Source organism: Argiope bruennichi, chromosome 8 (genome assembly GCF_947563725.1).
Source record: "Argiope bruennichi chromosome 8, qqArgBrue1.1, whole genome shotgun sequence".
NCBI lineage: Eukaryota > Metazoa > Arthropoda > Arachnida > Araneae > Araneidae > Argiope > Argiope bruennichi.
The window spans coordinates 8970269-9234345 of NC_079158.1; the positions used below are offsets into that span (position 1 = coordinate 8970269).

The following is a 264077-nucleotide window of genomic DNA, read 5'->3' on the forward strand; positions in this document are numbered from 1 at the left end:
TTTTTCTGTCCTTGTAATAACATACTTGTGTATCCAAAAGTTACATTCTAGTTCTACAAAGCCCTGATGAATGGCACGACACAGTCATGATAAAATAGTGTTCAAAGTATGCTTGCCATATTGTTTGATTGTTCAGAATAAATTTATTTACTTATTGCTGGCTATAATAATTCTTCAGGATAGGTAAAGACTCTGAGCCTTATCACGACTATTAGGTATTTGCATAGCTCTGTGTTACTAATTATGTCCATTCTTCAGATTGGTTTTTGAAAATTGTTGATTCACCAATGCATTTAAAAGAAATCTGAGCATTTTAAACTTTGAAATAAAATAATTTTTTGAGCATTTGCTAGAATATATTAATAATTATAATACTTTTCTTATATTCATATATACCAATATAAAAAATATTTCATGTTGAATTCTTTCAAATTGATTTTAATCTATTTGCTTCAGAAGTTGAAGTGTTTACTTCAACATTTTAATGTTTGCTTTTGTTATATATATTATAAAAAAATTGATTAAATAAAGTCTTGTATTTTTACAGACTTCTGAAAATTAAAGAGCATAGTAGAATGATGAAATGTATATCATTTCATTTTTCCTTCATAATATATTTTTCAAAATGTCATGTTAAGGTATTTAACTATTTTAGACATTCAGCAGTTACTGAATTTTAAATCCAAATTTCATGATTTTTTTTTAAAAAAATTCCTGCAAATTTGATTATCAATTGTTTTTATTATTATGCCTTATCCTATTTGATCTAACTAAGAATTTGGATCAAATGGGATAAGGAAATCAAAGCTCCCTATTAGCACAAAATATGCAACTATATTGATACAATTATCTTCACACTATTGCCTATCATTCAGAATATCAAACCAGCATAGTTTACATCTTGTACACTATTTGATGTTAATATGGGTAGTATCACACATTTATTTGCTAAAATGCATATTAATTTGCTGGTTTTTGAATAATGCCATTTAAAAACATGACTTGGCTCGAAGCTGCTTCCTCGGCCAATCCATTACTTTAATCCATTAGACCACCATTTCCAGGGCATAATACCATTGCGCTCAACTTGAATGAACTGTTATATATCATTACTATATAAATAAATGTGGTTGCTTGTATAGAAAAATAACTGATAGCATTGAAAATTAATTTGATCAGTAGAATTAAAGCAGTCAAAATGGATTTAATACTATACTCTTTAGTTAAAGTATATGCTTTTTAATATAAGGGAATATCTATGTGGTAGTTTCTGGATTATTCATTTAGAAAATCTGTGAATTCCAAATTTGAAATATAATGCATGGAATATTAGAATTTGTACAAGTATGTAGACATTTAATGATATTTGTTTAATTTTAGAATATGGTTTCAGGTAAAATCTGACAGTTGTGTCCTTGGTTGCCCTGTAAGTACAAACTGTGTGCCACAAACCTGCTGTGGTTCCATAAAAGATGGCAAAAGTAACACTCCAGTAAAGCAGCTGGGCATCTCCTCTCTCAAAAATGGGGGGTTGGACAATGTCAGTATGAAAGGAGTTTATAGAACTTATGACAGTTCCAATGGCCAAGAAGAGAAGCTTTGAACTTCAGCAACCTGAGATTTTTGTTGTTTACCTGCATTTGCATACCCTCTTTTGCTACACAGTTTCTTCGTAGAAAATGAATACACATTGAATAAATATTACCTGAAAATTAAAAACTCAAATGATTTCATTACAAACATAAATTGCTAATGATGGTGAAAGAGGTTGAAATGTTATCCTTTATTGATCAAGCACAGCTGGATGGAATCGTGAAATTTATTTATTGTACCATTTGGTAACGAGACAAATATCCTTTCAAAAAATGCCTTCAATCTGTTCTTGTTAGCTGACCCTAAACCATAAACAGTATGTTTCTGTTGTTGCTCACTAAAATCATACTGAGATTCTTGATTATGAAGAAGACTTGCTTGTCTCTCTTCAACCTAATCAGAATTCCATCAAAACTGATTCAGTTTAATTTGGAATGCAATTTGCTTAATATATTACATATGACAGGAATTAATGTATTTACTGAGATTGACTTATTCTTGTTAACGTAATAATCTTTCATATTGTGTATGCATTTTTTGGGAGGACACCCTGTACTTGGACAATGCCAGAAACTGTACTCAAGACTTGTGCTCACATGGCAGTACTAATTCACTTTTGTCCTTTATATGATTTGTTCCACTTCTGCCACAGACAATGGATTGCTTCACCTGCTGTGATGAATCCTGTTTCTGCCACGTAGATGACAGATTACCTCACATTTTTTAATGTTTTAGAAGCTGTAAAAATACAAATTATCTGTTTTTTAATTTTTTTGCAACTTCATGAATATTTTTTATGAATGAACAGCTCTTCAAAGCTAGTTCAGTACTATTTGTATTCACTTACACAGTTATTTCAAAGTAATATAACATGTTTCTTATTGTATATGAAATTATAAAGTATTTATTTATATTGCTTTTTATAGCTGTACTGTATTATGAATTTGAACTTCTATAATCAAATTGTAATTTTACTCACCATAATGTGAATATTGAATTGTATGTTAATTTTTTTTATATATATTTCTTTTAAATTTTTTGCTGGAAGCATCTTTTGATGTGCAATTTGGGATTTAACGTTTAAATCGATTTTATTACTCAAACGATATAACTCTTTGATAAAATGCTGATATTCATTTTAGTGGAGTATATGTTAAAAATTAAGATACATTATGATTTTAAAGTAAGGATAATATTTATAGAAGAATTATAACTTTTTTATGGAAAGCTTACTCATGTGAATATTATAAAAGATTCCATTTTCCTAAGATTATCAAAAAAGATTCCATTTTCTGTAAAGAAACTTTTGCCTTAATGAAATAAGCAAGAAAATGAAGTATTGATTGATAATAACTATAAAAGAAGTTATTTTTCAAAATTAATGAAATCTTTAAAGCCAAGATGAATTTTTTGAATGCATGTGTTAAAATTGAAACAAGGTCCTGCAAAAGTTTCCACGAGTCCAGAAATTTTCGACACTGACGATATTCTTTTTAACAACAGTGTGATTATGTTAAATAAACGCTTGCTTTTACTATTGATTATAAATATTCTATACTTTTTAAACTTCATTGATCTTATTATTATAGATGATTTTACATAAAAATCTACTATATGTAAATGCATAACAGGTTTTTTTTTTTTTTTTTTTTTTTACAATAAGACTGTTTTAAAATCGCATTCCATTGATACATTATCTGCTATAAAAACAGAAACAATTGAAATGTTTTAAATATAATTTCTTGATTCATATTAAACTCATTTTGTCATAATAATTATTTTCCTTATTTATTTTCACCGAGTATTTTTAACAAATCGATGGTTTTATTTATGCTTTTTTTAAAAAAAGGGCATGATGAATAATAACTATATGCACCTTCATTGCAACTTGTATTGAAAATCTCAGTGAACTTTTGTATTGACCTGTTAGTTGCTGCTTCATCTATCTCCTTCATGGAATCGATTTATTTAATGGTACTGACTGTGATATTTATTCCTGTCTACCTGTGTATATAGTTTTGCATATGTATTTAAAATACACCTTTTTTTCCCTTTACTCTGTCTTTTGTCTTATTCAATATCTTAAAATTGCTGATACATTTGTGTAACACTAAAGAAATGCCAATATTATAAGGAAATATTGTATAGTATTACACCTGGAAATGCATACTACATTCTGTGTGAATGACAAAATACTTGGTGGAGAATATAAGAGGAGAACTATGTGACTTATATGCGATTCCGCACAACTAGTGCCACTTGTTGAGAAAAATATTTCACAGAGTTGAGACTTACAATCATTTTCACAACAAATACTTTTCTGACATTCCGTGGAGAGAGGGGAAGGGGGAATCCTATTCTAAAAGTTTTATACTTTCAAAGGGTTTTTCATATGGTGAATTATAAACTTGTATTAGGCTTGATATATATAATATAATATACAGAAGAAGCAATGATAATTACATATGAAGTTAACAATTTATTTCAGTTATTATACCTGAAAATGCTCCTTGTTGTCTTTGAAAGGTTTACAACTTCAAACACTTTAAATGCAATTTTTTTTTTTTTTTTTTTTGAATTAGGATTATCTATGAACTATCTGAAATCGGATGAAATTTTTAGATTGGGTTCTTTTATTCACTCCGCGATATGTCGATAAATTAACCGTAGTAAAGTCCAATAGTACCTTCATAATATTGTCAAAACAACCTAAACAAAGCAATGGTTTCTAATCCGTCTATAAGCAATCATGGACCTTTTAGTCAATCCCACTGGGTGACATGTGCAATCTTGTTAGTTATTTTTCGAATAAGTTTTTCATACGAATTGCAGATATTTTAAATTACATTGGGACGATATATACTCCTATCTGAACTTTGAAGATTATCATTCTGTGAAGTAAATTCCTAAAAACTTTCAAGGTTGTTACAGCAACCAAACATTATCCAGGCGACATTAAGTGTAATTATCGATCTTGTGATTGAATGAAACGCTTCTTTTGTCAACCAGAGAAAATAATATCGATTTTGACAGTGGATAGGAAGAAAATAGAAGAAAATTCAGTTACAAGAGCATAATACAGACATGAACAGAAAATCAGAAATAAAAAAAAATAAAAAAACTTTTAATTATTCTACCTCAATAAATTACTTGTAATACATTAAACTAATAAAGCGGATAAAATATCAAAATTTTAATGATAGAATAGACTGACAAAAGATATAGAAAGATCTTTGAAAAAATTCGAATTGAATTCGAAGACTGATCTATTGATTTCAACAATTTTCTTAAATAACTTTGGTCAGTTTTACTTAATAAAATTCTATATGAATTTGCTTTTTTTAAATGTTCCATGTCATACAATTTGATGTTCAAAGAGGCTTCCAACCAGTCGCAGAGTCTTCAAAAAGTACCGACAGAACGATGTTACAGACATAACAAGTGCGTGGCAGATGGCTTCATTCGATCAACATTGTTCCGAGGATCCACAATGCTAAAATTTGATTTAAAAAAAGTCTTAATTTAAAGTTACATTCTAGCGTTATTTAATGTTTCTTTTTTGGGTTGGATGGTTGAATTAGGTCATCCAATCAAGGTATATATTATAGATTGGAAATGGTTGAAACAATTTTATCTATTTCTTCTTGGAGCGCTGAATAATAAATTCTGAAATCGGCGATAAGCTGCAAAATTCTCATAAAAAATGTATAAAATTACTCACATTAAAAAATTATCAAAAAAAAATCAATAAATAATTTAAAGTACCAAAGTGCGTCTGATCATAAAAAGGTAAAAAAAAAAAAAAAAAAAAAAAAAATTTAAAAAAAAATCAGTTTTCACCTGAAATTCGAAACTTAAGAACTTTTGCGTGAATTCAAAATATAGCGCATAACTTTTAGACATAATTTCAGTCAACTAAAATACTATTGAATATTAAGGCGCTTAAGGTAATTAAAAGTTAAAAACCGTGGCTTATATAATTTTAGCGAAAAGGCAAATTTTAGTAGTATTTGCCTTTTCTCTCCCCAAACTTCAAGTCCTTTGAATGAGTTGGATTCAAGGTAGAATTTTTTTAATGCTTTCTCATTTATTAGTATATAAAGGGGAAACTTTTAAACTCTATTTGAATTCAAAAACTCAATATAATTTTTCGTTTTTCCTCTTGTTGCATTACGATTAATTTTACAATGAAAAGCTTGCCTGTAATGATGTTTTCTTTGAATAGAATAAATATGACAGGAAATTCATATTTATTTAGTGCATTTTGAACTTAATTTCAGATATAATTTTACTTCTTTAAAAGATGGAGCAATATGAACCCAATACCCTTGGAAAATGACAACCAGAATGTGAGATTACAGAGAAATCAAGGGAAGGAGGATTAAGAACTGAAACCTGTTGTAACAAGGGAAATCGGGAAGGTAACTAGCGACTGAAGAATGCACAGATGATATTTGCCTCCTGCAGTGGCGTATTTTAACAATATGAGGCCACAGGGGTTGAAATATTTTGTGGCCTTTCCTTGTAAAACTGTATTGATGACAAGAAAGTAACGGAACCTAAATTTATTTGAACTTTTGACTTCATACTTGTTTTCTAATATCGTTTTATAATTTGAAGGAACTTATTTAAAGCATCTAAAATTTTTATTTCTCCTCATTTGCACAGGAAATATACTTTTTATCGACACAATATATACATGTATATAAAAACGTGATTTTATGAACTACATTTGATTTGAAACAACAGTCTAGGAGATCCTTAGCAATTTTTATTCTTTATAATTTCAAGGCAATAGTCCAATTTTCATACACTATCATGATCCTTGGTCCAAGCGCATAATGATGCCAATTGTACTAATTGAAAATGTCATCTCGAATAAAAAGTGACTCATCCGTCCTCAGTATAATTCTAAGGAAATTCCTTTCTTCGAAATTTCTTTGCAACAGCCAAATGTTATCCTCTTTTGGTAGTCTCCAACTTCACTAGCATGTGTGAGGGAATTCACATTTGGATTTTCATCTAAAGTATCGAGTAATTTTCCTCAACGGTGAGAGACCTGCGATTCTTATTTTTTTTTTCAAACATCGTATTAAACGAACCCTTAGCCTCTGGTGAACTGCAGCAGAGACGATTTGGGTAACGCAAACGATACTCTTCCTCGGCTCCCCGAGAGTTACCATTGCAAAATCCATACGCAAAATGAATACCTAGTTTGTAAAACGAAACATACCCGTTAAAAAGTCACAACGTGAAAAAAAAAAAAATTAAAATGGTCGTGTTGAAACGACGATCTGAAATGTTGAAGGAATAACAGCAACAACATCTAAAAGGTTGACAAGTTAATGATGTAATCAGTGAGTGTATTGTATTGCCTTTTGCACACGTGCGTGAGATGCGCGCACAGATAGATTACAACACATTCGAAAATGTTCACAACAGCGGATTTGCATACTTTGCAATTATCCATAATTGTTTTGTTTCGCGAATTTTCTTTGAATGTCACTTTTAACGAACACTGATTTCAGTGATGCATTGCCAAAGAACAACTTAATTTCTCCTGAAATGAAACACTTATATGGTTTATGGTGGTCTCATTTGAAAGCCGATGGTATGGACAAGTTTTTTGGCAAATTTGATAAATTGTAGCTTGTATGGTCTTTTTGGAATTAAAAATTAAAAATTTTGGCAAAATTTCGATTTTGAATTTCGCCAACGTTTGAGCTTTTAATACTTGGCTGTAAATCCATGTACTTTCACGAAACTGGTGTCATCTTAAAGTATTTTAACTGTTCTTTCAGAATAAGTGCTTACTTTGAGACAGAATATGCCCAAAATCTTTTAAATATGAAATTTTTTCAAGATTTGTGCCAAAATTAATTTATTCGCCATAACTTGCAGACGGTTGGAGATGGGTTTGGGTTGCTATAGTGTTTATGATCCCCATCGGCTCTTCTATCATCCTCTTTCATTTGTCAGGATCAAACTTATCCTGTATATGTATGTGGTGAAATAGGTAATAATAATAATACTTTGTCGCCCTTTATTTTTATTTTTTTGTACTCTAAACTCTTTTATTAAATCATATAAAGGAATGAAGTGACGGTGATTTCTTTTGAGCTTTTAATTCGGATGGATACAACAGTGTTCCAGCATTCGAATTTTATATTAAATGAGAACAAATTTAAAAAAAAAAAACAAAAAACATAGTAAATATATCATTTCTTTTCCTTGAGTTAAGTTTTAGAAAAAAGAAAGTTTATTCAATTTAACTAGAGAAATTATCTCCCCACAACTTTCCAGTACACTCTCTAATAAAGGTATCACCTCCCTCCCCTTAAAATCGTGGACATTGGGAAATACCGTCAACGCCACAAGGGCTCATAATTTATTTTCAGACTCCCGCCTAGCAGTATACTGAAGAAAACGAAATATGCATCGCGAATGCCTTATTTTCAAGCGATTGAAATCGAAATTTAACGCGGAATGCAGTTTTAATATGAGGATCACATATCAAGTTTCATTGATTTGTGTTTTTAAATGATCACGTTTACATGTATGCAAATGCATGATATATGCATGACATTTACATGTATAACGTTTAGCACGGACAAACAAACATCAGCTCTTTGACGAATTTAATTCAAAATTCGATAACTTTAGATTCTAATTTGTTTAAACTTTAATTAATTATAATCTAATTTTAATTAATTCTAATTTAATTTAATTTTAATTAATTATTATTAATTTAACTTCAGATTCTAATTTTAAATTCTAAATTTATATACCATTCTATTCGTATAACGATTTACTGTTTATCGTATTCACTTGTACTCGAACAGACAAACTTCATGCCAATGGATTTCATTCAAAATTTAATAGAAATCTAAAAAATTTGTTGGAAAGACCCCGCAACAAAATTTCAATTTGTCTAGCTCAAGACGTTTTTGAGCTATTGTGTTTACAAACTTATAGACAGATATAATTCCCAAACTGGACTCACGGAAATCTGATATGTTGAGATTTATCAAAATCCCGAATTGAATTTTTTGACGATTAAATTGAATTTTTTGAAAATTTTAATGAATTTTTTGCATATTTCGCTATATTAGTAAGTAAAAATGGGCTTGAGTTCATAAATCACTGATTTTTTTTATGAAAAATAATAAATTTTATTATAAACAGAGGAGTATTATGGGAAATTTTTATATTCTTATTGAACTTCGAAGTGAAATAAATATTGTCTGCTTTCTATAATCCGAATGGCAAATTGTATAATCTAGCATATTTTCTGATTAAAAAAATATTAGTTCCAAATAACAAAAGTGAATAAAATTGTACAGAGAAGTACAAACGTGCATAATGAGTAGTATTGAATTTATACTTTTGATATAGTATTAAAGGAAACGGGGGGAAAAAAACTGAAAGTAAAATTTTGCAAAGATAGATAGATCCTTTGGACGGCACTCGTCGGTCTTTTAGTTTCGTGGGTTTTCCGGGTCGAGTCACATTCCGACAATCATCACTCACTTTCCACTTCTTAATCGCAAAAGCCACTGTCGATTTTGCGACGTTTAATTCACTAGATGTGCCTTTTATGGATTTGCCATTTCTATGCTATCTGACATTTACGTCTTTTTCGAACTCAGACAGCTCTGAATTTCATGGCATCTTGCATGCGACTCATGCTAATGTTGTTTCTTGCACGATATTTAAGTACAGAAGACGTGATTTAGATCCGTGGATATCCTCATTTGCATGGGTGCCCAAATACTTATTGGTAGATAGTGTATGTGCGATTGATGTGTACGTTATTAGCACAAGATGCTGTATGATGATTCCACGATGCTGTTCGATATTCTGAATGCTGGGCAATATCGTGATAATGTTGTTCCACATTTTGAGCTAATAAGATACGCTTTAATGAAATACATATTTCATATTAAATATGTGCGCTTTCGTAATTGAAATCCTGCTTTTAGTACGTGTTAAGCAAGTGTTAAAAGCACTATTACTAGGAAGAATCAATTTGTAATAATCGTACTAAATTGACAATATGTTTTTAAAAATCATCGCTGAAACATTTCTAAACTTATTAACATAAAATTACATCATATTTATCAAATTTCATTCCTTTAAAAAACTTATTACTTATTAATTAATTTATTTTTTTAGAATTTAATATTCTGCTACCCTCACATCCAAACCCGGTAGAAATTTTTCAATGCAAATATTCAAGAAATTTATTTATTTATTTAGATAAAAGTAATATGCTCGTTACAAAATATCTGTATATTTATCTTTAAACGATGATGTTTTAATTTATCAAAATTTTTTTACAAATACTATAATTTTTTTCAAATACGTAATCTTTTTTTATAATAATTTTTTTAACAAAATATAGCCAAGAAAAGACCAGTTTATATGTAATATTAACATTGATAATGAAAGAAAAAGTTATTGAAAACACAGAGGGCAGATAACTGGGGCATTTGGTATAATTTTTTCCCTTCTTTTTACATCCTGGAAAAAAGTTTGTGCTATTTTCAGAATTTGAAGCTACAGAATTAAAAGCAAAAAACAAAAAAAAAAAAGCTGCCTGATAAATCTCTATCGGATTTCTCAAAGCTTGCTCGCTTGAAATACTCTTTCAACCAATTAAGTGAGTTTGACGTGTAATCCAAATCTTCATTTTGGCGCGGTACATGTGTCATTTTTATCTAATAAAAATGCAATATTATTCGTTTTACAAAGATTTTTTGAAAAATTTATGACGCAACCATTTATATTGCTTTATATATGTATATGCAGTACAAATGGTTACACTTGATTTGAAAACGTGTATACGCTTAGTTTTAAAAAGGAGGACTTGAAGGACTTTAAAAAATAAATTCCGCAATTAACTGGTTAAGAAAAATTAGAAAAGAAAGCTAGGAAAGCTTCGGCACTGAAATCTATTCACTGTATTTCTTAACTATAAACTTATTCTAAATCGAATCTACCTAAAATCAAATAATTAAATTAAATATTTGGCTTGTCATCTATGAAACAATTGCTCTTCACTAAAAATGATGTGTGCACAATATATTCAGAATACGTATGGTATATAGTCGAAGGCACCTACTTACTTTAGGAGTAGTAGTTACTTTTAAACCTTCATCGCGTGTAAGATATGCTCCCTACGGTAGGGGATTAAAAGGAAAGTGCCTTTTCACCAAACTTTTATTCCCCTTATTCATAGGAAATAAAACGACTCCAATCAAGTATAGGTTGATTATACAGTGCATTTCATAATTTGAGAACCAACTTAATGGAAGTTTCTCAAAATAAAATAACAAATAGTTTTATGTGACAGAGGTCTGATGACCTAAGTTTCCAAATGTAAATGTGAAAGCTCGTTAAGGTCTTCAAATTTTTTTTTAAAGGCTTATTTAATATATGCAAAGAAAATCACCATTTGAATAATGAGTTCGCTGTATTTGTTCATGACAAGCAGTCATTTTACTCATAATTGCTTGCGAAATTCTACACAAATGTTAACATTGATTTGTATTATCTTGAATTATTTTATGAACGCTTAATTATGTATATAATATTTTTTTCACATTATCAAGAACCTAGCAACATTCCTTGAGAATAATATATATATATATATATATATATATATATATATATATATATATATATATATATATATATATATATAATTATTTTGAATTTCAAAAAATTATCTTTTTAATGAAATAATGTTTTAACATATAAATTAAATTTCCATTATTGATCAATTAAAAAAAAACTGAGGATATTTTCCAGCAATTTATTTCACACAAAATAAGAATAAAATTTAATTATTAGTGTCTAAATGTATAGTGTACATGTTACGCGTGCATGGCAAAAATTGACTTTCATTAACGTGTTACCATTACGTTGATAAAAGCTCAAATTAAAAGATTGAGTAAAAAAATAGTAAATTATTACAGTATTATTACTTAAAATAGTAAATTCTTAAAGCAAACTAAGCCTAGAAAAAAGTTATTTACAGTTCGAGTTTGTCAGAAGTGGAAAAAAGGCAAAATATGAAAGAATAGTGTAGCGTATTATATTAGAAAGGTAAGTTATCAAAATATCTATATTTACAATTCAATAATTCTGCTAATTTATATATATACAGGATTTCCACTCTAATTGGGTCCCAACATCTGATTCCTAAACAATTAGTATTTGGCATATACATCTAATAGAAAAATTGTCTTAAACGAAGTAAAGAATACTATTTTAAGCAGTTTCAGACAATAAATATGCCTATAAATTGAGACAATAAATTGATATTTGCTTTATAATTCAATCAGATTTTGTCGCAGAAGTTATAAAAATTTTTTCCCTTTTGTTTTTAAAGTTGGAGTGGCAAGAATATTTCACTAAATATGATTTCTGAAGGGAAGAAAACTGTTAAAATTTAGATTTTTCATAATTTTTTCAGCACTGCATTTATTGTCTGAAACGGAATAAAATATTTTCATTTAAGTCATTTAAATTCTTTTGAAAGTAAAACTGAATTTTATGATGCACCAGAGAAATTTTTATTCATTAATCCTTCCTATAAATAAATAATAATAATAATATTTATGTACTGTACCTAAGACTCCAATGCCAAACGATTCAATTTTTTGTACTCCATTTTTAAAAAACTTGTTTGATTTCAACAAAAAAGATTTTGCATTATTCAAAATTTACGGGAGCTGACATAAAATTCGAGAGAGGCAAAGTGCAATGAAGAGAACGGCGTCAGACTTCTATAATAGTGATATGAATTATATGATTATCAAAAGTTGAAGTGTAGAAATATTTTACTGATGAAGCTGTTATGAGCCAAGTTATATAAAATATTTAATTGAAAATTTTAGCGAGCATTAATCCTACTGAAAATAGCAAGATTCTAATAAGAAGTGATTGTTTTAAATACAATAAAAATAAATAAATTCAAAACTCTTACAATTGACATAGATTAATCGGGCTTATGGTCCCGAGCGAGTTGAAAGAGTGTTACGAATTTGAATGAAATATTTTGGATTATTTCATTTTTGTAAAAATCAGTAAAAAGTTCTAATTAGAAAAATAGGAAAATTAGAATTTAAATTTAAAAAATATTTAATCTGAATAATTTCTCTTATCGAATTTTTTTTCTATTCAAATAACAATGAGAATTTATAATGCTCCATGCTGCTGGATGAGTCTGAATGAAGAGTATACTATTTATACTACTTTATATCTTTTTAAGGATACATTTTTTATTTCCCCCTTTTTTGTTTATTCATTCATTTGATCATTCGCCACCTCTACCACCCTCCAACCCAAAACCCACCTCTCCGGCTAAAAATACTTTTCTAATAGTGCTTTAAAAATGTAAAAATCGTTGTTTTATTAAAGTTGTGGGCATCAAGGCAAAATCGTAAAAAGCAGGTCAATATTAAACCGTAAAATTTGATAAGAAAGAAATTATATAAATATTGATTAAATGCAAAAATAATATTATGATTAAACTCCTATCTGTCTAGAATGTTTAAAAACTTATTTTTTTATAACTGAAGTTTGTAAGGCTGACTATTTTTCCAGCAAAAAGCGGAATCACTATACAGTGACGTCACAGCAAGAAAAGACAGGTTCAACCGAGCGAGCACTTTTCACTAATTGCCCTCAACTAGTAGAAATCAAAGCGTGATAGAAAACGAACCTTGGCGAGCGCCAATGGGTTGTCCCAGTTTCTGTGGCGGGTCGTGGGGAAGTCAGTGTATGCCAAATACGAAACTAGTTCTACCGTTAGGTGGTCCCGCCGCGCGTTTTCGGATCGGTTTGTCGAGCTGCGGGGTCATCAGGCTGCTTGCGCAGGCACTCGCTAATCTTGCGATTCTGTGGAATTCGAAAGTGCGGAAATACAGGGAATTTTCGTACTTTCAGAATCATCAAATGATATTATGAATGATATTTTACAGCAAACAAAAAAATTGCTTTTAGAAGGAAAATAGCTGTTTTTATAGACAGAAAATGTTTGCTGTGCTTAATTTATAAGATGAATGTGATTTTATTTAAATTAGGTGAGTGCAATTGAAAGCTTTTTCAGTGCTTAACCGGATAATAACCATTTCTGCATTATAATCTGTGTTGATTCTTTCATCCTGAATCTATAGAAATCGAAAGAAGGATTGCTGATCAGAATGAACGAGTGACATTTTTTAATGATCAAAACAACTGCTTTCAGAAAAAAAAAAAAGAAGTTTTTATTACGTTTTATTTGTCAGTCGTGACTGAAGTAATTCGAAGTTAATGAGTGCAATAACTGTGTTCAATTGATGTTCCGACTTTGTATTCTTTGTTCATTTTGTTTTGGTGCTGAAATTTTCAGAAATTATCAGATCGAATTATCATTGTTGAATCACATATATTATTTTATATGAAAACTTATTTCATAGCATTCCAATTTTTTTTCTGCAAAAACGATCATATTGTTGTTTTTCACCCAGAATATCAGTTTGCTCAAAATTTGTTTACAGATTTGTTTATTATTATATAAAAACTTGTGTGAAGAAATTTCCAGTTGCGTTTTACCGAAAATCAGCATATGATCGGCCAAAAATTTGTTTAGATATTTTAAATTCATTAATGGGAAATTCGCAATTGCGCGTTTTATTTTATCGTCGAGCCTTAATCGTCGATTGCTATGAAATGTTTATCAATTGATAATAGAGATATATTTTAGTATATTTTAATATATTTGAGTTATTTATTATGGTATTTTCGACTTTTTCAAGCTTCATGAAATTGCCGGTAACCACGAAAAAAAGCGTTCTGAAAAACGGTTGTTGACCATGGAATGTTGCTGGTATTATGGAATATTTTTCTATTTGTTTTCTGAATTCAAAATCCTTGAAGTGAAGAGCTTTTCCTTAACATCTATAATAACAGCCGCTTTTAGAAAAGAAAGAAAAACATTTTTTATTTTTAAAAATTTTGAATTAGTTTTTTAAACTCATCAATTAAAATATCTACGTTAACTTATAAACACATAATAAGTGGATAATAATTGTCTCTACTGACACAGGAGACCTCTATTAAGCAGGATGGCCAAAATACTTGTGACCCAACCCTCCTGTGTCTTCGCCGTCATCATTTTCGTTCTGTTGATCTTCAGTGTGGGGTTGCTTGTCTTCGTTCTGAAAGGGCAATTGCATCATGAGACGTCTTTGGAAGAAGCCGTTGTCGGTCACAAGACATCTTCCAAGGGTCCTGCCAGCAACACAGCAAGTCTTCCCATGATATCCAGCCCTCTGCCGGAGAGTCAGGCTGATTCTGCCGGATACACTCTCCAGCCAGAAGAGAGCCCGTGGCTGGAATTTCGCCTTTCGAAATCTGTCATTCCCTTGCACTACGACCTGTTGCTTCACCCTGATCTGGACACAGATACCTTTTCTGGCACCGTGGAAATCACGACCAACGTCACCCAGGAGACGAGACACTTCATCGTACATGCATACAAGCTGAGTGTCCGGAATGTCCGAGTGGTGGATGTTCGATCAGACAAAGAGGTGGCGTTGGTGAAACAGTTTGTGTACAGTCCCCACGAGTATTTCGTAGTGGCAACAGAGGAGAAAGTGAAGGCGGGCACATACAGGCTCAAGTACGAATTTGCAGGTACTCTCAATGGAACGATTATTGGATTTTACAAGAGCAGGTACAAGAATGTACGGAATGAGACCAGGTAAGTGGATACTTTGTTGAATTGAACCTTTTTTTTTTTTTTTTTTTGCTGGAACGTTCATTTTAATTACTTTACAATAAATCCTTAGAAAAAAAAATTGATCTAAATTGTTCCCAACTAACAGGGCCGACCATCTCGGGGTTGTGGCGGATGCTATGCACCGGGGTCCGCGATTGGGGAGCCCACCGTGATCAAGAATTAAAATAGTGTTCTGAATAGTAATAGCGTTTACACATACTGAAAGTATACAAGTTTGTATCCATGTCGCTGACTGAGCGTCGACTAACGCGGTATTAGGCAACGATCGCAGTGATACCTATTCAAAAGGGAGGAAAATTCAAGCGCCGATTGCACCTAGAAATCGAGGATGAGGCTGGATTCAAAAGGACTTATAAATCGTCAACTATCTAATTTATTTCTAGATCTAATGTAATATATTTTATGAGTGCATATGTGTATGTTTATTTATATTAAGTTGTTCAAACAAAAAGTAAGACGAAGATAAATTAAACGATCGACTCCTAGAAATGCACACTGGATTACTTCTTCACCGGCCACGGCCGGAATGAAGAAGTTCAAATGCAGCAGCCGATAAATTTGGAAATATACGAAGTTTACAGTATATATTATAGACTAGTGGTAGTGAGCAAATATTATTATTAATAACTTACTATTTTAAAGAAAATGACAAATAGTGAAACCCAACTTCGCAGCTGATTAATTGATTCAAAAACGCAAGACTGCGTATTTTGTTTCTGTTGTATACCGTTTTCCGAAAGAAAAAGAAATGACCAAACTACACTATTTATAGATGGCTGTAATAAATGGAGAATGCTGTCAACTGTAATAAGACCATGAGTATTCTAGTTGTCATTTTAATTCGTTACTGCTTGGAAAGAATGACTGAACCGACTAAATTTACGTTCGACTATTGATAAAACGAATCAAGTAAATATAAGTAAGGAAACGGCACGACTTAAATTATTATTTCAAAGAATTGTACTAGATGTGTTTCTATTTTTAGCGTGTAGTAATCTTTCAGTTCGAGGAACCCACGAAATATCAAGAATGCCTAATAATGGAAATTTTTTAAGTTTAATGCAATTATTAAGTAACTACGACTCAGTGTTAATAGATCATATAAACAAAATAATAAATTCGAAAAATACAATTGTGCATCATTTAACACATAGATCACAAGAACAAATTACTCCTGCGTTTGGAAATGAAGTCCTTAACAAAGTTAAACATGATATAAAAGCAACCATGTACTATAGTATTCAAATGGATTGTACTCCTGATTTCTCCATAAGGAACAAGCTGAAGTCGTTATTATGTAAATTTTGAAGAGAAAAGGTTGATTATAAATTAGTTATTTATAGGGTTTATTGAAGTAACTGATGTGACTGGAGAAGGACTAGCAAAAACTCTATTGAAAAGTGTTTGATTTAGATATTATGAATTGTAGAAGGCAAGCATACGACAACGGTAGCAACATGAAAGAGAAATATAATGCTTTACAATCTAGAATATTTTCTCTAAATCGCAATTTATGTGCCTTCCCTTTCATACACCTTTAATTTATTAATTTGCTATGCCGCTTCCAGCACTATATATTGTAAAATGTATTGGGAATATTGCTACGTTTATATTGTTTATTTTCTGAATCTATAAAAAGATGGGAAATTCTACAAAAACATTTAAATATGATTCTTAAATCATTATGCGACACTCTTTGGGAAGGAAAAATAAATTCGATTAAGGCAATGTACACACAGTTTGAACAAACTTGTAATGCCCTTGAAGAATTTAGTGATGTAAGTAACGACAATATAGCTTTATCCGAAGCTAAAAGTTTATTGGATGCAATACAAGAATTGTCATTTATTTTATGTTTAACAGTATGGTTTGTTATATTTTCCAAGATTAACACTATCAATAAACTATTTCAAGTAAAAATAATTGTTCTTGACTCGGCTTTCAATTTAGTCACTAAAATTAAATCCGAAATCCAAAATTTAAGAACAGAAATTAACACTTCTTTAGACGAGGCAAAAGTGATAGCACGTAATTTGAATATTTCAGAACATTTTCCCGAAAAATGAATCCGAAAAAGATAAAAATTATATTTTGAAACAGCCAAAGATGAAATTATAAAAAATCCGGTTGAGGAATTTTGATGTCATTTTTTAACTCTGTAATTGATACTAGTCTTGTAGAGATAGAAGATCAATTTAAAAATATTTCAAATTAATCACTGATATTAAAATTTAAAAAAATTTGAATTAGAGAAATGTTCCAAAAACTTTGCAAAGTTTTATAACAAAGATGTAAATGAAAATCTAATCCAGGAAATTTGTTTGCTACTGGATTTGATTTTGAATGAAAGAGATGTAAATAATGGACAAGACATACTGCAATGCATACTAAATAATAATTATAATGAGCTATTTCTAAATGTATTAACTATGTTAAAACTTTTCTTTACGTTGTCAATTACTATAGGAAGTACTGAACGCTCTTTTAGCAAATCAAATTAATAAAGAATTATCTTCGGTCAAGCGTGTGTTAATAAAGCTTAAATGCACTTGCTATATTAAGCATCGAAAAAGAAATTGCAAAAAAATTGTAATTTTTCTGAGGTAATTTATGTATTACCAAAAACAAAATCATGCATTAAATAAACATGAATTAATAATATATGTTCAGGTTCAGTTTTTTGATTTGAAAAAAAATTAGGGCCTCAAACGGCTTCTTGCACCCAGGCCCCTTTATACAGAAGGCCGGCTCTGCCAACTAAGCTCAGTTCCTCATGAAGCCGAAGTTTTGTAAACAGTTCCGAATCCTTCGGAATTCTGTTTGCCCCACTCCTATTCAATGAACTCTACAGGGTGAAATCAGTTCACATGACGCTTGAAAAGTTAAAGAAAAGCGCAGAATGATCCGGAAACACGTGAAATAACCAAGATGATGGTTGAAAGGCAGTCAGTAACTTCTTAAAAATGGTGGGAAAGAGTGAAATTCTCATTTATTAAAAAAAATTCACTGTAAAGAAATTAATTGCTAGACGCCTTTGCGTGACATTAAAAAAATGATTTCGTTTTGAGGGTCATAATTAATTAATTAATGGATTTTTTTTTTTGTTTCAGGTATCTCCTATTTTTTTTTTATTACTTCGCTATTTCATTTGAGCTTTTTAAGAATTTTTTTACATACATTTATTTTGGTTTATTGGATCATCTGTTTTAAATGTATAGGCGCGACCCTATCTTTGTGTGTGATTGTGGGTAACTTGTAAAATTTCTGATTACATTACTGAATTTTTCTTTCCCGATTTATTTCAAATTGTAATTTTTCTTACAAAAAAAAAAAAAAAAAAAGGAGCAGCAAGAGGACACAGAATTGCATATTGTTTATAAGTACTGGCTAAGGCCTGAACAAAAGAATTTAATGTTTCATTCAACATTTTTAAGCTATGCGTTTAGATAGGAAATTTGAATTTTTCAAAACAGAATTTAATCTTGCTTTTAGGTTCTTAAGTGTTGCAATGTTTTACAATGGGTTATTATTGTATGAAATACCCCTAAATAACAAATATACTTTATTTTAAAAGGAATCTAGTTTTTGTGAAAATGAAAGTAAAATGGTTTAAGTGGATGATTATGCTGAGGATGGGGATTTTTCTTAGATATTCTTCTTCCAATTTCATAGACTATTCCTTTAATTTCACCAGTATGACTAAAGTTTTTAATTTCTAGAATTATATCTTTACTAAATTATTTAAAATGAAATTATTGTTATTTTCAACCATCCAAATGGCATTATTTGAATTGAATGTTCAGTGAATATCTTGGTGATGGATGTCAGTTGACACTTCTGGAGTGAAAAAAAAAAAAAATGTTTGTTTTAACAAACAAAAAAACCAAGATATAAAAATGATTAAATAATTTAATTTCCTGGATTAGGTTTTCATCTACATCTTTATTATAAAATTCACAATGTTGTTGGAACATTTTTCTAATTCGTGCTTTTATTAAATTTTTTATACCAGCGATTCATTTGAAATATATTAAATCTATCTTTTATTTGTACAATAACAGTAACAGAGTTAAAAAAAAAACATCTAAATTCCTTTATTGGGTTTTCTATAGCTTCAACTTGTGCTATTTCGGAATTTAATCAATTTCTTTCCGAATTAGTTGTATAGTAAAATGTTCTGAAATATTCAAATTACGTGCTATCACTTTTGCTTCGTCTAAAATTGCGTTAAATTTTATTCTTAAATTTTGTTTTTCAATTTTAGTTTTATGGATTGAATTAAAAGCTGAGTCAAGAACAATTGTTTTTGCTTCAAATAGTCTATTGATAGTATTCATTTTGGACAATACTGCAAATATAATGTAAATGACATTTCCTGTATTGAATCCAATTGACCTTTAGCTTCGGATATCTTTGCATGATCGTCATTTGTATTAATAAATTCTTCTATGGCATCACACATTTATTCAAGCTATGTATGCATTGCTTTAACCGGATCTATTTTGGCATCCCAAAGAGTATCATATAATTAGATAGGAGTGATATTTGAATGTTTTTGTAGAATTTCCCATCTTTTTGTAGATGCAGAAAATAAACAATATAAAACTTGCAATATGTAAAACAAAATTTTTTACGATATCTACTGCTGAAAGTGGCATCCATGACAAATGAATCAATGAAAAGAATGTGACACGAGGGTTCAGAGCAATTATTCTACATTCTACACATTTGTATTTTCCTTTCATGTTGATATTTGCTTTTTACTATTCATAATCAAATTCACTTAATCTTTTCATTAGAGTTTTTGCTCTAGTCGCATCAATTACTTCAATAAACGCTATAAATGATTCGTTTATAGTTAATTTGTACCCATCAAAATCTGCATATTTAATAATAATTGAAATTTGTTCCTTATAATAACAAAAGCACATTCCATTTGGATAACATAGTACAGTGGCTGCTTTTATATCGTCTTTAATTTTATTAAGGACTTCATTTCCTAACTGAGGAATAATTTTTTCTTGTGATCTATGTGCTAAATGAAGCACAATTCAATTTTTCAAACTTTTTATTCTTTTTATATGATCCATTAGCACAGAGTCGTATTTATTTAATAATTGGATTAAATTAAAAAAAATTCCATTATTAGACGTTTGTATTATTTCATGGGTTCCCCGAAGATTACTACATGCTAAAAATATAATCACATATACAATTCTTTTAAATAGTAATTTAGTTCTTTCTGTTTTCTTATTTATATTACCTGAATTTGTTTTATTAATATTGGAACATAATTTTAGTCGGTTCAGTACTTCTTTCCAAGCAATAAATGAATTAAAGTGACAAATAAAACACCCATGATCATTTGAATTACAGTTGATAACTTTCTTCAGTTATTATAGCCATCTATAAATAGTATAAACTGTACATTTCGTCTTCTTTTAAAAAATAGTTTACAAAAAAAAAAAAAAAGAGTCTTGCGTTTTTTAAATGAATTAGAATTCGCCATTTGGCATTTTTTTAAAAAAAAGTTGTCGTACTTGAAAATGATCTACCTTCAGCAATCTTAGGAAAAACACCTTTGTGTTGTACAGGTCCGATTTTAATATACAAAATTCTAAATGTGTCAGTTATAATACTTGGCCATAAATCTATATCACTTATATTCACTTAATCACATTTGTTACTGTCATTTTCGTCGTTATTCTCTGATTCAATAATATTTATATAAATATACGGTTACTCAACGAATTTCGCAGTTTCTACATTTTTATTGCAAGATTGTGTAGTATGTGCGTAGTTTTCTTCTCCAGTTGTAGCTTGTATTGTAATTTCTGAAGTCGAAGCGATTTCATTACAGAATTACTTCGTAGTCAAGAAAACAGATCTACTTGTGATTTCGCGAAATTTAGCTTTTCTTCTTTCTTTTCTAATTTTCTTTTTTGATACCCAGAGGAATATTTCCTTGGCATGGACATGATTAGATTTAACAATAGTAAGAATTTTTTAAGTTGCAAATATGATCAAAATCATATTTGCAACTTAACCTTATAAATCAGATGGATGACCGTAAATCTACTTACCTTATGTTTATAATATGTTGGACTCTTGCACTAAAGTGTAATATATCTATAAATTTCCTATATTTCCAATCCCGCCGATTATTCTAGTTAAATTTCTTTTATCTTCTTTCCATCCCGCTATTATCGTTGAGAATATTATTTTAGTTCAAAATCCTGTTGGGGCCCCAGTACATAGTATCTGCGCACCACCACCCCCAGATGGCCGACCTTGAATCCAACGGAAGGTCACTTAACCTGTAGCTGGATTTAATGTGCCCAAAATTCTTATAGACGGCGGTTATTTGGAGAAATCCAGCAGTCCCTTAGCTGAAACTGCGGGAATGAGATCGGATCATGTCCATCTTCTATGTTGCAGAAACATGAGGAAGTTATGTATCTGCAATCGAATTCGCTCTCTAACCCGAGGCCGAAACTGCACTTGGTGCATATCACCCTGAATCCTTAAATTGATTCGAGTTCCAAGAGAAAAGTTCGGTGGCAAAAACACTTCTTGAACCATGTAGCGTATGATCATGCAGTTATGAATTTGAATTATTTTCCCATAATTTCAGTATAATTAGTGCTCTTACTTTATAATAATAATGAAGCAATAAATTTTTGTGGATTCTACCTATCCCCTTCTAAATAACATATTGGTATTAAAATGAAATATTCAAGAAAGTACATACATGAAATGACAAAGATAGTTTATTGATATGCTCTATCTTTGTTCCCCCCTTATAATTTCGTAGTAAATTATCGCAAAGAAAAAATATTTTTTCATCACGTTAAAATTTTCAAAATCAGTCTCTTAGTCATATTATTTTTATTAGAGCAAATTTTTTCTGTAATTTTAATAAAATTTTAAATATATTTTACAATAATATGCTTCATTGCCTTCTTCTGCATTTGATATCTACTATTAAATAAAAGACGGTATAAAACGCTTGCACGTAATAACATTTTGATTCTCGATACGAATCTCTTAAATTTAATATACGGTAATTATCTATAATGCGAAGTGAACGGTTCATATATTTGCATTAGATTTTTCAGAAGTTATTCAATGACTTTTATCATTAATCGTTTATCGACCAGGCAATTTCGAACCTTAATTAAATGACTCTAACTCGCATCAGTGACTAAGGACTCTCGATTGAATCAGCATCAGATTTAAGTGAGCCACACAAGTTATAGTTTGAGAACGGAGAGAACTTAGTGAGCACTAAATGCATGAATGGACTTGTAAAGGACCCGTATCGAGTTTAAATTCGGAGCTGGATTGAAGGGGGGGGATCTCTGAAGTCAAGCATTTTTGTAAAAGTCGAACGACTGCATATGATTAAGATGTTTTGCTGATCGATAGTCATTAAAATTCATAAGCAAAGTTTATAATATTTGTTCACAGGGATCAATTTTATGTCTTTTTGTATCAAACTTTATTTTAGAAACGAACCCCGATTTTCTCTATATGCAGGCGTCTATCGAACGATTTTGCTCCTTGTCACACATGTTAAAATTTAAAAGAAAACCCATTTAAAAATTTTTCAAATGTATTATTTCATATAAATTACATAAAGATATCACCTGATAACTATCAGATTTTGATGTTCCTTTCTAGATCGGCCGGGAATATTTCCAAGCATTATTCTTCAATTTCCCCAAAACACTTTATAATATTTTATAAATCTATTACTAATGTACTAAAATGCTTTGGATTAATCATAGATAATTTCTTAATTTGGCCATTATACATTCTTAATTTGCATAAAACGTTCATAACATGGTTATATTTTTGGTACAGTAATTGAGGAGTTCGCCTTATACAATTCAAGTTTAGTATTTCACACTCTTTAGAGAACTCCCATTCTATGATTATAGTGCCTGGAGTTAGACCGTATTTAAAGTACAAATTATTAGGTTGCAATTTTGTATAGAATGCAGGTATATATCAGTTTATATATCTTCTAAATGTTGAAATAAATGTTTATGGTTGGGAAAAAAAACTTTATTTCTCCTACTTTGTTCGATTTTAAACGATACATGGGACCATCTGCCTGCGCATTCAATATTTTAACATGTGCATTCCACAATTTCCTTTCGAATATTAAAATCAGAAACTTTTGCTTATGCTTTTAATAAATTATCAGCTGCTCTCTTTAATTTCCGAGACAAACACGGTTTTATATTTAATCAAATAATTTGCATCTGTTAAAATCCAAAAATCAAGAACTTTAAATGGTTTTAAGATGACTTAAATTATTTATCATCATTAAAGTTTTATTTGCAATTAATTTTCCGTTAAAATTTAAACTCTCATTATAACTTGAGTGTCAGGCGAATGCATAATTATTTTTTGCATAAGAATGAGTAACATAAATTAAAACTTGCCAAATCGTTAATTTAATTAATTAACTTTGGAAATAAATCAAAAATGCAACGAGAACTGAAATCTTGACCTCGCCGAGGCGAAGCTCGCTGCACTAATCAATCAGTCTAGGTCGGCGACGGCGAACTAGTATATAAGTCATATCAAAAGTTTGAAGCTACTTTTTCTGAATTGGTTGGCTCTTGCGCCTTAATATTTTTATGAATGAGCATTCTAAAGGAATTCTATCAGCCAAGTCTCTTCCTGATTCTAAGCCGTGTCCTCTCTTTGTCGTCAGCTAGTCTGTCTTGTTGAGACGTGCACTACCCTTTAATATTAAAAAAGACAGAAAAGATAAGAGGATATTTTCCCCCCTTTCGTTTTCAGATGTGTCAGGTAATGAATACTATCACTTATAAAAATCTGTAAATTAAAATTAATTTGATCCTATTACTAATCTAAAAATCTTTATCTGTATTAATATTTATAATACATGCTTACTATACTAACAATCGAAAGGAAGATATACCAATTAAGTACAGTTTTTACGAGGGAGTCTTAAATAAGTTTTTGTTAGGTGCATAGCATACTGTTATATCTAGAATTTTTATAAAATTGAAAGGAAATTGCCTACTAATGCCTTTATATTTTTAAAGAATAGCTCTAACTGTAAAAGATTAAAACTAAAAAGTACAGAATTGAATGACATGCTAATCTTTCCAAAAAGGAAATTAAAACAAGAATCAACAGTAAAATATTTCTTCATAACATAACACACAAACTACAATCATAAGGCTACTAAAGTTCACTAAAAAATACAAATAATAGGATTAGAAGGGAAAGAATATGAAATTAAGAAACTGCCATAGTTCATCAAAATGTTTTTTTGAAACATTTATTAATTATATCGCATTTCAAAAATAAATTTGGCCCTTCTTTGTAGATAAAAGTTTTTTTTTTTCGGAATCTGATTTTTTAAAATTAATACAAGTAAGATTTGCCAGGACAGAAAAATGAAAATTCTGAACAAAAAAGCAAATATAAACAGAATAATCTGATTAAGCAGAGACCAGCACCTCAAACATAATTAAGAATTAAACCTATATTAAATATGAATGAATTTGAATTATGTATAAATAAACATTTATTGTTAATATTTGTAACATCTGGCAAATAACAATATATATATATATATATATATATATATATATATATATATATATATATATATATATATATATATATATATATATATATATATATATATATATATATATATATATATATATATATATATATATATATATACATACAAAATAGAGGGTTTAATTGCATCCCTTCTTGCTTACTATTGGAAAGCTTCAGGTTCGAGACCCGATTTCACCGAAGAGCCGACGTGTAAGTGGGTCTGGTGCACGTTAAATCTGGCCAAACGTTCCCCCCCTGGTGTGGTTTGGAAGTTTGTAGAGGGGTGATATTAACCCTGGTATTGCTTTAAAAACGGAACATTAAGATAACTAAACTAACCTTGCTTACTATTGCGATTGGTTACGAAATTTGGCAGAAATCTAGAATCAAAACCACATATTAAAGCTCAGTTATCTAACTCTTTGCGTTTTTAAGGAACCGTGTTCGTATATTCCTAGAAAGAGCGTAAACTATGACGAATTTGTTCTGAAACGTAACAAAGATTGGCTATAATGACTGCAAACCAAATTTAACCGTTTAGCTCTTTTTTTCTTCTTCTTGCATACGAAGTATAGAATGCGTAATTAACATCTAAAATGTGCATACCTATCAAATTTTGAGCCAAACCCAACTTGGATCTGACCTCTGTCAGTCTGCACTTTCTCAAATATGAAAACACGATAACTCAAAAACTGAAATACATCACATTTGGTATGTGATTTTGTGACTACAAGTTGAATTCCGGGTCATCTTTTTCAATTGATAGGTAAAAGCGCTTCTAAAACTCATTTTCAACCACACGATAATTTCAGTAAAAATGTTAAATTCTTGCCAATGGTTAATATTTCGTAACTTTAATGCGCCAATACCATGCAAGGCATTCTCTGGAATAGTACTTTTATCAGAGAATATGCGAGAAATCAGCAAATTGGAGGACTCTCTTGCTGGTTTTATTAACATGTTCAATAGCAGATGTATATATAATCATGTTTTGATCAATTACGTGTCATCCGTAAGAAGCTCCGTCAACATTCTGAAGCGGAATTATTAATTATAAAATAAAACGTACCAACTCTTTATTTCATTATTTGCATTCCTCCGCTTTTCAGTTCCGCTGCTTTGATGTCAGGTTTACGGAGCTGGCGTGGGTCGATAGTGTCATGTTTTGGGCGTCTTTCCTACATTTTGTTTTGTTTCCGAAGTTCGATTGAATGAGTGTGTTTACAGAATTATGTAGGTCCTTTTGATGCTGAATATAAATATCGGAAAAAAGGGATGTTGCTATTTGCTTATATTACTCATTGGGAAATATCTTTTCAAAGCGTGCTATAATACATATTTTCTTTGTATTTTTTAAAAACTTTTCTTGAAAATTATTATTTATTTTATTTTATTTTTGTTTTTATGTTTCATATTTTTTGATTAAAAGAGCTTATAAATGACTTGTTTCTAAATAGTTTCTCCATTGAAGCATTAAAATTGTTCTTAATTTGCTGAAACCGATCGCATCAAAAGATTTTAATGGTCTCCGAGAAAACATATCATTGGACGCAGTCTGACGAATCGCAACTCTGTGTGATTTTTTATGAGGAGATGGCGACTCTGTGCCTGGCAGTCATTATTGCTGTGACAGCTCTAATCAAAACGACAAAAAAAAAAAAAATTAATAAGATTAGACAAAAAAAAAAAGATTATTTGTCAAATTTTATTTAAAAAAATGTATGCTTGGTAAAAAAAGATTGAAACTTTTAGTCAGAAGTATCATAGTTTATAATGTTTCAGGCTTGATTCGTTTTTCTTCCTTCATCTAGCTTGATTGCGTCAACCGTAGCATTCTGCACTCAACGACTTTTTCGTCCCTCGATTTACAGAAAGAATGCCGGTTTCATCATAATCATGTTAAAAAAAATCCCTTCCTCCAATATGTGAAAGCATTAGTAATAAGTCATAAAATGCCATTATTTTCTTTAGTCCTTCCAGAATATCCTGATTGATTACTCACATTGTTGATGTTTTGTTGTACAAAGTAATACAAACAACGCAATGGCGGATTTAATGGAGATCCTATGCAGTGCCCATTCTGAAACTTTGTATTTCAACATTAATCTTTTTTATTAGTTCGTTTTTATTTTACTATTTTTATCTCTATTGAGTGCACAGCATTCACATTCGTGCGCAGTATTAATTTAGATGAAGTTCGAGGAGTGTAAATATTAGAATAATTAAGGGGATGTAATGAAACTTCTAAGAACCCGATCAACTATACTTGTAAAAATACCAATAATAACTTAATAGTTTATAATTCATAGAATATATACGTATATATCTATTTAAAAATTATTCTTTTGTTACTTAAACTAATAAAGTTTTTTTATTTGATTTGCCTGCGGTCAAATAGGCTACCTAATTTGCCTATTTGAAAATTATTTTCATGTCTTAAACTGTATTTTTCAAAAACTAAACAAATGAAGGGTGATGATTTCTAGCCATTTTGCCTCTGGCTCCCCGTGCTCTTATCTGTTTTTATTTATAAATACGAAACATATATTTTTGTTGTTCGCTTCAAAAACAACTTTTGAAAAATTTTATTCCGCAACGAGTGAGAAAATCGCTATTTTGGTGTTCTTTGTTAGGTTGCATTTTTCTTTCAGTTTCTTATTTCTGATGTTGATGTTGCTACTTGTCAAAAAAATTTCGCTGAGACGTTTTAATTCGAACATTATGTAGTGATCCCCTATATTGCTTGATAATAAACATCTCCTCCGCCGCCTTTCTTTTCACTGCATCTGGTGAAATCGAAGCAGCTGGAGCAATCGCAAAATCGCGCAGGAATTTCGATCTGAGAACAAACAATGGATTATCGCTGTTGTCGCAAACAATGATTTCGCTTTCTTACTTTCAACTCTGTTAGGACCTCGACTCTATTTAATAATTAATGTCTAATTAATTATTATTATAAAACCTTATCTTATTTATTATAAATAAGATTAGGATTCCTTCTTATTATTATTATAAGAAATTCCAATCTTATTTTTAATCATATTGATAAGATTGGAATTTTTATTCTCGAAAATGCAACATATAAAAACCGTGAAAAAAGGAGTGGAATTTCTATGTTATTGCTGGCACCGTTCAAAAATTGGTCCCGCTTCTTATCAAATTTCAAAACATAACAAAAAAAAAAATCCTTAGCACAATGTTTTAAATTTTTTAAATTTAAAATTTATAAAAATTTTAATTTTACGGGCGCATTGTCTTTGAGAATATCGATGGAGAAGGTAAAATAGCGCATTTTTCTATGATAGTAACTCGCTTAGTTTTAGTTGCAATATAGTGGATCTTAGTGTCTCAAGAATATTTTAATAAAATGGATTGGAGACATTCCTAGATCTGATAGGTTTATTTTCTTCGAGGAGGTCAATGGAATGGTCTAAAATCATATATTTTTTATAAAATAATCATAACTAGATTTTCATAACTCAAATAAGTTTCTGTTCCTTAAGAGTAGATTTTTCTTTTTATTTAAAATGTTGCATACTCATAGGAACGAGGGTCTGTATGAAAAATTCGCAATTTAGCAGACAGTTTTTTGACTGTAGCTACTTAAAATATAATTATTTACTACATTTAGACCATTTTTCTCATTTTTCTTCTCAGATACTTACGGTTTAGAAATTAGCTGTTGGAATCCGATTACCGTGGCTTTCGTGTATGTATTAAATCATGCTTTCCTTAAATAACAGGATTATTGAATTAAGGACATAAATATTTTAAGTTACAGAAAACTTTTTCTTATATTTTCAATTTATTTTATTTCGTACAGACAAGTGCTAAAAATTATACTTTTCTAGGTTCAGTTGGCAGTGACAATTATGTTAATATTTTAATTTGAGCTTTTGTCAGCATGATGACAACGCGTTGATAAAACGATTTTTTTTTTCATCCAAGCATAACGTGCTCTTTCAAGTTAAAATCGATTTTTATTTCTGTTAAATGCATTGTTGAAAAATGCATTTAACATTATTTTTAGAAATTAAAAAATTTATATGGCAAAATAATATATATATATCATTGAAAAGAAAATTTTTTGAAGTTTAAGTTGGTGCAATATTTTTGGAGTTATCATTCCCCCCCCCCCCCAAAAAAAAAGATGTCAAAGATTTCGCTTTATTTTTAATTAAGTCACTCAGAGGTGAAAATTCCCACCCTTCAAAGCATTTATGTGCCAAGTTTGGTAAATCTGTGTCAAACGGTCTAATCTGTAGAACGCCAACATACACACACACAGGCAATCATCTTTATTATAAGAAAAAATAAATATTCCTCTAAAAATAAACTTCTTGTCCTCAATGATCGCAAGTGTATTATTTAAAATTCTCCCATTTAAAAAAAAATGTATACGATGCTAAAACGTTCTTTTCGTTTTCAAATTTTATTGCACAATTATTGACTTATTGAAAATCAATGTAAATATTAATTAATTATTATATTATTTGTAATAAAAGGATGAGATATTAAAAATCAATCTATAGAGCCCATTCCAGTTTAAAAACTGTTTTTTTCCTCTTCGTAGTAGTTTTTGTATTTTATTCAAACTTTTCCTGTGCTTTTTCAGACGAGAAGTATGTAAATTATGCTTTAAATGGTCCAAACAAAAGAGACACAGAAACCAAGTCAAATTTTCTTGTTTGCCCGATTTTCAAATGTCCCTTTGAAAAGTAAGCCGTTTGAAAGTTGCCCCTTTGACAGAGTCAGTAAGTGGACTTCAGCATTCATTCTTAATTATTTTTTTGTGCAAGTTTTCGCTGCAGCGGATGGGCCTTTTCGAGTGGACGGTTTCGCAGGGAACATCCGCGTTCGCCGCTCTTCCTGTCCGATCTTCCTGCATCTATTAGCGCTGCTCTGAAGAGAGGCTATTTTCGAATTTACATAGCCAGAACTTAAGCCCAGTATTCATTAGAATCTCTAGGAGAGTGTGGAAGCAGCTAAACAAAATGGGATATTGAATGCGAAACTACCTGCGTGCCCTCTAAACGAGACATATGGATACTTTTTCCAATTACGCCTCTAGGATTGCGACATTAAAATTATTCCTAAGCAAGAATTGTCTAGAAATAAAATAGAAAATTCATAAATACTAGGTATGATACAAAAATCCTTTTTTTTAAGTGTGTGCACAAATATTCTGAAGTTTTAGCAGAGATATCTTGATAAAAATTAAGTTTTTATATACTAAAAATGAGACTATAATAGGAAAATCTTTGATAGGCGCTCTAGATGGCTCCATATAGTTAAATGGTTCCCTTATGGTTAAAACTTGATCAGTGCAAATTAAAGCATAATTTCTCCATTTTAACAACCTCAAATGACGGAATTTTGATGTACAGATTTGAGCACGTAAAACATTATTTTTCAGATCGAAATTAAGTTTGTTGATGACGTGAGGGATTTCATTTTCTCTCGATTTGTATGCTTGGATTTGTATGCATAATAATGGCAGGCATTTGCAGTGGAACAAAGCTGCCGTTTCAAACTAACTTTCAACACTAAAAAGTAAGAGTGCGTAATGCTTTTAACACGAAACCCATTTTGGCACAACTCGCGTCTTGCAGCCAACGCTGGCCGATTGACTCACTGGAATTGGATGACAATTCCCAGAAACTCCATGTATTTCGACATCAGAATCAACCGCTTGAGGTGGATCATTAACGAAGATTATTTTTTCCAGCCTTAATTGTTGCGCAATGGCAGTGCTCTGCCAACTTGCAACGGTGACGAAATGTTCCGCGATTAGCATTTTTATGTAGAATTATCCGAATTCGCCCATTTGTTTTTATTATCGAGCATCTGCCAGCTGAAAATCCCGATGTTATTAATCTCTTGCCTTAAAGCTTATTTTTTGCAGTCCTTCGACGTTTTATATGTTGTAGTAAAAACGAAGAGTTGAAAAGCATATGGCAAATAGTATCATAAGTTACTATTTTTTACTTTAAGTTATTCAATATTTTGACATTTTAATTTTGTTTCGTATAGTTTTCCGTGTAAGAGACATTATTTTGGAATATATATATATATATACACATGCATTTTTAGAAATGTAGGTGACATCGACTTATTGCAATATCTTGATGAATTATTGCACATTTATTTAGAAACAATGCTAATCCCTGGAGATATTTCGGAACACGCCCTTTCGATTGAATTGATTGAATTAAACCTGAGAAGAGTGAGGAATAACTACAAAATGGAGCAGAGTTTCTACTCTTAACGAAAAATTATTGTTTCTTCACAGTGTAAATTAAAGCATTAGGTTTATATTCGTTTTTCGTTTTCCTCTCAATTTTTCAAACATGATTGCTACAATTTTTTTTTAAATTATCCGTAAGGAAGGCCAAAAGGAAAACAAGGCTCGTAAGATTTCATGCTAAATCTTTTAAATTTGCTAGAGCTATGAGATATGGCAAAAAAGTTTAGTTCAGTTTCTCAGTAATACTGAAATGATTAATCTTGCAAAAATCATATTTTTCTTTTCATTTGTTTCAATTGTGAATGCTTGAAAAAAGAAAAGTAGATGTCCGTACGGAGAATTTAAAGTTAAAAATGTAGTACTTTAAAAAATTATTTCAGTTACGAATTTTTTTTTTTCATGTTTCATTAGGTTTTAGCATGAACGTTATTTAAAAATGCTTAAAATAGTATTTGAATATCATTTTTTTAAAACATTAATCTCCAAATGTGCCTTGAACTTTGAATACTGTGGTAATCATGATTTCTTCTGAGACACGGAAGTACTCACAATTTGACATTCGACTGACATAGTCGCTCGTCATCATAAACATCCAAGTTTCGTATATACTGGATTTGGAGATTTGTTTATGGAATCAAAATTACAACGAGCCAGACGTGATGATTACGAGGACTCCCTTTTGCGTGTAGGCAAAAAATAAAATGCACGATGAAATATTCTCTATTTAGGTACGATATCAAAATCTCTTTAATTCGACGGGCACTGCTTTATGATGACAATGTTTTTTTTCGGATCTTGATTCGAAATCTTTTCTTCAGCCGTATGTTCTAAATTAAGAGAATTACCACTTTTTATCGGTTATCTACAGAATTACTGAACAGATTTGAATGAAATTTGGAACATATATAGGCACATGTAATACAAAAAGAACATCGAATACAAAAAGAAATCCCAAACAAAAGTTATGAACCTGCTCATCTATATCGGCCATCAGCATAAAGAAGGTTTAAAATAGATATCACAGGATGAAATCAAAAGGAAATAATAAGAAGTATTACATATTGAAGCTACCATAGATAATGTATGCATTTTCATAGAATAATAATGTATTTATTGAAAAGTAAATAATATCAAGGTACAAATAATAATAAAGGTACAATAAATAATTATAAAAACAATATGCAAATCTGGGCTAGTTACAAAGTTTATATTGTTGGAAAAACTTAGTTTTTAGCAAGTTCCAAAAGTTTGTATCAGTTGTTTACATGATCTGAAAGCTTATCTATGCACTTTAAACCTATTTGAAGAAATTAACTATCGTTTGTAAATATTTTTCTTCCAATTCAGTGCAAACAGTAACGTTTTATGGCAGAAAGTATGAATATTGGAACTAAGATCTTATTGTCACCCAATTACATATTTCATTTACAGATATTAGTTATAGTAAAAAGAAATTTGTTTTCTATTTTTTTAATATTCTTTGCTACTATTGTATTTGTTATTAACTGCATGTCGTTGCAAAATTTAGGCTTAACCTCATGTCATTGGCGAACATAGCGAATAGACTAAAGTGGTATTTGGACGGATCTTTTTTGGCTACTAATTACTGTTAGTCGAATAATAAAAGTACCCGTACTTGGATTAAGCCCTAATAAATATCTTTTATTATTACAATATTTTTTTAATTCAGTATACGCTAAGTAACGCGTCAGACACAGAGCCGGCCTTCTCTATAAAGGGGCTGGGTGCAAGACGTCGTTTGGGGCCCTAATTTTTTGCAAAGAAAAAAAAATACGAACCCGTACATATATTATTAATTCATGTTTATTTAACGCATGATTTTGTTTTATCTAATACATTAATTACTCCAGAAAAATTACAATTTTTTGCAATTTCTTTTTCGATGCTTAATATAGCAAGTACATTTAAGCTTTCTGAACTTATGCTTGACCGAAGATAATTCTTTATTAATTTAATTTACCGAAAGAGCGCTCAGTACTTCCTATAGTAATTGGCAACGTAAAGAAAAGTTTTAACACAGTTCATACATTTATAAATAATTCATTATAATTATTATTTAGTATGTATTGCAATATGTCATGTGCGCTATTTACTTTTTCTTCATTCAAAATCAAATGCTGTAGCAAACAAATTTCCTGGATTAGGTTTTCATCTACATATTTGTTATAAAACTTTACGAAGTTTTTGGAACATTTCTCTAATTTATGTTTTTCTAAAGCTTTTATATCTTTCATTAATTTGAAATACTTTTAAATCGATCTTCTATCTGTACAATACAGAGTTAAAAGTATCAGTTACAGAGTTCAAAAATGACATCAAAATACCTCAACCGGAATTTCTATAATTTCATCTTCGGCTGTTTCAAAATATAATTTTTCTCTTTTTCGGATTCGTTTTTCGGGAAAATGTTCTGAAATATTGAAATTACGTACTATCATTTTTGCCTCGTTTAAAGAAGTGTTAATTTCTGTTCTTAAATTTTGAATTTCGGGTTTAATTTAATTGACTAAATTGAAAGCCGAGTCAAGAACAATTATTTTTACTTGAAATAGTTTATTGATAGTGTTAATCTTGGAAAATATTACAAACCATACTGTTAAACATAAAATAAATGGCAATTCTTGTATTGTATCCAATAAACTTTTAGCTTCGGATAAAGCTATATTGTCGTTACTTACATCACTAAATTCTTCAAGGGCATTACAATTTTGTTCAAACTGTGTGTACATTGCCTTAATCGAATTTATTTTTCCTTCCCAAAGAGTGTCGCATAATGATTTAAGAATCATATTTAAATGTTTTTGTAGAATTTCCCATCTTTTTATAGATTCAGAAAATAAACAATATAAACGATGCAATATCCCCAATACATTTTTACAATATATACTGCTAGAAGTGGCATCGCAAATTAATAAATTAAAGTAGTATGATAGGGAAGGTTCTCTATCTCTAAATTGCGATTTAGAGAAAGTATTCTAGATTGTAAAGCTTTCTATTTCTCTTTCATGTTGCTACCGTTGTCGTATGCTTGCCCTCTACAATTCATAATATCTAAATCAAGCTCACTTAATCTTTCCAATAGAGTTTTTGCTAGACTTTCTCGAGTCACATAAGTTACTTCAATAAACCCTTAACACTGGGAAAATAGTTACTTAATAATTGGATTAAACTTAAAAAATTTCCATTATTAGGCATTCTTGATATTTCGTGGGTTCCTCGAACTGAAAGATTACTACACGCTAAAAATAGAAACACATCTAGTACAATTCTTTGAAATAATAATTTAAGTCGTGCCGTTTCCTTACTTATATTTACTTGATTCGTTTTATCAATAGTCGAACGTAAATTTAGTCGGTTCAGTCATTCTTTCCAAGCAATAAACGAATTAAAATGACAACTAGAATACTCATGGTCTTATTACAGTTGACAGCATTCTCCATTTATTACAGCCATCTATAAATAGTGTAGTTTGGTCATTTCTTTTTCTTTCGGAAAACGGTATACAACAGAAACAAAATACGCAGTCTTGCGTTTTTGAATCAATTAATCAGCTGCGAAGTTGGGTTTCACTATTTGTCATTTTCTTTAAAATAGTAAGTTATTAATAATAATATTTGCTCACTACCACTAGTCTATAATATATACTGTAAACTTCGTATATTTCCAAATTTGTCGGCTGCTGCATTTGAACTTCTTCATTCTTGATACAATTCTTGAACAACTTGATATAAATAAACATACATAGATGCACACATAAAATATATTACATTAAATCTAGAAATAAATTAAATAGTTGATGATTTACAAGTCCTTTTGAACCCAGCCTTATGTGCCAGTAGCGCCTGCTCTGTCTTAACATGTCTGAAGAGGATTTCTTTATTCATAAATGGACCCCCCCCCCCTCTGAATAGGTATCACTGCGTTGCGTAATAACGGCGTTCGACGCTCAGGCAGCCACGTGGAAACAAACTTGTATACTTTCAGTATGTGTAAACGCTATAATTACCCAGAACACTATTTTAATATTTAATCACTGTGGGGCCTCCCAATCGCGGGGCCCCCGTGCATAGCATCCGCCACCCATCCCAGATGGCCGTCCCTGGTTAGACATCAAACCAAAGGTCCATCAAATTAACAAAATCTCCAGAATAATAAGGTATATATATAATATAATTTATTTATTTCATAACTTTTATCTTAATTTAACCCTATTATTTTCATTATAAAGTGTTCTCTTATTTCCTGATCCAATTCATACTTTTTTATTTCATTAATTCTACACGCTTTCTATAAAACTGCTGTCTTAGGGAAAAATGCCTAATGCTTACAACATTCTTTTAGAAATGCCTAAGATCCCTTTAACTGAGTCTACACGTGTCAAAGAAATCGCAATCAAAATCTCATATTAAAATCAGTGAAGGACAAAATTTCTGTTTCTTTTGTTCTTAGATCACGATGTAAACGGACTCGGTTTTATCATAACTTCTTGTACATAAAATGCCTCCCGTAGTGAAATAAATCGAAGTTAAAATTTCAAAAGTTTTTTTCTTCTCTGCCACGCATTTGTTAAAATATAAAGAACTAAAAAACACCCAGCTTCTGAACATTTTTAAGTTGATTGTTTTTATATAATGTTGCCATTAAATTTTTTTCTTCTTAACTTTTGTTCAATTAGTTTTATCCAAGCTTTTACACTTTACACCATGTGCATTTAAAAAACTTCCAAAGTTTTAAAATGAAATAAAAGTAGAAGATTTTTTCATTTTTTTTTCAAAGCTGGCAACAGAAATTATTGATGCTAGAAACAGTCAAAAGTTGAAATGAAAATTTTAACCCTCCACCCTTTTTACCCCTTTTGAGCTAGATGGCCCATTTACGAACTCATCCGAGGTTTTCGCATTTCTAACAACTTATTTCAAGACGGTGAAATCCAAATAAAACAAATTACTCTAGTTATCCTGCCATATATGCTAATTAATTTGTCCTAATTACTTTATTAATTTTTATCTTAATTTAAAATTAAGCTATTATGGCTTAACTTCATTCTAAAATGTTCCCTTATTTTCTAATCCAATTCACACTATTTTTACTTAATTAACTCTTCACGCGCAAGAATTGTAGTTTCAATTCTTGAAAAAGTTTGGAAAAGGAGCTCATTTTCAAAAATTTCACAAAATTCAATAAACTGCATCAGGAGCATGAAAAATGAAAGGAAAAAAAATTTAGAATGATTAATTTCTTCTTCCTTCGGCGGTATACCCCCCCCCCCAAAAAAAAATCATTGAAAGAAATACTAAGAACAAATACATGCGATTAATTGTCAAAACGACAACAAAATCTTATATAAAAATTCTGCTATGTTAAATTTTACTGTTCGGGTTTTGTGGCACATGAATGCCAGACACAATCACTTCTTTTTATGTTGGAGTTTTAAAATTGTTTACTTTTCTGCGTTCTGTAATATCCTGTTTTATTATTTATTTATTAAATTATTATCTTTATGGAAAATGTATCTCTGTTGTAAGGAAGTATAAATGAATAAAATAAAGGCTAAAAATATATATTAATTAAAAATTATATTATACTAATACATTAATTAAAAATTATATCATACTAATACATTAATTAAAAATTATATTATATTATACTAATAAAAGTGTATTTTCAGAAATTGTTTTAATTAAATTTATTTGGTTTAGTTTCCATTAAATATAATATAATTGTAAAATGTCTCACTTTTGTACACTTTAGTATCGTCTTTCATATTTTTAAAGAAAAAGAATATTTTCTGCTTTAAATTTACTAATAAAAATGCGTTAAAATTTTTTTAAATTACAGACAATTTTTTCCTTTAAAATATTATTAAAATTTAAAATTTTCTTAAAAAATTTAATATATTTCATATTTTATTATATAAATATTATGAAATCTTGTATTGATTTTTTTTCTAATTCAATGCCAGATACTGATTCTATTATTAAATAAGTAATCGATTAAAGCTAAGCAATTAACTGATAATAAAATTCTGGAACTATTAGAATAGTACATTATTGTAAGACATGCCAATTTTGGCAACCCTTCTCACCCCTGAGAGTAACCCCACTGGTCTAACGGAAGTGGGGGAGGAGAAAGAAGGAGAGAGAGAGAACTGGCTGAGAGGCAGCAGAGGAAGGTCGCTCTGCTAGATCGTGATGTTGTTTCTTGTAATATTTTCATAATTTTGTGTCGTAATCTGTGCTGTGTCCCTTATGAACCTGTGAATAAAAATTTTGGGACTAAAAAGGTGTGATCACTGTCTCTACTGCTCATACAAAAGAAACCCCTCGCCAAAGAAAGGGTTTTTACATTGGTGGCAGCTACATGGGATGTGAGCAGAGACAAATCACAGAATAGGTGACCGGTACAGTGACCCTCAATACCCATCGTAATCAATGGAATTCCTGGTCGTCGTAACCAGTGGAATTCTTGGTCTGCAATGGAGTTCTTTCTCATCTTGGTCATCGGCACCAGTGCGGAGTTGTTGAGTTTTCAAGTTTTGGTGCTCAGGAATTCAATGCTCAAGAGTTCAGAACCTGGCTCCAGAAAAAGATCAGGCCCACTGAATGGTTCTATTTGGGTTCATCCGTGTGGGAAGTAATTTTATTACCTCTAATGACAACAAACCGTGAGTACTGTAAACCTTTGTGCAATTATATCTCAAGTGCTGAAGAAGACCCTATTGCTTCGATTTTTTAATGCTAAAAAATAATTAAACGTTGTATTGAAATATAAATTTTCATAGTATACTGATGGTGTGGAAATATTTTGTGTATTTGTAATATGCATGTATTTTAATGAAAACTAAAGCAAAGCCAGACAAATTTGGATTCTTCCTGTCTTGAGCTGACGGCCAGTGCGACATTTTGTTGTGGGGGTCAATAGACCACCCCGCCCAAACAACATCTGGTTTCTGTCTGCCCTGAGCTGGCGCGGATGAATTTTTTTTTTTTTTTTGTTTATTTCGTGTAGGGGAGAAACGGGTGCACTCTGTTTCCCTTGATATGTTTATTGCTTTGCAGATGTTTGTACGAGGTGATTTTGAAAACATCAGAATAGTGCTATTTTGTTTCCGGTGGTACGTTTAATCTTTGTACTTGTTCTCTATGAGATTAAGAGTGTAATATTTTATTTTAAGGATCTATCATTTCCGGTTAGAAGTAATAAATTGCTCTTTTTAGGTATAAAAATACTTAAGTTGGTATTAAAGATAAATTGTGTGATGCAACCTTTTTATTTTGTTAAAAATAAAGTAAATGAAATTTTGTTAAGCCTGTCTATACATAGTTTAGGGGTATTTTTTTTTAGTTTTGATATATATATTTATGTATGTAAATTATGTATATTGTTATTTCTATTTGCAAACATATAATTTCTTCAAGTATTTAAAATCTAAACTCTTAATAACAGTATCTATAGAACATATCTTCCAGAAATTTCACTGTAAGATTTTTTTTTATTTTAGTTCATTTTTTTTGGTTAGTATCTAATTTCGATTTGAATTATTGTAAGGCAATTTGGCATTAGGTTTAGCTTGAAAAATGTCTTTCTTAAATAAAAGTAAAAAGGCAGACCTAATCTGTCTAGCAGAAGATTTAGGTGAGTCGCCAGACGAAACCATGTCTAAAGTAATTCTGAAAGAATTAATTTTAGCTAGTAAACATTATAACGAGGAAGAGGCAAAAGAATATTTAGAAGTTATCGTAGCTGGAAGGTTAGAACAGGAACAAAAACTTGAAAATGAAAATAAACTAAAACAAGAGAGGGAAAAGGAAAAGTTCGCGCTCGAAAAACTTCGTCTAGAAGTGGAATTATCCAGGATCAATCGAAATTTGGTTCAAAATAGTGATCAAGTCGTGCGTGCAAAATCATTAGATGAAATAGTTAGGATGGTTAGGCTCTTAACAGTTAAAGTTCCTAGTAAGTCAGACGGATGGGACTATTTCTTTTCAAGCTTAGAAAAGGCATTTGTAAATGAAAATGTTAGTGATGAATTTAAACCAAAAGTGTTGCTTTGTTTATTAGGAGACAAAGTGTCTAATTTGTTAGTTAATATAGAAGAAGGCGAATTAAAAAATTATGAATCTTTGAAGAAATTAGTATTACAGGAGTACGAACCTTCACCGAAATTGTGTTTAGAAAATTTTCGCAAAGCTAAACGTAACAACGATGAAACATTTTCTCAATTTGCATCGCGGTTAACATCCATGTGGGTGTATTATTGCAAATCAAGGGGTGCTAGTGATTTTGAGACTGTAAATCAACTCATTGTCGCAGATAAAATGTTCCAAACATTGGATTCCGAAACGGCAACCCATATAGGTGTGCTACAGGGGGAAAGTTGGTTTAAGCCAAAGGAAATGGGTAAACGTTGTGATGTATTCTATGCATCCAAGGGTAAATCCTATGACGGGTCAGTGAGAGCCAAAAGAAATGATTATGATGAAAGAGGTTTTCAGGGTAATTGGGGAAAACAACAGTTCAATGAGAAGAAGACCGATAATAGTAATTTTTGCCCTAAGAAAAATTTTGAAAAATCAAAAATCACAGAAGTTAGAAAGCTAACTTGTTACACTTGTGGCTCCGATAAACATTTTAGACGAGATTGTCCGAAAATTAAGGGAGCAGACTATAAAAGGATTAAGGTAAACAAGGTTTCCGCTGAGGGTGCAGAAGCAGAATCAAAAGGGGAAACAGTAGCTGCTAGGGTGGATTTACTCGGTAAAGTAATTCCTAGGCATGCTATTGAAGACAAACTTTGTAAATTGGCAAAGGTATCTGTCAGTGTAGCTGGGAAACTAGCCCAAGCATTAGTGGATTCTGGCACGGAAATTACAGTTGTCAAAAGGGACTTAGTTCCTGAAGTTTCAGTCGAAGGTGCTTCTACGATATATTTGAAGGGTATTTTTGGTCCGGCGGTTAAATGTCCTTTAGTGTACGTTCCGTTAAGTCTTGCTACTGGTGGCCAAGTTAATGTGGTGCATCAGCAAGTTTTATGTGCTTTAGCAGATGTTTTGGTGGAGGATGTGTTGCTTCCACCGGATATTCTAAACATGTTGGGAGGGGCCCAGAGTGAAGGAAATTCACTGGCTCAGAACTCTCAGGAATTGAGGGGTGATCTGCAGGAGAAAGCACAGGATAGCATTATCTTTGAGAAAACTCAAAGTGAAATTACTTCATGTGGGAATGAAGTGGGAACAGTTAATAATAAGGATGAGAAAGTAACCACTGAGACGGTTAAGGGAAGCATGGTCGCTGATACTTTTCGCTCTGAGCAGGAACAGTGTGTCGAATTAGCAACGGCTTGGAAGCATGCTAAAGAAGGCAAAAGTAACTACTATGAGGTAGACGGTTATCTGTTTCACAGAGACAAAATACTCGGGGAGAGTATTGGGCAACTGGTAATTCCAAAGTGTAGACGCGGTGAGGTACTCAGACTTGCTCATACCTCAGTGTTTAGTTGTCATATGGGTTCTAAAAAGACTCTAGAACGAATCAAGTACTCTTTCTTCTGGGAAGGTATGCGGACGGATGTCAAAAAATTTTGCGACTCATGTAAAGAGTGTCAACTCACTCAGACTGTTAAAACTAGTGACAGAACGCCAATTACGCCTGTCGTAAGGCCTGAATTACCATTTCAGGTAGTGAATGTAGACCTGATAGGTCCAATTGATCCTCCTAGTGCGAAAGGACATAAATACATATTATGTCTGGTTGATCAACATACTAGGTGGGGCGAAGCCATACCGTTGACTAGTCTGAATGCTAAGGCAACATGTGAAGCTTTGTTAAGTATATTTTCAAGGACAGGTATTCCTAATGTTATCGCGTCTGATAACGGGACCAATTTCACGGCAGAACTAACTAAAGAGTTTGAAAAACGAATAGGGAGCAGTCCAAGATTCTCTACCCCTGGATATCCACAATCAAATGGGTTGGTGGAGAGGTTTAATAGAACTTTAAAAAACATGTTGCATAATGTAGTCAGGGAAGAAGGTAGGGGATGGCATTTACAAATTCCTTATGTGCTGTGGGCGTACAGAGAAATACCTCATTCAACTACAGGTGTGTCGCCATTTCAGTTACTCTATGGTAGACCACCACAAGGTCCTTTGTCTATCCTAAAATCTACTTGGACAGGAAAATTTAATAATGTACAATTAAATAGTACTTCCGTTTCCAAATACCTGGAAAATTTAAAATCAAAACTAGAGAAGGCTGCAGAGCAGGCTAAGCTTGTTTCAGCAGTACAACAGGAAAATGCGGCGTATTATCACAATTTAAGATCGTCTAACCGAGTGTACAAAGTCGGAGATCAGGTGATAGTATTAATACCTGATTCGACTAATAAATTATTTGCCAGATGGCAAGGTCCTGCAACTATCGTTGAGAAACGTAATCCCCATTCTTTTTCAGTTAAAATGTCGGATGGTTCTACCAAGCACATTCATCAAAATAAGTTAAAACATTACATAGCTAGTTCTAACTCTATAAATGTCATTTTTGAGGAAGAAAAAGAATTCGGGCATGTTGAAACTTTACCAACCGCTACCAAAGAATCTAAATTTTTCGAAATTCTTGATAATCTTGAAATTAAACATGTAGACAATTCTCAGTTAGAAACTCTTAAAAATTTAATCGTTAAATTTAAACGCATCTTTACTAAACCCGTGCAACCAGCTGCGGTTGGCACTCATAAAATTGAACTATTGCCCAATACGGTACAGAAAAAGCCTCATTGTTATAGTGTTCCTATTGCATACAGAAAGGAAGTTGAACGTCAAGTTCAAGAACTTTTAGAATTAGACTTGATAGAACCTTCGGTATCCGAAATTGCTCATCCGATTGTTTGCGTTGCTAAAAAGGATTCTTCAATGAGAATGTGCATTGATTTTAGAGCATTAAATGCAGTCACCAAAGTTCCAGTCTTTCCCATGAAAGATTTGCAAGAACTGATATTCACTGCAGGGTCAGGCCATTGGTTAAGTAGCTTAGATCTTTTAAAGGGATATTGGCAAATAAAAATGGACGAGGAAAGTAAACGGTTGACGGCGTTTGCTACGCATAATGCTGTGTACCAGTGGAAGACCATGCCTTTCGGTCTGGCGGGAGCATCTGGTACTTTTCAACGTGAAATGAACCGTGCCTTGAAATCTCATTCAGAGTATGCGGAGGCGTACATGGATGATGTAGTAATTTATTCTAGATCTTTTAAAGAGCATCTGTTTCATTTAAAACTTATACTGACAGAATTAGATAAATTAGGATTTTCTGTACGGCTGGATAAATGTACTTTCGCCACCAAACAAATAAAATATTTAGGCCATATTATAGGTGGAGGTAGACATGGTCCAGATAAAGACAAAATTCTAGCAATACAGAAATTAACTAGACCTACCACTAAAAAAGAGGTCAGGTCCGTATTAGGATTAATGGGATTTTACCGCACATATATACCAAAATTTGCGGGAATATCCACTCCACTCACGGAATTAACCAAGAAGAATAAGCCAAACAAGGTAAGTTGGGGGGAAGAAGAACAAAACTCGTTTGAGAAACTGAAAGAATTACTCTGTGAGGTTACTAGTCTTGCTACCCCTGATGCCAACTTGCCATTCCAGATACACTGTGATGCATCTGATCATGGTGTAGGATGCTGTTTAACTCAGCAAGATGCTGACGGGTCTTACAAACCAATAGCTTTTGCCAGCCAAAAATTCAACGCTGCACAAAAGAACTGGGCAAGCATTGAGAAAGAGGCTTGGGCAGTGCTATATGGTCTGAATAAATTCGATAAGTGGATTTATGGTGCTAAGGTGGAGATCATATCTGATCACAATCCTCTTAAATATCTGAACCAAACCACTCCTAAAAGTCCAAAGCTAACCCGTTGGGCTCTAGCTCTACAAAGGTGGAATCATTCCATCACACATAGACCTGGTGTACAGCATCGAGGTGCGGACGCTCTATCACGACTGAAATAATTCATCACTTGTACAAAAAAAAAAGAAAAAAAAAAGAGTTATGTCTGTATTTTTGATATTTGCATATGTATGAAACCAGTATACATGTTATATTAGTTTTTATCATTTTGAATTTATTGGATTTTGATTTTGTAAGTAGGTTATAGTGTTTTTGTATATTTATATATTATTCATGAATGTAATAAAATCAGCCACTGTGGGCTAATTTTATGCTTAGGTGGGGCGTGTAAGACATGCCAATTTTGGCAACCCTTCTCACCCCTGAGAGTAACCCCACTGGTCTAACGGAAGTGGGGGAGGAGAAAGAAGGAGAGAGAGAGAACTGGCTGAGAGGCAGCAGAGGAAGGTCGCTCTGCTAGATCGTGATGTTGTTTCTTGTAATATTTTCATAATTTTGTGTCGTAATCTGTGCTGTGTCCCTTATGAACCTGTGAATAAAAATTTTGGGACTAAAAAGGTGTGATCACTGTCTCTACTGCTCATACAAAAGAAACCCCTCGCCAAAGAAAGGGTTTTTACAATTATTTTCAAGAACATGCAACTGCAGAAAATTTAAAACTAAAGCATATCAAAAAGAGTAGAAAAATTCCAATTTAAAAAATGAAGCAAATCGAATGCAATGGAATCATGAACAGAAAGAAGATAAACCAACCAATCGACCGTTTTATTTCCTTGTCCAAATGAGGTAAAAACCATGAGCTGCCGAGTATCGTTTTCTTTGAAAAACATTTCAGTTGAAGAACAAAAGCTCTCAGTGGCCTTGTTTCTACAATTTTCCACCTTTCCGGCAAAGGGTTAGTCGAGCGTGCAGCCCAGTGTCTCCGGCCGAGAAATGATCGCAATTATAGACATATTCAGGGCCGAGGAGTTCTTAAAATTATAATCGAACTGTCAAAATATTTTAGAGACCTGTTGTACATTAAATTAAAACATAGATCAAATTAATAAAATACAGCATTTTTTTATGATACGCTGAATACAGAATCTTTTAATACAATGGTGCATCGAGAGTAATTAGCGTGGCGCGTCTGAATTCATTTTTTTTCCTTCCTAGACGTCATCATTGCGTAGCAAGAGGAAAGTGGCATCAAGGGGTACAGTATAAACATTTCGACACCTCATCATGTCGAACTTTAAACATAGATTTGCATGCCTTGATGTTTCTCCTCACGACTCTTACTAAGAATGGCATCACTACTCAACTGCTCTGAGTCAATGCATAGGCTCTTAGTTGACAGAGGGAAAGAAATCTCAATAATGGAGCGCAAACTTATTTTGAAATGAGAACGACGCACAATCACGTTTTTTAAAATTCCAAATATTGACTCAATAAAAGTAAAGTTTGCCTTATGGGTCATTAAAGGGCAATTTATGAAGACATTTAAAGCAATTTCTTTTGAATTAAAATTAAAGTGTTTGCAAAATCATCGTGTTCATCAAAACGTTTGCTTTGAAGCTGTGACCAGGTCTTCCTTAAATAGTTGTTGCAATTTTGAATTCTTGCTTACTTGTGAGGACATAAAAGAAATAATAAAAAAAAATAAAAAAATCAGATGTTGATGAATCTCCGCTATTCTGAGCTATTCCTCTCCCCCCTCCCTCCCTCCAAAAGAAAGATAATTTTTGGAAATCATGACTGTGAAGATGGCAAGTTAAAAAAAAAGAATTTTGGTATGAAACATTTACACCAGATTTGTTGATTCCTTTCCGATTTTGAACTGGACCCGTCTTCGAAAAGTCTGTCTATTTACCATTTTGTATGCACAGTCACAGTAACTGCAAAAGGGAGCAATTTGTTTGGATGTAATTTGGTATAAAGCTTTATCATCAGAATCGTAAATCCACATCAAGTTTTGAATCAAACTAAAAATGATAATTATTGACATGAATCAGAGACGTAGCAACGGTAAACGGCGCCCGTATTATGGTAGGTGAAATACATATTTGTATAATAGCTAATTATACAAATATGAAACTCATTCCAGTAACAATACAAACCTCTTCAAAAAAGTCTTTTGAAGCATTTGACAACATTTTTTTTGTCGGGCATTTTATAGTAGAACAAATTTATCAGTTTCCTTGCCCTATTTTTGGCATTTGAATATCATTAAAAAAAAAATTCTATAAGGATATACAAGTCCTTCAGCTTTAATGAATAATTCAGGGGGGAAAAAAGAAATTAACCGTTTTAAAATTTAACAGAAATTTTTTATTTCTCCCATTCTTTCTATTTTTTTTCCGAACAGGAAATATTTTTCAATTTTAAAGTTTTCTTGCGATTTTTACATGTCCGCATTTACAAGGTTTTCAGCAACCACTCACTTATTATTATTATTATGTATTTCATATAGAATAGCTCTATTGGAAACAGCAAGCTCGTCAAAATAGCAAAATGCAACAAAATCGATGAAAAGCTAGATAAACAATAATTTTTTCTTACTTCTTTCTCTATGAAATCTTTTTATTAGATGCCAAATGAATAGTATTTTTTATTACGATGCTGTGCTGACTAAAAATAAGCTACTTTTTTTCCTTTGGTTTTTTTCTGCAAACCACGGGAACTACAAAAATTCACCCAGTTGGATTTGAAATCATTCTGTGCTATAGAATATCAAAACTTCTGAATTAACCGGCGAACCGGCGACTTCTCTCAAGATAACAAAGAATTCTAACACTGACGAAGTTGCTCCGAACTGAATTTTTTTCTCTGAAGTGTCTAAGGAAAATTGTCAATTATATTCGAGTAATAGCATAGTAGTGAGAAGAGGGAAGAAGGGAACCAATTTTTATACCCAAACCAACCTTTAATCGTCTTCTTTAGGATATTGGCCTAAAGGAGGGTTGACCATTGAGAAAGCTTCTTGATTTTGGTGGGCGGAGATTTTGGAGTTTCTTGGTGTTGATGCATTTCCCTTTCTATAAGCATTAGATAATGCCCCTGTGCCGAACAAACGAGATCTAAAGTTCACAGATGCAACTGCCCCTGTTAAGTTTTATGGTCTTTTTACTCTCTTTTACTTCAGGAGTCGAGCGAGTCCCGTTTTGATAAGGTGATTCCTCTTAGCTGTCAGTTTTAAGGCAGTGAAATCAGCTGTAAGAAAAAAGAATGGTTATTTAGAATATGTTCCTTTGAACTACGTTGTCAAAAGATAACAGTTATCAAAAGAGGCATCACCTTCTTTGTCAGTTTCCATAGAAGGTATTTGTTTCCTTATTTTGGTTATTTCTGAAGAAAACCTTTTCAATCTTTCTTAAACTGTTTTCTGAAGACGGTAGGACTCACCACTGAATTCATTTTTTTTGAGTGACTAAATTTGAGAATAAATTGGATTTTCTGCATAATTTTCTAAAATTTAGAATTATTTGGATACTTTCTTAGAATGCGAGTAAAAAAATAAAATATGCTCTCCCTCTCATTTTAAGAACAAAAAATATTTACTCTCACCGTGCCCGGGGCATCAATAAGTCCCTTACTATGCCTCTGAGATGAGTCTGTTTGTATATTTTTACGTTTCTTAACCCCTTGCGGAGAGCTACCCTTTAAATTTTAAACTTGCACACACAAAAAAAATTGTAGATAACCTATTTATGCCTATAGGAGTATGCAGGTTAAATTTCGTGAAGATTGTGCTTATAATTTTGATTTTGGGGGTGTTCCCTCAACACTGCACAGCTGGAGCTCTTGAAAGTGCGATTAAGTGAGCATTGAAGTGAAGTGTGAAAATGAGTAAAATCTCTTGAACTTGAATAAAAAAGCACTACGTTATATATGTGTAACAGGTTTAGTATGATCCAGGATGCACACAAATAGGCATGCGTTCTTTAGTCATTGAAGAGCATTTTTGATGTATTTTTGATGTTTCGGAAAAATTTAGTTGAACGCTATTTTTAATACAATTAATTTACAAACAAAATCTATTGCTATAATTAAAATAAAAAAAATGCTAAACTCCGCAAGCACGCACGCACGCACACACACACACACACACACGTAATGATATTTTAATTCTAATTTCCAATTAATTTTTATCTTAATTTAGCCCATAGTAATTTCATTCTAAAAATATTCTCTTATTTCGTGATCCAATTCCACTTTCGGTTTAATTAATTTCTCTGTAAAACTAATGCTCCATCAGTACTACGTATCAAATGAAAGTGATACTTCCGTTGCCCTTCTCAAGGTCAACACATGTATTGAATTGGCGCGTGGCCGGAAATCCCATGTTATATAAGACTAGTAATCATTTGTTTCGTCCCCTTTCTTATTTCTGCTTTTGTGCCGCACTGCGTCTGCTTATAAACAAAATGCTTTCCCGAGATGGGTATTAAAGAGAGAATAAAACAAAAATACAACATCTCGTCTATGTCTTCAAACTTGCATTCTGCTTCAACCAATATATATATATATATATATATATATATATATATATATATATATATATAATTAAAATATTTACACTATTATATAAAACGAACGTTAGCGAAACTCAAAACAAAGAGCGGAAAACTTCGTGCAGCTCTAAGTAAAGGTTGCAAACGCTATAGACAAAAGTATTGCTGACATCTACCAGCGCATCATCTGTTTCTATGTATTTGAACATGATAATTTAAAAATGCAAGAGGGTTAGATAAGGGAAATTTAAAATGTGACGTTTATGTCGATGTTATTTGAAGTTTTGTGTTCATTGATTTATCTATTTATGCTTATGCACTAAAACATGGTAACACAAAAATATTAGGGTATGAAATTTAATGATGTGATTTGTGATGTTTTGAGTCAAGTTGGATGGTGGGGAGAAGTGCACTTCTGCGTGCTACAATAAGTACAAAACACATCATATTGGATAAGCATACGTGAAAACTAAGGAGAAAACACTTCTGCTGGTTCGTTGTGTTTTTTCGCGTTTTTTCTATGTTCTTGACAAAAGTAGCACAATGAACTCTTTCAAATATTAAATATCTATATTTTTTGTGCTAGGTTGAAAGAAGTTAAACTTATACTTGGAAAGTTCCGCAAAATGACATTTTCCTGTTTCTCCGTAGGTATCTGGCCACTTCCAAGTTCCAGCCAACTTATGCCCGGCGCGCCTTCCCCTGCTTCGATGAGCCTTCCTTCAAGGCCACCTTCTCCGTCGCACTAGTGCATAACGAGGGGCACGTGGCCCTTTCCAATATGCCGGTGGAGGTAGGATTGCTTGTTCCTCAAAAGTGGTGCCATATTTACTTGAATTGTACTAGCAGTCTGCAATTATGCTATGGTGTTATCACTATATTGAAAAACACTAAGTATGCATATACCATTCCAGAAATGTTTTTGGATAATCAGGAAGAGTTATGCATTTGACCATATTTTTCCAAAGAAAGGTTAAGGGAATATTAATTAATTCATGTCTATTCATTTACTAATGGATTATTAAGACATTGAAATTTTTTTTTTCATTCGACTAGTTTGATAATTGTATTTGCTATTTTTTAATCTGATTTTGAGAATCTTTTTGTGGATAATTAAAATATAATTTCCTATGTAAAAATTCTACTGGAATCTTTGTTGAAATTCTCGCACACCACAACCGCAATGGAGCTACACGACATTTAATAAAGCTTATCGAATGATCTGAATGACAGTAGTCGTTACAGCATTGAAGTGGAAACGTAGGCTGAGTCTTAATGGCCATGGTTCTACCCCCCCACCCCCACCCCGTTTGAAATGCATCCCAGGTGAAGGTCACTCTACCCCATATCATTACTATATCTACCAAGAAATCGAGAAATATTCGCAATACCGGAAGCCTCTAACCTCCAGATTTGCGAATTCCCATTGACAAAAAATAATTGATTCAGAAATTATTAGTAGTATTAATATTGTTCATATCAGTAAGCTACAAAATAGAGTCAAAAAATTATCTACAATACACGATAATTTTTTATCCACAATACAACAAGATAATTTGCAACGTAGATAATTTATCTACAAACGTACATCAAAGGAAGTGCAGTCCCAAGCCTGCGCATACTTTTTCTTTTATCTCTTTAACTTTAAATAAAACTTCAAGTATATATCTTCAAAAGTGCCCTTATTATGACATTTCCGGTTACAAAAAAATGTTACTCTATTTCCTTATGATGTTCAGAAACCAAACATAACTCACCATAGAATCATTTATTAATTTTGACTAAGAGATACGGACGATCTGAATACGCAATATGAAATTAGTAATATAAGAAAAGTAAAATTATTCATGAGATAATTTTAAAAATCACAAATGGAAACAAACCAAAATAAGGCTAAGTGCTTTTACCTGAATTTGGTTAATACAATCACTCTGAACTACATTAAATCAAATTATTTAGTATTTCCCTTGTCATCTGTGATTATTATTATTATTTTGGAAAACCCTGCTGAATGGAATCATTATTCTAAAATGATGTTCAATTTTTTTTTTTTTGTCCATTTCTTTTTAAAGGAAACATATCATGATGAAATATTCTTTTCTTGTAGTTAACGGACAGGTACGCATCTGATCCACGTTTAATGGTTACCAAGTTCCAGAAATCTGTCCCTATGGTAACTTACCTCGTTTGTTTCATCGTCAGCGATTTTCAGTTTCAAGGAACTACAACATCCTCGGGAAAACCGGTGAGTGCCATTCCTGGATAAACCAGGGACTCAAAAATTTGCCACTTTATAGCGACCCCTTACAGAAAACAAACCCCTTTTCATGATCCCACAGTTTAAAGACATTATTGCATGATCTCTGATTGTATTTTCCAGTTCCGTGTGTACACGACCCCCGACCAGGTGAACCTGACCACATACGCTCTTCACTTCGGATCAAGGGTCCTTGAGTACTTCGAGAGGTATTTCAACATCGGCTACCCTCTACCCAAGCAAGGTGAGTGCTTTCTCTTGGATAATTTATGATCCATCACACAATTTTCTTATCTCAACCGTTTCCATGAACACAAAAGGAATAAAATAATGTATCCCGAAACAAGATCCTTTGTGCCTTCCCCTCCACCAATACCGACGGCTTGACAAATAAATCGAACTTTCTTCCTTCTCTCCAGTACTAGAAAAAAAGATATAGGAAAGTAGACAGTTGACTCAAAGATTGAAGCAGGTTGCTGAGAAGCAACGAAAGCAGAATGGAATTTATTTGATTTTAAATAACTAAAACACATATATCTAATTTTAGTAATGATTGAATGCATGGAAACCTTTGTCAAAATTTGTATTTTGAGAAAAATACAAATCGACGCCTAGTTTGCTATTAGTGAACTCAAATTCTATAAATCAGGATTTGGACTATTACGGAAATACTTTGTTTGGCGGCGATGGTGATTCTTTGATGCAGTTAGTAGTCCCGCCATCTCAGGAGATGCAAACTGCGGCAATTTCATCCTACATGTCGAATTTAAATTATTAGCTCTGAAATATGTTATAAAGTTGGCAGACAATTCCTCCAAGTTCATCTGGCTGGCGTTTCAGAGCGAACTTCTTTGTGTACCTTATCTTCTCTGACAGCTAGGACATTGAATTTTTAATATATATATATATATATATATATATATATATATATATATATTAAAAAAACGTTCATTTTAATACATGAAAAAAAAATTTCCTTCCATTTTCTGTTAATTGTCAAGCAGTCCCCATTTGTACTGGGTGACTGCGATCGCAATGGTGCATTTTCTGGAAAAACTGAATGTTTCATTCTGTCGATGTTTCATTCTCCCACAGACATGGTGGGCATCCCGGACTTCTCCTCCGGCGCCATGGAGCACTGGGGCGTCATCACCTTCAGAGAGACCAACCTGCTCTACGACCCGCACAACGCAAGCCCGCAGAACTTGCAGAGGATCTCCTCCGTTATCTCACACGAGATGACACACATGGTGAGTCTTCTTCCCCAGATTCTTCTTTTTTTTAGCCCTTTTATGCTTCGTAATATTACGAAAAAGTATTTGAACTCTGCTTTGGACCAAAATTCGACACCTTTGATGTGCGCTTCCATCTTTTCATCTAATCAAGCTTGGGGCTTTTCTGAGCATACAGACTAATAGACAGACAACTTCTTGTAAATGTGATTTTCGATTTTTAAAAAGTCTAAACGTAGAGAAATTCATAAAAAGAAAAATGCTCTTTGATGGTTACAATTTTTTTTTTATTAAACTCTTGTCCAAGTAAAGGAAAATCATAGAAAAATAGGGTGTACTGTTTTCTTTCCTAAAGAATAACTTCTCATGTTAATGTTTAGATGTTTTGTTCGATTGTCCTATTTTTTTGGGACAGTAATATTTTTTAATTGCTTTGTCACCTTCACTATAGCCACTCCGATTAAGCATAAATATTTTTCCTGGGTTTGCACAAGTATTCCTCTGGTATTTAACGTCCAACAAAGGAGAATATTACATAAAATTTCTTGATTTATGCTTATTTAGTGTCTTACTTAGTCAGTTATTTCCCCCTCAGGGGCTCACCTACTGTAGGTGAGTACGGGTGTCCCAATCCCGAGGTTCCCAGGGATCTTTACTCCCTTTCAGTTCGCTCTCCTCTCCGCCTTCTGCTGTCTGCTATGTATTTCCTTCCCTCGACGGCAAGCGAGGGAGCTCTCCATGAGAAGCTGTCGGCGCTCTGTTTGCTTCTTGCTTCTCATGGACAGCCAATGTCCCACGTGTTGGCCGTGCGTGGCGACCCATTTGAAAGACGGGTGGTGCACTGTGGTCCCCTGTGCATGAATCGGCTGGTAGTTAGTCACCTGAGTGGCTAGTCTGCTAGGGATCAAGCGAAGGGGTTACTGATTGGGCTTGGCGTTAAGGGTGGTCACTGTCCCCGGGGGTATAGGTTCCGGCTAGCACCAAGGTAAGCGCCGAGGCTGGGAATGGCCAGAGCCGGTTTCTGCCTTCCCTTGTTGGGCTCCGTGGTGGGCGGTGCCGTCGGACCCGAATCTTTTCTGATATCGTATGGGCTCCTCCAAACGTGGTCCCTTCAGTGGGCGTAAAGTTTACTATCCTCAAAACAATACACAATATTTTGACAAGTTTTTTATTATCAAACGTACATCAGATAAAGAAGAAACCTTTTCATCTGTTTCACCGTTCCTTGTACAAAAGGCAATAGCAGCTACCGTCGGTGATGTCTCATCGATTCGGAAAATGCGATCTGGTGATTTATTAGTGGAAATCAGTACCAAAAAGCAAGCACAACAAATTATGAAACTAAAAGCTCTCGCGCATATTCCCGTTTCTGTGAATCCGCACACATCTTTAAATTTCTCCAAAGGTGTTATTACCTGCGGAGAATTATTTAATGTCTCTATAGAAGAAATATCCTCTGAAATGAAGCCACAAGGCGTGACGCATGTTCGCCAGATAAAAATTTGGCGGAATGGTCAACTACTTCCAACGAAGCATTACATACTTACTTTCCACAGTCCTAATTTACCCGAATCTATATATGCAGGCTATATCAAATTACCAGTTCGCCCGTACATACCAAATCCATTGAGATGCTTCCAGTGCCAGCGCTTTGGCCATTCTAAAGTTAATTGCCGCGGGACACTCACATGTGCCCGTTGTGCCGAAAAAGGGCATGACAGCCAGCAGTGTAGCGCACAAGAAAAGTGCGTGAACTGTGGTGGCGATCATCCTTCTTATGCGCGATCTTGCCCGCGCTGGCACTTAGAAAAACAGGTCACAACTTTAAAAATAAAAGAAAATTTAACTTATCCAGAAGCTAGGCGTAAGATTCAGAATCAGACCCCTACTCCCGGTATCAGCTATGCTGCCATTGTACAAAAATCCTTTTGCACTAACTGTTCTTGTGTCAATTGTAAGAAAGAAACAAGTATGAAACTTCCCGGAAAAACATCGAATTCTGATTCTGATCACTCAATAAAAAGTGTTTAAGAATCGCCTCAAATAGATATTTCAACTAAAAAAGTCCGGAAGAAAAAAACGAAGAACTCAATGACATTAAAATTGGCTAAACGTGGTATTTCACAAAAGGATCTATCTGTGAAACTTCGAAAATCTGCTTCACGAAATTCAGTCGCCTTGGGGTTGGTGAATCAGGGTGTAGTCTATAAGGACTTAACGTCCATCTTTGGTGACACATCTAACAACCCCGATTTCAAGCTCCATCCATCTGAGGATGAAGACTCACTTGATATGAGTTGCGAAGATCCTGCAACCACAACAAATGCTCAATCTCTTTCCTCCTCTAAAGTTCTCTCTTAATGGGTACCTTCGTCTCATGGAATTGTCGTGGCATTCGTTCCAAACTTCATGAAATTAAATCAATTTTTAATAAATTTCATCCCATCTGTTTTGGTGTTCAAGAAACATTCTTGACACCAAATATTCCCATCAAATTACGTGGGTACAACTGTGTTCGGAGAGATGCAGACACAGGATCACACAGTTCTGGTGGTGTCTGTGTCTTTACTTCAAATCTCTATCCCAGTACACCTCTCAATTTGCATACTTCTCTGCAGGCTGTGGCTGTGCAAGTTCACATACAAACTTTAGTCACAGTCTGCAGCATCTATTTGCCGCCTCATGATACCATACATCAGCAAGACCTTGACAAGTTATTGGATCAGCTTCCAAAGCCCTATATTGTACTCGGCGACTTCAACGGACATAGTACTTTGTGGGGTTCGGATGATACGAACTCTCGTGGGAGGCAGATTGCACAGTTCATTTCTGATAACTGCATCTGTTTGCTCAATAACGACGAGCAAACATACTTTCACGAACCTACACGTACTTTCCACAGTCTAGACCTGGCCATGTGTTCTCCCGAACTCCTGCCGTTGTTGACTTTTACTGTCGATACCGATATACATAATAGCGACCATTTTCCTATTATCGTCTCCCGTACTGAAAGCGACGATACCACTCTTCGTCCTAAGCGTTTCTTATTCCAGAGGGCAGACTGGAATGCTTTTTCACAATTAGGAGACATTACTGAGACTATGGGCAATACTCCAGACATTTCGGAAGCAATACAGCTCGTTGTTGAAGTCATAATGAACGCAGCAAATAACAGTATCCCGATAACTTCCGTACGTCTAAGAAATTTTCGTAGACCGTGGTGGAACGATGCCTTTCGCGACAGTTTAAAAAACCAGAAAAGACTTTGGAACCTTTTTCGAAGATACCCAACGACAGAGAACTTCATCGCTTTCAAAAGAGCCAAGGCACTAGCGCGGCGCATTCGGCGACGAAGTCAGAGAGAATCATGGATTAATTTTATTTCCTCCATCACATCCTCTATTTCCAGTAAACTTTTATGGAAAAAGGTTAAGGCTGCTAACGGGATATACCATGAAACTTCTGTTCCTATTTTAAAAACAGGAAATGACATACATTCTGCCCCAATAGATGTGGCTAACATTCTCTGTCAAGAATTCGCACAAGTGTCCGCAATAGATTCTTATAGTCCGACATTTCAGGCAGTTAAGAATCGCGCGGAACGGTTGCCTTTGCGGTTTAAATCCCGAACCAACTTTTCATACAACTGTGAATTTAGGATATTTGAACTGGAAATGGCATTGTCTAAAACCAAAGATACCAGTCCCGGGCCAGATGGAATTACTTACAATATGCTCCGCCATTTGAATAGGATATCTCTGTCCAATCTGTTGCTACTATTTAATAGAATCTGGACGGAGCAGAAATACCCTTCACAATGGCGTGAAGCTATTGTGATTCCAATATTGAAACCAGGCAAAGAGCCATGTATCCCTCTGAATTATAGACCGATTGCCCTTACGAACTGCCTCTGTAAAATATTTGAACGCATGGTCAATGCTCGTTTCGTATATGAATTGGAGAAAAGGGGAAGCATTCCCCCTATGCAGAGTGGTTTCCGTAGAGGTCGATCCACTTTCGACAACCTTATCTTATTGGAAACACAAATAAGAAATGCCTTTGTGAAAAGGAATCATCTTGTCTCCATATTTCTAGATATAGAAAAAGCATATGACCGTGCATGGCGCCATGGCATACTTAATACACTTTTTAACCTAGGTTTTAGGGGTAATTTACCCATTTTTTTACAAAACTTTTTAAGACATCGCACCTTTCATGTTCGAGTTGGCAATTTTTATTCTAATCATTTTATTCAAACTGAGGGAGTTCCCCAAGGAAGTGTCCTCAGTGTAACACTTTTTATTGTTCATCTCAGCCAGATTTTGAATCATTTGCCTTCATCTGTTACTGGAACACTTTACGTTGACGATCTGCAGATATCATGCCAAGGTAGTAATATGAATATAATAGAGCGACAAATGCAAAATGCTGTGGACAAATTGGTGGCTTGGTGTAATAAGAATGGACACAATATCTCGCCAGAGAAGAATCGCTGTTTGCACTTTTGCCGTAAAAGAAACATTCATCAGGATCCTAACATTCAAATTAGAAATGTTTCCATTCCTGTTGTGAAAGAAATACAGTTTTTGGGAGTGATTTTCGATCAAAAGCTCACTTTCCTTCCGCATATTTTACACCTGCGGAAGAAGTGTGAGAAGTCCTTAAACATTTTAAAGGTACTATCCAGAACATCTTGGGGTGCCGATCGAACCTCCCTTCTTCGTATCTATCAAGCAGTTATTCTTTCCCGAATCGATTACGGGTGTATGATATATGGCTCTGCCCGCACATCTGTTTTGCGGCGACTGGATACAGTCCATCATTCTGCTTTGCGCATTTGCTCTGGTGCGTTCCGTACTTCACCAATAGAAAGCCTCTACGTTATTTGCCATCAGCTACCCCTTTATATAAGACGTAAGAAACTGTCCGCTCTGTTTTATTTCAGAATACAATCGGTTCTAAATCACCCATTAAGAGAAATATCACTACCAGTAGGCTTGCGTCGCCTCTATAACGCCCGTCCTTCACATATTCTACCATTCTGTGAAAGAGTCAAAATGCTCCTGCATGACTCGAACTTGAGCGATATTCATATTAAATCAGTTGACCCTTTTAGATTTCCGCCTTGTAATATTCCGCAATTTACCTTTCTTAATCCTTTCAGAGGATTTGATAAATCCTCCACTTCTCATATAATCTTGAAACAGCTCTTCTTACAACATCGCTATCGATATTCATCTTTTCTGCCTGTTTTCACGGATGGTTCGAAATCAGATGGTCATGTTGGTTGTGGAATAATATTTCCATCTGATATACTGAGCCACCGCCTTCACAACAGTTGCTCAGTTTTTACTGCTGAATTGGTAGCCATTTTCTGTGCTCTCAGGAAAATTTCGCTTTCCACACAGCGTAAATTCATTATTTACACTGATAGCAGGAGTGCGTTGGAGGCACTCACCCACTATCACAATTATCAAATACATCCAATTGCTATACGAATTCTGTTCACTTTGCACACCTTGCAAAATGAAAATTTTGATATCCTTTTTTGTTGGGTCCCGAGTCATGTAGGAATCTATGGCAACGAACTGGCGGATTCAGCTGCAAAATCAGCAGTGTCGCCCTTGAACCAAGGTCTTCCCTACAGTGATGTTAGGAAGGCCTTTAATAAACACATCTATTTTACTTGGCAAAACACATGGGATCTGCAGATCCAGAATAAACTTCATTCTGTGAAACCAATTATTGGACACTGGCCTAATCACCCTATACGCGAGGTTGATGTCAAGTTGACTCGCCTCCGCATTGGGCATACTCGCTACACGCATAAACATCTCATTTTTGGCGAGGCGGCACCAAAGTGCCCTGCATGTCATGTGGATTTTACCATTAATCATATTTTAATCGAGTGCCCATCTTTTAATTCCTCCCGTTTAAACTTTTTTAAATCATCGTCATTAACTTTACAAGATCTGGTGGGTGAAAAATTCCACCCAAACATCTTTAAATTTTTAAAATACATTAGCTTTTACACATGTATTTAATACTTTTAACTTTCATTAACGCCCGAATTTTACATTGCTTCAATGTAATGCGTTTTTATACCACTGTTTCATTTAAATTTATTAACGTTGTACGTACTAGAACTTTTTTTTTTGGAATTTGTATGTTGATAACTTTTGCTTTTATATTTTATCATGTGTTTTTTTTTATATAGTTTGGTCTATTATTTCACAATTTGCTTGGCGCAGTATAATCAAGTATGGTTCTTGCGCCATAAAACATTAACTACCAACCAACCAACCTAGTCAGTTATTTCATGTCAAAATTGATTTCTATATCTTTTAATGTATTTTAATTAGATAGTTTGGCAACATTTAAAAAATATACATTTAGTTATAAAAATCCGATTTTAGATTGCAAGAAAATTCAATGCAATTTGTTTAAAGTTTTAACATTTCTAATTGAAATGTCTCCATCAAACTTTATTAGTTCAAAGACCTACCTTTAAGATGAAGTTAGAAACTTGATTCATTTCTTCTAAAACCTTGTTGCATGTTTTAAATGAATGGAAGACGATAAATTCTGCGTTTATTTCTTTGCAGTGGTTTGGCAACCTGGTGACCATGTCGTGGTGGGACGATCTCTGGCTGAACGAAGGATTTGCTAGCTACGTCGAGTACAAGGGAGTGGACGAGCAGCATCCGCAGTGGGATACGGTGCGTCCATCTTTTTATTCACACTCATGGAAGCAAAATTCTTGCGAAACGGAGCTTTTTTTTAGCTTCCATTTCATGCATTTTGTAATTCATGAGTCAAAAGAACTCGGATTTTTTTCTGGCTTGGGCATGTTTCAGAGACGAAAACGCATGTTGTGTTTTGTGTAATGAACATGCTCTGGTACAAGTCTGGAATCCTATTTGAAATACAAACGACAATGTCTAATCCAGTATCGCGTGTGAATTGCTCCGATCAAATCGCGGCTATATAAGAGCACATATCAAGTATTCTTTTTGGAAAGTTTCTCATAATAATGTTCTTAACGATATCCGTCTTTCCACGCTTTCTTCTAATATTTTATGTCCTGTTCTTTCCGCTATTATCTTATAGCAGACAGCGGTGCCTTTCAATGCTAATTGCAATTATGTCATCTCTCTACTTAAATTTCTCACACAATATGGATAGATTCGTGCTTTGTAAAGAAAAATCGAGTTAAGGTACTTTATATACTTCTATAATTACTAGGTTTAAAATTCGATGCAATTCTATAATTTTGATATTCATTACATGCATTTTTGAATTATATCATTCTCCAGCGCTCAATAGGTAGTCAACTAACTCTTTGACAGAATTTGCTTGAAATTGGATATAAATTTACGTTTTCTAATTCTGACATTACTTGCAAAACATTTAATTTGGTGTGATTTAGTGTTACCATTTCCCTTTCCCAATAAAGGATAGGCAATCAAGAATTCCCGCTGATAAATCCCGTCCAAATTTTCTTGGAAATTTAAATTTTCGATGTAGATACCAAATTACATTCGCTTAACTTTTTACAGTTTGTATTACATATTCATAGTCAGATAGACTTAGACATAGTTAGATATCCAAAAATAAATATTTCAGATTGAGAGAAGTCTGTAATGTGGAGATCTCAGGATGGAATTTTTTGAGAAGTAAATAAAAATGACGCGACGGAAAACATCCGACCTTACTCTTAAATACTATCTGATGATATTTGACTCACTCAGTGTAACACACTTTTTTAGCGAAACGTGCGGTAAAATAAAACGGTTATTTTGATCAGCAGCTCTCTCAGTTCGTGACGGAGGAACTGCAACCTGTGATGAATCTGGACTCGACTCTCAGCTCTCACCCGATTGTGCAGCCCGTCCTGCATCCGGACGAGATCACGGAGATCTTCGATGACATCTCCTACGGAAAGGTACGTAGCAGTGAACAATCATGCAAATAAATTCATGTAGGCTACATGGTTCCTTCTGAGATCCATTGTCCCAAGTTCGTTCTGGGAGGTGCAGTGACATTCAAAGAACATTCTCTCTATTCTCACTTTTAAGACCTTTCATGGATGATAATGACAGCGTTTTACACGACCTTTTCAACTAACGCTCTGTGAAACATAGCTCATACTGCGAACGTTTGGGAGTGGTCAAAAAGATACATCCACTTTTTGCCTGTAAAATGTCTGGCATTCCCGCGTATTGTAGAATATTTAGAATTTTAAGAAATGTCGGCTGTCCATAAAATATTGGAGATCTGTGCTAGTGCCTGTAGTTTCGAAAACCTTCAAGGCTGAAGAATTAATGTCATCAAGCTTTTCCTTGCAGCGTGGAAAATAACCGGATGGAGCGAAAAAAATATTTTGAAATTGTGAAAATTTTTGCCTTAGCTGCTCTTTTCACATTCAGTAATATTTTTAAGAAAAAAGTGGAAAGGAATTTTTTTTAAAAAAAAAACTCTGCATTACTGAGAAAACGTTCTAAATTTAACTTTTTGTTTGATATTGTTCAATTTTCCGATCCCGACATCATTTTTCAGATGATGTTTTTTGTTCTTAAAAGAGGACTCGAGTTTGTACAAACACCATTTTTCGAATGAACATGATCCCATATATTGATAAAATTGTTTGGGTTCAAATTATTAAAAAAGAGTTATATAATATTAATAGTTACCATTTGTTTGAATTTGAATTTGCTGTAAATTTCTTGTATGATTCAATTGAATTTCACTTGCACATACAAAATATTTTTTTAATGTTAACTGCAATATATATATATTTCAAGAAACTATTTTTTGGTATCCTTTAGATCAACAAGAAAAATACTCTTATTTTAGGTTTTTTTCCTAAAATGATAATTTTTTATTGCCTGGTTATAAAACTGGATATAACTGCTTTTTTTTTTTTGTCAGGGAGCTTCAGTTCTACGAATGTTGGAATTTTTTGTTGGGGAGGACAATTTCAAGACCGGAATCTCGGTAAGTGAAAATCTTTTCCATCAAACAATATTTCAAGATTTGTCTAATAAAACGGGGATCCTTAATTGACACAATTCATTAGAAGGGAATAATTTATTTGCCTGTTACATTTTGTTGTCAATACAAGGGTTCATCATTATGAACCGTGCCCAGACGACGAGAGTAACAGGAGGGCGCAACAACAGAAGATCTGTGTCAAGTGTAACGTGTCCGCCGCCTACATAGGTAATATATTTATGTTGGAATATTTTATTTTTTTTTACTTGAAACTCTCTTGTTTCAAAACTCAAAAATTTACCAATACAGCCTGGATTTTAAAGAACTTTCAGAGCTTAAATCCATATATACCTCAAAAATTAATTTAAAAAATCATAATTACTTTTGCACTTATTTGTGTGCAATAAAAGTAGTAAAGTTCTGATGTTTGGTTTCTGAACAGTTGCTCTTTTGAGTCATTAAAATTGAACCAGATTTCTTACTTTCTCTTACGAGAAGAAAAAAGAGCAGAATCATCAAAAAATTCAACATTTGGATTAATGATGAATTTCTATAGTTTTTTTTTTTTTTTTTTTTTTTTTTTTTTTTTTTGTCGAAAAACTATTTCTGTCATCTATAAACCAGATAACTCAAAAACATGTCTGGATTAACGAAGAAAATTTTATTGCTAACTAGATGGATGAAATCTGGCGTCTGATGTCACTAGACAGGTTAACTCGTCATTGGAGAGAAAGCTGCAATCCACTTAATGACATATTCGTATTTCTACGCTTTATAATCGTAGTTTAAATAAAATTTCATTTTGCAATGAAATGATTTAGTTCTTTTCAACATTTTTATTCATAAGGTCTGTGATTAAAATGAATTATTACCTAAACCTTTTATGAATTATTATCTTTAATTCATAATAAACCTAATATTACCCATAATTTATAATTCATAGGTAATAATTAAAATGAATTATTGCCTAAACCTAATAATTAAGAAAGAAACTATTAGATTTTTGCGTGAACTGAATAGCTGTTTTACACTTTTCTAGTGAATATTTAAATCCATGAAAAAAGATTTGATTGCATTTTTAATTCCTTCCAACGATTTTATTTTTTCTAAACTTAATAATTTCACTCTGAAATGAATTTTTATGCTATCCACATTTGCTTTAAGAAGCTATTATTCAGTCATGAAACAATGGAACTTTTTCAATTGCATGTTTCAGGGCATCAAGAGATTCTTTCTAAACGTGACTTATATACAAACTAACACTTTTATTCATAATTTTCTAAGCATTCTGTATTTTTTGATGCAAATAGCATTAAATGTGATTCTTTGCTTCATTTAAAGCATTTATCTAACTGGAAGAATGTGATTACGATTTAGAAATTGGCAACATGGCTAGCGTTTGAACTGACAATTGCATACTTTGGAACGACGTTTTTTTTAATTCAATACATCGTGATTTTGCAGAATTTTCTGAAGAAGCATCAGTATCGAAACGCTAAAACAGGGGATCTGTGGGAAGAACTCGAAGTCACTTGTGGACTACAGGTGAGTATTTTTCCTTTGTTCAAAAGACAAAAATATTTTAATTGTGTGCCATTACTGCTTAGAAGTCGTTAATTAAGTTTTTTTAAGTAATGAACTTGCTTTTATTAATGAATCAAAGTGCAAAAGATTATTCCGTCTGAGATTTAAGAGATCAAAACAGAATCATAAAAAAGTGAAGAACTGCTAGAAATACCCTCAGAAAATTCAGTTACACTTAAAATATATTTTAAGCTTTAACTGGAAACTACTTATTTTTAGAAGAATCAAGAATTTTCTTTTTTATGTTATTCATTGTGGCTTAATTTCTTTACAATTTTTCTGATTTGCGATTATGTTCGGACAGCTATATTTTGAGAAATAAAACGTCTTTTCTTCTGATCATACGAATAAAAATGTGTTTGGGATTTCTGTTATTTTCTATTTTTAAGTCTTAAATATTTTTCATAATTTATTTTAATAATTTAGGAAATTTATTGAATACCTAAAAGATCAATTTAAATAAACATTTTTAAATCCATTTTTCCTTTAATTTTTTTACCAGATGGTTTCACTTTTATTGAATAAAAATTTAACTGAAACTTACTATTTAATGGTTAACTAAGATCTGGAAATATTTTGTATTGTCATCGGGTGCTGATTTTGAGTTCCACAAACGTGTGGTTGATTTTCGATTACACTTCATTGTTTAATAAGAAGAGATTTTCTATCCAGGGCAACCGGTCCATCTCGGACATCATGAGAACATGGACAGAGCAGATGGGCTTCCCTTACGTCACTGTGTCCAGGCGATCCGAAAATGAGTCAACGTTCTTTGTTGCGCGACAAAGCAGATTCTTGAAAAACCAAGACATGCAGACACCCCAGGCTTCGGTGCCGTAAGATATTCAAGTTATTTTTTTTTTTTTTATCTTCGTCGTTTATTAAAGATTCCAAATTATAAAAAAATCTTTAATTTTGGATTATAATGAGCTTGTTTACTAACTTTATAGTAGAAGTAATTTCATTTTTCTTCTTCTAGACAAATTAGAATCGAGCTCAAATCCTATGCAATCGGCTGACATCTGTTGGCAAAATTTTGCACATAAAATCGACAGTAACAAAATGCATTTGCTTTACATTTAAGCGATTAGCAGCTCTGCTTTATCCTTTTGCTGTCATAAAGGTATTTGTTGTGTCATCTGCAAGATCAGATCTCTTCCGGGTGTTTCCAAAGGTAGACATTTTATTTTGTCGAATGCGACAATAATCTAAAATCAGGATTGCTTTCATCTATCTATTTCGATATCGAAAGTAAAGGATAGTACACAAAAATACGTAAAGGTGTTTTAAAAATATCTTTCCACATTTCAAATATGTAAGTGAACATTTAATTCTGATATTTTTTAATATAATTTTTATCCATCTAGTGTATTAATTTCATTTTTCAGCAGCTTGCGTGTTCTTCTCCTCACTGGCGTTTATTTTTAGCTTCTTAACTTAGTGAAAGCAAACCGAATATGCAGCTTGTATCTTTCTCTCTCTCTCTTTTCTTTCTTTTTTACCTCCTTCTTCAACTAAAATCTCATACTAAGTTTTTTTTTGTAACTTAATATGTTCACTCACACACGAATACATTATCAATTTCTCAGAAGTTAGGGTTTAAAATTTGACTTACATCGACGATTCTGCGATAAATTTTCTCCATCTAGTTCGTTACGTTTCGTAATTCTTCTGTTCACACGGGGAGAGAAACAGACTGCCTTCCAGTCGAGTGATTTGCGTTATTGTTAGTTACGTTTTTTAGTTAATCCAAAATTTCACAGAAATTTACAGTAATTGTATAACAAATTTTATCCGTTTAGCGTGTTGTGTTTTGAGTCATTCTTACGAAAATAGCTTTTTAGGATCTGAGAAGTGTAAGACGTGGAGATTAATTCTCAAGGTCAAATATGTGTAGAGGTTAAAAAAAAAGTGGGAAATAAAACAAAATCGATTTGATGCTCCTTTAACACTAGGTTTACGGGACGCATCATTTTGACACATCTCGAATTTTTTTAGGAAAATTACAAAAACCGTTAGCATTTTTATTTTATCTCTTGTACTGATTTTTATTCGTTGAAAGAGGTAAATATATATTGAAGTCTATTTTCTTCAAAAGTTTTGAAATATTAAAATTATCTATGTGTTATATCTATTTCTACGGATGTGCGTCCATTTGACGCGATCGTAATGTGAATAAAATGTTTAGTAAATTAGTTTTACCCATCCAAAAATGACAAGAATAATAAATATTAATGCATATTTATTATTGCCGGCTGTACTTGAATCCCGTCATCTCAAATGAAACAAGCAACAGTAGAAAGAACGGAATGCAGAATGTAAATTGCGTCACAGTGTGAAAACATTTTGAAAGTTGCGGTTGCTATTAGTTCGATTATTGAAAAATAAAGTACTCTTTTTTGAATTAGTAATATTATTGTGAAACTCAATTTTATACTATTTTGACAAAATGCCCTTTATTATCTAAATATTTCTAGAAGAGGAAATAAAATTTTGAAAAACATAGTCAGTATTAGATATATGTATTCGTTCATTCGTCAAACTGACACGTGTTCGTAGAGATAGGCATACAAGAAATGTCCGTAAACCCAGTGTGAACATTCTTCGAGATAATTCTTTGCTATGCGTGCTTAAATGTCTTCTGTCCCCAGGTACGTGTGGAGTGTGCCCCTCAGCTACAGGACCGGTGAAGGAAGATCGGGAATTGTGTGGATCCATGATGATGAAGAAAGTGAGTAGACTTCTGCTTACTCTTATACCGTGACACGAACAGAAATATTAATTCAGTTATTCACGAAAGCTGAACTTCATTGGAGTATTTTACGCGAGATTGTTATACCAATTAACAGTTCTGCCTAAATAACGTTCATTTAAAAAGCGCGCTACTAATACTTGACCAAGACGTTATTATTTTTTTCGAAATCAAAACATAATACCGTTAAATGCTTTAAATACGTTTTGATTTAAATCACATGTTTTAAATTTTTTTCTGCTTGTTTAGAGCTTTTCATTTTTACGAGTGGCTTCATTTCCTAACATAGTTGCCTCACGCTTTTGTGATACTGTCCCTATCTCTAGATTTTTGATGCTTTATTTTTAATGTATCAATAAGATTTTATAAAATTGTTCGTTTTCGTTATGTTCCATTTTTTAATCCGTTATTTATATCATTATAAATACTTCGGAATTTTGTCACTTTTTTCCCTCACATTTACTATTAATGGAGCCACTTATACTGAAAAAGTAAAATTAACTCTTAACTGATATTTAAATTTCGAAAATATTAAAATATAGTAATGCTATAGAAAACCAACTGCTACAGAAACTGTAAGAGCTTTAGCACATCAGATATTGAGGGAAAAACCGATTACAAAAATCCATCTTCACTGGCATCAAGATAAATGAAAGGGTATAAAAGTTGTAAAATATAAAGTCCTTAGATTTATGTAGCTATTCGTGAGTTCTTTGTTATTCAGTTCATTATAATGTTTTTCTCTCATCTGTATTAAAAAAATTGTAATATGTCATTTTCCTTTCCTTGGCGGAATCAGTTGAATTCAGCGTGGACGCCAAACCTTCTACCTGGGTGAAGTTCAACGTGAACCAAACGGGTTTTTTCCTGATCAATTACCAGAAGGCAGAGTGGCTGCGGTTCTCCGACTTATTGCGCACCGACCATCAAGTAAGATCTTCGTGTCTCATCTTGAGCAATGGAACAAATTGTTCCGAATAATTAAAGGCAAGCAGAGTTTCTGGATGTTGGCGGCTGCCTTCTCTTCGAATTAGAGGGGTAAAAGATAATTTATGAAATATCGCTTCGAAAATTAGAACGAACAGATTCGAGCTCCCATGTTATTAATGTTGCCAAGGACATCTTATTACAGGCTGCAATCCACATGCGTCTCGTGTATAAAGAATAGCATAACTTCGAAATATCTTTTTAATTTACCAACCTGGCAGAATGACTAGTTTCGGTAACATCAAAATCGCCTCATTCTCATAGCCATGCACTGTAACATCCGCAATGAATGTTCTACAGGATGACATGAAAGCGTCACATGAATTTCTTCACTATACGATGAATTTGAACTCAAAAAGTGCTAACATATACAAAAAGGTCGAGAAATTGTATGTTTTTTTTTGTTTTTTTTTAAGAACCCGTAAACTTCTTGCTTTCGCAAGACATGGCATTTGTCAGTAAGTTAAATACCATGTTTCGAGGAGACAGCACAGTTTCAGTGACACATTGTATCAAAGCATCTTTAATTATCAATTATGACCCTAAATGGAGTCATGTTGTTAAATTTTTAAACATGGAAACTTTGTCATCAGCAAGTTTCTTCAATTAATATCAGAAGTCCTTGTGAAAATGATCGGTTTTAAATTTAATTTTAGCTTGGTTATATTAATACCTCGTTTTTTTAAAAAAAGTACATGCTATTTCAGACTATATCTCGGAATTCTAAGCAATAAACAAATGAAAAGATGGGCACCACTTCTTTTAACTATTACGCCATACCGCTGCCATTTGGTTGTTTGGCTTTCGATCAGTGGTGGATCGACGAATTTTGTAGCCCACGTAATGATAATGCTCTTTTAGTAATCGATCAATTATTATAATCAATCGATTTGGTAAAAACATTGGCAATTGTCGATACTCGTTTGCAATATAGGCTTCCTAAGAAGTTCAAAATTGTGCTGTTCCAAATTATGTGAATTCACTATAAATCAAACGAGTAAGTAAATTGTATAAATGTAAGTTACGTTTATTTAATTGTAAAATACCTGTGATCTAGTTTATTAAGCTACAGTTATTTCACTCATGAAATATCGCCGACTGCAATTTGTCAATGAAAAATAATTATGTGTGATAAACGTATGATGAATCTACACTAAATGAGTGTCGATAGCAGTTTAATCACGTTATTACTATCGAAGGATAGTTATTCAAGTGTGTACTAAATTTGTTAAATGAATTAATATCTAAATTTTTTAGAATCTTCAATTAGTATTTTAATTATACAATCAGAATTTATTTTTTCTTGTAATTTTTATTTTGGAATTGCATAGTTCCAAATGCTTTGAAATTTTTTAATGGAGTTTGGATAAAGTGCCTTAATAAAGCGAATCTTAAAAAAAACTGTGCCTGGAATATTCATGTATAATAAATACATTGTGAAAAGACACTGAACAGAAACGAGAAAAAAATATATCATTTTTTTAAAGCATATAAAGAAAAAAAATATTTATTGATTTTAAAAAAGCGTATCTAAAAATGAAGATACATTTCAAATTTAAGAGCTAAGTGTATTTTTTAATGTAATGTAATCGTTTATGAGCCTAAATGTTATATAAAAATAATTACATGAAGGTTCTAATTTGTAGATAGTCAATTTTTTACACGTGTATTTTTCATATTTTACAGAGCTATTCATAAAAGAATAATTTTAAAATATACAAGTTTACAAAATATTTTTTTCGGAAATCTGAGAAAACAATATCTTCGTGTCTTTTCCTCATTTTATACTATTCGCTCTCAAAAAATAACAAATTCTTCTCCGTGTACGCGAAAGTATTCTCATTAGAATTGGAAGACACCTGAATTCCGTTTCGTTGGTTAAAACTATTTTTAAAAATTCTTTTAAGTCGGTGACTGCTTTAAACATTCGCCATTTTGGAAAAAATAACGAATATTTTTTTTTAATTAAATATTAAGGATTCCTGAAAAGTTTTTTTTATAAAACCATTTGAACTTAGCTTCACATTCGCTTCATGTTGTCTTTATTACAACAGCATATATATCGTTTATTTCATCTGAAATGACTTACAAGTGCAGTTGATTTGAAGTGAAATGATATAGACAAGGCAAAAACGAGCATCCTGTGTGATTGCGCTAAAACAAACACGAGTATGAAGCATCGAGAATGGAAGCAACAAAACGAGATCGCTCCAGTCTTTGAAACAGCAGTGAAGAAAAAAAAAGAATCTATAAGAAATTATTTCAGGTAAAGTCCCTAGACTTGAAAACGATGAAAGTTCTAATATTCTTCAGGGTGCCATTATTAAAGGTAGATAAACTTCCTTCTTATCTTTTTGAATTGAGAGGGGCTTATAAGAATAAGTATACGACTTTTTTATTTTTTCGTGTTTACTCTTGTATCAACATCGGCGTTCATCCCCCCGCCCCATATATTTATCTTTTGCAGAAACACTGATTACGCAAATACTAGATAGTTAAAAAAAACTTTTTAGCTAATTAATACTTAATTCTTTTAATTCAGTGCCAAATTAATTGTTTCGTGTGTAAATTAAAGAAGCAGTACTTGCCTCCTTGTTGGAAAAAATTTTATTGGCAGGCTTTGGTGAAGATAACTGTTCACAGGTGTGCGAAACTGTATTGTGCGATATTTTATGGATGCGAACTTCATTTTTGCAGGCACTGACACCGACCGATCGGTCCAATCTTTTGTTTGACTCCTTCCTGCTTGCAGAGGCCGGCCACGTGCCCCTGCACCTCTTCTTGTCAATGAGCCAGTATCTGATGCGGGAGACTCATCTCATCCCCTGGGAGACAGCCTATGCATCCTTCGTGTATCTCTGCCAGATGCTGGAGGACACGCAGGTCAATGAAGTACTCAAGGTAAATGAGCTATTAAGGTTGGTAGATTGATTTTTCGGAACTGAGAAAATATTTGAAAACACGGAGTTTAGAGTCATTGGCAAGGTCCGGTTAATGAAATTCGATTCTATGAACCAACTGATTCATTCACACTGTAGAGCAATATGTGGGCAGAAGCCTACTTATTTCTCTTCACTCTCTCTGAAATATCACAGCATGTGAGATCGTTAACGTTTCTCATGAATATGCCGCATATAAATCTATAAGATCACAATAAAGATCACTTAAGAAATAATCAGACTATTAACCAATATATGAAGCAATGGGAGTGTCTACACTGTTTAATAGGTTCCCGAAACTTTCTCTCCAACAAAGGTTTTATCCCATTCTCCCATATAAAATGTGGACCTTGGATAAGACCGCGAGTGCTTTGCATAGCATTGACGAACAACACAGTCCTTTGGTCCTTTTTACTGAATCTATCCTTAAAATATATAATTGAAATGTTTTTTTTTCGACCGATCGAGACCAGAATTCTCCAAGGAACAGAAATTGTAATGACACAATCACATACCAAATTTCATTGAATTAAATCATTGCATTTGCGTGCATGCGAGAGACCTAGGGGCGGTCAACCTTTAAAAAGATTTGTTTTCAAATTTGATTAGAATCGACATTTTAGATGCAAAACCTGTGCACGAAATTCTATCTATCTAACTGTTTTTGTTTTGTGGCTCATTTGAATTCGCATAGCTTCCCCCCCCCAAAAAAAAGCCAGACTTCTTCTGAATGGATTTCCTTCAAATTTTGCTAAAAATCTTCATCTTTCTATTGAAAGCGTTTCTCAGTTATTGTGTTCTCTGACAAACAAGCGGACGGACAGACAGATATAATGTCAAACGAGTATTTTTCGAACTTATGATGGTCCAAAGCATAAAGAATTGTCAAAATTTCGAGTTTGAATGTTTTGAAGATTGCAATGCTTTCTTTGTACTTCGAATACGAGAAAGCAAAAAAGAGTGCCAATTCTTAAAAACTGAAATCATTTAACATAAATGAATTAATATAAGACAAATATCAAGCATGCGCTGCAACTTGTTTTCGAAAGACTACTTCGAGAAGAAGGTGAAGTCAGCTTCATGCCGCTTGATTTAATTTATTATCAGTACAAAAACAAAAAGGGGGGGGGGGACTGTGAATGAACTCCATGCTCAGCGTTTCCAGCTCAGTTGTGGTCATCTTTTCAAGAACGCTTTGAACACGTTCACATTCTGATAATGAACTGAAAGGGCCGAAGAGGCTTTAATCGCCTTTCGTCTAAAAGATGATTAATATTTTCTCTAAAACCTCTATCATTTCTTCTTCTTTTTTTTTTTATCAGTATTGATCTTCAAATAAAAGATTTCTCTGGATTCTAACAATCGGATCTTTTTGCATTTATCATGTCATCCAAATGAACGATGTATTAGTTTAGAAGCAAATTAGAAAAGTTCTGCGTGAATGTAAGTGAGACATGCTCAGTAATTACTCGTGGTATTTATGTTAAAAATTGAATACATATTTCATTTCACAGTGAATTCTATAATCAAAAATTCTGTCTTAATGTTGGTTTTTATTGTTCTCTAAAAATGTTTAAAAAGTGCTAACTAATTTTTTATGATAAAATTTTGCTATGCATCCTGCATATGAAAACAAATTTTTTATTAACATTTTTTGTGTGTGATCGTTGCGTTGATTATCATGATGCCGTATTTTTTTCAGGGCTATATTCGTGATCTTACCGGCGATCTGTACAAGAAGCTGGGCTGGAGGACATCGGAGAATCATCTAGACAAGTGAGAAGCAATCCTTTTGAAATTTGCTTTTAGCAATCGAAAATGAAAGCAGCAGCACAGGTTATAGTTTGTGTGCATTCAGGGATAAAGGGACAAAAATAATATAATTCCTTTACATTTTTCAGTGCTGTCTATTTAGAGATATTGAGCAGATTTCTGCTTTGATATCTTCACTGATGCATGTGCGATAATGAAATACAGGTTTAGCAAGAAATAAGTTACCCACTTCAGAGGGCTCTGAAACACGTTCTATTGGTGCAAATAAGATAACATTTGAACTGCAGATTATTCAGATGATGCGCTTTACATTAACTAATTTTAAAAGAATTGGTACAAAAATTCAGCAATAGATGGTGTTGTATAAAATGACTTTTATTTGCATATATTGAAACTGTGAAACATAATTTGCGTTACAGCGCATGTCTATTACCATTTTACTTTGGATAAAAAGAAGGCGGATTCTGCACGAAGATTAGTTTCTTCTCTGTTCGTCATGTCTACGTTGCAAGAAAAAGCGTTATAGATGAAATTGTTGGTGCAGCTCTAAAGGAATTTCGTTGGATGAAGCAGATACGAAGAGTCCAATGTCTCCAGGTGCCCTACGCAAGATGATGCAGAATTTGAAAATATTGGGCATCTTCGCATTCTTCCAGGTAGAGGACGAAAAAAATCCCGTCTTCCAGCGTCGAAAATGTTGCGACTGCGCTCGTTGAAATCAGCAGTCAGTCGCCGCATAATAGTGTGAGTTTGCCAGTTGTTTCCCATGTTCTGGGTATGCCGCATTCAACTGTACGAAAAATCGTACGGCAGATTTTGCATTTTTATCCATACAAAATCAAGTCTACGTACCTGTTGCAGGTCGGGGACTTAGAGGTCTGTAAAACTTTTGACTTCAGTTCCTTGCTCGAATGGTGGTTGACACAACTTGGCCATGGAACATTCTGCAGAGTGATTGAGGCCCACTTTTGCATCAATGGGCAAGTTAACACCTACAACTTTTGAATCTGGGCAGAAGAAAACGTTCACGTTATCCAGGAACAACCCTCGCATTCTGAAAAAGTGACAGTATGGTGTGGTTTTAGTGCTACCTTTATAATTGCACCGTATTTATTTGAAGAGATAACTTCAAATAGAATCTAAATCTGTTCCGTCACAAAACAATGGTACCATGATATGCTGAGGGATTTTGTAATGCAAACTTTTCTACAGCACAGATTCCTTCAAGACATCATTTTCATGCAGGATGTTGCACCACCTCATATTGATAGTCGTATAAAGCGATTTATAATACAGCATTTGACAGAAGCACGAGTCATCAGGCGTCATTTCCCAATAGCATGGCCTCCTCGCTCGCCGGACATTACCTCTTGCGACTTTTGGTCGTGAGGTTATTTGAAGGACAATATCTACAGTCCAAGGTCATCATATTTACCAGATCTGTAGGACATTATTCGACGCCATATTCTTAATATTTTGACAGATTTACTCCGGTCATCTATAGAAAATATAGTTCTCCGATTAGAGCATTGTTGAAAATGACGGAGGACATAGCAATTTTAATTTTACTTTATTTAATAATTATAAACCATTTTAAATAGTTTTATATGTATTACAGCGCCACCTGACGGTGAATTTTTGTACTATTTTTTATTTAATAAATGTAAAGCATGTCATTTCAATCTGTAGTTCAAATTTTATCTCATTTGGATCAATAGAACGCATTTTAGTGCCCTCTGAAGTATGTAACTTATTTCTTGCTAACCCACATTAAAGCAACCCACATTAGCACATTAAAGAAAATAGTATGTTTAGAAATCTTAAATTTGTTACCTGAAATAAAATCAGGATTGTCATATTTATTTCCTTTCAAATCAATTTTCTCAATTTTACCTTAAAAAAACCTATTACAAACATTTAGTCAAAAATAAATAAATGATTTTTATTTGCATCTGATTGAAAGAAAAATTTCATTCAAAAGAAATTTAAAAAAAATTTTATTATCGGAGTTTTCCTTAATTCTTGACTTTTATTATTTAATCATTTATTAAAAATTCAAAGTCAATATTAATTAATACTAAACAGTCTTAATGAGATCTTAAATGAGAACTGAAAAAACAGCATATATAATGGGGCTTATTTCATACCCTCTTAAGCCTGCGAATTGACTCTTTAACGTTTTGTTCTCAATAATTATAATAATTATTGATGCGTTCAATGCTTATAATAATTATACTCTTATATTGTTCTTGATCAAATTCAATTATATTTCAGGCTCGATGCCTTTATACACTGTGCTTTAAAATATAATCTGTGAAGTGTTGTGTCGTTGTGTAACACACACACACAAGCGGAGAATTACAAATGGTAAAGACTTTATTTCCAATTCGCAATGTCTGCTCAAAGTAGTTTTTACCATTTTGCACGCTTCTTAAAGGGCCATTTCAGTATTCGGGAACTTTTATGTCCGTATAAATTTTTAACTTTTGACGCTGAAATCCAAGTAAGCTTATTAGTTTTTCACGCAGTACTTATTTGAGGAATTTTAGATAACTTTTTTACTCTTTAATTTCTCAGTTATTGAGTTCGATTTTGAATTAAATTGCGCATTGATTGACTTCGCTCCCCTGCTGTGATGCTGCTGCTTCCGTTTATATTTGTGTGGATTTCCGCATTCCAAACACTTTTGTAATGAATTGTTCAACTATTGCAGCAATTTCGACACGGATTTGAAAAGAAAGTGCATCACGCTCAACAGATCCATTGAGATAATGCGTTCTCAGCGAGATTCGATTTAATTTTATTTTTATTCATTTCAAATATTGCTTCGTTGTTTGCTAACATAAATACTCGAAGTGAACTGAAATTTTAATATATTCATAATGTTTTTAAAATTTGAATTGATGTTAAATAATTTTCCTTCTTTTGATATTCATTCTAGCTTAACTTCTTCATATATAATTTTTAGTCTCCAGCTTTTATGATTTTTGCTTTGACTTCCGGGTTTTTAATTAAAAAAATATATATACTTTCTTCATTTTATTATTCTAAAGAAAGTGTATTTTTATTTTTGATTTTCATTAATTTTTGTTTTTTAGTCTTAATATATAACAGCCTAATGCAATAATATATAAGAGACAATCATAATAATTTATTATTAAAATTGCCTTGGATTTTTAATATTAGTTTTTCTTTAAATCGCAGTATGTTTTGTAAACAGAATCATTTTTGTTTCGAATTTTACGTATGAAAAATCGGGCGATGACGGCCTACTAGAAGTGGGGATAATGAATTTTATTTTTCCTTACTATTTTTTACCCCCACTTTCCCTTAGAGCTGCTACTAGAAGTCTTATTTTCTGTTTAGGGCCGATAAGGTGAAAGTTGATACTTTTTGTGAATAATGCAATTTGAATCAAAAAATTTGAAGTATGTTTCTTTGTGATAAGTCTTGTCATCCTTTACCCTCATTTTCAAGCTGATATGTTTTCCTGATTCAAAAATAATTTGATTGTTAATATTCTCCTGGACATGAGTATAAAAACACCCAATCTTAAATTTAAAAAATAAGCATAATATATTTTTTGCTTAACTTAATCATGAATGAGAGAATGATGGCAGCAGGTGCATTCAAACTTTACCTTTATTCTAGAAGTTCAAAGTGTAAATCGTCTAGAAATGTTTGTAAGAAAATATCAGCCAAGAAAATAATCACTACCTAATAGATAGAAGAGATGCTCATTGCCAGATTCTAATTTTAACAGCATGCCACACAGCCGCAGGATTCACATTCATGCATTCATGGGAATTGCCATGATATTCGAAATTCGTATAGAGTACATATACATAGAAATTCTTACTTCATAACTTAAAAAAGATTTCTGCTCAAAGTAACATTAAAGAAGAAAATTTTAAAATTTACGAAGTTAGAGGTTTCAACTTAAAAAAAGTAATATAGATTTTCCATCCAAAAAATTTCAGATGGAACATTAATTAAAATTTTCGGAACAATCATTCCCAAATCTATTACGAGCTGGCTTACTTAATAAAAGTATGTCTATTTATATATAATCCAAGGCAATGCCACAAATGCTTTTCCTTTTCACTTACGAGTAGAAATTCATCGCGTATTTAAAACACGGCGAAAAATGCTTCGAAGCGACACACATTTGTCATATTTTAATGGATAAATTATTTTGGAGAACATAAAACAACTGATATACACTGTTGTAAGCGTTTAGGGAAAAAATGATTTCTTAAATTTAAATGTTTAAATCATTTTACTTTCACAAAAATTTGTCAATTATATAAAACCTCTCATTCAGTGCCCAGCTGCGACGAAATAATTAAAAGGAAAAATAGTCTACTATAAAGTAATTTTCCTACTACATAAAATTCATATTAATCAATGCATTGCAGAAACACAGCAATTCATTGAAGCAGCGACACAATCCAAGGCATTTCATTATCACACCAAAAATCTTTCTCAAAGAAATTTCACGGTGGATTAGATTTCAAATCTCTTAAACAAGCTTACAGTATGATCAAAAGCAGAGGAAAATAGTGCGTGATTCATGGAAACATCGATACAAGGAAAAGTCGTAAGAGTTTATACCAGGACAAAGCCAGGAATGAAATTAGTTTTTCTTAGTAAAAGCGAGAAAGAGAGAGAAGAAAAAAAGGAAATCATGATTTTTTCTTGTTGTTTTTAATTTTCTGGCTTTTGTTTCAATTCTAGAATTTTATTCCCCGAGAGTCATCTTTTTAAATGTTTGTCTTTCTGTTTGTCTTTTTTTTTCTTTTAGTCTTTAATGGATTTTTTTTTCTATTCTTAAGTTAATAAAAGTTCAACGATCTCAAAAATACTCCAGGTTGAAGTTTTAGCTATTTTTTTAAACTAAAATAAAAGGGTTTATCACCACCAAATCAATATAACATCCCCCAAAAGATCTAATGTACAGAAAAAAATATTATGAATGCACATTTCTTCTTGATCATCTTATTCCACACGATACCTTTTAATCTTATTCTGACTGAGTTGATTTTTGATTTGAAATTGTTGAGAATAATTTCATATCGCAATCCTTTCAAATCAAAGGTTTTACACCTGATTGGGACAATAAATGTAACTTGTAATTAGGCGATTAAAAGGGCGATTATTAAGGTTACAATCAATATGTTGCAGGAATTCTGCTTCTGGCATTAAAAGTGATTATAAATCACTTGAATAATCTAGGTGTATTGGCAAGGTGCGAAGTCATATTAATTCAAAAAAGTTTCATTTATGCTCATTTTCAACTCTCACCTCGACATAACCTTTGTTGAGGTAATATGAGAATTGTAGTTAAAAGCTGGGATGAAGAGTTGTTTTCGTATCTGCCCTGGATGCTATTGTATGTAGGTACGTCTCTGTTCTTATTGATATAAAACCGGCTCTGATATACACACGTTCGGCAGTTCAGTATTTCATTTCAGTCCCTATGGGAACGTTTAAATCAATAATAGTTTTAATAAATTTCCAGCCGAGATGAAATTTCAGTTCTCAGAATTATCCGAGCTGGTAATTTCCTTCCATATAATGACTCTGAAATCCTTCTCCAAAATGCTGCTCATTTTTCAAGAATGTGTGTGAGCTGATTCAACAGATCTAAGGCTTCCGCGAAGCATTAGTCGCTTTTATTTTACATAATCGTCACGATTCACAAATGTCTCTGGCTGAGCGGGATGTTAGTTGTTTCTGTTTAAAAAGCCTTAAAACAATATCATGTGAGTTCGTGGATTTAAATTTTTTTAATTTAGAGAAGAATAATTTTGAATAAGACCTTCCTGCTGGTAGGAGAAGGGTGGTCAAATTTACCCTGCAACTTTATCTTGCTAATGAACTACATCTTTCTTATTCACATTTATCTTATTGGAGCTTTCTTCGTCGAAATGTTTCCATTTTAATTGAAGTAGTTCTTCATTGGAAACGTTTTCTTTTGCAGCCTGTTACGTACTACCATCATTGGCTTGGCTTGCCACAGTGGAAACCAGGAATGTCTGAGCTACGCCGCGGAACTCTTCCAAAACTGGACGCAGGGACAAGAGTGAGTTGCTTAGCTCTGCCCTCTATTGACAGTTGCCGCAAAATTGTAGTAGTTAAACATCGACCTTTTTTATAAAATATTAATTTTCTTATAAGATTGGGTAACTGTCAAAATTTCAGCGGATTTTATGAACGTAGAAATGAAATAAATAAAAGTGAAATAAAAAAATATAAAGACAATTTTATCTATTGAAATATAAACAAATATTGCAAAAATAAGGTTTAAGAATAAAATTTTGAATGTGTAACAGTGTTTAAAATGTGTAAAAGAATTGACAGTGTTTTTTTTTCAACCTTTTTTGAATATTTTCAGCCAACATTGTTATTGTAGTAATTAAAATAAAGCATCACAAGCAAGTTTTTTCACCAATAATCTAGTTATTTGGTTGTTTAATTATTTTCCTAATTAATCAGGATTTTTTGAATCTACGGCTGCGCGAATTTTTCGGTGGTCTGTTCAGTTTCTTAAAGGACTGTGTTAATCGTCTGTTTCCCTCACAGAGTCCCTTCCAGCTTGCGGAGCCTTGTCTACAATTTCGGCATGAGTGAGATGGGACGGGAGGAGCACTGGAACTATATGTGGAGCAGATACCTCCAGGAGGAGTCTGCGGCTCAGAAGAAAACCCTCATGAATGGCCTGGCGCATGTCAGGAAGCCCTATCTCATCCTCAGGTGAGTTGAACTGCGATTCTGCATTCTACTCGGGAGCCGTGGTGGCCTGGTAGTGAGGTCTCGGCTTCGGAACCGGAGGGCTTCAAGTTTGAAACCCGATTCCACAGAAGAACAGCCATGTAAGCGGGGCTGGTGCACGTTAATTCCGTCGGGGCCATACGTTCTCCCGCTGGTGTGGTGTGGAAGTTTGGAGAAGGAGTGCTATCTCAGGTGTCGTCCTCGTCATCTGGCCCCGGTTCAAAATTACGATGTCCGTCCCAAAATAATCCTAGTGTTGCTTTAAAAAACGGGACGTTAATCTAACTAAACTAAAGTGCATTCTACTCGGTCTTACCACCAAAACTGTAGAGAAATCGTTTGGATGTATAAAATCTGTTTGTGAAGGAGGTAATTGTCTTTTACAAAAAATTCACTGTGTGACGAAAAGGGACAAAACTTTTGGAAATGTTCTGCTCTCGAATACTTGCAGCTTGGCTCGTTTTTTTAAGGTTCATTATACCATCAGGAGGACTGAATAGGCATTTGGTTGGCTTTTAGGCTGCAAAAGCTATTATTAGCCTTGATGTGCCAAATTCAAGGTTTGAAACATTTACTCGGTTTGTTTCAAAAGATAAGTTCAGTAAAAATGAGAAATTAAAATAAGTTAAAGCTCATATATGCTTTCCAATATCGTATCAGAACCACGTAGAATTGGCGAACTTCTTACTGAAAGTCGTAGACTTTTGTTGTGTATTGAGCAGTCGTCAACCAAAATAATGGAGCACCTCTGTAATTTTGTTATTTATTATCGCATCATCAAAAATTGATATTGAGGGAAATGACTCAAGAATACAGGTACATTTAGATTAAAAAACAGATTAATTAACATTATAACCAAGTTAATTAACACAATTAATTAGTGTCTCGAAATTTTCCCATTAAGGAAATGGAGTTTTTCAATAATTCCATCCCGTATGACTGTTCATATATATGTATCAAATTTGCAGTAATTCTTGAGTTATAATTAATTTTGTTTGCTTAAAATACCACCTAAAAAGTGATAACCCACTAAGGAAAATATATTAAGTAAATCTCAGATTGCTGGAAGCATAAAGAGCATTTTTTTCATTTTATTTCACTGATATTCCAAAACATTAACCAAACGTTACTCTGATTAATCTTTAACATGGATATTCATTTTCAAATTCCAGCTGATATGAGTTTTTTATTGAAAATTTAGCATATCATTACTTTTCAAAATATATTCGAATTCGCCTGTATAGTTGATCCGAGCCTAAACATTTCAATGTCAACCAGGAATTTTTATTGTGAATAAAAGGAACTGGTTTTAAGTGAAACTTTATTTCATTGGTAAAAAACTAATTCGCATAATGGCATTTTAAGCAAATGAATTTATCAACCTTTATATAAGGGAGTAAATTTTATTTTCCGATTACTCAATAGCGGCTGAGATGGACACTACTTTTGGTATCTGTATGCCAAATTTCTGAAATGAGGCTATCTACAAATGTGATTGAATCCAAAGAACAGGATATTATTGTTGCGACAGAAAAAGTGAAGATAAATTGCATTTATTTCAATCTTTGGGATGACTGGTTCTGTCATTGTTTAACTTCAATTCAATGATTTAATTACTTTGAACTACACTATCTTAATTTACATATTTCAGGAAAAATATAAAATCCTGTTTAAAGCGCAGATAAGATAGAAATTCTACCCAATAGAATATCATTAAAAAGATAAGATAGTATTAGTTTTAATTCCTCAGTAAAAAATGTCTTTCAATATCGAAACAGAAATTTGTAACTATACTTGATAATTTTATATTAATAAGGCAGTTCTTTCGCTCTTATTTGAAATCCTTGTGCTTAACAAAAGTATTTAAACTAAGGACTGATGCTTGAATTTTAAACAAAATGTAAGCATAATCTGTAAGCATAATCAATGAGCTTGATTATGCTTACATGATTATGCATAATCATGTAAGCATAATCAATGAGTTCATCAACCGGTAAGCGAGGTACACAAATGAAAACGATCATTCAGCAAGAGAAAAGTGGACTTTGGCCGGCGGATTTCCTCTGTTTAGTAGTCCTCACGCTGGTGTGGTGTGAAAGTTTGGACAGAGTGATGCCAGCTCAGGTGTCGTCCTCGTCATTTGACCGTGGTTCAAAATGACGAGGTCCGTCCCAAAATAGCTTTAGTGTTGCTTTAAAACGGGACGTCAATATAACTAAACTAAACTATAAAAAAACTCCGTATTAGTATCAAACAATACTGTCTCTTGTACAGGTAATCACTTATCAAAATAATAGAAACACCTTTGAATAAAAGTGACATTTTTGAATGCGCTTCGTAAGCATTAAAATATAATAATAGCCACCGGATTTTTTTATAAATAGCAATGTATAAATTCTGGTAGTATGTGTTAGCTATATTGAAGTTCTGTAAATCTTGGATTTTTTTCAAAAGCTTAAAATGTCGGACTTCTCAGATTTTCAATGAGTCCGCATTGTAGGAGCCCGTCTAGCTGGAGCAAGTGTGACCGAAAAATCCCAACTTTTATTCGTTTCTTGAGGTATGGTGTGTAAAGTCATGACAGCATATACATAGCGCGGTAAGACGAGCTCGACAAATCAAAATAGTGGGTGGAAAGAGAAGCTCAGTGAAAGAGACCGACGGGTATTGAGGCATTGTGTAATGTCTAAAAAGCGAACAATTGCAGCAAAAATGGCCACAGAGCTACTCATTTGGATTCAACAGTGTCAGTGATTACAGTTAGAAGGCACCTTCATAAACAGAGCCGCAATTCCCAGGCTACTTGTCACAGATGTTAATGGTAAACATCGTCTATAGCACCAGAAAAAATTATGAGAAGAACTGTCAAATGGTTTACCCTTCTGAAAATAAAACGTGCAAAATCACTCCCATTAACGTATTATCGAGTAAGACAGCATTAATATAATTTAAATTACCGGAGTGCTTTTACTACAAAATAGTTAAAAACCTCAAAAATTGATTTAAATTATAAAACTTCAAGTCTAACAAAAACTCAATATTTTACACGTGACATTTAAATTTAATTCTTTTGTCATCAGAAAGTTAAAATGAGTACTTAAGATGCCGTTAGAAACCAGAAACTAAGCTTGAATTGTAACGTGTACAATTTAGCGTCAAGTTGACTAAATTTTCTTAATTTTCGTCTTTTTTTTAATCTTTCGGTCTTTTGCGCGAACTGAATATTCAAGGAGCATTTTTTTCAGCATCTTTCTAGTGATTAACATGCAACTCTCAATTTTAGATCCATTATAAAATCCGATACAATAAATAAATAGACGCTTTTTTCGCTTCACCATAATACATGAAATGCCTTTCTGTTTTGTTATGATTTGCATACAAGCCACTTGTCTACCGTAGGTACTTGGATTACGCGATGGATCCAGAGAAAGTTCGCAGCCAGGACTTCTTTACCATCCTCTCGTACATCGCCGGCAATCCGGTTGGGAGGCCGCTCGTCTGGAACTTCATCCGAGACAAATGGCCTGCACTGGTGGACAGGTAAGTTTTCTGCCTCTCAAGTGACTGCAGTTGCTGCTAATCTCAAAATACATGTCCCAAATTGTATATTCACTTCGAATTATTTTTTGAAAATATCAAAGAGAAGCAGACTGCCTTTATTATTTTGTGACCCTTGACGAATTGGTTTTTATAATTTAACGGAATTGGACTCCCAGTAAATCCAAAAAAGAATGAATAAATAAAACCTTTCTAACACAAGAAAAGAATGTATGTTACATCAGCGTTTCTCAACCTTTCAGTATTCGTGGTCCAGTTTTCAATCATAATTTTCAACTCGCCTCCCCCCCTCGCTTACAATAAAAAGTATACAACAATAATGTATATTGAGTATTTTGCATTCATTTTTTAAATTATTTTTAACTCACTGCCAGAAAAAGAGTAAAAGCGAGTCAACATTGGCGAGAAACCACATCTGGTATTTTGCAAAGCGGGCATTGAACAGATGAAGCGAATGAAAGCGGGGAAAATTTAAATATTATATTTGAAATGAAAACCAAACAGGTAGATAAAATTAAAAGAATAAGAAAGTAGAAAAATTCGTTAATGAAAGAATCTAGACGCGATAAGCTAAATTTAGAAGCTGGGAATACATTTTTTCGAATAATAAAAGAAATAAAACAGAAGCATGACTAAACAAAAGAGAAAAAAGTAAGTAATATTTGTTGAAGAGAATCCACATGACCGATGTCGTCTCGAGTATGCGCAGATGTTTTCTCATAGGAAGAAGGAAAATGTTTGATAACGCAAGTTTCAATTCCAGCCAGTCTATTCCACCTTCTATCGCTATCGAATACATCGTGAATGTGTATGTTATATATGTTTTCGTCTTAATTGCAATTCACTACATTAAATATTTACGGCAGCAGATTTATGCAGACTTATGGATAAATTTTTAAGCGGAAGTAAGCGAGCATTAGACGACAGTCAAGCATCAACAAGTACACAGACGAGCGTGGTTCCGAAAATAAAATCAAGAAAATATTCTCAAGAATGCTTAAATTTTGGGTTTACCAGTACTGAAGTAAATGAAGAAGAAAGGCCCCTGTGAATCATTTGCTCAAAAATTTTGGCCACAGACAGCATGAAACCTAATAAACTTAAACTACATTTGGAAACACTTCATAGTGAGTACGTGAACAAACCCAGAGAATTTTTCGAATTAAAATTAAAATCATATAAAAAGTAAAAATTATTTTTTAAAGAAATTTTGCCTGTGAATAAAAAAGCTTTAATTGCATCTTACAAAGTTTAATATAAAATAGCCAGATGTAAAAAACCTCACACCATTGGTTGTAACCGTAGTAAACTATATAAAAATGAGCCCCCCTGAAATCGAGAATCTTTTCCGCATTTTGTAAAGACATGGGTTCAGTACATTCAGTTTTACTATTTTATTGAGAGGCAAGTAAGTTATTACGTGGGAAATTTTTGCAACGTGTTTATGAATTCAGAGAAGAAATCGCTAGTTTCCTAGAAAAAGAAAACAGACCGGAAGCCGAGAATTTTCGTGATGCTTTATTTGTGATGAAATTGAGCTACTTGGTCGACATATTCGAGAAATTAAATAACTTGAATCTTCAGCTCCAAGGAGCAAATACACATATATTGGATACGAGTGATAATGTTAATGCTTTTTGTATAAAATTGGAAATGTGGAGCAGAAATTTAAAGCAAAGAAATCTAACAATGTCCGCAAATGTGGATGATTGTACTAACAAGACTGAAGAAGAACATGTAAAAGTTGTTTTTGTAACAACTGAAAATCATTTAGCCATGCTGGCAAAGAATTTTAAAAAGTATTTTCTTGCTGACGACAAACTGAGAGCAAGTTACGAGTGAGTTAGAGATCCATTTCATAAGACTCCTGGAGTATTCTCAATTGATTAGGAAGAAAAATTCATAGACTTCACGACAAGTGGCGAAACTAGAAGACAATTTAGTAATAAATCACTATTTGAATTTTGGGCAGGAGTAGAGGATGATTTTAATTGCACTAAAAACAAGAGCATTTCGCATTCTATTACCATTTTCAACATCTTACCTTTGTGAAACTGGATTTTCTGCTGTGGCTACTTAGAAGACAAACTATAGATCTCGGCAGAACTGAGAGTGGCTATTTCTAATATTAAGCCTTCCTTCGAAAAACTTTGCTCTGCAAGACAGGCCCCAAGAAGTCACTAATAATTATTAAATTTGTTTTAATTTAGTATGTTTTGATTAAGTAAGTTTTGATTTAGTAAGTTGTTTTACTTTAATAAGTTATTAAATATGTCGAAATGTTACCTTTTTTTTCTATGTGTATGTGTACTTTCCTTTCGGTCAGTTAATCAATTTTTTAAATAATATTTTCTCTTGGATATTCTCGCGCCCCACAAGTTGAGAATCGCTGTGTTACATTCATTCTTGTATAAATAGTAGTACTTAAGTTATAACACATTAATTTTAATTAATATGATTTGCATTTGTAATTTAATGCTATACTTTATATGAGCAGTGTAACGTAAATTTACATTTACTCCATCTTTCCTTGCTTTATATATGTAAATGCATCGATTTCTATTTAATAGTTTTTGCACGATGCATTTTTTAAAATAAAAGGCTAGTAAAGTAGTGTAATCTGCAGAATTCCATTGCAGATCTTAAATAATTTACAGCTTTAAGCTTTTGTGAAACAACACAGTCATCGAAACCGTTAAGAGTATCATTCGAAGTCGTGGAACAGCTTCGGGTGCACATATTTAGTAACTCTTTTAAATCAGTTATATTCTTAATATATATATTCAGAATGAATCGATTTAACGTTAATGTAATACTTCTTATTTTCACACAAATTACTATTCAATTATATGCGTATATATCACTCAGTAATTTTTCATTACAATAAACATGCCAAACATGTCACTTATTTTTTTTTCTATTTTTGCCAGATTCACTTTGAATAATAGATATCTTGGAAATGCCGTGAAGAAGATTTGCAGCTACTTCACGACGGAGAAGCAGCTGGAGGAGGTAATTGTTCCTGAGATATTTTGGAAGAAATTTTTCTTTGTTTTCTTTTTTGACCGCCCATGTTTATGTGACAAATAAAATTAGATGTGTTGCTAGCAATTTAGATTTAAATCCAATTTTCAATCCAGTCGTGGGAAAAAAATACTCAGACTTTATTCAGTGTCTGTCCCTAAACGCCCTAATCAACACCTCCTGTGCACGGAAGACCGCAGGGCAAATTTTCGACGTAACTAATAGTTGGGACTAACTAATAGTTAGGATTCTATGGGACTAATAGTTGGGATCGCGATTGGTTTGTTGTGCTCAGATATCGTCTGTCTCCAGGCAACACAGCAACCAATACCAGAAAGCCTGGGAGACGAACATTCAGTTTTTTGAATTTCATTCCAAAACATCTGTAAACTAAAATAGAAACTCCTTTCTTATAATGCCAGGAATCGAAATATTGCAAAAATCAGTACAATCGCAACTTATTGGGAAAACTGAAATTAAATAATATTCAATGAATTGTTATTTTCTCTTTTTTGTGGCGTAGGAGTTATTGCATTTGAAATGAAGGAATTATTTTGTACTGGGCACTATTTTCTTTCTAATCGACGTGTTCTAATTTCTTTGGTATAAAGAATTTTAGAGTGAATAATGTTTATGGGTAGAATACTATCTGCAAATTACGGCATGCATGACGTGAAATCATTCAAAACATTTCACTGATGAACCTAAAAATTTAAAATTTGGATCTTAGTTTCTACTGGGACAATGTGTGTGTGCTACTAAGAAAGAATGTTTCAAAATTTTTATTCAATTAAAATTTAATCGGGAAGTTAAAGTTTTGATTCAAGATTTCTAAACATACTGTCCCGCTAAAACTTTTCATACGATTGTAAGAAAAGTAACTTTTCTAATATCTATTTTATTTCCTAACAGTTGCTTTCTAGTTTTAATAAATATTTATAAATACTTTTCAGTATCTGTTTTGTATAATTACATTAGATAATGTTTAAAAATATTGTTTGGTTATTTTAAAATAATTATTAGCAGACTATTGTAAGTATGCATTGTCCGAGAATAGACGTTCATTTTCAATTGTTTCCTGTGGGAGAAAATGTTTTTGGTTTAGTGAAAAGCGAAATAAGCTAGTGTATTACGGTTTAATTATGCACTTTTGTTATCAAATCAATTACTGTGGAATACTGAAGTGAAAAATATTGGAAATACATGAACAATTCGGCCATTCAAAAAATAAATGCCCATTTCTTATTATAGATGCGCTCCTTCTTCGCGAAATATCCCGATGCAGGCGCGGGCAAAAGACGCCGCCAGCAGGCCCTGGAAGCAGTCCAGAACAATATTCGCTGGATTGAAGGCCATGTTCAAGGGTTGAAGGAGTGGCTGGAGGTAGAAGGCCCTGTCCCTTGGTACAGCCCACGCCTGCCAGCTCACATAATACCGGAGCACTACGACCTGCACCTGCACCCCAATCTCACAGCAGAATCTTTCACAGGTCGAGTGTCCATTTGGGTGACCCTTCAAAGACCTGCAGACCGTCTGCTCGTCCATGCTGGCAAACAGTTGAATGTCAGCGAAGCACAAGTGTGGTCTGACAGAGAAGGTGACAAATCCGAAAGAATCGAGATCGAAGAAGTATTTTACAACGAAGATAATGAATACTTGGTGTTGAAGACGCGCGAGAAATTATCATTCGGCCAGTACAGATTATACTTCGAATTTGCAGGAAATATGGCGCTATCTTTGAAGGGTTTGTACAAGAGTTGGTATCCGGATCTACAAACTCAACAAAGAAAGTAAGTTGATGTCTACCAGAATCTTTAATATTCAGCAAATTATATTTCCTGCTTGGAATATATATTCCCTCCCTTTATTTTTCATTTTTTTTTATTTATTGGAAGTTAATAATATCTTAGATCAAAATTTTTGAAGATACCTTTTTATACTATACCACCCATGTAAGGCTGGGTTGCATATTTCGACAGAGCATTTAATATCTCTGTGCTACATAGAAAATATGTTACTGTTTTCTATATGTCAGTTTTCATTCTCGTACTCGAGTGGGCTTAGAAGGCTTTACGCCTGTTAGAGGTTGACTCAAACTATTGTTACACCTTTATTGGAATAAAAAGTGGTCTTATTAGAATAAATTACTGTTTCTAGAATACAATCCTGTGAATCCTTACAGCCCGTACTATCACTTAATGGCCGCCTTGTTTTTGACGTTTTTTGGAAGATATACGTGATACACAGGGTGGTTTTGATTAAAAGGTATTTAGTCAGATATATACAGTCATTTCTAGGTGACGTACTTCATTGAAATTTGGTTTATTCATTGTATGGGCCATGAGGGAACAAATTTTAACTACGTAATGGCGTTTTTCATGAATCATAGAAAGGTCTTTATGCAAATTAGAAACGTTTAAAACGCCAATAGTCAGAACCGTAAAATCATTCCTCACTAAGTTTTTAAAGGAGAAAAATTGAGCTTCAAGGTCAGATCTTATCGGAATTGCAATAATGATTTAACTGCACTACCAGAATATTGACACTTGAAATGCTTGTGAAAAGGGCCTGTGTCGATGAATGCATTGAAAAAGGTGATTACTAACTTTGAAGAAACTCAGAAGTTAGGTGTGCTGCCAGGAAAAGGACGAAAATGAATTTCCACTGACACTATTTCAGTTATTGAAAGTTGTGTACGGTTCCCAATATTCTTCGACGAGTGTTCGTGGGACACAATGAGATTTGTCTCTACCTTAATCAATGATATGAAAGGTTCTGCAATCCATTTGCAACGATACCCATACAAGGTGCAAAAGCTACATTCTCAAGACTTTGAACAACTCCTTAATTTTGTTGTCTGGCAGAATAGCTGTTGACAGTACTTAGAATATTTCATGGTCATATGAAAGGCAGAGGAAGCAGTGAATACTCAGAACTTTTGCATATACTATACCGCACGTCTTAGCGTTGTACATGAACAAACTTCGTACTCTGATTCAGTTACTATATGATGTGATTTTACTGTTAATTTCATTCTTTCTACTCAAGTATCTACAAAATGTTTCTCACGAGTACCCGTAATTGCGAACTTCTACAAATGCAAGTCATTCACGCCTTATAAGAACACGAACACTTAGGGACTACTGAGAATATGCAAGATGGTTCCAACACTCCAAATAGATCGATAAATGAAGGAACTACTTCGTGTCCACTTTGGAGATGACCAGTTTATTTCGAGATATTTCCTGGTCTCCTCTTCCTTCTGACTGTAATTTCTGAGTGTGAGGTTTCCCGAAAGATCGTGTCTGAGTATGCGGTCTGAATTGAAAGCCATAATAATACAATTCCTTAAAAAAATTGCAATTGCTGCAGTTCCTTAAAACAATACTTGGCTCTGCTGTTGAATCTGTTATTACACACTTTGAAATACATGATTGGTTTCAAATGAAATACGTATTGAACAAATGATATAATTAAGGAAAGATTTTTTTTTTCTTTATGCGTCATTTTTTCACATGGTGATAGAAATGTTTTTTCTCTGTTTGCAAATAACATATATACTAAGTTTCAACAAAATACAACTACTCGAACGAACTCTACATAAGTCTGAATAGGGTCACTATAATTATAATCACCATGCACATTGATGAACTAGTTATACAGAGCTGTAGATTTCAAATTTGGTAAAGTGCTTTCGTCCTGATAATGATACTTTCTCAGATATGTGTATTAGCTTAACCTTTTGTTAGAAGCAATAAACTGCTTTTTTTAATTTCCAGAATTTACATAGCCTTAATCTTTAATTTTTAGACGATTACTAACGGTACTGATGCTTATACAATCCAACTCCGTTTACAGTCGGACAGTTTCTGGTTGCGGTAAGAAGCCACCGGATATCTACGCTATCTAAGATTAAGCCACCAATTGGTAATATGTTCGAAAAAAATGTGCGTAAGCAAAAAAAAAGCCTTTTTGATTGAGTTTAATATTTTATTTCGAAGTTACTGGAAGGCAATTTTGCAACTTACCTTGCAATTTCTAACCGTGATCAGATAATATGAGTTAAAATTTTGTGCACCATGCCAGCAGTAGACTTGTATGCGCAAAAGCTATTTCGTGAAAATGGGGTGATGTATAAAAGGAAAGAGGAATAAAGTGGCAAGTTGCTGCTGTATCCATATATTTAGTATTTAATTTTTTGAGTGCATATTCATATGTTGTTGATGTCAAATTGTTAATGAAATTTTATTATCTCATATGTTAACCACTGTTCCAATATAATGACAACTTTCATTTTATTCTTTCACATTCTCTTTATGGATTTAAAAAATTTGTTCTTTTTTTTTTTTTTTTCCGTTGCCAAATAATTTTTTTCTTGTGCATTTCTCTATTTCTGTTATGGCCCACAGTTCTCATTGAGGCACACTGGAATGAATCCCTTTTCTGCTTACAGGTTTCTGGCCGTCACTCAATTCGCCCCTAACCACGCCCGCCAAATTTTTCCCTGCTTCGACGAACCCTCTTACAGGGCCACCTTCAACGTCAGTGTGCTGCACGATGCTGCTATGTTCGCTCTGTTCAACGCGCCTGCAGAGGTCTGCCCCGTCTTTTCTCGTACATTCCAAATGCATTGTTCTTGAATAGTGAATGTTACACGCTCTGTTCTATTTTAATGTTTTTAAAATATTCTTGGCTTTAATTTATAGCATGACTGCATATTATTACATTCTGTTACTAGTTTTATTTTCCCCGTCATCGGTACCAGACCTGTTAGGATGCACTTATAAAGGAATTTTTTTTCCCGAAACTTTGTGTTTACATTTCTGAAAAGTGCAAGTATTATTATTTTTGTCACCGCTGCTTATTTCATGTAAAATGTCATGAACAGAAATAAGAGTTTTGAAATTTGTTCTTTATTTCGAATTAATCAAAAAGCAAAGGATTGATGACACAGAGCACTTTTTCAGAAAATGCTACAATCTCATTAAAGACTCGGCGGAAATGCAACTTACCATCAACATAAATTATCAATGAGAAATAACCTAAGAGGCTAAAATTTTCAAAAAGTAAAAAACAAAACAGATTTGAAAAAACGTCAAGTAACGCAAGTAAGTAAACTTCAAACTCTGAAACTCTCTTATTTTTCTTCACTCTTAACGGGAAAAAATTCTTCGTTACAGAATTATATGATTTGAATGCCATACGCCCGTTCTATTCTGAATTCAAATTGTTAGTATGTCTGTGTACACTAGAAACAGTTTCTGTGTTGAGGCATATAGAGCTAGATGATATATAGGCATATAGAGCGTTTGGGTGTGAATCTCCTACCAACTAAATGGGCCGCGGTAGCCTGGTGGTAAGGTCTCCATTTCGAATCGGAGGGTTTCAGGTTCAAGAGCCTATTTCATCAAAGAACGTCGTGTAAGAGGGTCTAGTTCATGCTTAAACCGCCGGGGACAAACGTCTTCCCTCTGGTGTAGTGTGGAAGTTTAGATAGGGAGATGCCAGCCCAGGTTTCGTCTTCGTCATCTGACCGCGGTTCAAAATTACGAGGTCCGTCTCAAAATAGCCCTAGTGTTGCTTTAAACGGGACATTAATATAACTAAATCAAACAACTAAAAACTGTTTCCTGCTTCACTGCTACTTGAGAATGTCTTTGTCACTATTCGGAAGCTAAAATCTCTCTTTTGTATTTGATCAGAGGAAGTCCTCCCCCGTCCGCGAATTGTCTGAGAACGACTCAAGATCTCCATTCCCTTGAACATAGCCTTGCTGCTAAGTTTTACAGAACATATTTCATCCAAATCTATCTTTTGACATCACACAGCAGAGATTCTCCATATTGTTTCATTCATTCCACAAACAATATTAAAAAAAAAAGTTTCCAACAATAAAAATACCAGCTCGTTTCAAATTTCTCAGCTGATCTTGAAGTGAAGCAGGACAACAAACCGCTAACAAACAATTCTGGTCGAATCAAATGTATTCTTGGGCATTTTTTTTAAATAAAATGAAATCTCTTTCGCTTTCTTTAGAAGACTGAAGAAGTTCTCAAGTTGAGCCGATTCGAGAAGAGCATGCCCATGTCTACTCACATGCTGACTCTGGTCGTCTGCAACTTCCCCTTCAGGGAGACTCTGTCAGAAAATGGTGTCAGGGTGAGTAATCATTTATGCGGAGGCTGGGAGGGGAGCTCGAAATCTTTCCAGAAAATATCCAAAGTAAAGACTCTTTTACGAAAGTATGAAGTATAAATAAGCGCAAATGATAGAGTGAAATTCAAAAATAATTTACAAAAAAGAGTTCTCAATTATAAGCATAATATTAGAGGAGTTATTCAAAGCGTTGAAAGTAGTGATGCAACAGATTCTGAGCATGTGATGGAATTTCATGGAGGAACATACATGCACCTTCTCTGAGAAAAAAAAGTGTCGGCCATTTCCATTAGTTGCTTGATGTGTTAAATGCCCGCTTATTTCCTCTACAGTTATGATGCTCAACTCGATCCTACTAAACAATTGATCGGAATAAAAATGGTTCATTTTTGCCAAACAACGCCCTCCGTATGCCTCTGTGTTAGCATAGTTAATTGATTTGTTTTAGTACATTTGGCTCTTACTCGTTTATTTTATCATGAGTACGTGGACGAAAAGCTGCCGTGGTGGTGGGCATGTTAATGCTGTATGGTTTAAATTACCTCTGTTCCACTGATGGGACATACCTCCTGAAAAGTGTTCGTCTGTGACTGATGATTAAGGCTAGGCTTTAGGACTCCAATATCCTCTTGCAGTTCTACCGACGGCCATATAATTAAATCCCTCATGTTTAGGATAGGCGACAGTAAATCTAAAGAATCTTTAAAATATCTTTCTAGTTGTCACGATTAGAAAGTAATCTTATATCTTACTCTTTCTTAAAAAGTATGATTAAAAATTTATAGTACATTTGTGGCGAAATGGCTGATTGGATTCAGAAACATGATTCATATCAGCGATTTCATTGGGTCTTATTTAACTATTATAAACAAATATGTCATTTGTTTGTAACAGGTTTATTCATTTCAAATTTGTAATTGCGACCTGAAAGTGTTGTGAGAGAAAAAATTTAAATAGACTCTAGACTCTGATGTCGCTAGGTTTTAGCAAAAATTTGATTTAAATTTGAATAGTACTTTAAGTAATTTTAGGAGCATCTGCTTTAAAGTTTTTAATCCGAAATTATAATTCTTGTTTATTTTCAAAACTTGATGAATGTGTAATAATTTATTGTATTTAAACATATATTAGATATTTCAAGAATATATTTTCATATTGGAACAAATGTTATGTAGTGTCTTAACGCGTTTTTCGATTGAAAGAACAAAGGAGCGCCACATTTACTTATTCTGGAACGCCACACTGATGATTCAGAAATGATAAAATTCCTTATTTGCCGAATTTTTGAACCTGAACAGAGCGTGTGCATAACAACTGCTCAAAGTTTACAGGTGAAGAAAGAGAAGGCATGGATTCATTCAGATATTTTTCATTCCTTGGACATTTTATGCAGGCTTTTTCAACCCTTTTTACTTTTCGTTGTCGTTTTCCACATCAATATTTTAATGGAGGAATTCTGAAATTCGTTTATAATGCTTGCAAATAGTGCCTTCTACATCGTTCAGTTGGCGTTTCCGATCATGAATTTCATTGTAATTTTTGCTGGCATCCTACCGTCTCTAAATGTTTGCACGTTGACTTTTGAATCTCTATGTGTTATAAAGGCTTAATTTCCAGGTACGGTTCTACACCGCTCCGCAACACCTAGAGAAGGCAGAGTATGCTCTGAACTCTGCTTCTAAAATGCTTACATGGTATGAAAAGTATTTCGGTGTACCTTTTCCTCTCAAAAAATTGGGTAAGTATTTTCGTTTGATATTATTTTGTAAATCAGTATTAAAATAAATTCATTATCATGTTTAATATTAACTTTGATATTAACGAAGAATGTGAGAAATTTCATTGTTCAGTTTTTGAGACTAATATGATTCTTCTATACTTATTCTTTAAATTATCCGTGTAAGAATTTTGGGCAATTAGGATAGTTTATTTTTTTATGATGAAATGTCAAAGAGTAAACTTTATTAAACTATAATAAAAACATTTGCTGGAGGTGAATCTGATTTGCCTATCAGATTTATTGCTTGAATAATTTCTTTTTTTATTAACAGATCGTCGTTTTCAATGAAATATTCTACTATCATGTCTGTTTTAGAAGTAATTGGCGCCACAGTATTAATTCTCCTCTGAAAATCTTCTTTACGGTGAGAGGTCGGCAGCTATGAACTAAAAATACCATGCACTATTCCTTGAATTGACAAAGATTGGCCATCGGAATCTTCAAAAACTCAAAAATCGAACTTATTAAGCAACTATGGATATAGAATCTTTTAAAGCAAACAGGAAAAGATTTTGCAGACAATGTCATTTTCTTCAATTTAAAATGATCGCATGAGATGGAAAACAGGCCTGCCGACGTGCAAAACAGGTTCTTGAAGGGTCATTAAACAATGTTTTTTTCCTTAAATAAATTTATTAATTAACCGAATTCAGCTTCGGGGAAGCTCGTAATTACAAAGGGCCTGCCCCTAATAATCACCAAGAATATGGTTAATTGATAACACGTATTTTGACTTCAGGTCACAATAATAAATTTACTTGAAGTCTGATGAGAGGCTGCTACTTATTTTCTCAGAATTTATTTACTTATTAGCACAAAATATTGTAAGATCAATGTGTGGCATTCTGAATACCGAATAACATTTTGAAGATATTGTAACAATGTCGTGTGGTGTTTTATGCTAATAAAACTTACTGCCTCTCTCAAAGTATTTTTTTTTTTACTGTTTTACAGTACATTTCTATTTTATTTTTAACGTTCAATTTCAATTTAGAGTCATTTACTATCGTTCTGTTTTAAATTTTGTAAGAAAAACTTAGAAAATAAACCTTTCTAAAAACTGAAATTTCTAGAGACAGGAGCAGATCAATATTATAAGACACGGGAAAGAAATATCTAAGACGCACTTTGAAACAAATGAGGATTGATTATTTAATTTAAAGTAGAGAGAAGAAGTATTTGTTCAATTTATTTTCCTCTGATTTTTACGCTATCTTCAACGTTAGATTCTGATTCTGTAGCTCTTGTCTGGCTTCTGTCAATCGCAAGTTATTATTAACCACCAAAAGAAATTTGGATTTATTCAAATCGGTGCTGTTCAACTCGCCGCCATCAACTCCAGCATCCTTTAGATATACGGATAATGGGTACTTTTTCCGGTATTATCCATTGAATTGAGCAAAATAAACATATTTGTTCAAAAACGAACTATAGATAATTCGAGACAAGTTATTTCCTTCATTTCCTCCAACCTCTATTTCTTACTGAAAAGAGAAAGAACTAAAAATAATTGATCGTTTTCGTTTTCCTCCATTATTATCACGATTTTTTTCTCCCCTTTTATCGACATCTTAAAAACTTCTCTTCTTGACGTTAAATTGTTCAAATCCTTATTAATACTAATTTTCATTTATGGAAAGTGATATGTGTGGAAATTACGTATCAGATTTTTTTAAATGCCCGTTATTAATTTGACATAAAATAATAAACATTATAAGTTGGATGAAAAGCTGCTGTAACCTTACATTTATTATTACTTCATATTATTCCGAGTGCGTGGAAATGCGGGTTTTTTTTTTATTGCATTGAAAGTCTGCTCCTTATTATGCCACGATAAAATTTAACAGAGGGAACTAAGAAAAAAGAAAATCTAAAAATGAAAATTCCTTCTCATTCAAACCGCTATATTCTAGAGTTATAAAATAACGCATATAACCGATGTATGAAATGAACAATGATACGTGGGGAAGTTTTGATTTCACTTCTCGAACACGTTGCAGCCAAAACAAGCAAACATCATGAATAACACTGAAAAAAAAATATTTTTCATTTTCCTATAAAGTGTCATTAAGAAGGTGCATGTTTCCCAGCTCACTAAAAATCCTTCACCTTTTTATTGTAATGCAACCGTTCCCAATGATCCTTTCTGACCCTGCCGAACGAAAATACGCCCACACTTAACTAATCGGGGATAATTTAGAAGAAATATGCTAGCTTTCTGCCAACTTCAGGGTGTTTCTAAATTCTAATGTAGAACATTTAAAAATGGATTCCGCCTTTTTATTATTTACACAATAAAATTCTGCAGACTTAAGTCCTTGATATTCTACAAAGCTAAACTAAATAACGGGGGAAAAATGAGTTGGATAAATGGTATGTGGCATTTATTCTTATCTACCAGCATTTGTATTAAACTTTGGATTTATATAGGTAACCTTAAATAAAAAATATATTCCGCTTAATTTTTTTATTGCGATATACTGCATTGCACCCATATGCAAGAAGAGTCGTTTGGTTTTTCATCATCTGTTTGTTTCTTTCCGTGTTTTAAGCAAAAATTATTTTATTAAAACTGGCTGTAGACCTACTAAATTTAATATTTAACACAGGTTTTACTCTCATTTCATTACTGAAATTGAAAATTCTTGAAAGTTTCAGAGTTTCCGCATTCATATTCTCATATTATTTGCATTATATTTAATGAGTGGTTTATATTAGTGTGAGACAACCTTTTATAGTGGAGGATTCTAAGTTCAGTTTAGGAAAAGCTCAGAGAAGGCGGACTGTGCAAGAACATCGCTTGAGACGTCATTCAGATGAGCTAGAAGAGGGAGTGAAGATAGAAAAGTAAATACTTTTTGCAAAATAAAGTTTGGGGCTTACACAAAAGTTTAAAAGTAAAACTTAAAGTTTGGGGCTTGCAAAGTGCAAAATCCGTTACACACAAAGGAAACGAATTTGTTCTCTAAAATATTACTGCAAGGCAGACAGAATTCTTTCCTATAAATGGCATTAGATAAAAATCATTCTGCCCGTTCCGGACGCAGTCAAGCCTAAAACAATATCAAGTTACGATGTGTTCGGACTTAATGTCCGATGCACTTGGACGGCGTGTGTACACTTCCAGTTTCACGAATGCTTCATTCATAATTCTATGTGCTTTAAAGTTCATGGATTGGAGAATTTTAGAAAATGGGTGAGTGTTCGTCCACTGCTGTGGGCTTTTAATACGCTATCGGAGTAATATGAAATGACAAGTGGTGAAATAAAAATCCTGAGTTGGTTTATCTAGTCATAATTATATTACGTGATTTTAGCTTATTTTTGTAATTGGCCTTGTATTCGTTTTTTTTTTTTTAACAATCACAGATTTCATTTCCAGCTCAAGCGATGATACTTTTATGTTGACATGATTCTTTTATGTTGCTCTGAATCTCTTTCACAGACCTGGTAGCCATTCCTGATTTGGCGTCCAGCGGTTCGGGTAACTGGGGCCTCCTCACCTTCCGAGAAGACGGCATCCTGTGCGACGGAGACTGCCCGCCTGCTACTAAGTACCATCTGGCCACCCTCGTCGCCCAGCAGCTGGCGCACATGGTGCGTGGTCATTATTTCTTGGATGAAGTGTAGTAGAACATTAGTGTGAAGCAGCTTTTTAACCTTTAAATGACACTTTTCTAGTGAAATATATTTTATGTTGATTGATTTGAGAAAAGAAATTTATTTGACTTATTGGTTAAAAATTATCTTGATTTCTTAATTTATTTGATTGATTAATTACTAATTAGCAAATGGAAACACAATGTTGTGGTGTGAGAAAAATGTGGCAAATCCAAAAATTTGGCGAGAAGGATTCTTTTCAAAATTCAGGTCCGAGCTATCGCCTTCCTCGATCTATAGGAAAAGGAGGAACGACGTGAAAAATACGGCGCACTCTTCTATAGTGTTGACTAATTATAGCCATAAATAATTCAGAATGTGCCATTTTACATTTGATACGCAATAAAGTAATATTTGAATGTTTTTACGTTAATTATTATTCATTGATGATGTGGTTTTCAGTTAAATACATTGATCTGCAGAGCTATTTACCTTAAAACTCGTGATATTTTAAAGATTTTTTCTTTCTTTTTATAATAAGTAAATTGTCCTCTGACTGCTCCACAATCAAATAAAAAAAAATAAAAAACAGTGGAACAAAACAAAACGTGTCTTGGTTTGTAGGCACTCGGAAAGCAAACCGCAATGGGAACGTCGTAGTGTTTCGGTGTCCCGTAGTGTGACACGAGCACCTCCACATCGTAATTTGTAATAGTTATTATAATTTATATGTTTAGGGAAAGATTCAAATTTATTGGAACTAGTTTAGAGGAGCGCATATCCTCTAACGTCATGAAATTTGGTAGAATTGTTAGATTAAAACTTTTATGATATAATTATTAATATAAAATAATATTTTGATCATTTATGGGGGAAATAGAACTTTAATGGAATTACGTTGCATGTGCATTTTTCTATGGAGACTGATTTAACTATTTTGATTAGTTATTTTGCAGAAATTTCACGCTTGTAGCTCATCGAAGCTATCTGATGCCGAAACAGGAATAATTTCGAGAGATTTTAATCCACCAGATTGGTAACAGAGTTAGTGAATTCTCAATCTTTTTACGGATGGAAAATTTATGTAAAAGTTTTCGATTGTTGCCTTAGGTCTTTTCCTAGAGCTGGGCACAGCCGGATCATATGCTTGCATTTGAAGTAACTCGTTACGAATCTAGGTTAATTTTTAGAAGAACTTATTTGATATTCTTTTTTATAAATTCCAAAACTGGTTCAGTTTGGAGATGATCGTGAAGTATTTTCCTTCTGACTTACTGGGGGCATTAACAATCCTCATCAGATGTTTGTTTTGAAAAACTTTAACTTCTTAATGTTTTGGGCAGAAGTGCCCCCCCCCTCAGATTTAGGAGCCATAGCCATACATTAACACTGGTCTTAAAATATATTTGTAGATCAAAAGCTTGAGCCTAATCGAGAGCTTACTCCATGGAGCAATTAAGCTGTTGAGTTTAACACTCATAATCGTAGCTTTGATGAGGACCGCTTTAATATGACTATTAAAGCGTTCCTCATCAAGCGGTAATAGGATTAATTTAGCGTCTAAAATTAATCCTATTTGCATTCATTTCTAAAGTATTTAACCCTAAATATTTGTACTCTGGTCGAAAATTTGGATAGGGGCTAGATCGGGCATTACCAATTTTTTAATAAATAAGAGACACACGCATTTATTTGGCTTTTATTTTCCAGCCGATGAGCGTACACTGTAAAAGGGTCATGTACTGTTGTAGTTGTATAGTGGCAATTTGTGGATCCTTATACTGTGCAAGAATGGCGGTATAGTCTGCAAAAATTGCTAAGTAACAATTCCTAATTTTCGGTAAATCGTTAACAAAAATGTTAAAAAAAGCTGGAGAGCGCAAACTTTCTTCTGCACTACCTCTCATGATTGATCTGGGTTATATTGTTTACTCGTACACTGAAATTACGAGAAGATAGGTACAAGCGTAAAATATTGACAAATGGCGCCGAAAATCCAAGTCGCACTTGAATAACAGCCTTTCGTGCCAAATTTTATCAAAGCTTTGGCTATGTCCAGGAAAGCAAACAAGCTGTCTTTAGAAACTTTATTCTTTCTCCAGTGGTTCGGTGGTTTGGTGACGGTGGACTGGTGGGACGAGTTGTGGCTGAGCGAAGGATTCTCCACTTACATTTCAAGGAAAGGGGCAGAGCACGTGGAGCCGGATCTTGACAAGGTAAGAAAGGCTCAAACCTTACAAAACGGTCGTTGGAGGGTGTTTAATGAGAAGACATTTGAATTGTGCTTTAAATTTCTATGGTTATTGTTTTGACTTCTAGATCTTTGATTAAAAGATTATCATTCTTTTAATTCTTTGATAAAAGCTTTCCTTTCCTATACTTTTTATAAAAACGCTTTTTTTTAAAGTTTTTTTTTTAATATTTATTACTTTTTAGTATTTATTTTTTTATATTCATTGTCGTTTAAAAAAAGATACTAAGCGCTTAAACTTCATAAGCCGAAAATCGAATACCGCATGTACACCAAGCATGCAAGCTTTCTTTAAATTTGCATTTATAATCTAAATAATCATATAAAACTTTATCGTGAAGACCTATTTATTAAAATTTCAGATTTTAAAAATAATGTTATAATTTATACATAATCTATATATTTATTATTCTGCTAGAATAGTAAATATTATAAATAGTTTTAATCATATTCTTACTCTAAGAATTCTTTTCTTTTACTTTTATCTTTTGTAATTTTCATAACTGCTTGCTTCAAATAATTTATTTTATCAAAAACTTAGATGTAAAATGAAAATTGCAGCAGTTGCATTACTCTGTCTTCTCTTTTGGATAATAGATGGCGGTGCCTGATTAGCTACGCATCCCATAGTGCATTGTGATTGTAATTATAATGAGAGATGATATGCTGTTCTGTTAAGGTGCGCGTCTTGTCGTTTGTGTTTTATGTTTATTTTGTGTGAAATGTGATCATTAAAGAAGTGTTCCCGGAAACATGGATCCTCTTGCTTCCACTTCACGTATCGTAATGATCTTCATTTCACCACAAAATCGTAAAAACGTGAGATTCTGATGGAAATGCTCTACGTAATCAGAATTTACATAGTATTTTATAATTTAACTTTCAACGAATATTTATAATTTATTTTCTTATAATTCTATTGAGTCCTATTTCTTTATAATATTGACTGACTTTCAATTTTAGAAAATTCATTCGCTATTTATTACAACGCTAGTGAAATGGCGTTGGAAACTTCTATTTATATAAAATGCAAACGCTCGTCGTACAGAAATCGCTCTTATGACTTATTCTCAATTAACAATAATCAAATATGTGCGAACCATCGTACTCGTTTCGGAACGCTTCATTCAACGTTTTACAGCTGCAGTAAACTGAACACTTCAATTAGTCAATTAATGGAAATGAAAAATGTTAGAAAAAATGTTCTAGAGCGGGTTCTGCGTGTCGTTAAAAAATTCAGTTAGTCAGAGGAAAGAAGATATATGAAATCAAGAAATAAGCTTCAAATAGAAAGTTAATCAAGTTCAGTAATAGACTTAACCTTCGCCAGATGGGCAATCGGTGACTTGCTTTTGAAAATCATAAACCAATCATTAACACCGTAGTAGGATTTTTTTTGTTGCACTTTTATTTTGTAATATAGCACACTTTTTAATTTGCAGAAAATTGATTCAATTGAATTCACAATTTTCACTCGTGTCAAATAACAAGATGAATTTTTTTAAATGCAGTTTATATTAAACCATTTATGCCTAGAGCTAATAATGCAATTTTTATTTTCCACTTTTTAGTCTTTCATTTTATTCATAGTTCTCGTTACAAAAATATTAAATCGGAAAAATGAAGTTACCTCAAATGAATTTCTAAATGACGCCACTTCCGCTACATGCATCTGCCAAAAATAAATGCATTATTTGATATTTCAGAGCTCTAAAATTATTAAAATATACTATTATCATCGAGAACCAAAAACTGTACAAAATTTCAAAATTCTGGTACAAGCGAAAGTTATTGAAAAATCCAATTTCGAAATTCCACCTTTAATCAAAGAGACATTCGAAGTTAAGTAAAATCATTTGAAAAAGAAATGAGAAAAAAATAGTACTTTAACAATTACATTTAGAAATTAATCTTTTAAGTTTAATATAAGTAAATTAGTAATGCAGTTCGTATGTTGTTCAAAACTAATATTTCATGAAAAATAATTCTTCAATAATAGGTCGCTTATAGTTGTAATAAATAATTTGATTTATAGTTGTAATAAATAATTTGATTTATAGTTGTAATAAATAATTTGATAAGTGATGGTGTTGTTTTGAGAAGAAAAATAATGATCAACCTGGGCTAGTTTATCATTATTGATGATAAGAAAATGGTTAATATGTCAGTTAAAGATGATTTTTCAAGTAGGACAGCAATAAAATTCTTTTTTTTTCTCTCTCCAGGAAGATGACATCGAATTACTTCGTTTGACGGATGCGCTGATTGCTGACCGAACCGTCCACTCTCACCCCATCGTTCAGAGAGTGGAGAAAGTCAGTGGCTTCCATGACGATATTAAATGCAAAAAGGTAAATGAAATTCTGTGCAAGGCGCACTCCCTCCTCCGCTCACGCTAATGCACTTGAGACTGGGAACATTCTTGCTTTCGAGGATGAGCCTGTTTAACTAATCACATCCATTGTGTATATTTCTACATGTTAATGCAACATTCGCTTCTTCCTTGCCTTCACCACTGCGGCCCTTTTTCTGCATTCCACCTGTTTCAAAGCAATCCCTCTCACTGTAGGATTATTATTATTATTATTTTGTCAATATTGTGGGCGAGCAGCTAGAATACAAAGACGGCTGGTTTAATAAAATGCCACAATAAATAGTTTCGATAGTTGAAAATAAGGCAGTAGGCATAAAAATGAATCACAAAATGAAATATACGTTTTATATCTCTTCTACTAGCAGTTTTGAAGAAATTCAGAGAATAGGAGGACGAATAAATGGATACAGATAGTAATTTTTGTTTTATGCTACGCATTCGTAAATCTTTGTCTTTACCTTTTCTTATAATAAGGATGAATGCGTGTTTGTATTTTTGTGAATATAAGTGTGTTTCGGCGCTCTACAGGCAAACCTTTGATCTAGAGTACCATGTTTGGAGGGTGAGAATGTGCACATCGAAAGGAGTTTTTAGATATTTTAATTAATAAAAAAGTATGCGAAATTTTGGCGTTTTCCAGCTATAACTTCCAAAAACAAAGTACAAAAATTATTTTTACAATATCTTAAAATTCAAAATACTATTATTTTAATAATACTAATTGTTTTGTAGTTGAATTTTTTGTTCTATTTTTAATAAAATTTGAAAAAATATTTTAAACATATTTTTCAACAATATATTTCATCTAAAAATAATATTACAATTTAACTTGCATGAGCTCGTCACACGAGCATAAAAAAAATTAGTTTTTATCAATGCATTGACAATACTATATATATATATATATATACTATAGGACATAACTATCAGATAGAAATAAATCAATGTTAAAATGTTTGTTATGACACTAACCATCCATTTTTAGTTAAGAAAGGATCGTAGTGCTCCCTAAAGACCTTTTACGACTCATCGACATTTTATATTGTGATTTCACTTTGATTGCCTCTGATGCCATTATTTGAGCCATGTTTGCGATTCGCGCTGTCTGTCCAATTAGTGGATCCCGCTTCATGTATATATGAGAAAGTAGAAGTGATTCATCTAATAAACTGGAAGATACGAATCATGTCAGTGATGGAATTAATATTCCTATCTGCGATTTATATAATTGATTATAAGCAAAAAAGGTATGTATTAGAAAATCCGAAATATTCAATGGTCCCCCTCTTTTTAATGGGCGCATAATATATATAGTAACCAAAAATATTAGCATTAGGTAATTAAAACAATCTAAAATTGGAAACGAATTTTTTCCTATTAACTTGTTTTTTAGTACTATATATATATAATATATTGAACTCAATTGAATTATTTTGCTTTTTAGGGCTCCTCAATTCTGCGCATGCTTGAGAATTACATCGGAGAGGATTTCAGAGACGGAATATCTGTAAGTTCCTTCTCAGTTTTAAATCATTGAAACCGAAAAAATATTTCCATTTCCATTTGTTTTTGTTGCAAATAAGCTTAATATGAATAGTTTCAATTTATTATGGAGTAGGGTCCCTGTAATTGCGCAACTGAGTAACCCTTTGTATTTTTGAATCGAGACAGCCGTTATCAACACTTTTCCGAATCTGTTATTTAGGGCCAAGTATCTCGAATGTTTTTTTCAAAGGGCTTGTTGTAAACAACAACAACAAAAGCATCATACTTTTCTATGGAAAAGGTTTTTAATTTATTGCATTTAGGCAATGATTTTACACACCGTCTTCTTTGGTAAAATTCTAGTAATTTTATTGATGTTAGATTTAGGACTTGAAGTATAGGCATTCCATGTAACCAGTATTAGAATTGATTTAAAAATAGAAGAAATATTTCATTATGCTGTTGCTTAGGTGCACTTGTAGTGCCAGTGTGGTGAAAACCCATTCAGTTCTAGCTAAAAATTTGTACTAGGATTGAATGGGATTTTACTCCTCCTTCAATCAAGGCACGAAATCTCCCTTTTTAGCGGAATCTAAAGTCTGGATTTATTTCCTACTAAGTGAGGATTCATTATGCTAGATCAGTAAGCTAATTCTCTATTAATAATTCAATAAACTAGAGTTAATCAGACATACTTTGATACTTTAAGGCCTTAAGGTTACTATTAACTATTAAAAAAGGAATACAGACCATGTATTTAATTATTTGGCTCCAGAAATTCATTGCTCCTTCAAGACAGAGATTCAAATTAAATAATTATGTCTATTTCGAATTTCCCGAAGAAAATTTTGTAAAATATCAACATTGATAAACACTATAGATATTACAAAAAAATTAATTACGCAAAAGAAAAAATTAAATTAATCACGCAAAAGAAGAAATTAAGGCCATAAAAATGGCAACATTCCTTAAAATGGTGATCACTCTTCTGAATGAAAATTTAAAAAAAATCAAGCTGAGCAAAATCGGAATACTAAAAGAGAAATTACAGGAACTTCTACAAGAATTATTTTTGATTCCACGCACTGCATGCATTTAGGTTCATAAAAAATGCACCTAATTATTTTGGAAGTCATAAAATAATGAGCTCCAGATTAAAATTTATTAAGAAGATATAATTTTTGAATGTATATCATTAGTTAACAATTACTACTGCAATCTGAATGAAAATTACATTGTCAGTCAATAGTGACTTATTTGGTCTGAAAAAAATGCGAAATCAGTCGCTGGTGGCTGTTGAGACAAGAAATGGAAGTATGCGATCAGTTATCGGTGAATGGCTACTACACTGGAACCCTAGAATCAGCTCTTACCAACCGAAATCGTGACTTATCTGACAAAGCCATAATTTTCCGTCGTTTAGGTTCCAACCGATATGGTCTCGAGCTTAGGAGAAACGCTGTAGACGATGTCGTGCTTTTAATAAAGGCATTGGAGTCAATTTTATACTTCCATAGCTTTCGAAATCTTAATTTTGCTACCCTGTCCGAACGGACACATCCGTCCCACAATGATTCCTGCGGTTATTTCAAGCAGGATTGCTTGTCTGTTAACATTGACAATTCTATGCACACTTTGCTGGTTTCGGTCATTAAACGCAGGTGGTCGACCATTGCCATTTCCATGGTGGGAGGTTATGCCTGAAATCTCAGAATGTTGAATTCTTTAATGATTTCTGAAATGGAATGTCCTATGCGTCTAGCTCCGATTACCATTCCTTGATCAAAGTCTGTTAATTCCCGTTTTGTGGCTATGATCTCACACATGATTCACATGAATCACTTGAATACAAATGAAAGCCCTGCCAATGCATAATCCATACATACATTTTGTTACTACTGCTTTCTGTATATTTTTACATTGCTCTCCCTCTTTTCTTTGCGACTTTTATCACCTCTGTGTAAAGCATTACACAGAAAATGCTGATTTTCCATTTCCAAATCATGCAGATGTGACTAATCTGTGCTTCGTTTTCAAGGCTTATTTGACCCGGCACTCATTTGGAAACGCCAGGATGCAGGATGTGTGGAATGCATTCACCTTCAACTCCCGGCAGGTAAAGAATCTCAAAATTGTTTTGTTTGTTATAGACCGAGGAATCAAAACATCTGTGATATATGAATATCAACGCTCCATTCTTTTTTGTTTGTTTGTTTGTTTTTGGCAGCGCTTGGATGTGAGCCGTATGATGGACACTTGGACAAAACAGATGAACTATCCCTACCTGTATGTGAATTGCTCTGACGTAGAAAACTGCATTATTCAGCAGCACAGGTTTCTAGAAGATCTAGAAACAGCCCAACTTTCGGCCAAGCCAACGCCTTTCGAGTAAGTAATCATCTCATCTTTTAAAACTCTCAATTGATCTCTGAATTTCAGTCTAAAGTTTCGAAATAGTGAACTTCATTTTTTGGCCCCTTTCCTATCTTAAATTCGTCTCCAATTTATAAATTCCCACAATAATTTTTGTTTTTCATTTTAGTTCTTACGCTTCGTATTTTTCGACTACATTTTTCATTTAATGTATACTATTCACATTACTTTTACAAACCCCTATACTGCCCGTACTAGAGATAGGTTAACAATGATATGGAAATCTCTTCTTAAGCGTCACATATTGTGCCAAAATTACATAATGAACAACCTAGTCATGCAAGACAGAACATCTGCAGATGGGCTTGTTTGACGACGAAAGTTAAGGGGGTGGTTATCCTTTATCTTCCCGAGAAGTGATCAAAGCCAGATGCCTTGGTTAAGGGTAACGTAGAGGTCTCAAAAAGAAAAAATAATAAAGAAAAACAGAGTTGATAGATAAGTTTGGGTCAAAGAAAAAGAGCCGATGGACTGGCCTCTCTGATTCGACAGTCCATCCTCAGCTTTTAATTTAATTGGATGCAGCGAAATTCGTTGATGTCAATGCAGGATTTCAATTAATCTCTAGATATCACGAATCCCTTTTTGAAAACTATAAGAGCGATGCTTATAAATAACGCAAGTAAATCTAATTATTCTATGTACTAACTGTGCATGCTCGTGTGGTTGCTCTCAGTGTGTTACAGTTACTAGGCAACTTATGCTAAGTACAAAATTGCTTCATTCCTAAGGGAGGTGAAAGTCTCAATGATAAATAATGTTTTTTTCTTTCTTCAATCTTATAATTTGATTTTTCCATCTTGACAAAATAATATTTCATACTATTTAAATTTGTCTTTGACTTCACGAATTTCTCTTTCGTTTTATCCTTTGTTTGATTTCATCATTAACATAAATTAACATATTGAAATTGCTGAAATCAAACCTTTTTGGCATTTCTGTTGATGATGATTGCGCACTTTCTTGAATGTTTTTAAATGAAGACAAGCAGTCGTTTGGTTACCAGAGTTTTAAATTATCTGCTAAAATTGTAATTTTTCTTAAAAAACAAAATGTTGATAAACAGTGAATAAAAAACTATGCTTTTTTTTCTCATTTTTTCGTAGAGAAATCTTTTAGTTAAAAATTCTGTAAAAAACATGAATCTGTATATGCAATCAATATATCTAAAAGCAGAGTATTTTTGATCATTTAAAATAAAGTGAGGATGTACATAAATTACATTCTTCCAGAATAAGTATTCAAAAAGCATATAAAGACAAGAAACCACCTTCTGTGAAAGGCTCCTTTATTTTAAGATAATATTTACCAATTCAAAAATCTTTAATAAAGTCATTTAACGGGTGCGGATGCACTTTTTAGAAAAACTTAAATAATATGTGTATAATTTCACTTACTATAATTACAATTACATTCTAGCATAATTTATCAATTTTACGGATATTAAGAATACTTTATTCATTGTTAGTCATAATTCGTTAATTGTTTAGTTAAAAAATAACAAAAGTAATTCAGATATAAAAACTTTCTATTCTTTTCATCATTATTCTTTTTCAAATGATAACTAATAACTAACATCTCATTGAGCTCGTTGTCTTCAAATTTTTACAGTGATCATAGAAACACCAAATCTACTTTTGTTGCTATAGCAAATTTGATATGTTAAACGAACGATGCATTACATATGCATGTATATAAACATAATCGTATTAATTAATTAATGTTAATTTTTTTATTATATATTCATCCATAGTATTATCGGATTTTAAAACCGTAAGGCTTCATATGCAGAACTTGAAAATTAATAGCAATTTAATTGGCATCATTCTTTCTTTTCCTTTTTCTTTTCTTTCTTTCTTTCTTTTTTTTTTTTTTTTTTCCAAAAAAATGTCAGCATGAATTTCGTCTGAAACGGCTTACTGGTTTTTAGATTTGTCAAGAAATCGGGGTAAAAATGACGGGTGCTCTTTCAATTGTTAAAATGCATATTTAATGTGTTAAATTTAGAGAGCTTATTTTTCATTTGAAGAAAATATTAGATAGTCAACGTAAAATTGAAAGTGTCATTTGCAGTATTTTCTTTCGTTCTTGAATCTGCTTTGTTTTCAGCTACGTGTGGCACATCCCTCTAACGTACCGAACTTCGAACAGCAGTGAAGTTACCCACGTACTTCTCAATTCCACCGAAAAAGGCAAGTGGAAATTTTAATTCTGTGTGTGTGTGTGTGTGTGTGTGTGTGTGTGTGTGTGTGTGTGTGTGTGTGTGTGTGTGTGTGTGTGTATGTGTGTGTGTGTGTGTGTGTGTGTGTGTTTGCAGAGATGAAATTTATAATCGATTTTTCTGTTACCGAAATTTTGTCCATTTATGCATTCATGATCACAATGCAACAGCTTAATATTTTATCGACTTAGTAAATAATTTGTTGGTTGATTTCAATTAAATTTGATTCCATACGAGTGACATAATCCATTTGTGAGTATCTAGTAGTGATAGCGGTTATCAGCCTACTATAAAATACAAAATTATATTTTTATTAAAAAAGAAGAAACTTGCTGCCTTCGATAACCATCTGTTCGATATAAATAACATTGATTCAATCGCCATGTTAACCAAATTCGAAAAGTAAGCATTATTTAGAAATATATTTTAACTATGAACACAATACATCCTGAATAAGTTTTTTTTGCGGAATCGATGTAGTTGTTAACGCTCTGACAAAATTTAATTTGCGATATCTCTTGAGGCGGCGGAAGCAGCTGATTTCTGCTAACAATTACGATGAATGTGTGTGTGTGTGTGTTGGCGCTATGCAGGCCTGACCGTTTGGCCCAGAGCTACTGAATTTGGCACTTTATATAATTTGGAAGGTGAGAATGTGTATTGAACATTTTTAACATTTTTCTGCTACACGTTGATAAAATATTACAGCTCAAAAATTATTTGTATATCAACTTAAAATTAAAAATATATATAACTTTCAATGATACTGTAAATTTTTTCCGTTTTAAAGATTTAAAAAATATATTAAATGTATCTTATACCTGATTGCATTGTTGAAACTCAAATTGTTTTCATAGTTACTAATATTTCATCTTGGCTAATTTTCTATTTTTGATGATTAAAATACGAAGATTCAGCTTTCATTCCGTGTAAGTTTTAGTATAAAATATTCTCAATATAATTTTTTAACATTTTGTTGTATTTAAAGTTAAAGATTGACTTCAGAAAGGATCTGTGGTAAAAAATGTTATAAAGCCTACTTTTGGAGTGTCACAAAATATTTAATCGAAAATTTTAGCAGCTATTAATCCTTAGGAACTGAACGCTCTTCTAAAGTCATCTAATACGAAATAAAATATGGACCAGTAATTGGAAACAGAGGATGGTTCTTAGTTTCTTAATCAGCTGGAGGATAGTTTTCCTAATTATTTCAAATTGGATGTAAATGTCATAATAGAATGTAAATTCCATTCTCCATTTTTTTCTCCATTCACGATTTTTTTTTTTTTTTTTTTTTTTACTAAAGGTTTTGATACTATCCATATTTTCGATGGTTAAATTATACATATAATTTATACTAAGCTAAAATTCGTACTATAAATTATATGCATACATTTTCACAACTGTTTCGTTTCTATTAACTAAAGATATTAGCTGTCCAAATAACTAAGATAATGAAATACAGCAATAATACAAAAATGGTCTCATTTGGAAAATTCGCGGACCGGCGATAGAGATGCCCCCAATGAGATCGGCGTTTCCATCGTCTATTAAGTGCTAAACTCGCAGTCCTTCCAGTTTATTTTGCTTTTTTCTATTGTTTCTATTCAACGGAAGCAAGCGGTATTTCAGTAACCCGTCTTTACAGATGCAGTCTATTCTAATTATTTTCCCTCGAAAATTTCCAGGTGAAACACGATTTCGTTTGATTCGTAGTTACATCAGAAAGGACAGAAAGAAGTAATTAGAATGCTGCACAAAGGGTATGATAGAGAATCGAATATCACCTCAATATTTTTGCCTTTCTAACCGATCGGGGAAACCATGTAAAGACTGCGCGTTCATAAGAAACAAGTAAGTGGTGCGTCATCACGATAGAAATTCAAGCTTTAAAGCAGGAGATATGCAACATAATATGTAGCTTTCAATTCAAATTTATGATATATATACATTTGCATGTGCAAAGCTTATATGAATAATATTATGTTATGTGCCTTTCAGCTGGCAGAACCATCGGTAATTACTATTCCCTCTAAATGTTATATGATAAAATTTGAACGATTCCGTATTTTAAGTAATTTTTAAATACGGGAATTACGATAATATTCACCATTATTATTCGATAATATTTACCTATTTTATTCGATCTAATGAATACCCACGTTATCAAGTTTCATTGGCACTGATTGATGCAGATGTGCGTATTGCAGTTACACTTATGTCCTATAAATTAAGGATAATTCGGAATCACAGGGAAATCGAACTCTAAAATAAAAATTTCACCTTTAGAACTATCACACACATCTTCAAGAATAATATGCAAATTACAGGATGCCACCAGATGACGCCGATAGTACGTCACAATGGCATGATTGTAAGAGAAGGGTACATAGAGAATGGTGGCAAAAAAAAAAAAAAGTAAAATTGTTCACAAGCCTTGTATAAGCCGCTCAGTGCCATAACCAAATAGTTATAACTCAGAAGACGCATGTGGATGATTTTTTTCGTGGTAGAATTATCAGCCGTCTGCAATGTGGCGCACTCTAATGGAAGTGTCCGAGGAATGGGGGATCGCCCAATGTGTTATTTCTATACTTTGGCAACGATTCAAAGATGATGGAAAGGTCATTAGACGTTACAGTCCCCGAGTTACAACATCTAATATCGACAGGTATTTATCAGCAACTGCCAAAGGGAGCAGACGGAGTACAGCATCAGACCTTGTCTCGTCAGCTACCTTCAGTTCCGGATGCGATAGTTTCATGGCAAACCGTGTACAGATGTTTGGGACATAGTGATCTATATGCTTGCAGGTCTGTCAGATGCGTTCCGCCCACGGCAACTCACTGTCACCGGCGGGTATCCTAGAGTAGAAAACATGAAACGTGGGCATCTCCAAAGTGAGTCTGTGTGATGTTCTGATGTTCTCCGACGAGTCCAGGTTTAGCTTGCATATGAAGAATGTCAAATACCCGTTGCCATCAAGGGAACATCACTGAAAGACAGCTTTAAATTGGTACAGAATTGCTCGGTGGGATGGAATTGCACTGGACGCCAAAACAGATCTGCATGCCCAAATCGAAACCACGACAGGTCAAATTTATCGATATTTCATTCTCAAACAACATGTATGTTTGTTTAGTGGTGCCATGGGTGTAGAATTTGTGCTTATGTATGACAAAGCCCGTCTTAAACGTGCAAACATCGTAAACGAATACCTTCAATCTGAAGTTATCAGCCTTATGGAATGGCCAGCATTTTCGCCTGACTTGAATCCAACAGAAGCATGTGTGGGGCATTCTTGGTCGATGAGTTGCAGTCTATCAGCTACCTCCTACATGTTTACCGGAACTTCAGAGAGCATTGCTTGCCAAGTGGAGTAATTTTCCCCAAGATCAGCTCGATAATTTGATTTAATCATCTGGAAGACATACGATGTATTAATCATCATACCAAGCATGTAAAGTTAAATTTTTGTAAGGAAGATATTTTTTGTAATTGCTCCAGGGAGCAAAAATCGTAGTTTTTATTAATGATATCATACATGCACCATCTTTTTTTGTTCTGTATCTTTTGTTTAATAAATAAGCTTTATGAATAAGTCACGTTTATTTTTTTATTTTAGTCCCGTTTGCCGGCACTATTTGCTGACATTATCCTTAATTTATGGGCATGAGTGTAATATAAACTATTAACGATGTGCAATCTTTTTCCAGTGTCTGTGAGTGTGTCTCCCAATACCTGGATAAAATTCAACGTCAATTTCAGCGGCTACTATTCTGTGAACTACGATCTCCAAAGCTGGATCAATATCATACAGATTCTCCATAGCAACCATACGGTAAGTAGCCCATTTTTCTGGGAAAGACACTATAAACTTTGACGCCAAATAAACTACTTTTATCAATTTTTCCTCATTTACAACATTGATTTAAATATAATTTTTGATTTGTCATTAGAATAAATAATTACTGGATCTTCGACAATCGGAGTATCGTGGATGGTAATACATGTTCAGCTTTGAAATGAAATTAATACTCTACTCCGACAAATGGGTTAGTTTATTTGTCTGTTACCTTCCTTCCTCATATATGAAGCATAATACTAAAAGAAAAGGTGACGGTGATTTAAAAAAATATTTCTAGATTTTGGTGTATCGCCGAATATTGCGCCTAAAAAAAATCTTGAAATTAGGGGCGTTTGTTTGTTACTGAAAGCAAGGAGATAGACGGATGAAATTTACTATACGGCATTTTCTGTAATATTTGAAATGAAGCGCTGACAAGGAAAATCTGTGCGTACCTGTACATAAAAGTGTCATAGAGGCACGAATTTATCCCAGAATAGTAATTCTGCGCTGGCGTCCTGCTCTAATAGTAGCGCGTCTTCCCCGTGATCTGGGGGTCCCGGGTTCGAGTCCTGGTTCGGCATGGTTGTGCTTTACCCTGTGTTTTATATGTGAGGTATGTGAAAGAGGTATGTGTAAAAAGTGATTCTTAAGTGTGTGAGTGTCAGCTTCATATGAACTAGAAGTCAGACTTCTGCCCTTTGGTACTGCACAAACTCGGCTTAAATCGCCGACTCCTTCAGCGGGCTTGTCTATGACACAAGTAACAACAACAACAACATATTAATCTTGCTATTTCGGGCCATGTTCTTGAACTATGTGGCACTCTACCTATTCATGTGCGTTGAATGAAAATGTCTTTTGTTCGTATAGAAAATGAATTAACAAACAAACAAAAAAATATAGAAAATTATTGCAATAAGTTCTATATTTTTTGCGCTAATAAAAAGTTTATTTTCAATTCTTCTTTCAGGTGTTTAGTCCTGCTGACCGCGTAAATCTCGTCTATGACTCCTTTTCCTTAGCCAACGCGGGGCTGGTGAATTACGACATTCCTCTGAAATTGATTGGCTACCTGAGTCACGAAGAGTTCCACGGGGCTTGGCGAGTGGCGCTGGCGGAGCTCAACCGTCTTAAGACATATTTCAAGGCAGACCGAGAAGTCAGGGAACTCATTAAGGTTTTACACTTTTTTTTTAAAAAAAATTCCGTTTACGAAAATATTTGAATATTTCTTTCATATAAGAAAGAGAAAATTATAAATTCAACCTTGAGATTTTAACAAATTTCTATATAAAAAAAAGATTTTTTGAGGTTATATTTATCTAAATGTATAGGAGGATTTGGATTTTGTGGATTTTATTGGCACAAGAGCCATGATGTTGGCTATGCTGCGCCAAACTGTATAAATGTATAGGAGGACTCTGATTTAAAATTACAATGAGTTAAATGAATGAAATACGTGACCTCAGTTTCCTATCTATAATAATTTTCTATATTCGCTTCATCAATGGAAAGTGCCGAAACACAAACGTTTTTCATGGAATTGCATGCATAATAATTGGGGAAGTTAGAAACAAAAATGAATTGAAATCGCGCTAGGAAAGATGATCGGAAACGGCAGCGGAGTAGCCGATCCCCACCTTGATAATTAGATTGCCAAACTAGTCATTTAAAGCTGCGACTATGTTTAGAGAACATGCAATTGTTTTCAAATGCTGGTAAGCGAATCGCAATAATTTCTTAATGCAATGTGATAATTTACAGTAGAACATACACAGGGTGTATTTTAATGAAGCTACAACTAGTAACTGAAATACTTTTGAGTCTTTGCAGTTATCATTAAAGATATTATTCTATTGAAAAGAAGGTTGAAAAGGAATTTAATGCATATGACCCCAATGAGAGAAATCACATGGATTCATATCTGGTGAATAAGGTGGATAAGGGAATAGGATAACGGTTTGGATATTGATAAGCGACAATTCGGATTCCATTGTTAATGATGTCAAACGCACTGGCTGTTCGATGCAGGGAAGCACAGTCTTGCATGAATCAATCTCACCGGTATTCATACCCGGATAACGAATTTGAGGAACAAACGACTGTCTGAGCAGTAGCTCATAAGCATCAGCCTTAATATTTGACGCAAGGAAAATTCGTCTGATTATTTCGGATCCACAAAGAGCAAGACAAACTGTTACCTTTTGTATATGCAACGGTCTTACGTTCACAAATTCAGGATTGGAGGTTTCCCAAAAGCAATAATTCTGTCTATTCACCCGAAAACATAAAAATGTCTTGATTGAAAATGTTCGAAGTCACGAACATTTTCAATCATGTCACGTCAGCTTTACTTTCTAAATACGATTAATAATTACAACGTGAAAGTACTCAATAAGCCCACTTACACTTTTTCAAGCATTAAATCCTATTTTATCACACCCTCAGGAATACGTCCGCAGTCTCAGCAAAGACCTTCTGAAGAAATGTTCTTGGAATGATACCGGTGACTACTCGAAGAGGTACGTACATCAAGTCATCATTCAGCTGGTTCATTCACAATTACTCAGCTCCCAATGGATATGCATACAAAAACAGACTAATAAAATTTTCATAAGATTTAATTCGATCTTTATGTTTGGTTACACAGAGTTTTCTTAAAAATACGGTTACTTACTATCGATTGTTCTTCATACACCGGCGAGATGACGAATCGCTGGTTAAACTAAGTTTCCGATGTCTAGTTCGTGATTTAAATATTTTAAAGGCATCTCTCATGAATTAATAAATACTTGTGGGAAACATAGGCGCGCTTGTCGGTCAAATATGCTACTAAATATAGGCGTAACATATGAATGTATACAGAGCATCCCCCCCCCAAAAAATAGAACAAACGTATATATTCTTAAACAGTGCTCCTAGATATATAATTTCACTTCATTAAATAAGATAGACAATTATATAAAAACTACTTAGTGTCTGTAAAGGTTTAAATTCAATTCTTATACACCCGCAGAGTATAAAAGTGTCAATAGTAAAAGGTTTCTCTTTTATTCACCTATGTACACACGAAGTTTCGTGCTTCTGTCTACAAAATTTACTGAGATGTGCTCATTTTTAAATTTAGAAACATTTATTACATTCAAATTTCAAAGTAAACATTCATTATATCGGAACTTGAGAAATAGGGCATTTAAGATATATCAGAAAAATAGTGGAATACTGAAAAAGAAGTTTTTTTTTGCTTGCAAATTAAAATGTGCTTGGAATATTAATCAAAATAATCAAAAAATTTAATAAATTTCGCAATTAATATTAATTTATCTAGCTTAAATAAAAAGCGTTTGAGGCAGCCGAAAAATAAGTCAGATGCTGAATCTTAGAAACATTTTCTAAGAAAAGAAAAATCCAAAAAACCATTACGCTATTGATTTACATGTTCAAGTTTTAACCAAAGGATAGTTTAAATCATTTTAAGAATTTTTTTTAATAAAATAATAAATTGGGCAATAGTAATACAAATGATTACCAAAACGTCTATGAGCATTTTTAAAAAAATAATATTTTGTGATAGTTTAGGAATATTGCATATCCTGCGTACAAAGAGATTTCTCTCAATGATGTTTTCTTTATTCATATATTTCTCATTTTCGAAATTTTCACTTTGATGCAGAATTTGCCTTCTCTCACAGGGAGCTGCGGAAAGTGATCTTGCTGGCGTCCTGCGAGAGTCGCAACCAAGAATGTCTCGAAACGGCGGCTCAGCTTTTCAAGCAGTGGACCAAAGGGGACAAGTGAGCTCTTCTTTTTATATTTCCGGTCAGGTAAAAACGCGATGGGAAAAGTCTCAAGAAAAGTTTTGAGTACTATCAGATTTACACTACAAAATTATATCCCCAAATCGGATATTGTGAACCATCATCCTTCACCACTCGATCGGCTGAAAGATTGTTCCCTCTGATAGTGAAAACAATACGGGCTGATAATCGCGTCTGTACCAATTTGAAAAACAACTTATTTGCACTTAAAACTTTCAAATAGGTAAGAATAATGTTCTTTTTCCTTAGAAGAATAAATAAAATAATGAGTAATTGTCCAATGATTTCGGCCGAAATAATCCCTAATTTGTTTTAATGTTCCAAATATACATATATGCATTTTCTAAAACAATCCCAATCCAGCTAGAGTGGCCCCTCTCTTGAAACTCTCTCTCATGTTTCCTCGTTTCACATAAAATTATACGCCCCCTTGTCCCGCATAAAATTGCTGATCTTGGGCAACGCGTGAATGTTATGTGTGCTCAGATATATATTTTCACTAAGAAAGTAAAATATAAGATAATATCGATAGTAAAGAAAATCGATACATGTATTCTAACCTCAAGCTGTTGGCAAATAATAGTTGCGAAAAAACAATCTGAAAGTTTAAAATGCTTTGTAAATGTTTACTTGTTATTGCATACTGCTGTATATAAAATGTATAATAATTTCTGATAATCATATGTAACACACACTAAGACGTAGCTTAGAACGACTCCATGTTTATTTACAAAAAAAATTTTGTTGCAATCGTCATGTTGCCATGCAAGTAATAACAAAAGTTATAGTTTTGATCTATATGACGTCATTCTCTGATATCTCGGGCGCGACATCCTCCAGGGGATGACCAGCTGAACTAGTCGGACAAATGTATGTCCACTCACTCGTAGCTTGCAGGTACGGACTTGGTTGTCACGGCCTAAAATCACCTCCTCAACAAGTGCTTTTTTCCAGGTGTGTCGAGGTCTAACTTCCTCCTGCAAGAAAACCCCATCTCCGACTCGGATTTCAGTTCCTTTGGGTGGCTTCCTCACGTGGAGAAATGGTCTCGTATCTATTAGATCTCCTTTTGCCATCTTCGTGTATCTCCATATAGTGTTAAGTCTGAGTCAGAATTTGGTGGGCCAAAAAGGATAGTTGTGAGTCTTTTCTTATGAGAAAATGAGAGGGTGTTAGTGCTTCGTCCGGATCTTCTGTAATACCATATTCATGGACAATTGGTCTGCTGTTCAGGGCGGCTTCTACATCACATAAAACCGTGATCAGACCAGTGGCGTGTAAACAAGTTTTACCTAGAGTTTTCCGCAAATACTGTTTGATGGCCCCAATCAGTCTCTCCCACCATCCTCCCCATCAAGCCACTCGTGGGGCAATGAATTTCCATGTGATGCTATGGTGGGCATAAAACTGGTGTACTTCAGAAGAAGATATGATGCTCAACAAGGACTTCAACTCTTTATCTGCAGCGCAGAATGTTGTGGCATGTGGAGTAGACAGTGTGAGGAAGCGAACGTCGAAATACAGTAAGTAGTGCTAGTAAGAAGACTTAAGTGTTTAAATTAGAAACTACTTCCAGATGGATAGCTCGAATTACAGCACATGTACATAAATATGACTATATAGGCCTTTGTAAATAGTTTATTGTCTTTGGCATAGAGCAGGCCAGCAAAATCAATTCCGGTAGTTTCAAATGATGAAAACTGTAGTCGACCATCAAGTAGTACCTCATTGCTCTCAAGAAACAGGCTAAATTTTTCTATTTTTGAGTGCTTCGGAAGGGATTTTCCTGTCATCAGAGCATATTTCAAAGGAAATTATTCTTTCTGAACAGTCTGTATTCAGTAAGTACGAGCTTGATTTAGTTCTGTGGAATTTAATTCACTGACTAGCTTTTCTTGGTTTTTACAATTGTGGATAAATCGAAGAATCCATGACGTTACACGTAAAAGTTTAACATAAGAACTGTAGTTTTCAGCATTTATAACTGTCTGAGTAGATGCAATGTAAAGGGTCTGTACTTTTTGTTTTTTAGTTTCTATGTTGTAACTGTTTCTTCATAAATAGTTTTTGAAACTGGCCAGTTTTCTTCTGATTTAACTAGCCATTCAGAACCCTTCCACCAATGAATGAACCTAGTGAATGTCAACAGGATTGTCCGTGCCAGGGCAATGTCTCCACTGTGAAGGATTAGTATGGGTGACTATTTCGGTTACTCTATTGCAAACAAATGTTTTCCATTTGCTGGGATCACTGCGAATCCATCCTAACGCAACTTGTGAATCCCTCCACATTATTGCTTTTGAGTAACAGATATTAGTTTCAGTACAGAAGTATTGTAAAAACCGCGTCCCCATTAGTGCAGCCAAAGTTCCAAATTCTTGACAGGTGCTAGTTTGTTGCGACTACACACTAAATGCTCTTTCGGCTTGTCCTTTTAAAGAATAAAAATGTACAATATTGCACCGTAGGCACGTTGAGATGCATCACAAAGCACGTGAATTGTATATGGAATATGTGATGAAATGTTTAAACTTCGAGGAATCCGTAGAGAGAAATATCGTTCAATTCTTGAATGGCTGCATAGAAAAGTAGATAAGTTTACTGATAGTATTTCATCCCATTTTATTCCGATAATCCAGGTATCTTGGAAAATATTTTTTCCGAAGATCGTAAAAGTCGAATAAAGTCCTAAAGGATCATAGAAGCTAGCAATACAGCGTAGTAACCATCTGTTTGTAAAGGGTTTATCTCTAGAGATACAGAAAGGCATCTTGAATTCATTTCCTAAATTATCATCACCTGCATTCCAATCAATATCGAGTATGGTTTTATCTGTTCTGTAAGTTTTCTCATGCGTTTGCAGGACATCTTTAAGTTTCAAAGAGCTTGTAGCCCATTTATCCATTGGCAATTTCATTAGTGACATTAAATTTTCGATCTCATGATATAGGATTGTTATCCATGATTCATATTCAACATTAGCAAGAAAGTCGTCCATATGCATATTCTTGTATATAATTGGTGCAGCAATTGGAAATTCTTTCTGATGATTGGAAGCTAATTCTCGTGTTGCAGCACTTAGTAAGAATGGAAAGCAAGTAAGTTCAAATGGTAAGCGTGTACTCTGTTATTTCATCAGTGAAGGTAGCAATTTCAGATGAATCATTTTCTAATTTGTACCATAACAATCTTGTAACGTTTCGGTCATTTTCGTATAGTAATAACTGTAAGAAAACTTGTTTTCCATCACAATTATCACCACCAACTAGTAGTTCTATTGGCAATGAAGAGTCATCTGGCGGATCAACAAGTGTCAGTCTTCTCTTACGAGCAAAGTGAACAAATTCTGTTGGCGCAGTAGGATGTGTAGTACAGGTGTTGGAGCTCTCAAATGCTGCTTGCTCCACAAACTTGAAAGTGATAGTTGAACACATCAACATTGTTCTCGAGTAGTAGTAGATTCAAATGCGCGAACGTTCAATGTTTCAGAGCTCATAACTTTAAGCGTAAATGTTTTAATCAGGTTTGTGTCCACAAAACTTGCCTGGCTTTCACCATCTAGAATACAGCGTGTTAATTTTGTAATGCCTGTGGGGTCAGTAACATACAGTAATTGTAAATGTGTAAAAATTGTTTTGGGAATGCTTATGTGGTTAACATTACTATTTGTTATTACTAGTTGATTGTTTTAAGCAGGTGGGCAAATGGAAACATGGTGTTTCCTCTTACATTTTGTACAACGAACAGTGTCTTTACGAGTGCAATTTGACATTCTGTGTCCCCGATTTGTGTTCAAGAAGAAGGGGTTAGAGTATTTTAGCTTTTGTATGCGAGTATCGTAGTCAGTTATGGTTTCACATTTATGAACCCAATGGTCAGAAATTTCACAAAATGCACAAAACTGCGTATTATTTTTTTTCTTTGATCCGGAAATAAACTTAGTGTTCACATTAAAGACTATAGTGGTTGTAAATGGTACAACAACATCGTCTTTTATTTTCAAAGTAGTCAAAGCTGCTTCAACTTCTTCGGAGGGAAACTGTATTAGTTGTGTGACTTTAGTTAGTCACTTTCTGAAATTTTTTCGCGTTTCGCACGAATAACCCATCGGCAACAAATGTCATCATCGAATGCATGTAAAATTTCAGGAGTTAAAACTCTACTGTATGCGTCAATATCTTCTCCCAAAGCACGTAGAGCTTGTAACCTTCTGTTGCAGTCAATGTAAACTTCATTCAGTGACGTTGGCGATGGATTGCGGATTGGCGTTAAATTCTCTAAAAAATCCAAATGAGTTTGAATAATTTTATTTTTATCATCATATTTGTCCATTAGAAACTTTTTAGTTGTATCATATGTGTCCGCAAGAATGCTGATACCATCACCTAATCGTTTAAGTTCATTTTGTAAGTAACCTCTCAAAAAAACATTTGTCGATAGTTGGTAAATTTGGATTGGAGTCTACAGAAGACTGAAATTGTTCCCAAAAACTTTGCCAATTCTCCTCCAAATGTTTCTAATTTTATCGTCGGTAATTTCACTGTGTAAGTTTGAGTAACAGGTACTGTCTGAACAGATTGTGGATTAATAGCCAAATTAGTCACAAATTGGCGTTATCAATATTAGGGTTATTACTGGCGTTAATTTTTGGCAATAATTTATTTTGGATGATTTTTCGGGCTTTAAAGATTGCGCGTTCAGCATTATCTGTATAGATTTCACATTGGACAATGTCATTTTCGTATTCCTCATCCGTAAAACGAACATGGATTTCATTGTCAACAATCTTTATTTCCTTCATGGCACATGTTAGACGGTTTACTGTATATTCCACGTTTTCATTCGAAATGACGTCTTTCAAATTGTTAATCTCAGTTGAGAAACGAGTTATATTATTTCTAACAGTTTTTCGTTTCCGCTTCAATTGCGAGACTTGTTCTTTTTTCGTCGCCAATTTTTCCTTCGTGGAGTTTTAAAGGTCAAAGTAAGTTCGACGCTTTAGTGAAGTAGCATGAAGTTCTATATGAATATTTTGGCACCAGAATATTGCATACTGCTTTATATAAAAGTATAATAATTTCTGATAATCATATATAACACACACTAAGACACAACGTAGAACGACACCATGTTTATTTACAACGAAATTTTGTTGGCATGCAAGTAATAACAAAAGTTATAGTTTTGATCTATATGACGCCATTCTCGAATATCTCAGACGCGACACTTATTTGAGTTTTTATTTTTGTTTGTTCTGATGCGACTAAAAACAGAGGAAAAACAGAAATTTTCGCTGACAGGAGAGGATGGAGAAAGGGTTAATCACTGACCTACGGCTAATGTACAGGTACCAACTAAAATATGCATATTAGACAAATTTTATCCAACCTATTGAAACAAAAATGTAATATAAAAGTTCAACTGTAGTCACGATATTAAATAGGAATTTCATTTATTTAAATCATTGCGTTTTTGAGTTCTCTTATTTACATGCATAAGAAAGTATACAGAAGGTCAGTTCTGCGAGATGTTCTGTGTAAAATTTAACAAAACTCTGCGCTTCATATGCTGAAACTATAAACCAAATTATATTTACCTAAGTAATTACATTTGTGAATTATCGGTTTATTTATATGCAAAAGTACAGATCGTCAGACCCCTTGACTGATTTGGTTCCAAATTTGATTCGGGTACAGCAAATTTTATCAATAAATCTCTTTGTGTTTTGCAGATACCTTGGTCAATTGTACTCGAACTTCCTTTGAATGAATTTCGGCCATTCAAAGCTTGTTCAGGTATCGTCTTCGTCATCTGACCAAGGTTCAAAATTACGAGTTTTGTCCCAAAATATCCCTAGTGTTGCTTTAAAAACGAGACCTAAATATAACTTTACTCGGTCACGTTTTGGTAGAAATCTATAAATTTGATTTAAAGACCCCAAATTATTATTTTTTTTTTTTCGTCTAGCTTAATATATTATCGTTTTCCACGGACGGACAGACAGACTATAATTTCAAAAATGCGTTTTTCGGATTTAGGAAAGTAAGATCCGTTAAAATCTCGAATTCGAATTTTTTGACAATTACAATATTTTCTCTTTGTATACCAGAAAGTCAAAAGAAAGTCTAACTAGGGATGACGAATGTTTTCAGAGCGGTTATTACGTAACCAATATCAAAAAGTCACAAATACAAGTGATCAATACTTTTCAAAGAGGGGTGTGATTCAAATCCTTGATACGATCTTACTGATGATATTTCGATTACAGGTTTTGGATCACGATAGAAAGTAACAATCGATACGATATCACAGAAATTTGCCGGAGCGGTGACTTCACTGCAAAATAACAATGGATACGATCTGTCCAATGGAAGCTCTCGAAAGAAATCTGTGATTGGATTGAAAAGTCAACGGACCGGTTATTGGAATTATCGTATCGTATCATTGAATTGCATATCACTGAAATTTATCGGAGCGGTGATTTCACTGGAAAGTGCGAAGTCACCGCTCCAATTTACGGGAGTGACCGATATTCGTATTTGATGATGCACTATTCCATACAGATCCATTTTTAATTGCTCGTGACATGATTGACTTTGATTACATGTACTCTGTTTACTACTGGCGCCATCTATTGGTAGAATATAGGACTAAAGTAAACATTTTAAAGAAATGACATATATTTTTAACTCATCTTTTCCAGAAAATGATTCACTCTAATAAATAAATTAAATAAATAGTTTTGAGAAAAAAATAAAATTTAAGAAGTAAGCTGAAACAGCTAAATTAATTCAATCACACGTTACTTAAATTAGTAAATTATTAATTACAATTAATAAATTTTATATTTAATATTAAGTAATAATTTTTAATTAATAATATGATTGAAATAACAGATATTTGGAACGCATATTTAAAAATAACAATAGCAATATTATTTGTTATTCAAAAAATCGTGGATTATGCATCTCTAAGTCTAACTGCATGAAATAAGAAAAAAATATTTCCCATCCATAAGATACGCATCTACTCCAATAATAAAGAATTGTAACCTTTTTTCCCTTTTAGTTTTGAGTATAGTATTATTGTAAAAGATTTATTGTCTTTGCAGGCTTTCGGCAGATACGAAACAGGTGGTATTCTGGTACGGTCTGAAGGCATACAGCGCCGATCAAATCCGGAAACTCATGTTGAACATGAGTGAAGAAATGGATCCTCGCGAGCAGCTGGTGCTATTGGATGCTCTCGCGTCCTTACGCAACTCCACGCTGCTTGAAAGGTGAGGAATGTGAACCATTTCTGCCAGTTTAGTCTCAACGAGCAGCGCTGATGTTTCATTGGGCAAAAGAATTAGAGGAGACAGTTCCGGTCTTTTTGAATTTTGAATAGTACAATAGTTTTGAAAAAACATGTATAATAGCATCGTAAAAGAATTTCTCAGTTATAAAAAATGCTTTTTGAAAGATGTGTTTACAAACTAAGAATAAAATATAGTAAATTTATACCATTCAATCCTATTCATAAATAAAGCTTTATAATAATAATAAACATTATATTTTATAAGCTTTATAAAATTTTAAAATAATGAAATATATCCATATTATAAATTGTGATAAGTAATATGTAATAATACATAATAAAAGTGTAGATTTATCATTGTAATTAGGTAAAGAGCGATAATATAGCCTTATCGTTGCAATAAATTTCATTGCCGGACCTTTAAATCATTTATATAAGGAGTTTATATTTTAAATTTAAGAAGGTTTAAGTTCCAAACGTGTTTTATTTTCATTTTTAACTAGCCGGCTTTGGACATCAGCTGGTGTACCAGGATGAATGCCTCGCTAAATTTTCAATTAAATATTTTATGTAATTTGTTTTTAATAGCCCCTTCAGCATAATATTTCTAATTTTGATAATCATAAAACAATTATTTTTATAATAGAAACTTTTCGCCGTTCTCTTCATTGTACTATGTATCTCTCTCATTTCTGCCAATATCTGAAATTTCAAAATGAAACGGAAGTGATTAGACGGACTGATTAATATTTTCAAAATCCTATTGAAAACTATTGGAGTGATTTCGTTCACAAAATGCAAAGTAAGATACAGAACTGTGATCCGCTATGAGAGATAAATGGAGTCCTTGATTAATTGATGTCATCAATTCACTTGTCAACAGCGTTATTTAATATTTAGTTCTAGATTGTGAGTCTGTTGTTATCCTTATACCCTTAAAACTCTTTGCTAAAGATCAGAACAATGTTTTGTTTTTTGAAATAAAATGCACCCAAGTATATTTTGTTGATATTTCTTATTTCAACTTTAAAATTTTATTAAAAGACTTTATATAGTTCCTATTATATAGTATTTTTAGTATAATATCTATAGTTTATATAGCATCTCTATTTAGTATTTTGTTAAAACACTTATATAGAGTATCTATAATCAGAAATTGTTTACCTTTCTTTAATGTAAATCGTTGACTGCAGGTTGGTCCGATTCTCTGGGGACGCCAGTCCCCTCCGCAAGCACCACCGCCTCCCCCTCCTCCGGCGTATCGCCCGCAACCCGAAAGGATTTCCCCTCGTCGTTCAACTCATCTACACACAATGGGACCAACTCAACAGGTTATATATTATTACATTTTATTTTTTATAAATGACAACTTTCGAGTAATCTGATGACTTGGAATTAGTTTTTCCGAGTGCGATATTTTATTATTATTATTTTCTTACTTCTGTATCTCGCACTTGATTTTTTTAAAGTCGGTTCTATTAATCTCACATGTAGGATCATTTTCTTGTTGCATCTTTCTTTCTTTAAATTATCTGCTCAATGCATGATTGTTATGTGACTACCTTTTGGTAAGAGATGCTGAATAAGAAACAGTTTTTCAGAATTTTAGTAAATTTTTAATTAATTAAAATTAAAAAAAAATTTCAATATCTGCGGAATATCGCACATAAACCCCGTTTGCACCATCTTATAATTTTAAAAAAATATCTTTAACCACTTAACTATTTTATTTCCTTTACTATCTAATAAGATGACACCTTCTATTTTGGGAATATTTTCTTATTTTGATTCAAATGGAAATCCATTGAATACTTGACTTATCTGTATATTCGAAGTAGTTTTAATATTGAATTATAATTATTATGAATGGTTTATTTTTTGCTTACAATTATCAAAATTCAATAAATTGATGCACGTATGGAATACGAGCAAAACAGTTAAAGGGTTAATTTCTGTGGAATTTTTTGTTTAATTTTAATACTTTTACCATGCGTATGCTCCGACTTTCCAAAGTCTCATTGGCCCTTGTTATCTTGTTGCTACTGAAGACTTGGAAAAACACAATTTAGATTTCGAAAAAGTGTTTCGAAAGTTAGAGGACTACGAACTCAAAATTAATCTCCACAAATGTGTTTTTGTTCCATATGGGAACATATGATCCATTTCCACAAGATGAAAGAAAGGGAAGGGGAATTAAAAATGGGGCGTTTCAAAATATTCAACAACTTTTTCATAATTATAATAAGAGCCACCCTCCCACACTTGTACGGTATTATTTGGTATTTCATATATTGTGGTTTTTTTTGTGTTTTTTTTCCCCATTTGCGTGTTTTATATGTGCAGGGGTTTTTTTTATTACTATAAATTGTATATCGTAAGTAAATATTTCCTTTTTCATTCTTGATCATTTAAAAATATTTTTTTATTTTCTCGTATCTAACACGATGGGCTTCTTTCCTGCCTGTTCTAGCATTTCATGTAGAAAAAGGTATTTTAAGTATTTTTGTACTAAGCGTACAGCATTATTGTTTCATGCGTACATCCTCTTTTTATATATACATATTATATTTCCATTTTATATGCTCATTTATATTACCATTGTTTTCTATACTAGCGAATATCAATTGTATCTCAAGTTTTGGTAGTACTCCTAAAGATCACCAAGTGATTCAAGGACTTACTCTTCAATAATTGAATCCTCAATAAAAGTTTCTGTTTAAAATTATTCATTTCACTTCTGTATTAGTCACAAGCCATCTTTAGGGTATATTTTGTGTTTCCCTCTCAAATTATTTTCTTTATAGAACGCCAATCTGTATCGTACCCATTGAGTGAGCTTGGGCTTTCTAAATTCTCTAAAATTTCATCTCTCAAAAACGCAAGGTTTTTAATTCACAATTGCATATTTCAAATTGTCATCAGTATTATTTACTGTAAAATGCATTTCTTGTTGCTAATGAATTTAGAAATTTTAAACGGTTGTCTACATTTGGTGAGACTTACATTTTTTGCCTAGATTCTTTGCGATGCAAGAAACTAATGGCCGTGCGTTTTATACAGTATTTGAATGGTGTACACATATCTATTTTAGGCGTTTAACTGAAAGATAAAAATATTACTTTTCATAGACTTAAAAAATGAGTATGTGATTTGAGAAATTGCAGCAACTGATATAATCCATATAATTTCAGAACTACCGGAAGATTTTTAAATAATTGATTAATTGACTTCAAATACAGCTTTCCTGGGAAACTTCTAAATTTAAGGGGGGGGGAGGATATGCATTTGTGGGAAAAAAATAGGGAAGTTAATAACTACGACCGTGGTTAATTGAATTATCTTAGAAGCATTAGCATTAACTATTATGTTCGAATCGCACGCGGTGTCATTTAGAATTCGATATGCATCGATAACCAAATTTGAAAATGAAAATGATGATAGAGTGAATTATTCATTAAAACCTACCCAAATGAATCAAGTTTTTATTATTTCGATTAAATTGCTCTCTAGACTGAGAAAGTGAGAAGCTCAGACTGCTATCATTCATGAATATAAAATTTTTATTTCTAATTTTAACTTGCAGTAAAGTTCAGTAATTTTGGCTATTATATATATAATTGAATTAATTCCAGTAAGAATTATACTGAAAATATTCTAGAAAGATTTTCTAGAAAGCCGCTTCTGGTGTGCTCTATCTCGCGCAACTCATCCTGTGTGATTTTTTTTAACAATTTGTACTTTGCATTTCGGATCACTCAGTATCCTGAATGATCGACAATTCTTTCATCTTTCTGCAGAGTGTACGGAAGTGCCGAAACTGAAGAATTCGCAGCCGACGTATTTAAAGGATATAGCACAAAGAAAGATTTACAAAAGGTAAGAATCATCAGCTCTGTCTAAATATCTTTTAGAAAATGATATTTGAACCTGTGGACACTTTTTGTCAGATTTTATTTAAATATCGCATGAAATCCTGAATGGAATGATTTTAAATTTACTTTTAGATGATTTGATTACTGATATAGTGGAAACAAATTATTACAGGACACTGAATAGTACATCATTTCTTAGTTATTCTCGTAAAATCGAACATTCTTGCCAAATCAATAGTTCTGCTTTAGTTTTATTCTGTCCTGGTTAATAAGCTTTGGAACTATTAATTTCTCACAAAGTATTAATTGCATATTTCAAAATCATATGAAAAATTTGGGTTTCTTAATCATACAATTGACTTTTCTAATAAAATTTTTTTCTCTGGAAATCCGAAATTTTGTAGCTTTATTTGGGACCCATACTATTAAAGCAATTGTAAAATTCTGGAGCAAATGCTAAATGGGCCTTTTTTTATAGGACGAGTCATATTTGTTCTGTTGGCATATCTTTTATTAACTTTGAAATCATGAATGTATATTTTTCTATGATATTAATGAAATATTTAACTGTATTCATTTTGTCTTATGATGTTGGGAATAAAAGGCTATTTCAGAATATTTTAAGTCAATTTTATTGCATTCAAAATTTTTCTTTACACATATTTTATAATTTTTTTATAAATATTTTGAAGATCTTGATAGTTTCCATATGCCTTTTAATGTTTTTATATTAAATACCTTCAACTTTTGAATTATTGAGCGATTGGTATTTTTTTTAATTTCTTGCTTATATTGCTTTGTAAAATGCAAATATTTTTGTGTGTTTACTTCCTAATTCATTCATTCTTATCTTTTTTCATTTCTTCTTATTAAGGTGCATTTTAAACAAACAGGAATGTCTCCAATTTGAATGCACGTTAACAATGACTTTTGATTTCGGAAAAATTGCACATTTCTGTAAGAATTCTTCAATATAAAAATTAATTTTGTTCCACTAAAAAGCAAATTTTAAAATTGGTGTCATGAAATTTTTCTGAAAATTCAAGTGATATGTCATCGATAACTAAATTAAGGTGGCATCTATTGAAGTAGTTTGCCATTCAGATCTATTTTCACACTTTTAGAAGATTTAAATCCGCTTATTTTCCTCTTATCTAAAGAAACTGCTCTTTCTCTCTCAGGTGCGTGAATTCTACCAGCGGCAAAAGGGTGTCACTCGCCATGCAGCTCAGTCTCATGCCCAGGCACTGTACAACATTGCTCGGAACATCCACTGGCTGAACAAGCATAGAGAATCTGTCCGTGACTGGTTGCTGACCAACGTGTACATGCCCTGGAGGGAGATTCGCCTTCCCCGACACATCTTACCCACCCACTATGACCTGTTGCTGAGTCCGAATATCTCGGCGGAGGTGTTTGAAGGAGAAGAGCAGATCCGCATCAACGTCACCATGAAGACGGACTATCTCTTGATACACGAAAGCGGCCTAAAGATAAACACTTCGCAGCTGACTTGTGAAACCGACCCAAAAGACATTCCCATCGTCGAGGAGTTTTCTTACAAGAGGAACGAGTACCACGTTATTTTGTTGAAAAAGAAGATTCCGGAGGGAATGTATCTTCTGAAATTGAAATTCTCTGGAAAATTTTCGACCAGTGGCACAGGAATGAACCGGTATGAATACCGGCATCGGGAAACTGGACTAACTAGGTGGGCCCAGAAGGAATTCTGATGAATTTAAAAATGAATCTTTGATTTTAATCAAACTTTCAAAGTTCACTTAAAAACAATTTTTAAACATTTCTTTTATTAAAAAAAATCTAAATTATAACATTTATTATTATTTAATCACTGTTGCTGTTATAAGTCAAGTTGCTGTCTTCAGGCATTTTCACTTTTACTTTTATAATATAGAATAAGCATCTTTGAATAGGCTACTTATCTTTAAACATTATCCATTAAAAACTGTTTTCTTTACTGAAAGACCTGCTTTCATCTCCTATTTCACTACTTTAATGCACCTAGATGGTAAAACAGGTGTCTTTTTAATTATTGTCTATGGCTTCACTTTGCAAGGGCACATATGATATCTTCATTATTGGAAAGACTATGTTGTATTTCATTTCATTTTATTTTCGTTGACAACATATTTGCAAAATATGATGAAATTTTGATTTCTTATTTATATGATTACTATTTGTTTTGCTAATTTACAAATGTTTAAGATATAATTAAGATTTCTACATAATACTGAGCGCCTTTGGCGGGCAACAGTTTCGACTAAGGAATGCCGACTGTACTTACTTTCAATTAAATCTCTTATGGATAGTTTGATATCATGATTATCTTCCCCTACAAAGAATCATTTTTAAGAACTAAATTTTGGTAGACATTAAAGCCGTAATATTTTAGTTGTCTTGCATATATTCTGTTATTTGTCTATGTGAATTTTTATGATAAAGATCAGTTCCATGACAACATAGCGTTATTACAAATCTAAAAGTCCGATTCATATTTCGTCTAACTTTCACAGTTACCTTTTTTTTATTATTATTATTCGTTTTGTAAACAATACAGATATTAAACAGAATTCTTCTTTTTTAGTTTTCAAACTATAAGTGGAAATTAAGCTATTAAATGTTTTATAAAACAGTGAAAAAAGTTTGAATCACAGTGTAACAAAGGGATTTTTTTTGTTGGAAACTATGTTTAAAAAATTGCGGAAATTTAGAAAAAAATGGCCCGAATATTAACTTGTGTCATTAAAAATATTATTTTTTTTAATAATAAGAGTACTTAAAAATCATTCTTTGTACTATAATATTTTTGAAAGTTACGATAAGGAAGCTTCACAATATTGCTTAATTTTTAATTAATTAAAATTTCAAAAGAAATGTCTCCAAGGTTCACATTCCCATCCTTCGAGATGCGCATATGCCAACTTCGGTAGCCCTAGATCAAATGATTTGACCTATGGAACACCAACATACATAAACAGACATGCATTCATTTTTATTATTAGCAAAGATATAAATCGCACCAATAATAAACAGAATTTTTCTTCCTTTGCTTCTAATACTGAAGGAAAATCGCGGGATTGTAAATTTAATGAAACAGTGAAAATGATTTGAATTTTAGTTGTACTGTTGAAAGTCGCCCAAAAAAAATGAAAAAATTGCTGTCATTAGTGCAAAATAGGTGCTACAATCAAATTGTAATTAATAAAAACGCTTTTTTTTTTTTTTTTAAGTTTAAAAGTGGGCCAAAAATCAATTTTAAGCAATAATATTTTCGAAAGTTTTTTTAAAGAACCCATAATTCCGCATCATTTGTAGTTAGTTAAAATTATGATTTGAAAAAAAAATCGCTTCCAATTGCACATTCGCATCTTTCAAAGAATATCCATGCCAAATTTGGTGCCTCTTAAGTCCAACGGTCTCATCAGTCGAGCGTCAACTCAATCCCAGACATGATAAGTTTTATTATAAGTCGCTTTTGTTGGAGCCCAACCGATTTATTGGGATTCATGCTCGCTAAAATTTCCACTTGAATATTTATGTAATTAAGTCTTAATGGCTTACTTCAGAAAAATATTTTTACGCGTTAGTTGTCATAAATTTTAGGAACCTTGCACCGTTTTGTTCATTAAGCATTCCCCTAATTTTCTGTCATTTCTCTAAAATTTGAGTTTTGTTTTGGAAACGGAGATGATTAAATGTCGATCTATACAAAAAAAAATTTGCTGTTTTTTTTTAAATATCTTTACAAATATGAGTAGAGAAATTAGAATCGTTCAACATTAAAATATGCATTATAGTTTTTTTTACATAATTTATGCAGTATTTCTTAAGATTATTCAATTAAAATGTCTCTGAATCAACAAAAAAATTCAATTTATTACTATAAAAAAGGAATTTCTGTGATAAGAACGATAATATATTTCATACGGGCAATTATACTACAGGGAAGAGCTGCAATATTTTAAAATGAATGCAAATCGAAAGATTTTCTTCATTGCCTACTAGTTAAATCATAGAAGTTTAATCATACTTGTAAATGCAGCAAAGTTTCATAAAGCATGTTAAAAGCACACTTTAAAAAGAAACCTACTTATTATGAGAAATGGCTGATATTTGTGAACCTCTTCATATTTTCGATCTTCACATTTTTATCTCCACTAACGATAAAGACGCACGTGTGTGCTGGCGCTCTACACGTCAAATTATTTGAGTTAGAGTTTCAAAACTCGGCACATACATACTTTGGATGAATGTGAGAGTTTGCACTTTGGAGACACCTTCTCTAACGTCCTATTAGAATTTTAATTAATTAAAAACTAAACATTGCATTTTATTATTATAACTTCTGAAAATATTACAGCACAAAAATATTTTTTACATCATCTTAAAATTCTAAAAAAAATTGTCGTTTCAATAATACTAATTGTATAATCGTACAATTTTTTTTCATGGTTTTGGCAACTTTTTAAATATATTTTTTGTTTCATTTTGTACAATAGATTATATTATTGCTTGGATTCAAACCGGTTTCATTGTTTCTTTAAATGTCGAATCGTATGGTTTTTTCCCCCATTGCTATATATTAGAGAAGAAAAATTGTTAATTATCTGTGTAATATATAAGATGGATTAAAAAATTGAAGTTGCAATATCGCATAAGTTGGGCTGGGCATTTAAGTTTTTAATAGAACTATGACTTAATGGGGGCTCCATTACAAAGATTCATGCACTCAATGAAGAAAGAATATGCAGGACAACTTAAATAACACTGCTTTAATGCTTACGGCAATAAGGCTTAATAATAGTTGTTATAATAGTAATAATTGTTGAAATCATGGACATGAAGCTATATGTAAGAGACTTAACTGAAACAAAATTTAAGCGATATCCTCGGTGAACCAGTTCGTCGTGAAAAACAGCTAGTAAAGAATAAGATTGCAAATTAAATGTATTCCTAAATGTAATGGTGAATACAACTGTTTTAATGAATAAATATGATTAAAAATAATTTTATAAATATTTAAATTTGAAAAAATAATTAAAGTAATTCATCCTTAAAATTTTTATAATTTCCTTTCTGTATCATCAAGTTTAACTATTCCTTTTATTTCTACTTGAAATTATCAAGACAGTGATGTCTTTCGCACTCTTTTTTCCAGTCATCTGCTAGCCACCCGCTTCGAGGCTACATACGCGCGCAAAGTGTTCCCGTGCTTTGACGAACCCAGCTTCAAGGCCAAGTTCAGACTGAGTGTCATGCATCCTGCAAACTTGAAGGCTGTCTCAAACATGCCAGAGGAGGTGAGTTTTACCTTGTGAAATCAGAAATGTTTTCACGCAAAGCGTTAAGCATCGTTCACACGAGGTCAACTATTGCACACAGTGAGAGGTCACGCCTACTTCAGGAGCATCACGTGACACGAACGAGACAATGGCGAATGGTTGTCTCACCGGGATAACTATTTGCTATTGTCTTATTGCGGTCACGTAATATTCCTGAAGTAGGCGTGACCTTCTATTGCGTGCAATAGTTGGCCTCATGTGAATCCTACTTTACTGCCCTCTCATGACTGCTGTTCCTAAAGACGTCTCCGTTACAACCGTTTGCAGAGACCGTGTTTTCGAATAGTGCCACAAACAGCACTCAACAACGCAGGGAATATATTCCATTAGGTATTATTATTATTATTTGTAAAGCGGGTCTAATAAGCAGTGTTGGTATTGCTTGACACTCCATCTCTTTTCACTGGTTCTGTCTTTAGTTAATCAGTTGAAATTCTCCATTATTCTTGCCATTCTTTGTTCGGACTTCATCTAAATAATAAAAAAAAACATTTCTTGTGCTTACCAAAAAGTTCTACGTGTGACGAAAACCAGAAAATATTATAACAAAGCATTCATTAATTGTATAAAGAAGTATTTCAACTAAAAATGGTTTTTAATAAATTTTAATGAAAAGAACTGCAAGAATACTTTTGCTAGAAATGTTGAGTGAAGCGCTGTAGGAGTCTTCTGTGTGAATCTGTTTGGAGATAAGAAGAATTCATGCTCATTTATTAAATAATTAAAAAAAAAGAGGTTGAATAACGGTTGATACAATATTTTAAGTCGTCCTGAAGTAAAGCTACAGAAGAAATACGAGTTGTGTGCTGTAATAAAATTTATAATGAGCTATGATCGCAGTCATGCATTTATCTGCTTTTATGTATCTAAATAAACATATCCGGCAACAGCAGTTAAATGCGCAATTAATAAAATAGATTTAATCCCCGATTCAAGTTTACCTTATATTTAATAACCTACAAAGTTATTACATGTACATACTGTTTACCAATCCGTAAAACAATTACTACGTTACCATCTTCTTTATTCCCATTTCAGGAGAAAGTGAATATCACGGAGGACGTGGTGAAGACCGTGTTCGTGGAGTCGGCGACGATGTCGACCTACCTGCTTTTCTGCGCCGTCTCGGACTTCGGTTATCTGCAAGCGGACTACAGAGGAAAACAAGTCAGTTTATGTCCTGAAATGAATATTTACTCGCTTCTACCTCGATACTGTATAAATAAAAAGCTCACGGAATTTTATAAAATCAAAAATTACTTAAAAAGTGAAAAACTTTTAGCATCTGTTTTGCTATTTAGAACCACAATGGTGGAATATTTATGAAGATAATATTATAAATTCGCAGTAGTTCTGAAAATAAAAACAACTTCTAGGAGCTTTTCATAACTGAAGCTTTATTACACACGATTTTATAAGATTTTCGAGTACTTTCTCAATGAACATCTATATGTATAAAATGCTTTTGTACTTATTACAGAAATCGATTTCATTACTTTTTGTCGTATGACAACAGTCAAATGTACACGAAACATCTGTGTACAGATGTTTCAGACCAGTTAATTTTGAGGTGATAAAATCTCAAATATCTTCCAAACTAATCTAAACTATTCGCTTTAATGCGTTTATAGCGGTCCTTAATTTAAAACTCCACTTAACTAATGAATGGAGCTGCAAAATTTTATTAGAAATACTAGGAGGAAGGGTGGCCGTGCCACTGAATCCTCCATTCCATCAGAGAAAAGAAATGGAAATGAAATCAAGATTATGATACTCAAACAGAAAATTAATCCAGCGAACCGTCGTCAAACATGTAGTCTCCACGACTTGCATCGTTGAGGCATGAAATTCGTTATTTCAAGCAATGTGGTGTTATTTCAAGAAACAAATAGAAATTCTATGAAATAACTGATAAATCAAAATCAATCATTTAATAAAATAAGCAAAAATTCTGTGAAGCAACTGAATCATACACTTTAAAATACATATATTTTAATTTGCCCGAGCAATAAATTATGGTACACTGATTCTAATTCATATTTTTCAAAGTGAAATCTTAATAAATGTATTCAATAGTAATAGTTTAATTTTCAGAGAAATCTGTATTCTGGGCGAACAAGCTGGTCGTCAAAGGCGGCTAGTTTCTTAAGAAACTAATGTTAAAAAAATCATCACGTTAAAGTTAGAAAAGGTGCAATCACTTCGAGCATTGTTTTCCCCTTCTTAAATCTTTCTCATATGCAAAGTACAGAATGTATTTTAATCCTCAAAGATTGAGGCCTCATAATTTCATTTAATCTCTAACTTTTAATCCTCTATAAGAAAAAAAAAAACAACTGTAGCTTTGTTTATTTGAGTGTGGAAACTCAAAAGCGCAACAATCTAAAAGAGTGAACTGTAGTATACTGTCTTTACACTAAAATTACAGCTTATCAAATTATTGACGAGATTTCTATGTTCCACTCTATTAGTTTGTATGTGAATTCAGAAACTCAATGAGTAAAATTTGGCAAATGAAATTTTAGGTGTGCAGTAAATTTTGGAGCTGTCAGGCTGAATACCGTTTGTAAGTAAACGCGTATATTTCATGTTTAATGCGCACCTGAGTAAGTCATTTAGAAACTTCAACTGCCAACACGTCAAAGGGAAACAGTGCTGCTCCGAAATACGCACTGGACGAAATGTGTAGGTGGAGGAGAGAACGGCCACTCTCATTTTGCACTGATTATTACCATTGCAACTCAGTATCCCATGTGATAATTCAAAGTAAAAAAGTAACCTGAGAGTAGAATCGAAAATTTTCATTTAAGTTATTACCGTTCTGTCTCTTTCAGGTGAGAGTGTACGCACCGCCCGATCGACTGAACGAAGCTGCACACGGTCTCAACATGACACTTCGCCTTCTGGGGACGCTGGAAGAGTTCTTCGATGTCCCTTACGTCCTGCCCAAACTGGGTAAATTATTATTTTATTATCATTTTTGTTTACGTTCTTCGTTTCTTAAATTTCATTTCGACGTTGTTTAACTCTGTAAAACTATGATAATATCGGAAAATACTTTTTTTCAATTTTAGGACAAACAATTTTTTAATTCTGACAAATTTTATCGCCAATATCTAATAATTTTTTTTTAATTTTATCGCCGTAAATTTTAAAGCCAATTTTGCAGATAGCTCCGCGAATTTTTTAGTGAATTTATTATGGTACAGCGCACATTGTTATAACTGGACTTTTGGGCCGATCTCAATTACTTTTTGTAACTACCTTATTTCACTTTATTCGCGCTTATGAACATTGCAACTGTCCCAATAAATTAAGTAATGTCGTTTTACTGTAAGTACACGTTATTTCTTGGCTAAATGGGATATCATTTTGAATCTAAAGGGCTTAAAAGGACTTTAACAATTACTACGCAGTATGTATATATATATTTCAAAGGTATATGCATAAGATAATTTGAAATTATAGACAGGATAAACTTGCAGTTTTAAAACCAAAATCTTTATAGATCATTGTTTCTGTTACACACAATTTTTATTAAAACCTCCGCAATTTTTACTCGTATACAAAAGACATGCATCTTTGCTTTTTTCGGAAAAAGTAATATTTTCCACATTGTCAATGAGACACCAGGCATATCTGAAATTGAAATGCACCGTGTTTTGGAAAGACGCATCCCTAGTATCATTAGAAATCTTTGCAAATTTTTTCATCTATATAAAATGGAAAATTCAGTTTTTAGTTTTGCTTTATTTAGCACAGAATTAGGCTGTTCTCTAATTGTTTTAAAGAAAATTTCTTGAAACATATTCAAACTGATCTGAAGCTAACTGACCTTTGAAAAATGACCTTCAATTAAATCTTTCTCTAACTAAAAACAAATAGTATCCCAAATTCGTTTCGCCGTAGTAATTTTTCTGTTGTACCTTCGTCCACTAATTCCTGGGGTTTCTATTGACGCCTTTCCATTGTGGGTAGAACGAAACATTCGTTGAGTTTTTTTTTTTTTTTTTTGAAATGTTTGTCATTATTGACAAAAATTTCAATCTTGAACTATTTTAATTCTACATACAATCAAGGATAATTCAGTAATTCATTTTAAATCGTTTTGAAAGCTTCCTTGAAAACTGAAGCCTTTCCAAAATGACTGTCTCACTTTTCATTGAGTTTGCCAACAGATCTTCGGTTACTTTAGAGTTAACTTTCACCGCACCCACGTAAAGGCAATTCAAATGTACCTCAAAATTTAAACAGTTTTTTTTTTTTCTTCATTGCGTTTAATTATATCTAGCCGATATCCTCCACTTAATTGTATAGCATTGTATTTCACTTGCCAAGCATCTCCATATCAACTATCCTTTTTTTAAGACTTTTCAGAATTTCCGTGCTTTTTAATTTTTTTTCTGTAAGAGGACATTAATCATTATCGAATCAATTGTGCATGGGCTATCTCTATCATAAGCATGGAAAACTACTGCATTTTATTTGCATTACAGCCATATAACCAACAATGCTTGAAATAAATTTAGCCGTGAAACTTTTAGTGCTTTTGAGTTTTTATACTTGTAGACTTTGAATCTAGTTCAAATCTAGCATAGAGGGACTTATAATTTTAATTTGCAATTCTTTGCTCAGTGAAAAACTGCGAAAATACAATTTTTTCAAGGTTTGCAACATTTAATTTTGTGAATGTAATCTGCGCTAATAAAAAATGTGTGTGTATAGGATCTCTATAAACCAGACCAAATGATCTATAGTTACGAAATGTAGTAAATGCTTATCTTTTGAAGGTGAAATTTTAATTAAAACTTTAATAAATTACAAATTAAACTGAATTTTGGCATTTTTCCGCGATAATTTCTCAAAAAATTACTGCACATATATGAATTTTAAATCTTATCAATTTTTTTAAAGATGATTTTTTATGGTTGCGCAGACTTTTTTCTGAATTTTGGGATTTCTAAAAAAAATTTGCCTATTTTTCAGCAATCGATTGCATTATTTCCCTGGAGCTGAAACCTTTTTATTGTTTCATCAAGTATTTAATTGCGTGATTAAAAGAATTCTGTTAAAAATTTTTTTTTTTTTTTTTAGTGTGTGTATAGTTTACAAGACGTATTAAAAAAATTAAGTTACAATACTGCAAAATTTAGAAGAAAGATGTAACACGTAATGTACATTTTTAATAGCGCTATAGTGACATGGAAAGGTCACCATTTAGAAAGTTCATATACACAATGAATAGAATATGTATAAGATAATTAAAATAACGCAGCATTAATATTCTGACAATTTGGGGAAATCATGGAGGAGAAGTTATATCTAAACGATTTAATTGAAATGGAATATATCTAATACTCCAGATGAACTAGCCGGTAGGCAAAAGCTGTTAGTAGTTAATAAAAATTGATTCCTCGTTATAAAATTTTCCATCTGATTGACATTTTAGAAAATTACATAAATAATTTTCTGAAATGACAATCAGATTCTTAATTTTTCAAGAATGACCTCTAAGAAATGAAATTGAATATTCAATATTCTAATGAATATTTGTCTAGACAAATATTCAAACAAAATTGAAAATCATAAATAGCCTATGAGAGAAAGCAAAGAAAAAAATAAAGCGAATTTTCGGATGAAACTGAAATGAAGTGCCATTTGACTACAATCCCAGCCAGGTCTGATGAAACTGCAGCTCTGATAACTCTAAACTCGAAGGAAATTTGCATTGCGTTTGGTCTTCGTATGAATCACTGAGTTGTTCCCCCGGAGGGTTCACCTCGAAATGTGGATGAGAAGCTTCCGGCATTGTGGTTGGTTCTCGCCACCTGGAGGGTACACGAAAAGATGGGGGTCTGGCTCCTCCCATCGATGACGGGACGTAATTCCTTTAAGAAGGATTGCACAGTGGCCGGTAATGGCTGTTAGGACTTTAACGAAGTCCCCGCTAGTGTTGCTGTTACGGCGATCTGGTCATTCAGTATTATTTTTCCGTGTGCCTTCGGGCGTGTCGGAGAGTCAGTAATATGACTTCCACAGAGAAGGGTTGAATCTGTAAGCAGAGAGGTAAGGATAATAGCAGGAGATGTCATTTGGTTTGTCTCTTGCAGATTCCGTGTGCATTCCCGGGTATTCGGTGCCCGGCATGGAACACTGGGGCGTCATCTCATATAACGCTGACCGCTTCCTAATCAACGGCAGTTTCTCTGAACGCCGCAGGATTCTCTATTCTGACAGGGTCATCGCGCACGAAGTCGTCCATCAGGTAATCCCTTTTTCCAATAAATATTTCCCATAGAATGAAGTCCCTTCTAGATAATTAATTACGATCATCATATATTTTGCAGAATGATTATAAAGCAAAATTTGCTGATATATCAAACCCCTCCGAATTAAAATTTTATGCGATATACACTCAAAATGGATGCGAAAACTAATATACCAACTCTCATAGTTACCATTCCGAACATTTCAAAAGTCAACATCTGCTGATTTTCGGAAACATGATTCTCATATGCAAAAATTTAAACTCAATTTAATTCGAACTCAAAGATATCTGGCCTTCGTTTCAGTGGTTCGGAAATCTCGTGACAATGGAGTGGTGGGACGATCTGTGGTTGAACGAGGGCATGTCCACGCTGATCATGTACATCCCCCTCAAGCAGTATTATCCGTCCATCAGCGAAGTAAGTGATTTTTCATTCTCTAGACCTTCATGCTTCTCATTTCTTATCTTCTCATTTACTTTCAACTCGAGGTTTTTCTCACTTTGGTTTTTCCAAGCTTTCATAATTTAATCTCGCATGGAGAGAAAAACGAAGGGGAAATTTTCATGATTTAGAATTTCTGTGTATCATTCAAATTTGAGATTTTGAGTCATGCAGGATGAATTTCAATTCAGGAAGGCAGGAAATACTCGAACAGTATACTAAAATAATGCAGGAAACGCTATATGTGATTGCAAGCACTCAGATTGTTGTCAACTGCCGGATTGCGTTCGTAGACTCAATAACGATCGGTTTAGGAATGCTGAGGAGGAGTGCGTGCTTCTAATGTATGGAGCACAAGACGGCCAGGAAAGTTTATATGTGTAACTGTGCCTAAATACTTGAGCAATATATAAACATGTCTTTGAATATTTGCTCTGAAACTTTTTTTAACCGCACTGCTGAATCTTCATATATTCTCTGCTTTTATGTTTTTTTATTGCCTACCAATTTATAATCTGAATTTTAAAACATCTTTTATCGCTTATTAGTATTCTAATTAAGGAACGAAGGAACAAATGAAAGTAGTCCGATTTTAAGTAAGCGACTGCGTAGAGACTTAAAATTTTTCCATATATAAAATACTGTTCGTGAATGAACACCTCAGCTGGGGAGAATTTGGAGTCGCACTGAATCAACAATTTGTAGAAGAGGTCAATCTAAAAACTGCCCCCCATGAGATGTAAAAACTCATTTTTCTGTGTTGCATTTTTGTCTGTGTATTTTTCTGTATTATTTTTGAATTAAAACATTTATAAGGATTCTTAACAGCATAGGCTCCCTTAATAGTTTTCGCTCCTTTTTTACACTTTATAATGATAAAATTTATTTTCTGCATTCAGTGTGCGTTTCGATTTTTCGCCAAAAAGCTGATTCAGTCATCAAATGGTTATTTTATCTCTGCAGTCTTTATAGAAGATGTGTAGATCTCCAGAAGTGAGAGTCTGAAAAAGGCACAATTAAAAATTATATCTGTGCATTCGTTTTTAAAATTAAATCTGTGTAATCACTAAGCTTAAAAACCTTTCTCTAAATATTACGTTCCTTACTTTTACTACAATGTCCACTAAACGATTAGAACATTTGAAATTCATTGATTGTTGCAAAAAAGGTTACAGATAAACTGGTGTGTCTCAACAGGTGGATGTACGGAAGATGTCTAGAATGATGTGCCATGACTCTAGCTTGGAGTCTCACCCAATCGTAAGGAATGTCAGTACTCCGGATGAGATCGATTCGGCCTTCAATGTCATTTCTTACAAGAAGGTGAGTTAATATATACATATCATAACTCTACTTGAACTGGTCTGTAGAACTGCCTTACATGCCAATTTGTTTAAAAAAGCAGGTTCAGGATCTTCAACTCCAGACAGTGTTTCAAGAATACTGTCAGCCCGTTAACTATTTTATCTTGGATCAGCTCCCGACGGTCCAAAATCTGGATTCTGCAGCTTTATAAATACAGAATGAATAAAAACACATAGAAAAATCTTAAACGATGCTAAAATATGCTACAACAAATTTTTATGTACAAGAAAATTCGGGCGCAAGTAAACCATTAACCCAAAAGCATTAAAAAAAAGTTAAAAGGAGACCGAATTTTTTCCCCATCATTGACATCTGCTTCTTCTTAGAAGGCTTAAAATTATGATTCAAAATTACATCCATCAAAGAAATGCAGGTTCATCTGAAAGTTTGACACCATTGAAATGTTACGCTGCCACGCTATAAGTATAAACGGTTTCGAGCTGTTTAAAAATCCTTAAGAAGATACTTCAGTCAATGATGCTGTTGGTAATGACAAACAATTTATGTTCAGATTCTTATATTTTCACTTCAATGGATTACTTCGATTCAAGCAATCCTGTTCATTTTCTTTACCATTCCATAAAGTTTTGCCCATGAATTCAGCCTCATCCTATCTCGAAATAGTTGTCAGTGGCACGCTTTTTCTGCAATAACAATGTAATAGGCGTGTTGTCATTGTAAGCATTATTGATCAAAAATAGAAGCTGTGGGTAAACGATTGTGCTTATTTCAACGGACAATTGCACCCATGCTTTCCTATACAAAAGATATTGTACATTCTGCCATCTTTTAAAGCTTTGCCCATGAGGTCAGATTCCCCATTTGAAAGCTAAAAACAACTCGATGGGAAATCTGAGTTAGTGGAAGAACGTATTTCCTACCAGCTACATATGATTGCTTCGATACGATGTATGTTTTAAGTGATGGTTGATGAACAGCCCATCAAAAAAAAAAAAAAAAAAATAGCCGAAACATTTCTTATTTTTTGTCATTTATAAATGCGAAATGCAAGGAAAATAGTCATTCAACTTTGAAATATGCCCTCTTTAAAAGTATGAAAGCTGCATTCAGATAAGGGACCATCTATATATGTATATTTATATTATCTACAAATTTTCGTGTTACAACTTCCCAGTTTTTCGTCTTTTAAATGATTCTGAAATCTGGATCAATGATTCAGATATTAAATTATTCTTATAATATATGAATAAATCCCTAGATATTAACTTTCAGACAGATAGGTTGAAAAAAGCCCGAAATTTGCAAGAAAAAATTTAAGGGATGGAAAATTTTGTTCAAGAATCCGATGTCTGCAAAATCAATGAGTCCGTTGTAGTGGGCGTATGGTGAAACAATCCAACAAGCTCAATAACAAAGAATAAGGTTTTATTTTGCAAAGATACGAACGCAAGCAACAACACACGGCAGAAGCGTACACAATGAAAGCATTTATTTAAAGAAACAACAGCACATGAGCAGCAAATCGATAGTACCAACCGCAACAGCCCAAAGCTCGTAGAGATAAATCCTCAGGAATAGGGACTTCGCTCGATTACTCATGCCCCTCAAATGTCTGCGGGTTTTTTCCCACTCGCTGTAGCTGTGCTCCTAGTAATCGACACATAACTAACGGAATGCTCGCCTCAACATTGACTGGATGCTCGGCACACGATTCAATGCTGATTTAATACTCGACACACAACTCAGTACTCGACTTAACTATACGACTGAGCTCAACTCATCTGATTTCGGCTCTGCATTTTTATTATTTTTATGACAGGACACTTTAGAAAGGCCGTCGTTATACATGTTCTATAGCCTATCGCCAAAATTCCTATTGATTCTGGAATCTTCCAATTTGTCGCCAAATGGTAGTCGTCGTCAATGTAGGATATTAATATTTCTGTTAAACTCTTCCTGATTAGAATACTTATTGTGCTGAGTAGCAGCATTACAATTTCGTAACAATCTGCAAATATAGCAAATATGTCATTTTTTTCTGTTAATGCTTTTCTTCATTCGGTTATTAATACGATAAATTTGATCTAAGAAATATTAATTTTTTTTAAAAGTTCACCTGCATTAGGATCGACAAAGCATGACTATTGAAATGCTTAATTTATTTCCTTGCGTAATTACAAATAAATAAATAACAATTTATTGCATTCTCGAAGCATATCATTTCTGGGTAAGTTTAGAAATTAATGATAAAAAAACGGGCCTAAATTCAAAGAAGTTGTTGGAACAGCTAAAAAATAAATGGGCGAATTTTATTTCCTGAAACACTCCTTTATAATCAAAATATAAATATAATGCTTTTGATTTGTATGTTCAAATTTCAACCAAATGACACTTTAAACTATTTTATGAATTTTTTATAATTAATCTCATTTTATAAGAATAGTATTTAAGGATATCAATTTATCGAAATATTGTAAAACTTTTTTATAAAAATATTTTTTTCAAAGTCAGCTAACACTGCATTATTTACCCATCAGGAGTTGCTTTCATAATGTTTCAATAATATTTTAATTAGTCGTATATTTATTACTATATAAATTCATGCTTAGTACAGAATTCTGCTTCTAACTTTTTATCATTAAAACATCACAAACCATTTCCAGAGCTGTAATTGACTTCCATTTGTTCCAAGTACAACACTGGAAATGTAAGAGAGCTAGAATGTAGATATATCGATATTTCCTTCCTCAGCATCACATTTATTTCAAAAAGATTTCCTGCATCCAAAAAGATTTCCTCGGCATCACATTTATTTCAAGTTTCTATTCAAAGATTTTTAACTTAAGAATTTAAAAAATAATATATAAAATGTAATTTTATATTTTTAAATATGTATAATTTTTATTAACAAGCATTTGAATGTCAAATGAGAATTATTATCTAAAATTTATTACATCTTGAAATATATTGAAGGAAAAATACAAAAGTTTTGATTGATAGGAACTGAAAATTTTTATTATTTAAAACCCATTGACCATTTATTCAAAAATGTTATATGTATTCGAGCTATTTTAATTTGAAGAATTTAGCTATGTAGTCGAAATCAGGTGTTGCCATATGATAAAACTGAGTGTTTGTATATCTAAATACGATCCATCGCATCCAAAAATATTTTACACATTAACAGAGAACGTATTTACACAATAGCAGTTTTATCGTGCGATTATTATTTGCATAATAGCGAGCCGTGTCACAAAAATCCATTTTTATAAACACGAAATAAATCGTTGAATAAAATTGTCTGTTGAAAAAAGCGATTGAGGAATGAATAGTTTTCTTGTGTTCCAGGGTGCCGCCGTCATGAAGATGCTCCAGCATATCATGAAGGATGATTTCAGAAAAGGCCTCTCGGTCAGTTCTTTTCTTTATCTTGTAACTGCTGTGTTTTTTATGTTGTTACATGTAGAATAAATATGTAATCCAAGTTTCTAGAAGGACCATACATTGTTTATTTAAACATGCTGTTTGCAGAGATTTAATGGCGCTTCAGTTCACAATCTCACGAGCTGATGTAAATGATTGTTAAATAAAACAAAGAACACCGAAATAGGTTTATTTTCATTTGACGGATTAAAGAAAAAATGAAAAAAATTTTAGTGCAATTTGTGCTGAATCGATAACCGTTTCTCAAAACCGAATATTCAAATGAAATAAATAAGATGAAGACAAACATAAGATTTCTTCTGGGATTCGAGTAAGACTCGGTTCAAAGCAGTTCAGAGAGCACCATTTTCCTCAAAATCGAGGTGCGCACTGAATACAGATAGGAGTCTATTGTGATAGACTATGCTTTTAATTTTGTCGCGCCGCAAAATTTCTCTGGAAACGCAATTAACAAGCAGATTAATTAGTATTCCTTCACGGTCGTGAATTATTAAAAAATATAAATGAAATAAATTTATAAAATGATTGTCAAATGATGCAAAAAGCTCTGCAGCTAGGGTCTGATGATACATGATTCTAAGAACTTATTTTCTTAACAACTGGAAACTCATCGACGGTTTAAATGTTTTCTGTTAATGTGGGAAAAAAAAAAAAAAAAAAAAAAAAGGTTTTCAATTTTTGTTCACGCATTTGCATCTGGACCATTATTCGTTTCATTATGCCTTTTAATTTAATATTTTAAAGCACTCTCCTGTTAACTTTAATACTATAGTTGACGAAAAATTCGGACACGTAATTTTGCAGGTTCTGAATATTTCGGATAAACTATTCCTGAGATTAAGTCTTTCTGTTTGTAGATATTAATATAGGATAAATCAAAAGATGAGCTAAGATGTTGATGAAAGGAAAGGAATGTAATCTTCTGTCTCGAGAGTTTGACCACCATTTAGATCAACCATATCTGTGAATGGGAGTTTGGAACGCGATATTTGAGCATCAAAACTGTAGATTTGATCATATCTGCCAACAATCATCAATTTATCAGTTCATCGAACCGCGTGTGCATTATCACCATAACTCAAAAACTCAACGAGCTAGACGGATGGATGTCAAGTATTGTTTAATCACCGCAATTAAAAATATGTTGCAAATTTGAAAACAAAATCGATTAAAGGTTAATTATCGGTTAGTCAATCCTTTCTTGGTCATATGAATGCAGTAATTCAAAATAGCAAAATCTTGGTGAAGGAAATTTGATGCAAATTTTGTTAAACTTTCAAAAACTTTAATTAAAAAAAGTTTGTCCAAAAATTTTTAATATCCATCAGATCCCGAATGCAGCTGGTTGAAAGGAAGAAAAGCAAATGCATACTCAATTCTTTTTATTGCTTAACAGAAATATGCCTTATCCAGTGCAGAACGCTTACAAAGTTGCCTTTGCTTCGTGCTTTGTCTTTTATTCCTTTTTTTTTCTCATCAACAGAATTATTTGAAGAAATACGCTTACAAGAATGCGAAAACCAAAGACTTGTGGGACGAACTGAATAAGGCTACTAGCATGGTAAGTAGGAACAACATGCATTTCATGGCTCTCTGTTTAAAAGGTTGATTTTTTTTTCGGAAATTATTGATTGCTTCTTGAAGTGATCTATATAATGATCTAAAAAAGATTGTCGCATTCTTGTAGGAAGAAGAGAGATGCGGGGAATGATTTAAGAAATAAATTTTTACATTAGCTACCTGTTATATACACTCAAATTACAGGTGGTTCTTTACAAAAATGAGGGGAAAAACTATCTTTATTGCCCAATCACTTGTTTTTAATTTATTAAAAAACCACTTTTAAAATAGCTTTCTGAAATATTTCAAATACAGTGGATTCATCATGTTTCTTTCATTTCAATTGCCATCATAATGGAATGAACTGCCTTTTTTTTTTTTTTTTCTAATGTTTCATCTGTCTTCAAAACTTTTAAACATTCTGCTTGAAGAAATACCATTAAGCGCTGACCTCCTGTCAGGGATTCACCTTCTTGAGATGGGTATGGTTGTTTCAAATTTGAGATAGAGATGTATTCTGGGATGCAAGCTCAACAGTTTCAAAATGTATTATCTACAGTAATAATTAGTGTAAACCTTCATCAATTATCGAATACAATCAGATTTCTGGAATTACCTGCGTCAAATTGTTAAATTTTCCTACTGAGGTAATTATTGAAGAAATGAAACCGAAAGGACTCTTACGCCCCTTCAGTATACGGCTCAATTAATAATTCCTTGAAACGAATCATCACATTCTCACATTTCAGCCCACAAAATTACCCGAATACATTTATGCAGGCTTCGTAAGATTAATAACCTAATTATCTCTAATCCACTTGGATGTCTCTCGGACCATTCGGAAGCAAATTGCCTTGTGCTCTAATTTGTGTACGCTGCATTGAAACGGGATAGGATAACTAGCAATGAGCCACACAAGAAAAATATTTGAATTGCGGTGATGATCCAACCGATGGTATCAGGATTGAGAGAAATATTTGTAAAGTTTCATTGGTTTGAAGCTATTACAATCTTTTTTTGTATATATGTGTTCTCTTGGAGACATAACTACTAGTAGAAGCAGGCAACTGGATTTTAACCGTTTCCTGTCTTCTAGGTATGAAATCAGTTTACTTTTTTATTTTTGTAACATTTAAGTAAATAATTTTAATAATATTAAATAAAAGCGTTTATACAATTTTCTATTGTGCTAATTTAAATATTAAGTATGCTATCGTATTTTTGTAGTAAATAAGTTAATAGAATAAAATAGAACGGGAAAATACATTACTTAATGAAATCAATAAAATTCATCGTGCATTCACACAAGAGTGGTGTATCTTGCAAATTCGGAATCTTTTTCAATTCGAATTTTGAAAGGCTTTTTTTCAATTTGCAAAATTAATGAGAGGACTGTTGATTTTTTTTTTTTTCTTTTTTTGCTATTAATATTATCTAAATTGGTAAATATATTCGTTGAGATATAGATTCTCATATGCCTATTTCCTCGTTTTAATGAGACACAAAGTTATTCAAGTGTGTGGAGGCTTAGATTTACCAGGTCCGCTATAGCAGATTACTTGTATGAGCATTACCTTTGAATAATTTCACTAAAATTTTCCAGATGTGGCAAAACTTACTAAAATTACAGAGACAAAATACACAATAATACAAAACACTCAAAATCGGATGTTTCAGTTGACTTCAAACAAAATCATCGTTTTCGCAGAAATTTTTTTTTAAAAAAAGGGACAAATAGTATTTTTCAAATTAGTAATGCAAGTATAAATGTAAAACACCACAATACATTTGGATATTTAAATTAATATTAAATTCATTTGAACTCTTAACTGTTTATAAAATAGTTTGTAATTTTTCCTTCAGATATAATAGTCTATTAATAAAAATATTACTGTCTTAGTCAACGTTTAATACACATTCGAAGATGTTCGAAAATTCCCTGCTGTATCACACTAGCAGACTCTGTCAAACCAATTAAAGAGTCTTTAAGGAATATTTTTAATTAAAATCACATAATTTTATCGCATTGAATCCACAAACGCTTTGAATTATTACCTGGCTATCTTCTTTTTGGTTAATATTTTACTCAAAAAAATTTCGTGTCCAGCCTTCAGAAATAGGACAAAGACGGAAGGAGTTGTTGAGAATGTACCAGCAAAAGGGAAAAAAAGCATGAAAGTCACGATTGTGTGAGTATGTTTCAAAGACTGTCTTGTACTTCAATTCAGAGTATCTTTAGTAATAAAACAGAATAGATTTCTATGAAAATTTTATTCATAAAACTGGAGCTAAGCTAATGGAAAACAGATTTTCCCAAAATGTGCCTAGGTACATTAAGCCAAAAGGGCGTTATTTGACGTCTTCATTTTGAACAATGATCAAACGACGAGGATGATACTTTAATCAACATGCTTTCTTGATTCCATAGATTGTCGCTCGTTTGACTTAAGATGACAGATTTAATGCTCACAAGGCACAACAGAATCGGTATAGAAAGTATTCTGAACGGCAACCCTTATGCTCCAATTGAATGAGAACTGTCATTACTGACAGTCAATCGAATAAGGGAAAAGTTAAAAGGTCGAAACAGATTTCTTACGAAATTTTGAAAATGACCTTTAATTACGCGAGTAAGTGAATCTGTTTATAGTAGTACAATTGCTCGTTCGAAGTAATGAACTAGCGTTGTTAAGTAGCTACATTTTCAAATCAAACAAAATTAAGAACCTTGTACTGGGCAAATGGTAAAATTCAGAAATAAAATCCTGACTTTTGCATGGGTCAGAATCATAAATCATAACTGAGTTATTATTCGCTTGGTTCAAAAATCGGAGAGCAATAAGACTAATTCATTAAAGACCCAGAAATTATGTTTCTTCATGACAACAAAAAATGATGCACATCGTTTATGACTCTCGCAAAATATGGTGGAAATGTCGTTGAAATCTGACGTTTGCACCGTCAAATTATCATTTATTTATCTTTTCGTAAAATTTCCTGCATGGTAAAAGTCGCTTCTATAATAATGTAGTGAGACTGCAATTGGTTCAGCTTTTTCTTGATGAGAACCAGAAGTCCTATGAATGAAGGACAATGAAGTTGCAAAAGAAGATGGCAAAATTTAATTGGACATAATGCATCATTTATACAAATTCTTTCACTGCGTTATATTTAGGGCTATATTCATAATGAAAAAATGCGATTATTTTTACAGCCTAATTTTAAAAGCCTTAATTAAACGCGCACTCAAATCTAAGCGGTTCCGATATGCTTCGAATTTTTCCGATTATGGGATATGAAATAAATGCAGCATTTTCGAATGTCCGAAACCGGTGAAGCCAACCACGTGATAGAGAAAATCGCAATTCTCTTTGCCCAAGACCTATTGGACTAGCGTGAGGATGAACTTCTAAAGCAAATGGCTGCTTTAGAAGGCAACATTTAAAATTGTGAGAAAACAGATGAGAAAAATATCTTGACTAAATTGAAAAAGGATTACAAATTCTGGAGATTTTGGAGGAATACATTTTAGCTAAGACATAAAAATTATATTAGATTGCTTTGAAGAGATTTTTCATGGAATAAAAAAGATATTTTAACAATCAAAGGATTGTGTTGCATTTTAAATAGTCATCGAGCTAATGCAGTTTGATGTAGACATCTTATTTTAATAAATATATATATATATATATATTATGGGTCATACAATTGTACTAATTGATATTTTGTATCATTTAGAAATTTGTGTACTTTATTGCATAAATACCTTCCAAACAGCTGTTTTTCTAATCCAAGCCTCTAAATAAAATTTCAGGCATCGATATTCAAAGTTACTCACTTTTTGTCTGTCCTACTTGTCGTACAATTTTAGGATATTCCTGTATGTATTGGAAGTAAAAATTAATTCAATCTGTTTTAAAAAGATGGCCCTGGTGGTTATGAATGTTTCAGAATGGCAGCCGATTCCGATGATTTCAGAGATATTAAACATCCGTCGATAATATTCAATTTATATCGCCTTGAGTTTCATAAAAATCATTGCTTTTTACTGTTTGGATATGCCAAATTTTTTTGTTAACTAAGCAACATTTGCGAGTGGTTTTAATTTCCTACTTGAATTGGAAGAAAAGTGCAGCTGAAGTGAGCCAAGTGAAGTTTATGGCAACGATGCTTCAGTCGATAAATCATGTAGGAAATGGTTTTTATGTTTCAAAAAGATAACTTCTGCGTTAAAAACAAGCTTCACTCTAGACATCCAAAAAAAAAATTCAAAGATAGAGAATCGGAGGCATTACTCGATGAAGATCCGAATCAAAGAGGAGCTTGCATCATGAACAAGAGTGGCCGAAACAAGCAGTTTCCGTACGATTGAAATCCATGGAAATGATTCAAAAGCAAGGAAATTGGGTGTCAAATGAACTGAAACCGAGAGACGTTGAAAGGTGATTCTTCACTTGTGAGCAGCTGATTCAAAGGCTGTTCCAAAAATAAGTTTCTTTTTACTCCGGATCATGACTAGAGATGAGAAATGGATATTCTACAACAACCCTAAGAACTAAAACTATCACTCTATGCCGGTCAATCGTTACCACGAATCTCAACATCAACATGAAAGCGGAATCATCGACGATCGTACTGTGTATCTGGTAAGACTGAAAATTGTGTTGTGTGCTGTGAGCAGCTACAACCTGGCGATTCTATTAGTGGCGATCGGTTTAGGCTACAGTTGGTATGTCCAAGACATGCATTATGAGAAAAACGGGCGGAATACGAGCAAGGACATCACAAAGTTATTCCTCTGCATGGCTCATGTTGCTAAACTCATAAAACATATTTGGAAACGTTCGAGTGGGATATTTTGCTTCTCCTGTCGTATTCTCCGGAGACTGCTTCTTTTGATTATTGGTTGTTCCGATGGATGCAGCAGGATTTGGCAGGTCGCCGGTTCACTTCTTTCACAAAAATCGAAAATTAGCTCCTAACTTGGATCGCCTTAAAAGAAAGATTTTTTTCGAGATGAAATTCGAAAATTGCCTGAGATGCGGGAAAAATTAATAACCAGCGATGGACTTTGGCTGAATCTGATCATTCATTTTGCTCAGAAGTAAATGCATTTTTTACCCTAAAAAAAAAAGATCCAATATAATTTGTAGTCCCAATTATATATTTCCAATAAAAACTGGCCTTTTTTTTATTGCTAATTTATTTTAAATTTGCCAACAAACGTAAGCATGAAATGTAAATCATTGTGCTTACTTTAGAGATTTTCATTTAATGTTTACAATTTTAATTGACTATAAACGACATTACAGGGAAAAAACATTTTAGGATCTACTAGAATGGTGTCTTTTCAAAAATAGTATCTTTGTTTCCTTATAATACGGTTGGAGAAATCTTAGATATTTCATATTGAATGCTCTACAGTTCTGTAATTTATGTAATGTATTAAAATTACTAATAAAATTTAGGTGAATTATCAATGAGAAGTTCTGTAACATTCCATAAAACAAAATTTCATCTTGGATCGATATTTTAGTAATAATTTATTAGGTATTTTTTTAGTATATTTTTAGTAGTTTCTTAGAAACTTTCTCCTTTTCTTCAAAACATTTATTTTTTTTATTCCTGCTCGTTGATTAGATCACCGTTATTTACGTTTAGGTTTTGCTCACAATTGACTTGATAAAAAAAAAGACTGTGGGGAGCCTTCAGGAATTTAGCATCGAGTGTGTTTTGATGCCTTTGCCCATGGCGCTGGTTTGTGGGAAGTTGCGACATGTGTATTCTATTCGAATCATCTAAAATTTATTAATGAAAGAATGTAACTCTTCTCAACAGGGAGTGATCGCTTACTTACAAGGATGTTTTATTGTAAAAAATAAGTGTATTCCTTCTCATTTTCAGAACATTAACGTGTCGGGCCTGATGGATACGTGGACGCGCCAAATGGGCTTTCCATACGTGGAATTGACCAGAGATGGGTCCCATTTGACTGCCACTCAACATTGGTTCTCGAGAAACATCAATGAGTCCTGGGCCGCGGAAATCGCTACCACGCAGAAATACAAGTGAGGCCAACTCATTCGTTTTCAGGCAAAATGCATACAGACATGGCGTGTCAAGGTGTCATGTGATTTTAATTCACACTGAGGGTTGATGATTAAAAGAAAAGAAGTTCTATCGTAGGTTGAAGCAATAAAAATGGAAATGTTAATAGAAATCTGAAAGCACTTTATTACGTCATTCAGTCATTCTTATTTTGCTAACCTATGGTGAGGGGGAAATTACTTTTCATCCAGCCAATCCATGAAATAAGGAAAATAAAAAAATATATCAAAATGACAAACTTTTGGTGATGTCCGTGAGTATAGGAAATAATTTTTTTAAACCAAAACTACTGACACTATAATAAAAGGTTCAGACTCTGAGAAAAATGTAGTCCTCAAATATCTTGACATGTCTAATACTTTTTAATTTTTATTGCACATATAGAAATTTTATTCTTATGATATTCAATGAAATTTGATTTCATCCATTTCAGCGCCTCATATATTTATGATTTTAATTCTTATAATACCTTCTGCTTTATAGGAATTAATTCTATGACTCCTTAATCATAGAATCTTGCTCACATTCATTACTAGATGGCCGCATTCGCCTGAAATAAAATTATTCTATTGATCAATTACATTCTGGGGATATTAAAATATAATATTTTCATCGTGAACCTAGAGTTTCTGACTTTTTGTGAGTGTGGGAAAGTGGCAGTCATATGAATCGAGAGGAACACACTCACAGGTGGGTTGTTTCATTTTCAATGCCATGAACCTGATACTTCGTGCGTTCGGAAGAAAGAAACAAATAACAATAAGATGACTGTGAACATACGTAATGAACCCCAAGAGAAGCATCACAGGGAGTTTTGCCCCTTCGTCGGTAAAAAGGTGTAAGCCCTATAACAACAGTATTACTGCAACACCAAGAAAATCGAGAACTTCCTGCTTAAACGGAGTCTTTTATCCTCAAACAGAAGTGATCCATCGTTGATAAAATTAAAGATCATACATTATATGTTGCAACGATTAAATTGTATTGCAATTTTACAACCTAAAGATAACATCAAGACGTGTGATGCAAAACAGTCTGAAAATTGTCAACATAGTAATCTCGACTTTTATAATTTGGTAGAGTAACATCATAACACCAGTTGAAATATTTTTTTTGTATTTATTTTAATAAATATTTTAAGAAGAATGAAAATATTTCTAATACGAACGTGCTGCCGATTCCTTTTGCTTTATATTTATTTTATGTTACTTTCATTTTGCAGATTCATTTGGCAAATTCCATTGATTTTTAAAAATTTAGCTACAGGAAATGAGCACACACTTTGGTTGAAAGAGAAAACAGGTATATGAGTTTCTTTTACTGTATAGGGGTTTACAGCTGATTACTTTTTATCCACTAACTGTATAAATTCGAAAAAGGTAAAAACGCTCGTTCAAAAGCAGAATCTGGATTAACATACATTTGAATATAATTAACTTCCTAAGTTAGGTTTATCGAGAAAGTAGAAACAAATTCCAAATATGTAAGATAAATTATGCCTATTAAAAATTCAGGTAAAATGTTTTTGGATATTATTCGTTCGGCTTATTTTGTCTTGACCTGAAAAATAATTATACATTAGTTGAAAGAATTAAACGCTGTCTTTTCATTATTGATGACAGCTTTTCCTGTCTGCTTGAAGTACTATTTACACGCTGGCAACCGTTGAGAGACTACGTGATCTGAACAAAAATCTTGTTGCCAGCCTTTAAATTCAATTTCAAGTCATGCGCGCAAATTCAGGTAAAGGTATATTTTTAGTACATGCGCATCTTTAAAACTACGCGTGTACTTGATGCGTATGTAAAAGAAAAAAAATGGGGGGAAAAAAGAAGACATTGGCATGTCATTGTCCAATCCAAATTTCCATAGTCCATTGTTCCATATATCGTACACCTTATATTGATCGATTGTTATAAAATTTTGTTTAGATTACCTGACTTATTATTGAGGGTATCAATTATCCGTTTGCAAAAACTTTTACTTATACTCGATTAAAAATAGTATGTCTACGTATATTATTTAAGGATATAAACGCTTTTTCCACTTTTTAGGACACATTGCTGAGGATTTCATTTCCTTAATTTTATTTTTCCATAACTTTGAATCGGTGTTTGATTGATGGTCTTGCATGTATGGCCATGTCACGTATTTCTGATCTAGTTGTTCTGTTTTTTAGCGACTTTTCAGATCAATGCCATGAAAGAGGATGTGGTGAAATTCAATCCAGGATTCATCGGATTTTATGTTGTTAAGTACGATTCCGACGACTGGCGAAGGCTGGAGAATAAACTGCTCGAAAATCATGAGGTATATTTATTCAGTATGCTAATACTTATTAAGATAATCTTCAATAATTAAGATAAAGATAATCTGCAATAAAACTAAAAAACAATTTATCTTTGATATTCATTGAATTTGAATAACTGGACCATTGCATACAGTAATAAGGGTATTTGGGACATTGAAAAATAAGCCTCTCCAGGAGAATCCCATGCTTTGGATCCTCACAGTTAAATTCTTTCCATTATTATGGCGCTAAGAAAATCAGAAACCTATCACTTGTTCAATAATTTTCTATCTTCACGTTCTGTGTATCTGTCATGCTTGTGCCATAAATGGTAACTAGTGATTTTAACGGAACTAAAAAGTATGGGGAATTTAAATCAAAACGGTTAAGATTTGCCTTAGAATGTAGGAGTCGTAATCAACTTATGTTGCCAAAAAGGAGACTTCAACATTTATCTACGATTAAAATCATATCCTATCGAATCATATAGTTCACAATGGTTGTTTAAACTCCAGAAATTTTTATCAATCTATCCTCAAGATTATAGTATATATCTTAAATCCTTTTTTTTTTTTTTCATATTTTAAATGTTGGTAGTGTCTCTACGAGGCATTCATTTCAGCCACTACTCTGGACATCCGCTGTTACTGGATACGGCACCTGTCATCAAACAGGAAGAAGGGGTGAAATCTTCCAACTGACAGGAAACGTTGGATAGAAAGATGTAGTCCCTCAAAAAAGTATCCAGACATCTCTTATTGTGCTTAATCTCTATAAGCTCCGTTCAAGGAAAATATGTCATTCAACTTGGAAACATGTTTTCTCTAAAAATATACAAGCTGGTTCACTTAAAGGATCTTCTCTGTAATTTTATCTCCACATTTTCTAATTTCAATCAAGATTTAGGCTTTTTAATCGATTTTGACTAAAGAGAAATATGCGAATATAAAATGTTAAACATGTCGGTTCAAAATCGAGACATTCAAATCTCGAGACATTCGCGAAAAAATATTAAGGAGCTGCTTTCATTTTTTTCAGTCTTTCGGTCATTTTACAACTTTAAAGTAAGATCAATTTGTATTAAAAATTAATGTTTCCTTTTCAAGTTGACCGTTAGGAGCGATGAAACATAACTGAATAAGAAATCCAGATGAATATGTTACATATTTAATTCGAAATATTTTTTTAAGTTAAATAGTAATTTTGAAGAATAGCGTTTAAATGAATCAAAAATTTTGTTTCTATTTGTTAATAGATAAAATTTGATTCACAGCTTTAGCATTCAAAACATAGATTCGTATCAGATTTCGAAACAAATTTGTTAAACGGTTGATAGTCTTTACTTTTGCAAACACATAAAGGCTATAATTCATAAACTTAAATTAATGAAATTCGTTATGTTATTTTGTGACTTTCTTTCATGTCAAATTTTGATGTCACTCGATCGGCAAAAAGGCGCCCAGTTTCTCAATTTAGATCAATAAAAATGCCAGATTCATGCCAACGATAATTAAGAAATCAGAGGTACGCAAGGTACGCAACCTTTTATGTGGTGGGAGAGGAATAAAAAATTTATCCGAGGCTACTCCCACTGGTTATTTCTGTCACGAAATTAAAGTTTGTCAGTTTATAATTTCGCCATTTTTCGAAGCCATAAAGTGAGATATTTGTTGAATATTAAGTCGTTTCCGTATAAATGGTCAGCCGTCATCCATTCAGGTATTTTGAAGAATCGCACTTTATCACTACACCAAACACCTTCACTTTATAAAGGGGGAACTCAGTGCCGTTTCTGAGTTCTGAATCAGCAATTGAAAAATTCTACCCTTCGGAATTCTTTTTTAATCCACTTTTTGTTTTTAAAATGATTTTGACAAAATACATTTGTTTTCCTTATTTTCACACCAGACGAATGATTAAATAAAAATATTTTTCCAGGCATTTTCTGTAACTGACCGCTACAATCTGCTCCACGACGCTTTTGTGTTGGCTGAGACGGATCGTCTGCTTTATTCTACCCCACTGTCTTTGACAAGATACTTGAGCAGGGAGAGGGACGCCCTTCCCTGGAATCTTTTCCGCGACCAATTGTTGTACTTCCAGCACAGCTTGGATGCACAGTCTCCGGCTCTGGCAATGCTCAAGGTAAAAAAAAAAAACTTTTGAATTTGGAAATGTAGTGTTTCCTTCGACCCTTTATACATGTCTGTCTTTGAATAATTTCAAGGGAAAACGCTTGACTTTCTGTGGGAGAAATCAGTTTTGGGTTCAAAAAATTGGACATTTAATTCCAGCGATGATCCACCGTATACGAGAGCTTGGCGTGTATTTGATTCGCCGTATAAGTTCAGACGCTTTGATGAATGTGTTATCGGTCCGGTACCACCTTTATGATATGACCACACAAATACAACTAAATAAATAATACATAAGTTGATACAAATAAGTAAAACAAATCCACCTCCATTGGTAGCACTTTATTGCTCTGATGAATCTTAAAAACGCGAGTTTTCTGAATATATCAGAAAGAACGGAGGAGCATCTTTTTCAAATATACATTCAATTTTAAACACACTTATTTTGAAAGCTAATAATGCCTTTGGTTGGTTAGAATTTTAAATAATTTTTGAACTATGAGCCTATTTCTCCGTTTCTTACGAATTCCATTCGAGATAGACTTTCTGACTTGGCGGTCGTCGAAATTGCCTGCCTCTGCGTCCGCTAATTGTATAGTTTCATTTCTTCATTTTAATGAATTTTGTTCATTTGCACGAGTGCGAAAAAATTAGTTGATCCTCTTACACTCTAGGAACTTGGCGGTGATCATTGGAGAGAAATATCTGTCGTCTGCTTCGAAAGTGGCTACATATTTTTTGACCATTGATAAAGAAGTCTTTCAAAATGTGAAAAATGTTAGTATAATGCATAATTAATGGATAATTATCAAAAAATACTGTCACAAATTAAATTTTAAATTAACATTTTCTCTCAATTTCTAAGCCTGGATTCATTTTTTAATTATAGCTCAGCAGAAGAACACAATTTATTTTTTATTGAAAATTTGTCGCCACAAGGTAAAACTTTTTCTTTTTGAAATGCAATCACCCCACCCCCACCCTTTTCAAAAATCGTCCATTTGAAATAGTAGAATAATACTATTAGTATTAATGAAAGACAAACAATTTTTAATGATGAGATGGTTCTCTGGGATTGAGAAGTGTCAAAATTCCAATTAAATGTTTTACGTAATTTGGCTTCCTCAAAAATTAGTTTAAAATTTTAAACTTTCGTAGACGTATAACTCGTACTGTTGTAGAGCCTTTCGCCATTCCTTTCAGTAGGCTATGCACTTCCCTGATACTTTTGCACTTAATAATCCAGACATGCATTCTTCTTTATTGTTAAGAGAGACAAGCAAGCAGGATCTAAGGCAAGAGGCACTCTGTTATTCCCTGAATGATGCGAAAGCTGACACAAGTTTAAACAATGCTCGGCAAATAAGTTTATGTGCATTTATATTGCAAAAGTCATATTTTCATACTTCGCTCTTCGCCCATCCACACACCAACAAACATCCTTTTCCTTTCATTTCGAAGGGTTCCAAATTTTCTAATTTCCACGGAGAAGAATCCAAGAATTGTTTCTTGTAATTATGTTTATAACATTCTGTGGATGGCAATAAAAAGTGTTATCTTTTTATTTCGCTATTCTTGGTCATGCTATGCAAAATATTAGATATAAAAGTCTGCAATGTTTTAAAATAGTAATATTCAAATAATGATAAATCAGTTTTAGCGATTCATTTAGTTGATAGGAGTGCAACTCTTTTGATTTAAAATACTAGTGTCTCAAAAATATTTTGTTTCACAGGGTAGAGGATTTATGTAAAAATTTAAGATTCGTAATCCATCAGAACATTTATTGACTCAAGTTACATAAAATATAATTATTTATTTCATTTATAATTTAATTTTTAGAATATGTATCTCTTATTAAGATTTACAAATTAGCTGTTGGGCCCTGATTAGAGTGGATATCATGTATATAGTAAGCTATGTATGCCTTAAATAAAATTGAATTAAAAATATAGCTGTTTTAATATTTCACAGAAAATCGTTTCTAGCATTCATCTTTTAAAGAAAAAAACACATTTCATATTCATTCCATTTCATACAAATAATTTTTTTTTTTTGTTTTTTTTTTTTTTGCAGAAATATGTTGCCAACTTGACTTTCGACCTATACGATGAATATGTAATGTCCGCTGGCGACAATCGTACATTGGAGAGGTAAGCGGACTTTTCTTTTTATTCTAAACAGTATGCTGCTTGTTTTTATATCTCCATTTCTCATGTGCATTTCTATTCTGACAGCATGTTCAGAAAATGGGACACCAAAACAGACAGTTGCCCTTACAGTTATTCCGACATGTAAGTATACCTTTCCATTTGTATGTGTAATGATGGTTGCTTATGCACCAAGAAGCCTATTTGTTGTATTATTCTTTACTCAACATGTTTAAGTTGAGAGTAAATGTTGGAATCAGCAAAATCATTTTATCGTAAAATTAATTGCTCCTTTCTAAATGAATTAATACTGAAACACTTGTTAAATAAAAATCAATAAATAATGACAACACAAATATTAAAACCTCAGTAATTTCCTCGGAAGCTTAGGAATGTCAGAATTCTGTCACATCGTGAATAGTTGTGTTAGTTGCAAAATTCTATCTTGACAAATTTAAATCAGATTAACAAAAATATAACCTGCAAAAAGGGGAAAAGCGTAGAGAGAGAATCGCATTTACGAGTACGCATCTAATTATAAGTACAATTCTTTTGGCTTTATGAAAACGACCAACTTCGCATTTTTCGTCTGTCACATGAAACACAGTTGGTATGCTTGTGATAAGCAGAAGTCTAAGGCACTAAGGATGATTAGATAAGTTATTAGTTCAACTTCCATAAGTGATGGGTACCGCGATGTCTTGGTGATACCTCCAGTAACGACTAATTCTATCTTTAATCTTTTGCTTTTATACTGCGACTGCATATTTCTCTAGCATTTATTAAATCAAGGATTGGAGTCAAAAGATTTCGATTTGATTTTGGCATGGAGTTTCAAAAACTAGTATAAATGCATGTACACTACTTTATAGTATAGAGACCATGTTCTTTAATATATCCTAGAAATATTCCTCATGTGGTTTTAGATTCAATATATCAAACTGAATAAAATTATTAGAGATCTTATATAGTCACAACCTTCTCTGACACTTGGACAGTTTGGCATGAATGAAACTGGCACTGCATGCCAATATAGCCATTCTTAATGATTTCAGCTGTTTAAAAAAAAACTTAATATATACCTAACGTAAATATAGTGAATGTCAATTAACCCCAAACATGAATTTAATGATAAGCAGTTGTAAAAAAAAATGAAATTTCGTGTTTCTACTGTGAATTGCTTCCTTTCGATAGTAATTTTGCTCATTGTTTTCCCAGGGACCTGAAATCAGTTCTGATGGACTTGGCGTGCCGATCGAATAACAAGAAATGCCTAGACTCCATGCGCGAGGACCTACAGCTGTGGCTTCTAGGGCAGAAGTGAGTGATGGGAGACATTTCAGTGGTCTCCACAGCAAATGAACAACTATTTCAAGAGTCATTTTTCTTGCAATTGTATATGAGTAATAATATTGCTGGGAGTTAATATTTTAACTTTTGGTTTGCGATTTAAAAAAAACGAAATTGCATATTTGTTTCAAATTTTGAATTCATTTTTTAAAAGTGTAATTTCTTTGCCTATTCTATTTTGTGAATTCTATTATTCAAACCCTTTACGAACTGAGTGAGAAAAATTCGATATGTGGTTTAATACGGAGAATTTCGACCCATACCGAATTACAGAGCAAATTCAATTGCAGAAAATTGTATTTACCCACATGTACTCTGGACTTTCTTTACGATAGAACGAAGCTGAACACAAAAAAACTACATTGTTCACTTCATGTAAAGGAAAATCGAGCTAGAACTGTCTAATTTTTTTTCTTTCTTATTACTTTCTCAAATGGAATATCTCTTCAAAAAAATCTACAGAAGATACTAACATCTGGTTTTAAAATCATAAGAGATAACGTTTTAGTATTCATTCGCCTGCTTTAAAACTGTTTTAAAATATAGCCTTCTTGATCGCAATAGCAGAACACATGTAAGGAAAAATTCATTTAATATCGTCACAAACTATATGTGTGTAAATGCCCTAACCAAAACAATAAAAAAAGTATTGTTGTGAAATCTAATTAAAATATTTTTGAAAATTTAAAGCAGTATAAAAATTATTTTTATGCAGTATTACTCTCCGAAATTATTCTTTAATATAGCAATTAATTTTTGATTAAAAATCTTGTTAAAATTTTGAAAAACCCGTTCTACGTAAGCACCTATTAGGCAAGAAGTAATTACGGGCTGGATAAAGCAAGTGTTTCAAGTGTCTCGAACATTTTTTTTTTTTTTTTGTATTATGATACACTTTTTACATAATCTAATCCGCAAGATTAAGAACGAATATACTTGAATATCTGATGCATTCTGATGTATGATAATATATGATGTATATCATAATCTGATGCCCTTGTAGCGTCACTTCAGACCTGCACTTGATACTGGAGGTAGCTGTTTCACATTTCGGCAACGACACTCTGTGGGCGTACCTCTTCGACGAGATGACCGCGAACGAGACAGACAGTGACCGCAAGATTCTGCTGGCAGAAGCACTGACCAGCTTCACTTCATCCGCACAGATCGCCAAGTAAGTCATCACCCGTTGAAATCTACTTTTTCGTCTGTATCTCAGACCCTTTTTTAATACCTGTAACCGGTGTTTCAGCGAGGCGCTCTTTGATATTTCAGGATAATATACATATTACGAAAGGTTATTAAAAAAAAGAAAAGGAAAATGCATTTATTAACCTTCATTCCATTTTTAAAAATTAATCAAAAAATAAATTAATTGAAATGTTTAAAAGCTTGTTTAAAGTGAACGTCTTCAACATTTATGCAAAGTTCATTCAACAATACTTGCGCATATACGATTGAGTGAATCTCTCCTGACTTAAAAACAGTCTTTTTGAATTCTTCAGTGAAAATCTAGAAAACTTGTACTTCTTAAATTTATTTATCCCTTCATTCGAACATTCTTTCTATCTAAACTAACTGATTATACGTAAATAAACATTCAGCATGCTATTATGCAAAATGAAAGCGACCAAAGAGTTTCTAAAAATGACACAACAAACATTTATTTAAAAAATATCACTAACGAAGAATCTTTTATTCGAAAAGTGGATTTTCACTGTTCCTAATGTGATAATTTTGAAGATTAATGCTTCTAACCCGATTAGTGCTGCGTTCATCTTTCCGCATTGTATTTTTCAGAAAAGAAGGATTTAATTTCACCAACAGTAGGGATTAATTATAAAATTTTAGACATTGATAGTATATATATTCTATTAATCTCTGTACAATGCTGTGAGGATGCCAGTTAATAACATGAAATATTCTCTAAATAGTCGTTTTTTAAATGTAGGGTTCTAATCATTCGTACTCCAAAATAGATGGTAACTTGAAAGATAAACCAAAATGTCTCAATTTCTACATTACATTTTTAATGCCCCATCCTCTCCGTTCATGTCCGGGAAAGTAAGCATCCTGTAACTTGTAATCACTAAACCGTTTTATAAATGCACTTCCTAGAACAATGCGAGGAATTTGGAAAACGACGTTTTATTCTTTTGCAATTAGGCGGTTAAAGCATAAATTGTCAGGATATCTAAATGTTCCCTCTTAGTGAATTATGTCATTCTTTTCGAAAACATACAAGGGAGAGAGCAAAGAATTTTATTTTCTTTCTCGATTTTCTACTCTGAGATATTTTAAATGTTCAGATACTCTAGTTTCTCTTCCCTTCTTTATAAAATCGAAATTGCCAAACCAATCAAAGTGAACAACATTATACGTCATTAGCAAATTTTTTTGAAAGTATAATGTTTGGATGATGTAGTTACAAACGAAATAAATAAATTTACATTAAATATATTACATTACTGAAATAAACTTTTTCATCTAAATTTGGGATTATTCGATTAAAATATAAAAATAAGCATACCTCTGTGAATTTTGTTCACAGAATGTGATACTTACTGCCGGTACGGGTGGATGAAAGAGGGTTGACAGTTTTATACAATGATGGACACAGTATAATTTTTTTTTTAAATTTTTACTGTCAACCTCCACATGCCAAAGTCTTTCAAAGAACTGCCCAACTTAGTTACTGAAACCTTATATTTGAAAAAATATTTCAAGCAATGCAATGAAATAGAAGAAATGCAATTGTTAGGGAAATGAAAGTTTGTTCTGCTTTTTTTGGAACGTAATAAATATAGTATTTTATTATCAACAAGCTTTACTTAATGATATTATTTTATTATAAATTGTCTAATCGGAATGGTATCGGACAATTAATGGGCAATATTTCTTTTTATTAACTGCTCTTATTTCTTAGAGTATAAATAGTACCAAAAACTTCTGTTATCTCCTTCATTATTATTTCTGCTTTCTAAACTTTTCATTAAGTTTAGGCGTAATGTTAAAGAAGTTGATGTTTCTCTTAACATGTTCACTGTTCCTTTCATGCGCTGGTTCGAAAGGAAATCAGTCGAATCATTGCTCGTATGGTAATCCTATCGGATATCAGAGTATAATTAAGATAAAGGAGGAGGGAAAAGAGGAACTGTGGTTCTAGACGTGATATTCAAAGTGGCAGAACTCTCTGGTAGATGCATTCGAATAGTGGTTATCTATAAACGAAGCAGTTGCGGCATTGCACATAAAGTTATAGAAACAGCTCAGTGCACCATAGTCCAATTTCTGTAGGAAGAGTATAATGAAATTTGACACCAAGTGCGCTTGGACCTCAATGTATTTCATGAGATTCAGCTTTCCGAAATTATAGAGATTTTTGCACTAATGCCTAAAGACCTGATATTGATATTTCATAATCAAAGTCATTACTCTATATGAAGTACATATGCTTTAAGATATAATGTTGGCCTCAGTAAAATTTTATAACTGCGAATTCAGACCACTTGATTTATTGCTTCACTTTCACTCAATGACAATTCAAGTTCTACCGCTTTAAATAGCACTAATTAAATCAAGCTCTGGTTTCATTTTAGTGCAATTAGGAGCATTCTTCACACATTGTTATGATAAGCTCATTTCAGTCTAAAGAGACTTTCTCTTAGGAATTACAACAGCTTAAAAGACCTCGCTTACGATAGCACTTCCGGTAATCCTTGGCCTACCTCCAGCTCACCTTCAACTCTAAATGGAGGCAAGAATGATTGGACTGACACGCTGTGTGGTATTTTACTGGATATGCCACACATCAAGCCAAATGAATATGAATGCAGAGTGACAGGCACATCCCTCTAGACATCTTCAACCACATCATATCCTCTTCGAATGCAATGGATCATAGAATTCTGGACTTAGGATCCACACAGATAGATCACAATCATTGGTCACGTTCTTTTTCCCACATATCTACACTGATTTCATCTGGCTAATTCTTGTAGTTGTGGGGAAATGTGATTCTCAATTTACTATGCATGGAATGCATTCTAACTCTGTCATAGCACATGAGAAAGCCAGAAACCAGCCTCGAGAAAAAAAGAGATCGGAGAGTTGTATCGAATGATCTTTCTTGAACAATATCCGAGCTAAAATAAATCATATTCATAAGTACCAAGACATCTTCAAAAACATTCAATAACTAATCAGCTTAAATTACTCCTTAGTGTCTGTAATACCCCACAGAGCCAAACATCCATACTCTAACAAAGAAAAACAAAAAGGCAAACTAACCCAGACAATAGCTACCGATTTCTGAACAATAGTTTCCCATTAAATTCACGAGATTGTCCCAGGAAACAATCGGCACCTGCGAAGATATTCTACATACTTTTGTACATTTTCGTGCGAGAATATATTAATTCATCAATCATAATTCCTACGATCAAAATTGATCTTTTTATTATAAGACTAGCACTCTATGATTAACATTGCATATTGTAAAATCAAAGACAGCTTGTTGCAGTTCCAAATCCATTACGTTTCTTCAAATGGATGCTGATAAACATGCTAAAACTCCTAAACAGGATGTATATAGATAAGGTCTTCACAAAAAATTTGTTACAGAAATCAGGCAAAAATATATTAATATAAAACAGAAAACCACATTAAAAAAGAATTTTTTTTTATTATTATTATTTTTCATGAAATATTTTTCTTAAATCGTCAAAACATTTTATTAATTTTATGATTGCATATCTAAATCCCTCGTGACAGATAGACAGTTTGTCCGTCTATTACGAGAGATTTGGATGCTGCGCGATTGTTTCCCTCTGTGCCAATGTTTTCAACGCTTCCAATTCTACAGGACCATCGATGTGATGGCTTTCGATCCCAGAATCGACATTGAGCTCGCTAAGTTCATGTTTTTGAGGCTGAGCAACAAGCCGGATGCAATGCGGCACCTGTGGAATTATGCCATCAATCACTGGGACTCTCTAATGAATAGGTAAGAAAATTTTAGCTTTACAGTCACACAAAGTATTTTCGAATAATTCCTGAGACATATGCGTCACTATCAAAAGGCTGGGAAGACTTTAATGAAACATGGCTGTCTTTGTGTCATATTCTGCGCATGGTGGAGCGATTCGGAAGAAGAAAATAAGCCTTATGTTCTCTTTTTTAAGGCGAGCTGATTAGCATGAATTTTGATGTGTTTCCATGCAAGGAGAATCAAAAGTTCTAAAATGCACTCATTTTGCGTCGAAGATCTTTCGAAAGCCTCTAGCTAGTTTGATGAACAATGCTGTATTAAAAATTCTGTGCATCTCCTTCTTTTTGATGGATGCAGGACTATGTCAGTCTCTCTCAACTGAATATTTGAGTGAAGGGAATTTTCATTCAATCGCACAGGAGAATAATTGGTATTAGTGACGTGTATTCAGTACGCCTTAGAAACTACGAAAAAACTATTAATTAAATGTTATTAAAAAATGTAAAGAAATATTAGAATAATCAATCAAAATAATCGACTTAAGAATCAATAAAGAATTATAATTTAGGATTTCATTTTTTTAAAATTTAAATTTTAAAAATATTCCTTGATTTAAATTATATTAAAATGATACTTTGTTATTTATATAATAAAAATGATCCTTTTCTAATTTTTTTAAAATGTTAATAAAAATAACGGCTAACACTCGCTAAAAATGAAGTAAACTGGTGCCATAAAATTTTCTTGCAAATAAAAAAAATATTTGATGAAATTTGCTTTGAAATTAAAACTGTAATTAAAATAAATTCAAAGATAGCGATTGCATAGTTGAAATTTCTTTGTTAAAAGCTGTCTCCATCAAATGAAAAATCTATTTATAAATTTTTAATTATTAATTTATTAAATAATTCAACATTGCAGAAGTGAATTACTGTGCTAAAGCAACCTTGCAGTTGCAGTGTTCATTTTTTTTTTTTTTAATAATTATTCGCAATACAGATAACTGGGGATAACTAAGTAAGTGGTTCAAACAGCCCTCTGATAGTTCTTTTTCTTTCAGGCTGGATGCTGCAAACGATCCCTCCATTGGCATCTCCGTGTTTTGTGACAAATTGAAAACCATCGAATACCTAGGGGACGTAAGGCCATTTCTTTATTCGCCTCCCATTCTTTTTAAATTCATCCTGTACACACAAAGAGGACGGGTATCGGAAGATGAAGTTTATGTTCTCTGTTCTCTCGTTATATTCCAAGAAAGCTAGATGTGTACTTTGTCACAAAATTACTCGTTATGCTCTAACGAAACTCAAAATTCATTCTAATTTTTAAAAATACATAGAAGCACTATTTAAAGAATTAAAGCTCAGGCCAAAATAATTCGCTTTCTCCGCTTGTTTTTGGTATATTTCAGGAAAACGTTTCATGAACGGTAGAATACTCAGTTGCTGCATCGGAAATTGTTTATAGACAGTGTTTTCTTGTAATAATAGATGCTTTGGTTACTGGACGGATCGCTGAGATTAATGATTAATAAGTTTTTCAATTAAATATTTTATATAACTTAATGGCTTCTTCAGAAAAACATTTTAAATCTCTAAACTATGATCGTTATATACGCGTATTATTTTAGAAGACTTGCATCGTTCTATTTTTTTGCACAATTCATTCCTTCAATTTTCTTTCATTTTCCATAAAACTTAAACTTTAAAATAGAAACATCTTTGCGAAGCTCAAACATGCTTTTTAAACACTTGAGCGTAGAAAATGGAATAGTTCAAAAGTCTGATATGTACTACAATATTTTTAATTTATGCAAGATCTCAAAGGATTATTTCTCTAATTTGTTGCAGAATTCAATTTTTCCATTTTATTTTCAAAAATATTTAAATGATGTAAATAAAAATATTTTATTTTGTTTCAAAAATACATGTACTTCCGAAAAAATTGTGAAGTTTTATATGCTCTTTTATTTTTTAATAAGAATTTTTTCATAAAGTATTCTCGACTCTCTAAATTTCAAATTAAAAATCGTTTTAGTCTTCTACTGCTAAATCTGACGAATATCTTTCTTTCAGGACAATCAACAATTTCAGCATTTTAGGCCATTCAGCCTGGGCTTAAATTAGGGTGCTAATTGGCACATTTTTTTCCCGAGTGTTGATTGGGTAGTCTAAAATCGCACATTTTTATTAAATAGTGATATTCAAAATTTTCGTAACTCAGTTTTATTCATAAGAGTGGAATCTATTTTTTATTTAAAAGTTTACGGTCACAAGAATCATAAAACCGGAGTTTATATAAAATTTTAAAATTCATAATTCTCCAGAATATTTATTATTCAAATTACATAAAATTTAATTTTTTACATTATTTAGAACATTTTTCCTACTAGATGAATATACATAATACTAACGATTTAGAAGCTAGCTGTTAAGGGCCCAACCTTTATAAATAAACCATGTTTACCTTAAATAATACAGAATTGAATTAATATTATAGATTTTTTTAAAGATCACGAAAAAACTTTATTACCTGGATTAAAAATTTATTTTTCTAGACAATATCTTGTTTTATATTTATTTCATTTCTAACAAACATATGTTGAAAATTACAGTTTTCTAGGTAATGATAATCTTTGAGATTTTAATTTGAATTCTTGTCAGAGTAATGGCAACACATGGATAAAAACTATTTTTTCTCGTGCGTGCGTAACGCACCCGTGAATTTTTAATTTCACTTACGTTTTAATCAATTAAAATTTAAAATAGCTGTCCGGGATGCACATTTTTACCCTGCTCAGTATACGGGTGCCAAATTTCACTGCTCTAGATTAAATTATCTAGTCTGCAGATACCAACACAGACTCACATATTCATCTTTATTATACTCTGACTGTGCATGTCAGTCTGTTACGTTGGTAACTTTCTATGTTTTTGTTTGGTTTCAATAGAATATTGCTAACTTTTATTATATCAAATACTTTTTCTTGCTTATGATGAATCGAAACAAAGATTATTTTAATCGTCAGAAAATTCCACTTTCACATTTTAATGAGTTCCAGTATTTTAGAGTAATTAGATAAATTTCCATCTGTTTGAATTCAGAAACCTTTTCTTTTTTAAATTTTTAAAGAAAATAAATCAAAAATGTTACAAGACAGATGTTTGGTATGTAATTTCATCGTCAGATATTTCGATACTATTAAGTTATGGTTAAGCCCACAAAAAGGTTGACTGTCTGTCTGCCTGTTTATTCTTGAGTATGTGAATGCGATCACTGATAACGATAATAAAGTAGGGAAGTGAAATTCTGTTCCTCAGGGGCGTCTTGATATCGGAACTGCAATTCTTTATGAATCTGTGGAATAAAGAGAACGAAAAGAGAAGCGTACTCGATTCTCTTCATTGTGCAACCGACTTTTGCATTCGCTATAATCGCTCCCCCCTCCCCCTCCCACTTTTATGAGAAACGCGAAGGAAGAATACTCCCACTGGTTTTATTAAGAGGTTAATGAAGAGAATATCCTACAAGCTTGAATCAAACCACCAAACTGTTTATTCTGAATTTCAATGACTTATGAGATGGATCGCAATAAGAAATGTATCTTTATGTGATGTAGATAGGGACAGCTTTCTAATCAGAACTTGTATTAATTATGCGCATTCTTCATCACGTTCTATCAAGTTGACTATGATAAAAAAAAATGCTACTTTTGCCGATTATGACTATTTCTTAACGTTCAGATTACGATTGGCAGAAAAATGCCTTCGTAAAATAGTTATTTTTATAACGAAAAAGGAAGATTTGTCGACGGTTTCGACTACCCATAACTTTGCTTATCCTTTGTTTTCTTTTGAAATAAAAGATACGTGAGGGAAAGTAATAAAGAAAGAAAATATAACTAATATATATAATATTGCAACATATCTGTAAAGCAAAATGTAGAATATCTCGCCGATTAATTTTAAAATCTGACACGATATTTCACCAACCTTAAAAAAAAAATCCGTAATTATTCTAAAATCTCCCTGGATTCAGTACAAATTCTGCTCAAATTTACTGATGTTCATAATGGATGAGGATTTTGAATCGGAAGAAGAAAGTTGTGTTTCTGTCTTGGTTGATTTATTTACCGACATTTTTCGAAATTTGATAGACCGATACGAACGTCAACATTGAATTTCTCGTTGCAGTCAGTTCTTGTTAAAATTTCTTTTGAATAGAAACGCAAATGTGAATCAATTTCCCGAGAAGGCACTTGGGAACTGCTTGTTGTGATACCTAGGTGGTTAAGATCTCTTTACTCTTCTGTCATGCATCTCTTTTATCATGAGTGAATTAGATTCAACAGTCTAGGCCAAATTGGAATAGCAACAATAGTTTACCTGTGCCATTTCACAATGTTTTTTTTTCAGTCTGATTATTCTGCGGTTAATTGCTTTTTACCTTTTCTTTTCAGTTCATCCGGTTGATCAAAAAGAACTCCCCCGCCAGCGACTTCGTTACCCAGAGCTGCATGGAAGAAATCCAGAAATCCGTGGAGTGGTCTTCCAAGTACGAGAATCAACTGACAGAATGGCTGCGGGAAAATGTGTGATTTGCATTTGCAATAAAGAGGAAATATACCAAGTGTCTCTCTTTTGAATGTAACAAGGATGAACGCCAAATACTCATCTACTTAGACACATTAAACAGAAAAAATTCACACTGAAACTACACAAGTTAATTCTTTCTATCGCAGGCTGCAATGCAATCTTTGTTCACGATGCATTTCCTAATGTACTTATATTCTCCCCTTTAAACCAACGTTGCAACAAAAGAAAGAAAAATAAGAAGATTCGAACTTTGGTCTGAAACATCGTTACATGATACTTTTATGTAATCGATTGTTCTGCCTTACTTTCATCTGATGTGATTGCATCAGTCCAAGTATAACGATTTTTAGATCACTGAATTTACAGAAAAGACACCTAACTGAAGCATTATCTTAAAAATACATTCAACAATCTAAAATACTTAAGAGTATATATATATATATATTTAATATAATTAGGACAACTAAATAACCAATGACTCAGACCCAACCACAGGTATACTTTCCCATTTTTTTTTTTCATATGAAAATTCTTGCCTCTACATATGTCATAAAAAGTTGCCTGCCTTCCATCACCTTCCATTTTTGGGAGAAAGCGGAAAAAAAAATAAGCCCTTCACGTAGCTAAAGAGAAATTTCAATGTCCCCTTGTCCATGAAATCTCGATTATTTTCAAATGGGTTGCCATTCCATTTTCCACAGCAAAGAGTCGTCCATTTTATGTATGGAGCGAGCTTTTAGCTGTTGCGGTGAAATCGAACACATAAGAATTATGCACGTGTATTTGTATTTGGGAATAAGTTTCACCATCATTGGCTTTTCATTACTAAATGATCGCGTATTTTTGTGTATTAGCCAGATCTTATGCTTTTGCTATCCTCCTCACTATTTATGAACTCAAATTTGAATCATCTTCAAAAAGAATAAAGAACACCGGGAAACAATTTTGAAACAATTTTTATTAACTTTGCTTTTTCAATAGGCTTTGATTTAAACAGTCATGCTTATTTTCCTTCCATTAAATCAGGTTTTATTTTCTGCAATTTTACTCAGGTTCGATTTCTGTTGCCAAGATAGAGAAGGTATTTGTCAAAAGAGTCTCCCTCGGACAGAGAAAAACCACAAGGCCATGACCTCAGAATGTAACAAGAAAAATAAATCTGACCTATTATATCTTCAGCTATTCGGCCATAGCTCATAATATTCAAATTCCTGTGGTTGTTATCAGAGAATTTCTTTCTCTTGAATGTGATGAAGTATGCGAGACAATAATGTGAAGTTTTTAAATGAAGATGATTCTGTTCATAAGGGATGAGTTGATTGATTTGGCACTCAATTTGTGACTGAAAAGAAGGCTTCAGAACTTCTTGTAACGGAACTGCTTGAAAAAGGTACCCTAATTTCGAACCAGATATGAATAATTTCTACTATTATTTTTGCAAATTAGCACAGCATGTAAAATTTAGCGAGAAAATCACAAAAGTACAAAATTGCGTTTATAAACATAACATGTTAAGTTAAATTATAAAAATACGAAATGGTGAGTGCTATTTGATAGATCGAAACGGAGTTTGTGTGCGGCTTTCGCAATTTTAACAATGGAACAATGGAAAGTTTTAACAATGGAAATTCACTTGCGTCGATCCTAATAGATCGTTCCGTTTCTCTTTATGAGGAATATGGTAACAAAGATAATCATTGCAGCATCTTACATACAATTAGGCCATATGTACGGAACTTCTTTGCATGATTTTTTGTGGAATGAATCAGGATGATATAATTCATGTTCTACATTAAAGTAAAAATGTTTTTAAAAAATCCTAGCATAAATATATAATATAAAATAATTCAAAAACCATATGATATTCATCGTCATGCAAATTTGCATGTTAAGCTCAGTACAAAATCTTCAATGTCCCTCTCTTCTAAATTTCTCCTCGCATTACCGCTTTTATTAACAAAAAAATCTCAGATTAGTCATAAAAAAATATTCAAGAAATCACACATTTCTTCCAACCACAACAAGCAGCGGAATGATAAGTTCAAACCCGCTATAATGATTGTGACATTTTTTTTTTTTTTTTTTACAGTTACGTTCCTTTTTACGCTACAGTTATGAAAAAAGTTGCCAGCAACAATCAATTTATAGTACACCTGTTTTGAGTATAATTTTTGTTCACGAAATGTTATCATGGAAATTTCCATCATCATGCAAATAAGGGTTAAAACGATGTGCTTCCTTCTCGTCAATAAATATCTCTGAGCACAAATGTCCCATTTCAACATTTCTGGTGATAAAGCATATGAGAAGCATTGAATAGAAAGAAATTGGCCTCCACAATGTACTCCTTAAGCTGGTCATCCTAATATTCTACATGGGCCATTTGTTGATTAAAAGAAACGTAATATTTTCAACACTGCACTTGAAATCATGTTTCCAGAAGCTATTTGTTAAGGGCATTAAGGTAAGGAAATTCTTTCAAGTACCTCTTGTCATTTTATAGCCTGATTTTTGAAGGAGAAGAAAAAGCTCGAGGCCCCCAGATTCGGCAATTTATTCAAATTCATTAAATCTGAGCTGGAGAAAAAACGCTTATCTTTTCATTGTCATATAAGATTTTGTAAAGAATTCATCGATAAGAAATTGCATCGAAATTTTCCTGAAACTTTTGGATTTGGCTGTTGAATGAATGTCAAGTCATGTTCGAGAAAATGTCGTCAATGGACGATAGCAACATTTAAAGAGAACGAGTCCACCAAAATTTGAAGGTCATGGAAGCGCGGAAAGAGAGGCAGTTGGCTGGAGTCTGACTGAAGAAAATCTAAGGGCACAAATTCTTATTTCAACTCTCACGAATTGCATGAACTAACGAATAATCTTTGTAAGAACGAAATAGTTTTAAATAAGAAACCTTCAGGGTATATTTTTATATTTTATTATATGAATACAATTTTATAAAAACAAAAGGTAAAATACAAGGTACAAATAAAAACATGGAAGGTGTTCTTATCTTTAAAATTTTATGTAACAGAAGAAAAGTTATATTAAATTATCAGTATAACGAAATGTTAGATATTATTCCTCAGTGTGAAATTTCCCTTTTTAAAAAAATCTAAATCTCATATTTTTGTTTTTGCTGGAAGTAGCACGGATCCTAACAAATTTCACTTTCGCATCAGTCGCACTCGCTTTACTAGCAAACATGTTTTGTTTGGTGAGAGGATGCCCGATATCATTTCATAACCGCCTTAGCTTTGTGCGAGTGCCATTATTGTTGTGACAGTTCCCCGTCCTTTCATTATTTTTTAAATTTAGCGAAAAGTAAGTTTTTTATATATAAAGATAAATGTTTGCTTAACTTATATATACATATCTGCAGATTCTCCGATCTTAATGTAACTTCGCATATGTACCCTATAAAACAAAAGGAAAAACTCTAATTTCTTTCATCACAAACTGACCACTCCGACCCGCCGGAAAACAAACGAGAAAATGTGAATAACCGGACCGCCGCAACAGCGAGAGTGGTGGGAACTGTGGTTGAGTCCTAAGGGCCATCACCGGGCGCGGTACAACCCTTCCCTACGTTCCATCATTAATGGGAGAAGCCAGACCCACTCCCCCCACACCTTTTCGTGTATTCACAGAAGTGGTAAGAACCGCACCGGAAGCTTCTCACCACTCAATTAGCGCCACTAATTTCTTTAAAAATCTCGGAAATTAACTAAAATTTCTGTTGATTGAAAATGGAGCACGTTTTGGACTTTTTCCCATTATTCCTAATAATATTAAAAGCAGAGAGAGAGAGAATAGTTCCTCCAAAACTTTCTCGATTACTCCTTAGTAAAGTTGTTCTACTTCCATCCGTGTAAAATTTGTGGGCCCTTTCAAAGTCATTAATGCATTGAGAAATGATAATTTTATTTTCCAAACCCTGTACTTCACCCTCTCCCTCTTTTTAAGCTTCATAGTACAGTGAAGAGAACAGAGTTGCGTTTTGATTTCTAACCGGTTGGAACCAAAATTAGACACCGAACAACAATTTTAATTATATGTTCACACACCAATTTTAATTTATATTAGGCGTTGGATTTTTCAGTATCGCATTTACAAATGTACTCACTGACAAATGGTCATTCCTTGATGGATGTTATTATGTTAAAAACTGTGTACTGAATTCTGTGTATTTTGTATCATATGTACTCAAACAGACAGATGATATCCCTGGGAATTGGTTTTCTTCGAAACTTGATCGAAACCCACAAATTTAGTGCAAATAAATAAATTGCATTAACTAAAACTCAAAGCGTTTCTGAATTGTCGAGTTCGCAGGCAGACAGACGCAATCCCGAAAACGGGTTTTGGGGACTCGGGGAGGTCAGAAGCGTAGAAATCATCAAAATTTCGATTCTTTTGACGATTACAATATTTGCGTGGAAAGTGCGAAGGTCTTCACGTTCAGAAATATTTGAAGCGTGTTCAAGCGATTCATCAAATCTTGAGTCAGAATTTTTTAGAGATTATAATCTTTTCCCTTTGTGCATAATGTAAAGTAGCAATGCGAGTAACATCATTTTAAAATTCTACTAATGATCCTTTTAATGATGTAGTTTAATTTTCTTACAATTTTCCCTTTAATTATAATATTTTTTAAATATATAGTGGTCATGATTACAACAGTATTTTAAACATTGTAATAAAAATCACGCTTTTCCCACAATTTTGCAATGATTCATTTTTGTCATGTTATTTGAAACGGTGTTTTTTCCCTTTATTTTTTATTCCTATTTATTTGTATATTTACTGTCAGCGAGATCATATATTTCGTTCTTCAATATTAACATTTTTTTTCATTAATTTATCTTTTTTGTTTTTTTATTCCATATTCTTCGCCCCGTTTTTTTTTTTTTTTTTAAGTTCTAAAGAATTTTAGTGATTAACTAGAATGCCGGATTTTTCGCATTTTTATTTCGAAATAGCTTTCACGTTAATGCAAGCCCTTTTCACCGGTTGGCGGGTAAAAATGTAAAACATGATTACTTCATTGTGACAATCTTTACAATTTTTCGGCTTTGATATTTGTTTAGAGCGGTGGTTCCCCTTTGGCGAGAATCGTGAGTAATTTGGCGGAACATTTAAGAAAGTTGCCAAATAAATGGCAATTTAGCAAGCGGCGGTCATTGTACGAGGTAGTCCGAATGTATCCAATGACTATCAGGTGTTGAATTAAAATTTCTTAAAAATTTAAACTAATAATTACTATTATGCGATACAAAATAATTTTCATTCTTTATGTATGTTTAAACAGGGTGAATGAACTTTCATCAGTAATAAACAACCAAAAAAATCACATCCGAGTTCTATCAAGTGAACATTTTGTGGTTACGTCAGTGGTGAATCTATCTGTTAGCACGTTAGTCACCCCTTCCCCTACCAATTTCTCAATCTTATTTTTAATTTAAATCTCATCACTGAATCTAAGATCATCATCTACGCTAAACAATAGGTATTATTGTTAACAAGACGATTATATTAATAAAAACAAGCAAGAGAAACACAAAGAAGATCAAAACAGCAAGATGAAATTGAATATAATCACTAAAAACAACTTTGAAAATAAAAGGGTTCTGAATAGTGTTCGGAGTACCTCTCGATACGTTTGCAAGATTAGGATCAGCATTGTCGAAATATTTCTATCTTAAATTGTTGAAGTTGGTGCATTCATTTAAAACGTGCCCAATAGTTAAAGCCGTGTTGCATGACATTCACATGGAGGGCGGTTCGATCTTTAGTAGATGATCATAGATAAACTATGCGTGATTAATCCTTGGTTTTGATCGTTTTAGGGTTAAAACTTGTTTGTGGGAAACCTACGATACGAATAGCTTGTTGTGGACCTTATTGTCCCAAATTATCTGCCATTTCTTTCGGATATTAAATTTCTTATTTTGATCAGCATCCTTTAAAGAAAAGGAACAGTTTTTCATAAAAACTACTGCTTTATCAGCCCTTTCATTCCCTGCTATACCTACGTGTCCTGGGTTTCAACAAAAATTTGTCATAATTTTCAGCTGTAAATATGAATAAGAATCATGTAACCTTTCAAATACTGTTAAATTGATAAAAACAACGATAGAACCAATGTGGTTCCCTGCTATAGACCCATCCATAAAGTCTTGATCATTAGAACCATACTGCTGTCTGTGGTTAAAAAAATAAGGATATTGATGATTTTCAATAATTTCTAAAAGAATCAAATACTTTAATATCCCTCTCTGTCCAAGGAGGAGTTTTGTTTTCTGTTGGTGAAATTTTTGCCTTTTCCATATTTAGGTATTTTAGTAAGGATCGTATTCCATGTAGGAATATGTGAAAGTTTATAAGTATAAAATATATCCAACAAATGGTTAAAAACCCTACATACTTTGGACGTTCGCAGTTGCTTTTTATTTTAATAAAATAGTTAAGAAAAAGTTTCTTCCTCTAAGTTTTAAATATGATACGTAACAAATAACACACAAACTCCGGACATTCGAAGGATTCCCTATTAAAACTCAATTGATATATAAGTTCCAATATCCATAACACCGATTTAAAATCCGATCTATAAACAAGGCAGCTATAGTGCAATTTTGATAAAATAAGAGATTTATATACATTTTAGGAAGAACTGAAAATCTACATCCGCAAATAGCATTCTCTAGAACTAGACTAATAGATTTTAAGACTAATAGATTTTCTCTTAATAGATTCAGTGTCTATTTTGTCTGTTAATAGATTCAAATTCTTGACATATTTTCACTTTGGATTTAAAATATACTTTTTAAATGCCAATTTTTATCAAATTCAATACTAAAAAATTAATTAACTACTTATTTAAACTTTTTTAATCCACATCATATAGGGTGATCAAGAAATAACAAGAGTAACAAATGGTGTTCGGAGCCCTATAGCGTGTTATGTACTGGATGGAATATAACAAAATTTGGCCACCATACACATTAAAGTATGCGGTTTCAATTCATAAAAAAAAAAATAGTACCAAAAAACGCCGATAAGGGAAATCCTGGCGCTTCAATCGCATAAAGTGTGGAAAAGAACACATAACTGTCAGTGGAAACAGTAAATAGACACACCAAATGCCAATGAAAAACGTTTATTATAGCAACTTCCAAATTTGGCTCAAGGTGACTATCAACTTGATGTTTCAATAATTGTATGCGGTACACGAGGTTTTCGACGGTGGCTCGCATCATATTGGCATTTATTCATCTGGCAAATAACGTTATTTGATCTTTTAAAGTAGAAATGTCAAGAACATGTCCTTGATACACAACGCCTTTCAAGTGAACCAAAACACCCCACAACCAGAAATTGCCAAGATTCAGATCAGTGTCATCAGTTAATGGATGTTATCTTATACGGATAAAATTTCAGGATCTTATGCAATATCTTCTGCACCGTCGAGAACGGGATATCTGTTTGTCGTGACATTGAACGTGCACAGCTGGTACCCATAACGGCAGTTGTAGCTTCAACTTGTCCCTGCTTGATACCTTAACGTCATGGGCATTGAATTCTCGCGCACCAAGAGTTCCTGTTGTTTCAAATCTTTCTTCATAAGTTAGTTATGATCATCCTCTACGTAACTGTTTTAACCGCCGGTATTCACGAAGAGCAGCACTGGCATTTTCATCTCGCTGATAGAATAGCTTGACTAATAAGGCGCGCCCACGTAGTTACAAAGCAGAATGACTTAAATTCTCGTAACCCTTTCTTTTATCTTCAATGCCATGTCACAAAATACCCATATGAGCAAATTATATAATAAAGTTTCCGATCGCAGGGCCAAAATTTCTCCTATCGGCGTTTTCTGGTGCTAATTTTTTTTTTCTTGATGAATCGAAACCGCATACCTTGATGTGTATGGTGGCTAAATTTTGTTATATTTCGTCCAGTACATAACACGCTATAGGGCTCCGAATACCTCCTGTTATTTCTTGATCACACTGTACATTGAATCTTAAAATTGGTTTGCTCTTGATGACAAGCTGCAGTAACCAATGCTCGATTTAATCTACATCTTTTCAGGTAACAGTAAAGAAGAGAGCATTACATTCCTCTTAGCTTAAATCATATGCAATTTGCTTTCAATTTGCCTGCGAAATAACAATTCATAACGCCGAAAGAGAATCTTTGCCGGCAACAACATAGAAACTCCAATCTTTTCCCTCGGCTATTGAATGTTGCATATTCAAGAATGGAAATTCGAAGCAATTTTTCCGTAGATACGCCAAATGGTGAGATTAAATATGACGTTTTGGAGTATTAATTTATAAGTTATTATTAATTTGGATAGAAAGTCCTAAAACTCTTTAAGGGATTGAAAATAAGAAAGCTGAAACAATCTATATATGAAACGTCAATGTACGTGGCACAAATATCGAGCTTATTACTAATTGTCGAATGACAACAGTTAAATATAAACAAAAGATCATACGAATTTCAGATTACTTTATCCATTGAACATTTTTATAGCTGTACTGAATCAAACGCTTCGCTTAGCTAATTAATGGAGCTGCAAAATATTATAAGAAATGTTCTGAAGATAGTTCGCCAGGTCACCAAAGAGAACATTCAATCATAGGAAAGAAGATATAAAGGAAATCAAGAAATAGGCTTCAAACAAAAAGTTCAATCAAGCGTAAAAGCAGGCTTAACCGTTGTCAGATAAGCAATCGTGCTAAAACTTAAGAAAAACGTACGGTTTCTCGCCAATCACATCAAAATCGGGTATAAGTGTTGTTTAGTGTGCCGCTTGCTGCGCCAAGGATGCCAAGTCGCCAATAAAGATGGCGGACAAAATAAACAAACACTTCTGCAAAATAGTAACGCTTACCACGTCCTACATTAAAATTATGATCTTTACTGATAAGTACTGTAATTTTTATTTTAATATGAGATTTTAATTTTTGGTTAACCTTTGGGATCAGTATCGCTGCCTATCTTAACAATTTTGAAATAAAGAAGTTTTTCAAACCGGCTGCACCGGTCTGTTGTGTAAAGAGCAAAATTTAGAGCATACGATGTCCTTCGGCATCTCAAGAAGGCACCGGGCAGAATTTTTTAATTTAAAAAAAAAATCAGTGGGAGCGGTAACCTAGTAGTTTCACTAGCACATTGAACAAAAGGACTCTGTGGATAACAGGAACGTACATACAAACAAACATCCTTTCCTAACTTCATCAATTCGTAAAAAAAAGTAAATATTTTCCACTCACCCTTCATCCATTCTGCATGTTCAAAATATTCAACCATCTCATTCACCAGACATCAATTCTTGCACAATCACTGATATAACAAATTATCAAGGGAACCATCAGAGCACAAAAAAAATTGCGTGAACTGCAAGGAATTCCATTGCAGAAGATTGTTCAAGTAAGAATTCAAACGATTTCTTAAAATAAGAATTCAGACGATTTTTTAAAGGCAGTTAAAAATTGACATTAACTGCATACCGACAGTTAAAATTGAAAAAGAATAAATATTTTCTGTTTGTATTCACACAGATTATTAATAAAATTTAATCACTGCAAATTGAAAATAAAATTTCAGTGTCTTATTAGTAGTAAAAAACTTTTAATTATAATACAGAACAAAATTAAAAACTTTTATAGATTTTTTTTATTATTTTTAATTTGACATTTTTCATAAAATAGTTGTAGTTCACGTACAACTCAACCATTGCAAAAAGTAATAAGCAAAACCTTATTTAGGTTGCTAGAAGATCGTTTCGTTGCCATATTGGCGACAAACTCGGGGGAGCATACTAAACTATTCAACCCAAAATCGTGCCAATCGTCCAAAAACTCTCTATAAGTCTGTAATCCTGTATGTATAACAGAAATGTTAACAAACGGCTTTTAAAATTGCAATCAAAAATTGTCACGATTATGTATAAGGAAAAATCGCTCAAAATGTGCTCTATTTTGGAGCTAGTATATTAATCTTAAGTCTAACCGTAGTAGCTATGACTTGCCTTCGGAAATTAATACTCATCTCTTCCAAAACAATTATCTTATAAAAAGTGCTTTTTGTTTTAAGACCAAAAAAGTTACCTTTTTAATGACATAAGTTTCATTTTCGTACAATTTTTCATTTAATTTTAATAATATTTTTAATTCAATTTGATACACTCTCAGGAACAACGGATTTTACGGATTCTAACTCTCCATCAAAACATTCAAGCACGTGCTTTCGCCAGTCACACAATCCATTGTAGGATTGCATGATTATGATTGTTCCGCTTTCATTTCGTAATATATAAGCTTTGTAAATTGCAGTAAAGTGTTTTCATTGAATTCATGTGTTTTAGTCGCATTAAATAACTAGGTGAAATGCTTTTTTTAAAGAAATGCATTTCGTGTTTATAATTTAACACCTTAATAAGTTAATAATCTGGACGAGAAAACTGGCCGCCAAAAGCCGCTAGTACGACATAAAAGAAAACTTCCATTTTCTTTTTCCTTTCGCACATATAAGAACGATGAACGCGTGCGACGCCTAAGTTAAAGGCTAAAAAGTAAGAAATAAAATAAAAAGTTACTTTTTTAACACTTTTGAAAAACATATTTAAATAATTGCTTTTGTTTTGTTTCATAAAATCTTCGAAGTACACATGGGGATTCGTAGAAGTAACAAATATGCTTCTGCTTGGACGTGTAGGAACAGGTTGTGAGTAACGCAACTCATCCCCGCAAGTTATTGTGGTTCACACGTAACTAAATATTATAAATAATTATTTATGTTTTGTATTTGTTTAATTGTTATAATTGTTCATGTTTGTTTTTGAAGTAATTGCATCAAAAATATTTTATATATTATTTTGTGTTAAATGAAACTATTTTTCTGCTGTTGCATCTGGCAACGAGATTTATATTGTAAAAATAAATAGAACGAGTGAGATGCTCGCCGTTACTTGGATTTGACGTAGTTTGTGTTTTGATTTTAATTTCTTAAAAACACTTTCAGTCGTTGATCGTAATATCCTAAAATAAGAAATGTTTATTTTATGTATCGAGCGTTTACAATCTGCACATTAAAACGCAGAGTCATACGCCGATAGAAGCTTATGCAGGATATAACCAAATCGCCGTCAAACTACAAGCATGTAACTCGGAAAGTCTTGTTTAGTTTTGATATCAAAACTGCAGACTTGTAGCCTGTTTCAGATAAAATTCTTCACCGGGTAATATGTGTTTCCATAGATTTTGAGCTTTGTTTTATCGCATGGAGAAAGATGTAAATAAAATTTGTAACCCAATCTGCAAAAGATACCTACTTGTGCTCATGTGAACGCAATAATTCAAAAACAAAACATGCTCGGACTGCTAACTTTAGCGTATCATTAATGTTTAAAAACTGCATGCCTGTGTCTCCGAATTGTTTGTCTGCTCACATGCGCACGAATACAATAGATACCAAAATTATTTGAAATTTTCGACTTAATCGGTCAAATGAAAAAAGTCCGAAATGCGCACTGAATTCTCTTCATTATACAGTGAATACTAAACACAGAGAGTGTTATAATGCGACAGAAGGCGAGAGAAAATCACTTATACTAGAATTTTGCCTTTTTTTTTTTTAATATGTAATTTTATGCTTCCTCAGAAGCAGGATTTCTTGTTATTACAGCATTTTTTTTTTTTTTTTTTTTTTTTTTTTTGCTTAAAGGTATTTGCATTTTCTTCTTAATATAGATCTAGTTACTAATGCTCCTTTCGAAACTAAAATTACCTTTGATTCATTTATGATCACAATTCAGAATTTTTAATATAATTTGATTTTTAATAATCTTAAGAATAGAAAAAATATTCGACTTCTGTCACAGACTCAACTGAAACGCAATAACTCAAATGAAATTGTTTTTTCAGTAAACACCGAAAACTAATTTCTCAAAAATTTTCAAATTACTCACATTTTCAGACATATTAAAATCAACGCATCGTCACATTAATTAAAAATTATTCACTCATACAATTCATTTTGAATGCACTAGAGAATTTATTTCAAGCACCAAAGTAAAAAGAAAAATGAAAAAAAAAAATCTATTATTTTCTTTCTAGCAGAAAATGAAGAGCTTTTCAAAAAATAAGGAATTTTTTGGCTGGTAATTAGTTTTCTGTCTAATTTTATTCGAATCATCATTCAGCCGTAACCCATTTAAATAACGGCATTGCGTTGAAAAAATGCGAACAATTTTGAACTGAAGAAAAAAACTAAAATGAATGCCCTTGAATTAAACAAATAACTATTCGCCTTTATTTGATTTGTATGGACGTCAGACGGAGATACATTTAGTGACGCATTCGACTTTTGACGGGGAATCTCCTTTTTATTACAAAACTGCAATGTTCTTGCTTCATGGAGATATTCGTGAGAGGTAAAAAAAAAAAAAAAATGCAATATTGTAATGAATCAGGAAACTGAAAAAACTCGCGAAAAAATTAAATTCTTGTCTTTCTCTGTCTGTGAGTCGCTGCAGTCGATTATTATCATGCACTTCGCAGAGAAATGGGGATGAAACATTTCCACTTGTTTCCCCTCCCCTCGTAAATAAAGTAAAACGATGATCTTTTTATTTTTCCAAAATCAATTTGTAGAACACTATTTTATTAATATAATTAAATCAAAGTTGCTTTATTTTATTTATTTCTAACTTTTTATTCTTTAATTTAAAATTTTTTATTATAAATACTGCTGGATCTTCAAATTAATTTTTTTCAAATTCACTCATTATGAAATGAATCGATTGGTAAAATATTAAAACAGTAAATTGCATCAAAAGCACGTAAACATACAGGGATTGTCCAAAATAATAGAAAAGCCTTACTGAAAACAATGGCTTCCATATGTAATAGTATAGGACTAAATTAAATACATAACTTTCAGTTTTTTGTACTACATTGTTGTTTATAGTTTCTAGGATGTGTGCAAATGTATTGTACCTCATTGTCTGTTTCGTTTCATGTGAAGATAAAAGGAGAGACTTGTCATAGTTCCAAAGAGGGCATATAGTGGGAGCCCATCTGGTTGGTGCAATGATGAAAACCACAGCGGCACAGCTATTGGGGGTATCAATAGACACCGTGTCGGATGTCATGACAGCATACAACAATCACGGCAAAATAACATCTGCTAAATCGAACTGTGGAAGTAAAATGAAATTCATTGTGAGAGGCATAAAGGTGGATTAGGACCACCAGAAGGAAGACCACGGTAGCAAAAGTGGATGCTGAACTGAATGAACATCTACAGAACCCAGTGCAGACCCAATGAAGGGAATTTTGTAAACAAAATATTTGGAGCAGAGCTGCGATTGCAACAGATGTAAATCGGAAGCAGCGAGTACAGGGTACAAGGGCCATAAAACGTGGTCTGCAAATAAATGGAAACGCCTTTTTTTCCGATGTTATAATCTATTCTCCACTTTGGGGCGGGTTTAGGTGTGGCGAACCCAGAGGCGGCGGTAGCAGGGGTTCAACAGCCCCCCTTGTCCCCTGCTACTGCCCCCTGTCGACAGCCTTTGCCCTCCCCCCCCCGTCGATGAGAGGTTGAAGTTTTCGTCGGCAAAAGTGTTCACCACTTCAGGATGACTGTAGAAAAAATTGCGCATTATCGAATATGATTATTTAAAAACCATCTTAAAGTTAATATATTGTAGACAATCAAAATATCGAAGTAACGGTTAAAGTGTTTTGACAATATTTGGCAAAATAATCGATAGGGTGGTAGGTCAATAATATGCCGTATTTTGCGGGAAATTTTTGATCGACCGACTAAGAACTGAATGTAACGGATATCAAAGACCTTAAGTTCGCTGATTTTTCGACATTTGATTCAAATGTCGTTCATCAAGCTTTTAATTCCCACTACTTTTGGCAATATGACAGACACGGCGACGTGTGAATAAAACATAAGACATGTCGCATTTTGTCAAAAAATTTTTGATCGGTCAACTAAGAATTCAATGCAAAGGATGTAGATGGCGTTAATTCTAAATTATCAGTCATCTGATTTAAATGTTATAATGTTCCTTCAGCATATAGTTTATATTATATTTAGCAGAATAATCAATAAGCTGGCAAATGAATAAGACGTCACATTTTTTCCGACTAATCTTTGTCCTTAGACTAAGATTTTATCATAGATTATGGGGAAAAGATTGTTTTCATCGGCACCTGCCAGTGGAATTATTAGAGAAATTGAAGCTTTTATATTATTCATGAATAGGACGATTGAGTTGTTTTCCATAATTCATCACTCAAATTCAGGTTCTAAAATTAATCGTAATATTATTCATCTAATTGTGACTTCCTCGGTAACGAATTCATAAATTTATTTTACTCATTTCACTATGAGAATTATCTGACTAAAATCTAGTTAATATGATTAAACTAAATTTAATAAAGCACTCTTTTCTTTTGACTTGTGAATATGCATGCTAAAAAGAGTCAATTTGCTGTAGCCAAATTATGTAAATTCATTATAAATCACTGTAAGTAAATTGTAAATTAAGTTTATTTGATAGAAAATATCTATTTTCTTTTGCAGTCTGATTTATCAGGCTACAATTATTAACTAAAGAAACATTACCGACTGCAATTGACGACAAAAAAATAAATATTTGTGGTATGGTAGCTTTTTAACTATACTAAAGGAGTTTATCCAAGCCTACATTAAATTTGTTAAATGAATTACTGCCTAAATTCTTCAGACTCTGTATTCAATATTAGGACTATGTAATCGGGGAAAAATTGTTTTTCCCCCTCTCTTTCAATTACTATTCGTGGCAAAAACTACATAATTTCAGATGCTTCCAAATTTTTAATCGGTTTTGGATAAAGAAGTCTTGGTAAAAAGATGATTAAAATAGTTATTCATAGAATATTCATAAATAACACATTAACCTCTTGAGATACGAATTTACTTCCTAATTAGATGGCTGATCTTATTTATGACACAATTATTATTATTTTAATCCCTAGAATAATATAAGGGCATTTGTGGTAATGATGTGTTTTCAAGTTATTTTTGCATTTCAAATCAATACTTTCACCATTGCAGATTTAAAATTAAAAATTTAATAATTCCATACGCGAGTCAGATTCGTCATTGTATATCAAAAGGTTAAGAAAAAGCAATGAGGATAAAACTCACTTTTTGAAAGGAATATTAGATTCCAATCACTTCGAATTAAGAAAGTACTGAACGATATGAACGCATGCCTAAAAATGAAGATAGGGAGATTCATATTCAAGATCTAGTTGTTTCTTGATAAAAATGGTTTTTTTTAAACCTAAATATATATTGAAAAATAAATACATATTTAAGTATATCTAATATGTATCTAATATTTATGTAAGATCTAATATTTAAGTAGTCCATTTTTCATAAGAATACTTTTCCGATCTTACATAAAATAGTCAGTTTGTACATATATTTACAAATTATTTTCTCCAGCCTTTTTTTAAGAAACAACATCATTGTATCTTTTCCGCATTCTATAATGTTCGTGTCCGAACTATAGTAAATTTTTGTCGAGTTCGCGCACTTATTCTTCTCGGATTCGAAACACATCTGAATTCCTGCTCGTTGTTGCAATCGTTACTTTACAAATATTTTAGGTAGAGGACTACGCAGAAAAATAGAGTTTTGGCGACAACATCAAAAATTTTTTATTTATTATTTGGGATTTCTAAAAAAGTTTCTTTTATGAAATTTTTTGTTTCAATATTTATTTTATATAACTTCTGATATAAAATAGTGAGAGCATGCATTTATTCATTTAGTATGACACGTTATTCTGGCGCAATCTGTGTTTCTATCTACATACTACAATCTAGAATAGAATATAACCATATCTTTTCTAAAATCGGATATCAGAGAAATTAAATCTCAAGAGTCTCATGAAGAAATGGACTGTAATATTGACAATTTTTTTTTATAGTCAGTAAAAGAAACTGATAACATTTTATTACACATAACAATGAAAGAAAGGATCAGCATCTGAATAACAAAGAAGCTAAATAATACTTGATTTTCTTTAATTAAATGTAAAATTGATTATTATGAGTTATTTTAAAGCCTAATTAGAGATACTGTACTTGCCTCCCAGTCAGATTTGTCTTGTCTCCCTCCCCCGTCGATAAATCTCTGCCGCAGCCTCTGCCTACAACCCTACTTCTTACAGTGAAGCATGAGGGTAGTTCTGTAACGATTTAGGGCCTCGTTTCGTGGTTTGGAGTAGGTCTTCTTGTCACCGTACATGGTTAGGTCACTAGCAATGATTCTGTCACTTTTATCCGATCAACTGCATACTACGGCACAGACATTGTTTCCGTCTGGAGATCGCACCTATCAAGATGATAATTCCCCGATTCACTCTAGTCGAACTGTTAAATCATGATTTCGGGAACATAAGGACTGTTTGATTGTATTCAAAATCATCCCCGGCGGCAATTCTTTGTCTTCGAAGCCACAAAGTTTTTGCATATTTTGATATTTCTATGTGTTTCTGTGATGACTTAATGACACCGATAAAATTGATAGAAACATTTATCGTGTTAGCTTTTTATACCGTAAATCCCTTCAATATGTATGAACTTCCCGAAGACACTAAATTTGACATTATTGAAATTCGAATAATCAAAGGTAGATTTTAACGATAAAATAGAGCTAATGTTTTAAAAAAAATGACCGATTCTTAATCTTGTATGAATGCGATGAGTGGTAATAGCATAAATTGCCTTTCAAAAAATTGTTACTAATCTTTATTTTTTGCCCTATAATAAATATTATGGAATATTGAAATCGGTCTTTCTTTTTCCAAAAATTTATTACCAGATGGACCCGATTATAAAATTAATCAAATCCTATTAACCTATGATTAAGCTCCAAAACTGTATAAATTATTTACTACAATTCCCTAAGTGTACAAAGTTTCAAATTCCCAGTCCATCAAGAAGTAAGCGAAAATTCGATTACAAAATTTCATAATTACAAGCATTTAACAGATTAGATAAATATGTAAAAAAAAAAAATCTATTCTGGAGGATGCATACAATTATTGGAATTCACTTATTCGAGTATATTCAATGTCATTGATTTGAGTGATCTTATTCAAATATCTTATTAAAAAAATGAATATTTTCTATTAATTTTACACCATCTGTTTAGAATCTTCATTTCAAACGGATGTATGAATTACTTATTAGTTATTCACTTATAAAGTTACATTGATCTTGGGAGAAATGTTAATGCTATGTCTGTCATATTTTAGTCTCTGCATTACAAACGTATAAATAAAAGTTTATTTCGTATGTACTTAAACTCCATAACTTAACCTTTTGCACTCGGATTGTGCTTCTCACTCATCATTCAAGGCGGTGCATCCTTTTGAAGTTTTATTCGTTTATTTTTTTATTTTTAAAAGATATCTACAGAATGTTAAGAAAAATGTAGATTAATTTTTCTGTAAAATTCAACTTAAAACTATCATAAATATTTTATTTCATAGCAATAAGCAAGTCCTTGTGTTTACTGAATAATTTTACATCGAATTACTTTTCCCGAGTGCAAAGGGTTCATTGCATTCTATGTTTTTTACGGGAATATCAAGATTAAAAATAAATCAAACAAGGTGGATATGAAGTTCTCAATTAAATATATCATTTAAATATTAGAATTTAAAATAAAAATAATTTTTTTATCGACAGTCCTCAAATTATTTTAAGTTTATTAGTTATAGCAGTCGATCTGTGGTCTATAATAGAAATAACATTTTACCACAATTGCATTGTGCACCAACAGAGGGCGCTGCCATCTCTAAAAAGGTAAACTTCGAATAATGTTTAAAAGAGACTGCAAGAATGCTTATTAATGACAAGCCTTCCCAGTTATCATGGCCTAAAACGACGGAACTAATAACTTTTCCTCTCAAAAATGTGCATAGATTAATTATAAATATTTCCCAATATAGAAATACTACAGAATTGATTAATAAACTTAGTTAAAGGAGCCAATATTGTATTTTTAAACGAAATAAAAAAAAAGGAAGAAGAATATCAATACCGATCGCAGTACTCTTTCGGAGTTCGTGTGAAAAGAAGTTTGAGATTCCTTATGGCAAAGCTGAGGATACTTCTTAACAAACATTGAATGATTTTTTTATAAACTCTGCGCATGGCTCTAGAGATTTAAAATAACTTCAGGCGTGTAGCTATTTCATATTTTTTAGCTGTGTAAACCATTTAAAAAAATGACGTAATATTTTTAAACCATCAATAATAAAATACAGAATAGATCAAGAAAAATAAATAATATACATGTAATGATAATCAGTATAGAAATTGCCTTTTAATCATTTATGTGCCTGATTATTATTTTCTGATGTTCTTTACTTAAATTTAAAAGCGCAAATAAGTTTAGTTAAAATCTTTTGATGACAAGAAAATGGCAGCATCTAGGAGGGATCTCAGTGCGACCTCATAGGATCCAATTCCTACACTGACACATCTTATTACAATTGGAGATGATTGCTGAAAATTTTCTTCTTCAAAAATTGATATTATCTTTGAAAGTGTACGTAGAGAAAATCTGGTTTTATTTAGTTGAACAGTTCTTTTTGCAATCAAGTTTTAGGATATCTCATATCATTTTATGGTCATCTTATGTTTCAATTATTAAAACGATCTATTTACAATATTCAGTCCTGATTCCGAATGAACGAAATGAATTCAAATTGCGGCTGATGTTTTACCATTATGTTAGTAGGAGATACGAGAAAGGAGAGAATAAGCCTAGTTACAGCAATAATTCAAGGAATAATTAGCCTTTTATCTAATAATAAAAACTCTTTCAACTCCTTGAAAGACACTGAGGGAAAAGATTTTGTGGAGGATTGCCTCCTTCCGGCAAAGAAATCTTTTCAAGCAGAATTCAGTTTTCCAATGGTGGAAGAAACATGAATTCCCCTCCCAATAAATGTTCGCCTTTCAATGAGCGGAACAAAGCACCATAATTGGGTGTGAATAGTTCATAAAAGCAACAATTTAAAAAAAGAAATTCTCAAAGAGACCTCATCAGCGGAGCGGTTATAAAAGAATGACAAAAGGCATGTATCAAACATAGCAAAAGATCCTAATTCATGACTTTTTTTTTTTATCTTCTCGTATACAAAGTATAGAAAAAGTATTGTAATCACCAAAAGATTCGAGCTCAAGGTTTTAGCAAATCTCCACGTTTTAAACCTTCCTGAATTCGAAAAACACATTTCTGGAAAATGTCTGTCTGTCTATGATAAAGATAATTCAAAAACGCTTTGAGAACGCTTGAGGAAAACAATAAATTGTGTTCCAAATATAAATATTTATCATGACAATAGAATCTTTCAAGAAGCGAAAGATTGTAATCGTCAAAAAATTCAAACTCAAGATGTCGAATTTTCACGTTTTAGACTTCCTTGAGTTTGAAAAACACATTTTTGGAAAATGTCCTCCTGTCGGACAATGACAAAGATAACTTAGAAGCGTTTTGATGGACGGGTGGAATTTGATAAATGGTATTTTCTCAAAAATTGTATATTTCTACTAAAATTTTAGCAAAATCTATTTCGAGGAAATATGTCTGTTCGAATATACATTAACACGATAACCACGAAACGGAGAGAGCTACATGGAAAAAATTAGGTACAAAGATTTAGCATCTATAGTGTAGACTCCTGGCCTATAGTGTAGAATCCAACAAGGGGTTGAACATTTGTAGGTCTCTACTTCCAGAAGCGTGTAAACTGGATAATGTAAAAACGCAATGACTTAAATATATTACATTTTGTGACTTTGGATATAGCTTTGTATCAAAATTTGTATTTGTGTTGTTTATATAATATAGCTTTGTATCAAAAGTGTGTGACTGCAATTGTAGTTTCGTGGCACATTAAAGAAAACTATTGTGAAAAAAAGGCGTCTAAAACACAAATTCACCTCCATTAGAGAATCTGCGAGAAAGTTTTGATGAAGTACTAGTTCTTCAACATGCTGTGAAGTACTAAATGCATTGGAAAATTATACGAAAAGTTCTAAAAGGGAATACTCCGGCATCACTTGTCTAATGGTCTGTTAGGCATGATTCGTCATTCAGAACTTTAAAATTACTGAAGCTTGTTATATTTTATATATAATTTGTGTTTGAAGAATTCAAAGAAAAAAGGCAATTTTGTGCTGATGTTTGTAATAGGTGCAGCCTATTTTCCCCCAGTACACTGAAATAAATGAATTTAATTAATTATTTCTATGGAACAGAAATACCTCAGGTCTATCACGAGCCTTTCTTTGATGCGTCTTCAAGACACCGCTTCCTTCTTCTTTAAGGTAATCAAAAGTTGCATCTCAGGACTTTGTTACTGTAATATTTTGTCTTCTCCTTCGATTAATATTAATTAAATAAAAACTTGCTTCATCTCATTTATAGTCCAGTTGTATTTATCCAATTATTTTTTCTCTTCTCTTCTTTGGCCGATAAAATGAAAAATCGAACTGTGAAGGATAGAAACGCATTATGAACCCCGATTCACTAAGCACTCAGTACGACACCTCGCAAAGCAGTTGTGGGCGGTAACCGATTCATGAGTGTGTGTCATTTATCGCGAAGAACTGGTGACGCCTTCTGGCTCTCACCCCTGCTTATCATCAGTGACGGATGCAGGTGTTCAGAGTCCCCAGAAAGTGCACGTGATGACATTCATTTTTTAATAATAGCGTCAGTTTAGTTTCACACTTCACTACATTTTTAACAGGTTAATGGTGCATTTTAGATCAATTTTTTTCAAAATTATTTTATTAACTTTGTGACAATATTTTAGTTTTTATTTATCCTGTATAACTCCAGACTGCCCGCCATCTATCTTTGCGCATTATATTATTGAAACGAAGGATCATATTTATAAAATTCTAATAATTAAGTTAACGTCATGAAACATGAAGGAACATGATCCATTCCAGTTCAAAAAGTATTAAAATGTTTCTAATATTTTTTAATCCATGGAACTTATACTTTTTTTTATTTATTTGGTAATCAGGAAATGAAGGTTTTTTTTAATCGCCTTGTTTGCTGCTCCCTTTCAGTCTAACGGTGCTAGGCAACTGCCTCATGGGAAATCCAACCTCGTTTATCACTGTCGATCAGGACAATCAGCGTCCATCTGTATTTTCGCGAATCGCACATTCCTTGCGGAATCGGTCTGCACAAATGTGAGAGCATCACTTCTCCCGTCAAAGGACAATAACATTCTCTCTTCCTGTCGGCGGGGAATCCTCTCCCGGCTCACAGTGCGCATGGGTGGGAGGAAGGGGAGATGCCTCGCCTCGTGGGCGTTCGGGGATGCCAAACGTCTCCCGACCTTCCTGCGAGGATGACGCAAGACTTTCCTCAGAATCCCTGATCGTCGGACCCTCGCCTAAAATCTGTTCCTTGAGATTTCCTTTACCTCTCTTGTGGGGTAAGTTTCACGTCCTCAGTCGTGGTGTAATCACGTTCGCCCGTAAAGCTATCGCATCATTTATCAAATATTACATGAGTCATTTCTAAAAGTGCTTCGCAAGTAATTTTTTTTCTGAATTTGTCGAAATTCGATTTTGTAAACTTATATGAATTGTTATTTAGCATACTGAATGCTAAGGTCTGAGTGAATGCCAAGTGTCATTTATGGATAAATGTCACAAAGTTCAAACATCGCCTTTAGCTGGTATTTAGAATTTGTTTGTTTGCCGTTCGCATTTTTTGTTTTGCTTCTTTTATTGTAAAATTGAGTTGCTGTTTTTTTTTTTTTTACATCGTATTCCCCTAGGCTTAATTAATTTTTTTCTTTCATTTTAATACAAAAAAAAATCTTCAAATAATTATTACAAAATTCCTTACAAAGAAAGAAAAGCCAAGAAAGATTGCTACAATAAGAAAAAAACATTTTAATGTCTGATTTCTTTCCTAAATTATCTCATTGTACCTAACAAAGAGAATTAAATTTTATTAAATATACTGCGAGAGAAAATATCGATATAGGGCGATTCTAAATTTGTTATTACAACCAAAAAGCTCTATCATCAAAATATATTGTTCAGTTTTTAAAATGTTTCAATTGAACAATAGAAATTCTTTAGTTCTAAAAATTCTGAACAATAATCTTCCTCGGAATTATAAACATGATTGAAGAGTTTATGGCATTTCCTCAAATAGTAGATTTCTTAAAGGAAATTCTTGTGTGAGTGAGTGCGGTGGACATAAAGAAAACAATCTCTATATTCAAAACTTCAGAAACAACCATGGAAATTATTTTTCATAGTATATTAAAATTTTCTTTGTGCTGAAACCACTCACCACCGATGACATGACAGCAGATTTGAGCATAGTTTCCGAATGTTGAATCGTTATTCAGTGCGAGCGTTTTGTATTGGTTCTTTCAATGACCTTTTCTTTTGCTTCTTATGCATTCGTTTTGTAACAAAAATCGACCTTATTCCTCCATATTATAATGAAATCTCTTTAATACGTCGTTCTGTATTTTAAAATATCTTTGACTGCACTGCTGGTGTATCTGGATTTCGATCTTTCTGGGCTCAAATGAAAGTGGTTGGATTTATTTCTTTCCAAAAAGAAAGGCAAGCCTAGTTGTTAGCCTTGTATTTCGATTGTTAATTAAGAAGAGTGGGTTATTTGAGAAAAAAGGATTTAAGATATAAATTTAATTCTTAATTTTAAAATTTAAACCCAAAATTAAACACCCTAGTAATTGAAAAAGAATATTTTTAAATGAAATATAGATCGTAGATTTTTCCCCTCCACTATTCACTTATAAAACAGAAGAAAAAGAAAAAAAGATTGAGACAATAGCAGAAGTCATTTCAACTTCTACCTAAACCAATAAATCAATCTGAAATATTGCAGAATCTTCATTAATGATAGATTACAATACATATTATTTTTATATGCATGTTTTAGAATCAAAATTCTCGAAAGGAAAATGCTTGCTATAATTGTATGGAAATCTGTATGCATCGTTACTGCCCCTAGAGTAGATATCAGTTTTAAACAACAGTTTTAAATAAAAGTATCATTAAATGTCCATCCATAACTAAAATTTGAAATTTTTAGAATATTTTAAAAATAATTAATATTGTCTAACATTATAAGCATAATAATATGCACCATTAATACCATAAAATGACAGTAAAATCTTCTTAAAAAGCAACGTTTATCTTTTCAACCCAGATTTCTTGTATTTTCCTCGAAAACTCGGTAATATACTGTTTGTGGAGCGGCCTCTTGTGTAAATAATGCGGCGCAATCCCTTTCTTCTCCCGACTCAACGTCGTTCTTCTACTGATATTTTAAACCCCTAAATAACGTGACTAAAAATTGCTCCGCATAGAAATCAACATTAAATGAAATCCCGAACTGAGAACGCTTTAATTGCACATTTACTAAATTTAGAAAGAAAACAAATGCTCTCACCTTTCAAAATTTCTGGAAATTTTGTCACAACTCCATGTTTAAATCTAAAATCCATCAAAAAGCAATTTATCTGAGATCACTGGTAAACTGAAGGGATGAAATTTGATATCTTTGCATCATCTGAATTTTATATGTGGGCCAAATCAATGAAAAATTTGATTATATTCAGCGATATCGATTGATAGCTCAAGAAATACAAGTTGGATAAAGTAAATTTGCCCTTTGCATCGCAGGCCAAAAGCGAAAACCCCTTAGTGAGCTCTTTACATGCTTTTTCGAGTACTTATAGGTCTGTCTCACCGACACTTTGCCTGCTCACTAAATAATGAAACATTGCTCAACGGAATAATCAGTATTGGAAGTTTATTGCCATCGCTTTGATTCAAAGACAGATAAAGCTTTTGGGATTCCCCTGGCGCTGAATTTCTAGTTAACCTCTAAAAGCAACAAACAAATGCATTTGTACATTTCTACGCAACAATCATTACGTTTTAAAATAATATAATTTTAGGACCTTTCATCAATAAAGCTGCACTTTTAGTAATAATAACGGTTATGCAATTTTTATAATTAGTGAAATGTATTTTGATACTAAAACGTTTCGAATTTTCTAATATTTTAAGTATTATAGAATGAAGTCGTATGAAAGGAAACAGAACTGATTCTACATTGAGTAACTATTTGTTGACATACTTATTACTTATTGACATACTTATTACTTATTATTGTTGACATACTTATTACATACTTATTTGTTGACATTACATTGAGTAAAGGTTGTTTATTCGTTCAATAATTTTTTTTTCATTTAGATATTTAATGAGATTATTAAAAAAAAAAAAAAAAAAAAAAAAAAAAAAAACTTTATTCTTACCTTTTTGTTCTGTTTGTCGACTCACGCTATTTAGTTCTTCATCCGCTGTTAGGCTTCGTTTGCCCTGCTTTATTCTATGCATACCCTATAATGTTGCTATACGGGACTGGACTTTCAACCATTACATCAGGTTAGTGAAATCTCAATTTATCCTTTTAAAAGGAGAATTTTCTCAGAGTTTTCTTTTTTTCCAACTCGTTTAAAATCAGATCTGTATTTCATTCTGAATGTCCATGGGGTCATTTACTTTCTATCTTCATTCATTCATTAACTGTAATCACTCACGGCATCGTGTAATAAAATACTACTAGCAGTACGCCTTTTAATAGCTTAGAACAGCGTTCGGATTGTATATATTGTTTTCTTACAGACAAGAAATGAAACTATCCAAGATATTTAAGATCGAAGCCAGACGTTTTAAAACAGATAAAAAATCAAAATCGAAGCAGTTCTAAACCTTTAGAATCTCTTCTCACTTAAATTTACATGAAATTAAAATCATTTGTTTTGGTCACCATGTTTTCAATCCAGTTTTATCTAGTTAATTTCTTTTATATTTCCAAAGATGAAATATTATTATTGATTTTTCATTCACTTCGCGATATTCCTGCTGTAGAATTATGCATTTTTGATGACAATAAAATATTTTAACAAATTAATTAGTAATAAATCGATTGATTTTAATTATCGATTGCATATTTGTAGCAATTTCATAAAAGTTATATTGAGGAAGTGTAAATAATTTTTAACTCCGAAATGTAGAAAGCAATAAAAAGTTTTTAAAATAACACTTTTATGGGTAGACTAAAAAGTTGAAAACATTTTTTTTTTTTTTTCAAAAATTTAAGGGAAGGTTGAAAATGAAAAATCATTGAAATACGAGGAAAACGGTAAGGAAGATGAAGCACACTGAAGGCAACGAAGAAGCCTTTATTAAATTTGAAATACATTAATTATGAATTGAATAGAATTCCAAATTTAAAAAGAGATTTTATCAACCGTCTCGATTTTTTGTATCGTGAACTATAGAATTTATTTCAACTTATTGGTATACTTATAAGAATTTGTTTATTAAAATTTTTTTATGTGACAGTTCATGCTTTCTCCCTCTCTTTTCCGCATCCCAGCAGGAAGATGCCCGAATAATGTCCCTCTGTGACGGCTCCTGGGATCTCGTCCGGAGCTACGGCGTCCGGCTGCCGAGCGAAGCAGATGCTCTCAATGTGTCCGCTATTACGGATCCAGTCTTCCGGCACTGGTGCCAGCAGAAACCGGTTTCGGAACTCTCGCATTACTTCGTCGGCGTGCTCTTGGTCCTCATATGTGTGATAAGCATCATTGGGAACCTGTTGGTTGTTGTCGTTTTCACTAGGTAAATTTTTCAACTTTAGAAATTAATTTGGATAAATAATTAATCAATAATTTGGTTCACTTTTTTTTCGCAGTCTGTAAAAATCCATGGACGGAATTTTAGCAGAGACATGTGTCGCAGAGCTTCTCTGCATTTCATTGAGTCACGTGCCGCGAAGCTCATTTATTAAAAATCTCCCGCTTAGTAATTGGAAGCATTCTGAGAAGAAGATTTTCGAGTGTGGGTCCAGAATTTCATAACTAATTGGATCTAGAATTTTATTCTTGTTTAACCATTTGATCACATTTTTAATATCTTCATTTAATAGTTGGATTTTTAAAAAAAAAACCTAATAAACAGGAACAGATGATTGACCCCTCGAGCGGATTTCGTCCAAAATCGAATAAATAGCTGCAGTTCTGATCTTAAAAATGCAAGTTAAATTCCATATGTCTAATTTTCGCCTTTTCTAATTAAAAATGCATTTTCTGATCAAGGAATATGGATTCTATCCAAAATTTGATAGAAATTGAATATTTTTTAAGAACCGCATGCAAAATTTCATCCATATAGCTCCTTTTGGTTTTCGCATAATTTGAAATGCTCTCATCAAAACCTTGGGAATCAATGTTAAAAAATTTTAATGTGTGGAATATAACACTCATTTTATTAAATAATTTTCAAAATAAAAATTCTTCCATCTAATTTAATTTCACGTTCGATTTTTATTTATTCTTATTTATTTATTTTTATTTATTTACTCTTTTTCACTTTTTTATTGTCATTTTCGAACTTCTCAGGAAATTTGGTCGTAAGACCTTGAGGCTGAGCAGTCCATTCGTCATCTTTCCTATTTATAAAAGGTTATTAGAACTCATTTACTGTTTCGAATTATTTGAATCATTATCAAATTCAGCCCACATTGTAAATCTGTCATTGTTAGGCAGTAGCTATGGAAACATACAAAGGACAATTTGATAATATCTAAATGGGAATGTGCAAATTTTTTATCGGGGAATTGTACCAAAAGGGACCTTGTATGTAAAAGAACTTTAAACTGCTGACATTCTATACAAATGTTGTACCAAAAGCCTCTATTCTTATTCATACCTGGCCAATCCTGTTTCGAACCTGTGAACTGTTTGTAAAAACTCCTGGATGAGACAAACTAGATAGCTAAGAAGATTTGTCTGAAAATTTCATTCGCTCCGAAAAAAAAAAGATCCTATTTTAAAAATGCAAATGATTTTTATGTCTTAATTTGGAAAAAAGAAATTGCTCTTATGCCTATTGTTTCCAGAAAAATATAAGAAAATAGTGATCGAGAGCATAACTGTGTGTAGTTTGAAATGTCGGGAAGCGCTTTTTTATCATTTGTTTCGGACAAACGACCCTACAAAAACCATTTGAAACTTTAAAATAACATTTTTAGGATATGGTGTTTTTTTTTTTTATTTCACCCCTGGAATTCAAAGATTTTCCTTTTTTCTCCTCGAATTAATTGAATATTTCAAAAAAGTAATGAGGATGTCGATTTGAAACCTTTACCAGATATTACCGTGATTTAGTGAAATGCAAAAATTTCACAAATTTAAAAAAAATATCTGATGACAAAATCGTGTTGCAATTTCAAAACATCTAAATGTAATGAAAAATTCAGAATAGATTTTGTTGATGGTTGCAATATTTTCTTTTCGTATACGAGAAAGTAAAACCCCTCAAGTGTAGGACTTCTCACAAGTTTCAGATGCTCTGTTGATGCACGAATACACTAGGGAAAGTAGCTTTAATAAATGTTGGTTTTTCTTACAGATTCTGTGTTTGAAATTGGAGATGTGTAACAAAGATTGAGCATGTCTGTGGTTAAATACTGTTTGATTGTATTGTGAAGGAGAGCTCCAATGAATACTGAGCGGAAAATTAAGATTTATTCTTTTTTTTTTTCATGGATTCATCCTCATTATTTTTCAATCAATGTTGCATTTAAGCTCTTTAGACTACGCAATGCGCATTGCTCTTTTAAATGACATAAAACTGATTATCTTTCGTTATACATTACAACGCATTTTTAACCTAATCAGAATGTAAAGATTTATTTTATTACCTTTTTATAGCAGTCACTTTGCCAAAATGCAGATATTTTCGTTTGTTATGACTCATGGATGTTTTTTATCCATGTCTGTACGGAATTTTATTTAAGCAGACGCTCAGTGTTCATAAATGCTGTAATAGCAAGGAGAACGTAATGAAATATCTTGGCATCTGACAAAGACAAAGTGCTAATTTTTATATCAATAGAATTTGTACTTTTAAAAGATTTATTCATTTTTAAAAGATCAATTTTTCAATCGACCTATCTGCGCTTTCCATCAAGCTAGCGGCTACCTAAAATAATTCACCACTGACAGTAGCTATCCATGAAAGCTTTCATAGCAAAATAACTAATGATTTGTGTTTTCGACTAATCGGAATGCAAAATATCCTTTTAAGATGAACATCTAATTCAAGAAACAGTAAAGTCGAGGCATCTTCCACCATTTCTGAGTCATTAAAAAACGAGTTTGTGGTCTTTTTTTATCACTTGTAAGACAACTTTCCTTCTTTTTTTTTATACCTCAATAATAACGTAATAAGACAACAATTATATAATATAGATTACAAAGCGGAATAGTAAGTTTCAATTTAATGTATTTTGAGAAAAATATAGAAGTATGCCGTTGAATATATTGATATTTTAAATTCGATCTACTAACATATTCTCTGATAATAATATAAAATTAAATAAAAATATTTGAATGATAATGATAGAAATTACAATCCTCATAAATATAATAATAATAAAAACGGTAATTAAGTTTTAAAATGATCACAAAAAACATATTAAATATCATTAAAATTATTCTTTTGAAATGATGATAAAAGAAATAAAAACAGACACAAAAAGAAATTGGATTAAGATTTTAAAAACACAGAATGGACATTAAAAGACTTAAAAATAATAAAATATCTCATTTCTTACTTTTAATAAAATATTCTTTCAATTTTTTTTCCATAATTAAATTTTTGCATTTTCAATAAAAAAAGCAGTTATTATTTATTTAATTTGCAGTTCAATTACACTATTCTACTTCAGTTATTGAAAAGTTTCAGAAAAAAAAATATTTATCCGCTTACTTCACAAATGATACATCTCCTCATGATTTCAATTTGGTGAAAATTAATGGCTTTCCACTTAAATATATAACTGTCATTTGTGACTTCAAGCATTAAGATTTTTTTGTTGATTTCGAAACATTTTGCGATATTATTTTTGCTAATTTAAATTATCCTGCGTATTGAAAATGGAATCACCGTCTGCTTTGCAGGTCGAAGTAAATGTGGATTTACATTCAATGTGAATGATTTGAATGACGATGCCACCTCTGAAAAAAAAAAAAATATTGACAATATTGATTATCGAGAAAGAGATCAATCGTACTACGAACACAGAAAATCGAATACTGAAGTGAATAAAATAAAATTTATTCCTGACAATTGGCAAATTAGAAATTAATAGCGGGTGTTTTTTTTTGGGGGGGGGATAATTTAAAAGTTATTGCTTATTTGATAATATAAATTTTAAAAAAAATGTTTTATCATTTTTATATTTTATAAACATTTTGAATATCAATGTTTTGTATTCAGAATAATTTCAAAATCTAAAGTTTTTGAAATTATTTACTGATTTATTTATTAGTCCGTATTTTATTTAGTGTTTGTTTTACCCCACATTTCATTAGGTTTTTTTAAAAGAAAAAGTAAAGGAAGAAAATTTTCTGTGAACAAGGCTACAACGGCTTCACACTGTGAACAAATTTTAAGTTATTTAACGCCTGTGCAGAAAACTACCATGCCTAAAGGGTCCCTGAAGTATCACTGAAGAACTCGACTGTGTTTTCAGTTTATGCATAATATTTCACATCAATCTATTATAAATATTTAAACTAATTTTTCACTTCCTCCTTTCACATAAGAATTGGTTATCATTTTTAAATGCAATTTAATAACAAATTTTTCTATAGGGAAAGACCATTGAAATCGGACATGCCCTATACGAAACTCATTCATTCCCTTAGGCTAGCGCAGTTAATATAAAATGAGTATCTGGACAAATTCAGAACTTCTTAAGAAATAAAATTTATTTTGGAGAGAAAATTTAACTTTTAGGAAAAAAAAAAAATCTGCTGCAGGAGTTCATGATTTCCGGTGGTTGGGTGAGTGGGTTGTGCGCTGTTGTGGTTCCTTTACCCTCCAACATGTGAGTGCAATTTGGAGTTTTGGTACGAATCATTTTTGTTTGCATTATTGATTTTGCATCGTTGTGTTCTTCAACTGGACGGAGTTGCTTTGCGCAACTTCTTTTTTTATCCATACTTCTTCAATTACTATGGAACTAAGCTATGCTACGGTAAACACCTTTTGGATTTTTATTCCGAGATATATGATTCCACTATGTTTTTAATTTTTCAAATTAAAACAAGAGAATCAAATTTCCAGTAAATCACTCCAATATAATCCATTTTAAAATATTTCATCCCCAAAAGAATTTGGTACTTCTCTTTCCTAGAATATTAATTTGCTACAAATTTATCTCTACATATGACACTACTACTGATGGAATGTGTTTGACGATATATTATCCAAATATCATCAAAGTTATTCAATCGCGAAGAATTCATGGTCAGACATATAAATGACAAATTAATAATTTGAGCATAACTTTATAAAAATTAAAAACAAAACATCATTAGAATGTGCATGGCAAGGCAAAACAGAATGAATTAAAAAAGTTTTTGATAGAAAATTCCATCTTTTCAAAAAGTTGCATCTCACAAAAAAGCATCGCGTCCGTAATCTGTGCTATACATTTCAGAGAATTTCTAGGCTGCTTCAATAATATTTCTCTTTTTATTTTTATGAGCCAATTTAATCCTTTCTATTCTTTTCTTCAAGCCTGCATCTAGGTTGCTTACATTTTCCATCTACCTATTCATGAATGTTTTCCACTGAAGTGTCGAAGAATTTGCCGCAATAGGGACAGAACTTAAATTTACTATTTGAGAAAAGAACAAAAACATGCGGAAAATAGATTAAGAGAGAAGACGTTTACTGTCTCATCGGTTGAGATTTAACTGCAACTCATTGAATCCGATACGCAATGATGTCTCATAAATGCAATACAAACGCTCTTTTTCAATGGCATTCTGTTTCAGTTTAGAAGAATTGCTGGCAATTGGTTTTTGATTTCATCCAAAAAGGAAAGGCGAGAAACAACCACGAAAGGTAGTTCAGAACCTAAATTTCGAAATTCCTTTTCAGTCGATGATTTTAATTAAGTGAAAAATCCTTTCCGACAGGATAAGCACAAAGTCTTGCACTTCAAAAGAATCCGAACACTTTGCTGCCATCCGATGAGTCCAATTAACAATAAGCAGAATAAATGGGAATGCTGAAGGAGTTGACTCAATGCGTCTTGGACCGTATAAGATCACCTATGTTTACTTTTCCTTTAGCACGCTTCGCCCTCCACGATAAGCTCATGCGGCAAAAGTAATCATTATTTTATTTGCAAAGATCAAAGCATCGTTTCCGTTAAATATTTGAAGTTCTCAATACTTGTCAATCATCGACTTAGAAGCATTGAAAAGTATATTCATAATTAGTGCAGATATAATAGTTTGCTGTGGTTGAAAAGCCAGATGAAATGTGTGCTTGAATTTTAAAAATAAGGGATGTCTTTATATGAAATATTATAATGCACAAAGTCCTCTTATCATCTGTAGCATTTTTAACAAAAATGTATATCAAATGATTTTTGAATCTTTCTCAAAACATTAGATTAAATCAAAAGATTTAAAAAAAACTGTCTATACAAAATTCGAGCGAAAAACATTAAGCATGACAATTTGAAATTAACTTGAGTAATCTAAATTATCTACAACCCTTCACTTAACATAAATGATAAAATCTTCCCCATGCAAGGAAATACCGTTTTTAATTTTAAAAAAATTAATATTTAAAGAATTGATACAAAACGTCCGTAAAACTTCTTTTTAGGTTTAAGAAGTTTTGATGCTTAATGCCTAAAGACTTTTTTTTTGAGGAAATTATTTATTCAGAAGTTTTTATTTCTATGGAATACAAAATATTTCTGCAATCCTACAATGTTGTCAGAAAACATCTGCTCAAATTTTAAGATATGTTGTAGAAAATACGGTGTCTACTAGGCTACACAGCATGTATATAGAAATAGCGCGTTTATATGGCAGAACTGAGCGTTTGATAACATCTTGCACTTGCGTAAGGAATCATTTTAGAATTGCAAAGTATGCATCGTTACATGCAACTCAGGAGTTACGGTTGAATCTGGAATTGGCCAGGACGAAGGCTGTCCTACGAACAGTTGAGTTAGATCTTTCTATATTTCATATCAAGACACGTGTTGAACGTTACACTTTTCTAGGTTTAATTTGTAGTAATAATTAACTTATTTTTTAAATTTGCATTTTTGTCAATGTGATGGCAACACGTTGATAAAACTATATTTTTTTTTACCATGCATTCGCAATGTGCTCATACAGGATAAATTTTACTTTTATTAAATACGAAATAAATTGTTGTAAAATAAGATTAAAATATTTTTTTAATTCATTAATAATAGAAACTTATTTATAGTTCAAAACATTGGTATAATTAAAAAGATTATATTATATATATATATATATATGTAATTTAAATGATATAAAAACTATTTTTGTGCTGCAATATTTTCGGAAACTATCGGGAGAAGATCTCACAATTTCACTTAATATTTAATTAATAAAATTTCTAATTAAAATTTCAAAAAAAGTCGCTCCGAGATGCACATTCCCACTCCTTAAAGCACGTATTGCCATATTTGCTAGCTCAACGTCAAATGGTCTGGTTAGTGGAGCATTGCGCAAGCAGGTATTAGCACCGCCAATTTTCCCCGATCTTCCTTACATCGTTCTGGTTTGTTACCTTGAAACACATGCTAATTATAGTAGAGCTATTCCAGCCCTGCCAAAACATCCGAGTAGTTTAATGGCCGCTGTCACGACTATGAAGGCTGGGACCGAGGTTAGAGTCCTAAGAGACAACTGACAAATCCGCATTCATTGCTTTTTACCCTTAGTTTAACGCATCAAATAATGCATTAGTTACCCCAACTCTACCCATGGGAAGCACGACGAATTAAACAAACTTTACTTTTGTTTTATTGCATTTGAGAAAAAAAGGAAAGAAAAATTGTAAAGAATGCTAAAAAGTCTCACTCCTGGCTAGTGTGTGAACAAACGAGGTATATAAAACAAATTTTTATTGTTTTTTTTTTTAAATATTTTAGCAACTACTGAAAAAATTCCGTATTTCCAAATAAAATTGATGAACATGCATCCAAAAGCAATGGTGCTAGAAACGCCTTTTGACGAAAAAAGTGCAGATCAACAACAGCTAAGAAATCCAATTTGTCCTATCTGCTATCAGAGACGGATATTTTTAGCAACGAAATAAATCAATGAGCTCTGACTATTGGATCAAGATTCCATTCCCAGACGAAGAGTCACTTTTGGAAATGAAACCGTGAGAAATGCGGGTCGTTCGATCTGTCAACGGGAGAAGGTCTAAAAGTCTTCGTTAGTGTCGATATGAGAAACTTCTTCGCAATCGGCGATCAATTAGAAATATCACCTTTTCTCTCGAAAGAAAAAGTAAAAGAAGAAACTGTGCCTTTATGACAGTTGCGCTGTCATTCACCCCCCCCCCCTTCAGAAGAAAGAAGTCATCAAATATCTTGAACTTCAACCTGAGGTTTCAACACATCAAATAATGTGTTAGTTTATTATTTTAGAATCAAAAATACAAAACAACTTTAAAAATTAATTATTCACAACTAAATGAATATAAAGAAATGCCGGAAAGAGAGAAAAAAACGAAATGATGATTTATTGGTGTAGTTTATGTTTAAAACCACTAGTTTTTTCAGCAAATGGCAGAATTATAAAATTAATTGAAACAACTGTTACAAATTTCATCCTACATCCGTTTGTGTAGGAGCGCTGAAACAGCTTTGTCTGCTGTGCCGATCAGAGATGGTGCTGGAGATTTACGAAAAAGAGCGGTTCCCAGACAGATCATTCATTAGCTAATTCTTGCAGTACTTTCATGATTAACCGCCACTCGCATAACCAATTGCAATGATTAACGTCCCTGTAATTGGGATATGGAAAGTTACTGGAACTTCCATATAGATTTCGAAAGTTCATTTTAGTGTTTGTGGTTTTCAGAAAACTTTGAAGCATTCCCCTCCAAAGCCTCCCTTCCAAACCAGTAAATACATAAAAACTGAAAATACCTCTTTACAGCATTAAATGTGAGTATCGTGCGCAGGTACCGTCGCCTGAGGAGTCCTGCCAACATCCTGATCGTAAACCTGGCGGCGAGTGATCTCCTGAATGGTCTTTTACACCCAATGGCCGCCTACTCAGCCTTCAAGGGAAGCTGGAGCTTCGGAAGAGAAGGTGAGTCCCTTTACCCTATAATCTTTTGTGGCTCACCCCTTTGTATTACAGATATGGTTCGAAACATGTGACGCAACGAAACGCCACAGAAAGCACGATTTTTCGCATTTCGAAGCCCCAACTTTTCTGCTTCCTTCTAGTATCCGGTGTGCAGTCCTATCCTCTGAGATCCAACATAACTAGCAGAATTGCTAAAGCAATGTCTCCCGCAGTATCTTTTCTACATGTACTTAGCAAATTTCTATCATTCTTTAAAAAGGTTTTTAAAAAATAATGATATATTAATGAAAATAATGTCTTAATAAAATTTACGGATGAGAAACACAACTAAAATTACAATTGTAGTAAATAAATTACAGATTGTACTTATTTTTTAAAAGACTGAATATAAAACGAAATCTAAACCTTCTTTTTTCCCAAGGATTGGTTTTCGAGAGAAGGAGTGGATTTCACACTGCGTACAGTACATAAATTACTAATTAAAAATAATAACAGAATAATGCTGCTCATTCGAAAGATCCTCTCCATGCAACTATACAGAAGTCAGCTCGTTGCGTTCTAGCTTCTAACTCATTGCGTTTTTAAGTTATTGTTTTCGCGGACCGACCAATAAACAGTCATGAGCTGGAGAATGTATTTTTCGGACTATAGGATGTCTGAATCGTCACAATTTATCTAAAACTTGGAATCTAATTCTTTAACGATTGTAACATTGGTTCGCCGTATAAGAAAGAGTAAATATTTACAAATATACAACTAAACTTATTTACAACGAATGAATCACTCATTTGCAATTCTCACTCTCATTCGAGGTTATAGTAAAAGTTATTTAATAAAAATAGCAGCTTCTTACATATATAAAACAAGCTGCCATTTGGCGACCAGCTTCTCTAACCAGATTATTGACTCTTTATGCTATTAAGTGATTAATATGAAATGTATTCTTGCAAAATTTCAGTTTGTTACTCAAAAATATGAATTGAATCAATCTGCTAATTGGGAGCAAAATTACAGCACATCAATCTTAAGTCTAGAGAAGGCGGATTAGCTCATAAAAATGGTCATGGAGTCGAATCTATACTTTGAAAGAAATGCACTTGAAGTTATTATCACATATTACCATTTGTTTAAAAATATTTTAATACAACTAATCCAGAAAGTCTTTAAATCCTTCTGATACATTCTTAAACATTTAAGTTAAAATTTAATCTATGAAAAATGATGCAATAAAGTCAGAAATTCCATGACCTAGTATATTTGACTGGAATTTAGACAAGGGACTCATTTTTCTTTACATATATATGTCAAAGGCTGACAATAAAATAATTTTTTATCCGAATATTTTACACTAATAATTAATTAGGGATGAGGCTGAAATCTTTTAAAGATTGAATATAAAAACTGCATGTCTTAAAAGTATACGTATTTCGCTTTTTCTTAATTACATATAGTACAAGTACATGCTTGCGGAGCTGCGGCAAACGTTTCCGACAAAAAAAATAATATTTATAGAATCGCATCTACAAAATAAATTAAATAAGCGAGAGAGTGCTCCAGCACATAAAAACATTTGTAGAGTTAAAATTCCATTCAGTGAGGATACTGAACCGTGTGTGAAAACTTAAAGGCGAATTTTTTTTAAAAAATGTTCAGTTCTTGATAAATTCGACGGTAGAAATCGCATATTAATGTCATCATTTAACCGAAGTGCTAGATAAAAAGTGAATAAAATGCATTTTATTATGAAAATAAAACCTTTTAACGTATACTATTTAATATCATGAGGATACTCTATATTCACTCTAGTAAATTGAAAATAATAGTGCCTTATTGATTACTGTCGTTAAAGTCATTGCTGCATTCATAGCATCTCTCTGACAATCACTCGTGCATCACGTGATGATGGCTTCCCCGGTAAGTCCACAAGACTATTTATGTTCATTCGAACATTTGTGCAGCGATTAACTGTCAAATGCCGGACTAGAGGACTCTCTCATAAAGCACCTTTTATTACGCGAAGAAGATTGGCACTCTTGTCAAGAGATTTCTGTTTACCTACTACTATGCTTGTAAGTTCATCGTATAAATGCTCAAACATCCAGCAAATGTAAAAATATCTTGCATTAACAGAGGAAGTTGAAAGTTTAATTAGTTAAACTATTCAGAAGTACCTAGTATTTTAAAGATAAATCAAATAAAATGTTTTATACATGGTTTTATTCAACGTGGTTTGTTTTACATTTGTAAAAGATAAAATTTTGTAATAGATTTTTTTCAGTTACTTTTTGAAGAATTAAATATATGAAGTTATTTTCCAAAAATTTGGAAAAATGCAGGAAAATAAATGCATCTGTGGTGGAATCGGTACTGCTTACCATTATTTAAAGGAATGAATATTAAAGTATCAGAACTAAGAAAGAATCTAAAAGTTGAAAATAATGACTTAAGTTCAGTACTAATGGCGCCGAAAAATCTTAAAATACTGAAAGACAAGATGTAGAAAATTGACAGTTTTTTCCCAAACTATTTAAAAATTAAAAGTGTTTGTCTTCCTTCTATTGTGGGATGCGCATTTGGAGGAATACAGAGAATTTTGAGAACATTTTCTCAAAGTATTGACCTGCTGCTCGTAAAACAGGATGAAAAGTATAGGAGAAGATGAGGAAGAAGGTCAGAGATTGATCACCTGTGGCTAAGGGCCAACTGCCTCGAAGAGAATGTCAGTTCGGAGAATTTGCCAGTCATATGGATGGATTATGATAAAGACGGCAGTCGGCCACAACAAATCCTGCCGATATCTCTTCGTTCAGTGGTGGTAGGGGAGGGGGGGGGGTCGGCTGTACGCAACAACAACAGTAACTGAAGTTATGTAAAAAAAGAACGCACTTACAATCATATTATAATATTTTAAGAATTTATTTATAAATTAATTGCTTAATATCAAGCACTTCTGATTCAGTGCGAGAATACAATGTTGTGAAAAAAAAGGGTCCAAAGATTTCATATCATTGATAGTGAATTGCAAAACGATAGAGAAGTAGAAAAAATTGTAAAGAAAACACGCATTTGTTAGCGTCTGATAAAATATAATACAAATTTTATCTAAAATATTGAATTTAAAATCAAATCTTACGATACTGAAAACAATATGAGCAATATGAAAGGATTATATTGACAATAAGAAGAAAGAAAACTCCTAAATATTCAGTTAAGATTAAAATATCTGCGATTAATATTCCGATTAACTGAAAGTATTCTTTTTTCGAGTTTCGGATTCTCCCTCCATACATTTGTAAAAATATTTAGCTTGGAAATAACTTCTATTCGTAAAAGTATGATTTGAAAAAAGTTTATATTTTTTATTACAAAATATTCTTTAAAATGTTAATGGGAACAACGAAAGTAGTTTTATTAAAATTGTGGCATTGCCGAAAGGAGGATAAAACTGTACAAGAAAGAACACGGTTCTAAACACGGAACAGGAAAAAGAAGAATCAGTGTGTATCCGTTCGGTGCGTGTCCCAAGCACTGATTTCGAATGAAGGTTGGGTGGGGGGGGGCATTAAATGCATTCCTCTGCTTTGAGAAGAAATCGATATCCTAATGGTCGGGAGGTAATAGAATCAAAAGGCTGAGTGAGGATGATCGGGTCTCAGGAGCGTGCCCGAGTGAAAAGCTTTGTCGCGAGGTCCTTCACAAATGCGTGCTCCTGGTAGCACTCGAAGAAGTTGTTACGAATGCGCTGGTTGAAGGGGGGCGGAGTGAATAGCACTTTTCGATTCGGATGAGGCACTTCATTCCTTGCAGTTGTCTCATTCAGACTAGTTGGACGCAATTATTTGAAAATTTTCTAAATTTTATTTATGAGCGCTACTTGTGGTGGAAATTGTTGGATAAAATCCAACAAATAATCGATAAACTAAATTTTTAAATTTTATAAATAATGGAATGGCTGATTACAGTGGAACTATGTTAATTGAAAGATGAATAAACCAACATAATGTCTAATTTACACACAAAAAAAATCGCCCATCTGTTATTTTGGGTCGGACAGCTATCAGACGGATCTGCATGCCACTGGGGTCATTTGTACAGCACCTAGTAAGTGTCAGTTATTAATGATTCGTTCTAAATCATCCAGGATTATTTCCCAACATTATTCTGCAGTGCTTCTAAGGAACCCTATCTTCCACTTTAACAATACTTCTATTAAAACCACTGACACATTAATATAAATATGGTATTAATAATAGATAAACTCTTGATTTGGTAGTCATATTTTTATTTTATCATTCGGTAGTCATATTCTGTATTTTTATCATATCATTAAGCTTCCGCACGTTACATTCATAGCGAAAACACTACTCTATAGCAGCCGGGTCCTATCTAAAGTTAAAATATGAGAATAGGTTTATTCTAAATTTGAATCTAATTTACGTTGAAAATTTTTGGGATGAATTGGAACTTCGAATTCAAGATAGATCCCAATGATCTACAACAATGGCAGAACCTTACCAGTTTCCTTTATGGGAATTGTGTGTCATTTCCGCAGAAACATTCCAAAAACTAGGGAATAGCCTTCCTCATAGAGTAACAGTTTATTCAACAGATATGTCCATTCTTCAACTTAAGTTCTTGGCAGCAAAGCCAGCTTTTAATTTATTATTAATATATATATAGCTAATTTACAAAAATTCGAAATTTTACAAATTTACAAAAATTACGTTACAGAATTTTAAAAAAATTAAAATATCTTCGATTCTGTAGTCATAAATATTGTTTGTAAAAAATGTTTCGTAATCGTCAAAGAGTCCTCGAGTGCAAGAAAAGAAATTTCGAAATTGAGTTTGCCTACAAGCATCATCACTAGAAAAATTTGAAAGGATGGAGTCTAGTTTCAGAATTCCAAAGTTATAGATTCTTGTCAATGTTGGAGGAAATATTTCAGCTGGAAATCTATGGCGTATATGCGCGCTAACTCTAAAGAACAACTGCCTGAAATGATAATATCTGACGTGTGGGATAATGTCCGACTCTCCAAAACTGTAGGTCCTATAAAATTTTAGATCTCAATCATCTGTTGGTCGGCTTGTCTATTCATTTGAATTCGAATGCGATATTTCAAAAGCGTAATCATTTATAAATATTAAATTTGATGCGTGGTCTGGGAATAAAAATTGTACATTATATAAAATGTTTTGTTCCGACAATTGAATTGATTCTCGATTCTAATCACTAAACACAGAACGAATGTGTTGAATAAGTACGCAAGAAAATCGAGGTGATAATCATTCTTCTTGGTATCATATAACGGATATAACACTGACGAGGAGAAGAAGTTGTGTAGGATATTTGTTAAATATAGACTGAGCGGCCAAATTATTATGACCATCCCCTCAATACAGTGTTGGGCCACCTTTAGCCCTCAATACTGCTCGCATTCTTCTTGGCATTGATTCTATGAGATATTAGTAGGTGGTAGGAGGAATTCGACCCCATATCCGATGAACTGCACTTTCCAGTTCCTTCAGATTGGATGGCACTGGATCCTGCTGTCTGATGCCCCGTTCCATCTCATCCCACAAATTCTCATTTGGATTGAGATTTGTTGATTGTGCGGGCCAACAAAGACAGATAAAGTCAGCGTGATGTTCTTCGAACTATCTGACGACAATACCAGCTATATGACATGGAGCATTGTCTTGCTGAAAGTATCCATCCCTGGCAGGGTACACCATTAACATAACAGGATGTACTTGATTTGCGAGAACACTTAAATACCCTTGGGCATTCAGACGTTGTTCCACAGTAATCAAAGGACCCATGCAATGCCAACAAAGCACCCCCCAAACCATAATATTGCCTCCAGCAGCTTGAAGTGTTGTGTCAATGCAGTTGGAGTCCATGCTTTCGTCTTGTTTTTACCATATTCGAACCCTGCCGTCTGCATGGTGTAATTGAAAACGCGATTCATCAGACCGCATGACCCTTTTCCAGTCATCTACTGTCCAATCCTTATGCGCCTTTGCAAACTGGAGACGTCTGCTCTTTTTCAAGGTTGACAGCAGAGGCTTTCGAAAACAGGTCGCCGCTTAGTTTGTTCAGAGACGTTTGCAGCTGCTCCTTCATTAAGATTCCCCGCTATTTGACGTATTGTTGCTCTTCTGTTGGAGTGGACAACTATGGGAAGTCCCCTTTCAGCTTGAGTATTCAGTAGCCTGTGACGACCACAAGCCTGGCGTTGAGACCCGGTTTTTGCCTGTAGTCCACTCTCTGTGCACATTAATAACTGCTGATCTCAAACACTTCACAAGAGCAGCCGTTTTGATGATACTGGTTCCGCAGCTTCGAGAGCCTACAATCATCCCGCGTTCAAACTCAGTTAAATCAGTTTTTTGCCCATATCGCGCGTAATACAGTGCAATTGATGGTTCACTTACCTTACATTTCCTTTTTGTAGCTATCTCGCCCTCTAGCGGCAACAATAGCTCATTTTGCATAAAACTTTCAGGTGGTCATAATAAATTGGCCACTCAGTGTATAGTGTAATCCAGGGAAAGGTCGTGCTATAATACTAAGGAAAACTATGTACATGCTAAAGACAATAAACTTTGTTGGCTATGAATTCATACCTGAATATTAGCTGCATAATGTAAATTGCCATTTAAACTAGTTAATAATAATTCATCTCTTCATTCTTATTGCATGTCTTTTTTTTTTTTGTCAAATGTTGTGAATTTTCATATAATTATAATAATGTTATGAATGCTGAATACAATTCTAGAGTCAAATATTACCATCCAACTCTTATCATAAAGAAAAAATTAATTTTTACTCGACTTTTATTTCTTGAACTTTGTTGTTTCATTGCCATCGATCCAGTAGTGGATACATTCAAAGGGGGGAATATATACAAGTTTTTTCTACAAGTCAGAAATCCAAAGAAATGTTGTCACATTTTTAAATGAAATTCAAAATTAAGCTGAGAACTAGATCGATGGAATGGGGAGAAGAAAATAGTTTTTAAATCCACCAAATGAATTTGGACATAATTAAGATTGCAATGACCTCTAAGATAAAAATTCTCAGTGTAATTTAAGATAAAATCGCAAGATGCTCTAAGGCTTATCATAAATAAATTTAAATATATAATTAAACTTATTTTTGAAAAATTTATTATTAATTTGAAAGCTTTTAAGAGTTTAAATTGATGATAAATTTGTGATTAAATTCGAACTCCGCTAGTGTAGTAAAATATAATATTGAACTGACTTCAGTTATTGCATATGCCTACCATTTAGAAGCCCAATCCCATAGAAAAGACATAAATATCCGCCGATTCCCTTTGCCCCGTCAAGATAACCTGTGTGTCTATCACCCAGCAGGAAAGTCAATCAGTTTAGTCAATCCTGCGCTTTAGGATTGACTAAACTGAATACTTATCCAGCATTAATCCAGTTTCTTCTATCCGTATGAGCATTATTTCATTACTGGAAGAGGATGCTTTTATAAAAGACGCATCTAGCGTCACCTAACTGTAACATCAAATCAACTGCGGTATTCCAAAAACTAATCCAAGTATGAAGCATTAAAATAATACCTTAACACATTTTCTCTAACTTCACATGTTTCGCATGTAAAGACAGAAGAAGATTACATTTCACTCACTCACTTACTTCCTTCCTGATCGTAAGAGTTTCTTAGGTTTTCCTGATGACAATAAAACATTTTACTATTTCTAAAACCTAATTAACAATCAATTAATTTTAATTTAATCTTAATTTAATACGATGATAACTTTTCGCATATTACTTGAAAAAAACTGATTAAATATTCCGATTGCACCATTTAATTATGTAGCAATTCATATATCTAAAAAACTGAAAATAATGATTGAGAATCGCTTTCTGATCATATAAATGTTAAAAAAAAGCATAGAAAGTAGAAAATAATTTTTTAAATAAAAAAATCTTGAACCATGAGAAAATATCGCGAAAAGGAATGGTCCTAGAACATTACAACGAGTAAATGAAGCCAAAAAAAAATGAAAACATCGGTTAAAATTAAATTATATTACAAACTCTATTGAAATTACCATTCATCTAGAAATTTATATCAGTCTCTTGCTTTTACGGGTATTTTTTTTCCTTCATTTTGAGGCTTTAAATGTAATAACTACTTACCCAGATAAAGTTTTTGTTTTTCCAGTTGTATTATTTAAAAATTTAAAAGGTAATTTTTCATAGATACTTTCGTGTTTGTAGGTTGCAAGGCATACGCTGCCCTGTGCGGACTGCTCGGCCTCGTATCCATCGTCACGCTGACTGCCATCGCCGTAGAACGCTGCCTGGTCATCTCGGTGAAACCTTGGCATGGTACTGTTCTCTTCACGCACTCGAAGGCAAAGGGCACCATCGGAATCGTCTGGCTCTACTGCCTGGCCTTGGTCCTGCCCCCCATTGCTCTGGGCTGGGGCGCCTTCGTCCCTGAGGGCTTTCTCACCAGTTGTTCATTCGATTACCTATCACGCACACGTTCCAACAGAGCTTATTTCTTCTTTCTCTTCAGTTTCGGATTTTTCCTACCAATCACTCTCATAGGTAAGATTATTTTATGAGCACATGCTGGTTAGTAATACTGATACATACTTCCCTGTTTTCCCATAAGCATAAATAAATTTCGACAATAAACAATAAAACGATCCTCCTTATTGCAATGCGTTCCATTTTGACTAAATAAAATGGAGTACAACAACTTGAAATAGCTAAAGTTTGATCCTCAGATTCGCAGCATATTTATCTAAGGGATCAATTTATATTTTAAATTAATCAATAAAGAGAATGAAGGGTTGCGTATTAAAATTTAATGCACTTTAAACTTTTTTGACAATTTGCATATTCCATCATTTGGGAATTTTAAATCCTTTATAGATACTTTGTTATATGGAGAAGCTCCAAACTAAAGTGCAACACAGCGCTTTTCAATTCGTAAAAATCCACTGGTCCTTTAATCTTGCATATCCAATGTCAACGTTCAGTATAGCTGACGTTCAAGGCTAGCTGGTTTTATGTTAAAACTTGCAATAACACAAAATAATTTTTGACAGATACAGTTAAAAGAAAGAACTTTTATAAATTATAAATATCGATGTATCATCTTAAATGAGAATTCTAATTTATAGGTTATGATAGGAGTAAAAAATTGTTCAGCATATAATTAATTCTTGTCGTTAGGAAAATTGCTGCTATTTTCCATTAAAAAAATTCCATAAATGACATTTACATTTATGATGCTTTTTAATGGATAAGATATAGAACTTTGAAATTTAAGTATAATTTAATTTCACAGGTGTTTGTTACACATTTATCCTCCAGACCGTTTTCCAGAACGAGAGAGCCATGAAACTGCACCACGTGACCAAGAGTAGCCACTCGAAAGTCAAGAGGAGCGAGTACCGAGCTGCTGAAATGATCCTTATGGTTATCGCCCTTTTCCTCATCTCGTGGACTCCCTACTCTTTGATCGCCTGCCTCGGACAGTTTGGAGACAAGAGCCTACTCACACCCTGGGTGTCGGTGTTACCCAGCCTTTTCGCCAAGATGTCCACTTTGTACAACCCCGCTATCTACGGCATCTCCCACCGACACTTCCGAACTGCCCTCAAGAGGATGTTCGAGGGGGACTCTCGGAGGAGCAGGAGTGGAACCTACTTCAGTAGAAATTCATCCCTCAGCAACTATAGGAGAGGGTGCCCTTGTCTTCCACTCAACTGCACAACGGATGCTTTGGAGGACAACAGCTCTTCCCTCACAGGAAAGAAGATATGCTTGGGCAGTCCACAAGATAATTGTAGAGCAGTGTACAACCGAAAAAGTCGCACAAGAGAAGGCTTTCCCAATCTTTGTGTTTGTAGTCGAATGAGGATGGTGCCCAGGGACTTCACTTGTTTACTGGATGATCCATCTATTTGTTTCCAACACATCCCCAGATTTCCCTGCAGATTGCATAGTGATCAGTCCACTTCCTGTATGTGCGATAACAATTCCATGTGCCGGCATGCTTTTTGTAGAAAAAAATATAATAATCTTATAAAATCGCATGCTATGGATATTAAATTTGAGCAGAGACAAAAAATTCATGAGCAGGCCGAATCTATAAATCCTGACAGTCTGTATGAAGACAGCAGTTTCGTGTGTCGCCATCATGTATCAAACAGATGCTTTTACAGATTTCAATATGGGTATGGATCATGCAATGATTTTATAAATCCTTCCATTCTGAAATACAATTTGCACAGACCGAAGTGTAAGATGTTTCCATATAAACGCAAGGAATTCGCAACATCTATGGAATCTGGGCTGGTTGGTAAAAAATCTATCCTTTCTGTTCATCAGCCTGAAATTTCATATTCGTCAGTAGGATCAGTACCTGAATTTTATGATAACTATAACGGATTTCCGCTTTCTTATCTTAAGCAACATGATAAGCTAAACACCGACGGCACAATTTATAGAAAAAAAAAGTTAGAGAAACGCCCTAAGTCCGAAATCGACGGCATGTATTCCACCAGAAATGAGGAGACATCAACAAATTACACCAGAAATGAGGAGGTTTCCCTAAAAAGTTCTTGCAAATTTAGTGAATCCACATGCATTAAGGAATCGTTACCTTCGTATAATTGCAAAAACATGAAATCAGAAAGAGAAAGCGTACTTTTCAAACATAAGTGTTGTAAAAAAATTGAATCTCTTGTTCTCGAAGCCAAATCTGAAAATACTGTAAAATTAGAAAAACTGCCTCATAATGAATTGGAATCCACACAAAGCCAAAACTCGACGAATATTTCATTCAACCACGAGGAAATGCCAATGTGCGTTTTCATCTCGCGCGGCTTTAACTTCGCAACCAAAAAATTCTTTTTTAATAAAGAAGGGCGGATTTCTAATGCACATCCGAGTTTAATCCGCAGTCTGATGTTTCATAGCGAAAGATCGATTCATCAGAAATACCAGACGTTTTTCGAATGTGATCGCATCATCAGAGTGCCCACGTCCGACTCCTTTCAATCTGAATTCTTTAGAAAATGCTGCAGTTCCATTCCAAAGAACAGAAGAGCCACAGTAGTCCTGGAATCTGGACAAATGAAAAATATCCTTCGAAATTCATCTGGAAATGAGACTTAAGACAATAAGAACAGTATACTGATATAAAATAGTGCATAAGTAAAACTATGCTGTGGATTAAAATTTGTTTAATATTTTTTGTATTGCTATTTAATGTAATGACTAACACACAAGATGAAAGAGCACAACTTGCATCCTTTTTGCAGAATGTAACATCTAAAATTCATTTTAAAGGGACACACGAACTTTCAATCAGTAAGAATTTATTCCATTCACAAATAAAAAAACATTTGGTGAAAGAGTTATATTTATGAGTTTGAAAGAACATTTTACGAGTGTGATAGAATTAGCTATAAAACACTGAAATGTTTAAGGTATATGCTCATATCTGAAACAATTGCCTTTGCTGTTTCCTCCGGCTGTGGACAAACACATCTGCGTTATTTCTTCAAATAAAATAAATGGTGAGTAAATGACTTTTGGGAATATTTAGAGCAGGTTTTTGAATTGAGAATTATCAAGTTTAGATGCAGATTTTCGGGAATTTGTTCCTTAAAGGTTTTTTTAATTTAATTAGAAAACTTAATGAATCAAAAATTAAATTAAATTTGGGATTTTTCAGCAATTACTTCCAAAAAAATTGCCTCACATAAATAATGTCATATCTTAAAATTCAAATAATAATAATAATAAATTTTCAATTATGCTAATGTGGTTGTGCAACTATTCCCTTCATTTTATTGGCTTCTTAAAAAAAATATTGCTCATCTACGTAACGATGTTAGACCCATTTTCATTGTTTTTCAGACTAAAGCATCTCGTAAATCAACGTGCAGTCAGATGTTGAATGACGTGAATTGCTCATTTAATGCCAAAAGGACTTGATATGGCTTAACTCGAATTGGAAATTTCATGCAAAGAAAAAGTATAGAGATACTAAAATAACTCGATTTTGATATTTGCCTCAAATGAATCCATGACAATAATCTGCGCAGAGATGTGAAAATATGCAGGAGAGGTTTAAATGAAATTAAACACAACCAGTATTCCCACTTAACTGAGATGAGGGGCAACTAGAAGCAAAATCGTATGTTAGTGTCCTTTAATGTAAGTCATATCGCTGACTCAAGGATAAAAATTGCTGAATGACCGTACCGCCGCTACAGCAACACTAGCGGGAACTGTGGTTGAGTCCTAAGGGCCTTCACCGGCCACGGTACAACCCTTCCCTAAGAAAGTGCGTTTTCTCATCGATGGGAGGAGCCAGACACCCACCTTTTCGTAGTGCTATAAGCAGATCATCCTCATTTGGAGGTGGCCCCCCGGTGGTGTGTCCTTTAATGTAAATAATATATGAGAACTCCTGGGTAAAATTCCAAGACATGTTAGTACAAGAAAACATTTTTGCGCATTGAAACTGAAACATGGGGCAATCAGCATAAACCGTTTGCCGAGTTTATTTATAATTTCTACAGTATTGTTTCTGACAAGATGAATGTCAAAGAAATCGAAGGAAGCAAGAATCGTTTTTTGCATAAGAATGTATAGATGCAGATGATCTGTTGAGAAAATGAAAAATAATAATGTATTCTTTGAGTAGTTTGCTTTTAGACGTAATCTGTTAAGGTTAATAGGGTTCGGAATCTATAACACTAGGATTTTTGTAAAAGTAAGCAACAAAAAAAAGATATTTTCCTTATATTCGGGAAGAGTTTGATCGTGTGTGAAAGTTAACGAATATTTTACAAATTGAACGGAAATAATATTCCAGATTATTTTATAAGTGCAATTGAGCCGCATCTTACTGATAGAAGCTTTAAAGCCAAAGTTAAACTATGATTCTTTCAAAATAAAAACAGTTAGCGTAGCATTAGCTCAAAATCGAGCTTTCTTCTATTCAGCGCTATATATAAAATAGAGCCTAAGCAATTTCATTTTCTATAATGCTCATATGCTGATGATACGGAAATACTGACTAGGAATCAAAATTCGCAATAAATTTCCAAAGCTCTAACTATGCACTAGAGGATTGGGTCGAAAAATGGGAAATAGAAATAAGTGCTCTTAAGACAAAAGTGATTAAGTTTTATAAAGACTTACCCAATCTTTCTTCTTACATCCAAATTCAAGACAAAATTGCCTGGTGGTCTCACAGTATAAGCATTAAGATATTGTTTTAGTCGCAATTTCACATAGAAATTGCATTTTTCTTCACTTTACCTGCAAACATTTCCAAGCATAAGCGCATTAAATTTCCTCTCAATTACTACTTGAAATTCAAACACGCATTGACATACAGAGGTGATAATTTACACAACCTTTTTGCATCTAATATCAACCCATACCTGCCCGAAACAGGATGCATTGTTTGGGCACAACTTAAAAATAGTTGAAGTACAGCAAAATCAGAATGCAAGGTTATCTAGTTTAAGAAAAATATTGACATTCGTCAAGCAAATATCTTTTTTTTTTTTTTCCCGGAAAAAAATTACGAAGAAACCAATTTTTGTTAAACCTTCGATGTAAAATAAGTGGAAACGAATCCTAGATGCCAAAATCAAAATGCCGTATTTAATTATATATAAGATTATAATACTATGTCTTCAAAAGTATTCGAACTCTTTCAAGTTTAGAGTTCTAATATTCCTCCAAAAAGGTTGAACGAACTCTCTAAAATTCGGCCACGTTGAAAATTATATTGTATTGACTTTTTACACTAAAAATTCGATCACGAGAACTTTTAGGGAGAGGGTGGTCTATCTCAAATTTATGATAAAACAATGATTTTAGCTCATTTCGTTTTAAAGAAAATAGATAATGATACGTGACTTCCACAATGATTTTATTAGCTTTCATAAATTTTTATGAAGGCAAAACGTAGGTTTAGAAAAAAATCCAAAATGTCTTAGCAGTTTCTTCGATAAAATACAAACTTTTCAAAAAATTATATGAAACTTACAGAATCTGCGACAAATTATTCTTAAAGCATTGTATTTAAATCTGAAGGAAATTCAATAAACATTTTATGAAATCTGAGTATTTTAATAACTATATTTTAACTGCGCATATGCGATATATAGCCAATATTTCTTGTTACAATTTCAAAGCTAATTGTGTGAAGGACAACTTATAGAGAGATTCCGATTGAATGCCGTTAAAATTCAGAGACTAAATGCAAAGATAATTGCAATGAATAGAATTTCAATTGTGGAACTAAAGACGAGGAATTATTTCACAAATTGTTGTTATTTGAGTTTTATTAATTGAAGAGATATACTGAATTCGATAAAAAGTTATCGATATATTTAAAAAAAAAAACTCCTTCATTTAAAAAAAAATATGTATATAATATTAAATGCATAAAATTGGATATCGTAAATAACAAATCTTTTAATTACTTTATTCTTTATTAGGCGCTTCCCGGAATCAAAATCCTTTCATGCGTAATTTTTTAACATAACGTATACAGTCCCATCTGTTTGCTATACTATATATGTATATTAATAATTAATATTCGTAATTACTTTATTAGCTGAAATGTTTTAATTAAAATATTGAAGCATTTTAAATACCAACTGATTCGATTTTCTCTAAAAGTTTGAAATATTTCTTAAATCAGTCCTACAAATTTTGCTAACAAATGCCGAAGTATAAGAAAGGTTTAATGAGCATTTTTAGAGATAATTAATTAGTTAGTTTTACATTAATAAGCAAACTTGAAAATAAATCAAATCAATATATTTCCTGATTCAAATTGTTAATCGTCCGTTCTTCTAAAGTTTTCTCTTAAAGTTTTGTTCATATGCTCTGGCAACAGCTCTTTCTACGGATTTTTATTTGTTAACATTAAAAAATAATTCATTTGCCCACGAAAGATTTACTTTCTGAGCCTTTTTTAAAATTTAAGTTGTGTACTTATGTTTCTTTCTGGTCATCATTAAAACAAATAAAAAGCATTGTCAACAAATACGTAATTGCATAAAAAAGAAACTTAAAAGAAAATGTTAGTACAGAAGTTTAAAGTGGTAGAGAAGTTTTGTATTTCAAAATAGTTCAGTGTAAAACTGGTGTTAAAGAAATAGAAAAATAGTGATAAAAAAAAAGGTTTAACATTGCCTATCAAAGGTGTAACTATAAATTTCCTATTTCAGAATTGTTTGAGCTGGATTATTTAAAAAATTAATTTTGATCTAAAAATTACGTAAAAAGGAAATTGGCATTGTTAAAAATGTATGATTTTGAATTTTAAGCCGATGTAAAAATATATTTCCTGGGATCATTTTCCCTGAAGTTAGTGTAGAAAATAGGCAAACTTTTTCTCATTGAAGCCGTTATTGTCATCGGATATTTGTTTCTTTTTCCAAGCAGATCTTTGTTAGGAAATCAACGGATATATATTGAAATCGGATTTGATTGTATATGTCATCTTTCGATATTTTTAGAATTTCAGCACGACAATTTTTAAGACTTAATGTGTCGCTTTCAAAAAGCTTTTGTTTTTCTTCGCTTCGTTTCCTGGGAAAGGGAAAAAAACCTCCAATTTCATTTCACTTTTTATTTTTATCAATTAAGTTAATATCTCTGTAGATGGGTAGATTTGAAATTCTGAGTGTCGAGGGTGACTTTCTGAAATGAGTAAGACAATTAAACGTTAGGGACAATTTTTTCCCGATTTAATACCTGTGTTCACTAGTTTATGTTCAGGTTGTTAAGATACAGTTTTCTTGAGCCTTTGTCAAATATGATGAAAGGCGCGGCAGAATGTCAGAGTTATTTAAAATGACATAAAAAAAAAGTTCATGTAAAAAAAAAAACACTTACATATTTTTTCGAAGGAAAAAATGTTGAAATTATCGAGTTACAATTGGCTATTGGAGTTTATCGGACTTAAGCTGGCATTATTTAGATTAGCTGGTAGAATTCAGATTTTTTTTTTATTTCCAACATCAGCAATATGACAAGAATTTGATTTTATTAGGAAATTAAAATCTATTAACATAATAAAAGCACATACTAAGTAATCAAAAGCATCCGACTATTTTCGAATTTACACATTTTAACAAATTCATCTGCAATTCTTCAAAATGCTGAATAAATTGTCTTTGAATTTCGTTCACACAAAAAAATGTCATTGAAATCGCATGTTATCTAGACGATTTGGCCACAAAAACATATAGGGAGCCTAGCAGAGATTGGTAAAGTATTTTGGCTCATTCCGATTTGCAGAAAGGGGGTAAGGGTATGGTACTTTCAACAATGGTTTTATTTACATTGGGCAATACTTAAATGCATTTTCTAAAAAATGACAGGCATTTTTGGATAAAATACAAGAATTTTTAAATTCAAAAGGTTTCCATAGATGTTTTGATGGAATACCGAATTCTTTTCTACCAAATTAAACGAAACTCGCAGAATATGTGACAAATTGTGACTAAAGCATTATATTTAAATCTGAATTCAATAAATACCCTATATCATTGACAGGACTTTCCGTCTATTCCCCTACTATGAAAACATTTCCTCGTATAAAAATTGCCTAATGGCTTCCGGATATTTTTAATTCCATTGTATATCAAATCCACACATAGTGTGAAATCTAATATTTATTCAAATATCTTACTTTAAATAAAAGTCATTTTGAGTATTACGTTCCTCCTAAAGGATTAGAGTAATTACAACCAAACTTATTTTTCAAGACAAGAGAAAGAATACTTTTCAAAGAGCAAAAGTCAATTGAATATTCAATTTATTTGAAATTAAGCGGAATTTCAGAGCAAATAATCTTGAAAGAAATATTTCTTTTGTTTTTTTAAATTCAAATTACTGCTTCAGTGATATCAATATTATTTTTGCACCATATTTCTTTCAATTGTTAATAATTTTTAAATATTAAAATGGTTAAATTATTTTATTTCCATTTTTTTAAATTTCTGTTCTATTTTAATATTGTTACGAACAAATAAAATTCCGCTAAAATCCGACGATGGGTTCGCTTTGTAGCGGGTGTATGGAATGAAACAGTAAGCAATAACAAACAGAGATGTTTATTAATAGAAAACAAAACACAGCGAAACATACACAAGCAATACACAGCAGCACAATTAGAGCAAACAGCAGCCCTCAAGTAAACAGCAATCATGTCACACAAAGCAGCCAGGCAGAACTCAGCAAGAAGAGAGAATATACGTAGCTATTCTCTCTCCAAACGACTGCTGTTGTCCACTGCCTTTCTCTCTTAAGCTTTATCCAACTGTTGACTCACTACTTTACTACTGGCTACTCCACACACTATTCGATGCTGCTTCCATAATAAACTCCAAGATTCTGCACACAGCTCAATAGACCAATCGCTTCCCTGGACTGATCGAAATAATTCGTCGTTGACTCGCTATACGACTCTGTACCAAATACAGGACTGTCTTCGGCTTGGACTGCCGACCTTTTATAGTTTCCGGAGCAAGGCAGAGAAGGTTCTCGAACAATCAAGCATATCTCAGCTTCTATTGGTCTTATAGCCAAAATTCTAAAAATATTTTACTATCATCCATCGGAAGCCCGAGGTTCACTGATCCAGCATCCAATAGAGTTAATCGTAAAACGGTCTTTCCGATGACGGAACTAACCGTGCTGGGAAGCAACATTACAGATTCGTAAGCGTTTTTAAATCATTGTAGATTCTGCAATAACATCACTAGCCACCACATCCAACAAATCATCTAATCATTAATCAAACTGATCTTTCTGTAGTTATTATTTTTGGTGATTTCAGTGTTATGCCAAAACTTGCGAAAAATTTTGCTATTTTGATCCTCTCAAAGTAGTTTGCGACCGAATATTCCAAGGCAATTTCTCTGGGTCTAGTAATAATCCGCTGAGTCAGTCCATTAATAGAACACCTTATATACACATTAATTACTTAACTATTTTATTTCCTTTACTATCTAATAAGATGACACCTTCTATTTTGGAAATATTTTCTTATTTTGATTCAAATGGAAATCCATTGAATACTTGACTTATCTATGTAAACGAAATCATTTTAATATTGAATTATAATCGTTATGAATGGTTTATTTTTCGCTTACAATTATCAAAATTCGATAAATCGATGCACGTATGGCACTAGGGCAAAACAGTTAAGTGGTTAAGCAAGTTTCAGCTTAATCTGTCTTCTAGACGACTAAATAATGAAAGGTGTATTTGTCTGTATTTTAATCCTTGTTTAGATTAAAATTGTCTTTACGTTAATAACAATCTAGGTTAAAAAAACAGTAAAACAACTTGAGAACATGATATGGTAAAATATAAATAGATATGTTCCAAACTCATTTGATTTATAGATTGCAAAAGCAACGAAATGTTTATTTTTGGTCTTCCGACTAAAATTGGTTTAATTGCAAATATTCTTCCAATATAAAGAAAACCTTCAACAAGGTTTATTATCTGATGGAAAAGGTCCATATTTACATGTTTAACAAATGTCAGACAATTTGAACTCATAGATTGCAAGAAAGCGAAAGATATATTTTTCGATACATCTCGCGGAATTCTGATGGTAATTAGCCTTTTTGTTAATATCATTCAATTTTGATAAAAGTGTTTAAACAGTTTAATATCAGAGATGGTAATACACATATGAGTGAAATTCCAGTTTAATCTCCCTTATAGATTGCAAAATAGCTAATACGTATAATCAATAATCCTGATGCGTTCTAGCCGAAATTGGCCTTCCTTCTGTTCCAAAAAATGTTCTAACTATTAAATAGGACTGCATAAGCGATGAAAGTCCACATATTTCATTTTTTTTTTTTTTTTTTAATCTCTGATAGACACAAATAAGTAACGGAATATTTCCAAATAGCAATAGTTGTATTTTAGATACAATTCGATAAATCCTTTTCGTTAATATGTTTTCAGTTCATATAAAACGTTCAAACGGAATTTTGATGTAGAAGCTTTATACATATTTAACAAGTCAATTGCAGCTTATATTTTGCAAGATAGGGAGAGGTTATTTTTCGATTCATCGCACAACGTTCTACCGAAATCAGTCTTTTCATTAATATTATTCTATTTTAAAGAAACCCATCAGACAAATTAGTGAGATGATATAGGAGTGGATATATATATACTAATAAATTTAAATCTATTCTCTCATAGATTCCAAGGTAGTAAAAGCATATTTTCCGAAATCCTTTCTACGTTTTGATCTAAATTGCTTCAATTTTAATATAAATCTGAACTTTAAAAAAAACTATTAACGCAATTTAATAAAGTGACATGGAAGGATAATATATACAAGAATAATAAGTTTCAGTCTAATAATTTTTAAAGATTGAAGATAAGAGGAAGTTGTATTTTTAGACACATCATTGCTTGTTCTGATCAAAATTGACCTTTTCGTTAAGGACTTTCTTTTTAAAGAAAAGTTTAACACATTTATCACAATGTAATAATAGGTGAATACTTGCATATATAAAAAATATTTCAACCTAATCATACCATAAAATTGCAAAATGATAACGGAAGAATTATTTTTTGAGATATCTAACGGTGTTTTGAGCAAAATTGGTCTTCAGTAATATTCTTCTAACTTAAATAAAGCGTTCAAATAGTTTTATAGAATAAAAGATTAATATATATATTCTATAACTTTCAGTTAATCGTAATTACAGATTGCAAGCTCACTAAAAGTTTATTTATCGAAGCATCGCCCGACATTCTGAACAATATTCATCTGATCGTAATTCATCTTACAGAAAATGTTCAACCGGCTTAAAAGCTTGAAATAATAAGCTGATACATACGAAATACAGAAAATTTCAGCTCGAATTGGACCCGTATACTACTAGATCCGAATGATTTATATTTCAATAATCTCCTTTAGTAATGATGTTAATTTCTTTTGTTCGTAAGAAAAGGTTAGCAAAATTTAATAACAGAAAATGAGAAGTGAATAAATATATGCTAAACAACTTTTATCCTATTTAAACTGCGAGAAAGTAAAATGTGCATTCTTCGGCAGATCTCGCCGTATTTGGGCAGAAATTGGCCTTCTTATTTATATCTTTCCAATAAAAAAACTTTTTCAAACTGCTTGATAGTATGACTTTGGAGGCAAAAATATAAATATAAAATATGTTCCAGACTTTTATCGATTGCGTGGTAGAGTAATGAGGAACCTCAAAGAATTTCACATTTAAAAATCCAAGAATCTAAAAGCATTCGCACTTATATTCAATATCATAACTAAAAAATTTCACCTCTCAATCGGTGTTTTATCAACCACACGGATATCGCATCAGCATACGATTCGAGCAAAATCCATCCGTTATTCACTTACCCAAACTGAAGGATGAACAAAGCCACAATCTAATCTACGACGGGATACCAGAGTTTGGTGGAATTAAAATTCTTCAACCTTTTCCAAACTTGCATCTTCTACCGAAAAGTTGTATTTTATTGAGCAAAATCATGCGAAATAGATTAGCGAGTGTGAAAAAAAAAATGAAGAGTCTTATTATTAAAGGAAAAGAAAAAATAATAGCGACTGACGGGTATTCCAACCGGTGACCGAAACGTTATCACGCACACTTGCTGTATTATTCACCTAACGATTATCTTAATAGAGCAGTGATGAATTGAAGGCTGTTCTTCATTCATCTATTGAGGTCGGAATTGAAGATCCCAGTTTCATTAAAGTCGTACACTCCGCGGTGGTCTGGTGGTAAGGTTTCGGATCCGGGGAATTTTAGGATCGAGACCCGAAGAAGCGTCGTGTAAATGGGTCTGGTGCGCGTTAAATCTTTTGGGGCAAACGTCCTTCCGCTGGTATGGTGGGAAAGTTTGGAGAGGGGATGACAACTTAGGTGTTGTCCTCGTCATCTGACCACGATTCAAAATTACGAAGTCCGCCCAGAAACATTTCTAGTGTTGCTTAAAGATAGGACATTAATATAACCAAACTTAAAGTTGCAATGGCATTTCTTAAGATGATCAAATTGCATTTCTCGAAGCTTTCTATACGAATAGATACATACAAATTAAGCTAAGCAAACAAATTCGTTCAAAAATAGAGTAATAAATTTTAAGAAACCTTAAGGAGTTTCATACCATAGAAATTTCGCATATTTTTATAGTAAACAAAAAGACAATGTTCATGATTAAATAAAAGAAAAATATCAGAAAACTGCGAGATATATCGAAATATTTCTTTCTTTATCCAGAAAAAAAGTCTTACCACAAAATACTTCAAAATCTTTATCCAAGCACCGACCTTGAATTCGGATAAGAATAAGCGACTGAAGGGTAGATTTAGTTTCATCACTGTGCTAGTATAATTTCCATGACATGGTTAGAACGCGAACTGTCAGTTGAAAACTTTTCCTTCATATCAAATCCGATTTAATCGCTATAATTATTACGGATTTTTAAAAGTTTGAAGTCCTACCAAAGAAATATATTCACTTTTATTCAAACTCTGATCTTTAAATCCAGAAGAACAAAATAATCTCCAATCTGTCAGTTTGCTGTCAAGATGCCTGTATAGAATATCGGGCGTTTGTCGGAATTTTTCAGTCTTTGGCTCGAATCCCGCTTAATCAAGAGATTTCTTACTTTTTTTTGTTTTTAATTATGAAATTTTGTGAGGTTTTTCAAGATTTATCGATCTTTTTTAATGAATTTGGTTGTTTAAATTAAAATTTTGGATATGAATCGTCATTCGGATATGAAAAGTTCGAGAATTGTAATTCCATTAGATGTCAAATAATACCAGATGTTGACACTACGACTTTATTGAAACTCCGATGATGATTTCGCTTCAACAGTGGGCTGGTGCACAAAGGTTAGAACAATGGGTGTGAGGCATAACATTTCGGTGATAGATTCGAATCCGGCTTTAAACGTTATTATTTATTTTTTATTTTTAATTATAAGATTCGTCAAGTATTCTTATATTCGGTATTTGAATGACTTTACACAATTAAATAAAACTTTTGGATATGAAAGCATTATTTAGAAAGAAAAAAATTAGAGAATTTTCATTCAGCCATACTCTAATATTTTTTCATAGTATTAGATTGCTCTTTTGTTTATTCTCCGATTTTGAATTTGGATAAGAATGAGAGAATGAAGGATATCGTGCAATGGTTGGCAGGTGTGAGTAAAACTTTTCCAGTCTTTGTTCCAAATCCTGCTTAATTGCAAACATTTTTACTGTTTATAAGGCATATCAGATTTTTTTTGTTTAGTTACATGAAAATTGCAAATAAGAAGCTATCTGTTGAGAAAGCTTCTAGAATTTTAATTAGACTAGATTTGGTAAACATCTATATTTTAATCTACCATATCAAACTAACAAAAAAAAATTTCAAAAAAAAAAAGATAAATGAAATGCCAATTTCCATCAGAACAAAGTCAGATGTTTTCAAAAACAATCCTTTTTGATCGTACATGCATTATCGAGTAATCGGCATGTATTATCAGGCCAAAATTTGTCTCATCTCCCATTTCAACATGCGAAAATTTTCTTCAAAATGGAAGATCTTAGTGAAAGGCCCAATTTAAAGTCAGAGTAATGGAAATGTATATACTTTCAGCTATTTTGCACTCTATAAATCCGTTCAAGCTGAAACTTGCTAAATATGTACAGTCTGTCAAAAAAGTATTGAAACTCCCCACAAGTTCACATATTTTTATCATAATATTTCACTTAAATATGCAAATAAAGCCAAAACAAAGAAGTAAATATTATTTTGATATATACAAATTATAATAATTCAAACAAAACTCTCATATTAATGCAATTATGGTTATAACTGAAAAGAAATAAAATTAAATTAAAAAAGAAAAAACGTGCTCAAAAAAGTGTTGGGAACTTCCCAATAAATAAAGAAAAACAATGCAAACTTGTAATGTAAAGTTAATATGTTGATGGGCTCCTTTGCTTTTTATGATCTCTCATAGTCTATTTGGCATGGATTGGACCAATTTTTTGCCAAATGATCCATCTATTTTGGTCCTCACTTCGACCAAATGTTTTCTTAACTCTTGCTTGTTAGAAATTTGATGTTCCTATAGTTTTTCTACAAGTAATCCTATACATGCTCAATAGGATTAAAGTCTAGTCTTTGTAAGAAGTCAGTGTTTGCCATACAACCACAGACAAATTTAATTGCCATCTCCATATTTGACAGGCTGAAACTTTTTGACCTGTATTCATGCATTTGATTTCCACCAAACGTTTTGCTTGTCATCCGATCAGAAAATGTTATATTTGCTACCATGAATGAAAATTACATTTTCCAAAATTCTTTTAGTTGCTTTACATACATTTTAGAAAATGCCAACCTAGCTTGTCGATTTGCTTTGCTGATGTAGGGCTTTCTTTAAGGTACTCTGCCATGATATTTATATTTTCTTAAAACATTTCCGACAGTTTCAGGATTTACAGATTTTCCGAACTTAACTTTTATATTGCAGAGTCAATTTTACTGTACTAATTTTTGGATTAAAGTGAACTTGTTTCACAATCCATCTCTTTTCACTTTCATTAAATATCCTTGGACGGCCTGACCTTTGCTTGTTTCGAACACTATTTGTTTTCTTGAATTTGTGAATAATGTTAAAAACAGTAGATTTCAATATGTCCTATACAGTGAACTGATTTTCAAAGGATTTATTACAAGATTTTGCACATCAACCTATATATCTTCGTTTCTCACCACTTTTTTCTGTAACTAATCTTATTTATTGAAAATTTTATGTTTAAAATTATAGTCTACAAATGTGGTAGTAAATTCAATTCTAGTGATGTGCTATATATTTGTTAAATTTATCATTTCAAAAGTGTCTTAATATTTTTTTTACTCCTACTTGCCTTTGAATTATCTTTGAAAAGCTAAATCAAATTATAATTCTGAAATGCCAATTAAATTTTCCTTACTATCTGTACACTAAATGTTAAAATATTTCTTGATTCATTTTTTTTATTTTAATGTGATAAATAGTTTTATGAATAGCTTTGTAGTTATTCAAGCCAAGTATTCCAACGCTTTTTATATTAATCCATCATATCACATTATAAAGCTTTTTTCAACGATTTTTTAATCCGGGTCCATATTTTAAAAAATGCCAATTGCAGTCAAAATACAACGAGATGTTTCGAAAAATATACTACCTTTCGCTATCTTGCAATCTATAAAAGTGAATAAATTGAAATTTCATTAATAAAAATCATTCACTCATTAATGAGGACACATTTTACAAATGAAAACGTTTCCGAAATAAAAATACATTTCTGCATTTTATAGTTTTGATTTCGATATAATCAAACTGAATTGTAGCCGAGAATAATATTTCCCCCTTTATTAGCAGGGAATACAAGAAACTGGAAACAATTACAGCTAAATTCGAATAAGCCAAGCTCCACTGCATCATACTATATGATTTATATAATTGATACTATAACAATAAAGTAAAATTTCATTTTACATAAAGCATAATTTAGATACGAAACTTTGAATATTCATCCATTTAAATATTAAATTATCATAGTCAGTTTTTACTAAGGGATTTCGTAATCTGTGTCGTCCATTTTCTGTCTCTATACCATAATTAATAAATTTTGCATATTGTGTGACTTTGATTACTCATCACTATCCTATATTGATGATATGTTTGAGAAAAAATGGATTTCAAATTTCCCTAATATTCCGAAATATACCACTTTGGCTGACTATTTGGTTCATCAGAAAATTTGTATGTGTTTTAATTCTCTTCATTATAATGTGATGTTCTTGATTCCCTCTACAAAGTAAATGTAAATATAAGATTATGATAGATATTAAAACAGTCATATTTTAACCCCTTGCATTCGGATGATGACTCTCAATCACCATTCACGACGGTGCATCATTTTGACTTTTTACTTATTTATTTATTTTTGATTGTTAAAAATACCTGCAGGGTGTTAAGAAGATGCAAATTAATTAAACACGAGAATTCAACTTAAAACAACTATACATATATATATATGTATATATAAGCATTATGAAAATTCCATTTAAAAACTATTTCTGAAACAATCTAAAAAACTAAAATTATTTCTGAATCAAACTAAAAAATCGCTATTATATTTATTGTATTAAGGTCAATATTGTTGGGCAGAAAGTCAGAAACTTAAGAAAGTCAGTCCCTTAGAGAAAAAATCCCTTGTTTTAAATCCCAGCCTGAAGGTAACCCTTGAGAAAGTCTTCCGGCCGGATTCTTTTTTACTTTTGGTTCTATTTTTTTTATTTATTTATTTATTACTTTTGATTCTATTTTTATTGGTTTATATATATATATATATATATATATATATATATATATATATATATATATATATATATATATATATATATATATATATATATATATATATATATATATATATATATATATATATATATATATAATATTTCGGAGCAATAAACAAGCCTTTGTATTAGGTGAATAATTATTCATCGAATTACTCTTCCGAGTGCAAATCCTTGCCTTTATTATTTTGTTATGAATATGAATATTCCTAATAAACTCAAGTCCCGTGATTTCAAGGAGCATTGTAAATCCACTTTCTCATTTCGCATGTATACTTCGCAGAAAATAAATTAAATTTTTAGTGAGAAGTTTTCACCAATGGATGGAAATTAAGTGATTATTTAATGAAGCAACGAATACGGCTTGAGTTTCATTGGAACAAAGCAGACTATTTAGAAAATTATGTACATTTTTCTTTAATACTGTGGAGAAAAAATGCATTGATAAGAATTTAGTATCATTAAAAAGAATTTTTTCAAAAAAAATTTTTTAACACGGTGTAAAAATATCCCGTGTAATAATATTTTCGGGACACAAAAATTTCATATACAGTAGACTCCCGATTATCCGCGCCTGCCGCACAAAGTTTTTTTTTTTTTTTTGATTGATTTTTTCAAAAAGGTGCAGTTTTATAGTTATGCTTTTGTAATTACATAATACATTACAGTATTAAAACAGTACATATGCATTAATTTTTCTGTGTATCCTTGACGCCTCTCGTAAGTACAAAGCACTTTTCTGTTTTCATAAACAAAATGCATTTTAGGTTAGTTTTGAGTGATATACTAAAATATTAAGCGTTAGTTAAACATTTCCTGCTGTTTATTTTACGTTTTATTGTACATAAAACGATTTTTCAAAGTTGGAATGACTGTTTTCTCTTTTGCTATACCCGTTTTCGGCTTTTTTCGGATTATCCGCGGCGGCAGCGCCACCCAATTCCAAGGATAATCGGGAGTGTACTGTAATTTTTGGATGATTAAAATTCCATTTAATATTAATTTGATAGCTTTAGCCTGTAGAAAGTCAACATATTCTTTCCTGCTATTAATAGTAATGGTGAATTAAAAAGTAAAAGCAAATAAGTAAAAAATATTTCAAACAAATATTTTGTTTTAGAATTTTATTTTAGCGTGGAAACAAATTATGTTTTAAAATTTGTTTTCTAACTTGTTATAAATATCGGTACGAAACGAATTATTATTATTATTATAGTTTAATTATAACTTCTATTATTTTAATTTATGTCAAAGGAGTCATAAGAAGCTTTGAGAATGTCTGCATGTATTCATTCGCACAATCTTGTACAAAGCGATAGGGTATCTTCTTTCGCGAAGAACACATTCCGGTAACAATCAACTGACTGATAGGACAGAAACTGTTAGATTAGAACAGAAAAACAATCTGTTATTACCACTGCCTGGTGAAACCAGGATAAAAATTTCTTCTGATAATGTTCGGATGGCAATAATATTTTTTTTTTTTTTAATTCTGGTATATCACGTACACAAAGAGCAAGTTTTTTAACTCTTTAACATCCAAGCATTTTTCAAGCGGCACTCCCTTTAACATCCAGACTTTCTCAGCATGTCTCTGGAAGACATGGACTCTTCCAAGCTGAGGGGCAGTTACCCCCCCCCCACTCCGAGGTAATAAATCTGTCGGCGCTCTGCCTTGAGTAATTTCCTTGCGGTTTTCGACGACGAGAGTCATTTTCCATCAGCTTAAGAGTTTTATTCTAATCTATTTATATTTTTTAGTGTGAAGCGTTTCGATCTCGTATTTGTCGGGTATTTTTTTAACAAAAAATATGAAATTTATTTTACAATTGAGAAAATAGGTGTTTTTTGCTAATTTTATGTTAGGCTTCGAAACCATTTAAATAAAAACTGGCTTTACTAGCAATTTCAAAACATCTCTTCAACTAATTTTCATTTTGCTTTTACATTTTTTTTTTCTTTGCCAAAATTAAATAATATATTAGCATGTAAATTTTTTTTATATAGTAATGTAGAACATACATTGTGCATATATCAATGCAATTAGTACATTTGTTTACATAGTATAGATGTCAATGCAATTCATTGATAGACGAGATAATGTTTTAAATCTTCATTTAATACCAAAATAAAAACATTCGTTGAATAAAAAAAATGTTACTGAATTTTTTGAAAGACGTTTCGAAAATAATACGCTCTTTCAACACTTGGCTAAGATTTTTTTTTATTATTGTCTTTAGCATTTTTTTTAAAGTATAAACGGTTATCTTCATTGAAATTTTAAATGTAATATATTATTTTGCATTTTCGATAGTGATACTAAGAGAAAAGTTTTAGAATTTTAATTAAATTTTTAAAGAAGTTTTCACATTTTGTTTCCGAAACCTTACGCATTCTTACTTTTACATTAAATAATCGGAAAAGAATGTGGAGTAAATATACATTTCAAAAATATCTTTATTTTGCCACTCTTTTTTACTAATCTTTTAAAATATAACTTTTAAAATTTTTGTCTGACCAAGTTAATATATTACGTCAAACTTTATATATCTCATCTATCGAAACAATTCGTTAGATGAGATAACATATTTTTTAAACTTTATTTAATACTGAAATACAAAAATTTATGAAATAAAATTCGGGGTAAAAATTACTCAGCGAAATATATTTTGAAAATACATTCCTTCAGTTTTCAGCCTGAACATTTTACTAAAACATTCATCACTATTACATTCTTCATTAGCTAAACATGATGATTTAACACATTTATTATTACATTCATCATAAATATTACGTTTTTAGTATAAAATGTCATGCTGAAAATCTGCTTTTAAAACGTTATGTGAAGTTTTCTATATTATTAAGTCAAGATAAAATTTTGAAAGAAAGTTTCATATTAAATTTCCATAAATTTATTCATGAGGGAATCCTTTGCAAATTTTTGATAATAAGTAAATTATGTAACATTTTTTGACTCCTCATCTCCATCTCTCTCGTTTATCTGATCCTCATTAGTTTCATCTCCTGCCTCTTTGTTTAGAATAAACGAGAGCTGAGCTAAAGCATCATTTTTTGGCCAACCATCATCTTCGCTGATCACATCATAGTCACTTTCATCAGAAGCAAGTAAAATTGCTTTAATTTCTTCTTCAATGTGTTCACGATTTCTTTTACTCATAATGAAAAAATAATAAGCGTTTCAATACAAAAATTACTCTGATTATCCAAAAACCCGATTCACAGTACGTAAAATAAAGAGTAGAAATTCACAACTGAAGAAATTTTCAGAATGGCATTTGAAAAAGGAATTCAGTATTTATATAACTTATCTCACTCTGTGAAGGGAACAATAAAGAATACTCCCAATCTTTTTCCGGTCTTTTATTGCTATTTTGAAAGCGGAAATTTGTACTTGGCCTCAGAAATTCCATAGTCCTTTGATGACAGAATAAGACGCTTGGAGTGTCAAACGACTTCCATCTACAGCAACAAGAGTAGCTACACATTTTGTGAGAAAACTGCGATGTGAACAGGCTGCAGTGACAATGCAATAGTTTGTCTTTATATCATTACAATAGTCTTGATACTGAAAAGAGCTTCTGATGCTTATCCGAAAAATAAACAACTTCTCTGTATCCTTATATATCATTCATCGTTAACAGAGCACTTCAGTGGAAAATTTTTAATAAATGGCCATAAAAATCTTTCCAATTTTGAGCTAACAACTCATGAAAATAGAAACTAAAACCGTTTCAAAATACAAAATATACGCCAACAACCTAGTTACTGAATCCCTCCTCAACCCCTACCGCCCTAAGGCACAGGAGAAACTAATGTGAAAAAGCCGCGATTGTCGAAGATAACGAGGACCACCTGGAGTGTTTAGTAGAGTAGCCGCTTTTAATACCCATCTCCCCTGAAACGGCTAGCAGCCGCCCCAAACCGACCCACTTGGATGTTATAGGGCAAACCGCCCGGCTGGAATCGAGAGGGTTAAACGTCACAAAATCCTATTTCGAAATTTTCTGCACTTTTCAGACCATCCGGAGTCCAAATAAGTAACTTTTGAGATTATGTCCGCCTGTGAACTCAAAAAACGTAGTTAAATGTGTGAAATTTTTTATGTGGTCTTTACGCTAAAATTTCAGATTCCAATCAAATTGTGGACCAAGTCCGTCAAGAAAGTTCATTTGCCATTGATTTGTTTATTTGCGCGAAGCGAGTTCGATCACTTCAATATCGCCCCCTCCCACTCTCGGATTCATGAAAATTTCGAATCAGAAGATGCGAGGAGAGGGAAAAAATGAGTACTGTCTAATGTATGAAAGCATTGAGATTCAGCGTACAAATATGCGTGTCCTTAGGGAAAATGCTGACTGTACAGAAATATAAAAAAGGGACCAAAAATGGAGCATATGCGATTCAGTAAAGATCTTTAGCCTTCTGTGTTAGCACAGTCAGCGAAACAGAAGATGGTTTTATTCCCTTAGTCATCAGTGTTTCTAGGTTTCGGACATCTTTATGCCTTTTGTAAAATTTAATTTGATTTTTCTGTCGAGTTGAAGGATTTTATATTAAAAAAAATTATTGCGATAGAAGTATTTTTCTCTGTATCGTTTTTTATAATTTATAATTGTTTTGCTGTCTGTGCCGTTTATTCGTTTTTATGCATTTTGTGTGTGCTTCTTTCAATTGTTATTTATCTTTTCATTTTAAATAAAAATAGCCTCTATCCGTCCAAATTGGAAGGAAGATTTTTGGCAATGAAAACTGGGATGTATATGAAAAAATGCAATGTGGTGACAAGCAGCCAACTGTTGAAGAAAGCAAAGTTAAAAATAAAAAAATAAATAAAAAAAAAATCCTTGCAATAATGTTCCGAGATTTAAATGACATCTGAATTTAATTTGAAAAAATTTTCAAGCGAAAGCTCAAAGTTCAATCTTTAAAAAATCCTAAATACTCTAAAAAATCCTAAATACCATCCGACAAGCACCTCCTTTTGCCTGTTTGATAATTTCAGCTGATTTTAATTTCTAAACAATCCTTTCGACTCGAAAGTGTCGGGACTTTGGATAACTGCTGACACGATTCAGTTTTCTTATCAGTGATCGATATCATTCCAGATTTCGAGAGCAAAAAAACAGTGACTTTTCGAAACGACGATAAAGTCTTTTGTTCTGTAATGAAAACATATCCTGATGAGCTGCACGTGACGAGTCTCTGATTAGACCCTCTGATTTAAAGGAGCGGCGGACATGATCCCTCAACTTTCGTGCTCGCCATGAAACTGTTGATCTGCCTCGCTGTCTTCTCGCTGCTCGCGCTGTCCGGCGCAGAACGCCTCCTCAGGTGAGTCCACCTTCCCTGAAGCGAACATTTGTCGCATTTAAGTGTGATGTGCAACGGGACACCTCCAGTAGTTAACATTGCATCCTCAAGAAGCTGATATGGATAGCCTCATTCAGATGGCTGATTAACGTACTTAATTATCTCTGAATTTTTTTCATGAAAGAAACCAAGATACACTACATCGATTTGGCATTCGTGCTAGACTATTAGAAGTTTTCAATTTTTTTTTTTCATTTGTAACAGATATGCACACAATTTTTTTTAATCCGACATTCTAGCATTTCTTCTTTGCTCTCGTAGGAACATTCTACTGTGTTGCACTTCTTTTCACAGGCATGCTTAAGGAATTATAAAAAAATCACTATTTTTTTTTTTTTTTTTTTTTTTTTTTGCTTATAAATTTATTTTATTATTTTATCCAGGTCAAATTATGTTATTGTAGTAATTATAAGAATATTTTAAAAAATAAGTTTCAGAAATATCGTCAAAATATTACGTGACTCATTTTATACATTGCCCATTTGGAAGGCCCACTTTCCAAAATCTTATATCTCTTACATATCTGTTCATTACAATTACATAAGAGTTCGTTTGTAAAATTATTTCATGATAAAAGTCGACCCAAATAAAAAAATCTATAAGCGTAATGGAAAAATTTCGATGTAGTAGTTATTGAACTCGTTCAATCAATTTATTAATTCGAATAATCCGTCACCTGGAATCATTTCCATCGATACCGATTTTGAGATAAAAAATACTCGATAGTTATAGAGGTTCCTATTTTCTATGGCAATTTTACTATTAGTCAGTACTAAGGAAAGAAAAACCTTTTTTTAATCAAAATTCTGGGTGTCAAGGCAAAATCCAAAAAAGAGCGAAATTCTTTTAGAAATACCTTAAGGAATTTTAAAGTATTGTTCAAAATATATCTTAGTTTTTAACGAATTTTTAAGAATTTTTTCCGTATGGTACTCATTACAATTTTGTATTCTTATAATAATTTTTTCAATGTTTCGTGTTTTTATTTTGAGTCAGAGATTTTGGTTTTAAAAAAAATGTGTTTTCCCACTTTTTTATTTCCCTAATAAAAGTCAGATTTAACATCTTTTTTATTTTTATTTTCTATTTCATTTGTCTAAAATACAGCGTTTGATATATTTCATAATCCATTATTATAAATCTTATGAAATCTTTTGATCATTTTTTCTCAAATTCAATAATGGATGGCGTCACTTGCAAAATTAAATAAAAATTTAATTATTTATTGCCAAATAATTCTTGAAATTATTAAAAGAGCGCATTATAATATTTAATTAACATTTTTAAATATTTCAATTAACAAAATTTTAAAACTTCAGAAATATCGATCTCGAAGTTCCACCTCTGCTGTGAAACGAGAATCAAAAGATCTGATTTGGTATCAAAAGATCTGATTTGGTTATTTGCCAGCAACTTTAACAAAACGAAATCCATAAAAAAAGAATCTGAATACATTTTTATTAAATTTAAATGCATTTCGATGTTCAAATACGTATCCTTACCCCGCACGAAAAAAAAATGAAATGAATAAGAATGGGAGAATCGCGCTGCAGTGGAATTTGTCTATAATCAATATTGAATATTTTTAGGAAGGTTTTCTGTGATGGAGCTCCAAATTTCAAATTCATGACAAAATTTTTAAATTATCGCTTAAATTACAAATATTTTCCGACTCTTGCATTCTTAGTTCTAAATTTTATTAAATTCAGTACAGGAAAGTCTCAGTTTCATCACAACTCTTCAATGTTGCAACTACAAAAAAAAAAAAGTCAAAAGTTAGATCATTGTGATGTTACAAGGTTTTTTTATTCAATCAACCACCTCGTTACGCTTACATTATTCATATTTTGATATTTGGAAACTAGTGTTATTAAACGTGTTGTAATATATTGATCTGATTTTTCGAAATGTTTTCCCGATGGGCTGTTAGAAGGATTCTTGATGTTTTGATCTGCTACTCCATTGGTCAGATAGTTTTCGATAGGCTGAAGTTCATTGCTGAATGACTTAAACTCAACACAACGCAGATATTATTTAGAAATGAAATCCCAATTGTTCTTATCAAACTTCCTTCATCTCTATCATAACCTTCTTCCCTTGCTGATTTGTTCTTAAAATACCCGGTGATTGTAAATGTGCTTTTCCTCGAAAAATTTCATTTATAATACAAAAATAAAACATAAATTTTGCAGATTTTAAAACAATATCGATTTTTAATCTATTTAAGATAGAACTATAGATACAACTCTACTTATCCAGCCACAGTTTGTTTATTTCAGACAATTCTATTCAAAAGGCTTGAAAGCAGTGCTTTTTCTAATGCATTTAGATTGATTTACCTGCAAGAAAATTTTTAAATTCATTTTTTGAAGAAATTATGTATCATTATGATGGGTCTTAAAAAACGTGATATCTGAAAAGCGATTCAAATTTCAATATACTTGGTTACGCATATGCCAAATATTTAGGATAGCTTTAATTAGTTATGTTTTAAAGACACTTTCTGTTCAAAACATAGAGAACTTTTGTCAAAAAAATCATTAAGGACAAATTCAAAATATTTATTAACTAAATAATTTTTACCTTGTGATCTATTACATCCTAGGTGATTTGAGAACTAAGTTAGTAAAATAAAAATTAAATATTTTCATTATTTCTCTACTAACGATGCTTTTCTTCGCATTAAAAATTTTGCTAAACTTTCATGAACTAGTCTAGGTTTTTCAGAAACCAATGATAATATGTTCTAATTGCGATCTTTTGAGGCTATATTAGTTATTTGTAGCTTTTAGCTTTATTGAATAGTTTTTTGCTTATTTTTTTAATTCATCTCCAAAACTAGTCAGTTATCTTAAAGATCTTTCTCTTAAGAAAATAATATATATTCATCTGAACTCTACATATCTATCTTTGTCAAGTTAACTGCCTCATTCTTAAACTATAAGATTCTTGCCTTATAATTAATTCCATCGGATTTCCGAATTTAAAATTCATTGCAATATCTTCAACAAACATTATTTAATTCTCTATTGAAAAAATTAATTTTTTTATAATTGTTTATCTTATTGTTTTTAGAAACATAAACGATTTCTCCGTTATAAAATATCCAAGAAGCAACTTTTTGTAAATCTGTTATGATGAACTGGATTTGTTAAAACAAAATTCTAAAACACTTCTTGATCAATATTTACATGAATTCGATTACTTCATCGTACATTTTATTATTCCCTCCAGTTTTAAATAAAATATTATTATTTAAAATTCGTTAATATTGCCATTCTAATTAATCATTTATATGACTCTGTTTTTTAGAAAATTTAATAGATTTATAATTACCAAACAATTTCAAATTTTTTATAAATCTCTTTTGGAGGGGTAATGTCTAGTTATTTTATTCCATTCACTTATTATTATATTTGTTTCTTGGTCATAAAAAATTGTTTGAATTCTTATAACAGTAAGTTCATTTATATATCTTTGTATATGTTCAGTACTTTGCTACCAACGCGCCAAGTTGGCAAGCGCCCATTCTAGGGTTGCTCCCTTTTTTGTAACTGCGCGGGGTCATGACCCGCCAGAACTTCGAACGCGATGCTTACCGTTGGTAGTGGGGTGACTCCATGCCCCTTCTCATAGAAATAAACCGCATTTTATAGAAGCATCGTTTTCATCCTTATAGCTACACCGCATTTCCTTAGTTTATTTTAATTAGTTACACCGCATTATTTAGATCTCAATCTCAATTGTGGAGCCATCATAGACCTCCACAACAGTATAAAAAATTTTAAGCAACTTTAATATAAAAAAAATCATAAATTTCAGTTCCACATTAATATAAAAAGAAAATATCACATTCAATATCCTAATTACTTTTTAACAAAGAATTTTCATTTGAAAAATTTAGTTTCCCTTTTTATAACATTCTGCATCCGTTATTTTTTCTAACGGATTAACGGATAGGATTAAGATTTTTCCAACCGGAATGTTTTCAGTAAAATCAGTTTATCCACTAATTTTTATTTATATGATTTACAAAATGTATTATTAACTTTTCTAATTATTTTTTTCTTTAACTGAATTATTTTTAGCAGATCTTTATTTTTTTATTTATTTGGGAATTTGATGCTTTAAATAATTTATTGCATACTAACGAAAATTTTTAATTTAAAGCATTTGTAATAAATGTTTTAATTGCATTATACTATCTTTTATGAAAATAATATAGAGAACAGTATTTTGATATATAGATCAAAAATATATGAAGCAATAATATTAAAAATTAAAATAACAATATTTGTTATTAAATGAACGGGAGAAAAAAGTTCAATGTAAATTCAAAAATGTTTGAAGGAAAATTAGCGCTTTAAGTATATAAATGATTTATTTTTTAATGTTTGAGAAATTTAACTTCTCTTAGTAAAAAAAGGCTGAGAGTATTTATTTCCTTGATAAAACAGAGATGAATTAACACTTTATTTGCAATTGGAAGTTTCTCACAAATTATTAATCTTTCTTCTTTTAGATTTAATCAATGGTAAAGATTACATGACATTTAAAAAATACTGAAGAAGTATTACTTAATGAAGAAACATAATGTAATAGCTATGTAAAGAAATTTTTAATTAAGAAGTTCCAACAGAATTTGGATTTTATATCATAATCAAACTATGAAAATATTAAATATAGAATTTTTTTATTCTCATAGGAAAATTTAAATTTTCCCCTAACAAATTTTAATTAAGAAAATAATCAAAATAGTTTTAATAATAAATTTAAATAAGAAAAATATTTGCACATTTCATTAATGCAATAATTACATATATATATGTATATAGTTGTATTTTGTATAATATTAACATAAAGCTGTATTTTGTATAACGTTGACAACACATTACAGTTGAATTCGATAAATTACTGCCATTTGAAGCTAATTAGCAACCAATACGGAATCAGTTTCTCAAGACCAAGTATGTAAAATTTTTTTGTCCATTTGCAGGCTTCCTCTGCACCGTCACAAGCCCGTCCGTCACCATCTGCATGAAGTGGGCACTCCCATTGAAGTGGCCCTACCCACCAGAAGATTCGACGAGAGCACACCCTTCCCGGAACCCCTCTCTAACTACTTGGACGTAAGTGGCTCATCGTTACTTAAGAATTACACATTCTAAGTAAAAATTAAGCGAATGACCAGCGCACTTTAATCATGCATAGGGGTAGCGCGTCTTCCTCGTGATTATTTGCGTCCCGGTTCGGGCATGATTGATCTTCTTCTGTGTTCTATCTGTGAGGTATGTGAATGTGCCCCCCCCCCCTGTAAAAAGGGGCTGTGCAAGTGAATGTGACGGATGAAGTAGCTAAGTCGTACTCTTGGCCCTAAGTGGCGCTACTGAAAAAACAAGAGATGCTCACGCGGCTTAAATCGCTAACAGATCTTGTAAAGTGAGGGCTTGTAAAGTGAGATAAGTAACAACAAAAACAACAGAATTCTTCAAAGATGGTCTTGGCAAAATCCATTTTTGAAATTAAGTCTTTAAATATTCAAATTCAAAAATGCAGCTAGTTAGAATGTTGAAATTTTGTATTCCTACTGCACACCACTATTAGAGAACTTCGTCAAATTTTAAACGATATCCGTCAAAGGGAATTCTGCACATCGGTGCATATGAGCCCAATAATTCAGAAATTCAAATTAACTTTCTGGATTTGTCATCAAAATCATTGATAGCAAACTAGTAGATATGCTTAAAATCATAAAAATGTATCATATTTTGAATCATTTTTACAAGCTAATTTTCTATGCTTCTGTTTGTCTATCCGTATGTATTTGCACGTTTTAACTCAAAAGTGCAACAATTATATAAATAAAAGATAGTACGTAATCTTGACCTCATTAATTCTAAATTTTTTAGTAGCATTTTGTCTGAACAAGAGGGAAAAAAATGCAGAAACGGACTAGATTCTCTTCACAGTTCTACGAAGTGTAACATAAAAAAGCGCTACATTGTGTGATTCGAGGGAAGAATGCTCCAGCCTTATATACAAGCTTCTTATATACAAGAATAGTAATTCGATTTGATTGGAAGTCGAAATTACATAATTCTTTATTCTTCGCTTCCCCTCTTTACTTCCCAATTTAAGCATATAATAAAAATGCAAAGTTCGGCTATAAAGAGAAATAACAAAAGGAAACGTTGTTCCTTCTCACTCTCAAATGACTGATCACACAATAAAAGAATTTGTCTCTATCGCCACTCAGTTGGATTAAGTTCATCTCTCATGGTAGAAAAGTGACAGACGCTTGAACAAATCACTACAGTAAAAGCCGACATCTCAGGGCCAGATCCGATAGAAAATAGAACAGCAAGCTTATTTAAAATGAGTGATTTTGAAGGCAGTGCATTTCAGTTCACTGTACCTGCATATTAAAATGTGTTACATTCTTAAGAAAAGAATTGTAAACTACAAATATCAAGCTATTAGGTATTGTGAAGTCATCAATATCGGCATAACTCAATTTGTGTAATACTTTAAACTGCATGCGAGCTCTTTATCACCGATATTTTTAAAAGTGCTTCACTTTATTGCAAACTTTTCTTCTCATCAGTTTTTTTCGAAGCCCTTGCTTCTAGTAATTAAAATTCATTTTTTGCTGCATTTATTGCTGAAAAACAGATTTATCGTCGTTCTCACCTGTTGTTTAACTTCGGGATATTGATGTGTTGCAACCATCAATCGACCTCCAGTTTCTGTGAGTTTTCCACGATTTAGTCGACGAATTGTGTTAAATATAAATGAGTGGTTGTATTTTCTTTATAAGCTGTATAACTTCTTGAACATAGATTTTGCTAAAAGAATGCGATATAATAAGTCATATTTACGTGAACAATTACCGTGTCTAGCTACATTCTACGATTTACCCTAGATTAAATAGTAGACATATTCATCAGCGGATTATACTTTCAGTCTGTCTTTGAAAATGAGAACATGAGAATTTGAAAATATAACAAGCCAAATAGACGGAACATAATATATTATGTTGCATGTTGTATTACATATATGTTGTATCATAATATGCGTATATTGCATCAAACTTTTTAAAAAAATTTTTAGAATATAGAACCAGGTTACAGTAAAGTTTCGAATATTCATTCGCAGAGACAATCATTGGTACATTTGTAGCTATGTTTTCATTTAACTCCGGAGTTACCATTAAAATAAAGCAAAGCATTTACAAACAGATTTGATTACTATATCTTTTGTTTTTTTTAATCTAATTTTTTAATTTTTTTTCATTTTCTACTTTTCTTTACATTATTAACAATTCATTATAAATATACAAATAATTTTAAAATCAGTTTGTCCCGTATTCACTGTCATATAGCACAATTTATGTGGAATGAATGGAAAATGTGGAATGAGTGGAAAATTTTAATGGAAAATGTAATTCATATTGAAAATTAATGGATTTACTGGAAATGAAATTATCTCAGAAATACATCCGAAACAATAACACATGAAACCTGAGTCTCTCTTTTCCTTCCTCTGCAGGCTCAGTACTACGGTCAAATCTCTCTCGGAACTCCTCCTCAGAATTTCAAAGTAGTGTTTGACACAGGATCGTCCAATCTCTGGGTGCCTTCCAAGAAGTGCAAGTGGACGAACATCGCCTGCCGTAAGTATCACACATTTAAGTCACAGTTATAGTTGCTTATTTAAATAGAAACTCACGATCAAAAATTTGACCATCCCATTTCATTTTTTGTAGGAAATAAAATAACCACAAAATTATAATTTTAAAAAGGTAGCCTAAAATTTTGTCGTTCTTTTTCTAAAGCACTGTTTTGTTTTATTTAGTTTTTAAATAAAAAATGCATTTTACATTTATTTAAAACTCTGCTAAAGTTTTATCATGATTTCAATTGTCCTTAAGTTCTCCAATTATGACAATTCCAAGATTTACATAATTTCAAATGAGATATATCTACTATTAAAGTTTGCTTAGGAATTTCATAATATATATATATATCTATATACTTATAATAAAGCTCAATGTGTGTGTGTGTGTGTGTGTTGGCGCTCTACAGGCCAGGTCATTTGACATACAGCTATCAAATTTGGTACATGTATACCTTAGAGGTTGGGAATGTGCACCTGGGGTCCCGTTTTTTGAAATTTTAATTAGAATTTTAATTATTAATTAAAAACTAACTTTCCCACCAAAAAAATCTTCCATTTCCCCAACCGCCAAATGAGTAAGGCTTCAGGTTTTTTTTTCTCCCAACAGTAATGAGGCAAGGGTTAACGTTTTTCGGCGGATTATTTCAAACGATTCTGTTTATTTTCTTAATGTTTTATGCATTTAAAATTAAACATTGTTAATTAATCCATGTTTCAGATTTATTCTGAAGTACTTTTGAATTAAAATAACACAGAATAAAGGAAATTAAAAATGTATAATCTGCATAGCGTTACCCCAACTGGCGTAGAAAAATTCACGCATTTGCGTTACCTAACTGGCGAAGAAAATTCACGCATGCACATTGTTCTGATTGTTGTCATGACAACCACTATTAACGGATGATTTAAATTATTTTTAGGTTAGTTGCATGCGTAAGTAAATTGTATTTATGTTATATATTTTTTGTATATGCTTATAGTTTTAAGTGCATCGTTTTGTAAGTATTTTTTTAACTTGTTTTCAATGATTGAAATTATTTTTAGGTTAGTTGCATGCTTTTGTAATTAAATTGTATTTATGTTAGTTATATATTTTTTTGTATATGCTTATAGTTTTAAGTACATCGTTTTTTAAGTAGTTTTTTTAAACCTGTTTTAGACCGATTATTTTAAACGATTCATTTTATTTTCTTAATGTTTGATGCATTTAAAATGAAACATTGTTAATGAATCGATCTGTTCATGATGAATCTGAGAAAATTTTGTTGACAAATTCTTGAGATATTACATAAATTAAGAAAGATATTCTTTAGTGCCCATAAAGTTTAAACGCTCAGTGACTCTATTATCAGTAATCATATTATTAAAAAAATGCTTTGTTTCAGTAAAAAATATTATTATATTAATTGCAGATTAATCATTTACACTTTAATTTAAAGCATAAATTCTACGAGGGGTAACAGAAAATGAGAGAGATACATATCACGTTATGACTGAAGGCCTTTATAATATTATGAGTGAATTATATGACTATCAAAATTTGAAGTTTTAAAATATTTTGCTGAAGAATCTATTAAAGTTGGAATTGCATAAAATATTTAATTATTAAAATTTTAACAAACATTAAAATTGGCGAACCGGATGGTCGCCAAAGGCGGCTAGTATATAATATTCTTGATACCGCATTCATTTTACTATACTGTATGTTTTTTGGTCTACCTTTTTCATTTCTGGAGTGATATAATATAAATCTACGCTCCAGGATGCGAAAAATTGTAGTTTTCCCAAAATCTAAACCTTTGTTGTAGGTTACTTACTCTTTTACTAAAATTCGATAACATGTAACAAAATAACTCTTTATGTGTTTGTTTCAATCTGTTTATTGAAAGAATTCATCTTTGTAACTTAGACTATAATCATCGACAACTTCCATTGGTAGTACATAGGAAACTGGCATTTCTTGGAATTCAGGAGCTCCAAAAAATAAAATAAATTCAGTTACCTTTATGAAATTCTGTCGCGCAGAATAGGTTATTTGGAAATAAAAGTACTGCATAATTTACATTTAAATATAATATCCTCATATTTGGAATTATTTAGCAATAACATCTTAAGCCTTACTGTCAGCCTGAATTGCCATTGACGAAACAATTGTGCCAAAGCTGAATGACTTTAATAACGGTTTCCTTCCAGTTCTCCACAACAAGTATGACAGCAGCAAGTCCAGCACATACAAGCCCAACGGCACCGCTCTCGAGATCAAGTATGGCAGCGGCAGCATGACCGGATATCTCAGCACGGACACACTGACCATCGGTCAAACCAAAGTGAGAACCTCCTTTTGAACTCTTTGCTTTCGAGATCAGCATAGTTAGATGAACGTTCCGTTTGGAAATAACGCAAGAGCTGTTTGGGGCGCAACGCATGATTCGGAGTTGCGGCATCACATAATAAAGGGAAATGAATTGGTCTGCTGTCAGAGGTGCTTTATAACGTGCACTGATTCGACATAAGAAAGGGAGGACTCATTTGCATAATAGAGGGAGGGCTTGAGTTCAGCTTTTCTTCAATTAAAGTCTCAGAAGATGAATGTGTTTGCAGTTCGGGGGTCAAAATCCTTTGCTACGGCGAGTCTCACTTGTCTTTCAATGCCAGACTAATTTTAATGACTATTATTTTAAATACCCTTTATTTACAAAATAAAATGATTACAAAAAGACTCTTAAAGTAATTCATAACAGCATCCAAACATAATTTCTACTGATAAAAATCGCATCTGCAGCCCGAAAAAATCAGAATTCTTATAATATTGCCATTTCTTATTCGATTCTTCTATTCGCAAAGGAAAATAAACAAAACAAACGAAAGTACGTGAAGAAAATTGTGAACAGCAGTGAAGGATGTAGAATCGTTCCCAATCAGGGGTGGATGGAGACATTTCTCAACACCATGCAATACACAATATAAGGACCTTTTCTGACAGCAGGTCAATTCAAATTTACATTTTCAACTTAATGACTCTATTAATGATTTATTTCCGTTTATTTCTTAGTAATTTTGTGAATATATATATAATATAGCTAAATTGGGACAAAAAATGATCATAATTATTCATTAAAAATTTCCTTGTTCACTCATAAAAACATACAATTGTTAAGGTGGATAAAAAGGAAAGAATAAATTTTAAACAAATATAACTTTTTAATTTTACAATAATTGCCAAGTGGGAGATAACTAGTGATATGAATATCAGATATATCGAATACATTAAACTCTCATCAACTATTAATCCCTATGTAAAAATCATAAATTATATTCTAATGTATTTAATCATGATTTCAAAACTCGATGCAAATACACTTATTAATAATATTTCAGAATTCATAGAATTTGAATTTTTACAATTCGGACAATAACATTCCTCTTCGCAGGCGGACAATAACATGCACGCGAAGAAGTTAATGCGATGCGCTAATGATCATCGATATCTATTAGATTTCAAAATCATACAAATCGCACTCGCGTTACCAGTGACGACTCAGAAACGCATAGAGTGGCAAAATAATTTTTTCATTGGAATACAACTGAAACATAAGATTTTTTTTAAAAAATCACCTCACTCAAAACGTCTAATTGCGATATTCTGTTCCAATTTTCGGTGAATAACTTCCAATAAAGGAGATCAAACATTCCTTCAACAGATACAATACTATCGTGGAAATATGAAAGCATAATCAAAAACAAAAAATAGCGAATAAAAAGCGAAAGAAAAATAAAATCAAAAGAGCGAATTCAACTTTGGATGTGTGGGACGAACAAAAAAAAAATCCTCGCTTTTGATTTGCCGGCTTTTGGTTAGTTTCATTGTCGAATTTTGCTTTTTGATATGTCTGTTGACAATGCATAGAGCCAAATTCTTATACTGTTTAAGACAATTCCGAAGCTTCCCCTGGACTCTACTTATCTACAGCGTTCTTCCTTTATTTTTATTCCGCTTTTTAATTTTCATCGGATTCTCACTGTTAAAAAAATAACTAAATAGAATTGCAAACGGAAAAGCAAGCTTTTATTGAAATAAAAGGGGCTGAGTTCTGTGAGCAAAAGGGAAACCGCCACTCACTGAATGTAAAATGAAACTCTGATATTAGCGCACGCTTAAGCAAGTGGCACAACATGCCAAGCGAGATTGCACAATATTGCTCTATATCTCATCATATTCTGCAATTTTTCCTCTATCGACTGCAGATCTCTGGTCAGACGTTCGGAGAAGCCATAACAGAGCCCGGCCTGACGTTTGTAGCGGCCAAGTTTGACGGCATCCTCGGCCTGGGCTTCAGCACCATTTCTGTAGACGGCGTCGTCCCCGTTTTCGACAACATGCTCAAGGAAAAGCTCGTCGACAATGCCGAATTCTCTTTCTACCTCAACAGGTAATTTCTCTTCCCTTCCTTAGATTATGTTTAGGGCGGAGATCAAGAGGGATAAAAAAAAATAAATGCCACGATTGTAAAATTGGAATCTTGCAATCCATTTTTCCACTCGTTTCCCCATATTCTACAGTTTAATAATTTTTTTATACTTAAATGTTTTCATGATAATGTACTATATTTTATTATTTTTGGATTTTAACTACAATTTTATGTATTAATTTACTTACATACGACTGGTGCTATCAAGAAACGAATTTCGTAAAAAAATTAATTTTAAGACTTCTTACTATCTATAATGATGAATTGTAAATGACGCAATAATTATATTCTAAAAATATCCGTTTTTAAAAATAACTGCTTTTTTTATTTAATTCGTGTTTTTTTTTTTTTTTAGACTTAAAGTAGCTCAGCAGAAATATTATATTGCTAACTTTGATAAAGAAATGATTAAAAAAAATCCTATTATTATTTTTTTTATATTTTATTTATTTATTTAAAAGAAGCCTAGTTGTAATTTTATACAAGATTACGAAATTTCACAAACGGCCTTGGTTGTGAAATTTATTTTATACTGTCATAATTATAAATTATAAATGTCATATTTATAAATTATTTCATACCAAGTATTCATTGAATCAAGTATTTACCTTCCAGGTAAAGGAACATGACACGCACATCATTTATGTATGATGTCCTAGGCCAATTTTAACAATCATTGTATACAATTATTTTTTCTTTTAAGTTGAGGGAAAAGAAGAGAAAAATGTGAGAACTCAAAATCTGACGTACATAACATTTTACAAATCAATTTTGAATAATTTATTAATTTTCAGCAAATGATTTCATTGTTATGATTTTTATTCGGAATTGTTTTAACTGACTTTGATCTGAATGAATTCTAACTTATAATTTACAAGTTTGATATGAGTTCATTCAAAATCCCAGTATTATATTATCATTCATTAAGGTGTATGTACACACTTAAAAATTCGAAAATCGTTCAAAATATCGAATATTTTTTATTGCTTAATAATGTTCTCTGATCCTTCAGCTTTCAAACGATACCAAGATATTGTCAACATTCGAAATATTTCTCGAGTTATAATTATTTTTCTTGAGGTGCTTTCATTAAAATCTCTAGTTACGATGTTTTTAAAACTCATTTTATGAAGAATGATATTTTCCCACTATGTTGCTTCATTCAAACAATCATAACTCAACAAGAAATTAACCAAATACAGTTATTTATGTATCAAAATAATCTGTATGAAATAGCGGATGTTTTGTGCCTCAATCAAAGTTATATTTATAGAAATAAATTTTTAATAGCTGTTTAAAAGTTAAAATTACAGAAAAAATCTCGCTTTTTCTATTCATCGTTGATGAAAAAACTGTTTTAAAAAACTATACATTTTTATAACTTGATTGAGGCAGACAACATGAAGACTAATAGTAGGCATAATTTCCAACTAGAATTGTGTGTCTGTAAAAATTAGAATTTAAGACATGTTTTAAAAAATAGGCTAATTATCTCAAAAAATATTATTTAATTAATTAATAATTAGTGTTATATGGTTTTTTCTCACTGAAATGAATTTAAACATATATTAATAACCTACTGTGAAAAAACTGGATTTTTAAAGTTAAAATTTTTAAAAAAATCTTCAAGTGTGTACGTACACCTTAAAATTTACCAGAAAATATTTTTTCAATATAAACAAAAGTATGTAAATTTAAACATTTTTATGTTTATATTTCAGACATAAAATCACGGAGTTTTTTAATCATAGATTTATTCATTTAACATTCTTACAAGAAAAAAATAAAAAATGCTTGTAAATCGGAGTTAAAATCAGTCATTATTCTTTGAGTATGAAAATCGCGTTTTTTATAATCTACGTATCCCCTGGCTGTACGTTGCGCTCTTTCAATAAAAAATCAACTTGAAGCTTTAATCCTAGTTTCATGATTGCTTTTCAATCACCGTTCTTATGTAACAGAGTGAAAAGAATATAGGAAAATAATATCTTTCAAAAAAGACACTTTTATTATTAGTTAATAAAAATATAGATAATTATATTTTTGTAAGAAATATGAGAGTCATAAGAGAAGCGAAAAAGCTAATAAGAGACGACAGAAAAGCTTTAATTAAATTGGAATTTTCGTCCTTAAATTGGAATTTCGTTCATTAGTTTCACGCAGGATTATTTTATTTATAAAAACGGTTTAATTTTTTTTTCTGACAATCAGTATGATTAAATTCATATAGTATTAACATTTTTTTCAAGGTCACACATTTTAAAATCGGTTTTGCTTCCAAAGTTTTGGAAAAGAAAATTATTTCCTACTTTTTAGTCTTTAAAATATTATTGTAAAAACTTAAAAACTTTTTTTCTAGTAATAAAAACAATTTACCATTTTCCTAATATGGTATGAAAGATAATCTCTCAGAATATTTCAATAATAAGCTCACATAATATTGCATGAAAATAAATTTAAATTAATTTTTGAATCAATTATTCAATTTTGAAAATATTGATTTAATCTGTCGTCACGGAGAACTAATAACTGTTCTACCTTTCAGAATTCTAGTTCAATGAGAAGGTGATGAAATATAAAATTTCCGCCTTTGCAAATATGATTCAAGAGACCAAGAACGATCTTTGTAAAGAAATTAAGTCACACCATATACTATATGAATGGAAATTCTAAAATATTAAATTGTATTTCGAAACTGATTTAATTCCAAATTGCTGAAAGCATATACGTCATCGTGCTTCCATTTTTTCTTTGACCCTTAGGCCATTGATAATTAGCCATCATTATTTTAGTTACCTTAAGAAATGCGTTTTCTTCGTAATTTTTTTTTTCCATTTTCTGCAGGAACCCTAACGCCAGCAGCGGTGGCGAAATCATTTTCGGCGGCACCGACTCGAAGCACTATAAGGGAGATTTCACCTACGTACCCGTCGATAAGAAAGGATATTGGCAATTTCACATGGATAGGTGAGCACTTCTTTCATTAGCAATCAAGTAGCTCGTTCAATTAACTCAATCAGTTCGTTCAATTTCAAATTCAAACGCAGGGAAACACCCAGGAATAGTAATTTAGTTGGTACGAAAATAGAAAGCTGAAGCATTGATCTAGCTATGCTAGTGTCCCGTTTCAATGCAAAACTAGGATAACTTTCGTAATTTTGATCAGTAGAGAGATAACACGACACCAAGAGTTCTCGATATCAGACTTAACTTGCACTTGACCAACCTACTTACTAGAACTTTGTAAGAATAAACCAAGCACCAAGCCATTGAAGTCATGAAGCATGGAGTAAATTTGTTTTTGAACTACGATTAGACCATTTATATAAGCATATTTTCTGAACGTAGAAGACTAATTAAAAACAATATATATTTATTTTTTTAAAAAAATATTCATAAATAGTCTAATTTTCGGAAGCTTTTCGCTATATTCGGATTACCCTTTTAAATTTTTTTCTGTTTTGTTAACAAAAGTTTTGTCTATAATCTTTGATGGTTGAATCATTTCCTCCGATTCCTTTTGACCCATATAAGCAGCAATTTCTCTCATAAAGTCTGAAATATCATCAGCTGATTCCAGAAATCCTACATTGATCCTCCTACGCAGACCCTACATTGACAGCGCCCGATTTCTCAACTAATTGGTATGTAGATGCCATAATTCTATAGGAAAGTTCCTCTTGTTTCTTACAGAGGCCACGTTCTCATTTTAGCTTCATCTGTTACAGATGTCGCACCAATCCTTTATTTCAAAATTCGAACAATTGTCTGTCCGTTTTAAAGAGAAACATTCAGTGGCAAATCTACAGATCGACAGGATTTAATGGTTTTAGAAGCCTCTGACCGGAAATGCTATAATTATGTAGATACAGGCAGAGATATTGTACTTTTTCACCGGAACTGAAAAATGGGACATAATATATTAATACTTTTTGATTATAGCGTCCATTGCTTAGTAGAATAATTTTCCTATTTTTCTTTCTTGCTCTGAAGTGTCTCAGTAAATGGCAAAACATCCAGCTATTGCTCCGGGGGCTGCGAGGCCATCGCCGACACTGGCACCTCACTGATCGCCGGACCTTTGGCAGAAATCGACAAACTCAACAAAGAAATAGGAGCTACACCCCTCACACAAGGAGAGGTAAATGGGCACTTCTTTTCAATGCCCGACCGTCTAAAGTAGCTTTTATATTAGATCAATTATTGTGCGCAATCATTGTCTCTCTACCATTCCCCTCCCCCTATTGTCTTCAAGACTTTTGGATAAATTTCCTTGACAACGCTATGTATCGTCCCGATGAGACAACTATTGGCCTAGCTGGCTACTGGACCTCAATGTGTTAAGCTTGATCTTATATTGAAGACAGTAATTAACCTATGAGATACCTTAAAGAGAACCGTTTTCTGAGATAACAGAGTAAGATATAATTTTGCATAGAAATTTAAAAATTATTCGAAGGTTTCATATTTATTTTTAGGCAAGGATAATTTAATGTAAATATAAGAATAATATTGATTATAAAGCTGACATACAAAAAGTTAGTCCCAGATTTATAATGAAATAAAACCTATATGAATTAAAAATAAGTATCATTGTTTTTGTACGAAAAGTAGAAATGATTGAAATATTTATCTTAACTAAGAAAAATATCTTCGTCAGCAATACTGAAATGAAAAACAATATTGTAACACTCCACTCCGATAGCGGTTTTAATACGAATTCACACGGCTAAAACTCTTATTTGACAAGACTTCAACAAAGATAACTCACTTAAATTTGAAACTATCACAGAGCTAGTAAGCTAAAATCAACTTCATTTTCCGACAACAGCTTCGTAATATGACCGTCCTGAATGAGTGTCTCAAGAAAGTCTCAATTTTGATTAATATTACGCAAAAGCACTGTTACTCACTTGAGGGGTGCAATTTTTGATTTCGAGTCTTTCCAAAACTCTAAATGTAAAAAACTCCAATCGAAATGCCCTCTTACAGACATCTACGTTCCCGTGCTATTTGAATTTCACAGGATTTCAAAAAAAAAAAAAAAAAGCAACTCCGTTCGCATTTTCGGGCTTGGGGGCCGCCCACAATTTTCATAATTGCTACAAAATTTCACTTTTTAACAACAGGTTCAACGAATCAAATATTCAAGAAACTATCAAGAGTGTTGATTTTTTCGTGACATCACTAGCTAGTTTCATAACAGACACCAAAAATTCCAGAAAAACTATACACACAAAAAAAATCCGAATGCTTTTGTTTTTATCTGCATTAGTGAAGAGACTAAATGAGCGAGCGACTTTTTCAAATAATCGTTTCTCCAAAAAGGGCGACTACATTTCTTCAGCGTTACTAAACCAAATTATCCATATACAATGTCTATCTTCTCTTATTAATTTGCTACATGTTCTTTGATATTGTGAAAATAGTTATCCGAGTCATTTTGCATGTTTTTGTAGAAGAATCCCTATCATGTTATTGAACAATGAGCAATAAATCTCTTTGCGATTCCAGTTACACATAAACAAGATATTCTTTTTAATCTTGCAAATCAAGCCGAATTCATTCTTTTAGAAATCGCAGTAATATTGAAAATAATAATTTTAAATTACTTTGCTACTAACCGATATTGATACATTAAAGCTATAATTGTCGAATTTGGAACTGTGACCACAAAACATCATGATACTGCTAACAATTCCAGTACTTCGTCTCTGTACACTTCTCCACATCTCACAGTCAAATATAGAATTATCCAATTAAAACCCAATTAAGAAAATAGACAAAAAAGTATACTTAAAAAGAATACTTCAAAAAAAGTATAAATGTTCACATTGGCCACCACCGACGTCGCACCACACTTTACTTAACGGATTGTCCTACTTTCGTGAGCATCGAAACAGAAATGAAGCGCATAATGCAGTGTATTACTATCTCTCATTATAATTTGCTGTTGTATGCGGAATAATCTTAGATGTGACCCCTTTCTTTTCCTCCTCCAAACAGCTGCTTCTACAGAGTGATTCAACAGTGGTTGAATTTTGTATTCTGACCTGCAGATTGTTTTCGTCATCATGTAAAGTATCCATTAGATGTACTGAACATTCAGCCACTAGGAAGCGCTATTATCACCGCGCGCAGCTTCATAGCACGAATGCAGGATGATCCGTTGTGTTTGGCACCGATAATCCTTCATTCGTGAATGAAATTTGTACATAAATGCAAAAGAAAATTGATTGGTTATCAGTTTCATAACAAATCTAATCCACGAATAGCCACCTCAGAACTCTACAAACTTTCATTATAGGAATCTTCACAATCCCAAGTTGTTGAGAGATTGCCCTTAAAAAGTGGTTTGTGAATTTAATTTTGCAGATTTAAATTTACTCATAAAAATTCAAAATCTATCTTTTCTGCTGTGGAAGCGGAATTCTGCACCAGTTGAACTTCCACTAAGTAGTAAAAGATAGAATTTTGTAGAGAAGCATATTTAATAATTTTAATTTCATCTTCCTTTAAGATTTCATACTCGCCAAAGCATTGAACTTTTGCTGATTAGAAGAGAAAAGTATCTCCTAATTCAATGCGAAAAAGTATCAAAATTAAATATCTACTATTGTGAAATATTTATATTATAATTTGAAGTATTTAGGGTGCTACATTTTCAAACAATCATGAAATCTCTTTGACTACCCAAATTTATGCTAAACAATAATTTATGATGATGACAAAAATTTAAATGCATGCAAAATAATGCACCGTGAAAATAATGTATCTCAACCTAAAAAATAAATTACTATACCATTTGTAGACGCAAATTAACAAGTGTTTAATTTAAACGTAAAAAGAAAATTCTCCAGAAAATTATATTCTCTTTCAGTTAAATTATTATCTTAAATTTATAATAAACAATATTGTACAAAAAAAACAGAATCTTAATGATGTTTTTTCTGCAAATATGATCCCCCATTCGCGCCAATAAGGACGCTAATGGTTTCCGTCAATATTCGGAGAATCGAATGAATCAAAGTCAAAATTTTCTTTAAAATATTTGTGAGATTTAAAGTCACGAAACCAGGAAATGTAACATTACTATCAGATGGTATATGATGTACGTTTTACATATAGATTTAAATATTAATGAATAAGGAATTTTTAAAAAATGAATTCTGCCAAAATAGAAATTGTTTTGCTAAACGCTCTTAATTTCTCAAAAACAAGCATTTCCCAACATAAATATTTACGAAAAAAGCTCAATATGAAAAATTCTTATTCCGTAAATTATACAAATTAATATTTACAAAATAGTAATAAATTAATAATCCTTTTTAGCATATTATAATGTGCTGACTAGTTTTGTTAGAGCAGAATGAATTTTTTCACTCTCTCGTTTCAGTACGTCATCGACTGCAACTTGATTCCTAAGTTGCCCAAAGTTTCTTTCACTTTCGCTGGGAAAACATTCGACCTGGAAGGAAAGGACTACGTCGTGGAAGTAAGTACTATTTATACGGTCATTTCTGAAGTAAGGTCCAATTATTAACAACGTTTCAAATATCAAATACGCGCGTTCATAAGCTTCCAGCACAGATTCCGATGCCATTTGCATTCACTGTATCATCTTGTAGACTTCACTGCGTGAATTTAAGAAAACTGATACTGAAATGCAGTCATCAAGCGAGCTGCATTTCTAGAGAGGAGAATCGGAAAAATGATCAAATCGAGTTGTAGGCCATCTGTCATTATAAACAAGCTGGTAAAAAAGGAGTGTTCACAATTTTTCATTGGGATTTCTACTAATGTTGAGATCATCTTTATTTAAAATTGTATTTGAGAACTTACATTATAAGAAATAGTGCCATCAATCGATTGGTTCTTAAACTGCTTAAAGAAGAACACAATATGAAAAGAGTAGCTTATGCTTTTTTTTTTTTTTTGAGCCATCACAAAGAGGGGGCAAACTATTTCGGTGCAGGAGATGACACCTGGACGCCCCATGGGACATTTTTAAACGCAAAACACGTGTTCTGCTGTGAGGGATAGCTTAACTTCTTAATAATGTGAGACCTTAAAGAAACTTCCAGAATAGACGAAGTGAAATACTGTCAAGCAGTATGGTACTTCTTCAAGACAATACTCAAAACCTGATCAAATCTTTTAGATGGCAGGTATTCGATTCATTTGCCATACACAGCCGATCAAACACTTAAATGATCATCGTTTCCTTCACCCTCTGGAGACACGCCTCGGTGACCGTTTTTTAGACACTACCTGAGAAGTGAAACCGAGGCCGCTTTGATGAGAACACATCCTGCGGGTCTGGAATAGCCAAGAAAGTAGAAAGAATAAGAGATGCTTGCATTTCGTTTACTGTGTTGTTTCCCATGCCGTTGTTTTAAAATTTTGTTGTATAACTAACGATAATATTTACATATTTTATCATTTTACGTAGATTTCAACAAAGTAAAAACATAAAATTATTAGCATATATATATTCGAAATCAATTTGAAGTATTTTTATTTACAGAAAAAGTTTTTTATAAAATAATTTAAAAACTATTCACTTAATAAGAAGTCTTTATGTAAATATAAAGAGAGTATCTGTAAACTTGTTACAAAAGTGAAATATTTTTAAATTTGTTAAAAATGCTTTAAAATGTCTTCATTTGGATATGTCAGCTTTCGCTTATAAAAATCAAGTGATAACTTTTTTTATCATAGAACTTGTTATTCCAAATATTAGTTTTTTGAATGTGACATTCCTTTTATGTAATCACAGCATCGCAAATGAAATTTCAATTTATGAAGGATGTATCCAGAAAGGCAAAGATACAGGGCTATTAAATCTTTCCAAAAGCTCATATTATTTTGAAAGCAACTTCAGTCTGTTATCAGTTCTTAATTCGTTTCTGATTGATTCTATGGAATAGAAATACAGTAATTGCTATCACACATTTACCATTATTTGCCAGATTTTCCTCTTATAGAATCAGTTCATTATTTTCATTTAAAACTTAATTATTGTAATAAGATTCTGTTTAGCAAATAATTAAATCTACATTCAATTATTTTAATTCTTTTATATATTCAAATTAAGAAAATATTTTTGAAATATATTTTCTCAGATTATTTATTTATCTTGACCTGGAATCGCATGCCTGTTTTTCTATTCATATATCCAGTAAATAACCCTTCCCCCAAGAAAAAAAGAAGAAGAAAGCCTGCCATCAGAAAAATAATATAAACTGAAATAACAAAATATTTTTAATGTTTAATAATTTTTTAAATTGTAATTGAACAATTAATCATTAATAGATATAATGTTTAAGGATTTGAATGACATAAATTTTGAGCTGTCTATTTAATGCAGTTAAGAATTTTGAAGATGCATATATTAATTAAAAAGAGCTGTATTAATTTTATTAATTAATAGAATAATTCCTTCTTATGTTAAGCATCAATCATGTTTATCAAAAATAATGAAATTGTTTTCATACAATTATTTTAAATTAACTTAAAAATACAAAATACAGTACCATCCTCACCTTTCATGTGAGCACTTAAGACTGAATTGTCTTAAGTGCTCACATGAAATCTCTTTTTATAAGCAATATTTTCAAAACTAGAAGGTACTCGGAATTTTATGGACTTTATAAAAACTGAAAACGTAATTTTCAAATGCCATTGGACGAAAACTTTGACAAAAAAAAAGCAAAAAAAAAAAAAATTATGAGAAACAATCTATTTCTAAAATGGAACATTAAATCAGAATTATTTGCATCATTAAAACGCGCCTATCTATTCTTACAATGAGTAGTCTAACGCTAACACAGCCTTAGGCTTAATGTGTAGTAACAATCAAAAAATGACAACTTGGAAAATACTGCTAATAAAGAGAAACAAAACGTATTAAGTACTTACGTGAAGGTCAGAGCTGATACACATTCTGCTTTATGTAATCCATTGGTGAACGAGAAATATTTGCACGAATTTTAAACTCAGAAAGAGTTTAACAATATATTTTCTCAGAATGATCATGTTAATCTGCTGTAAGAAACTGAGCAATCACAGCCGAAAGCAGCGCATCGCTTATTCCCGCGCCGTATTAGTGAACAGAGACAGTGTTCCAGACCCCCTAAAACGATTTTATTGCTTTATTGAAGGCTCCGAATAACTATCTCCCAGGTTCCATGAAAAAAATATCTCTTTTCGTTTTGACAATGCTTAAACTCACAGAGAAAATAGTAAGAGAATTACACAAAGCCTCAAAAAGTAAGTATTTTTTGTTTCAAAACGGACCTTATTTGAAAAAAAAAAATCTCTTTTAGTCAACTAGAATTTAATATCTTTATGAAAAAAATAGAGTTGTTCACTAATTGACAAATAACAACCCTAAGACCATTTATAAAAAAATATTAAGCATCACTTGAGATCAATGCAAATGCAAGTTAAAGCAGATCATTTCTAAAGATGAGCACTTACTACTGAGTTCCAATATACCAATTTCAAAGTTTTCATTATATTTATTTATAATCATTATTATTTATTTATATTTTTAACATTAGAAATATTTTTCCTAATATGAGTAACATTTTTCTAAATTGCGCTTATTTTTTCATTTCCCTTTTTGACTCGACTTTCTCAAAGGATGCTGCACTCGAGTCGATGGGAAGTACTTTTATTTACACATCTTTAATATACTGAGAGGCCAAATAATTATGACCATCTGGCAGTTGTATGCAAAATGAGCTACAGTGCTGCCGCTAGAAGGAGTGATAGATACAAAAAGGGAAAGCAAGGCATCCATCAATTGCGCTGTGTTACACGCGGAGATAGGAGCAAAAAACGTGACTTAACTGAGTTTGAAGGCGAGATTATTGTAGGCGCTCAAAGCGTCGGAACCAGTATCAGGAAAACGGCTGCTCTTGTGAAATGTTCGGGAGCAGCAGTTATTAATGTGTACAGAGAGTGGACTACCAAACAGAAAACCGGGTCTCAACGTCAGTCTTGTGGTTGCCATAGGATACTGAATGTTCGAGCTGAAAGGAGACTTGCCAGAGTTGTCCACTCCAATAGAAGAGCAACAGTACATCAAATAGCGGAGAATCTTAATGAAGGAACAACTGCAAACGTCTCTGAACGAACTATGCGGCGCACATTAAGAATTCACCGTATAGGCTATGTGAGCCAACAACCTCTCTGTTCGAAAGCCTCTGCTGTCAGCCTTGAACAAGAGGCATAAGGATTCGACAGTAGTGGAAAAGAGTCATGTGGTCTGATGAATCGCGTTTTCAACTACACCATGTAGATGGCAGAGTTCGGATATGTCGAAAAGAGCACGAAAACATAGACCCCAACTGCATTGCTACAACACTTCAAGTTCAGGAGGCAATATTATGGTTTGGGGATGCTTTGTTGGCACTGCATGAGGCCTTTGATTACTGTGGAATAACGTCTGAATGCCCAAGGGTATTTAAGTGTTCTTGCAAATTAAGTACATCCTGTTATGTTAATGGTGTACCCTGCCAGGGATGGATACTTTCAGCAAGACAATGCTCCATGTCATATAGCTGGTATTGTCGTCAGATAGTTCGAAGAACATCACGCTGACTTTATCTGTCTTTGTTGGCCCGCACAATCAACAAATCTCAATCCAAATGAGAATTTGTGGGATGAGATGGAACGGGGCATCAGACAGCAGGATCCAGTGCCATCCAATCTGAAGGAACTAGAAAGTGCAGTTCATCGGATATGGGGTCGAATTCCTCCTACCGCCTACTAATATCTCATAGAATCAATGCCAAGAAGAATGCGAGCAGTATTGAGGGCTAAAGGTGGCCCAACACTGTATTGAGGGGATGGTCATAATAATTTGGCCGCTCAGTCTATATCTAGGAAAGACCCCTATAATAAGCCAAATATCTTTTATTACTGAAATACATTTGTACTGAGACAATTGCTGTCTTTAAAAAGAGCTACATAACAACATCGATATCTCGTACCTAGTCCGCAAATTCTCGGGTGGACGTGTCAATTTGTAGACAAGGTACGTTGCTCCTCGACAGAAATGCGCAGAAAGAGAACAACATTGAGTAACAAATCATACTCCCATCAACATACCCACTGATAACTGTTTCAAAATATATCAGCATATGTTTCTTTCATGTCAGATTAGCGTTGTGTGCGGCCGGAACAGTACTAATTCAAATTCGGTTGGTAAATGGTATTTTGCGTCCTCTTTTCTTATGAATGTATCTATAGTCTGACTTTAATCACTTTTATTCATAGGTGGCTCAAATGGGACAAAAGATCTGCCTGAGCGGATTCATGGGCATCGACATTCCCAAGCCCATCGGTCCTCTGTGGATTCTTGGCGATGTCTTCATTGGACGCTTCTACACTGTCTTTGACTACGCCAACAGCAGGGTGGGATTCGCCGAAGCCGCATAAACAGTTCCTTTTAAATTGCGAATAAAAAAAATTCACTTCTGGTTGAGTTATTAAATTGGTGCTTACTTTTATATGTTGGAGATTTCCATGAAATGTTGAAATGAAAAGTTATGAGTGATTAAATAGGCTTTTTTTTTATTAAAAAAGGATCGGCTACAAAACTGTTAAAAAAAAGATCATCTGTAAAACTGACAATGTTGATCTATTTTTGTATTTTAAAAAATTACAAAATTCTATGTTTTAAAAATCTACCTCAGGTAAAAATCCAAATTATAAAACCAAAAATCTAAAAGTGAAAAATATTTTTGGATGCATTTGTAAGAATTTTTGAAATCGGAAGCATTAGACTGTAAGCTATTTAGTCAAAAGTATCTTTGTCCTGCTTAATTCCCAGACATTTGTATTTCTCTTTCAGAGCGAGAAGAATTTTTTTAATACTTCTTAACTTATTCAATTTCTTAACATGATATCATATTTTCATTTCTTGTCAAATTTGGTTATATATAAAAAAAAAAAATTTCTACTTAAAAACATTTTTTTCTCTTTGAAAGCAGATCAAATACATTACATAATATATAAACGGAAAGAAAATAATTTCTTATACATCATGAAGATAAAAAGAGAAATCATTTCTGGAGATAATGGCAAACGAAACTTTGTTATCAGAATAAATCGTATGGCATGTATATTATATGAGAAACACAGAAATAAACGTTTTGCATTGTAAAGTTCTATAACTGTTATAAAGATCCTTTGTTGTTGTTGTTTCTTATGGCACTTGCCACAGACAAGTCCGCTGTTACGAAGACAGCGATTTAAACCGGAGGGGGAGCGTCTCTTGATTTTATAGTAGCGCCAACTAGGGCGAAGAGTACGACTTTGCTACTCACGCATCACTCATTCGCTTGCACAACCCCTTTTTACAGGAGGGCACATCTCACAGATAGAAAAACGGAAAAACTACCATGCCCAAACCGGGACTCGAACCCAGGACGCCCAGATCACGGGGAAGACGCGCTACCCCTATGTCAGGACGCCGGCGTTATAAAGATCCTTTATCAAAATTCAAGTTCCTTCCTTGTCAAAACATTTTATTTATAAAACTATCTGCCTTTGGCTGGAATTATTAATTGCTTCAAATATCTTCAAATATCAACCTCAAAAGATTTCTTCTCGGCAAGGTATTTTTCAATTTTAATATTCACGTGATTCATTATTTCGTTACTCAAACAGCTCTATTCATAGTGATATACAACTTTCCATTCATTTTACCTGAATTTGAAATTATGAAAGGGAATCCAGTAACGTGCTTGCTGAATCGAAGCATGTTCGCAAAGAATATAAAGACAGAAAGAAAGTAGTTTTCATCATTGAAATTTTCGATGTATTGTAGAATTTACTTCAAGATACATGTAACATATCAGAATTGTTCAATAACAATTTCTCCGATTTAATCAAAAAAATCAACGCGCTTCATTAAGAAAGTAAAACGCCAAACTAAAAGAGAAAATACAAAAACTACAAATGCTTTTTTAATTCAAGTTAAACCTCAGTTATAATTCCGGTAGTATTCAAAAATTTTATTAAATTTACATAAAGCTATTCAATATGGAAAAATAAGTCGAGACTGATCATCAACAATGAAAGAAGAAAAGAAAAAAAAAGATGAAGTATTAATAGAAAACAATTTGGGTTTCATCCACAGACATGAAAACGTTGTTCTAAAATATACTAAAAAATATTTTTTTAAATTTATTAAATCCAAACTACAAAAATTTAAAACATCTAAATGGTATCATTGAAAGGACTTTTCCAATTTCAAAAAAAAAAAAAGTTGTAAAAGTCATTTTTGTATAGAAATATTCGAAAGTTATATCTAAAAAAAAAAAAAAAAAAAAAAAAAAAAATCACACCTAATTTTTAGTTAAATAAAATTTTAAACAATCGATCAGAGATGAGCATTCCTGACCTCCAAAGTGTATATATGTTCAAATTTGCAACTCCAGGTCAAACTATCTAGTATGTTTAGAGCATCAATGTATGCACAAACAGACAGACATACTCATATTCTCCTTTATTATTAGTAGAAATAAAAATGCAACTATTATTCCACAAAAGACACTTTTAGAAAGAAGCTAACAGGAATAAAAATATATGCAAGCAATTTTATTTATAACAAGGATATCAAACGAGTGTTAAAATTACCGCATTTCCAAAAGTATATAAATGAAATAATTTTCTTCCAAACTTAAACAAATTACCTTTTGATTTTCAGTGTACTTTAACACGATTTTCGGTTGAATGCGCAAAATTACTAACAGAAGTTTCTTCATCTATCAAAAACCATTCGTTCAATACGTAGAAATCTATCCCTTTATTTAATCAATCCACATAATGCATTCGAGGACATGAAAAAGGCACCATGAAGACATCATCATGACATAACATCATGAAGAAATTAAATTACGTTAGAAGAAATTAAAATTATGAAGAAATAAAATACGTTTTTTTAAATTTCTCTTTCCTAGGGTTATATTACATCAATGCAAAAATACAATTCAAATTTCTTTAAGACATAAATTATTTTATATGAAATTCATACTAAAATTAATGCTCTTTTTGGTACTTAGATTTGATATATTTTCTTCTTTAAAATTGGAATTTCAAAATATCAAAGATCCAATTTTTAATTTATTTTGGAATATAGAGAAGCATATAAAACTTAAATCATTGGTCTTGCATTGAATATTTAATTAAATAAAAGATGTACGCGAAATGCTGAACAGATTGCAAAATGATGTAAACCAAAAATTATGAGGTACAGAAACAAAATGTTTTTTTATTAATACGGTGCTTTAAGACAGTAAATTACTGCAATTCATCTTCTCACATATGAAAAAAAAAAAATCTTTGAAACATTTTTGAAAATCGCGTGATATGATTGCGAAGGGAAATTATCTCATTAAATCATCATCAAGTCATATTTAGCGTCATCTATTGGATTCGGTGAAATAGCAATACATTGAAATAAAACTTTATAACATTTGCTAGTAATAAGTAGCATCGAAGAAACGCCATTACTCGTTTAGATAATTTTGTAATGTGTCCAAGAATTCTCAGGTTGATGATTCTCATTCTTCAAAAATCAGCTGAAAGGACATTTCATAAACCAAAAACATCTGCGCAAATGATTTTTTTTTCAAACTTGCTTCCGTCATGTGGAATAAGCAGTAGTAATCACATATCTGGGCACACTTAGCAATGGTTGCTATTAAACCAAGTTTTTTCACATTAGATTTGAGCATTATCTTAAATTAGAAAGAAAAAGAAAATCTGATAATTACAGTTACTTGTTCTAAATGTGAAATGTGCTCATTGATTGTTTTTTTTTTTGGGGGGGGGGGCAAACGCATATTAATTTAAAACACAAAAGTGAATTATTAAAACAAAGAGCTGAGATGAGCAATGAGAGGAAATGGAGCAAAATGCTATGAGAAGTTTAATATCATTCATAAAATCAAAGTATGAAAGCAGAAGAACAGGCTGCTACCATTCTCAAACTAGTATAATCCTTTCCGAAATATGTTTCTATTGAGAAAGGGTATTCAGGACATTCTACTTGCAGTATGTTGGATATAGAGTAATGTGCCACATCCTGAACAATTCGGGAATTGGAATGAAGTTTTTGCGTAAAACATGAATGGCATAGATGAAATCTTGTCAACCTAATATTCAGCAGGCAATTGTGAGAGTCATCACACGAAATGCAATTTATGTAACAGTGAGTCTCATGTACAGTCACGAAAAAAAGACGAAATAAAAAAGGGAGGGACGTCATTCACTGAAAAAAAAAGAAAAGATTCTGGCATCATTCATCGTACAATCTTGAAAAAGGTGTCTTTCTACAAATTCTATGAATTCGTAAAGATTTTATAATTAAAAGTTTCCTAAGAGGTAACCTATATATTGAAGGTATCCAAAAAGTATGTTTACACTTTCAAAAATTAATTACAAATAAAAAAAATATTCACTTACAGCAAACTCATAAAAAAATATCAAAGGGGTTTTTTTTTTTGCACTGTTTTATTGCATGATTTCAATGTGCGCTATACATTGAGTCTATGCTAAATTTCCAGCCACGTTCTATGAAGCACTGCAGGATCAACACTCTGAATGGTCGCAGTAATTCGATTTTCAGCTCATCAGTGTCACGAATTCCCATATTCTCATTAGAAATTCAAAGGTGTTATGTTTTAGGTGTGGTGTTTATGTTGGGTGTTTTCACCTAAAAACCTTTCTTAGTTCCAAATTCCAGTATGGTGGTGACCCTTCCTGCTGGAAAATATTTTATTGTAAGTCCTCTGCTCGAAGAAATACGAACATTTCAAGCATATCAAAGTAATTGTCAGAGCGGTCTATTACTTTTGGAAAAGAAAAAAGGTCCAACAATTGGAGCGTACAGTAACCGCACTATACGTTTATTTTAGGGCTATCTCTTGTTTTTTCCAGCACGACACGAGTGTTTTCCAATCCCCATAGTCGCGTATTGTGTCGGTTAATAATATACGATACATGAAACGTTGTCTCATCTGAAAATATTACACGTTGTTACAAAAAAAAAAATGGGGGTTGACCAAAATCTTCTGCATTTCTTCTAAAAGGTCGATGTCAATAGGTTTTAAGTCGTGCAACATTTGAAGTTTCCACTTATAAAACCGTCATCTTTTACGCACTTCATCATTCATAGTCGATCTCGGCATCTGGAAGCGCATCGAGCTACGAAAAGCATTCTTCAAAAAGTGTAATTCATCGCAGTTTCTGCTGGGGTGGCCGGATTTTGTTTTTGACAATACGCTAGCTGACGTCATAAATTTTTCATGACGTCATGACTTCGATCGTACATATTCCAAAATTTGCGCTGTACCTATGTTGCAAATAAAATTCGATAAACCAAAACAAAAATTGTGTTCGTTCTTGAGGTGAAGTTATTTTGGAACGTTAATGTTGCAAAATGCTATACAAGGAAACTCATTCAAACAGTTTGTGGTATGAAAAACTGGTTTAAAAAAGTTCAGCTTCATTCTTCATAAAGAAAAAGAAAAAACGACATAATAATGTAATAACAAGTAAATTAGTTTTAATAAATCCTGAATTCAAAATCTATTTTTCTTCAAAAGTTAATTTTGTATAAAATTTGAGTAACTTTTTGTTCTTATTTTAAAAGTATCATTGGCAGATTTAATTTAAATATGCACTAGCATTTTAACAGTGGATATGTTATATAATTAATCATTCAATTTACTATTTCAAAACTCGAAAAGAAACGAAAAATAGTAATTCCAAAATGAGTAAAACAAACATTATGGAGGGTAAATTTATTTACTGACGATGATGTAATACATCAAAAATTTTAAAAAAGGTCTTGATCATGATCAAATAAAAGAAAAATAAGCCATTATATATCATCATTAATATAAACTCAATGAAGAAATAACCAACACTGAAATACAACGCTATATTTCTGAATATTAAAATTCGGGCTAATTATCTTATATTTCTAATTATTCTATCAATAGTTTGACATATTATAAAATTCGAAATGAAATAAAAAAAATTTAAATAAAATATGAAAAATTAAAATGAAGAAAAATATATATAAAAAAAAGATTATATAAAAAACAAGGAGTGAAAAATTATCACTAAAATACCTTTGCAATAAAAACAGAAAAATAATTTCGCAAAAAAATGTAAGTAAATTGAATGCAGGAACTTTTAAATCAATTCAAAATACTGAGTATTTGAAAAAAAACAACAAGAATATGAATAAAAAAGGGAAGGAAAAAACTCTTTTAAACTGAATGAAAAGTTTAAAAAAGCACAACATATAATCCAATCACATAAAGTGAAATAAGTTGGAATAATAAAATATCCATCAAAAATATTTTTATCCTAAATAAAAAATAAAATAATGTAAGTAAAAATAAATTTTGAAGTTGGAAAAGAGCATTTTTTTAAAGATATAACACAAGGAAAATCATACATTTTTAGAAATATAAAAGCGCATACTACAGAAAAGCATGCGGATTAAAAAGAAAAGAAGACAACACATATTTTCCACCGATATACAAAACAATGCCTTGAAATCCAAAACAATGTTCGCGAAACATTGCCAGGACTGATTCTCAATAGTCATCAAATTCGATCATTATCGAAATCTCGAAATTACTCAAGATTCGATGACTATCGAAAATACAACATATACCGAAAATTCGATAAGTATCGGGAATCCGATGTTTATTGAAAATACGATAAGTATCGGCAATTTGATATATATCGAAAATTCGATAAGTACAAGAAATTCGATCAAGACATTCAATCAACTAGTTTTGAAAGGAATTGGAATTTAAGAGTCTTAATGGTCATCTTTTAGGAGGTGTTGTTTCTTTTCCGTTGTCCATTCTTGAGTTCTTTAAGGTGGAGGAGACGACATTTTCCATTCACAAAAGGGGATTTACACATTCATTTCGCATGTGTTATCATTTATGTAAAAAACACCTGTTATGATAAGTGCATAATATATGTCAGATATGTAGAAAGCATTTATGAAGCAGATAATTAAGTTTAAGTAATTTTGTCTTGCATTAAAGAGGCTGATACTAACCTCTCTTATATGTATTATTGTAGGAAGATCTTAAAGACTTCTGATGCTTATGCATTCCCCCCCCCCTCCAAATTACTTGAAATCGCATATAGCTTCATAATTATACTAATTTTTTAACTTAAATGTGCAACTGAAAATTTCAATTACAAGATGCTGCTTTCACATTTGTTTATATTTGGAACATAGAATTTAAAAGCTGTTATACTAATTTTGAGCAAAACATTTTTTTTTCTTGTGGAATAATTGTTCTACATATCTTGGCTATATTTAGTTATTAAAAGTGTATTATCTTATAAGATATAATACTTGTATTCTTTATTAAAATAAGTTGCATTTAATTAGAATAAATATATATATAAAGTTGAAATCTCCAAGCCCTTGGCTGTCTAGTACATTACACAGAGTTCAAAAAATGTCAATTTTGGCAGTAAAAATGTGTTTACAAAATTATTGTAATAAATTGTAATGAACTTTAAAAATCATTAGATCAAAACTTTTCAAAAACAGGACTTTCGTTTAAATCAAATTTATAGAAAATTAAGTTTTTTTGATATACAATGCATATAGGTTAGTACATTTTTGAAATACATTACAAGATTTAGACTTTTAAAAATCTGTATAGAAAGAATTTTAAAAATAATGATGCTTGAGAAATGATGGCAAAGTCCCAATTAAACATATTTTTTCTGAATTTCAATTTTAAATATATTTTTAATGAAATAATAATTAATATCTTAATGTTTTAACTGGGCCGTAATTTCTTAATTGGATAAACGCTGTAAGTTTTTTCAATTAAATAGTTTTTAGCATCTGTTTCTGAACAAATACATTTGGCATTCGATTATTTGTATAATTTTTTA

General features: G+C 32.4%; 4 protein-coding genes across 5 annotated transcripts in view; all 4 read left to right on the forward strand.

Annotated features, from left to right (window-relative positions):
* LOC129981019 (proton-coupled zinc antiporter SLC30A1-like) overlaps positions 1-3649 on the forward strand; it is a 20337-nt gene extending 16688 nt beyond the window's left edge. Inside the window, exon 9 of the mRNA XM_056091615.1 lies at positions 1394-3649. Coding sequence (XP_055947590.1) covers positions 1394-1603 — 210 coding nt within the window. The 3' untranslated portion in view covers positions 1604-3649. The remainder of the gene's footprint in view (positions 1-1393) is intronic.
* A 9760-nt stretch (positions 3650-13409) lies between these two features.
* On the forward strand, positions 13410-166742 carry LOC129980936 (uncharacterized). Its single transcript, XM_056091443.1, has 56 exons — positions 13410-15346; positions 48335-48476; positions 49791-49928; positions 50064-50184; positions 51036-51190; positions 57778-57891; positions 58983-59117; positions 60104-60169; positions 61631-61711; positions 62423-62586; positions 64402-64481; positions 65302-65432; positions 68187-68390; positions 70131-70204; positions 76185-76286; positions 76787-76957; positions 80375-80515; positions 83464-83545; positions 84809-85347; positions 88011-88152; positions 89594-89716; positions 91331-91451; positions 94939-95090; positions 97196-97309; positions 99570-99695; positions 101163-101225; positions 103242-103319; positions 103431-103591; positions 105746-105828; positions 109574-109698; positions 110678-110884; positions 112156-112229; positions 113400-113501; positions 120637-120804; positions 122018-122155; positions 124622-124700; positions 125878-126407; positions 129876-130017; positions 131098-131226; positions 132894-133014; positions 136170-136324; positions 136632-136745; positions 137967-138092; positions 141444-141506; positions 143023-143100; positions 149004-149167; positions 150430-150509; positions 151387-151517; positions 153436-153642; positions 155709-155785; positions 155870-155926; positions 157001-157102; positions 158136-158306; positions 161997-162137; positions 163183-163261; positions 166582-166742. Exons 1-56 carry the CDS (start codon positions 14709-14711, stop codon positions 166717-166719), a joined length of 8139 nt encoding a protein of 2712 aa, XP_055947418.1. The 5' UTR covers positions 13410-14708; the 3' UTR covers positions 166720-166742.
* A 21473-nt stretch (positions 166743-188215) lies between these two features.
* Positions 188216-212389, forward strand: LOC129981229 (uncharacterized). Of its 2 annotated transcripts, none has more exons than XM_056091984.1 (5): positions 188216-188273; positions 192284-192528; positions 200956-201086; positions 209351-209686; positions 210435-212389. In XM_056091984.1, the coding sequence occupies exons 2-5, from the start codon at positions 192302-192304 to the stop codon at positions 212267-212269; spliced, it is 2529 nt and encodes an 842-aa protein (XP_055947959.1). In that variant the 5' UTR covers positions 188216-188273; positions 192284-192301; the 3' UTR covers positions 212270-212389. The 2 variants fall into 2 exon arrangements, with proteins under 2 accessions (XP_055947959.1, XP_055947961.1); XM_056091986.1 differs by having other exon boundaries at positions 192287-192528.
* A 19372-nt stretch (positions 212390-231761) lies between these two features.
* LOC129981854 (lysosomal aspartic protease-like) lies at positions 231762-256597 on the forward strand. Its single transcript, XM_056092888.1, has 9 exons — positions 231762-231921; positions 236957-237089; positions 239509-239632; positions 241831-241964; positions 243883-244067; positions 246951-247073; positions 248100-248247; positions 251503-251601; positions 256395-256597. Exons 1-9 carry the CDS (start codon positions 231854-231856, stop codon positions 256554-256556), a joined length of 1176 nt encoding a protein of 391 aa, XP_055948863.1. The 5' UTR covers positions 231762-231853; the 3' UTR covers positions 256557-256597.
* The last annotated feature ends 7480 nt before the right edge of the window (positions 256598-264077 follow it).

Coding starts and splice junctions, on each gene's coding strand:
- LOC129980936 (XM_056091443.1), top strand. CDS start 14,709: ATGGCCAAAATACTTGTGACCCAACCCTCCTGTGTCTTCGCCGTCATC. Junction 133,015..136,169: donor TTACGTCCTGCCCAAACTGG/GTAAATTATTAT, acceptor TGTCTCTTGCAG/ATTCCGTGTGCATTCCCGGG. Junction 155,786..155,869: donor GACAATCGTACATTGGAGAG/GTAAGCGGACTT, acceptor CTATTCTGACAG/CATGTTCAGAAAATGGGACA.
- LOC129981229 (XM_056091984.1), top strand. CDS start 192,302: ATGTCCCTCTGTGACGGCTCCTGGGATCTCGTCCGGAGCTACGGCGTC. Junction 201,087..209,350: donor CTGGAGCTTCGGAAGAGAAG/GTGAGTCCCTTT, acceptor TCGTGTTTGTAG/GTTGCAAGGCATACGCTGCC. Junction 209,687..210,434: donor CCTACCAATCACTCTCATAG/GTAAGATTATTT, acceptor TTAATTTCACAG/GTGTTTGTTACACATTTATC.
- LOC129981854 (XM_056092888.1), top strand. CDS start 231,854: ATGAAACTGTTGATCTGCCTCGCTGTCTTCTCGCTGCTCGCGCTGTCC. Junction 241,965..243,882: donor TGACCATCGGTCAAACCAAA/GTGAGAACCTCC, acceptor TATCGACTGCAG/ATCTCTGGTCAGACGTTCGG. Junction 251,602..256,394: donor GAAAGGACTACGTCGTGGAA/GTAAGTACTATT, acceptor TTTTATTCATAG/GTGGCTCAAATGGGACAAAA.